The sequence below is a fragment of the Ostrinia nubilalis genome, chromosome 12 (genome assembly GCF_963855985.1).
Source record: "Ostrinia nubilalis chromosome 12, ilOstNubi1.1, whole genome shotgun sequence".
NCBI classification, from domain to species: Eukaryota; Metazoa; Arthropoda; class Insecta; order Lepidoptera; family Crambidae; genus Ostrinia; species Ostrinia nubilalis.
The window spans coordinates 1,056,614-1,319,825 of NC_087099.1; the positions used below are offsets into that span (position 1 = coordinate 1,056,614).

Here is a 263,212-nt window from a genome sequence, read left to right on the forward strand (position 1 = left end):
TATTTAGTAGACCATTTTCTTTATTTTCTTCCATCATAGGGGCCGTCCATATATTACGTCATTCTAAATTAGGGGGGGGGGGGGTCTGCGGATGACGGTAAATGATAGATAGGGGGGGGGGGGTGTTTCGATATTGACGTCATTCTTATTTATTTATTTGTAGTTTATTGTTCACGTACAATAAGATTATTTCTAAAAAGAAATTTCTTCCAGCACACCTAGTAAGTGAGACTGCAAATGAGGGAGAGATACTAAAATAACTCATTGTACGATCTTTGAACGTACAATTTATTTAGGTTGTTTATGTCAGCAATACGCGCCGACCGCGGCGCGGTGGCATCAACTTACAGCAAACTTTATTTCGATATTTCATTGATTTTACATTTAGTGTTTATTCGGTCACCAAACCAACCACGCGTAATCACTCATACCTTTTCACCATTTCGCACCATTTTAACCTAAGTAGTTTGGACTTTGTAATAGTGTTAGTTATTGCAATAAACTCTTTGTCATAGCAACCAGTGACTTTCCATCCACCATTCCTTTCTTTGAATGTGCGTACCGTACATTTAAATGGTTCTTCGAGCAAAGAAGTAACCAATCGCGAGTGCTACGTCAGTTCAAAGTTGATACAGTGAAGTGTCATACACGGATTGCCCTGGATTCTGCGAGCGGTTCCGGAATACACCAGCGCTGTGGACAGACCAGTCCAAAGCCACCTCCAGCTATCACCAGGCGGAGCTATCTTAACTGCTTTGGGCCGTACCAAGGTTCAAGGCGTCACCATTCACCACATCCTTACTAAACCAAGTAAGATCTTTCCTTTTTATACACCACACCAACAACACCATAACCATGGAGGGTTTATTAGAAACACAAAACCAACTTATGGCGGGAATGGACAAACTTCTATCGAACTTTAAGAAGGACGGACATGACCGCAAAACACCAGATCATGCCAGGAGGAAGCTAGAGACCCTAGATACCTACTGGAATGAGTTTAACTCCAACCATATTCAGTTATGTAGTTACGGAGACCAACACCACACCTACTTTACGGGCATGGAATATGAACGCACCAAGGAATTTTACAACAAAGCTAGGCAATTCATACAAACTTACATACAGGAAGGGGGTCGACCAAGTACACCTATCCTAAAACCAGCTACACCAATGAACGTACCAGTCACCATACCACAATCGCCTATGGCTTTTTCACAAAAGTCAGAAGGCAGCAACAGCAAACTAGAGGAGTTACTACGCAAACAGGCTAGTAACTTTAAAGCATTCTCTCGGACTATAGCTAACATCAACATCAACGCATTGGCCAGTAAATGGGAATTCGATGACGCTCTCAAGATGATTCAGTCTAGGTGGGAGGTTATCGATACAATGCACTGGGAGATTGATAGTGAACAGAAAGATGAAAACCATGTTTATGAATCGGAGTTCGCCAAATACGAAAAGGCCTACACGTTCATCAAAAAAGAAATTAACACCAAGATGTGGTCGGCTTCGCATACGGAGAAGTCGACACCGCAAATGGAAATACCAATTTTTAACGGTAACTACCAGCAGTGGATTTCCTTTAAGGATTTGTTTCAAGCCTCTATTCACAACAATCCATCCTTGTCTAGCGCACAAAAACTTCAGTTTTTAAAAAGTAAATTAAAAGGTGAAGCTGAAAAATTAATTCAGCATTTGAATGTGAGCACTGAAAATTACCAAATTTCGTGGGACATTCTAAATCACCGTTTCAATAATAAAAAGTTGATATTCACTTCTTACATAAACACACTCCTAAACTTGCCAGCTATACAAACTCAAAGTTCTGCTTCTATTAAAAAACTCCATGACACCACCAATGAATGTCTACACGCCATACAAAAATTGGGTGTTGACACCACCACGTGGGATCCGATTGTCGTTCATCTGCTAGCGCAAAAGCTCGATGTCGACTCTCACAATGACTATGTAGAGTCTCTACCAAACCCCAGGGAGCTACCTACATTGAGGGACTTCCTTAGTTTCTTGGAAACCAAGTTTACTGCTTTGGAAGCGTTTCGGCGCAAACAAGAAACGCCCAAGCAACAACACCATGAAAACCACAGTTTCAAAAAATCATACCAACACCAATCTACCAGTTACCAAGCAAATAAATCATTTAACAAACCATCATCTTCATACAAAACCATGCACGTGGAGACAAAAAAATGTCCTCATTGCAGTGAAAACCATTTGATATACCTATGCAAATCGTTTCGCGAATCAAGGCCTGATGTGCAACGTAAAACGATTGCGAAAAACAATTTGTGCAAAAACTGCTTATTCGATCACCAAGGCAGCGAATGCACATCAAACAAAACGTGCCGCCATTGCAACGCGAAACATAACTCCTTAGTACATGAGTTATTTGCGTCGTCAACGGAAAAATGTTCAACCACCAACGCCAAAAAGGCAACTGATCAAAACACGTGCCATGTTTCGCATGAAAATGTTGCCGAAACACTGTTAGCTACTGCGAAGGTCAACGTCCAGGCTGCTAATGGTAGCCACCATACGATGAGAGTACTCATAGACCAGGGTTCTCAAACTTCGTTGATTACCGAAAACGCCGCGCAATTACTAGGATTAACTAGGAAGCGTTGCAAGGGTGTCATCTTTGGCGTCGGTGCTAAAGAAAATAATTGTAAAGGTGTAGTAAGAATCACCATTTCTTCATTACATAACAACTTTTCAACTAGCACTGATGCTTTTATTATGAAAAGTCTTATTAATAAACTACCAAACCAAACTTTCAAAAAACCATCGTGGGAATACCTTAACACCATTGATTTGGCCGATCCAGAATTCTATATCAGCAAGCCGATTGACATCTTACTAGGCGCTGATATCTATTCATCTATAATAATGAGCGGGATTATAAAAATAGGCCCATCCCATCCAGTTGCGCAAGAGACCCAACTCGGATGGATATTATGTGGAAATGTCCAAAAGTTTCATTGTAACGTCGTCATAAACCAAATAGATGAGTTACAAAAATTTTGGGAAATTGAGGACATCACACAGCCACCATCAGAACTCTCCGAAGCAGAAACTCAATGTATTGAATTCTACCAATCTACTACAACCAGAGATGAAACTGGTAGATACCACGTCAGAATACCATTCAAACCAAACCACGACCAACAATTAGGCTCATCCAAACCAATGGCTGTAGCACAGTTTCATCAGCTGGAGCGAAAACTATCAAAAAATAATTTACTTGCAAAAGATTATAAATTATTTATTGACGAATATCGCTTATTAGGTCACATGATTCCGGTTAGCGACGGTAACATGAAACTCAATTGTTATTTACCGCACCACGGCGTACGGCGTTCTGAGTCTTCAACCACCGCACTTAGAGTTGTTTTTAACGCCTCCGCCAAAACCTCCACGGGACTTAGCTTGAATGATGTGATGCAAGTTGGTCCTAATTTACAACAGGATTTACAATCTTTAATTTTGAAATGGAGAAAATACCAATACGCATTTGTAGCGGACATTGAAAAAATGTTCCGTCAGATTGGAATACAGGAATGTGATCAAAAATACCAAAAAATAATCTGGAGAGATAACAACGAGCAACCACTTCAAGAATACCAACTTACCACAGTCACTTATGGCACAAAAGCTGCACCATTTTTGGCCATGATGACTATAAAACAACTCGCCATGGATGAACGGTCCAAATACCAAAAAACCAACGCTACCAAGGTCATAGAGGACTCGTTTTACATGGACGACCTGTTACATGGAAGTCACACCATTTCGGAGGGAAAGCTTTTAAAAGCCGATCTTATTGAACTTTTGAAATCAGGAGGTTTCAATCTCCGCAAGTGGAAATCTAACGCTGTTGAATTATTAGCAGACCAAAACCAAACTAATCAAGAGCATTTTGATTTCAAACAAATCGAACCAACCAAAACCCTAGGTCTTCGGTGGCAACCAGAAACCGATTTCTTTGTGTTTGACTGCAAGATAAAATTCCACGATATTTATCCTACCAAAAGAATCCTTCTGTCCGACATATCTAAAATATTTGACCCCTTGGGCTGGCTTTCACCACTTACCACCAAATTGAAAGTCTTATTTCAACAGATATGGCAACTACAGCTTCAATGGGATGAACCATTACCAGCAGAGATATGTGAAGAATGGACAGACATAAAAACTGACCTACAGAACGTTGACCAACTACGTTTACCAAGATGGTTAGGCACCAAAAAAGAAGACACCATTGAGCTCCACGGATTCTGCGACGCCTCCAACAAGGCATACGCGGCCGTGATATATTGTAAAATAGACAGAGGTGAATCTTCAACCGTCGTGTTAGTAGTGGGGAAGGCGAGACTAGTTCCGGCCAGTAAAACCATCACTCTGCCGAAATTAGAACTCTGCGGAGCTGTCCTACTCGCTAAACTGATGCAGAAGGTTCAAGACTCTTTTAAAGAGTATGAGATCAAACCATACGGCTGGACCGACTCCATGGTTGTCCTCGGATGGCTTAACGGAGAAGCCAGCCGTTGGAAACCATTCGTAGCAAACCGAGTGAGACAAACCACTGAAATCATTCCACCAAAAAATTGGCAGTATGTTAAGTCGGAAGAAAACCCGGCTGACTGCGCCAGTAGAGGTCTAAATGCCTCTCAAACCAGAGATCATCAATTATGGTGGCATGGACCACATTGGCTACCTACCTATGATGACAGTTTACGCAACCAAGAGCAAAATTACACCACCAACCAAGAAATTAAAAAATGTGTACAAACCAACATGACTAATTTAGTTTCTCAAACGCTTGACAACAGCATTGTAACCGATCTTATTACTAAACAAAGCTCGCTGACACGTGCAGTGCGCATTCTTGCTTGGATAATGAGAATACGTAATCCACACAAATTACCATATCTAACCACTTCTGAACTTACCAATGCAAAACATGCTATCGTTAAAACCATTCAACACCAAGAATTTACCAATGAGATCACCAAATTAAAAACCAACCACCAACTTGATAAACAAAGTAAACTTTTTAACTTAAACCCCTTTTTGGATGAAAATGGTTTACTTCGCGTCGGCGGCAGGCTGCATAATGCAAGTATTCCTGAAAACATGAAACATCCAATTATTATTCCATCTAACCACAGATTAACTGAACTTCTAATCGACCATTCTCACCAACAAACTCTTCACGGAGGAGCAAGGTTGACCCTGGCACACCTGAGACAAAACTACTGGGTTGTCAGTGGAAACCGTGTAACCAAAAAACATATTCGCCTTTGTGTGAAATGCCGGAGAAACGAACCAAGTAAACTCCAGCAGTTGATGGGCGACCTACCAGAAGCAAGAAGCAATCCATCACGACCATTTCTCCATACTGGCGTCGACTTCACCGGCAGTGTACTTGTCAAAGCTAACAAAGGCCGCGGAGTCAAAACCACGAAAGGTTACGTGGCAGTCTTTATATGTATGGCGACCAAAGCCGTACATTTAGAACTGGTTTCGGACCTCAGTGCTTCTTCATTTCTGGCTGCCCTACGACGAATGGCTGCCAGAAGAGGCACCCCCCACCACATGTATTCCGACAACGGCACCAACTTCGTCGGTGCAAGTAGAGTTCTTGATAGAGAGTTTGAAGAACTCAAACTGAACGTTTTGAACGAAGAGTTTATGTCTGAAGTCGCTGAGATGGGGATCGACTGGCATTTTAATGCGCCGGCGTGGCCCACAGCGGGAGGCTTATGGGAGGCTGCGGTGAAAAGCCTTAAGTTTCACTTGAAACGAGTGGTGGGTGAGCAAAAGCTCACTTTTGAAGAATACACCACTATTTTGACGCAAATTGAAGCTTGCTTAAATTCACGCCCTCTGTGCCCCTTGACTGAAGACCCGGAAGACTTAAACTACCTTACACCATCACATTTCCTTAGCAGCGGACCATCCCTCACCATATTTGAAACGGAAAGAGATGAAAGAACCAGGTGGCAGCTGACACAAAAAATCTTTCAGGATATTTGGAAACGTTGGCAAGCCGAATATCTAACCATGTTGTCAGCGCGGTGCAAGTGGCAAGAACCAAGAGAAAACATCAAGGTTAACGACCTAGTCATCATCCACGACAGCAACTTACCAGCTGGAAGGTGGGCTTTGGGTAGAGTACTCGAGCTTCACCCAGGCAAGGATGGATACGTACGTGTTGTGACTTTGAAAACCAAGAATGGTATCATGAAACGCCCTACCATAAAGCTTTCTGTCCTACCAGTCTCCGGACACCACGAGGAGACAACACCAGCCGAGGAAACCAAACCAAAAACGGCAAATAAACAGAAACCACTGAGTAGTCTACTAATGACTATTTTAATGTTATTTGCTATAATGTTTACACCAGCTCAAGGTTCATACAATCTATCACCTATAAACAACAACAGTATGTACTACTTCGATAAAACCTCTACCATGTATCTAATACGAGATGAGTGGAAGTTAATAGCTTACCTTGACTTGAAACCATATTGGGAAGGTGCAGAACTGTTTCAGAAATACATAAACCACCTGACTGAAATCTGTCATCATTCTAAAAGTAAAACACAATGTGACGTACTGCTTTTACAATTAGGTCATGGATATGACGAGTACAATTACTACAACGGAATGTTACTCGGTCAGCAATTCCCGGCGCACGAGACTCAACGTAAACGCCGTGGACTTATCAATGGCATTGGCAGTGTTGCACATAGTTTATTCGGGATATTGGATGAAAGTTTTGCTGAACAATATTCAAAAGATATAAATTTGATTCACAAAAACGAAAAACATCTTGAGAGCCTATGGAGAAACCAAACTTCAATTGTTGAAGCTGAATACAACCTGCTGAAAAAGGCTAGGACTTCAGTTGAGAAACAATATAAAATATTCAACCAACACTTGAACAGCCTCGAAAAGGTTGCCAGTGATTTGAGAGCCGAGTTACAAGACGTCATCACCAACAGTGACTTCGCTATGACTGCTATAATTGCCAATAATATTCTTGCTGAGTTACGACGAGTGCAAGAAACGTTATTAGACGCCATCACCAATATTTACTATGGCAATTTTAACGTCCATCTATTAAAACCAGAACAACTATTGCAAGAGTTGCATTTGATAGCCGGACGAATTCCTAAAGATTTATCTCTACCATTAGATGATATCTTCAACCAATTACCAAAACTCTACCATTTATTGAAGGTAAAGGCGAGAATAACCAAGGAATTTTTACTTTTTGAGATCAAAATTCCGCTTGTCAGTCGAGACTTATTCGATATCTATAAAATTATTGCAATTCCGAGAGAAATTGACAACCGCATGGTCACCCTATTGCCTATCGCCAGTCATGTTGCGATCAACTTACAAAAAGATATGTACGTACCTATAAGTGATAACTCACTCCAAACGTGCATTTCATATGACTTCGATGTTCATTTTTGCCCTCTACAATCACCACTCTATCAATTCAAATCAGATCAGAGTCTGTGTGTCAAAGATCTCACCAAACAAACCTGTAAAACCATAACCATTCCATGCGAACATTCTTGGTCACAGCTTCATAAGATAAACACTTACTTATATTCATGCTGCGGTCAATGTCCTGTAAGAATAATATGCGATCAGCTGATCTCCGCCGAGCGACTCAGCAAGGCCGGCGTTATCACTCTAGGGAACGGCTGCGTCATCAAGGGCGACTCCTTCACTATAACGTCGCATAAGCAATTCTTCAACAACATAAACATTCAACCAGATATTATGACACCTGAGATACCTCCTATTAACCATATAATAAATGTGGCTATTCCTAACACCACCACCATAGAAATTGGATCAAGTGGATTTGAGAAAGATCTTAAGATCATTGGAGAACAAATCAAGGAAATGAAATCTAAGGAAGGAATAGCTGACGTGATTTCCTACCACGACGTCCACCACTACGCCGCCATCTACGTGTTGGTGGCTGCAGCTGTGTTCGGCGGGCTGGGCTGGCTGGCCTGGCGGCAGCGCGTGCGCCGGCGAGCGCACCGCGCGCGCGCCCAGGGCGACGTCGACGGCTCCTACAGTGCTAGTGTTCAATGTGTCAGTGTTAAAGAGTGCAATAGTGTTAGTGGTCCTAAGGCTGAAATGCCAAGTGTCAGTGCGCGTGTCGATACGGCCCCGGTGCCAAATTTTCGTAACCATTTTCAAGCGTCTGACTAACCATTAGATTAAGACATTATTGTTCCTTCACCTTGTTAAAAAGCACCTCACCACATCTGCACTTTCATTCAACTAATTTCACCACTTTCAACGTTCATCTGTACTTTTCTCTCGCTCGGGAGCATGTACGATCTTTGAACGTACAATTTATTTAGGTTGTTTATGTCAGCAATACGCGCCGACCGCGGCGCGGTGGCATCAACTTACAGCAAACTTTATTTCGATATTTCATTGATTTTACATTTAGTGTTTATTCGGTCACCAAACCAACCACGCGTAATCACTCATACCTTTTCACCATTTCGCACCATTTTAACCTAAGTAGTTTGGACTTTGTAATAGTGTTAGTTATTGCAATAAACTCTTTGTCATAGCAACCAGTGACTTTCCATCCACCATTCCTTTCTTTGAATGTGCGTACCGTACACTCATAATAAACATACATAATGCAACATAGATGTACACAAATACAGTAATAACTACAGATAAAATACTCTAACAATAATATTACATATAATACTAGCTGCCCGCCCCGGCTTCGCCCGTGGTACTTACATGTATTATACATACAGTGTGAGTCACGTTAAAGTGGGTGAAACTAGACCTATTTTTATCGACAAAAAAGAGGTAAAATTTTTTTGAGATTTTTTTTTAATTTTTTATAGAATTTTTTTCTTCCAGTTATTTATTGTAAAAAAAAGTAAAGAATAACTTTTAAACTAAGAGGTATATCCTGATCAAATAAAAACAGTAATAATGCTAAATAATAGGCGATACTAAAAAAATACATAAAATACTCAGAAAATGCCAACAAATAATAAAATTTTATACTTTTTGAAAAAATCTGCTTTTAAATACGTGTTTTTTTGGTTATTTGATAAATTTCTCCAAAAAATGCCCCTATAATAGGTGGTTTTTGTTACTTTGTATTATTCTCTATCGTATTATCTTTGTAAAACCAAAAATCGCATGTCTCTATCGATATCATAACGTTTGCAATGATCGTTTGAACTAAGCCTCTCCGGGCGCGCCATTCAACGCTTCGTTAACAACGAAACTGAAAATGGGTCTAGATTTGTAATTTTGATAAATACGAGTTAGATTTCAAATAAAAACAAAAGATTTCGAAGTAAAATAAGCATTTTAGTTAAAATTAAAATTGTCCCTACCTGTAGCGGAGAATAATGTTGTTGCAGGCCTGCGTCTTTCCATTCTATACATAGCCAGAACGCAAGGGTGTGAAACTAATCGAGTATAGTTTGGATATGACTTTTTTTACTAAGCTCCTCCAAACTATACACGACCAGTACGCATACGCTGCGTACTGCTCGCGTATACTTTGTAGTGACTTAGGTCAATTATCTTCCTCCAAAATATACATCGCCAGTACGCATACGGACTAATCATGTATGTATTGTAATAAGTGCGTGATTACAATTTATACGCGAGTAGTTGCATGCTAGTCATTTTGACTTATTGACCTCTCTTTCTATTTTTCCGCCCGCGGCTTCGCTCGCGTGGAATTTTGTCTATTACAGAAAAACAATATCGCGCGCGTATTTGCTCACCGTTTAGACCTACCCTGGACTACGACAAACATTTTAAAACCAAAATCAGCTCAATCGGCCCAGCTGTTCTCGAGTTTTAATCAGACTAACGAACATCAATTCATTTTTATTTATATAGATAGATTAATTCATAGCTGCGTGTCTACTTTAAACATTGAATCATCTTTCGACACGTGTCATTGTTTTGATAAAGGATTTTTTGGTGTTTCTTATTCTGCCATAGAAAAGATATTTGTTTTGGGGCTGATATTTCACCAATTGTAGGTATGGAAATATGTCAAAATGATTTTGTTTATTTTATTTATTTTTATTTTATTTGTTTAACAATGTTTCAACAGCATTAAATTGTACATAAATGTTCTTGAGATAAAAGTTAATAAATAAAATAAATAATAAATAAATATCCTTAGACATTTTACACTGCGCTTCTAGTCCCAAACTAAGCAAAGCTTGTACTATGGGTAGGTACTAGAGAACGGATATAAACATAATTAAATACTTCTTTTTGTAAATACATACTTATTATACATAGAAAACACCCAGTCCAATACAAACAAATATGTTCATGCACACAAATGTTTGTACTGTGCGGGAATCGAACCCGCTACCACTTCGAACCACTACACCAAACGGCCGACAATACAAACCTAGCATTTAAAGTCTCGCATAATATTGTATTTAATGCGCGTTGAACTTTCTTCTCTCACTCTCTCTCATATTAAATTTGTTATTTAATTTGAAATCTACCTAATCAATTTAATTTCAAAAACCACTTACAATAGTGTTAAAAATCTAGATTTATTATAGATTCAGTAAAATAATAATATTTTATGTAATAATATCAAATAAATGTAATTTTAAATATAGTTCCATATTTTACTGAATTTTACTAAATCAATATCAACTAAACACACTCTAGTCAAGTGTAAGTGGTGTAGTAGAAACTAATCGAGTATAGTTTGGAGATGACTTTTTTTACTAAGCTCCTCCAAACTATACACGATCAGTACGCAAAATTCGTGTATAGTTTGGAGTCACAGATTTACAAACAGGCACTCCGAAATATACACGAGCAGTTTCCTATGGGTGCGTTCTGGCCATGTATAGAACGGAAAGACGCTGCAGGCCTTTGTTCAAACGATCATAGCAAATGTTGTGATAGGGATAGAGACATGCGATTTTTGGCTTTACAAAGGTAATACGATAGAAAATAATACAAAGTAATAAAAACTACCTGTCATAGGGGCATTTTTTGGAGAAATTTATCAAATAACCAAAAAACCACAAATTTAAAAGCAGATTTTTTTCAAAAAGTTTCATTTTTTATTATTTGTTGGCATTTTCAGGGTATTTTTTTAGTATCGTTTGTTATTTAGCATTATTACTGTTTTTATTTTATCAGGATATACCTCTTAGTTTAAAAGTTATTACGTTTTCTTTACAATAAGTAATTGGAAGAAAAAAAATTCTATAAATTTTAAAAAAAAATCAAAAAAAAAAATTTGACCTCTTTTTTGTCGATAAAAATAGGTCTAGTTTCACCTAATTTCATATGTACACTTTAACGTGACTCACACTGTATAAACCTTCTTTAAGAATCACTCTATTAAAAAAAAAGGTGATTCTTTAACCAAGTGTTTTAATTTTGTAATGACGTCAATTTTGGGAGAAGGGGGGGGGGGGGGTCATTAAGAAATGACGATAGGATGATTGTAGGGGGGGGGGGGGGGGTCTAAAATCTGAAAAAATCGATGACGTAATTTATGGACGGCCCCATACACAAGAATACGCGTGCGTGAGTCAATGTTCGCTCGTATGTGAGGCCTTGTCGAATAGTATCCTGTAGGTGGGCCATCGTGCGTGTTTTGTTTTCGATGTAAACTCGCGGAGATGAACAGGCCTGCCTGTACTTAAGATAGAATTTTATTTTTCTCCGTGGTTGAGGATTCCGGGTGAGGCTCGCTTCCACCTTCGACCTGATCATCATTTACCATCAGGTGAGATACAGGCCTAGAACTTTCTCGTTGTGGAAAAAAAAATTGCACGCGACACATACAAGATCAACACATAAATGAACAAAAGAAAAAAAGGAAACCATAGAACACAATTAAAAATAAAATGGTTTCTAATGTCCTGTGCTAAAAAGGCATTAGTCGTGATATTATTGGCGCCACGACACTGGTTTTACTTATAGCACGTCATGTTGAAAGCATTCATTGAGTGTCATTGTAAAGAACCCTGTAATCTAAAGAGAACCCATCGAACACGATGGAAATGGTTGACAGTGTTAAAGATAGGAAAAAAATAAAATCGTAGCTCCGTTCACACGTATTGTTTCTCGCTGTCACCATTGATTGATCTCGTAGTAAAAGTTTTTATTTTTCGTAATAATTTAAACATTGTTTCAAAATAGCATTCTGTGGGCTGAGTGTGAGTTTACATTAAACGCGCTCACTAGTAAAAATTTTTGTTTTTGAACGTTTCCCGCTAGGGGCGCTGTACAATCCGTCATACTTTAATGTCATTTTTTGATGGAAACTCACACTCACCTCTGTATCGGTAATCAGCTCTTTTAAACATAAACTTCTAATATATTTTTATTTGCTTTGATGAACTATTGTTGTGTTGTATGCAGGCGGGCGGCGTATGACTCCCGAGGTGGGCGAGGAGCGCGGTGATGGTGGCGGCTACCGCCCGCGTGGCGGACGCGCGCCACGACCCAACAGGTGCGTTATAAACTATAATTATCTACATCAGGGTTCGAAAATATCAATATCGGATATTTTCGAACCCTGATCTACATACTAATCTCACTTTGTCTCCTCAACACGTCTGGCTGGGGAGTCAGCTAGAGTTCTCTATTATCCTCTGGTAAAAGAGGGCTAAAGACGCGTGTGTGTTACCAGTGGTGATATACGGCTCGGAAACGTGGCCTCTCAATATAGGCCTTATAAATAAGTTCAAAAGTGCACAGCGTGATATGGAGAGAGCTATGCTCGGTGTTTCTTTACGAGAGTTTCTTGAATCAATCAGAAATGAGATCCATAAACGAACTAAAGTCGTTGACATATTCCAAGCTGCAAGCAAGCATACCAAGCTGAAGTGGCAATGGGTAGGGCACATAGTATGCATAACTGACAGCCGATGAGCAGCAGGGTTCTGACGATGGTATTACCATAAATAAGTAATAATCATTAAGTTGATTGAGTACATTTTTTATCCCAACTAATATTATAAATGCGAAAGTAACTCTGTCTGTCTGTCTGTCTGTTACGCTTTCCCGCTTAAACCTCGCAACCGATTTTGATGAAATTTGGCATAGAGATAGTTTGAGTCCCGGGAAAGAACATAGGATAGTTTTTATCCCGGTTTTTGAAACAGGGACGCGCGCGATAAAGTTTTTCTGTGACAGACAAAATTCCACGCGGGCGAAGCCGCGGGCGGAAAGCTAGTACAGTAATATTTCCATCATGTTAACTTTTGTGGCTGTTTGTTTGCAGTTTGTCTTCCTAATTCATTGAATGTTACAATCGTATATTTAGCTAGCATTTCACACTTATCAATGAGCTGCTGATGCCTGATATGCAGTGAACGATACGCGCTCAGTACACATGTACTTTTTGTAGATGTTTCTTAACACATTGAGCTGCACGTTTACGTGCTCGGGTGTGTGCCGTTCGGTTTATGTATTGTCCTTTATAGGGCTTTGTCAAATATATTGGCACCATAATTTAAAACCTTGTTTACCTAACAAAGGTCGAAAAGCTATGAATTTTTTGAACAATCTGTACCCTATTATATAGAGCAGTGGTTCCCAAAGCTGTCTGGGCTACGACTCGTCTAATACAAGTTTCCAAACTTGAGATCCACCTATAGGAAATTTAGCCCACTGCCTAACGGTTGCATTGGTAGGGTGGTGTGTCGTTCTACAGGAAGGGTCAACTCAATGTTCGCTCGCGACTCATAGTTTAGGACAGGGTTTCCCAATTTTTTGTTTTGCCAAGGAACCCTAATTGATTATACTTTTCCTAGCGGAACCCCCGTACTACTCCGCTCGCACGCTCTGCCCCTTCCTTGTGCGTAAACAAGTCGGTGCGAGCGAACAACGTCGGTCACGAAACGTGGGATAATATTTTTTACGGAACCCTTGCGGCCTTTCCACGGAACCCCAGGGTTCCGCGGATCACCTTTCGGGAACCGCTGGTTTAGGAAACCCTGCTATACAGGGTGTTTGGTAAATGGGTATATGAGCCGACACTAGCCCATGTTAACATGTAGTCCAGTAGAATTAGCTTTTAAATCGGAAATAATTCCTACAAAAGATTTTATTGTTTTAATGGCTTCATTGGTTGCCCATTAAGACTCTCCTAAGTTTTCGACTTCGACGGAGTTGTGCTTAAGTGGTGGGGGCCCCCGAAAGGGGCATTTTTTCGGTTTTCCGGTTATACCGCGTAAAGGACTTACCCTATCAAAAAGTGGTCTTCATGACGGTTGAAGGGCACTTAATCCTGCATTGAATAAGACCAAATTCATATGTTTTGGACAAACCGTTCTCGCGCTAAAGTTCGGCAAAGTAGAAAATATACGTATAATTAATGACCCTCTCCACGTCCAATGGTTTGTTACCCACAGGCTTCCAAGTCTTGAAAAGGGCCACCTCAACCAGTGTAACCCTATCAAGGCTTACGAGCTTGATGCGCCAATCCTTGTTCGTCCCAGCTGTTCCTTAACTGCGGTTGCTGCACCTCTTCCTGGCACTCACCTGAACGACTCTGTGTTACCTACTGTGGCTGCCCCTCTTCCTTGTATCCTCCTGCATGACTACGTTGCCTAGCCGTATGCCTGGTCTAAGGTTCGACGCCAAAAATCAACAACAACAAGTTCATATTAAAACGCTGAAGAGTTTTTTGTTTGTTTGTTTGAACGCGCTAATCTTAAGAATTACTAGTTTGATTGAAATCATTATTTTTGTGTTGAATAGCTCATACATTGAGGAAGGCTATAGGATATATACAATCACTCTACGACTAATAGAGGCGAAGCAGTAAAGAAAAATGTTGCAAGCACGGGAAATAGTATTTAAACTATTTTCACTCGTACGAAGTTGATTTTGTGGCGTCGAACCTTGGACCAGGCATATGGTTAAGCAATGAAATCGTACAGGAGGGTACAAGGAAGAGGGGCAGCCACATTAGGTAACACAGAGTCGTTCAGGAGAGTGCCAGGAAGAGGTGCAGCAACCGCAGTTAAGGAACGGCTGGGACGAACAAGGATAAGCGAATCAAACTCGTGAGCCTTGTTAGGGTTACGCTGGTTAAGGCGACCCTTTACAAGGCTTGGAAGCATGTGGGTAACAAGCCATTGGACGTGGAGAGGGTCATTAATTATACGTATATTTTCTACTTTGCCGAACTTTAGCGCGAGAACGGTTTGTCCAAAACATATGAATTTGGTCTTATTCAATGCAGGATTAAGTGCCCTTTAACCGTCATGAAGACCACTTTTCGATAGGGTAAGTCCTTTACGCGGTATAACCGGAAAACCGAAAAAAACGCCCCTTTCGGGGGCCCCCACCAATTAAGCACAACTCCGTCGAAGTCGAAAACTTAGGAGAGTCATAATGGACAACCAATGAAGCCATTAAAGCAAAAAAATCTTTTGTGGGAATTATTTCCGATTTAATCAATTTTTGTGTTTAATTCTACTGGCCTAATGGGCGTGTAAATGGTATGGTGAAGTCAGAAAATTGATATCTTCATTTTAATTATTTTTTTAATTTTCATACAAAATAAATTTTATAAAATCCGATTTGTGTGAAAATTAAAATAATTAAAATGAAGATATCCATTTTCTGACTTCACCATACCATTTATATGACCATGTTAACATGGGCTAGTGTCGGCTCATATACCCATTTACCTAACACCCTGTAGAGACACATTTTTGGTGTAAAAACCTTTCCTTTAATGAAATGAAGTTTAGAACTAGGTTTTTAAATGGTGCCAATATTGGTGGGAAGTGGGAATGCATACGTTTGAAAGTGCTGGTCGCGGGAGGTGCGATTTATTTGATGTCGAGTGTATATCACACGTTATACAATTTACACTTGCCTGTTCCTTGCGTTTCCGCCTCGTTTTCAGCTTGCCTGCTGTCTAAAATGTTTAAATGAATGGCGCTTAAATTTATTCTTCGGTGTCGTCAGGTCCAGCGAACGCGGTGAGCGTGGAGAGCGTGGCGAGCGCGGCGAGCGGCGCGGCGGCGGCGGCGAGGAGCGGCGCGTGCCGCTCGAGAACGGACGCCCGCACCCGCCGCGCGCGCCGCACCACGCGCCGCACCCGCCGCACCAGCCGCACCAGCCGCGAGCCAATGTGAGTACACACCCAGTGTCTACAGCTGGCCCGCACCCGCCGTCCGCACCCGCACGGGACTTTGGTACTTTTTGAGTGCAAATAGCGGGATTCTTCCGTCAAAAGCGGGACATAGTAAAAAAACGTATTTATATACGTTTTTTACTATGATTATTCAAAGGTTTTCAAATATTTACAGATCAGATCAGATTTACTCTATCGTTAAATTCGTTTTTAGAATAAAAAAAGAAAAAAAAAAAAAGAAAAATCGAAATAAAAAAAAATATTCTTTAGAATAATATGGCGTTTCAAACAATAGTCTGGTGAAGTGAGTGTCTCTCTCCGAAAAGCGGGACCAATTAAATTTGATTTAAAAATCGGGACGTCTGGCAACGCTGGTACACACCCAGTGTCTACAGCTGGCCCGCACGCGCCGCCCGCACCCGCACGCGCCGCACCAGCCGCACCCGCCGCGAGCCAACGTGAGTACATTACCTTCACCTCGCTTGCAGGCCTGGGGTGCAGCGAGGGGACGCCAATACGCTAAGAGTAGGCGCACACCGTTGATTTTTAGTTGACCGATAGTTGTGCCCGATTTTAAATTGTATGAAGAATCGGCGTAGTGTGCGCACTCCCATACATGCCCATACTGATCAACTGCCCGACTAAACTATCGGCCGACAAAAATCAACGGTGTGCGCCTACTCTAAAGAGCCGCACCCGCCGCGCACCAACGTGAGTATACCATACTATACAGGTGGAATTTTGTTATGCCACCTGGAGGGAAAGTACTCCTAATAGTGTAGATATAGTCTGGTCTGTGAGCACGTAGAATTTTGTCCAATGACCCCACGCTACCCATCCTTATCGCTCGCGCGCAATTATATTGCTGTCGCGCTCGCACACTCACTGCGGCCGTCCGTCGCACAGTCATGACAGCAATATAATTACGCGCGAGCGAAGGATGGGTAGCTTGGGGTCATTGGACGAAATTCTATCTGCTCGGCGACCGGACTTTAGATACACCTACCCTATTACCACCTAGAACCCTCGCTGACCTCGCCGCACGAAGGTGCGGCTATACATAACCACCGTCCACTCTTGCTAGCCCGCTCTATTGAAGTCTGAAGACGTGACTCGGGGAGCTCGCGTCTCACCTAGGCTCGAGTATACCGAGCTTACCAACTCCTGCTAATCCGCCTCGACGTTTCAAAAATAGGACTCGACGCCTCGAGATTTATAACTCGCGGATGAGCACGTCGTCATAAAGAACGGACGGGAGCGCTAACAACATTGTCTAATGTTTTTCATGATGCGCAGCCGCTCAACGTCAAGCATCATTGTCAGGCGACCTATTCACGAATAACAAGTGTGGTTACCATGAGTTTACGTTAGGTGTGCTCACTAGCGAGTGCGTCTAAAAATCTATGAAGATTTTAGTTCTTGAAAGTAGCCGCTAGGGGCGCTTTACAATCTGTAATACTTTTTAATGTCATTTGTTTACGTAGTCGCTAGCGATCATACCTAACGTAAACTAATGGTGAGCAGTAAGCACACTGTTCCATGAATGAATTAGCCATAAGTGAATTTTATTCATATCGCAAGATGTAAAGCAAATAAATTATCAATTATTTCTTTATGATAGTAAATATGAGCAATATTTAACAACGAATCTTCCTTCTCCACAGAGCGGGCGGCGGCGCGAGGAGCGGCGAAGGCAGACCGACGACGAGAGCTCAGTACTAGACAGCCAGGACGTGTCCAGCGCCGACAGAGGTACGCTTGTAGCCCGCCTTATGCTATACTCGCCTGTGTAGCCCACACCTTCCGACGGTCGCATGCTAAACTTCTAAGATTAGTCCCTTTTGTAAAAGCTTTATTAACGTTCCTAGAAAACTATTCAAAATCAGTAGATTGTGTCATCAAGAAGACAGTAAAATTGTGTCTAACAATTTTGATTTATTAGATAAAAAGTTCATATGTGACTCTGACTCTTACCATGTGAATAAAATTGCTTCTGTTGTAAGAGGAACTGTTGCTATCCGTGATGTGTTTCACTGATATGTATTTATTTCAAGGAGCTCTTATTGAACATAATGTATGATAGCAGGTTTTGATCTTTCTCTTAGATTAGTGATTAACTATCACCTTTGAAAGATTTAGGGCTTAGCAGATCAGATCGGAATGTGTGGGCTGCATTATTGTTTTTCTTATCATTTCTCTTTATCATTAATTTTGTGCACTCTGAATATTAAAAATTTGGCAATTGATTACCTAGCTTTAGATATTTTTTATATTATAAAATAGTTACTTAATTTATTCCTTGCGTAACTAAAAACTGACTGATATATTTGAGCTAACTTTGAGGATTCATTTTTAAAAACAACAATTGCGTGATTCAAAATCTGAAAATATTACTGAATGTGCTAGTTAAAATGTAGTGTGTAGTGCTCTTGGATTATTTTATAAGTGGTATATTATATGCATCGTACTCGTATATTGTGTTTGTTTTGTGCTCTCGTTTTCTTACATTTTAATTAGTACATTAAGCCGTAGCCGGACGAATGGGATGTTTCTATTTTTCTACTTTTTCATAAACTAGATGTGGTGATTAGTCGTTTGCTATTACATAATTTGGAACTGGCTTTTTACTTCCTGGGCGAAGATAATTATCTTAATCTTCCGATTTACTCTGAAACTAATTTCGGTGGTGGCTTTACTACGATAAGCTTAACTGTAAAGCGATTGACGTACCTAACTTAATTATTTAAAACAATAATTCGAGTCAGTGAATTGGCACAAAAAGTGTTATCAATTTTTGTAGATTCTAATTGGTAATTTGTTATTATTATTATAACTATTGTTTTATTTAGACCAAATATTTTGTCAAAATGTTTCATTGTTAATAGACACGATTTACGATTGCAATGTTGTAGATTATTAGATTAGAAAAGATTAATAATCTTTGAACAATTCAGTTTGTTATTGGCATTACTTTCTTCTGTATCTGTCTATGGTATAGATTTTTATTTATTTTGAAAGATATTATAAGAAACAAACACATGATTAGCTATAAAATCCTTTGAATTGGATCACTAAGAATATTTACGGCAGAAGATTGATTCTTATCAATATGACAATCCTGACTCGAATCGCTAACAACTACAATAATACGCTTTGGGTGTAGACAATATTATAGAAGTTCCAGTAGTAACGGGACTATTCCCGCCTCTCGTTCCCACCGCTGCAACTCCTGTGTAGCCAGGATCTACAGCCTGACCGCCATAAAAACCCGACCAATGAAGGTCAAGTTTGTCCCCGGGAAAGTTAAACAGTCATTGGACCCGCAACGAAATTAATCAGAAGAACATAGGAGGAGTTCGAAATTAAGGTTCGACTTCCCTCCATTGCAAAGCTGATGACAAGTGACATACAAAGGTTTAATAAACCTTTAAGATATGCACCACGGACAATAAATATCAATTAACGGGGCCTATCTTATGAGTAACTAGCTTTCCGCCCGCGTGGAATTGTCTGTCACAGAAAAATTTATCGCGCGCGTCCCTGTTTCAAAAACTGGGATCCTTTCCCGGGACTCTATGCCAAATTTAATAAAAATAGGTTCAGTGGTATAGGCGTGAAAGCAAGACAGGCAGACAGAGTTATTTTCGCATTTATGATATTAGTATAGATTAGTTACCTGCCAATAATATTTTTCACAAAATCGCATCGACAATAGAATATAGAAGTAAGTTCCAGCAGGCCCCTCTTTCCCACTGGGCACTTTGGGCACTTGCCCCCCTGGGCACTGCCTGCGACCCCGTCTGCTAATAAGATCTTTTTCTAGATGATAAGGGCCCCCCTTAATCCTTAAATGCCCAGGGCCCCCCTTAATTCTTAAATGCCCAGGGCCCCCCCTTAATCCTTAAATGCCCAGGGCCCCTAGTAGGTTAAAGACGGCCCCGAGTTCCAGTAGTAGCGAACGGTTAGTCCCCGGGGTAGCGGGGTAGTTACTAGCGGGGTAGCGGGTGCGGCATGCATGTGTGTTGTCGCCGCAGAGTCCGCGACGTCCGAGGAGGGCCGCGGCGCCGGGGAGGCGGCCGGGCGCCGCCGCCGCCGGAGGAAGCAAGGTGAGCCCGCGCCGGCGCGCCGGGGTTGTACAGGGGTCTAGCCTTGTTCGCGCTAGTCGAGTCATTTAGTCGCTAAATATGACAGGAAACGAGACTATATTGATGACAAGGATGCGTGGTCAGTTCAGTCTGCACATATTTGATGTACTTAAAGGACAATGTTCGTTCTCCATACATTGTTCGCCGTTAGATCAACAGTGCCGAAATAATACTTTCTAGGTTCTAAATGACACAAATCTTTATGTAAGAACAATTATTCCTGGCGGACCAATTCTATAAACTTATTGATAGCAATATTGTTATCATAACCTCTTACTTACTAGTATTGTATTATATTATTTTATGCACATCGATTTGGGAGATGTTCTGTATTGTAGTTGTCGCAGCCAAATTGTATTATAATATTGGACGGGTTTTGGAAATAGCTCGGCGTTCCACTTTTATGACTTACTTACTTACATTTTGCACGTAAATAAATAACATGAATCCTATGTTTACTTTCCACTCTTGACATTTAACACGTGACTTACCAAACTAACTATTTCCATGGTTACCGTCTTAGTCTATGCATGACTAGGGATTGAACAACTTTTAATTGAATATTATTAACAATTCTCGATAATTATTATCGATTGAAAAATATTCGGTATTTGAATCGAATGATATATTCAATTTTATCAATATCAAAATATTCAATTTTAATAATAAAATAAATATTATTTACTACCACCTATGAAATGTTCTAAAAATTGCCTGGAGCGCTCCCCCAATCCTGGGTTTTCCCTTTCCAAGCTGAGAGGATATCATTTTGGTTCTATCGATACATTATAAAGGTACTTAATATTTGAAATGTATTACCAATTATTGTTATAAGCATTTTGAGCGAATAAAACTTTCAATTCTATTAGAACTTTAGACATTTCTCTCACTTTAAGCGGCATTGGATTTTTCATCGAATTTTGAAACTGTAACAGATATATTAAAGATGATCCCATATTGTTGTCATTGTCTATATCAGTGTTATGATCACAATTCTTTTTATTTTATTCATGACCTTCGACCAGTTGGACACATTAGATAGCTTCTTGTAGTATCGTGCAATATATTTTTAACTTTTAATTAAAATCTAGTCATACTGTAGCAATTTGGACGATTTATTTTATTTACAAGATCGGTATCTTATTGTCTATGATGACCGCAGTCAACATCACTATTACATGGATTCCTAACAATGAAGTACGGCATTGCCTTGTGCCGATTTTACATAGATTTTATCGACACAAATTATGGAACTTCATAGGATATGGAGCAGGCCACGCCCTAAAATGTCCGGATGTCGTCATAGTATTATGGAATACATATAAAATACTTTTATTATTTCATTTCTTAATCCTCAAGTGTCCGTTACAATCTAATTAATATTTAAGTATTCAAAAAGTAAGAGATTAATTTTGATACTTTACTGCTGTGCCCAGGAATCTAAGGCGGTTTCTGACAATGTCCTTTGACTATTCTTACCGTTAGATACCTAATTCCTGGCAATAAGTGGTGACTGAGTTTGTTCCGGCGTTTCTTCTCAGCACTTGCCATATGTTTGTCTCGAAGCGCTGGTAGGGCCCAAAAGATAAGGAGACATAATATAAAGTGCCCGATAAGGGCTACCTTTTCTTTTTTTTATTATTTTCTATTGACGTTCATAAGTGCCACTTGTGGTCTAAACTGAATAAATATTTTTGATTTTGAAAGATTTACGCCCGTATTCACAAACATTACTAAAGTCTGGTCGCCGAGCACGTAGAATTTCGTCCAATGACCCCAAGCTACCTATCCTTATCGCTCGCGCGTAATTATATTGCTGTCGCGACTGTGCGACGGGCGGCAGCAGTGAGTGTGCGAGCTTGGGGTCATTGGACGAAATTCTACGTGCTCGGCGACCGGACTATATGAGGTCTCACAGTGCGCGTAGACCACAGCGTGACACAAGAAACAATCACAGAGCTCTATTCAACGCTATGCGTTCATTTTGCTGTTTCACTTAAGCAAGCATTGTTTGTGAATACACGGGCGTTAGTCCAGTAGGGTACTAAATCGTTTATAATCGAGCCAATCCAATTTGTTCTATTTTGACAGGCGAGTAGCTAAACGAGTCCGAAACGAGCGGTTTAGTCGAATTCATATAAAATAACCACTCATCACTTGTATGTACTCGACCAAAGTGCGGCGAACGATTTTTTGGTCAGTAAGTAGTTACTAAAGGCGAGTTACTTTACTAAATTACTCGACTAGTGCGAACAAGGCTTAACATTAGTAAACCAAAATCACAGAGCAGTTCCAACCTCAATTCGCATATCAAAGTCCGCTGCGTCTGACGAGTTTCGACTCCTGCGCAACGCCGCCGCGACGCATCGCGTGCATAATATCGTAACACGCACTGACACACAACACGCACGCTCCTGAATAACTAACAGGGATAATGACCATCATACCGCCAACATTCCACGTCCATTTTGCACATACTCTCACATTCTTCTACACACACAAAATCTTGCAAGTGTAAACCTACTTGCAAGAATTTGAAGGGATTAGATAGAAGCTATGTAAATATTTATTGTATCTGTGTTGTTTTATGTATTATTCAACACCATACAAAGTGAATAAACACGTGTTCAATTACGTAGAAATTCATTGTTATTAATAACTTCTCGCGCAATAAAATTCCTCATACAATGTAGAATTTTCAAACAAAAACATTACGTGGACATTGCTCTAGTGTGCATTCAATGTGTATGCTGCCTGTACTCTCTGTACACTTAAAATTACAATGAATACTCACACACAGTGGCATGTTTAGTTTCACAAACACGTGTTCTAAATTACACCGTTTTCTCAATAGTTCGTCACGGTTGTCGATGACATAATGGGCATGGCAGTCAAAACGACCCCACCTGCCAGAACTACAATTTATACATAAACATTTAACTTGATTGTATGTAATTTCTTAATATTCTTTAACTGATATTGTAACTGTAAACTAGTTTTTACTAGAATGTAGGTAATTTGATTTAAGACTAAAAATAAGTTTTTGCCTCTTATTATTTATGTTTGCCATAGCTTCTACTATTGTTGCATAGTGTTGATGCATGATGTTGTAGCTCTAAGATAACTTTGTAATCGTGTTTCGCATCAATTGCTTTTAGAAATAATATCGTAGCATCATAATTTATTGCATGTTCGTTTCCACATGACGTAAGATTTTCAGATTTGCTCCTAATTGTCTGTAATATTCACTCGTGTTCGCGATTGGATTTCATCGCACTGCGGCTTGAGTTAACACATCATCCGACGGCTTATAAATTAATGTATGTGGCGCGAATCAATACGTATCAATCGATCCATTCAAACGCTTTACTTGTTGTGTGTAATGAAACAAATAAGACTTATCGCGTGTAAACTTGCACAATTAAGACTTCGCGTACTCTACGTGCTCCATATTTTATTATTGTATGTCTCGGAATAATTCAAAACAAATAACTTTTCGAAAACAGCTGGTAATGAGGTGTCGGCATCTCGTTAACAATAACATCTATTTTTATACAGTTAGTATCGGATATCGTCTATAAGTTTTATAATTGTGAAGAGATTCTATATGTATGATAATCAGATCTTAGTAATCGTATTTTTATTGGAACAAGTATTTGGAGATTGTTTTAAAATATATTATTTTTTGGATCGGAGTACGCCAAATATTACTGCAGACAATGAGGGCTATCGTTTTTATACTTAACAGTTGGCACCCCTGGCGATTGACAGGACCTTACTCTACAGTGGCGCCATCTTGATGAGTGCAAATGCGATAGTCCTCCTACCACTTTAGCGCTCACAAGTTGGCGCCACTGTCTTCGCTACTAGCAAGTGACAGGACCTTACTCTACAGTGGCGCTAACTGGTGAGCGCTAAAACGATAGCCCTCATTAAGTGATATCGTAAATTTCCAGGAGGCGGATGGAAGAACGGAGTGAGCGGCTCCGGCTCAGGCCCGGGCGGGGAAGGCGCGGGCGCGGCGCCGGCGCCGGCGGCGGGGACGGCTGGCACGGCGGCGGCGGGCGCGGACAAGCGGCCGGGCAAGGGGCGCCGCGAGCCGCCCAAGGCCAAGGCCGAGCTGCTGAACGGCACGGCGTAGGGCGCGCGGCGCCCGGTTGGTCCCGGGCGGGCCCGGAGCCCCGGCAGCGCAGGGCGCCGCCCCGCGCGCCCCGTGACGGTTGATGGCATTTATTGACTCTTCTGTTTGATCACTCGTGTCTGACTCGCTCGGCCGCGCCGGCCCGGCCCCGGAGCCGCGGCGGGCCGCTCGTCCCTAGACTCACTCGTATTATGCTTTTGTAAGAGATTCGTGATTTGTATTCCTGATTATTCGTAATATGAAAAATTAAACATGTGTACGTCGCTCCCCGGACGATGCGAGCCGCGATCGGCTTTTCGGTACCTTTATGGGAGATCGGACATAGCGCAGTACATACGTGTGTCGTAGCCTGTACTCTGTGGTTATGTGATTTCCTATAAAATAAACATTTCTGTACATATTTTCAATCGTATTTTTATTTATGAACGTTCGTAGACCGAGCCGCGGGGCGCTGGCCCGGCGACGGCGACTCGTTACAGCGATACTTTACAAAAATACTTAACACTAGCGGGATGTTACGATCGACTATCGACATCGATATAGCACATTGGAAGATTCCACAGGATCCGTGAGGGGGATATTACGGGGCACATACATTTTTGTGACAGTTTTATTATAACTCTACGCTCGACTTTACGACGCTATTAACTTATTGTTACTTTATTTACAACTAATACTATGATTTCAGTCGTAATAATAGTACCGTGATATGCATTATTGCCGGGATATCACTAAGAAATGTATAGTATTTACAAAGAGATATGCTTTCGAATTTCAATGTTTACATAGCTTTTTTTCTTTTCATTAAAAATATACAATCATTTTATTTGTAATAAATGATATGTCTACTTGTACACGATTCTTCAGACGTATTCGAAAATAAACTTAGAAATTACAATAGCATAATAATTATAGTATGTATTTATAGAGCTCATGTTTATCGTCTTAGTACCAAAATGTTAAACCTGCGTATTCGTTTAGTTAACAATTTTGACTCGTCGATTATGGAAAATACTTAAAAAATATCAAATTGGAATTAGTCCCACTAGTGACGGGACGTGTCCCGCAGCGGCTGCGCGGCGCGTCCCGCGGTGGGCACACGGCCTAGTCACGAGGGTTATCGCAACCTCTTGTATGCGGACGTGATCCGAGATGCTATGTGACCTATGGCGTTCTCGATTGTCAAAATAATAACATTTCTAGGCTATAATTTTTGTATTGTATATACGTCACTTAAATCGACATTAGATTTAGGCTTTACGTTAAAGTCAATAAAAGCTTTATTTTATACACTTGGTGTTTTGATTATGTTCACCCAAATCATCAAGTCTTAAGTCCTGAACGCATCACACGAGGGGAAAGCATGGCTTATGCTTTCCTCTCGATGGTTCTATTATTATTTTGTAAGTTTAGCAATACGAAATATGACGTGCCACCATACATTTATCATTGTATTCACGCAATTCAAAAACAACCGCATACAAGAGGTTATCATAATCTTATTTAAAATCCCTTTTAAAGTACTTCTCTCCACCATATCTTTTAATCAATCGGAATGGTAATACTTAAGCGTTTTTTCTGTTTTGTTACACTCGCATGTTCAACAGCGTGACTTAACGGTAAAAGTTTTCGTTTCAACGAGACCACGGAAGAAAATTCGTGTTCTCAAGAGCATGTTGCTCCCTTTCAGTGACACTGTTACACATATGGGTCAGCGAGTGTGACAAAACCGGAAACACCAATCAATTTACACATCAAATGAACCTAAATAGCAATGTAAATTAGTACATAAAAACTAGATCACAAGTCTATGGGAATAATTTAAGACAAATCAAAGTTTTCTGGATTGCACGTTTTTGGAGAGGTATGGATTTATTTTGTAATATTTTGCTACATTTTGTAATAAAACATACATACTCAAATTATTTTTTCTTTGATTGGGCTTCCAGTTTTAACGATGGGATTATTTATAGGCCTTATTATAATGTACAGTCAACAGCAAAAGTGATATTGAAAAAGGTCCTATATTACGAAAGATATCTACTTTAACTGCAAACTGCACCTCATTCTGCCTTAATTAAATTAATAATATTATATAAAATGTTATACGAGGTTCATTTTGGGAGTAAAACGATACGCTGCGGACCCTGTTCGCGAGTTCGTTGGAATAATCCACGCTAAGCGGGATGGTCCCTCCAATACAAATGGAAAAATGAAATCTGAATATGCAGACTTCTTTCATGACCCGAGGATTATTTATATTTCATTTAACATTAACGCAATAGGTAAGACACTCCCAGATTTAGGTGATAAAATACCACAACTGTAAATAAATATCTTGAAAAGAATCTAAAAAAAAAGAACATTGTAGGTACTCATCCTTAGTAGACAAAATTCTTTGCAGTTTTGGCAAAAGTGTGCGACTTTTCGCTTAGAAACAGCAACGTACCTTATAAAATATTAGGTTTCAAAATAAGCAGAGAAAACTATTTTGACAACTAATAAGAAGTATGTAAGTCGAGTTCATAAATACTGGCAATGCGCAGTGTTTCAAGATATTGTAGCGCAATAACTGCACTACCGCTACATGAACAGTTTGTATGATTACATTTTATTGATGTTTGAGTTTGTATTGAAATAAGTATATGATCGTTAAAATGCTAACAACATTTTGAAACATTGGCAGTGTCAGTATATTTATGAACTCGACTGTACCTCTACTAAACTGACTTAGTACCTATTGCCAATTTATGTTAAATCAAATACCTACAATCCTCAAAGTATGTCATCCATCATCATCAGATCGATCTGTATTCTAAGGCTGAGTTGCACCACCTAACTTTGACCGTAAATATAACAATAGCCGGTATTTTTTGTATGGAGTTTGACAGATATTTGACGTTTGTCAAAGTTAAAGTAAGTTGGTGCAATCCAGCCTTAGACTGATTTGGTTGATGACAGTGAAATATTACATTTACTCCTCAAAGTACAGATTGTTAAATGGTTAATAAACTTTGAGGGGCTAGTCCCATAACGACGTATCCGTATTTTCGGGTTTATCTGTTTCTATCGCTCGCTATGAGTGAGGGATGGATATTTTTCGTTAAGTATAATTTGATTTATATGTATTTATCTGACGTGTTGTAATGTGTTGTGCTTGTGCCGGATCAGTACGAAATCGGTTTGACAGATGCGACACGACACGTCTGATAAATATAAATCCGCCTATATACGGTTACGTCGTTAGGGAACCCTCGCTGAATATAGCGACAGCATCCAATAAAGTTATATTCGTGACAGTTTAAACTCCGAAATAGCTTTACGGAGCGAAGTGATTAAATACCTACATACAAAATAACGCAAAGCTTCGGAAATACAGCTGTCACGTTTGTAACTTTAGGGCTGCACAGAGGGCTTAGTGTGAGTTTACATCAAACGTCTTCACTGCGTAAAAAGTGATGACGAATTGTACAGCACACCTAGCGGAAACTTTAAAGAACTAAAAAGACAATGCCGGAAATTGGCGTCTTTTTTTTTTCGGGCGGCCATCGACCAAACTTTGTTTTTTGATTACAAAATAGTGTAATAAACCAAACTTACTATGACATGTATACCTCTAAACTCAGTCTGAACTGAGTTACGAGCATTAGAAGTTTGATGATTTTCATACTAGATTTGCTTTTTGCGCGTAAGTTTTGTAAGAAATTGCAACAAAATAGTGACATTGTATGTGTGAACAAACAATACCATCCATTAAAGGCTCCAGACATCAGTATGCAGTAGAATCAGCGCAATATTTTTTTGCAATTTCTTACAAAACTTGCGCGCAAAAAGCAAATGTAGTATGAAAATCATCAAACTTCTAATGCTCGTAACTCAGTTCAGACCGAGTTTAGAGGTATACATGCCATAGTAAGTTTGGTTTATTACACTATTTTGTAATCAAAAAACAAAGTTTGGTCGATGGCCGCGCGAAAAAAAAAAGACGCCACCTTCCATACAAAATCTGGCATTGCCATTTTCATACATATTTTTAACGCAGTCGATGTCGAATGCGTAAATAAGTGACATTAAGGCTGAGTTGCACCACCTGACTTTAACCGTGACTATGACGATAACCGGTGCTTTTTGTATGGAGTCTGACAGATTTTTGACGTTTGTTAAAGTTAAAGTAAGATGGTGCAGCCCAGCCTAAATGTATAACGGTTGTACAGCGCCTCTAGCGGAATTTTCAAGAACTAATAACTGAATATCTTTTGAAAGCAATCGATATCGAATGCGTTTGACGTAAACTACGCCCCCTGGGCATAAAAACATATTTTGACCGACGTTGCTTCAACTCAAAATCGCAAACAGAGTCCAGCTCGCTCTACAAAGACATTAAACGAAGGTGCCCAGCTTAGCGGGCTTGTCCCCGGCAACAATGAGGTGGTGGCATTAGAGCAGGCGGTGCTGGTCGTGAGCGTCGGGCTCGGACTCCGAGTCGGACGGCGAGCAGCACGACGAGTCCGACCAGTGCTGGAACTCCTCCTTGTGGTGCTCCAAAGCCATCAGCGACGGGAACAGGCTGTCGCACGCGCTGCAGCTGGAAACGATAAATAACTTGAGGACGACTTCTTTATTGAATTTATTCATCTTTTTGCTAAATTTTCTTACTTTCATACACTAAGAGTAGGCGCACACCGTTGATTTTTCGTCGGCCGGTAGTTTAGTCGGGCAGTTGATCAGTATGGACATGTATGGGAGTGCGCACACTACGCCGATTCGATTTGGCCGATTCTTCATACAAATTAAAATCGGCCAACTAAAAATCAACGGTGTGCGCCTACTCTTAAGCTGGGTTGCATCTTATTTTAACTTTGACAAATGTAAAAAATCTGTCAAACTACATACAAAAAATACCAGTTATCATAGCACCACCTAACTTTGACCGTAACTATAACGATAACCGCTGTTTTTTGTATGGAGTTTGACAGATTTTTGACTTTTTTTATGCATTTAACCCTTAACCACTGACGTACGTACGTGGTACGTCGGTCAAACGGTTTTTCGTTCAAAACTTCATTTTGTGCGGGAATTTTTGCGTGTCCTTTTTGGTAGTTTCCTAGTGGCCAGAGATGCGTGTGCGACGGGAGAAAATAAATGGGTATCACGTCCCCATTTCACCAAAGTTACACTCTATTGATACATCAGGAGGTCTTCAAAGTTACGTACGTATGCCGTACGTACGTCAGTGTTAGTGTAACAAAATGACACGTCAGTGGTTAAGGGTAAAGGCAGGTATTTGATCACAATCGCTTAATTATCAAAGTTAAAGTAAGATGGTGCAACCAAGCCTAAGTTTTTTATTTACTTTCATACTTAGTAGAAGGTTTGAGCAAAGAAAAATTAAGAAATGACGAAGGGAATTGGGTAATTTTCAAAAACTTAACGAACTATTTTAACATCGCATTTTGGATGATCGTTTCATCGAGTTTGATCCGTGCAATCCCTCGACCAAAAAGTGGTGAGGCGCGTCTTCGTGGATGAAACGATCTATATGTGAATGAAGCAGACATAAAAAAGAGGACTTATTTGAAAACGCTTCTTTTCATGCATACGAAGTCACGGGTTCAGCTAGTTGTTATAAGTTCATTAAAAAGTACCTATATCTTTTGGACACTACATTGCGCCATCTATGACATCGGATACACAGACATAAAAAAACAGGCCAATACAAAATGATTTAGTCGGCCGTTTGGTGTAGTGGTTCAGAACGGACTACTATGCCGAGAGGTCCCGGGTTCGATTCCCGGCCGGGCAGAAATTGAAATGATGAATTTTAATTTCTGTGACGGGTCTGGGTGTTACTATGTATAATATGTATGTATTTAAAAAAAAAAAGTATATAAGTAGTATATCCGTTAAGCTAGCACCCATAACACAAGCATTAAGTTGCTTACTTTGGGGCTAGCTGGCGCTGTGTGAAATTGTCCAAAGATTTATTATTTATAAAATTATAATAAAATTATGTCCATACACACATTTTATGGAAGTTGATTTCACCTAGTATGTTCTTAAATAAAGTGAAACTACCAGAATTATGATGGAATTCCGGTCACGCACATTACGTGAATGTGCGCAAAGTTGTAACAACATTTGCGAATTCACAAATCAGATTAATAGTTTCAGAGATGCTTGATTAATCTTCCCTTGTGCCGGCGTTACACTGCGCGAAATTGATCAAACTACATATTATAGTGTAAACACGCACGGAAATAGGGCGAAACGAAATTAAGTGTTTACACTACATATCTGTTTCGATTATTAGTTTTTTTTAAAGAGATAACTTGGCATTGTCATTCTCACTAAAATGTCTCTGGGGTGGTGGCGTAGTGAGGCGGGTCGTTACATTCCCTCTAATATGGTCGAGTGAAGCGATGGCTGGTTCACTCGTCATGTCTGTGAACAGGCGCTGCTTTCGGGGACTGGTCAATCCAAGTTATTCAAATTTATGTATGCGAGTCATTTCTACTAGTACCTTAATATGTAAGTCTAGATATTAGCACGTCACTACCTTGTTTAATATACCACGCAATCTTGTATACCCATTCTTATGATACACCATACAAGAATGCATGGTAAATTCAGTGAACTGCTCCTGAATCGAATGTACCTACTACTACTATTTCTATTTATTTATATTAATCGGCAGACAGTGGTGACTGAGTTTGTTGCGGCGCTTCTTCTCAGCACTTGCCAAATGTTGGTCTCGAAGCGCTGGTAGGGTAAAAAGATTATGAGACATGTAGAGGCTCCTTAAGAGCATATGACGATTTGTAAGAACTATTTATTAGTCTAAACAAATAAAGAAATTTTGACTTTGACTTTGATCAATTTCGCGCAGTGTAACGGTGGCATTGCACGTTAAGGGTACATAAACCACAAACTATTTCTCAACTCACCCGAAGTGTCGCTTCTTCTGTTGGTGGTCGGCCAGCTGGCGGCGCGTGGGGAACGAACGGTCGCACACGTTGCACGTTAGCGCCTCGTCTGAAACACGTTGATAACGTCTTAGTTATTGGCATTCTTTGGTTGTATTAAAAAAATAATGTTACGGATTTACAGAGTAAAGCAAAACTGGGTCATTGATTAAAATCAGGGTAGGATAAGATGATAATGACACACATGGACTGCATGGTGTAGTATGGGACTATGGATGTGCTGCTTCGATGATATTATAATGGCACTCATGACTCATGTCATTGCATCATTAGATTTGTTGGAAGATACAAAAATATAATTACCTTTTTTCCTTGAATGTTTTTTTGATAATTATCTAGCAGTGTATACCTTAACTATAATAAATTTTAATGTATCTGATCAATTCCAATATATCTGATTTGAAATATTTAAAGTAATAAATAATTTTGTCAAATTATTTTATTAAACTTAACTTTAATTAATGTAGATATGTATATACAAAAATTGTGCTATCAGTGTATCACCTCAACTCAACACACATTTAATCATAAACCCTTTAAAATTAATTGAAGCATTTTCAATATTTACCTCATAAATTTTGTTCTCTTTTATAAAAATAATAATTACTGATTACACCATTCTCTTGTGATTAAAAATAGATTATAAACTGGCAATATTTATGTTTTTAATAATATTATTATACCTGATTTTGTTAATCAGTCTTATTCAATCTAAAATGTATCCCTCAAAAAGTAGAAAGAACCCATCCATAAGATTCTAATAGTTGCACTGTTCACTGTCATAAAATCCAAATAAATGCAAAAATCCATCCACACGTGTGTTAAATTGGCAGCGTGTTAGAAACCGATGACTTAAACATGTTTCCGAAGAATCTTGCGCCTGTAGATCCTCCAGGAATCGATGCCGTCATCATCCAGAACAGGGAGATCACTTGTGCCACCGCACATACCACAGTGAGCGGGGTGCTTCTCAGGGAGAGCGCACAGTACAGAGTGGCCACCATTGTGATGACGTATAGTGATGTAGTCAGGGCTCGCTCCTTAGAGAATAACGATTTCATATGAGCCCATGGTCCATACAGAAAACTGAAGCTGGAATAAGAAATAAATCACCAAATTAATTGCTACGAATAACACTGATAGCAGAAATAAGAGATACTGATATTTTAATACAATAAAGTTGCTTACCTAAGTAGAAAGAATAAGCTGCCCAGAGTAAAGAGCAGCACAAACTTTTTTGCTTGCAGCAGTAGCACCGGAATGTATATGAATGACAATATAAAGCAAAGTATTCCTAATCCAAGGCAAACGCCAAAGCACATAAACCGTTGTGTTCGGCTCTGGAAAAAATAAGAGCATTGTTACATAGTACCTTTACTAGGTCATCACATGACTCACTATGATAAAACAATTATAAACATCATAAAAGTGACAACGAAACTATAATGTGATAAACTTACCAGGGTAAAATAGTCATTTTGCACTCTTTGAAACCAAGTCGAGCTCTCACTGACTATGGGGCTACTATCTTCGGAACTTCTTGAAAGAAAACTGGGTGTCGAAAAACTTGGAAGAGTGAAGTACCCTCGACGACTCTCTTTTTGAAGCATGTACTCATCTAACTCTGATTTTAAGTTAGCCATGTTTAATTACCGAAACTGAACTACCTTTTGTCGTCTAAAGATAGATTTCGCTAAATAAATTGAGTAAAAACACAAAACGGGTGGCGAACAAAATTATTTTTACACTTGTCAATGTTTTGTTGACGCAAGGCAAGTGATGACAGATGTCAAAATTTAAGCCATAAACAAAAGTAATTTTTCAACATCCTACGCAGAAACGAGACAATCGCTTTTCGCCACATAGTGATGCGCATGTGTAAGACAAACCGGTTTATCGATTAGTCTGTAGTCTAGTAATTTTAGCAGAATGTTGTAACTTCAAATTAAGGAAAATTTATATTTTTCCGTAAAATTTAACTGAAATTATAAATTCTCACCGTAATCTGTATCATCACTGAAGTCATCATGTGTATGCCGACGAATGTTGTTGTTGTATCGGTCATGCGCACAAGGCGGGCAAACGCCGCGCGTGTCCCTCTCGTCCAAGTCGGTGCTGCTCGCATCCGATTCCACCTCGGCTTCTTCAATGTGAATGTCATCCGGCTGTCGGTTGTCAAGTTTTTCATTTGATGAAAGTTGATTGTAGTTTTTCCGTGGAGGTCGCGACTCTGTAAACAAAACATTTTGTTATAAGAACTCGGTAGGTAGAAGTTAACTTTAAAGAAAGTGCTTAGAAATAGGCAAGAAAGTATACAAACAAAAGTTTTACGCAATCAAATGTAAATCAGCTGGTACCTAATGAAATGCCTTGATAGTGTTATTTATGTTACTTATCTAATAAAAATAATCTTTTACTTATGGGGTTTTATTATCTAATACATGCATGGTTCGCTTGCCAAAAAGGGCGCCTAGTTTAAAAATAAAAAAGTGTATTTTCTGAATTTTAGGGTCAGAAGTTCGCTAGATACTTATTATGACACAATCGGTAGATAGCCGGTATTTTTATTATTATCCGTCTCATCTCCAGCACAATAAACAAGTTGTACCTACACTGTATAGGTCAACTTTTGATAAAAGTGCTTCAACATTGATACAGCAATCTTGTTTTGCTATTTTTAGATAATTGTTAAAGTGGATTGGTATCAAAGTATTACTTTAAGCGTTGTGACTCTCTAGGTACGTCGTTTTAATTGTTGTATTTTTTCTAGTGTGTCTGTTTAAGGTATGATCCTATGCATAATGTTAATGTTAACTAATAAATAAATTTGACTCTCTCTTCCCAGATAAAAATGGATAAATCGTCCCCAAAAATTGCCATAGTGGGGGCTGGCATCATAGGGATGACCGTAGCTAAAATATTGCAAGAGAACCTTGGCAAAGCGCAGATTTCTGTGATAGCAAATAAGTTCCACGAAGACACGGTCAGCTACGTTGCCGCGGGCATCTTTCGCCCCGGAACCAGCTTCAGGGGGCCTACTAAAGAAATTACCAAGAAATGGATAGTCGACTCATGGAACTACTGGCAGGACATCCTCAAAACAACAGAAGCGCCTGATGCCGGCATCATGTCATTCGATAGTTACATATTCTCTAGTGATAATTATCACGTCACAAGGAATCACTTGATTGAGGACCTCGTACCAATTTATAGACCTGTAGAAGAGGAGGAATTGAAACTCGTAGCTGGGGACTGGAAGTACGGCTCGTATTTTTCAACGCTGAAAATAGGATCGGAAAGGCACATACCGTGGATCGAAAAGAGGTTTACTCAAAACGGCGGGAAAATTTTGCAACGAAAAGTCGATAGTTTCGCATCACTATCGGATTACGATTTGGTTTTCAATTGCGCGGGTTTGGGCGCGAAGTATTTGTGTGAGGATTACGATTTGGTGCCGATTCGCGGGCAGGTGATAAAGGCTCGGGCGCCGTGGTTGCGGTGTGCGTTTTACGGGGACTACGATACGTATATCGTGCCGGGGTTGGACGGGGTGGCGACTCTGGGTGGGGTGCGGCAGTACGACAGTTATAATTTGGGAGTGTGTAAGTACGACACGGCGGCGATCATGGAGCGTTGTTGCGGGTTGCTGCCGGCGTTAAAGAAGGCTGAGGTGGTGGACGTGAGGGTGGGTTTGAGACCGCACCGGGTGCCGACACGGGTGGAGGCGGAAGCAGGCGGGGGCCGGCTGGTGCACTGCTACGGGCACGGCGGCTATGGGGTGATGTGCGCGCCAGGTACGGCCCTGCACGCTGTGCGCATAGGTCTCGATTTGCTGAGGGGCAAACCGGTGAGCAAGTTATAAGATATTAGTCTGCGATCAATATTACAGTGCCAAAATGTATGAATCTGACATTCTCATTTTAAAAATTGCACCCAAAGTCCTTGCAAGGGAATTTACCGCATAATCAGCCAATTTATCAGTTTGGGCATGAATAATTTTACAGTGTGAGTTTGTAGTGAGTGACCTTTTTAATGGTAACTTACAATATTAACCAATTTAGATCGCTCTGTCTCTATCATGTAGAGCTAAAATAATCCTACGTTGTATAGCATTTAGTTTCTAGACCTTTACCTGGATTACCTAATATTACTGATTCAATCAAATTGCTACGAATTAATTATTAACTCAAGCAAGTATAATTAATCTTGCATGGATATGCAATCCGATAATTACGTACACCTATCTCTGATGAGTCTTAATTATGGATATGAAATTAATATTGTAATGAATGTTATTGTGATGACCCAGTTCCGAATTTGCTTTATGTATGAAGTCGGTTAAAATATATAAAGATTACCTACTATAACGAACTTTAACGGAAAGCCATATCAACCGAAGTGGTTTCTCCGTTTGACTTTTACTTTTATACAGTGGCCTTCCAGATTCCTCAATCTTCAAAGGACAATCTTTGCCATTTCACTTTATCGAAGTTTTTAGTTAAACTGGCCGGTGCTGTGCAGGCGAGTTCACAAAGAACTCGTATATCTGCATCATTTCCCGCGGCCATAAAAGCTAAAAGCTTTTGCGGTGCAGTATTGGCTATCAGGGGCATAACGCAGATCGGAACTCCAGCTATTCGCTCCGACGTATACCTACTTAGTTGACTGGAAAATTCACTTCTAACGTTTTCTTCCAAGAAACTTGGTCTGCACTTTCAACGATGCATATTATATTTTTGCTGAAACAACCTAACAATCGATGTCGATGTATAATGTCGAAGTTAAAATGATAACACAATGTTTCTGTAATTATGTGCCGTCGTCTGTAACATTGTTACAATTATTGTTTAGTGAAAATAAACACAATGTTCTGGAATGGAGGCCGCGTACCGGAAAACGCAGCGTGGGACGTCCACCTACAAGGTGGACCGACGACATCGTAAAGGTAGCAGGGAAGCGCTGGACGCAGGCCGCTACCAATCGATCAACATGGAAAGCATTGGGGGAGGCCTATGTTCAGCAGTGGACGTCCTATGGCTGAAATGATTGATTGATTGATTGAAACACAATTTAACCTGTTATTATTTATATTATAGTAAATTAATCATGAAGAAAAATTTAACTATGTTAATAAAATTATTCTGATGAAGAAAGTTGTTTATTTTTATACCTAAAAGATGAATATTGATGACACAAGAACTTAAATAGTACCTAAACAGAAGATATTAATTCGGTGTGTTGATTTTTCTATTGCTTAGAGCAAGTGCACAGTGCACTCCAAGTTCGCAAGTGCACCTACTAACAGGAAAATTATAAAGTACCTATCAGAAACAGCACCAAAAGATATCGAGCAAAATGCATTGCGGACTCGGTGCAATTCTTGCACTAGACGTTAATGTATTTGCCGCGAACAAAATAATGTAGCGCTGTTTGTATGAATTTTTTATTCACTTGTAGTGCACTTTCTTGTTGTAGTGTCGGTTTGAGAATTGTTAGATTTGTTCAGGAAAGATTTTCTTCCAAGTGGATACCTTATAGTACACGAAGTTTTTTGTTAGTTCTAGTAACTTGTTGAGTTATTTACTATGAAGGCCTAATGGATGCTCTACTTCACGTTCCTTTACCTTTTATAATATCAATATGAGATATCTACTTGGCTAAATTTGAGATAACTTTGGTTCAGCAGTACACGTCTTGTGGTTGTGTATTGATGAGCTAGGGGGCTAGTGCACTGTATGCCTACGCTGTTCTTTATGCTAGACTTCTGAAGCACTGAAACACTTCCTTATCAAAAAAAATATTAACTGCAGTTTGGTTTAATAAGTTACCTAAACGTACTTGGTAGTCCCATAATCTGCAAAAAATATGATTCCATATCTATAACACTGTTACTCAATCTTCAGCCCACGGTTATGGATGGGACTCTCTGTATAGACCGGTTGATTCTTGGAAGAAGCGATATTTATGTACGGTCGGCAGCGCAAGACAACGTCGCTTAGTTGCTGCTCCTGACACTGACACATGTCGTCGTCACGCCCACGGCTGCGTCTTGATATACTAACCGTACTTTTTGCTCCAAGACAAAGTGATCGTGATGGTTTTACTACGATCTCCGACGAAGAAAAATCGCAAGAAACAAATGGGACACGAGTCTTCCTTTGTCGCGATACGCTGGTTTTACTTAGTTCTTTGAGTGATTTGTTTATTATAGTTACTTTTGTTTGTTGTTAAAAAGTAAGACGACCTGAATCTTATAAGGAACTAGCTGACCCGGCGAACTTTGTTCCGCCTTAATGGCAATAAATAAGCAGACTTTTTTTTATTTCGAACGGGATAAAAAGTATCCTATGTCCTTCTCCTGGCTCTAAACTACCTCCCTGACAATTTTCAGCTAAATCTGTTCAGCCGTTCTTGAGTTATAAGTGAAGTAACTAACACGACTTTCTTTTATACAGTGTGAGTCACGTTAAAGTGTACATATGAAAATAGATGAAACTAGACCTATTTTTATCGACAAAAAAGAGGTCAAAAATTTTTTGAGATTTTTTTTAATTTTTTATAGAATTTTATTTCTTCCAATTACTTATTGTAAAGAAAACGTAATAACTTTTAAACTAAGCGGTATATCCTGATAAAATAAAAACAGTAATAATGCTAAATAACAGGCAATACTAAAAAAATACATAAAATACACAAAAAAGGCCAACAAATAATAAAAAATGATACTTTTTGAAAAAAATCTGCTTTTAAATTCGTGTTTTTTTGGTTATTTGATAAATTTCTCCAAAAAATGCCCCTATAACCGGTGGTTTTTATTACTTTGTATTATTCTCTATCGTATTAGGTACCTTCGTAAAACCAAAAATTGCATGTCTCTATCCTTATCACAACGTTTGCAATGATCGTTTGAACTAAGCCTCTCCGGGCGCGCCTTTCAACGCTTCGTTAACAACGAAACTGAAAATGGCTCTAGATTTGTAATTTTGATAAAGACAAGTTAGATTTCAAATAAATACAAAAGATTTTGAAGTAAAATAAGCATTTTAGTTAAAATTAAAATTGTCTCTACCTGTAGCGGAGAATAATGTTGTGGCAGGCCTTTGTTCAAACGATCATATCAAATGTTGTGATAGGGATAGAGACATGCGATTTTTGGTTTTACAAAGATAATATATAATAACGATAGAGAATAATACAAAGTAATAAAAACTACCGGTTATAGGGGCATTTTTTGGAGAAATTTATCAAATAACCAAAAAAACACGAATTAAAAAGCAGATTTTTTTCCAAAAGTATCATTTTTTATTATTTGTTGGCCTTTTTTGTGTATTTTATGTATTTTTTAGTATCGTCTGTTTTTTTAGCATTATTACTGTTTTTATTTTATTAGGATATACCGCTTAGTTTAAAAGTTATTACGTTTTCTTTACAATAAGTAATTGGAAAAAAAAAATTCAATAAAAAATTTTAAAAAAATCTCAAAATTTTTTTGACCTCTTTTTTGTCGATAAAAATAGGTCTAGTTTCATCTATTTTCATATGTACACTTTAACGTGACTCACACTGTATATATAGATAGTAGTCTAACAAATTCTCTTTATAAATTACTTACATTTCATAAGTGAATTTGTTAAACATGGCTCATGGTTAAATTACAAAAAAAGTAATAATAACCACATTTAAACGGTCTAGCCATTAAGAAGCTAAGTAGGTAAGACTCTACCACACAATTTTGTGCGCTCCAGCGGCAGTATGAACGTAAATAAACTCTTAAATTTACGTGGGAGATAAAAATGCGGAAGCGGAGCTAAATTAAAAGATGCATAAGCAAAATTTATTCCGTCATTTTGAGGGTAGTTTCGTTTATATTTCAGTCACGCGTGCTGATAACCAGCGGCCAGACGGTAATTATGTTTTAATTATGATTTACATCAACTGTGGGTACCGGCGTGTGCCCCATTAGGTATAACCTTGTATTGATTAAACAATTAGACGCAATTTATCGTTCAAATTTTAGATTACGGACAGGGAAACGAGGAAATTAAATTATCTCATGAATTTAGAATTTTATGATATTGTCATCATATCGGAATTCCACTGCTGGGCTGATACGGCCGACAAGAGTCAATATCTTTTCTTAATTTAACAGTGATACCATGTTAGGGTTGCATGAGTGGGGGAGATGGTACCTTTCCTTGGACGAATAAACTTGGATTTAAAAGTAGGTTTCCTTTCTTAAGACAAATTAAAGCGACAAATTAGGCAAGAAGAGCTTAAACATCAAGATTTCAAGGTAGGTAGTAAAACTTTAGTCCTATTAAGTAACTGTTGTTCAAGATCACTTTATCTCAAGTAAAATTATGTCTTTACCAACACAGGCGAAGGTTTGGAATAGAAAGCCATTAATAAATCGGCGGGTAATTGGCGATGATACCCTTGGAGCCAAACAACAGGACACCCAACAATATCAAAGTACCCTAATAACCCTTCAATCTTGCCCGCCGACTCAGAATGTAGGTAGGTAGGTAGGCTCTTTACTTATCACACTTATACAGTGTGAGTCACGTTAAAGTGTACATATGAAAATAGATGAAACTAGACCCATTTTTATCGACAAAAAAGAGGTCAAAAAATTGTTGAGATTTTTTTTTAATTTTTTGTAGAATTTTTTTTCTTCCAATTACTTATTGCAAAGAAAACGTAATAACTTTTAAACTAAACTGTATATCCTGATAAAATAAAAACAGTAATAATTCCAAATAACAGTCGATACTAAAAAAATATCATTGTAAACGTTGTGATAGGGATAGAGACATATGATTTTTGGTTTTACGAAGGTAATACAATAGAAAATAATACAAAGTAATAAAAACCACCGGTTAAAGGGGCATTTTTTGGAGAAATTTATCAAATAACCAAAAAAACACGAATTTAAAAGCAATTTTTTTTCAAAAACTATAATTTTTTATTATTTGTTGGCTTTTTTTGTGTATTTTTTTAGTATTGCCTGTTATTTAGCATTATTACTGTTTTTATTTTATCAGGATATACCGCTTAGTTTAAAAGTTATTACGTTTTCTTTACAATAAGTAATTGGAAGAAAAAAAATCTATAAAAAATTTAAAAAAATCTCAAAAAATTTTTGACCTCTTCTTTGTCGATAAAAATAGGTCTAGTTTCATCTATTTTCATATGTACACTTTAACGTGACTCACACTGTATCTAAATCAACACTCTGGCTTTTTGTTTTTCTTTACCATCTCCTCCTATGTTCTTCTGATTTAATTTCGTTGCAGGTCCAACGAAAGTTTAACTTTCCCCGGGACAAACTTGACCTTTACTGGTTGGGTTTTTATTGGCGGTCTATCTGTAGATCCTGGCTACACAGGAGTTGCAGCGGAAGGAACGAGGGGTGGAAGTCCCGTACCTTCACGATCACGTATCTTGTCAAAAGACACAGCTTAGTCCTGGTGTCAGACTTAATGAGCATCATAGAGGCTCAACTGAACTGACCTCAGGAACTGACAGTTAACTAAGACCCTCTAACTCTGATTCGAGAAAGTCTCTACACAATTATACATTTACTGGACTATATACTTAGTACAGAGGCGGAAGATAAGAAAGAAACAGTGGCAGTGGCGGTATGCACGTTTATACTTTGATATTGACAAACGCTTGAAAATGGCAATAGAGAGAGAAAGAAAGATTCTACTGAATCTCGGTATCTCTCTGTCTATTGTGTGAGCAGAGGTCTCCAGTTGCCGACAAACAGCAGTAAACTGTTTGTTTATTGTTCCTCCGTGCCATTAATTTATCTAATAAGCACCCACTTTGTTAACTTTAGAATAGCCTGCCTTTGTTCTTAAGCTGTATTTTATAAGTTCCTAAGGAATAATTACGTAATTACTTACTCCAACTGATATTCATCACGCTGCGTAAAGTTTATGAAAGTGAAGAAATAATAAATTAATATGCTTTGTTTCCGCTGAAAGAGTATTTTATCTGACTCTTGAAAATTGTAGAGAGTTTCGTAAATCTTTTTTTAAATTTAAATTGGTTTGAAAATGTTTGATACTTAATTTTAATGTATGTAATTGTGTGTAAACTTTATGTCACCAAACATTTTCTATTTCAATTGTGACTACCTGGTTAATTGATCACTGCGAGACCCTGAAGTACGTTACCACCAGTAATCCAGCTAGGTTATTTTTAGAGGTACTTTATATTCAAATTTAGCTTTTCACTTCCCCAAAGAGAAATAAAGGAACGGACGAAAAGGACGAACGGTAATGGCACCGTTTTTTCTTTGGATTGTTTTCAAAGTATAGTCGATAATTGGAAATTTACGCACGCCGCACACCAAAAGTCGAGGCGAGCAATTATCGGATTTTAGCGCACTGAGGGCTTCATTGTGAGCGATCAAAGCCTTTTTCTCGACTTTGTAAGCGTTTTGTTTGCGATCGGCATTTTTGGGGTTAAAGTCTTCATTTCGATGGTATTGGAATTTGCGTGAGTTAAGTGGTTGTGCGGTCGTCTTAGATTTTGTATCTTGCTACGGTTTACTCGTGATTAAAAAACTTGAAATGTTAAAGGACGTAGAATACTGAAACAAATATGACGTTATTTCTTATGAAGGTACTTGAATTAATGACTATCAGTCTCTACTTTTCTGTTTCTCCGTTTGTTATAAGTCACCCTACTGCTAATTGGGGATATTATACTCGTAAGTACTAATTTTGCTCGGGGAATTAGGACCTATTCATAAACTACGAGTGCTTACCTGTAACGTTTTTTTTTCTCAGAGAAAATGTGATTATTCATGAACCAAATTGTCTAGATATATTAAGAAATCAAGTGAATTCCATCCGTGCGAAGCCGGAGCGTGTCGCTAGTATAGGAACATACTTCTTATGACGCATATCTTATGACGCAACCCGATAACCAAGTCCGGGGAGTTGAATTAGTATGATAATATCATTTCGTCCACAGTTTGAACAATGGCCCGGTTTAGGGATAATTCTCTGACAACATCAAGCCCTTTTGTCGAATTAATGGACTGAGATGTAGGTCAAACCAAAATCCACATTAGCATGAATCCGGCCCTAGCATAGTGTCTATATAACACATGTGGGCGGGACTAAGCTGACGACTGGGAAGGCAGTCTCAAGTGAAAAGCAATCATCGATTCTTATTTGCGCTTAGAGGTTTTAGACAGACCCATATAGGCACAGGTTGACACCTCTACATAAAAAAATCTTACAATAATGTACTGAAAAAGACATGCAACGAATCGGTAACTCCTAGCTAGCATGTATTATTATTAAACCTAATGACTGGAGCTTTTTCTACTCGACACAATTGTCCTAAAGTAGTGGTAGGGTTAAAAACAGGAACAAGAAACAATGTGATAGTGTATACTATTTTAACACGAAAACTTTATTAAAAAATAATCACTTTCATTACACATACTTTTATGTACCTATTTAGGTATTCAAAATTACAATTAGTACAATAACAAAATATTATTTTCCTACTTAAAACAATATAGTCTACCTAATCATTAAAATAAAATAACAAGGAACCATTTGGTCATTACAGAATCTTCTGTAGGTATTCAAAATTACAAAATAAAACTTCTTCACTGTTAATTACTTAAAACAATATCTAGTCACAATTGTTAAATAATATGGCCGGCCTGGCGCGCCCATTGAATATATTTTTAGCCGTTTCGTTTTGGCTAATGTGCACATTAGCCGGCTAAAGATGGAATATCACGACGCAAACTAACATGTTATCGAACTTTAGCTGCTTCTCGAAATTAAACTTAAGTTTAGCCGGCTAATCTTAAGTTTATGTTCATACCTATCTTTAGCCGTAACATATATAACTTAAAAGTTACTGACTAACTGACTGACATAGTGATCTATCAACGCACAGCCTAAACCACTGGACAGATCGGGCTGAAATTTGGCATACAGGTAGATGTTATGACGTAGGCATCCGCTAAGAAAGGATTTTACGAAACTCCACCCCTAAGGGGGTAAAACGGGATCCACGCGTACGAAGTCGCGGGCGGCCGCTAGTAATAGTATAAACAGCGACTGTCTTCTGTTGGACTCGAACTCATTTCTCCTAAGCAAGTTGTACAGCGCAAACAACACGCACCTGTAGCTAGCCCGTATCCCGGGAATCTGTTCAACTTTTCCAATTCCTTTAACTTCGTTCCCAGTTACGACTTTCCTATGGCGTATACTTTTTCAATTTCCTGAAATATGGATCTTTTTGTTTCTTCTCTAAATTGGCTTAGTGATCTGAAACTCGGCAATTTCAATAGGTAACTTAGTTATTAATTGCTTTGAATACCATCAAAGCTGAGATACATTACGTTTTATATGAAATCTTTGGTATTGATTTCAGTTCGTGTAAGTCCTATTCATTTACAGGGTCTATTAAGATAGAACATACGTGAATTATTCAATTTCGAATTTTGATACATTTTAATTGTTCGTAATTACTTTGATACAAGAAGTTATTATTAAATAAATAAAATCAGTTTTAGTGCACCAATTTAAATCGCTAAATGTTTTTGAAATCGAATTTCATACAAATGAAAATCGGTGGCTTAATATTTTCGGTGTCGAGTTTTCACTCGATTGATCGACGCGGCCACTCAGTGGAAAATCGGAAGTCAGCGAGAAAAATTGCTTTTCATTATGATGCTACTCAGCCCACAGTTTGATTTCCGTTCACATTATGTACCTAAATATGTTATATTTAGAAAGAAAAAATAATTTAGTAAATAAGTGCTTCTGCTGAAAACGCTGAAAAAATCATTGTTCTACTAAATCTAAATTGGGTTTGTTCGAAAACTAATAACTCGAGATTGGCTGGACAGATTTTGACGAAATTTGATATGAAGGTACCTACTTAGCTTAGCTGATACTCTGTATTAGCATGTAGGCTACTTTTTACCCGACTACCCAAAAAAGGAAGGTAATGTTTTAGTGTATCAAATAAACTGCGGGTAGCACCATCTCAATGAAAACAAGGGCGGTACGATGTTCGCCGGGAAAACTAATTAGTAAATATAAATAAATGGGTTATGAGCTAAGCTCGAACGTCACATCTTGATCCCACGCCCGCATTACCAGAAGTAATACATCTTGCTTAACGTTATTGCGTACGAAACTATGTAGATCTGCCGATCGAATAGAAATTGTTATTTGTGATCTCTCTATGCCTACGTGTCACGTCAATGATATTAAAGATTAGGGAACTGGGTAAACGGATATGAGAAATCAGTGTGCCTACCATGAGTTTACGTTAGGTGTGCTCGCTAGCGACTGCGTAAAAAAGTGACATTTAAATGTATGACATATTGTGCAGCGCCCCTAGCGGCTACTTTCAAGAAATAAAATCTTCATAGAATTTTTTGACGTATTCGCTAGCGAGCTCACCTAACGTAAACTCATGGTAGGCACACTAATAATAACAAATACTGTTACTACTCGTACACTCCTAGTCTCGCTCGCCACTAATCAATAAAAATAAATTACTTATCTAAGCTGGTGAAAATGTAGGTATAGTTAGCATTTTTCTACAAGATTTTTGTATGAAGTCAAAATCATAAGTCACGGCTCTTTCGATTATAGGCGACGAAATACTGAACAAATAGAAGGTGGCTCCGCCGTCACAAAATGTTGATAGGTTTTTCATAGAATTTAGGACTGATCTGCTCAACGTTAGGTTAGCTGGTTTCATTGATTATGAACTTTGCAACACAATACCTAGGTACCAATAATGTTGCGTCATCTCTCTGTATAGCGGCTAGCGCTGGCCGGAGGTCGGAGGTCGGAGGTCGGAGGTCGGAGGTCGGAGGTGTCGGGAGCAAGACCATCCCGCCGGCATCCATCTTGCCGCCGGATTTATGACCGCGGCGTGATCGGGACTACATGCCGATATTACTAGGTATTTTATTACTAGGTGAAAAAGACTAGATTCTTGAGATTCGTGAATTTGCTGTGGCTAAGTGCAGGTCTTTAGGGTTTAAAATGTGAAGGTGCGAGCTGGCAGCAAAATTATTATTCGATACGAAAACGATAAAGGAATTATGTGCTTAAAGAAACATTGTTTAAAAATAACAAACGTTTTAACACAAACGTTTTAAACCTTTGTTTGTCACCTGTCATCCGCTTTGCAATGGAGGGAAGTCGAACCTTAATTTCAAACTCCTCCTATGTTCTTCTGATTAATTTCGTTGCGGGTCTAATGACACTTTAACTTTCCCCGGGACAAACTTGACCTTCATTAGTTGGGTTTTTGTGGCGGTCAAGTTGTAGATCCTGGCTACACAGGAGTTGCAGTGGTGGGAACGAGAGGTGAGAATAGTCCCGAATGGTGGACAAACGGCCTATTAGAGGTAACAGGAAGACGCTGGATGCAGGCCGCTACCAATGTAGATGTCATTGAGGGATGCCTATTTCAGCAGATCAGCAGTGGACCGAAATGATGATGATGATGACAAGCAAACATTCGAATACAAATTGTATATGTATTTATGCCTCGAATAGGCAATTCTTGCAATGCACTCACCTAACTCGTAAAGCGCGGAGGCCCTGAATTTTTACTATGAAGTTTATGTCCGCAATGAAAAAAGCCTCCCAACGTAATGGCGAGAATATTTTCTTTCATACAAAGAGGATTGCAATGTTTATTCCAGTTTGATGTGTCCGTGCCTTGCGTTTGTAAGTAGCTTATGGTATTTTTAATGTATAATGTTTAATATACGTAGTAGAACGTGGCAAAACGAGAATTTTGTTCTTAGTAAGGAGTTAAAGTGATGGGTGAATGTCCCGGATATTTATGGCTTTCATTTAGGGGAATCCCCTAGTTTTATTGCAAGTTGTCGAAAAATAAAGTACCAAACCAACTCAGGACCCGAGGCAAGAGATCCAGCACGAAAAATATCTTGAAAGTTTTACCACAGAAGGAAGTTTTTACGAAAATAATATTAGATTTTTCTATTTAGTCAAAATAATATTGTTTTAATGTGATGACATTTTCAAACACTGTTAACATGACACCATTGCGAGTGACCCAGAAATTATTCCATACCTCGGCGACAACGCTTTGATCACTGTAGAACACTTCATTATCACCCACACAGCGCTTCACGTTTCCATTCATGTGCAGTCAACCGCTTATCAGACTACAAAATTTTGTTGTATAATCGCCTCTATTACCAACGAGGATAAAGTTTTTAGATTGATGCCGTTGCGTCGTCTGTACACCTGTCAACATTTGGAATTCCAACGAGTTGTTAGCGCCACGTGAATGAGGCTGTAGCGCCGCTCTGGTGGTTGGATGCGGAAAAAGTAAGTGCCACTTAGATATTTTTCAAGTTGCCTCATTATTCGTTGTTTGCAAACTACTCGTATGATAATTATTTTCATTCTGGAAAATATGCGACGCGTCTGAGAGTAGTGATGTGAACAAATAAACTCATGGCACTAAATTACCTACTTGATCATAATGGTTCCAGTATTTGGTTACATTTATTGTCATCGGGATTTTTATAGTAAGTAGGTATATTGGTTAGAAAAAGATCATAGACACGAACAACAACAATAACATTTGTTTGGTTACCTAACTACCTACATGCTAATTCATCATCATCATCTCAGCCATAGTAGGACGTCCACTGCTGAACATGACAATGCTTTCCATGTTGCCCGGTTGGTGGCGGCCTGCGTCCAGCGCCTTCCTACTACCTTTATGATGTCGTCGGTCCATGCTAATTGCTAGCTATTGTTTTGAATTTGTTTCATCAATTATTCGCTTGACTTTTGTTATTTAGGTTCTATTTTTAGAACAGACTAACATTTAGCTAACTTTCGTCTTGTTATTTTCTCTCTCCATTGTAATAATCACCAAATTATGTCTGAAATTGCCCACTTGTTCCTTTACTTATCAACGCCTTGAGTACAAATTAGTGACAAAAATAGACGAAATTATTTTTACACTTGACAAAAATACAATTTTATTGAAGAATGCTTTGATTTTAATTTCTTCTGAACTCCAAATCTTCAAACTTAAAGATGGACCTTGTTAAGTCGTTTGCCATTTTGTTTCAGTGCAAGAACATTTGTCATAAGGAAATTTAATTTGAAAGCAGATGTTGGTAGTTTGTTAAAGTTGTCGTTAGATAAGTATTGTTGTGAGAGAGACAATACGAATAAGTACAATAAAACTTTGAATAATCTTCTTCTTCTAAGTAGATAAGCTCTGTTTGTAAAATATTTTTTACTTAAATCTTAAATTAAAGGAGCAAAGAACAGTGGGCGGGATAATGTAATTTTTATTTTATTTGAAATGTATGTTTAGGTAATGCAAAAAAAAAAGTATCCGTGAAATTACGAAGTTCTTATTTAGCCGAGCGGATATATTTTTCAGTCTCTTTAAAGTGAGGTCACACCGACCTCATCATGCAGAGGTTTACAGTGTCATGAATAATGTGCCTCGGTCCAAAAATCCGGTGACATTATAACGTACCTACCCTTCAAGGGACACGAACAAAGGTCCGCGAGCCCAGTCGTTAACATTTGGCTTTATGGCCGTCGGAAATGAACGAGCAAACATAATGTATCGGCCTTTGTGGATGGCATCATTAAAGGGGCGATATAATATCGCACGTCGTTTAGTTGTTTTCCACCATTACTCTGACGTCATTCTAATCTTTTGGTTTGTACTGCGTTCAGGTGGCGGTAGAGATGACAGCGCATCACATGTTTAGCAAACTTCGTCGTTCATTTGTTCTCTCACTTGTGCAATTACCTACACCATAAAATCCACCACTAGGCAGAACCGTTAAAGAAGAAGTTAACATCTATTCACAAAATAGAAATGAATCAGCCTTCTAAATGTTCGCCCATAGCAACGAAAGAATCAAAAGAAGTAACTCACGTTATCGATTCCCTGAACATTAATTTATTCGTTATTCGTCATCCTTGTATATTTCATTCTGCTGTAATAAAACTCACTTTATTTTGTTCTTAACTAAGGAGAATACCAAAGCGATTACTTTCGTATCATGAACGCTGTAGTGCTATTCGTACTATACGCGTCGAAATATTTTAATAAATGGGTGGTACGCGGCACACACACCAACTTTTAGTTCGGGTGATGTGAGCAAAAAATGTAATTTGAAAAATTCATAACGCCCAAAACAAGACCTTCATTATTTGGGCTACGGCTTCAAAGTCGCCGGCTGATATTAAATTCCACACTTCTGATGAAAATCTGGACATCAGCGTTTAATTGCGTTGGAAAGTATCATATAAAATACTTAATAGTGTTTATGAAAACATAATTCCAAAAAAGAATGTTAATCGATTGGGCATCATTAATTTGGTTTTTGGGTACTTCTCATTTACACTCAAATTTGATGGTCACGCAATAATAGTTCATAAACGGTATAAGTTAGAACAATAACTTTGAAATCAGGTGATAACATATCTATTTAGCTACATACAAAATAAATTTTATCGTAATAGAAGCAAAAATAATACGAAAACATCACATGAAACGATACAAAACGGGGTCATTTTTCGCGTTCTCATCGTGTCACACCTTCGGTTGCAATGAAACATTTGGTTGCTGCATTCACAATTTTCATTCAATTTGTGTGTAGCATATACTAAAATCATCGTAATTAAATATACTTTCCACACAATAGTAAAAAAAATATCTTCTTATAATTATTTTGAATTGAGGAAGGAAAATACGTTGGTCACACGATTTCAGGTACCTAAAATTTTGAGTAATCATACAAGATTGCCGTTAAACCGAACACCATCAACCAATCACTGTGTTCTATTCGGTTAACGTCAGTCGCGCTCCTGCCATTGCGGAGGTGAGATAAGTCGATCGTCGCCCCGCGAAAAAAATACGTAACTTTTTGTGATTATCCATAGACATTCCGTCGCTTGCTTGATCAATATTTTCTACCTCTAAAATTTAAACAATTTAATTGAAACTTAGGCCATTGAAAACTTAACATGTTAGACTTATTTGTGTAGTATTCGACTTGAACCGTTAAACTCAAATTTAGGGATAATGAATAAAAAACTAAAATTTTCGTCACCTTCGTGGCATCACCTTCGTGGTGTTTTATACACGAAGGTGATTTTAGGCCACGAAAGTGATTTCTTGCTTTGGTTTATTTTAAAATATAATGACTGGTGTTTAAGTTTTTACAATATTTTAATAACGAATAAATTATACGTGTTAAGTAGAGTTCAATACATCAATAAAAAAATAAGGGCCTCGTATTTTTTTTGTCTGTATGACTGTATGTATGTCTGTATATGTGACTGTGTATCTGTTTGTGAGATTTTAATCTAAAGTTTGAGTTAAAAGTTGTAAAGCAAAAACACGAGGCCATCTGGCCTCAATAAATAAACATATTTTTTGTTGAGGGACTGATAAGTTAAGAGTTCTTTTTAATTGAGGTACTGATAATCCTTTTTTTTGCTTCTTTAGCATTTCAGAATGCCACCAGTATCACCCTTAAAACCAATTGCGTAGAATCTTGTAACTTAGTAGGTGACGTTATCGGTAAAATTTTATCTTGTATTTAACCTTTAACCGACGACGTGATTTTTTTGTCACGTCGTCTGCGACGTGCGGTCTGTGGGACCGCTATACTGTTTACTCAAAAAATAATCATTTTTTGTATAAAAGTATATTGGATTTATATTTTTTGAGAACATTATAGTATTACTAATAAACGTACTAATAATTTGTGAGGAAATAATGTATATTATTTATTTAAATATGGCTAATACTTTTTTGACCCTTAATTTCATTGAAATTACACTAAAGCTCAATAATACCTTTAAAACTTGTAAATTTTAACCAAATTAAGAAAAACTATACTTCTTCCTAAATATAGTGAACATAATGAATAAAATAAAAATAAATGATACATACATTACATGCACAAAAAAAAAATTGACGTAAGGTAAACATTAGGCATAATCTGGACATATTTTTTTACCGCATGCCAAGCATTTTCGGTATGCATAGGTAACACCTGTAAGATAATTTCGTTTGCAATTTAGGTGGACTAAAATGTACGTCTTTTTTGCAGCTGGTGCAATGATATCAGGCTGATTTGGCATGTCAGAGCCAATAATACTGTCACTGTTTGCTTTACCACCCGTTCCGCGGTATTTTTTTACAGACTACCATCTTTTACATAATATTATGTCCTAATATCAATATATCAGTAGGAAATGTCTTTCTCTAGGTTGTGATGGCCCAGTATCCATCATTTTTACACAAAATCAGTCGTCTAAAACAAAAACGCAAGTTTTAGTATGGTACAAAAATGTTACGTAGTCTGCGACGTGCGGTCCCACAGACCGCTGTCGAACTTTGAATCGAAGTATCTTATTAAAACTGCCCTCATCGATGTAACCACTACCTGTAATGGCGTATGGGTAACTAAACTCGAAGGTACTGAGACGCTCGGGACACGGGAGTAAGTAGAACATTGCAATCCAGAAATTTCAAAAACCGGAGCGGTCTGTGAGACCGCACGTCGTCGGTTAAAGGTTAAGTACCTACTTATTTATATTATGTTATTGCCATTTATCTATGAAAATAAGACAAAATATATGTTTTATAAATACTTAAGAGTCATTTACAGTAGTAAAGTTTGAAAAAAATATTGCTGTGAAGTACAGAATCACTTTCGTGGCATCAAAAAATTCAAAACGTTAAAGCTTCCAAACCTGACTCACCATTTGACTGATTTACTGAGAATACACTCTTCACATCAAGCGCTACAATTTTTGTTTACAAAAAGTTGAAATAAGTTAAAAATAAAATTTGCCACGAAGGTGACGATGAGAACCGTGGCGATGAGAAATACCCTTTTAATCTATACTTATAAAAAATCTGTAGAGAGGTCAATTCTGTAGGGGAGCGAGGGGCTTGTTGTAACAGTTTTCATTAAAACTAATATATCATGAGATCTATTGATTAAATGTCTACTAAATAAAGATGGATGGATGCTGTAACTCTTCCTGTACCAAATCAAGTAAAAATAATACCAAAAATATTGGTCATTATTTTACAATCAATTATTTTCTAGAAGAAGTGCGGTGTTACAACTTACCTCGTGCTTGGGGCAAGTTGTAACATCTACCGGGGCAAGTAGTAACGCCAAAAAAAAAACGACAATAATACCTTTAATCATTTATTCTTTGCTTGTTTTTTAATAAAATTCACATCTTTTAAAAGTAAGTATTATACAGGGTGTTAGGTAAATGGGTTTATGAGCCGACACTAGCCCATGTTAACATGGGCATATAAATGATATGGTGAAGTCAGAAATTTGATATCATCATTTAATTTTTTTTAATTTTCATACAAAATAAATTTTATAAAATCCGATTTGTATGAAAATTAAAATAACTAAAATGAAGATACACTTTTTTAATTAAAAATTAAAATAACTAAAATGAAGATACACTTTTTTAGTAAGCAACACCTAAAAATTAAGTAACAAGCAGTCTTATTTAGTTAAACACTACTTGTTTACTTGTTATTGTAACATGTTACAACAAGCCCCCGCATTTTGTTACAACTAACCCCATGGTATGATTTTTAACATTTATCAAGATAACTATTTAAACAATTTAGCAATCATAAAAACTGTTACACATTATCAGAGATAGATAAATTTGAATGGAAATAAGATATAGAACATTTGAAATTAGTCAGTAATAATAACGCAAACCGAAATTTTACGACAGTACAATTTTATATTACCTGGCAAAAATGAAGCACGTGCACACTTCCGCTCACTGCGCCGGCCGGCGGGACAGTAGCTATGGCCACATGATACGGCGCGGTTTATAGGTTAAATCGAGTCAAAGACATACGTCAATTGCGTTTAAGATCCTAGTGAAAAGAGCCTGTTACTAACTTACTACTTACCCCTGTTACAACAAGCCCCTCGCTCCCCTACATGAAATATATTTTCAAAATAACTATCAGGGAGTGATTAGTGATCGATACTGATGCCAAAAATGCAATCAGTAAAATTTTTGTCTGTCTGTCTGTCTGTCTGTCTGTCTGTATGTTCCTTATAGAAACAAAAACTACTCGACGGATTTTAACGAAACTTGGTACAATTATTCTTCATACTCCTGGGCAGGTTATAGGATACTTAGGAATTCCCACGGGAACGGGCATTAGCGGGAAAACCCTTTTGTATGAAAAATCTAAACCGCTTAAGTTAGACGCTTGAAATTTGGCAAGCAGGTACCTTAGTAAACTTAAAGCTTAGCTATAACAGGATATTGCAAAATTCCTACGGGAACGGGAATTAGCGAGAAAAAACATTTGTATGAAAAAATCTAAGCCACGTAAGATAGACGCTTGAAATTTGGCATGCAGGTACCTTAGTAAATTTAAAGCTTAGTTACAACAGGATATTGCAAAATTCTCACGGTAACGGGAGTTAGCGGGAAAAAACATTTGAATGAAAAAATCTAAACCGCGTAAATTAGACGCTTAAAATTTGGCATGCAGGTACATTAGTAAACTTAAAGCTTAGTTACAACAGGATATTGCAAAATTCCCACGGGAACTGGAATTAGCGGGAAATTCCTTTTGTATGACTGACTCACTGACATACCCACGCACAGCCTAAACGGCTAAACGTAGGCACTTGAAATTTATAAGGGACGTAGCTTAGGTACCGTAGAGGTGCACTAAGAAAGGAATTTCCGAAATTCCCACAGGAACAGGAATTACCGGGAAAATCCTTTTGGATGAAAAATCTAAACCACTTAAGTTAGACGCTTGAAATTTGGCATGCAGGTCCCTTAGTAAACTTAAAGCTTAGTTACAACAGGATATTGCGAAATTCTAACGGGAACGGGAGTTAGCAGGAAAAAACATTTGTATGAAAAAATCTAAACCGCGTAAGATAGATGAAGGGGGTAAAACGGGATCCACGCGTACGAAGTCGCGGGCGGCCGCTAGTATTACTTAAAATAACATAAATTCATCCATTTATTGGTGTTGCAGAAAAGCAATTAAAGAAGAACGGTCATCTGTGACCCAGGCCCGACAGAAACGAGACATACCTCAGTTTTTTTGTCATGTCTTAATTAGTTAAATTATATATTTTTTATATTCGAAATCTATGTATAACACCAAAATATTACCCTTTGTTTTTGTTCAGGCGTTATAGAAAAACTAATACAAAATGCCATAATTATCAGCAAAATTGGTAAATGTATGTACCTAAATGGCTATTACAGCTGCTATGGAATGTATCTAGGTGACCTGGAGATACAACCGGATTATACAGGGTGGAAACGAGAAGTTACAAAATCCAAAAATTCAATGTTACCAGCTTCCATAATCTGTAACCTGTTATTGGTACCATTTGAAAGAGCTCGTGAAGCACTTTCAGAATCAGTAACTAGTTTTTCGATATCTTGTCTTGTATAGTTTAGAAATAATCGAGTGAGATCACTTATCGTTCCATATGTATAACCATCCTGTATAATCCGGCTGTATCTCCAGGTCACCTAGATACATTCCATAGCAGCTGTAATAGACATTTAGGTACATAATATATTTACCAATTTTGGTGATAAATAGGCATTTTGTATTAGTTTTTGTATAACGTCTGAACAAAAACAAAGGGTAATATTTTGGTGTTATACATAGATTTCGAATATAAAAAATATATAATTTAACTAATTAAGACATGACAAAAAAACTGAGGTATGTCTCGTTTCTGTCGGGTCTGGGTTTTTTTTGTATGGGGCGTGACCGTTCTTCTTTGAAATAGCTAAGATCTGAAGAACATGCACTTAGCACAACACGAACCCATATCAAGTTGCAAAGGGACGCACGACTATTAATTACCCCGGCGGCATTTATCTCCGTTTTTCTTAATTACAGGTGTTTAATTTTTCCAATTAGCCTCCGACTAATACTGAGTGAGTACCAGGCGGACAGGACACGGCAAGAGATGCTTTGTTCTTAATTAATCCAACTCTGCTTGCATCACGAGTGAAAATAGATCTTAAACCTGAGACAAAGGGTAGGAAATAAACTATCACAGACCTCTAATGGAGGAGATTTCATTACCTAGCGCGCCACTAATAAAAGACCCATCTGATTGAGTTTGCTAGTCGGTAAGAAAAGGGCATAGGACACATTTTAAGCACCTGAAAGGCCTTGCAAGAGTGGACACCCAGCCAGGTAATCAGTGCAGGAATTACACTCGAGGAGACGCTTGTTTTATGATATACCTAACTTCGTCTTCGTTCGCGTGAAGTTCAAAAACCTCAAGCTTTTAAAAACTAATTAATTTATTAAATAATCAAGCCATCTGACGTGAAATTCTACCCAGATTCTTGTGAAATTTACACTGTCTAACTGTTACATTATTAGATTTTGAGTATAATTCGTTGAAATGTAACATAAATATTTTGATTGTTTTTTTTTTTATTTGACGTGAAAGTCACGCAAGTTAGTCTTCTGTCACGGGTCATGAGATCTAACGAATCAATTTCAGACGAAATAGCACTAATTTATTTATTCTGCCAATAAGATCTAGCCACTTAACGTGACCTAGCGTGGAATTGGATTGGCTGGAGACGCGATGGAGCCAGACATGAGCCTGAAAGGAGACAATATAGCAGATTAGGCTAGATCTTCGCCTTTATTTGGGCCCGAAATCTTGCTTGATCCATCAATTTGTGCGTGAAAATAGAATAACTACATACTTTCAAACAATGCTTAAGTAGGTACGTTGGTACTATCTTCTTCAGGTGCGATTGCGATCAAATACCTACTTTGTGCTGCATAAAAAAAATTAAATTAATTTTATGGTGTGTAAGCCAGTATAAGTACAAGTTAATTAAAAATATTTGGATATTTATTTGGCTCGGGTCTGGGCATCTTTAAAAATCCAGCTTTTAGGCATGAAACGATTTCCAATGAAAACCTAATTGAATATTACCCTCGTCTAACAAAGTACCTGTCAATTAATTAAAATAATTAGTTTACACCGATGGGTTTTCTTTGTAATCAAATCCAATATCGAATGAGAATCACAGTCACTCAAAACAAGTGTCTTGAAGTTTGTGACGATTGCTTGCAACTCGATATGCTTTCGACAAAATTCCGAATTTGAGAGAGAAGAGAACGCTCGAATGTTTAACGTAGCATCGACTCTTACTTAGTGGAAACGTCTTAGGACTTAGATTAAAAGAAAATATATTTTTAGAGAAGTATCAAGTAATTATTACCAAAGTTATTAGGTGTCATTTTCAGTGTTTTGAGTTACTGTAACGAATTTATACCTGAAAAAAACACTCACATACGAGTGTTTTTTTCAGGTATTTTCAGTATATTTTAAAAGAATTTGATAATACATTAACATTACCATTATTATTGTGATTTGTTTCTCTGTCCTTCTTTATTATGTAGTTATTTAGTATGTTGCCTCTTTTTAGGATACTCACCTACATGAATCTAAAGGTCTGCGGTAATCCTAAACCTGTAATTTAAATGCCTAAGTCTAAACTGGTGTGGTAGATTAGGTACGTGTACTGGTTAATTGGGATGCCTTATCCCGAGAAACAGGTTTTAATAAAAGATTGAGTTACGCTACTGTTGAACTTTCATAAAATTCCATACTAACAATCAATATTATAAAAATATTCTATTTCAGATATGGTGATAGCGAATATTTTTGTAATCCTAAAGCGTGAACAGAATACCTGCCGGTATTTCAAGGTTCAAGATGTGACAAATGGATTCCGGGGTCATTTGTCAGCGAGTAAAGATCACCCGGAACCCGGATGCATGTGGTAACCGATCGTAATATCCATCATACCTTTGGGTTATTGGAGGCCGCAATAAAGGGGATAGGTAAAAGTTTCATAGATAAACGAGAGCGATACAGAAATGAAAGTTAAACTACGAGTATTTTTACTTTCACATCGTTCGTTCGTTCGTTTCAGCCAAATGACGTCCACTGCTGGACAAAGGACTTCTCCAAGGTTTTCCATAATGAACGGTCCTGCGCTGCCCGCATCTAGGCTCTTCCAGTGACCTTTACCAGATCGTCGGTCCACCTAGTAGAAGGCCTGCCCACGCTACGTCTTCCAGCACGTAGTCGCCACTCGAGAACTTTCACATAATCTGAAATAATTCACCTTTACGTAGGGTAGTTAAAAGCATTTTTAAAAGATAGAAATCCAAGATAAGAGAAACGTTGCTAGGGAATTTCTGTGTGTATTTATGGTAACCGTGAGTATATTATAATCAAAAACAATAAGCCAACTAGCTCCTCGCCTGAAACCGCTCTCCAGTAATGAAACCTTTGTGCAAACAAGGATTTGCGTGTGTCTGCCGCGTGTACGAGTATAGTACGTGGTGCCATAACTATGACTATGTACAAACGGCGGTTTGGTACGACACAGCCTAAAGAAGTTAAACTAATCTACAATGCAATTTTTGTGCAACATTTATAGGGTTTGAAGATTGTAAAATAAGAATAATTATATTCGTCAATTGGACTGAAATGACTGAGACTAGGTAAGAAAAAGGTAAAGTTTTAATGATGCAAAAAGAAAAATGGTTTTGAGGAGCAAATTGATTTCACGCATCATAATATTTTTCTAGACTGGAATTCACTGCCTGATACTGCCTTTCCCGAACACTTTATTCTAGGCCTCTTGAAGAAATAGGCACTTACAGGGCAGGTATGTACTGCATCTCACTTAACAGCCCTTACCCATGTGACATGCAATAAATGATTTGAATTTGAAACATCAGGTGTGATTACAGTAAAATATCTGCCTTGTTTTGCATAAAAAAAAAGGAATAACCTGTAATTATTCACCGAAGTATGTTACTAAAGGGTAGTTTAACGGAGGCTTTTCTCATCAGGCTGTACGTACTTATCTACAGCCTAATTAGACACACATCGCGTACAGCCGACGGATACGTTCGATTGTTCCAAGATATTTGCGGCTTGTCTGCACTAATTGGGAGCGAGCATCACTTGTAACTGGCGTGTGCTGCCGTGTCGTGTTCTGGCAGGAACATTGACAGATACATCCCGGTAACTATGAATGTATGGCTGTATGGTATAACATTACTAATTATATGTCAACGTGAAATTGTGAACTCTGTTAGTTTACAATCTAACGCGGTATATTATAAACTGACAGAGTTCACAATTTCACGTTGACATATACAAGGAACGCAGGCTCGAACTTCGCCTCGTGAATCCACTCGTAACACAAGCATTTAGCAGGAGTTAACGGGACTATTAGTAATATGTATTTACCTCCCTAATATTCTTTATAGAAAGCGACAAAAAAACTGACTATTACCGTGCGAACTGATGAGGCGACAATACACAACGGTGTTATAGATAACTTGAAAAAATCGAACTGCCTTAGGCGGGAATTGAATTGAATTATTTATAATTTTCAAATTAGTTTGTGATGCGACTCTTAACGCTAAAAATTTAACAACAACGGTGTTAGTTTCGGACTGCCTATACGAGGGTCGGTAGTTCAATCTCTACAAAAGACTGAAATAAGACTCTTTTAAAAACGAAACAATAAAATTAAATACTGAGCAAGCTATCTGTTTAACCCATAAATTCTCAAACGGTCGCATATGACCGCGTTACATTTATTGATTTATTGTCTCGATTTGCAGGGGTTCAATATTTATGAAATAGGCGAATGTCGGATTCATCATAGTGTTAAGATGAATTCGACATTCGCCATTATGTTACCTTGATGGGATTTTCAGTGGCTTCCTCACTTTTGACCTTTTATAAGTAACTATTTTTCTTTTTGCCAATTTCAGAAATAAAGTGGGCGGGGACATACGTAGGAAGCAGAGAAATTGAAATAGTTTGGCTTAAAGTTAGAAAAACTTTTTTTAAACAATTACTGATAAGCCCACGCATTTTTTTTGGGAACTTGTAGTCGCCATATTTAGAAATCTGACAATCATTTCCACTGGTTATTTATAGTGTTGTGACTGTTAGTTGGTTAAAGGATTAGTTAATTTCTGTTTATAAAGAAAATATTTTTTATTACGAATGTGAGAAATTTATATTCTGTGCTATATAAAAAAACTAATATGATCATATATTATAAGTACTGCAATTTGAATAACAATCTCATGTTCAATGATAAAATTTACAACAATAAACGATTCACAATGTAAATGCGTTTCGAGCTCATAAGCATGACAGTCATTTTATTTATCTGTACCCCCAGTGAAAACGGAGTTAAGTCGAAAATGGTGATTTTTGGGAAATCGCATTTGAAGTTAAAAAAAATCCTGCTTCGTCGCTATTATAGATAACTTGGTGAAATATTTTTTAGGTGAAAGGTAATGTTAGATATAATTAGGCAGTGTGCCAGTTTGGGAAATATAGCATGTAGTTTTTTCGTAATTAAATAAAAACCCAGTTATATCGCCATGCACGGCAACTTTACATTCGTGTAAAGTGATGTAATGGGACATAAATCATTTTACACCACACCGAATTGAACACCCGCTAACAAGTGTAAAGTGATACATTTTACGCCATTTCTGTTGATATTTTTTTGTTTCTTTAATTTTAGAAAAAGTTGTAAAACAAACATTAGTAATTACACTATGAGGAATCATTATTTCAGGTTATTTAGGGTAAATCGTCCAAAAATTTCTACTTATATCAATATACACCAATTTTGTGATGAGAAAAAAAATGTGTAAACTGATCTAACTAACATAATAGCGATCTAAGTATCCTAATAATTATGTGTAAAGTGATATAAGTGGCGATTGTAAAGGAATAAGGCTAGAACTTTAGAGTGGATTCTAATTATTTACTCCTTAAATGTTTATTCTGATCTGAAACTACTATTTTATTAATTATTACACCATATACCATGAATGATATCGGCCTAAATCACATACATTATCTCCTATTTTAAAGTAAGTATTAGTTGAAGCAATTGGGTAATAAAGACCAGAAACAACAATGGTTTCACATCAACTAATTAGACAGGAGACAGAGAAAAGTTTGTTTTCTACAATTACCTTATTAGGAATCAAACTCTGGACCAGAGATGATGATGTCAAGCTATATTGATTGCTTTTTGGCTACAGAAGGATAATATAAAAGTAAAGTCATAAAATGCATTTGTTTTCAACAAAGAGGCTTTTAAAAAGCCCTTTAACACGTCCTAGTATCACTTGAACCCTACTTTTATTTTGGGACATAAATAGGTCAGTGCTGAGAAGAAGCAGCGCAAGATATTTAGCCACCCTTGTCAGCCTCTTCTTAAATCATAAATAACTTGAAAAAATCGAACTGCCTAAGACGGGAATCTTCTTAAATCAATAGAGACATGATTAACAAGACATGTTATACTTGCGAGCTAAGCAGATAAAGTCCAGCAACACATGCCATTTACATAATTATTTACTTTATACATAGTATCCATTCATAAGGACTTACGTAGTTAGTTTTGCAGGGCAATCGAATATTGCACTTAACCTTTTGATTAGACCATTGTGCGCTATTTGATCTTCCTATTCCAACCGCTCCAGATCCCCCCAGGTAGCAGCAGCCTATCTAGGTCTCTACAGGCCTTCTGCAGCGACCCTGGTGATTGGAGAATTTGAGCCTGTTGATCTGCTACGCTTCTGCACTCCTTGTGTACGTGCTGTGGTTTTTATTCTGCCTCCATGCATCTTCTGCACAGCAGGCTGTCTGTACAGCTATACTGTGTAGGTGTTTGTTTAACATACCTGTTATTACACTTAGGACCTTGCGGATGTTGTCCCTGTTTAGTCTTATGAGTCTTTAACTTTTTCGATATAATATCCACAACTGCATCTTTTGTTTGCCTACATCTTTCACAATCTTTCCATTCTGTGTGGTGTTATTTTTCTATTTTGGAGCGCAGCCAGGTCTTGATCTGTGCTTATGGTATCGGCATTATAATTGTTCCGGACCAAATACCGTCGTGTACGATCCCCTTCTGGCCAGTTCATCTGCTGCGTCGTTGCCCAAGGAGTTACTGTGTCCTTTGATCCACTTCAGGAGTGCAGGGTAACGCCATTTGCATCTGCAATGACTTAGGAGCGCGTCATGGCATTCCAATATAAGTATTATAATGTAGTATATTAAGTTGCTTTGTATTGCTTGCACTATCTGAGATTATTTTTATATTCAGACCTCGGATGTCTATGGTTGCAACCGCCTGTGCTGCTCTGATTGCAATCTGCTTGGAAAATTGTATTGTGTTTATCTAGTGTTGTTGATATTCTTAGTATATTTAGGTAATTCGAGAAGACACCAGCTCCCGTACCTTTTTGGGTTTTGGAGCCGTCAGTGTAATATCCTAACTTCATTGATTCCAGAGCAATCTTGCGTTTCCGCTGTAAGCTGGATATTATATCTTCAGTCGAAGAGTGAACACAGGGAATTCTGCCGATAGGTGCCTCGGTGAGAGGTATTTCTTTTATTAGGGTTTTGTGCAGGATCGTGGAATGTCCTGTCTCCTTGTTTTGCTTCTATATGCCGTTCTTACCTTTAAGTCTTAGAGCGGCTGCTTGCGCTTCCTCCTGAATGATGAGGTCTAAAGATCTGAGATTCAGAAGGTACTCAAGTGATGTCGATGGAGTGGTTCTCATACAACTAGTGGCCGCTATGCTTACTAGGCGTTGCAGGCTTTGGAGTTTTGATCTTGCTGTTGATAGTTGTGTTCTGTGCCACCACACAAGTGATCTATAATAATATGTGTAAGAGGGCCATATAACCGACGTGTAGAGCCAGTGTTATCTTTGGGTTGAGACCTCATCTACTACCAATGAGTCTCTTGCACTGATGGAATGCTATACAGGCCATTTTTATTTTGTTCTCGACATGACTCGCCCAGTTCAATTTGTTGTCTAAGGTGATGAGTTTTGATTATAAAGAGTTCTGGTAGTTCGAGCTCTTGTAAATTCTATTATGCACTTATTAAGTACTTTTATTGACAGCGTTAGGCACTATGAATTTAATTATATGTTTTACTAGTAGATGTTAACCATTATTTATTAAAACTATTAACTAAAGTTCTTTGATTTATAAACTACGCATTATGTTTTCCTTTAATCTGACAATTGGGCTAAGTTATATCATTTTACACCAAATAATTAACCAAATCATTAGTTGCGATTTTCAAACGTTTTTGATCTAAGTAACTGATAACATTTTACACATGTACGAAACTTTTGTGGTTAATGGTATTAGTCTAATTGAATCATTATACACAAAATAAATAATCATTTGTCTTTTACTTTTTGTGCTATAAATTAAGTTACATTATTTTTCACCAACCAACAATACATAGTTTTTTTTGTGTATATTAATATGAGTCATCTTATATTGTTAATCACAAATTCAATCTGAACAACTTCAATCGTGTAAAAAGTAGTAACACGAGTCGTACCTCTTGACACAATAAAAAATTGAAAGAAGCCTCCGGTACACTTTGTTAAAAGTAGACATGTATCAATATACACGAAAGAAAACTCAAAATTGGTTCACAAAGCCTTACTTGTATCATTTGGCACAAAATTATTTTCTTTTCTATACGTCGTAGAAACATACCGATTAGATACAAAAATAGCTAATTTTTCAGAGATTCACATTATGTTATAAAGTCAATTTTGATCTAAGTCGAGTTAGATCCCTTTTCACTGGGGGTACAGTTATTTCTTCATTTGTACTCATTCGGGACAAATTTGAATAAACATGCAAATTAAATTCAGTAATTTGCATGAATTGGCCGAATTCGCAAGACGCATGAAAAATGTACATTCAAATTATAATGAAGAGAAACAAATGAGAAACTTTTAATTGGTGTGTGCCTTTTTTGCGAGTTGTCTGAGGGTAGACCCCTTGATTTGGAGACTACAAGATCAGGCACTACATCTAAAAACCATTTTAAGTACAGTTAGTACATCTATATAAAATGAATTCCTATTTGTCTTGGTCATCCCATCACGCGTGAACGGCTTGACCGATTTTTCTTTTTTTGTTGTTTGTTATTGTCAAGAGAAGGTTCATAAGTAAGAAAATTAAGAAGTTGCGCGGGAAACTAAAGAAATTGTAATCTTAACGGCCATATTAGCTTTTCATAAGACTTGACGTCTGTCGGGACATCTAGTATTATACTTTTTGCTGTCAAATAGAGCGTATAATTTACTATAGCTGCTACAGTGTATGTACTTGATATTTTTTCGTCTTTTATTTATTGTGATAGATTAGGTTTTGACTATTATTGATTTTCAGTCGAATAAACGAATTTGGTTTATATCTGTCTGGCGTATGCTCTTTATAGGCTTCGTCATTCGTGGAACTTGTTCTTTTGAAGCCTATACAGAGCTTCTAAAGTTTCACAATTCTATCCCACTGTGAGTTTATTTTAGGTTTCTTTATTATTGTTAGTTGTTTTGAAGGATTTCAAGTGACCCGTAGCACAGGTTATTCTTTTGAACCCTATTTCAGGCTTCAGTCCCTCGCGCTCTAGGTTGGAAATCCTTGGCTTAATTTCTATTGTATTGTGTATCTAAATTGTGAAGGGTAATAATTATTTTTTAATTTTTTTCGAATATGTTTTAGGGCGAATTAATTCCATTTTTTCAGTACATGGCAGCTTTAAAAAATATTCCAAGTGAATAGTGATGGATAGGTAAATATTCACACACTAAGGTTTTAGGTACCCACTTAACTGTATCGTCTATGATTCGATTACCCGGGCTAACCATTCCCAGAACCCATTAAACTCTCTCGGGCCCCAAAGCTAAAAGCTCTCGATACAAAAACACAAAGCCATGAAGAATAGACATAATTTAATTGAGTGGGACAGCTGCCAACATCGGTATTTTTAGTTGAGAGTGACCTAAATTTAGGAAAACAGAATCCTATTCGATCTTGTAAGTTGGTTAAAGTAAAGCTTTTATTAGTCGTCTAAATTTAGAATGGAATAGAAATACCTACCTGTTGGTACATATTTGCTTAAATTATTATTGGTCATTTCACCGTTTATTACATAATATTTATCGAGGTGTTCATTTAGAAGTACGTTGTAGGTACCTACTCGAAGAGAATACTAGTACTTGAAGTAATATAAAAGGAATCGTTTGTAACATTCAAATACTACTGCCCTCAATTACCAAAGTTTCGACAATACTCAAAGAAAAATAGAATTTAGATAGCCAAACATTGTTATTACAAATTGATATTGTGCTGTGTACTATCCTTAAATAAATAAATAAAAATAAGTAGACCATACACCGTTATCATATGTAGGAGATTGGGATAGGAACGGGATGGGATACCTTCGATTGAGCAGACTCCACAGGACGGTCCAAGCTTGGTTCTTCTTTCACTTTCACAAACACTTGAATTTTATTGAGATGAGTTTAGCGCGCGATTTGGGTTTATTTGAATTGGTTTATTTTGGATACTTATTTATTATTAACGCCCAGATAGGTAGGCGAAGCGGCGCGTTGCGATGCGAGAGCGAGACTGAAGGTGGGAGGGAGAGGATAGGAAAAAGGACTGTCAGAATGAGTGATAGAATAGTGTGACATGAGTTTGAAATGTATGAGGTTTTAATGCTGGCGCGTACAACTCCCCCGGCCTAGAGGTCTTCCTCTAGATTGAGTAGCGTTTGTAAAAAAAAGTTAAAAACGTAAAAAAACATGCGTTAGAGAGAACTAAACGAGTTAAATTTGAGTTAAATAAGCGTTAAAGTTGAGTTAAATTATAAATAAAGAATAAAATTAAGTTAAGAGCATTATTTGAGTTACTGTAAAGGAAGAGGACAAACTCTAACTACAGGCCGAACATAAATACCGGTTGCAGTGCGAATTTTTAAGGTGCGAATGATTTTGTCCTTTCCGGGATATACTTCCACAACCACACCCAATGGCCAACAAAGAGGATGCGCATTGTCATCTTTTATAACAACAACAGAGCCCACATCTATCGGTTTGGTCACCGTATTCCACTTTTCACGGCGTTGTAGAGAAGTTAAATACTCCTGACTCCAGCGACGCCAAAAGCTTTGCACTAATTTATTGACTAACTGATAACGCGTTAACCGATTGTCAGAAATATCAGAGACATCCTCTACTGGTAAGAATTTCAGTGGAGTTATATTGAGAAAGTGATTGGGAGTGAGAGCGGATATATCAGATGGGTCAGAGCTAAGAACACACAATGGTCTACTATTCAATAAGCCTTCTATTTGTACAAGTACAGTGTTGAACTCTTCGTATGTTAACACTTGAAGACCAATAACTTTATAAAGATGCGTTTTTACATAACGAACATTTATCTCTGTGATGCCGTTAAAGTGCGGACCATATGGTGGACTATGAAGAAACTTAATGCGTTGTTCAGCCAAATGTGAACTTAAATAATTTTTGTGAGAGTCAGATTCCAAAAGAGCGTAAATTTCGTCAAGCTTGCGTTTAGCGCCAATGAAGTTAGTACCTCCGTCGCTATATATCATGGAAACGGGGCCTCTTCTACAAATGAATCGACGAAAAGCGGCGAGAAATAGATCAGAGCTTAAGTCTGAAACTAACTCTATGTGTAGAGCCTTAGTTGTAAGACAGCAAAATAAACAAATATAAGCCTTCTGGCTTTTAACACCTCTGCGGCGAATGTGAGTAATAAAGAAGGGACCTGCATAATCGACCGATGTATAAACAAAGGCTTTAGCTTCTGAAACGCGAAATGATGGCAAGTCGCCCATAAGAGGGTTTGTAGATTTAGGGTTTAAACGAAAACAGATATTGCATTGATGCACTCTTTGACGTACTAAGTTACGTGCGGAAAGTATCCAAAATTTCTGTCTAAGCAGACTGAGTAGAAGTGAAGGACCAGTATGTAAATTACATACATGAAAGTAATCAACTAAAAGTTGAGTGAAGCGATGTTTAGGCGATAGAATGATTGGATGCTTTTGTCCATAGTTGAGTTGAGAGTGAGTGAGTCGACCTCCGACACGAAGTATATTATCAGAGTCAATGAAAGGGTTAAGTTTGAGAAGCGATTTGTTAAAGGGTTTATTATTTTTAATTGCGTGCATATCTTGAGTAAAAAATAGTGCCTGTATATGGCGTACTAAATAGAGTTCAGCGAGTTCTAAATCAGAGGATGTAACCACTCCGTTTGAACGTAGTATTTTAGCGAAGCGTAACACGTACACAGTAGCGCGTAATAATTTTGGGTACGTGGAAATGCGATCAATTAATCGATCGAAAGGGTGAGAGTTCGATTGAGAGTTTGTCTCTGAAACAAGAGCGATAGTTTTCTCTTCCAGTCGAACACTGTTAGATGAAACTTGAAATGGCTCGATAGGCCATTGCGAGATTGGCTGAGCTGTCCATTGAGGAGAGTGAAACCAATTTAATTGATTTAATAATGCTTTAGGAGTTACAGGTCGCGATATTACATCTGCAGGATTTTCATTTCCATTAACATGATGCCAAATTTTTGCGTTGAGTTTCGAATTAATTTCAGTAATTCTATTCGCAACAAATGTGTGAAATTTGTACGCGGGAGAATGTATCCACGTGAGAGTGACAGTCGAGTCTGAAAATGCGTAAATTGAGTTAACAGGATAACGATTCTCTATACTATCGCGAACCGATAATAAAAGATTTGTCAAGAGCTGCGCTGCGCACAGTTCAAGCCGCGCAAGAGATATTTTCTTTAAAGGCGCGACGCGCGATTTGGATGCGATAAGAAAGACTTCACCGGGTGAATCTGCATCAGAGCTCACGCGCACATAAACTACAGCTCCGTAGCATACTTCGCTGGCGTCCGCGAAGCCCATGATAGTGACGTGACAACCCGCGGTGATCCCTATATGACGAGATATTTTTAATTGCGATAAATAGTTAATCTCACTATCAAACCGATTCCATTTATTTTTTATTGAGTCTGGAACTGGCTGGTCCCATTCAAGTTCGCGCTGCCAGCATTCTTGAATTAAGAGTTTGAGAAACGCTGTCACAGGGCCTAGCAAACCCAAAGGGTCGAATAATCTAGCGGTTGCGGAAAGAATCGTGCGTTTTGTGCATTGGTCAGAGTTAGTAGAGTTAATTTTGTAAAGAAAAACGTCATCATTAGGTTGCCACTGCATGCCTATGATTTTTGTCGTAATTTCTGAGTCAGTGTCAAAATCGACGAGCTGTGGATTTTTATGCGAATCGGGAATCTTATTTATAAGCTCAGGGTTGTTCGAGATCCACTTAACCATTTTAAACCCCCCGGCCATGAACATCTTAACCATTTGATGGTAAGATTGTTCAGCTTTTTCTAACCCGTCCATCGGTGAGACATAATCGTCCATATACATACAGGATTGAGCTTCAGACGCGGCGATAGGATAATTCGCGCGCTCGTCCTCAGCGAGTTGGCGAACGACACGCATAGCGAGGTAAGGCGAGCTAGAAACGCCAAAAGAAACCCTATTGTATTGATAAGTATCAATCGGTGATTCAGGATCAAATCGAAATAATATGCGTTGAAACGGGTCGTGATTTTGATCAAGCTTTACACAGAAATACATCTTTTCAATATCAGCAGATAAAGCGACTGAGAAAATGCGTAAGTTAATTAAAAGATCAAAAATATTACTTTGTAAGTTTGGGCCAGTGTAAAGAACATCATTTAACGACTTTCTAGAGGTTGTTTTACAACTTGCATCTAAAACGACTCGAGTTTTTGAAGTGAGTTTATCTGGTCGGTATACTGCATGATGAGGTATATAATAATTTGGAGTATTTTCCTCTGAATTCGATGCGTTTTCGACTTTTGACAGAAAACCGCGATCGATACAGTCTTGAATATTTTCATTATAGTTAGTGCGTAAGCCTGGAGTTGAGTCTAACTTTTTCTCTAAGTTATAGAAGCGACGCCTAGCAGTAAAGTAAGAATCGCCGAGTTCTGATGGGTCGAGTTTAAATGGCAAAGAAACGGTATACGTCCCAGAGTCGTCGCGAGAATGAGTTGATTGGAAAATGTTTTCACATATTTCGTCGTCAGGGCTGATGTGTCTCTTAGTAGGTACACTTTCAAGCTCCCAAAAGCGTTGCGTGAGTGATTCTAATGAGTGCGAGTCTACATTGCAAAAGAATGCTTTATTATCATTGCGTGAATGAGCTGAGTAGCACTGAGCGCGTCCCATAGCGAGATATCCGAGCGTGGTTTCGATAGCGATGACAGAGGATTGCGGTGAAGTTATTTTATTACTACCTAAAAGAAGCGGGAATATCTCATTGCCTAACAAACAATCGATTTCAGCAGGGATATCGAAGCTGTCATCAGCCATAGGAAGACCTTGTAAATGCGATAACTGGGTTATGTCAACCTTTACATTAGGTAAATAATCGGTTATTGTATCAATGACGCGTGCGTTAATAGTGTATTTACACCTGGGATCAAAGCGTGAGGCAATTGTGAAAGATACATATCCTAGCGACACACTTTCAGACTGACCGATGCCCTTAATAGTGGTAGGTAGCGGATTGACTTTTAAGTTCAGTCGCGCACAACATTTATTTGTGATAAAGTTGCTCATCGAACCTGTGTCTAGAAACACGCGTAATTTTTGACACGTCTTATTATTGTCATAAGTATACACTGACGCGGTGGGTAATAAGACCGTGGTACTAGATTCATCAGCGATCGACGGCGTGACTGCAGAGAGAGATACATTGTTGGTTGGCATCGATTGCAACGGCGGCGTGACCGGACCGGGCGCGGACATGGACGCGTCGGTCGGCGAAAGCGTCGCGCTGCAAGTCAGCTGTTGTGACGTCATAGGTCTATTCACGTTAAAATTATCTATATGAATAAGAGTGTGATGTTTACGTTGGCAAACTGAGCAACGATTTTGAGATCTGCAATCTTTGATGTTATGAAAGCCTAAACAATTGAGACAAAAGTTACATTTAGTAACTAAAGAGTGGCGAGTTGGCGCATTTTTCGAGAGAAAATAACTGCATTTGAACAGGGCATGTTCAGGTTCCGTCTTACAAAGTTGACAATTCTTGCGTACAGCGGATGGAGTGTATGAGCCTTGCGAATTCGGTTGAGATTGGAAGTAATGTTGATTGGGTTTTACTCCAGAAGCTGTATTAGAAACAAACGACTGTGTCGGTTTCGAGTTTTTAGACTGCGATGCGAAATTCGTTTTATTATTAACGTACAGCTTATTCTGCGTAAAAGATGAGCGTAAAGAATGGATCTTATTCTGTTCTTTTATAAAAGTCTTGAGATCATTAAACGTAGGCATTTTTACGTGCTTAATGGATTGTTCAAATAAATTTAGAGTGTCTTTGTCTAATTTACTGAGAGCAATATGAGTCAAAATGAAATCGGAAAGGTCATCAATCTGTAAACGTCGTAAGGCAGCTTCAGCTGAGCAATACTGTTCCAAAAATTCATCTAAAGATTGCGATTTGAAATTTATTAACTTTTCCAAATACATAGAGGCTTGTACTCTTATGTCTTGGTATTTTTCTAATAGATTGTTCCAAATTATGTAATAGTTCTCACCAGTAGGTGGAATACCCGAGCAAATTGTAAGTGCTTTTCCGGAAAGTTTTCCTATAAGGTATTGAGCCTTTTCACCTGGAGACAAACCAGTGTTCTCATGAATAAGCGTTTTAAAATTTTGGTAGAAAACGGGCCACTTGGAAGGGGCTCCGTCGAAAGAGACTAGTTCTAAAGGCGGTAATTTTTTTATGAAATCCTGTTTGCGACGCTCTGTGTTGGCTTTGAGTTGTGCGATGGAGCTTTGCACCGAAAGGATGTTACAGTACAAATCGTCAAACGAGTTGAGTGCGGCAAATGTAGGTTTGAGTTCCTCATCATTTTTCATATAACACAAATTAAGTTCGTCAATAGTATCAAGAAAATCCGATCTTGTTTTTTCAATCGAATGCATGCGAGACATGAAAATTTGTTCAATCTGAGGGTCGGAGACCTTTAGGCTGAGGTCGTATAGTTCCTGAACCCTCTGAAAAAGCGCTTCTTTTTTAGCTTCAAGCAAATTAATTTTGCGTTTTACTCCCTCCATTGTATTGTAGGTGAGCAAACACACGCACGAGAGCTAGCGTTAAAAATGAGTTGAGTTGTGCGTATTTATTTATAATCCAGTAGGAAAATAAAATGCGTAGCGTATGTAAGCGAATTTGAAATTGAATTGAAATAAAATTTTAAAAGATTGAATTTAAAAAATACACGTGTTTACAAACAACGAGTTGACGTTTGAGCGAATAGTAATTTCTAGAATGTGTCAAATATCAAACGAATCGAACTTTCCAGAAAGAATGTGTCAAACGAGCGAATTTTCTAGAATTTTCTAGAGAGTTGTCAAAATGACGGATGCGTGAAAATGTGTAGTTGTGATTTTCTGTAAGTGTAAAGGATAGGAAATGAACCATGCGGCTCGGTAGGACCAGAAAGGAGTTGTAGGAGATTGGGATAGGAACGGGATGGGATACCTTCGATTGAGCAGACTCCACAGGACGGTCCAAGCTTGGTTCTTCTTTCACTTTCACAAACACTTGAATTTTATTGAGATGAGTTTAGCGCGCGATTTGGGTTTATTTGAATTGGTTTATTTTGGATACTTATTTATTATTAACGCCCAGATAGGTAGGCGAAGCGGCGCGTTGCGATGCGAGAGCGAGACTGAAGGTGGGAGGGAGAGGATAGGAAAAAGGACTGTCAGAATGAGTGATAGAATAGTGTGACATGAGTTTGAAATGTATGAGGTTTTAATGCTGGCGCGTACATCATAATTTCATAAACTATAACGTTACTAGAGCACATCTTGACGTAATGATATCAAACATTCTCGTGCGTGTATAAATAAACTGGGGACGCTAAGCCCTTTACTTCGCCGTAACAGCGTGTGAGGTAATGTGATTAAAACATAATCAAGTTTGCGAAGGCGCCTTAGGTTGTGATAGTAAATAATGTTCATTATCTTATACTGTATATAATGTTACTTGCATTTACTTTCAACGGGTCCCCAAGATTAATAAGCCTTTTAGAAGAGATTAAATTATTCAAGATAGTAACATTGTGCTCTGTACTCTATTTAAGTTCTCTCATAATAATGTTATTACAACTACATTAACTGACTACTTCAGCAAGAAACTTTCATCCATGCTTTGATGCTACGCCGTAGTTCACTACAGGGCTACGACTACGATCGCATTAGAATACGCTACGATTGCTACGATAACAGTGCTACGAAATTCTGTAGCAAATCTTCTGTAGTAAAAGCTACATATTTTTTTTACACAGACAAAACATAAATATTGCTTTAATTTAATTAAAACACACAAGATACGATAGTGTGACGTATTGACAATTATTTATAGTCGCCTGCCCTGGTTGTTTGCGTTACCAAACTACAGTGTAATAGTGTGGTTTTCAATTCATGTAGAAGTAATTATTATAATAAATACGGCGAGTTCATCAATTTATTTATGGATTGTTTAGTTAGAGGCTAGGTGTGATTAGTTGGAACAGTTGTATAATAGTATTTGCCTTGTCAGGGTTAAATCGGTTTTCTATAGAGAAGATATTAGCTGTAAACGAGATAAGATATTAGATAAGAGCTGTCACGTTAGTCGCCGCCGCGGCGTGACACGCCTGCTCATTATACGGGAATCTCAGCACCAGAGGTCTACCCAGAAAAACGAAGTCTTATAGTATTGTTCGATAATTGAAATGTTCGAAGAGTAAACAATATTTACAATATCAGTAATAGTAACACAATTTGCAATCCTAAATAATAAAAAGTATCATCGACCTTTAGGTATAATTGAACGCTCATCCAACTCATTCAAACAATCTATACTACTACTTTGCCTGGCCCATTCCCATTTTATTTGGGGTCGGCCCTCCGCGTCATGTGTCTCCAGACGCAAACAATCTATTTTTAGATATAATAAGAGTAGATATTTTTTAATTCAAGTGCGTAAGTAATATTGTTAATACTACTCGTATAATCTAGTCTAGATAAATTACTGTCTCAAAATGAGTAAAACAAGTGGATCAGAAAATACAAACAACGTCTGCCAGTGTATCCCCTTAGAGCTCTCTCTAAACAAACGATGCAAATTACACGAAAATCGCGAGAAAATTCTTCACCTCTATCAATTTGGACGAAATTGATTTACAAAATTGGAGGACCTTTAGAAGGTTTTCGCGAAGCACCGTTTGGTACATGACTTTGCATTTTTATAAGAGGCCATTTGTCTGCAATCACTTAGCGGGCTGGTCGCTTTGGCTGGATTCATTTTGTAAGAGCTTATTTGGGTAAACATTTTTTAGTTAGAATTTTCATTATTTCGTTACATTTATTTTTTTCAAGATTTCTACCAAATGATTACATTAAAAATGATGCTTTTCCAGATATTGCAACGTTTTGTAATTAGTTATGCTTTTCCAGATATTGCAACGTTTTGTAACTAGTTAGTCATGTACAATTTTTAATAATATTAGTCGAGATTTTCTATAGTAAAAATCTTATAATTTCGTATACCTTATCTTACTGATACTTTTCTGACGTAACAGTAACTTAACTCTCTAGTTCTCTCTTATCTTAGAACGCAATCCTGACTTGTATCAGCAAATATAATCACCCGTTTACAAACAAATAGATTACATAAGATTGCGCGATTCCCAACGAGCGAAACACCAACATGATTAATTCAGTGACTAAGTAAGCGTTATAAATCACCATAATTGAATACAGACGAAGTCTCGTTACGCCGCGAGCACGACATCTTTGGGCACACCTCAACTTTAAGTAAGTTATACTAAAGATACGAGTTCACGAGACTGTTAAATCATACATTTATTTAGCAACATTCGTAAGTGAATAGAGAAAACTATTAAAAAAAAGAGCAATTCCTTTTTTTGTGCATGTAAAGGTCATTGGCCACTTACAAGCTTTAACCGCCTCTGTGGTCTAGTGGTAAGACCACCTGCTTCAGACGCAGAGGTCCCGGGTTCGATTCCCAGATTCCCAGGGGCAGATTTTTCTGTTCGGTTTGGTTGGTGGTAGGGCTTGTTCTAACAGTCCGCCTGGCTAGCTACCACCATCTTACCTAAGTCTATTGCCATAACAACAATGTTAACAGCATTGTTGTGTTCCAGTAGTTAGAGGTAAGATAGCCAGTACCATGGTTGAGGATTCCGGGTGAAGCTCGCCGTTTTTCTGTAATGAAATCGATTTTTGTTTTTAAGCTAACCAATAACTTCGTAATTAGACGTTATTCGTAACAAATTCATTGGTTGCGAAGCTGGCCACTTAAACTTTTCTCATTTTCCACAAGTAACACGATTGGCTTTTGTTTAAATCAAATACACTCCGCCCGTTTCAGTTCGTTAGGTCACCTACATATCCAACTCAAACGTCGAGCTAGCCGACCACTGGGAAAGTTTTTTTCAATTAGTAACCAATCGATTGACTTTGTCCTCGAATTCTGCTAATTGTAGGTAATTTGTTTTAGGACACTGTTTACTTAAAAGAAATGTATGGAATTAAACAACAGTAACCTATTAATTGAAACATTAGGGCTGGGTTGCACCATCCTTCTTTAACTTTGACAAACGTCAAAAATCTGTCAAACTCCATACAAAGAACACCGGTTATCGTCACAGTTACCGACAAAGATAGGTGGTGCAATTTAGCCTAGGACATTAACAATAACAATACTAGGCTGTTAAACTGTTACGGTATGTTATTTTCTCATATAAATTGACAAGAGAAGTAACAATAACTTTAAGTAAATAATTTTCTTTTCTTTTGGTATTTTATTTTTAGTTTTGTGTCTATAACACTATGCCTCTACAGAATAACAAAGGCCTTTCTACAAAACTTTCAATTAATCAGTTCTTCCCAAGCATAGAACATAGAGTAGCAATCCTACTTTCCACCACAATGCACGTGCACGTGTAACTACAATCAAACTGGTGGCAACAGTTAATGAGAGGCTAACTCCACCAAGCCTGGTCCTGGGAGACCTGATACCTCGACTTGGCTAATTGACTCCAACTGGAGCTTTGCGAGGAGTTCTCCTGGGAAGAACCGGGTTAATCAAAACTCTAAAGCAATTTGGAAGATGGCGTTGTTGACGGCTGAAGGCGTTAATTTAAATAAATGGGTACAGTTTTGTCGTCTATATTAAAGAATGTGTTGCCTGTTCGGATGCAGTTAGTGAAAAATGGTAGAAACGAAGAAATAAAGTACTAAATAACGTGTATAGAGCATGAAAGAACGGCCGCGAAAATAAAGAGAGAGCGTTTTTAGCTATCTACCTATTTACGAGTATGACAAGAGAAATTCTGAGCGGGTGCCTATTGGCACAGTGGCCCACTAATTGTTTTTTTTTTCTTTTTGTGTTGTATTTTTTTTATACAAAATACATTTTTTATTTATTTATTTTATTTTATTTATTTTTAAATGTCCTTACTGTATCAATAAAGTCTTATTCTATTCTACTTCTACCCCTCTGCAACTGCAATTCCTGAATAGCAAGGTTGACAACTAGACCACTAAAAAACTTCTTCTAATCCTTTGGGAGGGCTTCTGCAGTGGAGACTAAATGACTTGATGTTAACGATTTTCATAAAAAATCAGGTTAAGTGACTGTCAAGGGTCCAGTGGCCTAATTCACGTATTTTGACAGTCAAGATCTCGCTGACGTTCAGAAGTCGTCCCACTGAAAAACAGTTCTAAATCCGTATTCACAAGGGTCATTTTGTTAGAACGATTACTCGATAGGATCGCAACTGAGCGATTTGTTGTCATTGATGTTTTGTTACGTCGTCCCATTGAAAACGAGTTCTAAATCCGTATTCACAAGAGTCATTTTTATAGAACGATTACTCGATAGGATCGCAACTCAGTGTTTTGTTGTCGTTGAAGTTTTGTTGTGTGGACAAGGCTACTGTTGTCGAATTGGCTGTTTTGGTTGAGCTGTGGCACTCGTTTTGCCAACGTGTGCGATTTACCGCAAATGATATCGCATGCTTAGAAGCTCTTATGTCGGCTTCAAATAAAACTGGGCCAACAACTCGCTCTAATAAATAGCAAGGTGATTCAAGGAAGTTTAAAAATTGCGCAAAGTAAAAATTCATAACTACTTTGTATAATGAGGACATCACAAAGCAGGAAGACTGGGTGCAGGTCTCTACCAACCGGTCAACATGGAAATCATTGGGGGAGGCATATTTTCAGCAGTGGATCCTATGGCTGAAATGATGATGATGGTGATAATGACGAGAATTTGTCGTTTTTTATATGTATTATAGAATCGTCAAATTATGCTGAAAACGCCCTTAACTCAACAGTAAAAGGCCAGAATAAAAAAATCCTTTGCACGTGTTGCATTCTCCCACAACACTACAAATATTGGAATCGACAGAACTGAATTCATAATACAATCACTCTCAGCATGTATGTTTGTATCGCAATAATTAATGAGCGCTACGTCCGTGATCTCGATGGAATAATTAATATTTCGATTACACATTTCCGCAGAACTGTCAATGATATTGGCACTGTTTACTGTTCAATATGTATGCGGGAATAAAGCCTATAGTTTCATCCTGGATTTTATGTAGGTATGCGAGTTTCAAAACTTGTTTAAATACTTACTTGTATCTCGATTTTTTGATAATTATTATGGACCAGCATACCTGAAAAGGGCAAATCAAATATTAGTATTGATTTCAAAATAAACAATGGCACACAAATGTGTTTCGCAAAATAATAAAGTAGCAGGGCCTTGAATTTGCTTAACTCTATGGGTAACATTAGTTGTTAAAAAAACATAATAAATTGATTAAAAAATCTGTGACTAGTTTGCGCATAAATTATAATCACCATCGCCTCATTTTAATTACCATCGTAGTAACTTTAACACAAGTAAATAGTTTATGACTGAAATAGCTGTAAAAATATTTTGACATCATCGAAGCGTTAAAATTAACTATGAACGAATATGCCCGTTAAAGGCAAAGTTCCGAGATTAATCCAATTATTCCTCAGAGTTTAAAAGCCGGTAAATAAAAATCATTTCACACCTTTGAAAATAAAAAGTAAATTGGTGTGATTTCCAATAATGGTTATTTTTATATTTTTACTGGGACGTAGTCATGGTAACCGAGTTTTGCTTAAATATGGCATCCTTTTCAGTCGTTTCTTGGATGGATTTTTATATCTCAAGGTCCCAATGACAATATAACGTGACAAAAATAAAATAAATAAAAGGTCCTTTATTTGAGTTTGATATATTGTATTACAACAATCGTAAACGACATGGCTCCATTTGTCATTGCTACTTAATCTGAGAGGTTGGTAACGAGTTTTTGTTTTGTTTCTTTTTTACGGAAAACCTAAATCCTAAAGCCTTAATAAACCCTGGCTTGCCTTGTATAATAGGATCTGAGAACTAATAAGAGCAGGGACTATCCCCAGCGTAATTAATTTCTCCGGAGCAAAAACTCAAAAAACCCTCCCTTTACTGGACTAATTCCCGATGTAAATTTTACGCCAAACGACTTCATTACCCGCTGCCCCTAGAATATTCTATTAACAAAATCGGTTTTAGAGATCCGCGAGATTAGGACAAAACCTTTGTTACCAGTGTTGCCAGGTAGGATATTATCCATTCAGAATTAATACAATGTTTAACAAATGGAAATCAAAGTTGTCAAGAACACTCCCGGCCATTAAAATTTGATGAATGCCAGAGATAAACTGTCTACTCTTTTTACGGGGAGCTTACGACGTCACATTTATGAATTGTCGTAGGTGCTGATGTCATTTGGTACCGGTATCACAAAGTGAACTATCCATAAGTGAGTACACTAGTATCACGTATCGGTGATGAGCGTAGATATAAGTAACTTTAAAATTTTGAACGGAAGTGAAGGACTTTCTACGCTCAGCACAACTTCTCCAATGCTGCCTTTGACTAGATGGCGGAGTATATCGTGATGTCACATGACGTAGGCAATTATGGAGAGAGCTTACGGATTGACTGTGTCGTCACTCGCTGAGAAAGTCGCACATAACTAACCTGCTGTCATCTCTTTACGGCAGTTATTCGTAAAAGTTTTCTCTGTGTAAAGAGACACGCCTACCTATGGAAATAAGATGAAATACTTAAATACCGAACCCAGCAGAATATTTGTGATCAAGCCCTCACTGTCGGTTTTTCTGTCGCGTCTCAACGAGTCTGTCGTGGCGTTCCGTCTGAATTAGAAGGGGTGTTTAATTCAATTGCTCGCCACGATTGTGTCAGCAGTGCCGTTTCGGATTTATAGAAAACGTCCTTTCGCTTCTTTTAAACCTTAATTAATTACATTTTTGTGTTTCCCGCTTTTCATTTTGCTTAATAGACAAATTAATTACTTTTTTAACTTCGTTTCCACTTCCAAGATTGTAATTGCTGACCCTTAAGGCTCGGGTTTGAGTTTTTACAAGTTCTTTGTTTATTAATGGCAAGTAATTCCAATTGAAACATAACCAGTGGATAAATGATGTTTATTAAAACAAAGATCGTAAACGGGGCTTAATATTATTTATTTTGAGTTACTTTTGATAGTTAATATTTGATATACCTAAAACCACGTAAAAGCTTTAATATCGAATATTATTGAATACAAATTAATTTTGAATGTAAATCCAATTGCGATGTAATAAATGATGCAATTAAAGAGCTATGTTAATACATTTCTGTTGATTAACATAAAGTCCAGTGCCAACAACGCGGAGGGTTCAATTATAATTCGAATTATGCATAATATGATTAAACTGTAGCAAATGGCATTGCTGTAATATTGTGCTTAATTACATTTTAGTTAATATTCATTCACAAAGGATTGTTTGCAATTAAACGTGACTGGCTCTCTCCACTGGGTTGTTGCAGTGTGTTTTATTTATTGTTATGAAAGCGAGCCCGCGTCGCAGTTATGAAAACTTCATTTTTCATAACGTATCTGGCCAGTGAGCACTGAGCACAGTTCAAGCCTTAATTACTCACCAACATTGTGTCGGCAAACGACACTCAGGAAATATGTCGGCTTGGTTTATTATGATTGAACTGGGGTGGTTTAAAAGACTCAATTAAACTGCGCAGCTTTTTAAATAAAATAAAGAACTTTATTCTTCAAATAATTTCTGTGATAGGAACAAATGCTTTGAATTGTTGTTGAATATTTTGGTTATGATTTATTAAATTTAAGTGGTATGGTGCCATTTTGTGCCATGCTACGGAATACCTACACAGAGTACCTAAATCAATAACTTTCAGCGACATTTCAAAACAATTTGAGGAGACGTCCTCTTTAATTATACAACTACAAAATTTACAATAATTTTTCATGAAGAACATCACCAAATGCCAGCGTCTTCAAAAGTTCTACATTCCAAGAATGCGGGCTTAGTATTTGACCCCGGCTCAGTGACTTTCACCGTTATGACTTGACTACTTCAGAAAAGCGTTATTGCCAAACAAATTCACAATAAGAAAGCGTTTTAGTCGCTTCCCACGCCAACGTAAAGGAAGATCTAAGAAAGGAAAATGCCGAGTCAGCTGTTTTAAGCGGCGATGCTATACTTAGAAGGCATTAGCTGGAGAAAACCATTTACAGGGCAACGCCCAGGTAACGATAGTGAACGAGACAGAAAATTGAAATACGTACTTGGCATTTAAGAAATATTTAATACTTCAAAAACAAACTCAGTACAAACATTTGTGTGCATGAGCCATGAACATATTTAATTATTTAAATAAATAAATAATAAATATCTTTCGACAATTTCACACAGCGCTATCTAGCCCCAAAGTAAGCAATTAATATGCTTGTGTTATGGGTGCTAGTTTAACGGATATACTACATAATATACTTTTTAAATACATTCATATTATACATAGTAACACCCAGACCCGTCACAGAAATTAAAATTCATCATTTCAATTTCTGCCCGGCCGGGAATCGAACCCGGGACCTCTCGGCATAGTAGTCCGTTTTAGAACCACTACACCAAATGGCCGACTAATTATTTGTATTGTATGTAAGTATTTACAAAAAAAAAGTATTTAAGTATGTGTTTATAACGTTGTCTAGTACCCATAGTACATGCTTTGCTTAGTTTGGGACTAGAGGCGCAGTGTAATATGTGTAAGGATTATTTATTTAAAAAAATAGTGATCTATGTCTTCATCGGCACAATTTAGGTAGCAAAATGTGTAAAAATGTAATCGTTTGCCGTTTGTTCTCGCTAGAGTGTGAATTTTAGCAAATATCTTGTTCTACTCGTAGTTTTAATTGAATCTACCATCGACGCGAGAGCGAAACGAGGAAAACTTTCCATTTACTCTTTAATTTGCAATCGTGTTGACACGTTTCGATTACTTTTAAATTGTACGATTCGAAGGAAACGCTAGCGAGAGAAATTGCTCGATTACAATCACAAGTCAGCGTCACAATTTTCAGCAATGTGTGCTTTGTGTGTTTAATTAAATTAGGAAGAGAGACCTTACGAATTGTTTTAGCACTCGAGCTGTAATCAAATGTGTGATTATTGTGTTTCCGAGTTATATTTCACATTTGTTGAGAGATAAAGCGAAATGTAAACTGTTTCATCTTTTAAAAACAACTTTATGTTTTAAACATACAAGCATAAAAAAAGACGTTAAGTTAAACTTTTACCCTCTTACTAATATAACTTACACGCTCGTTGAACAGTGTTTTAAAGTGACGTTTAGTATGGAAATGACATTTTAAAACAGTGTTCAACAACTGTGTAACTTTTTATTAGTAAGGGGGTTAGATTTTAACTAAAGTACCTATTTCAACCAGTGGATATTTCAGTTAAAATTGATTTATTATTTCTCTACATGCAGAAAACTGTGCGCAAAAAAGTTCAATAAACCTTTAAAATTCTATTCATGGCAACTTAAAAAAACAAAGCTTAAAGCTTTGACACTTTAAGCCGTCTGTAAACACCGTGCACGGGCTGAGCCGTTTTAATCCCGGCCTACGCAGCGTTATCTTAAGGGCTGGTTTTGTTTGTGAAGCTGAGCATGTATAGAGTAGTACCGAATTCATCTAGATAGTGGTTAATGTCCTCATTCAGTACTTGCAGTAACTACGCTCTTCAATTTCGATGGGTTTGGGTGATAGATGATATCTTCAGACACTTCAATGCTTCTGAGATTGTATTTCTGTTGTCATTTCAATATTGTCGTGATATCATGCAAACGTTCTCGAGTAAAAAAAGAACATCAATGTTAGTGTATGAAAAGAGAAAAAGTTTATTGGAGGTTAGGTGCAAGGCTAAGGAATTTATTTATTTATTTATATAAGGCACAGCTACATATTTTCTAGGTTTCAAGAAATACTTAACTAACTCAGATAGCAACCATCAATACAAAATGTTCAATGAATAAACAATTAAAGAGAACACCAATATTGTTAATTTAATATCTATAGTTCCAAAGACCTACCTAGATATTAATATAAAATATTTCGGTGGTTTCAGGTAGGTAGATCAATGATTTTTTTTCTTATTGGTAACTGTAATTAAACTTTTAAATAAATTAATGTTACTGAACCTCTTTATGTTGCGGTGTGGTCTTATCTCGAAAGAAGCGACAGTCTGTTTTTGTCTACAATGCAAAAATATGTAAAGAGTGCTGGCGAGGATTACCGCGCGATTGACGAGGGTACCTGCAGATAAGGTATCTTCGCTAGAGTGTGTATACTTCAGCAGTTTCGAGGATAAAATCTTTGAAGATGAAGGTTAAAGTTCAAATATTGAGACTAGGCCTCCAGCCAGACACTACAGTGCTGCCGTGCTAGCAATATCAGCAGTAACTCCAATATTTTGCTTTTAAAAAAACTCCTGTTAGCTCATCTGAAATACAGCTCATTATAGTTATGCTAAAAAATGGAGTTGCTGCTGATATATATCGCTAGCACGGCAGAGTGTGAGTCTTGATAAAGTACACATATGAAAATAGGTGAAACTAGACCTATTTTTATCGACGGAAAAAGATTCAAAAATTTAAAAAAAAAAGTTAATGATTATTTTTTTTCTTTTAATTATGTACCTACTTATTGTAATCTGAGGTGGAATTGTGTAAAGCAATCGTAATCATTTGACAGTTCATAATGTACGATTATTCTGTCAAACGCTTTGTTTAACTGACTTTATCGTACGTTATGAACTATCAAAGGATTACGATTGCTTTACACAATTCCACCTTTGGTCTGGAACTAATGTCAATACAGAACATGACTCTTTTCACAAAACAATGTAAGCGAGTAGGTGACTTAAGATTCTTTCTTATTCTTCCCATTAATTCCCAGTCTAGCAAAACATTTGGTCCCCCTATTGCTTGTGTAGCGATATTTATTGCGGGCTAAGGGAAGGACACGTGGCCCCCAGCTACGGACCTGTTACGCAAAAATATTGCCAGTTTAGAAACCATTCTGCTGTTAATAGCCACTTTTTGGGTAAAGTTGCCATTAAATAGTTTTGTTTCCGCTTTTCACGTAATTTCCTGAGTGCTGGCGATTGGGTACTTTCATTTATTTATACATTGTATATTTAATCGAGTTGGTCCAGTTTTGGCGGTCCCTGAATTTTTGATACAGGCTGGTTTCTAAGTAAGACGTTAGATTAGCTCCCAGTGAGCTTCAAATAACAGATTTATCTATATCAGGGGTGGCCAACCGGTCGATCGCGACTATTAGTCCAATCGATCGTGGCAAGGCAAAAAATACTACATGATTGTGTACCAAACTATGCTATTTCATTTAAGATTTCAAGAAGTATGTAAGTGGTCTATCACCCAGGGTTTCGTTAGTAAACAGTAGATCTTATGCCTAATCAAGTTAGCCACCCCTGATCTATATTGTCTATAGTTTACCAAGACTAAAGAAATATTTTGTCTAGTACTAGAACATTACCATAATTTTGTGTTATCCACATAAGAATTTTTTCTCGGTAAGACATATCGACATGATTATCACATGATTGTAAGATAAGAACTTTGTTTTCCCAAAAATATTAGGTACAGACATTTTCTTACTTCAGAAACTATACAGACAGAAATTTTATTATAAATGTTTATACGGCCAATTTTATTATCAAGTGTTAGTTTTCCTACTACGAGTAATATTATAAATGCGAAAGTTTGGATGTCTGGATGTTTGTTAGGTACTCTTTTACGAAAAAACTACTGAACGGATTTTGATGAAACTTTACAGTATTATTGTTTATAACCCAGAATAACATATAGGCTATATTTTATGACGATCTGTGACAAACACAATTTCACGCGGGTGAAGCCGCGGGCAAAAGCTAGTAATACACAAAGCAGTGGATATTAACTAGTACATTTAGAAACTTATGCTCTGAAGTAAATAAACTCATTAGTTACATATTCTAAGAAATACATTGTAGTCATTGCGGCGTAACTTTCCAGAGGCATGTGAAAATTAGCAAAATGTAATTACCTACTAAATACAGTTTAGATTTAATTTGCTACTCACACGACTGCCGCGTTTCCTCGTGCGACTAATTTGAACATGCTCGGCAGAAAATTGCTCAGTTATATTAGGGACATCAAGCTAACATTAGAATAAGAAGTTGTAGGTCAGAAGGAGCAATAAAACTGGTCATGTTTTTGCAAAAGTGGACTGCATGGTCGTGATGATTACTCTACAAGTGGAAGCGAGCTTCAACACAGAGGAACTGGTTATTTTTTAAACTGCGGGAACATAACAATGCTTTGTATTCAGCATGGTAGCTAGCCAGGAGGGTTGATCAAGCCCTGCTATCGATGTAGAACTGCAACAGCATCAACACAAACCTTAGTGGTTTCCTGAATGCTGTCAAAACAAATTTTGTCTGTAATTCTTTTTATTTGGTAAATAAATAAAAAAAAAGAAAACTATCTTCAACCAAACCGAGCAGAAAATTGTGACCCTATCGGGAATTGAACCCGGGACCTTTAGATCTGGGACAGGTGGTGTTTCCACTAGTTCACAGAGGCTGTTTAATCCTAGACGGTGTTGATATCTACAGGTTGTTAGGTAAATGGGTATATGAGCCGACACTAGCCCATGTTAACATGGTCATATAAATGGTATGGTGAAGTCAGAAATTTGTTATCATTTTTTTTTAATTTTCATACAAAATAAATTTTATAAAATCCGATTTGTATGAAAATTAAAATAATTAAAATGAAGATATAAAGGACAATGTTCGTTCTCCATACATTGTTCGCCTAAGAACCAACAATTTTGACATATTACTACCCGAAAGCGAAATAATACGATTCTGTGTGTAAGAACAATGATTCCTGATGGACACTTGCCATAAAATTAATGATTAAGAATATTAAATCACAGCGATTTTATAATATGTCGTTTATGACAACATGGCGTCTAATGTATTGTGTGAATGTATGAACACCGATTCGCGAAAAATGTTTTGTATTGTCGTCACGCCGAGTCGCAGCCAAATAGTATAAAATAATAGAACAAGTTTTAGAAATACAACTCGGCATTCCACTTTTATAATATGCCCACATATTGCACGTAAATAAACAACATGAATCGTAGGTTGTTTCCACCCTTGTCATCTGACACATGAAATAAACTCCTATTGTATTATAGATATCGAAGCCGAATCGTATATAATAATAGAATGGGTTTTGGAGATCACTCGGGGTTCCACTTTTATAAAATACCTACATATTGCATAAAAATAACACGAATCATGAGTTTTCTTTTCACCATTTACATCTGACACGAGATAACAAACTCCTATCTCCATGACTACCGTCGTAGTCTATGCCAAAGACTACAATATTTTAAGCAAGAAGTTTCAAACCTTAGCGGCTACGGTAACCCCTGGGCCACATACATCGTGATAACATTCGGTCGACACTGGAACGAAGTCTTGCGATTATGCAAAAAAGCGTCGTATTCTAGTGCGGCTATATCACGTTCAACCGGGATTTTAATTCGACTAAAGTCCTGACTAAAGACTGGAAGAAAATACGCCGCATTGTATGAGCACTTCGTGTTCGTTAAAGCGGCTTCAGATCTAGAGCCCACATAGTTTTCTTTCCAATAATATCCGCAAGTAGCGCTGCATGATCTTTACAACAAAAACGGCAATAGTTATTAAGGTGCCAAAATTATATGATTACTTTGGCACGGTATTATACACGTTCGAAGATTTGTCATTTTCATTCATTTCATCATCATCATCATCATTTCAGCCACAGGACGTCCACTACTGAACATAGGCCTCCCCCAATGACTTCCACATCGCACGGTTGGTAGCGGCCTGCATCCAGCGCCTTCCCGCTACCTTTATCAGGTCGTCGGTCCACCTTGTGGTGGGTTGACATTGCAGAATATGACTTTTGATAGGTTCATCATAGAATTCGGCGGGGATATCCTCACGGAGGAAGTTCGTAAAAGGGCGGAACAAGATCTTATAATAATGCAAGGCCGAAGCTGTAACGCGCGTGCTCCTACGTGTAATCCGGCGAGTATGCAATAAATAGTAATGTCTGGTAAATAGTGGTAATACGTATCGTTCGTTCGTTCGTTTCAGCCAAAAAGACGTCCACTGCAGGACAAAGGCCTCCCCCAAGGATTTCCACGAAGACCGATCCTGCACCGCTCGCATACAGGCACCTCCCGCGACCTTCACCAGATCGTCGGTCCACCTAGTGGGAGGCCTGCCCACGCTACGTCTTTCGGCTCGTGGTCGCCACTCAAGAACTTTCCTGCCCCAGCGGCCATCAGCTCTACGAGCTATGTGCCCCGTCCCGTCTATGTCTATATGCGCTACGATTACAGGGTATCATTTTGCATAGTCGCAAGACTTCACTTCGCTGCTGTCAAATCAATGTCGCATAATGTTATCGCAATGTGTGTGGCCCTTGGCCAAATCACAGAAGCCTATGCGAAGAAAGAGCACTTGAATGACAATGAAAATCAGGGTTACCATTTTATAAGATCTCCTCACTATTGAGGGTAACAAAGTAACATTAATAATCTAGCCATTAATTACATTTATTACCTATACGAGAAAGTAAAGCAACATGCGGTTTTATTTTAATTTGTAAAATATTTGTAACAGTTTGTTCCAAGTTTAGTTTTACAATAGTATTGCTGTTTCAGCTGTCACTGTGAAGCTTTGGGAAAATAAATAAATACAAAAAATATTAACATAAATATTTATTTAAGTTTTTATGTTCATTATCATAATATGCCAATTTAAGTTACACTGTGTGTCTTTGACACTAAACAAACTCTTCAGCTTAATCATACCTACCTACAGGGCGTTTTTATAGTTACTCTTGCTGATGAAACAAGAAGGGTTGATTCTACTACTGAAATACAACTACTTTTCTTACAGGACCAATATCAAATTCTCAAAAAAATTCACATCCTCGTGATGGTGATAATTTCTATGGAGAGGTTTTTTTTATATTCGGTCTCTTGGGATAAGTTATTCCATTTGAGCAGTAGAATTAATCCTTTTTATTTGATCACATATAAAAATAACACAAGTGTGTGTGTTTAGGAAAACTTCTTCTTTGGTATGGTATCACTACGGAGTTATAATGTCGGCAACTCTGTATCACTGACTTGTAACTTTCAAACAGTATGAATAATAAGGGCACCACATTGTTTTTCTTTCTGAAAAAAGGCTTTCACTTTTAGTACTAACCCTTTAGCACTATTTCATTGAAATAAAAATACAATAAACGCACAGAAGACTGAAATTGAGTCAACTGACGTGACATTTATAATTTGTTGACATTATGACAGTTTGACAAGACTAGGGATTGAAAAAGTTTTAATTGAAAAAGTAAAATGACAATTTATTAAAACGATTCACAAGGATATAATCGATTAAAAATATTTATAAAATGTTCTGATACTTGCCTGTAGCGATTATCCAATCCTGGTTTCTACTGAAAAACTACTTCGTGGCAAGATTTTAATAAAATAATAAAATCTTTATCTTCTCTTTCACAATCTATAAAAGTTCATTTGGTCTATTATTAATGTGCTACGAATGAGGGTTTTCGCGATTGAAAAATCCGCGAGATGGCAATACGTAGACGCGAGGTCCAAATGCTGCATGATTGGTGGATATCTGTCAATGTCATGTCAAAAATAACCAAACATGCAGCATTTGGACCTCACGTCTACGTATTGCCATCTGGCGGATTTTTCAATCGCGAAAACCCTCATTGGCATAGATTATGAGAGACTGGCAACTATACTAGGTTGATATATGTTCCTCACACTTCAACTGGCATTGGATTCAACATCGGATTCTGACACTTTTACAGTTATGATACCATGAATATCAGTTTATGGTCCTAATTATTTTTATTTTATTTACGACCTTCGACCAGTTGGACACTTTAGATAGCTTCTTGTAATAGTGTCAATATCTTTTTAGCTTTTAACGCAAATCTAGTCTTCAAAGCAGTTTAACGATTTATTTTATTTTCAAAATCGATATTTTATTGTCTATGATGGCCGCAGGAACATCACTATACATGGACTCCCAGCAATAAAGTACGGTAATGCCTCGTACAGATTTTATCGGCAAAAATTATGGAACTTGATAGGTTTTAGACCATGCCACGCACCAAAACGTCCGGAAGTTGTAATAGTATTATAGAATAAACGTTAAAAGACTTATTTATTTAATTTTTCGATGCTTAAGTGTCCATTAGAACGAAAGGGTGCTTAATGTATTAAAAAAAATAGAAAATAATTATGATGGGTTAATGTTTTTGGGCGGTTTTTTAGGCGGTTTCTGACAATGTCCTTTTCTGACTTCACCATACCATTTATATGACCATGTTAACATGGGCTAATGTCGGCTCATATACCCATTTACCTAACACCCTGTATAGCTATTTCCGATACAAGGCCGGAATTTGGGGCGTAGGTCGTAAATCGTGAATGTCCCCACACAATGGCGCGCGTTTACAGCGCGGGCTACGGCTCATTAACTTTCGCGGGATGCCCTGATGAATATAAATCTATTGGCACGTACACAATCGCTTTATGTGACCAGCGTGTATCAGCAGCGAGAATGTAATCAAAGAATCGGCGAGGAATGTACGATTTTTCTTCACTATCTGCAAATGTCTTTAGCTACGTAGTTGTCTTGAAACATGGAAATTAATGACATTTTAGGACAATCCGTTTCTGAAGATGTTTTTGATTTTCCAGTTATTTTATGGTTGAGGATTTCGGGTGAAGTTCACTTTCACCTTTGTCCTGATCATCACTCTCCATTATGTGAAATTCAGGCTAAGAACTTTTCCGTTTTGGAAACAGAAATGTTGGTAAAAGAATAAAAACAAAACTCAAAATATAGATGTTTGTTAAACCTCGCTAACTTTTAGACAAACATTAACTAAGGCTGAGTTGCAACCATCTTACTTTAACAAACGTCAAGTCTTTCAAACTCCATCAGCGGTTATTGTTATAGTTACGGTTAAAGTAAGTTGCAACTCAATCTAAGCATTGCAAATGGCCGTTGGATTTATTATCATAAGCAGTTAAAAATGTAACAAAGTTTTAACACAAACTAAAGTGGAGTGAGGGATGCATATACAGGATCATTACTACGCCTGCGGAACCCTAATGAATAATAAACCCCTCACACACTGTTGTGTAGCCGGCCCATAACCGTTGTAGGACGTGATAATTAATGGCCGAGCGAATTGTTTATCCTAGTTATGATGTGTATTAAACAAGCAATGAAAATAATAAAATATCTATGTACAAGTATTATACTCAAATCATAGAGGTTAGATAAGTTTTTTTTTGCAGACCAATGCTACCTGCATCCCCGAGTGAGATTCTCTTTCGCCTTGAAAGGATAAAAGATTGTCTTTGGAAAATTACTGAAATATTGGGTATCTAAGTTTAATAATGGGAGTTCTTTGGAGAATTTGGTACAAATATACCTACTTAGTTTGAGACTCACAAAATTAGGAAAGTTTTAATCCCGGTTTTTGGAAGAGGAACACGTGCCCGTAAAGCCTAGTTGTAAATAATCTCCAATTCAATCATATAAAATGGAAGAATCATATATTCGTCTTGGTAGTACATTCTAGGTATTGCATTAAAGAGCGAATGTCATCCTAAGCTCGCAATAAACTGAACTGCAGGTATCTGCAATACGACAAGAACGATCTCGTAAAGTTAAAATTGATCTTCGATTCCCGATTACTCTGGTACACTAAACCTGGTAGCTAGTGGATTGCCATCGCGAAGTTGCGTACTTCGTTGAACTTCGAACTCGACCGTACTCCAAGCACCCTTTAGAGCCATTGTCTTCAGGCGACTCCGTTTGTTCGGGATCGTTCAGAGTCGAAGTGTTTTTGTTAGGTTCGAAGTTAGTCAGTTCGCTGACTTTTCCATTGGACGGAACACAAAGGGCTGTACGCTTAGGCTCAAAGATGAAGTTTGAAGGATGAAATTATTATATTCGGGCATTCTTTTATTGTTTAGCCTATAGCAGCCGCGGTGATTGATGTGATAAGTCATGAACTGAGTTTGGCAAATTCTTTTAATTGGAATTTCATTGAAATTCATTTCAAGGTTCTGTAGTTCATATTTTGGATGCTTGCCTGCCAGCAATAAAGAGAGATGAAGATACTAGTATCTTACTAGTAAGATGTTACATTATGATTTAAAAAACTTACATTTTTGTACACATTTTACTGAGTAACCTATCCGAATATCGAAATTCCACTAGAATTGTATCACGTCTCGTCGTTTATTTATTTAAAAGTTTTGTAATCATTATTTGTTCGTTAATAGTACCTAACCCAGAGGTATGTACCCTCTGAAACCTGTGTTCTGGTGACTCAGACCCTCTGAACCTGTGTTGTGGGACTTTTTCACAAAACCAATTTGACATTTTGTTGTTTGTACCAAACAAACGTTTTTAGTTTCCATTTCGCGAACGTTGGTCGCCGACAGTTTCCATTAGCGTCGTGTCGTGACGTGTAAACGGCGTGCCGGAAGCGTAAACCGCTTTACTTCATCGCGTCTCCGGCTCGGATCCGTTACGTATCGGGGAACTTTGATTTGAACGGATTTGCGAAGCCCCCGGGCGCCACTTCACTGATTTTGTATTTACAGTACAGCCAGAATTCTGTTTTACGTAGTAAACTAACACAATGTATTTGCTATAACAGGAATTTGAGAGATTCTGCAGTAGAATTAAGGTAGCAACTCGATTGGATTAGCAAGTCGAAATAGTTATTAGTAAGACTGAAAATCCAGATAGTGAAAAACGGGGTATCATACTTACTCGTAGCTGCATATCATGTATTAATTCTTCCAGAAATAAAAATTATCATAACGGTATACTTTGACAAGGGGCTCATGTTAATTATAGGCGCCACACGCTCTTTCCTAGCCTGTCTATTATTACGGGACTATTCCCACCTATCGTTCCCACCGCTGCAACTCCTGTGTTGCCAGGATCTACAGCTTGACCGCCAATAAAAACCCAACCAGTGAAGGTCAAGTTTGTCCCGTTTATTACAAAAAAAGACAGCTTAACCCAATAATGCGCCAACTGACAAAATTAAAATTTCATAAATAAAATGTTTAGGCCGATCTCGCAGCTCATCTGTCATAGCATTGTGGAGAGGATCGAGGTAATCCGCGCCGTCGGCGGTAACGATGCGATCGCGAATTTATTAACGAAATAACTCATACCGAAACAACAACGTAATTCAATGTAAGCCACAGGTCAGGATGTAGCGAATAATAAATTTTAGGTGACATCACTTAGGCGCACATGTTTTGAATTGATTTATGTTTTGGGCTTGCAATGTCGTAACCAAACTGCGATCCACGTCAGAGTTATTAAATTGGTTCTGTAATGTATGGTGATATTTTTGTACTTTATAGCGTAACACATTTGGAAAGGACACATTGTACAAATCTTATCATTGGCTAAGCTATGATTAAAGTTCGAAAAATCAGATAACTCTATACCTACATGAAACCCAATATTACCACTAGTTGAATGACATCATGGCATATTAAAACGCTACCTAAACAGTTATTAGGTACTATTTACTAGAGATGAAACGGATATCCGGTAACTATCCGGTAGGCCGGATATCCGGCCTAAATTTACTATCCGGCCGGATACCGGATAGTAACTCACTATCCGGCCGGATACCGGATATTAAAAAACTACGAAAATTTCCTATTAATAAAATGAAATACATTAATCTTTGAGGTAAACATCAATAAAATGGCTTATAATAATGACGGCTTTTATTTAAAGTCCAAAAAGTTACAAAAAGCCATATTAAGGCCTTTAAAAAAAAATATTTTTCTGGGCTATTCACTCTAATGACGAATACATAAATAGTAAATATCTGTTAAGTCGAAATATTGCCAAATAAAATAGGCGATCTTTTTTTCACTGATGGTCTGATGTCATGATGCAGTTCAGTCAGAACAGATTACGCAGCAAGTAAACTAATTTAAGAGCGTTTACGCTGTTTGGCGCAAAAACAGCATTTTTTCAACCCGTTACAATCATTAACCAGTTACATTTCAAATATGTTATAGGCATAAATAATTAGGCAATTTCGTCGTCTACCTAAATAGTTAGTTGAGAAAATATTTCGATTAGTATAGTATTTAAGAATTCTATCAAGATAAGTCCACACAGGTTTTCAAATTTCCACTTTAGCATCAGTTTACAAGCTGAAATTTTTATAAAAATACTGTGAAAACGATATAACAAACATTTATATCCTATAGCATAGATCCTTAGGCAAATAGTTAGTTGAGAAAATTCTTAGATTTAAGCATTTTACAATAAGACATCACAAATTCAAAGAACGTGAAATACCCAAAAATCAAAGTGATTTTTACACCATTATTCTTCTTTAATTCAACATAAAAATAGCTTAATATAATAAAATAACATCTTCTTTAAAATATTTACTTTGAAACGATATATAATTCATTGTTATTGTTTTGCTATAAACATTTGAAAACTATTAAAAAACGCCGCGCGCGAATCATTTCCAATGATGCCCCTTGAAACGCCGCGCTTCGCGTAAACGCTCTTAAGGACATCATCCATTTTGGTCCAAAATCAAAAGTGCCGGCCAAAAAATAAAAGTGTTGTATTCTGATAGAACACGTCTGACTTAGCATTTGTTACTATGGCACCAAAGCTGTAGCACCACTGTGCATCGTAGTATTCGAGTTCTAAAAGTCTGTCTTTTTAACATTTACGATTAAACTATTTACTAAAACAAATAAAGTCTTGAGTGAATCTTGCCAAAACATGGCATTTTTAAATGGCTTGGCATGGCTTTGGTGCCATAGTGACAAATGCTAAGACAGACGTGTTCTGTCAGAATACAGCACTTTTTTTTGTTGGCCGGCACTTTAGATTTTGAACCAAAAATGTATGAATCGTGGATGATGTCCTTTTCGCTATTCAATCACACACTCACGATGGCATCCGAAATCGCCCGAATTGATATGCCCCCTAGACAAGTGGCAAAATCTGACATTCTATTCGGACTGATTCGATTTTCGAAAAATGTGACTAGTCTAGTCTACTAATAGATCCCCTGATCGCGTTCGAAGCACCTAAACTCGATAGAGATAATGGGCCAACTATCCGGCCGCCGGATATCCGGCTATCCGGCCTAGCATCTGGCCGGATATCCGGTATCCGGTATCCGGCCAAACAACTATCCGTTTCATCTCTACTATTTACTAGTTGACATAGTTGCATCAATTAAGCTTATTTAGCTTAACACGAGGTGCTAACGCGACTATTAGTAATTTGTGCAATCAAATTGCTAATAATCTTTAAAAAAAATCCTCGGTGATGTCATAAAATGAGAGGTTTTTGAGGGAAATCTTGGTTCGAGAGTAAAACATTAATCACTACAAAAGCGTCGCAATTTATGTTATTGGATTATAGTCAACGTAACCCAAAATAAAACAAACGTAGCAAATCAATTTATCGTGTACAAGTATGACTTTTGTAGGAATTTCACACCAAAAAACTTTGATCCTAACCAACACCGCCGCTTATCAATTCGCATAATTTATTGGCGAGTGCTGAGAAGGATCAAGCCACTTTAACATAGCAGAAGTTGTAATTTATGCATCAGACTAACATTTTAATAGAAGCCTTCTTGACCCACTATCTCGCCTAATGGCCTTTCCAGGATATTGCTCGCCGGGGGCCACTCAGACAGCAATAATTGGGGGCCAAGCAAAAATAGATGTTACACGAAACAAGCCAGAGATCTTAATGAGCAAGATCACGGTATGTACCTTCATCAAGAAATAGTTGTTACAGTTGGTAACAATGAAAATAATTAGGTAAATCTTCTAACCTGCTTACCAAATTTTATAAGCTGTCAAAACGTTGTTAGGATAGACTTTGTATAAAAATACACACGTTTGTCTTCACTTGAGAGGGTTCTGTTATTTCAAGTCAACTGAACGACTGATTTATAGTCAAAAACCTACCTATGGATATCAGAATTTTTTTTATGAGTTAGTTCAAGAAATTACTTCTGGATTGTTTGATTGATGCTCGTTTTCACCATCAATCCCTAATTTTTAAGTGACCCCTATGACAACAAAATTCCTGTTATTTGTTACCATAGGGGTCACTTAAAAAGTAGGAATTGATGGTGAAAACGGGCATGAGTCCCTTGTTATTAAGGATCTTCGTTGATTATATTGTTGAAGTTATGAACAGTTGGGCGAAAATAATATTTTTAGCTAGGTAAGTAAATTTTCCTCCGAAGTCCAATTTCCAACAAGTCAGGTACGATGAAAAAGAAGCGAAAATAAAGCTTAATCTGAACTGTACGCAGACTTCAGTTAAATTAAGTTTTATTTTCATTTCTGTTTCATCGGAATGAAAGGTTGGGAACAAAATACACACGCAATTACCAGAAAAATAAAAATTGGAATAAATGTCAACGCTATTACCAACAGAAAAAAATAAAATGGCAAAATAACGAAACGCAATTCCACACGTCACAAATTAGCTCGCACACGCCTCACGCGAGCGGGTGACGAAATTGAGAGAATCCAACGAGATTATACAGCGAGGAGCAATCGGGGCGGAAATATCGGCCGGAGTGGATTGATTTTATTACGCCAACCAATATCGACACCTAAAACACCTTATATCGAGGCCGTGCATGCGTCCTCCGTCATAAATAAGCGTTTTGGCGGGAAAGTTTGACAGTTATACGTTTTGTTATTACCACCACAGAATAAAAAGGTGTGGTGTAATAATGAAGTCGACAAAGTGGTGTTGTATTTTTTCTGTTTTAGATTTTGATGAAAATTAATAGCTTATTTGATTAAGCATTGTGGAGTGAGTGCCTTCCATATAACTTTTTTAATTAGATGCAAGGTAATATATGTAATTATGCGACTTATCGTTTTTCTATTATTTCTAGCTTAAATCAATGTGAGTATTGAAATTTGTTACCATAATAGGCATCACTTCGTTGCATTTCATCAACATTAATTTATTTTTTGATTGGTCCACGCCTGTGATATTGAATCGTCGTGTGCTCGCTTTTAAGCTTATGATGATATTTCGATAATAGCCTATTTGGCCCTTATTAGATTAATTCGCGTCTGTTGAAAACCTACCATAATAAGATTAAGTTACGTTTGCAAATGTTATGAAAATAAAAATCAATTTGGAAATGTAGCCACTATTGATATCATCATCATTAATGATATTAGGGACAACAATTTAAGTACCTAGTACTTATTTTTACTACAATATTTGCCACCAATCTATTTATAGACTACAAAGTTACTTCATACTCGAAGTTAATAAGTTAATTGTTTAATTAATAACATTCATTGTACAATAATATGATTTTCCGTCAGATTCGTTATACATTTAGGTCTAATTTTGTGATGCCAATGCTAATTTGCGCTACATGTAGGTGATTAGCTAACTGTATAACAACAAATAAAGAATTCCCAAAGTGCGTGTCTCAATGTCATTAAAAGTACGCCGTGCTACGGAGCGCCGTCACTACAAGTTACAAGTTAGGTCCGGTTTCCAATAAGACGAGAGATGTGCGGCGAAGTTGGCAGGCTATCCACCAAAGCGGAGCGGAGAAGAGCGGAGCAGTGCGGAGACGAGAGGAGATGTGTGAGCTGTGCGTAGCTGTCAGTCTATTGCTATCTATGAAACACCGCACCGGTCCGCATATCTCCGCACTGCATTCTCTGCACTTCTCCGCTCTTCTTTGCACCGCACTGTCTGTCAAATTCTGTAGAAAAACAAGTGCGCCCGACTCTTCTCCGCTCGATCCATTTCCACCAAGTCGGAGCGAGTGGAGATGTGCAAATAATGGAATCTTCTTCTTCTTAGTCGGGCACTCTTGTTAGAGTGGTCGTGGTTGCGCTGACGAGGTACATGGTGCAATGGTGGGGTGATGTCATCTCCGAGGGTAGCTCTCCTGGCGATGTGCTTCCATTTCCGACGGTTAGAGGCGTCGCGAGTACACCGGACCATGGTGGACTCAGTGGCCTTTGTGATGGCGTCTATCCAGCGGGTTGGCGATCGACCGCGTGTTCTCTTGCCTTCCATCTGGACTACCAGTCTCTCTAAATAATGGAATCTGGTTATTCAAAACACTTCTCCGCTCCGCTCCGCTCAACCTTGGTGGAAACCGGGCTTTACTCGAGCTGCGGCGAGTGAAGTTGCGACTTGCGGTGACTAATAGCCGACGAAAGTTCCCAACTTATGCATTATGCAGCGGGCAAACTTCGGCAGCGATATATCGCGACATAATGTACCTATTATCGTCTTTGTTTCCAAGTATAATTAATCAAATGGCATCGCAATATTCGCACATATATTTGCTTTTATTAGGAAACCACTGAATTTGGTATGCAGATAGTTATTACCTAAGAAGCGTAAGTAGGTATCCTAAGAAGAAAGGCTTCCGAAATTCACCCTCTAAAGGGGTGAAACGGCCGCCCAAAGCTTAAGAGTGAATGCGTGGGCCTAAATTAGTAGAAAATAAAATATACTAAGTCGCTCGAGAGTAGTTACTTAGCACAGAGTTTTGTTTATTTAATTAGTAGGTACATCAAAATAGTAATTTCTATGACCCATTAAAAGCTTTAGTTCAACCAATAATTATTTCATAATAGGTACTTATTTATCATTAGATGTCTCAGAAATGTCTACACTTTTTGATAAAAGTTTTGCCTCGATTGGCTTTTTTCTGTAATCTCATTCGCTGCATTCATCTACGAGTATGATCCCGCGGGATCATATTACTTTTTCTAGCCTTGACGAGCAAGTTGGAACGCCCCTGAAACAGATCCTGGCTTGCAATTTGCATTTCCCAGCCTAGATTAGCGAGACTGGCCGAGCTCGCCCGGGGCGTAACGCTCAACGCTGATTGACCTGTGGTCGTGATGCAACTGCTCTGTGTACTTTGTAGGCTTACGAAGCTCGGTTATTAACAGTACATATAGATGACGAGTACTTTCCTACTGTAGGCACGTGAGAAAGGTGTTACCAACATTTGAATTAATTTGTAGATAAATAACTACTATATTTTGTCCAACCAAATAAGTAGGTTCAAATTAATCATCAGAGTTTGATGGCATTTAGATACTAGTTACTTGTTCTGGGAATAACGTTTGTAGAAATCCAATTTTCTTTTCAATAGCCCTAAATTATCATGGAATTCTGAAGCCTATTACAATCCTCTCTAAAGGTTCGGACAAACCAACGCGTGCAGCGATGGCGATAGCGATGGCGACCACTGCGCGTGCAAAAGTTGTTTCACACTGCCGCGACCGCGATGGCGATCACTGCGCGTGCAGGTTGTCACTGTCACCACAATTGTCTTGTCACGCATATTGTCAATCACGCTTATTCGGCAAAATGGAAACTGAATTAAATGATTTGTTTGGAGCTTTTGATGCAATTGAGACAGTGGAAACACTTTTTCACTCAAGTTTATTCAGGCGGCCATATTATATTATTGAATGAGACAGGATTACATGCGGTATAGGTAGTAGGTATTGGTTACTCATAACCAAGCTATATTTCTGGCTTCGTTTGTAGTCCCTAGAGCCCTAACAATACCTTTTAATTAGATTTTAAAGAAAGGTTTGATAGGAAGGAGGACTGCACTAAGGCTTTCTTGGCCTCAGTGGGGGAAATGAAACACAACGCGGACATTGTTGATATCTGGTTTATTACTGTTATGCTATTGCTATATACAAGATTTACATAATGTACACAATTCAATGTGTCCAGTCCAATGTGCCGTCGGTGTAGAGTGCCTACAGTGCACGTTCGTTCAGGGTTCATGGGCCAGTCGGCTAGCATGTTGTAGGCTGTTGTAGATCGCGGTCGATGCTGACGTGCTCGTTCAGTATCCTAGGATTTTATCTCAGATTTTATCCAATTCATCTTTTTCCTTGAGGGAAAAAAATTGCCCCCATTACCTTTTACCATTGTCGTTCTTATCGTTAAATCGCACAAAACTACACAGAACTGCCCCCCTAGACAAAACGCACTTTTTGATCGAATCGAAAATCGAATCCGTCAAATCTCCATACAAAAAAGGGGCTTTTCGACCACTTTGCGACTGGTTTGCGATTATAATTTGCACTTTGTCTAGACCCACTGAACACAACATCTATCAAAATCAATTTTCGTTTTCATTTTTGGTGCAACAGTCGTCTTGACATTTACTTTTTTTAAGGCAAAGGAAATTACTTTATGCACCCAAACCACAGAGTACATAATAGTCCAAATATCTTTTTTGTCTATTAATAATAACCCAAAAATACAAAAAGACATCAGTTTTGATCAACTAGGTGTTCCTAGTGGCACTAAATTAATGACTGAGACGTTTGATGACTTTAATTAGGTTTTTATTTATGGCATACTTAGAATTGCTCTAGGGCCTTTCAGAAAGCTGCAGACATGTACATTCTCAATTATTTTGTTCTGCAGATAATATCCCAATTTCATTTATGAAGTTGAAGAAGCAGGTTCGTGAGAAAACTAGAATAATTTGTTTATTACATAAAAATAAATTCTGATATTGATACTTTATTCTAAAACCTTTTTTATTATTCAAGTAGGTCAGACTAGTGGTATGTTATGAATAATTCATTTTTAATTGTGTAAAAACTTTTTAACAGATCCTACTTACTATTTATTACATCGATTTTAAAAAACAGAAACGTCACAGTGTCATATGTCGCGATTATCGCTGATCGCTGCGTGCAGACGCTGCATAGATCGCCGCGACCAATGACAGGACGCGTTGATGTGAACTCATCGCTACAAATTCATACACGCTGTCTGGTCGCCATCGCCATCGTCATCGTGCACGCCGGCTGCACGCGTTGGTCTGGTCTAACCTTAAGCCGCTTACCTATTGGACATGTTTGCAGGTGTAGCACACAAGTGGATATATTTTGAACTATCAATAATCATTATTAAGTATTCTCTAGTATTTTAGAACTTAGGTATCACATGAAATGACGTAAAATAAAATAGAAATAGTACTGAAATGTAGACAAGACAAAAAAAAATTTAAACTCAATAACATTTCCTAAACCTGTAAATAACCACTGTGAGATTTTTTGCTGCTACTGATTTTTTGTTTGAAATTGCTCTTTGCAGCCACGACGCAATAATGCCTGAACTTGTACGCTTATGAACTTGTATCCATAATATAATGAAGCCCTCTGACTGATTTAATAACGAACCCCGGCTCAATACAGTGTTTCATAACATGCAAAGTGAAAAGTAACCAGCCTGCATAGGCCTCGTTATGCGCGACGCGTGTTCTCACAATAGCGCCGTATAAACTCCTCGGGTATCCATATTTTATAAGCCCTTGTTATTCAAACTCGCTTCATAAAGATGTTACTCATCTTTTTGTACCTGAAAAAAGATTTAATATGCCTACATATTAAAGCAACTCCCTGAAAATAATAATGAGTCTCTTGAGAGTAGATATTAACTAGTTTCTTGTAGGCCGCGTGAATTCTCTGAATTAGAATAACCTTTAATAGGCGTCCAGTGAGCAAAAACACGTTTTTAGTACAATAAACTACGAGTATTCTACATCAACCTATAAAAAATAAAGCCAATTTCCTTTTCAGGTATTTCGTGCGACAAAACCTTGAGTCTTTTCCAAGGTTTCCAATGAATTTCTAATCTTAAAAGAGTTAGTAAAAGTAAAATTGGGTTTAACGGTTCAGTCGTGGCAACTTAACAGACTGACAAACTAACTTTACCTATAATAATATAGACGATGTTTAATTAGTATCTCCGTTAAGTAATTAATCAAGCTGATAAGAGTCCCAGTTAGCTAGTTTTGATATCTCGTTACAGATCTGGCATAGTTAAACACCTAGAAATGTACGAAATAACGATAAATAAATCGTACAAATTTTACATCGGACAATTTAACCTTGCGCCTTGATCGTCTTTAAGAGCGTCTCAGAATTTGTTAAGTAGCTTTGGAAAAATAAATGAAGATAGATTCAAGAAATTATTTATCAAATAAATTCGTTTCATTTGATTAAATAAAGTAGTACGAGTAAGACTTAATTTGAATATTTCGCTCCGTTGGTAGTATACTTTTATGTTTATTTTGTATTTTTATTTCTGATTATATTCCATTACTTTGGACAGAAATGATACTCTGAGTTGAACTTAGGACACAATAACTTTCTCTCAGTCTACACAAGAGTTATCAATATGTATCTATAATTTTTGTCACAAAAATACGGGGATAGCGGTCGCGCACTATTTTTACCTGATTGCGCCAGGATGGTTATTTTATAAAGATTATAAAGTCCCAGAATGATTGCCGTTGATCCTGCTCTCATACCCTTACGTAAAAAACTCTGGGTATTACTCTGGCAGAGTGGATAAGTTGCCAAGTGTAAAAGTTTATATAACATTTTTATTCGAAAGTGGCAATGGATAGAGGTCTTCATAAATTAAGCCAGTGACAGCTCCGCGGCGGTTACAAGTTATACCGAATCTGTGTTAGGTTATGAGTTTTTTACGATATCTCGAAACTTTGTTTTAGTGTAGACTTGACCTACTTCAAAAGACCATACTTATGATCTTTATCTTACCTGAACTGGTATAGAGTTTCAAAGAAAAAGGTCTAGCGTTATTTTTTTAACTTTTTAGATTAAATAGGTGCCCTTTTCTTCAAATTTTGTTCGGAGTCCTTACCTACGGTTGTTACGTAGGTAGGTAGGTTTTTTTTTTTTTATTTAAATGAGAATATCCATGCAATACAAACATAGTGTGACGGTTGGATCGAATTTTTCCAATAAAAGAAAAAGATTTAATAGGATGAAACGTACCGCATCGCACATACACGTGTGAAATTTGTTTTTGTTGTTGAAAAAATAAATGAAGGTATAGTGAGAGGTTGTTTACCTATTACGTTGTTTAATTTATAACTAAATTCATGTACTACATTTGTTACATCAATGCTATTATTACATTCTCATCGTCTAGCTAGAGTCTAGACTAGACTTACTAACAGACCTACCTAACTACCCTTTGAAGAATTCATTTAACAATTGTACCAAAAACATAAACCCTCTTCGTTAACGAATCGCAGATTCGTAACAAGTTATTTGATATTCTTCAATTTACTTACCTTCAGTTTCAATGCTTCGTTGACATAATGTCTCAATTTGAGTCCTTTATTTACTTTCATTCTCTGCTTGGTATTTATCTTCGAATCGTTGGCGACATGCCTAACTTCGAAACACTTCACCGTCATAACGTCGCTGAAGTCACAATGAGTCTGGAATTAACATTTACCTGTTTTAATAATCAGTGTTTGATTCCAAATTTTCAATTTAACTTGCAAGGTTTTATGAACAAAAGTATATTTACCAACCAGAATAGCTACGTCGAAAGTATTAACGAATTTGATCCAACGGATTTGAACAGCTTTACATACAATTTTAGTATTTTCAATTGATTAAAGGTACTATAGTAGTTTTGATAAAGCATTTAAGAGTTGTTTTGAAAGCTTGGTAGGTACATCGTGGCCATCAAATTCTTAAAAGCGAGGGGTTCTTTAAATTTACGTAAAGAAAGATATTACCTAATGACAATACACTGTAAAAATTCTCGAATTTGTAAGGCGACAGTACTTTAGGCGAAACAGAGCGGGGCTTATCAGCACATCTTGGGAACAATGGGGACCCTCCGAGCAATTAATGATAGCACAGCGATTGTTTCTGGCTATCTCTTTAATTTGAGGCCTTGTCTTGTCTGCGGGAGGCACCCACTTGCTTGGGGAATATATCAAAAGCCCTTTGTGTGAGGAATCTTAAACTTAGTGAAATAATTAACTTTTAATTGGAGTATGTTTTACTAAGTAATACAAGGAATTATGAATTTAAGCATAGTCGTAAATGAGACAATACCCAACTCTCGCTGCACCTCTAGCCAATAGATTTAATTTGTCGCCCATGAAAACCGAGTCATTGAAGATTCAAGTCCCGAAACGGATGAAATATTTTTAAATAAATCGTAAAATGATACAAAAATAAATTAGGTATGTTGGATTTGTTATGTTATTACGTAAGCAGCAGTAGTTAATAGAACATTTGAAACAAAAGAATCAGATGTTAATCTCAAAGAATACTTCAGGCGAATAATTTATCATTTTTATTAGAAGTGACGTCAAAGAAAAAGCGTAAAGGAGAAAAAGAACAATAATCAGCCGACACAAAACTCATTACCGACTAATGTCCAACTTTCCGCTGCTGACCTGCTGGTGTTGCCTTCTGAATACAACATTGAGGTAATATTTTGACAAAAGAAGTACTGAAAAAGGTATATGGTTTAGGACCATTCAATGTCAGCCTCCTCGAATTCCATGGTTTTTAAATTTTAAAATAAATAGGAAATAGGTATTGCTCCATAGATTACGATCCGGACATTATCCGTCTAATAAATTTGCATACCTCATGAAGAAGGTAACCTCACCTAATTGTGATGTGTGTGGCTCCTTGGAGAATGTCCACCATATTCTCTTAGAATGTGTCAAATTTCAAAGGGAAAGGGAATCATTTATGCAAAAATATAGTCTGAATAATTATGACATAGGTGTATTCATAACAATTTTAGTTGAACCAACATCTGAAACCGCTAAACATTTGGCAGATATATTTTTCTATAATTGATTCCCCTGTCCCGCTGGCGTGACATCCATTAAATTGTAAATTTAGTTTAAGGTTCGATGGGGCTGTCGTGTCCTAATAGACAAAAGCCTCCAAATAAATAAAGATTAAAAAAAAAAACATTGAGGTATTCGAGAAAATACTGCCTTTTTAAAGCAGGTAACACATTCTTCTGGTACAGACCAGGACACAGAATTAATCACCGACGCCCCTTATGTGTAACTAGCTTTTGCCCGCGATTTTGTCCGCGTGAATTTCAGCCTGATACGGGAAGATTTTATACAGCCCGTTTCTCCTTCAAAAGTCATCTAAAACTATATTCTCATGCTGTCCCTGGGTCCCAAGCGGTCAGTTTAGTAGTTGAAATTATAAAAGGTACTGAGTTACTTTTGCATTCATAATACATATTTGTAGGGAAGTAGAGTGCTTTTCCAATAAAAATGAGTCCGATGTTCTGTGACCTTACTCTATGAATGCTACAGATGTCTATGGTGGGTGATGATATAATCTCGCGGATGAAGGCCGGCTCACGCGGAGCTTAGCGCAAGCCGAGGGGTTATTATTATTTATTGATTATCTTGACCAAGAGCTTCCCTACATCCTTATGTAACTCTTGCTTACAAGACAGCATATCTACAAAGAATATAATATTTCTTAGAACGTAGGTATCTGCGCTATAACACTATAATAGGACCAGTATAACTAGCTCACAGGTTTTAGTAATGTAACATTGTACTAAACTTTGAACTGTTGTGTTCGATGATTTAATAATGAAGTGTAAAGAAACATAATAAAAGCAATTTATTACTTTAGGTTCCTCAATATTATTGTGATTTTTTCCAAAACACTGATTCGCAAAACGCGTATTTTTAATATCCCGTATCAATTTAATGATAATAAATTGTGCTGTTATTATTTTCTGTAGCGAGATAATAATAAATTATGCCTTCGGGGATTACCGCGGGCCCGGGACTTCGAGGGAAATCAAGTATTAAGTCCAAATAATAATAAAAAACTTAGCTGGCATGAAAGATTAGGTTTATAGCAGTTATATTACTGGGAATAGGAAAAGATGAACTTACAGCAGTGTTTTTGTGAAAATACAACGTCTAGTCTATATTTAGTTTAAGTTATAAGAATAAGAGAATAAGAAATTTATTCATAATGTTCATTACATGTCAAATTTTCAATATATTTTCTTATTAATAATAAACAATATATTCTTACATTTTCATTGAATACGAGTAAGCAGTATTGTAAAGCACAAAATAACAATATGTATAAAATATGTACGTACCTACCTACATTGTAATTAAATAGTAATTTTAGATTGTTGAATATCTCGTCTGAAGCGAATAGCGTTTATTTAATCTTTTATTCAGCCAAAAAACGACATTAATGTTTATCGATATTTTGCTAAAGGCATGTTGTCACCAATAAATATTTCATATCAATTTTATCACACAGGTTTATGATTCCATTGAATGACGGAACGGCAGAACGAATATATCTTACGCTGTAATATTTCTGGCAACATTGCTCACAAAGGGTGGCCCAGGGGAGATTTATTTTACTCGTAAAATCCCGATAAATCCGGTTGGAACCAGATCCAACCAGATTCGGCATTCGTCAGTCATTTTTACGTGCGAGCGAGTGTGTATTTATCTTGCGATTCATCGTTTAGCCATATTTTGTAGCCCGCACAAATATGCGGTTTTGTTTAAAATATTTCCAAATTAAACAAGTGAATTTTGCGAAAGGCTCAATTTTTACGCATGAATTATTTAATGGGCTCTGAAAACGGGGGCATGGGAATGATTAAATAAATAATAAATAAATAAATAAATGAATGATGTTACAATTACTTCTATCACTTGGTAATATGCCAGTTATGTAATAAAATGTACTTTCCTGTCATAAAAGAATGGAATTCCTGGCCGAAAACGAAGTAAGAAAACGATTTGGTGTTACGTAGTATATTTTCGTAGCAATAATACTACGAAACATTTACCGTGCTACGACGCTACGAGTGCGCTCGAATCGTTCTACGGCTCGTAGCGATAATAATTTTTGTCGTGCTACGAAATTGAAGTGAACGAAAGAAGCCGAGTAAAAGCTTTTACGTGTAAAATGAAGAAGTCATATCAATACACGTTAAAAAGATCCGATTCTTCTAATTTATTACGATTGAGTACGTTTCTGTTTGTTTCTTTCAAATGTTTTACTCATATCAAGATTTATATTCGTTTTACTATCAACTTTGCAATATTAAACATTATGAAAGTTTTATCACGGGTTTTATTTCTTTTTATTACAACAACTTGGTGTATTAATTTTGAATTTCAATCGAAATGATTTCCATTAATTCCCATTATAAGAAATGGCTTGAAAGTCACTCGTTCACAAAAACACCGTAATTGGTTTTTCCCATTGTGCGAGTGGGATCCTTCGGCTTTGACGGACAAAGCCGGGGGGCGGAGAAAACGTTGTTAACACAATGCCAGGTTATCGGAAACAATCCCTGTAACAGGATAGCTTGCGGTGACCATGACTTTCAATTTCCATGGATCTTTATTTCTCTTTCTAATGTCAATTGAACATAAAAATTTGAGCTTTTGATAATACCTAATTATGTTGAATTTCATTTGTTTGAAGTTAGATATTTTTCGACCGGCTTTTGACTTACTAATCTTTTTTCGATACACAAGAGAATTACTTAACTAGATTTTATTATTAACTTTACGAGACGGGATTGAAATGTCTGTAAAGTTTAAGTATTTTTTGACAAAGCAAATTTAAAACTGCTACTTAGTGACTTCGTGCATGGTTCTTTATTTGTATTAAGTTTGGTAGATTGCGTGTAGCGCTTTCTTGCTACCTTTATTTATTTATTTATTTATTATCAGAAAATGTATGTTTACAGACAGGTCCAAAACACATACATATAATATAATATAATTTATGAGGTCGTCTGTCCATCTTGTGGGTGGATGTCCTACGCTGCGCTTGCCGGTACCTGGCCTCAACTCCAGAAATTTGCCACCTCATCGGCTATCGGTTCTGCGTGTTGTGTGCCCTGCCTTGCCCATGTGAATTGAATTTGTGCATTTTCCTTAATTAACATTATTTGTTTTAAATTGTCCCCAAAAGTGAGTCTTCCTTGTCACCCCGGTATATAGTTCCGCCATTGGCCGTCAGTTTTGGATGCTATGTGCCCTGCCCATGTGATGTAAAGTGCATGTTCCTTGATTAACTTGTTTTAAATTGTCCCCAAAATTTTCTCTTCCTTGTCACCCCGTTGTATAGTTCCGTCATTGGCCGCCAGTTTTGCACGCTATGTGCCCTGCCATGATGTAAAGCGCATGTTCCTTGATTAATATCTTTTAAATTGTCCTCCAAAGTGAGTTTTCCTTGTCACCCGGGTGTAAGCTGCCGGAGTATCAATTCTCCAAGCTCCTTATTGTTTCTCCCGAGGTCGGCGCGGGAGCATCCGATAATGGACTCCGTGGAGCCTCGATACGCCCCAATAAGAGTATTTGGCGGTAATTAACGAGGCCCACTCCTCTTTAAATGACTTGTTTGGTTTGGAATAGGTTTGGGGAAAATTTGTTGTTTGTTGGAAGTTTTAACTGTGTTTTTCTATAATGAAATTTTCTTGACCATTGGTGAGATAGATTTTAAGTGACTTTGATCATCTGACCGTCTTTACCTACTTTATCATTGTGATGGTGGTGAGTGGATAGATGTTAGTTATTTTTTCCATTTCAGGCACTTTTATATCTATTGGAAAAATAGGTAAAATAACATAAGTAAAATACCAAGAACAATTTATTGCTAAGTTGAACAATTTCAACGTTTACTAATCCTACATCTACTTATTACAAGTTCACAAAGATGTGAGTCGCTGTCGACATAAAGCTGCGGACACAACATCGTAAATGTGTCGCAACCGCAGCATAATATAGTCGCAACTTAACTTTCCAACTACTCGTAGTTGGCTTGGAAGTCAGTTGTTGGTATTTATGGCGAATAAGTTTAGCAGAACACAGACATAAAGCACAAAACTTTTAAAGTTGTACAACTTTTTTGAGCAGTGCCGTATATTAGGACCACCCGTGGTGCCCAACGCACAAACTTCGCTGGAAGTGTCAAGGTCATGGAAACAAAACATAAATTTTATACAACATTCCTTTTTATTGCTGATTTCTGTCTTCCTAAATTTATACAACCCTTCAAGGTACTATTGAATCAGGCATTTTCAGGTCATATTCGCTTTTTATAGGTTAACAAGACTATGTAAGTATAAATTGGCGAGAGCAAGGCACTTTATACATCTTTACATAATGATTTATGCGACTGATGTCTCTAGCTGAAATGGAAGCCCCGCAGAACTGCAGAAAGAAAGATATTTCTAGATATTTCTAAAACAACACTCCTAATAATTGTGTTTGTAGTTCTCAAGCAATTCCTTTGTTTTACAAAACATACTTACGAGTATAATCCAGTTTTCGCCAAAATTATGATTATTGCCCAAACAATCTGCGAACTTTCTATGTTGAGTTGTTTGTTCCAATAGAATGTTTTTATTTAATTTGCTTCCAAACCAATCTGTAGCTGCGTGGTTTGACTACTAGCGATTTCATAAAATAGCGATCTAAATATCCGAAATTTTTTATGTGAGAATATAAACCTTGTATCGTCCTCATAATAATGTCAGAATGCACATAGAGTTAAGTTAAAATTAATTATCCTTTTATGTTTTTTTTGGGTTTGGTTGATTTTAAGATCTTGAGTAAAATAAAGCTAAGATAGGTATTTTTAGTTCGTTCGTTCGTTTCAGCCAAAAGACGTCCACTGCTGGACAAAGGCCTCCCCAAGGATTTCCACAAAGACCGGTCCTGCGCCACTCGCATCCAGGCACCTCCCGCGACCTTCATCAGATCGTCGGTCCACCTAGTGGGAGGCCTGCCCACGCTACGTCTTCCGGCTCGTGGTCGCCACTCAAGAACTTTCCTGACCCAGCGGCCGTCAGCTCTACGAGCTATGTGCCCTGCCCACTGCCACTTGATTTTAGCGATTCTGCGGGCTATGTCAGTCACATACGGTATTAACAAGATAATAAAAATGATCGTGGTCTCTTCCTATCAAGTTTGTTGTACTTCGAGTATATTTCCAAAGAAAAAGAAACCATACATAGAATTTTTCCGCTGTCTGTAAGAACTCAGTTTCCAGGAGTGATCCGATCCGTAGATTAGTTTTCTATTTCCCGTGGAAAGCAATAAGAGAAAACCTCATGAATTACTGATCACAGCTCCGGGAATTGAAGCAAATAGATTTTTGAGAAATTTCGAACTCTTATTTTTTGCAACCACTTCTCTGGAGCTTGAAAACAAAAATTAGTATTCTTTGAGAATATTTACATCTAAATAGCTTTTTTATGGCGTAGGAATCCTGAAGCCCGTTGGAGCGTGTCCATTTTTTATTATTTTCGTATCAATAAGAGTATTATAAGAATATTGCTCGGCACTGCTTTCTCGATACTAATTTTACTGTACCTGTCTCTTGCCTGGTGTAAAATATTCGCCAAAGGGCTGATTTTTCAACCGACGCGACGGATGTCTTGTCTCAAGAACAAATAAATATTATCCTTGGACATTTTACACTGCACCTCTAGTCCCAAACTAATGCCCGCATCCGTATTGCAAACTGAGCCCTTAATATCGTTTTTCAATATTTTCTTGACCCTAGGTTTGTTCTAAGAATTTTGGCAATTCCAAAACATAAGTCTTAAGTAAAAACAAACACCAATATTTGTGCCTTTTTTATAGTTCCTTACAATTGCGAAGGCGGAACACTTATTTTTATTCGGAAGGGAAGTTTCTTGAGCAATATAATTTTACGGGAAAGTTTTGTGAGATCCCGTTTGTTATGGCACGTAAACACAAGATGTTTTGTTGCTGGGCCATCAAATTGATTGCACTCCCTTTACCCTACTGCAGAAAGTGGGACTATGTTTTCGAATGTAGGACTATATTTTGTGCTAAATAAAAATAAATCAAATAAATTATTATAAATTCAATTACTGTAGGCGTCTAGACTCAGTCTAGATTATCTAGCCAGTTTTCTACTACGTATTAAATTACATTGCTTCATTTCTCACAATTGGCATTTGTATTAAGAGAGTCTTGGATACACGTTTGAAATTTAAGCCGGCTTTTGAAGTACATTAGAGCTTGTAAAAGCTTGTTTAAGAAGCTTAAATTGAATAATGTATTAGATGACATTTAAAAGGGCTTTTATTAAATTCAGGCAGGTGTAGCGTTTTCTTTGAATTACTAAATGCGCCGATGTCTACACCACTTAGCGATCTACACGAAGAATATTCTTTCAACATAATAAACATCGTGATGCTAATGGATAAAGTAAATTTAAGAATCATTCAATGGAATATGTATCATGAAGCTTTTACACGAAATTGTATTCTTTGGAACATTTGAATTTGATAATGTACATCAATGGAATAAAGTATGTAGCTCCATAGCGCTGACATTTTATAAGCTGCGAAAAATTTGCATTTGAAATGTTAATGTATTAATACTATGCAAAATTTTTGATAAAATGATTTAGGGGCATTGCGCAGTATTCTCTGTGCCGTATAAAATCAAGAATGGAATTTTGATCTTTTTCAGCTTCGTAAGCTTACAAATTGATGCCTTATTTTTAGATCGATCTGAATTTGTCTTAAGTTTTAAATTAAAAGACTTCGGCAACTAATTAGCAACGTTGAGTAGGCATTTCGGACTTGGTTTTATTAGGTTTTCAGAAGTTTCAAAGGCAGAAGTGAACAAAGTATATCATAGTGCTTTGGAGACCCAACGTGGAGAATACAATTTCTACCTAGATTTTTCTGTCCAGTCGTTTAAAATTTCACGTCGCTAGCTCGGCTGGGTGGACGCCGGCCGCCGTGCGATTATCCGCATTTTCTAGACCATAAATTTTGAAAGATCTAGTTACACGTGGATCTTTCCTACGTTAACCCAGATACAGAGTGGTTTTGCATTTTTACGTTCGTACTTTGGGGAATCGTATTTACATAACGAATCAAGTTTGTGATCAGAGTGGTGCATCGTCTGAAACTGCTGCACTTAGATATTTGCATTTCGTAGCGGACGTAACAAGATGTGTTGCATTCCCGATGCAGGGTCGTGAGATTCCTTGTGACTTAGAGCGGCTAGATGTAGATTGTCTGGTTTTCTGGTTACGGATTGAAGAGCGGTAAACGTTGAAAGCGGGAATGTTGACCAAATTAGATTGAACTTCTAATAGTCCATATGTGGCCAAATATCTAATAGTTGATGCTGTGTGGTGTGAAAAATATACGATATCATAATTACAGCATTGACATAAATCCTACGTTTGATGTGTGTTTATCCATATTCCTGATATTGTAGGGTAAAATATCTTGAAATATGTAATAGCCTGGTCTCTCTCAGAATACAATGAAAAGGTCACAGTTGATTGATTGTGACTCAAGCCGCTCTTATCGAGTTCGGACACAAGTTTGCACCGAAATAATAATACTAAGGGGATACTATTTTCGATTCCTTTACGAATATTATTTACAACGTATTTGTTATTTCGATATCTATTTATTTTCTGGAACTAAAGGCCGTGGGTTCAATTTTTATACGAGGCAATTGGATTTTCCAAGTTTTAAAAAAATGTTGAATGTTTGTTTTGTAGTATGGAAATATGGTCACGATTTTTATTTATTTTTACCAAACAATATTCAATATAGGTTACATTTTATTAAGTATATTGGCAATTTAAAACCTAGTATTATGAATACGTGATAATATTGCGTAGAGCAGAATTCCACGCACACATCATTTGGTAGATTTAACCATTTGAATACCTTCGCAAACTGGCGGTGTAATTCGTAATCCGATTTTGAAATTACTTGTACATAGACGTATTCTTATATCTCATTCACACATATCAGTAGGTATATTGTTATAGCATATCAGATGTATTGTTAATGTACCAAACCAATTCCCAGACAGTGGTGTCAGTGGCAGAGATTCGTGGAAAACGTTCCCAAACTCTATTTCACGTGTAAATTCTTCGTTTATGTTATACCGATACGTAGAAATACCGTCGAGTCGCGTAACACTTGCACACGTCCCATTTGTAGGGCTCGGAGCTCTGAAGGACGAAAGCCGATCGGGTCGTTAGGGATCGCTGCGACAGCGTTTGCTATCCGATATTTTGTGTGATGAAGACACACGTTACTATAGGATTGACATGGCTTTTTGAGGGTAGCAGTGTGGCAGAATAGTCACCATATTCTTCTGGGTGGCGTATTTAATAGGCAGAAGGGATATTAAATTTTCTCTTCAAGGGAACCAAAACATGTGAACAATAAGTAAATAGGCCTCTACAAATCATTAGGCTAGTAGTAAACCAAGAAAAGCCACTGGGCGTGTTAACCTTCATATCTGGTTGTGCAACTTGTGCAGATTTGAGAGATTGACTAAATGATTCATTAGTTACTTTAGCTTGTTGCCGAAAATATTTTTTTCATACGCTGGATTCAATCTAGCATTATTTAATTGACGTCACTAATCTCGTAATTTAAATAGTTTATTCGTTACCTATTCTACTTCAAAACTCCAATTCATTCAAGGCGTGTCACATATCTAACAAATTCTGACAGCCAACGCCTCGGCGTTGCTTTTTCAGAAAATTCTGTGGTAAGTACCGCCACAGGAGATTCCAACCTAAAAAGAGTAACACGCTTGGGCGTATTTCCCGAAGTTAGCACCGAGGATTTTCACAGGCTTTTCCCATGGGACTAGCTCTATAAATCTACTACAGATTTTTCCTGGTATCCACGTATATTTAAATTTCAAACTTTTTCCAGACTCAAATTGCCAATCGACCTCCTTTTAAGCTGTATCTTAATAAGAGGATGCTTAAATAAAATTGCAGGTTAGTACTTCAAGTTAAGTTACCTACTAGATTGAAATTGCAGCAAAACCCTTATTTTTGCTATTTCTACTACCAGAGCTTTAAAATGAATATTTGGACAGTGTTATAAAGTATCGTCTTCAAAAACACCACGTTACATAATGAACATCTTGAGCAATAGATCTCTGTAGATTAAATATCGCCACACAACCAAAGCAACTTATACGTATTATAGTAATCTGTGACTAAAGTTCTAATACCTTTATTAAATCTGTAATCTAGTTTATTAGCCAAACAAATCAAGGCGTTATCACCGTATGTCCACAATGAGGTAATCGCTTTGTGATCCGCATCAAAGAATGGCGCAGGTCACAAGGCGTATTGTTCCCGCGAAATAAATACCTCCGTGGGCGGGCGGCGAACTTTCCGCGAGTGGGCGCGTGCGAGGATAAGCTTTTAGAAGTCTACGTAAAATAAAGTCGGTATTGACGTGGTAAAACGGAAGATAGTCTTCTTCTGATCACGAGTAAAGTACCTACTTTATTGAAGCATGGTAGTTAAGTGTTATTGATTTAAATGTATTATTGTTTTTGACTCCATGCACTACCAATAGAATATGTAGACTACGATTTTTATAAGTATTTTTTGTGCATTTTCATGGTATATATTTTTTTATTTTAATTTTATTTATGACAAAATTTTAACATTAGGCGAACTTAATGCCATAAGCCATAAGGCATTCTCATCCAGTTTACCTTCGGGTTATGCAGAAAAAGTAGTCCATCCATTGCTCTATCACTTGATTATACGATTTTAGTAATGTTGCAGTTAATTGCTAAGAATGTTGCCGAGAGCATTTATTAGTTAGTAATAAATTCACAAAACATTATTTTTATGTAATGGTTATGAAGGGAAACGTTACGGTGACACGGTGTTAACATGTTCAGACAGAGTTTTTTTCCATTAATAATACTAGTGACTAATATTTTCCTGTCACTTGTCACGGAAGTCACATGCTCATAGCTCTTGCGTGACAATAGAAACGTAGGTAGGTAATCGGTTTCCTGCTGGACGTCACAAAGACCTGTGATTTACTGGAGTCATTACGTTAACATCTTACTGTTCTTAAGGTTATGGGTGGATTTATTGATATACGTAAAAAATATTTACATTGCTATAATAGAGTCTAAAGTAATCGTTCGTTTCAGCCAAATGACGTCCACTGCTGGACGGTCCGCCCGCGACTCTCACCAGATCGTCGGTCCACCTAGTGGGGGGCCTGCTCACACTACGTCTTCCGGCATTCGAGAACGTTTCTGCCCCAGCGGTCATCAGCTCTGCGAGCTATGTGCCCCGCCCACTGCCACTTGATTTTAGCAAATCTGCGAGCTAAGTCGGTCACTTTGGTTCTCCTGCAGATCACCTCAATTCTGATTCGATCACGCAGGGAAACTCCGAGTATAGCACGCTCCATCGCCCTTTGGGTGATCTTGAGCCTTCTTATGAGGCCCATAGTAAGCGACCACGTCTCAGATTCATAAGTTATCACTGGCATCACACACTGGTCAAAGACATTACTATATTACAGTTTAATATGCAAAATAAACTATAAACACTTTTACTCATAGTTATGTCGATAAGTTAGCATGGTCAAATTAATTTCGCCTTTTAGGGTATCGATGGATTAATTAGCCAAGTTTGTGCTGCTATAGTTACGGGATAATGAGGGTCAGTTATCAACCGACTTAAAAAAAGGAGGAGGTTCTCAATTCGACCCGTATGTTTTTTTTCTATGTTTGTTACGCGATAACTCCGCCAATTATGAACCGATTTGAACAAATCTTTTTTCGGCGTATAGGTAATACCTCAAGGGTGGTCCCATTTAAATTTAATAATAGAAAAAACAACCCCCAAGGGTGGAAAATTGGGGATGAACTTTTTTATACGCAATATCTCCGCCGATTATAAATCAATTTGAACGATTATTTTTTTGTTGAATAGGTATTATCAAAAGGGTGGTTTCATGCGAATTTGAAGAAAATATTTCACCCCCAAGGGTGGAAAATTGGGGATGAACTTTTTTATACGCAATATTTTTAATTTTTAGTTTTTTTTTGTGTTCACGCATTTGAAGTCGGTTTTATTTTTTTAAAAAGTTATCTGTATTCATAAAATCAAAGGGCTGCGAAGCCAAAAGTTTTCGGTCATGTGTTTCTCTTTCTCTATATGAGAGCGACCCAAATACGAGTAGAGATTGTTTAAGCGATTAATCCGAATCTGAAGGATTAGCTGGTCCAGTTATCAACAAGTCTTATAGTTTTATGAAGAACGTTTTTAGATACACACGCGTTTTTTTATCAAAAACTGGAATGAAAACTATCCTATGTCCTTTCCTAGGGCTCAAACTATGTCTATACCAAATTTCATCAAAATCATTTCAGTGGTTTGGGCGTGAAAGCGTAACAGACAGACTGACAGAGTTAATTATGCATTTGTAATATTATTAAGTATAGGGATTAACTAGGCTTTACGCATTTAAGGATTCAACCAGTTTAATAGTCACTTTGTGTGCTAGTACAAAAACGGGCTCCCGCAAGGGTGTCGTCCAGACCCGTAATATGTCAACGTCACGTGGGCTAGGGCTGTCAAATCGTGAAATCAGCTTTAAATGGCCACTTTGAAATAGGTGGACGGTAGTTGTCTAATTTCGAAATGAGATCGGGTACAGAGTTTTAGCTAGATATACATAAAAACAAGGTCAAAATGGGCTAGTAAATTAAGGCAGTACCTATAAGAAAATGTTCTTGAAAATTCTATTCAGTTTGAAAATTAAAATTGTAATGTTTACCTATTACAATATTTTATAACTGTTTTTAAAACATTTTTACAATTATTGTAACCTTAATGTTCCACCTTATAGCTTATTTTTACCTTAAAATGAGAAAACGAAGGTTCATTTTGCATTAGCAAGTCAATACGGTTATGTTTAACGATAAGGAAGTCCCAAAGAGAAATTTAATAGCTTAATTAGAAGCCTTTTAATATTACCTACTTTTTTGCATTTAAATTGAGAGTTTATTTCAATAAAGTAGGTAAGTATTTACTTAAAAGATTTTTGCGTGACTCACGCTTTAATTTAACGCACTCACCCAAAATTTGCATCAAATATTTTGAATGGAGTTGGAGTGAAAACCTTTAGAATAACTCGCTAACGGTTACAGGTTTCTAAAAATAGACTTAACTTTGGTTACGAAAAACTACTAGGATATTGTTAATTGTAAAATAACACCTTTGTAGCAATTCACAAAGGCGAGTGAGCTTTACGAGTACATGTGTGGTGGCTCGCTGCTGTTCGTTTTTCAAAAGTTTTGACAGAAATTACACTAACGTTATGTGCATGTGCACGTACACACACAATGAGGGCTATCGTTTTAGCGCTCACCAATTAGCGCCACTGTAGAGTAAGGTCCTGTCACTTGCTAGTAGCGAAGACAGTGGCGCCGACTGGTGAGCGCTAAAGTGGTAGGAGGACTATCGCATTTGCACTCATCAAGATGGCGCCACTGTAGAGTAAGGTCCTGTCAATCGCCAGGGGTGCCAACTGTTAAGTATAAAAACGATAGCCCTCATTAAAGCTCACTCACCCTCGTGAGTTGCAAGAACTAATACAACTACTTGAGATACCTGAATGTTATAGCTGGAGTTACTGTCGTATGTGCCTACAATCCCCACACACTATTAATACTAATTAGAGGAAATGTTCTCAAAGCATTCAATGCAGCTCTGGCGTGTAAGAGAACCGCTAATGGGATGTGTCCTGTGACGTAATGAGACTCTAAATTAGTCTATAGAGTCCATAATACAGTCCCATTACGGCCGATGGGGCAGCAAGGTTCTGGAGTGGATACCGCGTACCTGAAAACGCAGCGTGGGACATCCACCCACAAGGTGGACCGACGACATCATAAAGGTAGCAGGAAAGCGCTGGACGCAGGCCGCTACCAACCGGGTAACATGGAAAGCATTAGGCATTGGCACTTTGGGCTGACACTGTGTAGGTTTGTTGTCGACACGAAAAGAAGAAGAAGTGGCACTTATGAAAACAAAATGCCTGTTATGTGTTACCTATGGGTCACTTAAAAATTAGGGATTAATGGTGAAAAAACGGACACAAGTCCTTTATTACAAAACGACGCGACCCAAATATGAATGTATACAGACGATGGCATGTCAGGATTAGCACTGTGGTATTTTTTACCGTTGTAATTGGTGCTATTTTACAACAAATTATGTAGAGTTTGATGTGCTATTAATACACTTAGGTCTAAGCATTGAAATTAAAACAACCATGAACTTGAATGTCAAGTAGTACTTGTAGACTTTAATTATCTAGAGAAGTTTTGGGGGATACACAAATTCATTACATGCATAATAATATATTTCCAATATGCCTATTCGCATAACGTAAGCAATAACGTGTATTATTAAATGGTTTTGTTACTTATTAGTCAGCAGTGCCTGATTAACGCCCGTATTCACAAACGATGCTTACTTAAGTGAAGCAGCAAATCGAACGCACAGCGTTGAATTGAGCTCTGTGATTGGTTCGTGTGTCACCTTGTGCGTCCACGCGCACTGTGAGACCTCATAGTAATGTTTGTGAATACGGGCGTGAGACTACTTGGTGCCCTAAAAAAACTACACCCGTGCTAATCCAGCACTGGTAGTTGGTAAATTGGTAATGTATGTATTTATAAAACATGGTTTACGTTGTAACTCCAAATAAAAACGTACCTCAGATTATTCATTATTTACGAACGAAACTTTTATAGTAGTATATAATAAAATAATATAATAAAAATAGAATTACGACATTAAAATGTTGTAATGAAAATTGAAAATTTTGATATCTTGTGAGAAAAAATTATTCAAGGTTAATTTAGGAACATTGTGTATAGTTATTTGTTCAATGTTACTCAGTCGTATCAATTTAAAAAAAATTGGAAAGTTATGATTAATTTGCGTAAATATTTTTGAAGGTTCTAATATCTTACTAAATAATAAATTTTTATTCTGCTGTTAAAATAAATAGACGTTATAATGGCTATCAGATCTAGTTTTGACTTTTTATTAAGCTCACATTAATATCATCTGCGCTACATTCAGTGACAAAAATAATTATGTTTATGGGTAACCACATCCAAATGAAATAAAAATATTGACCATTTAAAAAAATAATAATCAAAGAAGTTACTAAAAGTTATTACTTATATCATTTTTATATTTTTTAACAATTAATTAGATTATGCGATGTAGTGAATAATTTATTTATTTAAATTTTATTGAATTATTCTTATGATTGTTGTTAAAATGTTTCAGTTACGTGAAAATGATCAAAGAAATAAAATTTTTTTTTTTTTTTTTTTAACTTGTCTTTAAATATTTATTTGTAATATTACATTAACTTAAAATGACTAAAAACTAAAATTTAAAAATTACTAATGATAAAAACTATTTACAAAATAAAAAATACTTCACCCCCAGCGCCGCAGTCAGGAATCGTGCCCAAAAGGCTGGCAGCATTGCCACGTTGAATGGCCAGGCTAATTCTCTGACCAAAATAGCTGCCAGCCTTTTGATCACCGGTCACCTCGGTGAGCCTCTTTGCCAGTTCCTTATAAAAGGAACGAGCGCTTGGACCCCATGGTCCCATAGTCTCAACCCCAAACGGCACAAATATATAACTCTCATTGAGAGCTGCATATTTGCGCCGCTTGGAGCACTCAGCCGAGGCCGCCGCCGCGCCTGCGGCAAGGGAGGTACCTCCTGTATGAGACGGAGCAAGCGTATCCGCGCATGTTGCGTCCCACACAAGAGGACGTCCCTGCTTCCAGGGAATGAGCGTCATGCCGTCAGGTCTCTTGCCGTCGTCACGGAGTATGCCGTTAGGCTCTAAAACTGCTGGCACATTGACGGCGACAAGAGCTCTGCGGATGACGTCATTGATGCAGGCGTGTCGGGAGACTCGACCAGCGCTCATTTGGCATGAGAGGCCATGGTGTCCTAACTCACCGACGCGAGTACCGCAACGACAGCGATGGGGATGGTTTGTCTTGACGCCAAGTCTAAGGGAAATGGCAAGGGACAGTGTACTCCTGTCAAGCAGAGTCCCGATATTGGCCGAAGGAAGAGCATGTAGCCAATAACCGGACTCTGCCTGAAAGACCGCTAGTAGGCGAGCACGCTCTGCAGCATTTTCGGAGGAAGCCAATAGATCACTCTGAAAACGCAAGCAGAGCGGCTCGTCCCACTGCCTCTGAGACGATAGAGAGGTAGGTGGATCGGCTCCCGGGCATGCCCTAGTCCAAGCGTTTCTGGCCTCTGCGAGGTGAGCCAACTCCACTACCCCTAAAGAAGGGGCTAGTAATTTATTAAAGAGTTCGGCTGTACCATACGCAGAAGACAGAAAAGCTGGAAGGGCAATATGCGATATCTGACGTGTGCCTAGTCCTCCGAAACGCACAGGGAGAGAGGCCTGTTTCCAGGCGTTATCGCTAAATGCACAATTTAGAATTTTGGAGAGTGTCTCCCTGAGCGAACTATCAATGGTTGACAGTAGTCCTGGAAAAAGCCAAAAATGGGTACTACGTAAAAAATATATAAATTTTGGGGCGTATGCGCAAAAACGGATTAAATACAAAGCCATGTGAGGGTTTATCTTTAGCATATTTTCGGAGGACTGCTGAAATTTGGAAATTTGTTCATTAATAAAAATCGGAATAGCCTCGTCAAAAATAGGGGAACCTAGAAGACGGAGTGACGTATTATTGAGAATTTTGATATTGGGAGCTAAAGCCGAAAATTTTGTAATAATGTCTTGTAACTGAACATGTGAAAATTTTGATTCTGGGATAAATAGCTCGCATTTTGAATAATTGAGATCAAGTCCGATACTTTTGAATTTATCAATGATGGTGTGGAAGTCTAAGAGAACGGATGAAATATCGCCAGCGATAGTTCCGTCATCTAGGTACCACACATTAAATTTTGAATTTAGTGAATCAATAATGGGTTGTATTGCCAAACTAAAAATAGCGGGCCCGAGAGGATCGCCTTGCTGACAGCCGACAGATGAATATAATAGGTTGTTTTTGAAAATTAATTTTGTGGGTTTGCTATAGCATTGCCAAAGATAATTGTAAATATGAGGAACTTTTTGATGAATGGCTGAAAGCAAGGCACCTCTATCTACCGAGTTGAAGGCGTTCTTGACATCCACCTTCAGCACCACCTCCGCGGCGTCAAGTGACAGGAAGGTACGGAGAGCGTGAACGGCTGCTTCGCATCCACCTTTGACGCCGAAACCAAGCTGTACTGGTTGGAACTCTGCAGAAACGGTAGGTAAAATGTGAGAACAGCAAATTTTGGATGCTATACGGCGAAGGGTGGAGCCAACAGCTATAGGGCGAATGCCGCCATCTTTTTTCCGTAAAGCTATTAAGTTGGCTCCATAAAGAATTTCGATAATATCAGCTGGGACTTCGCCGGATAGCATTAGGTTTACCAAAAGAGTCATATTGTGTAATAATACTCTGCCAGCGTCACCGACTGAGACAGAGAGAAGGTCTTTCAGGTGTTGAGGTGAAAGACCGTCTAGGCCGCTGGCAGACCCGCTTTTGAATGAAAAGATAGCAGACGATACGTCATCATCTTTGCAGATTATGTGGGCAGCGGTAGGATCAGGAGGCGGAGGCAGGAGGAGATTCGGTGCTGGAGGTGGGTGCTTATCCTCGAGAGCACTGAGTGTTTCCTGGCAGTCGACGGCGACAACATCGTTGCTAAATAAAAGATTGGCGGCTCCACGGAGATCACCATCGCTAACTTTTGATTCAATTAATTTTATGGATTTATTGGAATTTTGGGGCCGAGAGGGAGGAATAACAATGGAATGAACGGAGGGATTTAGACGGCAGTTTTCTTTTATTTTTTGTGTTAATGACATGCTATTATTTTGATTGATATGTAGGATTCTATAGGAAAACGTTAGGAGTTCTGCCCAGCTCTCAGTCGTGTTTACTCTAATCACATGCTCGATGCAATGTGATAGAGCAACAGCGACTGAATGCCGTGCAGAACGAGGGATTCTTTTCAAGAGTGGAAGTGAATTTTTTAGGTTGCCGAGAGTTTGCCAAAGAGGTTGGTTAGCCGGGTGTGGAGCTGGAGAAACTGCTGGTGAGGAAACATGAGGGGATTTATGACATCTGCCAATGTGTATATTCAAGCCCCGGTTACCTTTAAAAAACCGGGGCTGTGGGCAATGAGGGCATTGTACCAGTTGTACGTCGTCGCTGCCAGGAATTGAAGAACTTGCCGACATTCACGTCAAGACAAATAGAGTAATTACCTATGACGCTAAACTAATAAAAAGGATTCCAAAAACTCATAAAAAATAAAATAAAATATAAAAACACAGCACATTTAAACATCCCATATGTCATCATTGTTATCAACACGTCACGTCGTCGGCTTGGTTGCTAAGCAGCGCAGCTAAAAAGCGAAGAACCGCGCATGCGTGGACAGCGCGCGCCGAGGAAACGGTGACGGGTTGCCGTAGCGCATGCGTTGGATTACATCCGGTTATTGGCTGGCTTACGGCAACCCACGTTGTCAAAAAGGGCGTCCTTGGATACTGTCAATACTGGATGATGACTGAAGATTATCAAAACACAGCTCAAAACAGCCACGGGGGAGTCTGTCCTTATGCACAAGACAGGCCTGCCACTTACTGAAGGGAAATATATAGTCCAGGGGCTCGGACGCACAAGAATAACACAAAATATTATTTTAATCCGAGCATTCGGAGCGGTCGGTTGACAGTTGACAGTCTCGTTCCAAATTTTAATTAATTATTAGATTCGCAGAATAAATTGGTATGATTCGATAATGAATATGGAGAATGTAGTACATTTTAAGAAATGTCTCGTAATTACTAAACTCGTAAATTATTAGTTAAAGTTATTAATATAACTTACCTTTATCGACTGCATGAAGTATCATTAAGTAACTACCTATGAATTTTTAAAAGTTTTAATTACCAGCAATGTAAAGTTGAACTTTTCTTTATATTCAAAATCGGACACTTTTTATAATAACAGAATAATTTTTAACATAAATTATTATCAACTTAAATGTAATAAAATTGTGTTACCAAGCCATGTATGTAGGTATGTAAAAGATTTCACATAATTATGAAAATAAATTGCATAATTTCCATTATTTTCCATAAAATTATAAACGATATTTTAAAATGTCAATAGAAAATCTCCACGTATTATGTATGTCAATATTAGTTTAATTAAAAATGATTCGTCTACGTTATTATGAATAAGTACATACGTTAAAAAAATGTTATTACACTTTTATATGACCTTAATTACAAAGATAAATGATTTTCAATAATTATGTATAGTGGCCACTTATACGAAGTTAAGAATATTAATTAAAATAATAAAAGGTTAAACGTATTGGTCACGTGTACGTGTTCCAAACTTCCATCTTGTTATCTTCACAACCCGGCGCCAATCCATCATCACGCACCTTCTGCATCTCCCGGCAGCTAAATATCCTCACACGTCAGCCAATGTCCTCCAGCACCATCATCACCCAGCAGCTACGCCCAGCACAGTTTCAAAATTTCTTCATTATAGGTTTAAAACGCCGCTGCATTTCTTCCATCTAACGCCATCCAAAATTTGGTCTCCATAATAATTCACCACATTGTCCACTTTATGTTTAATTTGAAGACGAAAGTCTTTTATAATTCGGTCCGTTCACAAATTCACATAATTAATTTATTGTTTGATTGATTGCGCAGCGCTGCCCGTGGGCAGCACTGGCAGGGTCGCCATGTAATGTGTGACGATCGGGAGACACAATAAAACAGTTAGATGTGCGCACTGTAGGTTTATTCGTAAGAATGAAGATTATCCTAAGCTTATATACTAGTGGTTTATGCCTAATATGGGGAAAGGATGCGTACACACTACAGTATAGTAACAAGCAAACTCCTGCCTGTTGCTATTTTTCAGAACTTGAGCTTGAGCTACATCTGTTGTTTTTATCGATAACCCCTTTTAGAAATACATAAATTCTTAAATCTGTTTTTTAGGAGCTTCAGTACCTCTAGTAGGAAAAACTTTCGAGTTCGTTTCGTTGCGTATTCAAAGTGTCATCGAAAAATTTTGTATGAAAAATTAAACAGCGCCCCCTATATTATAGCCGCCCTAGGGGGCGCTGTTTAATTTTTCATACAAAATTTTTCGATGACACTTTGAATACGCAACGAAACGAACTCGAAAGTTTTTCCTACTAGAGGTACAGGAGCCGATATTAGCAAATATTTGTTCTTTGATGTTAGAATAAGTTGGGATTAAAATAAACGGAACACTCATCTCAGATATTACTAAACCGTCTTATTTTGTGGTACTACTTATTGTGTGGTAACTTGCAAAAAAACCTTTAGGTACAATTTTAAGAACGTGTCGTCGACTTTAAATCACGCACAAAAAATATACAGAAAATAATACAAAAGATATAATCGAAAAGTTTCAACTTCTCACAATACACGTTTCATCGAAAAAGAAGAACATCACCAACAAACAACAGTAGCTCTAAATTACCGACTCCAGAGCAATGTTCTGCCGACTCCGCCGCAACGGACGACCGGACTTACTTACGGCTTTTTAAGCCAAATTAATTCGTATTGTGAGCGAACTTATAAATAAATTGCGATGGCAAACTTAGTTTTTGAGGCAACAAAATGGACGCCGAAATGGCGCGGCAATGAAAAGTGGTCGTTCCGAGGGGAATACTTAAAACGTGTTCGACTTTGGGAAACCACAACGTTGGTTTAATAAACAATTGTTCTACGCTATGTAAGTTTATTCAAAATCTATAAATGCATATAAATGCGAAATACCACTCAATGATTAATCACAAAATCTCCGAAACTATAAGGCCCAGAACAGACAGTGAAACGCAACTGCAACGAAACTGCAACTTTCTGATGATTCTGATGAATAAAACTGAAACTGAACAGTTTCAAACTGGTCGCGTCATATGTGGTCTCTCAACGGACGCTATGGCAGAAACTTAGATGCAACTCAAAAGTAACTAGCAGTTGCAGTTTCGTTGCAGTTGCGTTTCACCGTCTGTTCTGGGCCTAACACCTACAAACTAAGAACGGATTTTAAACGAAACTCAACCCCTAAGGGGGTAAAACGGGGCCCACGCGTAAAAAGTCGGGAACGGCCTGTAGATCAACTAAAAGCCAAGCGCCAGTTGTCATGGAGGCGTCATAATAGAGGACGAGACTAGCGAATGGTGAACCTTCGGCTTCGCAAACAAATGCAAGCGATGTCATATAACTCTCGAACGAAAATTGATGATCGCAAACCATTTATTCCTTTCAATATCACTCCCACAGTGTGGAATCAATATTACCGGCACTGTTTGCAGTTTTTATACTGTGACAAATATCAACAATCCGATTCTTCATTGAACCATTTAGTGGGGATTATACTACCGAGGAACTAACATCATTGTAATACCAATTCACATACGGGTTTAGTCCGAACCAAACGACCTGCCTACGCACCTACCGGTGTGTGACTAGAGTAGGTACCTATGTCTATCAGTAAGTAGCATATGGCAGTGTTTCCACTAAAGCGGATATGACAGGAGATTAGAGGAGATCAGATTTCTGAAGCTGAGCGGAGAAGATATGAAAATAGGTTATTCAAAACAGCCCACTCCGCGTTGGTAGAAACCGGTCATAAGGATACGACTTCGCAGTAAAAAGTGCCAACTAAACTCTGAACCTAAAGGCTATTAGGTATGCATTAATACTGGCAACACAATAAAGTAAGGCAAACCGCAGGCTGCAAGCAATCAGCCCGGGGTTGTTTTTCACGCCCCCCGCACAATTCGAGCACGGGAATTGCTGGGAGCCGCGGGATTGGATGGTGCATGGCCGCCGTTATTTACTGGCTTGGCGTCAGCTGAAATGGTACTCTACATTCAGAACTGAGTCAGTTTGAGAAAAATAAACTGTGATAAACTTTCAGCTGCAATATCCCAGCGATAGGTATCCCTTATTGTATTTTTTTTATGTGACAGGAGGCAAACGAACAGACGGATCACCTGATTGTACGTGACCCGCAGTCCCAGGGGCTTTGACTCTTTAAGTGAGAGTCAAAGAAAAATTACACTCATAAGGGTCCGAGTTAAGAAAGAACTAAGCGATATTACAACTAATCTTAGAGTGAAGATAGAAGCTTTCATAGAGTCAGGTCGTCGGCTCATGTGGAATTCATTATATGTACAACACAAAATTTCATTTTCAGAATAGGTAAACATTATGTATTGTGTACATAGAGCGATAATCATGCTGAAACTTTTTGCCATTTTTCTTATGAGCTGAAAATCGACCAATCCGTTAGATTTTTAAACTTTATTTTGTTAACCTTTTTAATATACTTTCATGAGGCACCGTATATTTCTTAGATTTTTTTAAACGTTTTATGAGATATTTCAGAACCAGTTTGCATAGGAACGTGTAAACGAATTCACAATCCAACGCTCTTAGTGGCCATAACGTGTGATGTGATACAATAACAAAAACGCGTAACTTCCAAAAGCAATCAGCACCAACATCGTTACTCACGTGTGCACTCCCCCTAAACACGTAAACTGTGTACAATACACACGAGCGGGGAATTGGAGCGTGCATAACCGCCTTTATTATTTATGCCTTTGGTGACAAATTGCCAGGACATATTATTAAAACCTGTCTGCTATAACAATATTTGACGGTTCCGTAATATTATCATGGTTAGAACATGAATCGTACTTTAACAAAATGATGGGGTTTGTAACCATGAGCTTTTCTTTTCCGGGTGATCTCAGGTGACGATATAACGTTCCACCATTACTTCTTATGGTGAGCCCACGTAGGTAAGGTTTTGTTGTAGTAGTTAAACCAATGTAATTATTATAATGGGAATAATTGAAATAAAATAACGTATTTCTGTGAAAGCCGAAGATCGAGTGTCTTTTATTTTATTTCAATTATTCCCATTATAATAGGTTATGGGCCCAGTAAACCCAAAAAGTTATGAATAAGTGCATTAATCTGGAATAGGCGCGTATTTATTTACAAGAAGCAAGAACTGAAACATCAAAAATGTCTTCAAACGCATTCCTAACCAGTGTGCCTAAGCTATTGGGTCGCCAGAATTACCATGAATGGGCGTTTGCAGCGGAAAATTTGCTGGTCTTGGAGGGCATGTCTGACTGCATCAAGCAAGAAAGTTCAGAAGCCAGGGCAACAGAGGACAGAAAAGCAATGGCCAAGCTGATCCTAACAATAGATCCGTCATTATACGTCCACATTAAAGAAGCTAAAAGCACCAAAGATCTGTGGCAGAGAGTAAGAAACATGTTTGATGATTCTGGATTCTCAAGACGAATAACATTACTCAGGAATTTGATATCAATTCGCCTTGACAGCTGCGAATCAATGACGAGTTATGTTACACAAATCATCGAAACGGCCCAGAAGTTGTCGGGAACAGGTTTCTCCGTAAATGACGAGTGGATCGGGAGTTTATTGTTAGCTGGTTTGCCTGAAAAGTATTTCCCCATGATTATGGCAATCGAGCATTCGGGAATCGCCATTACCAGTGACGTAGTGAAAACGAAGCTCATAGATTTGGCAGGAAATGACTGCGAGGCGGGAAGCGCATTCTTGAGTAGAGGGCAGCACAGTCGTCATAGTTTGAAAGTTGGTAGCACTGGCAAGTTCGACAACTCCAACCAACTTCATGGCGGTGCGTATGGCGGAAATGGAAAGTCTATGCCCGACTCATCAAATGTCAAATCGGACAAGTCAAGTGTCAAGTGTTATCGTTGTAAGCAGTTTGGACATTACAAATCTCAATGTAAACAACAGAGTAATCAGCCTCAGATAAAGAAGACAAACGCATTTTCGGCAGTTTTCTTGAGTGGAAATTACAGCAAACAGGACTTTTATTTGGATAGCGGTGCGAGTACACATATGACTCCAAATATAAACATGATACAGAATGCATCTTTTACTACAAGCATTAAGGAGATTATAGCGGCAAATCAGAATGCTATGCCAGTTTTATGCTCTGGGGATGTCGATATCATGACCGTTACTCCGGATTCCCTTTATGAAGTGACGCTGAAAGATGTGTTGTGTGTACCTAACCTTACCACAAACCTAATTTCCATCAGTCAACTTATCAAGAATGGGAATAAAGTCGATTTTAAGGAGAATTGTTGCTATGTTTACAACAGACAGAACACTTTAGTGGCTGTAGCAAATCTGATAGATGGTGTCTACAAGATGGTCATAGAAAAGAAACAGTGTTTGTTTACATCAAGCTCTTCAGCAGCAAGCAGTGAAATGTGGCACAGGAGACTTGGACATCTGAATATGAACGATCTGAACAAGATGAAAGATGGAGCAGTGACAGGAATATCGTACACTGATAACTCCGTGATCAACAAAAACTCGTGTACCGTGTGCTGTGAAGGAAAGCAGTCGCGCTCACCATTTGGCCATGTGGGAACGAGGAGCAGCGAGCCATTGGAAGTTATCCACGCTGATGTCTGTGGCCCCATGGAGGTTACTTCAATTGGTGGAGCAAGGTATTTTCTTATATTTGTTGATGATTTTACTCGAATGGTGTTTGTCTATTTCCTCAAAGAAAAAAGAGAAGTGTTCAAGTACTTCAGGGAATATAAGGAAATGGTAGAGAACCAACAATGTAGAAAAATCAAAGTATTCAGAACTGATAATGGGTTAGAGTTTTGTAGCAATGAGTTTGAGAATTTCCTAAAAAAGAGTGGCATTATACATCAAAAGACCAATCCATACACTCCCGAACAAAATGGTTTGAGTGAACGAACTAATAGGACAATTGTAGAGAGAGCCCGTTGTTTATTATTTGATGCAGGATTAGATAAGAAGTTCTGGGCAGAGGCAACAAACACCGCTGTCTATCTTAAGAATAGATCTGTAGCATCGGGACTAAATAATAAAACTCCTTATGAGCTCTGGACAAACAAGAAACCAGATTTAGCCCATATTAGAATCTTTGGTAGTCATGTTATGGTTCACATACCAAAAGAGAAACGACTAAAGTGGGATAGTAAGTCAAGAAAGCACATATTAGTCGGCTTCTCAGATAGTGTAAAGGGATACAGAGTTTATGACCCCATCAAAAGATGTATAACAACCAGTAGAGATGTTATTGTACATGAGAATGCAAAAGGAAACTGTACATCAGATTCTAATGTATCAGTTTCAGTTGGGGATATTGTCCAATCAGAGGTTCCAAGCAGTAGCAATAACATGGATGAAGAAAAGTTGGATGTCATTATGAGCCCTGTAGATTTCACTGAAAATGAGTCGCATGATGACACAGTAGGACCTTCAGAGTCTAATGCTTTGACGACTGATTTGGATTCAACTTTGCATCAATCTCAAACATCTGAAGAGGTGAAGGAAACAATGTTACCAGAACCAGCAATTACAGTAATACCCAAACGAGTGAGAAGGCCACCAGAACGGTATGGGTATACCAACTAATGCAATGCCAGCTGATGTTCTGACTTAAGCGTTATGTCCCGTGAAACTTGTTTTTGAAATTATAGTTTATTTGCTGTAGTTGGGGTGTTAGAAAGTAGTTTGAACACCAAATAAACTATAGATAATATTAAAAGTATAGAATGTATTGTCTATGTAATATTTTATGGATTATAAAATAAAAGACACTCGATCTTCGGCTTTCACAGAAATACGTTATTTTATTTCAATTATTCCCATTATAATAGTAATCAATGGCACCCGAGTTGCCCGACTAGCGAGTGCGTCATAAAGTTGATTAAATTGGATTGATCGGCAAAGCGTGACTGAAGACTCGAAGTCTGTCACGAAAAGCTTTCTGAAAAATATATTTATCTATGTATAAAGGGTGCACTTAGTTCGGTAATGTATCTTAATTTTGGATGAAAGATTACAATGAGATATTACTATGATATTATTATGCCATTTTTATGATTCTAAAAAATCGAAACTTTGATATTGCCGTACGTGACCTTTCTGTCTAAACTTATCCAGTTCTCTCTTATCTTATAACCATACCGCCGTCCGTTTCAACTATCCGATCCCAACTTAACTACCGTCTCATTGTTCACAAACTGGATCGAAAATAACAGATGGAAGAACGGACTTCGTAAGCTCAGCAATAATCCCTTAGGTGCCATTCGGGCGCGGGACCCTAAAACATATGTAGATCGGGGGACCAATAAAAACGTAACGCACAGTACCTTTTTATTAAGCAATCGGTGACACGTTCTGAATATTTAGAATTCAATGTCGCTTTTGCGTTGGTACGGAGCGTGATGCGCCCCTCGAGACCTAAGTAACCTCCAGGATCCTAAACAATTTGGAGCAATCGCTAGCGCCCACGCTGGAGTGTGCCAAATTTGATACTATCTTTAGCAAATCGATGGAATCTGTGAACACGCATAATATATTTATTATTCAGATAGAAGGTGGAGTCTGCCGGCGGCTCTATTTGAGCGTTTCCAATTCAGTAGATATCTGAAAGTTCAGATTGCTAAGCTTTGGAGGATTTTTCAAGGACCTAGTACTATCGCACATGAATACAAATGGGCGTTAAACACTTTATATTTCATAGGTATGCAGAAGGTTAGAATACAGTGAATTCGTATAAAATCGTAACAATATCAGTTATTTAAATACAAAGAAAAATTGGAATCACTATGCAGTAACATTGCTTGAAAAGTACTTATAGCTGTGCTAGATACTGAATGTTCCGTGATTGAGAGTGATCCTCCTCCTTTTAAATAAACGTAGAGCATTAATATTCTATGTAGTAGGCTTTGATTTCGTAGTGACCATGCGAGCTACTAACGGGTCATGCTATCGCAGCCACAGCCCGCAACGTCTGCCGTCGATATGCTAGCTAGTCACATTACTGAGTGCATGCGGCTTGCCGCAAGGGCTGCCAGTAGCAAATACCGCAAGCCAGATTTAATTTTAATGTAAAATTGGATTTTAATATTCGATCTTTTCAGCATATTGAAATACTGTAATCAGACTCTATGTTTAACAGATCTTTAAACACGGTATTGGTTAACTGTTGAATGTAATTTATGTCCTAAATGTAGAGACTCGTGGCACTAAGTACTCACAGTGATGGCTGTGTCTTATAACCAGCTTACGCTGGATTGAACCATCTTATTTTAACTTTGACAAACGTCAAAAATCTGTCAAATTACATACAAAAATACCGGTTATTGTTAAAGTTACGGTGGGTACCATTCTAGGTGCAACTCAGCCGATTGTCATATAAAAAACGGTCGTCACGATGAGTTAGACAATTCGTTCCCTGTTTCACTTATGTTGGATTTTCCGATAGTGTCGTTAACTTGAAATCGTTGAGGCTTTATTCGACAAAAAGGAGCGCTAAGAAAAAGTTATGGCAGTTAAATAAAAAGAGTCTTCTGTTGAAACGTTTCTATTCCGAGTTTTTGTCATCGTAACAGTTTAGTCTTACGACCGTACAAATCGACTGGAGAAGAATAATTCTAGTGGTTATCTTAAACCTTGGACAATTTGTATAGTGGAAAATTGTTATTCATAAACTTCCGTCCAAATTAATCGTGAAACTTCCTAATGAGCGACCTAAAAAAGGATTAAATTCCTAAAGTTGAAAATTATACGCTCGAAAGTTACGTACATTGCGTTATAAAAGTAATTAACTAAATGTGTTAACTCGTTCAAGGCTATGAAATTTGATAAGTAAAGTAAATTTAGGTGCCTTATTAACCGACTTCAAAAGGAAGGTTCTCAATTTAGTTGGTTTTTGTTTATTGTTTATTGATACTGTATTTTTCAACACTGCGTTTATTCATTTGGGATGATAATAATATTATATCGTTATATTGTTTTACTCAAGATTATCTATTTATGCCGAAAATAGAGAACTAAACCAATTAACTTGCTAGACTGGAATTTGGTAGAGTGTGGCTTGATTTAATCAGACTATATTTGAGATTGACATTATGACATTATCTAAGGTCTATTTATAGTATCTACCGAATTATGATTGAATGTAATAATGTCTTAGATTAATTACTATTTCGTGAAAACCCCAATATATGGTATCTTCTTTTAATCTGTTATTGATCACCAATTACTGATCATACCATATTATTTATACCATCAATCCTACTATCTTACTTCCTACGAATATTATAAATGCGAAAGTTTGGATGTCTGGATATTTGTTACTCTTTCACGCAAAAACTACTAAACGGATTTTGATGAAACTTTACAGTATTATTGTTTATAACCCAGAATAACATATAGGCTACAATTTATGACGATCTGTGACAAAATAAATTTCACGCGGGTGAAGCCGCGGGCAAAAGCTAGTTAATTATAAGTCGCAGATAAAATAACATGAACGAGAACGTATTTCCAAGAAGGCAGCCCTAAGAGATTTGGCCCAGAACGTTTCAGGTTTCAGTAAATGCATCAAAGCGCCTTACCCACCACACGGGTGGAGCACCTACAATATCCGGTCGAAAGCCACTCGCTTCTCAGATACCACTCGCCATTTACATGTTAAAGCCTGTCAATGATTTTAATGACTGAGGTAATATTAGTGGATAAATAGTGGGCGGCACGCGTTATTTACATTTTCGAGTAGGTAGAACTCAGATTGTCTATTCATCGGTCTATTCCATATTGAGGTGGGCTTGTCGCTTGTCGCTTTTATCGCTGGAAGTCCACTTTGATCACCTGGGTGATCAAAGCCAGGTGATCAAAGTAGAATAGACCTATTCATCATAGGGTCCAGCAGTGGAAATCATTTGGCTGATACGAACGAGCACTATTAATGATAGACGACTTTACTTGACTTGATACTGTGAAGTTACATTCCTCACAAAGACTAATTACCGTATCACCCCACCCAAAGTAAACCGCATTAAAAACACACTGGGAAAGTTTGTAAAAACGTAATATTTACTTAACGCTGACAGCCATGAGCACGGGGTAATTACCATAATCTGTATGGCCAGGCCTGGCTCACTCCGCGCGGTACATCCGATAATTACCTACAACGAAGCGCCCCGCCGGCGGGTATTATATCAGTCGAGTGTCACGTGCGCGCCCTTCAGGACGCTGGCGTGCGTTGTAGTACGTACCTAATTCTATAAAAATGGACATAAAGAGAAAGAAATATTGTGCGGCGTTCGGGTGTTTAAATTCGAAAAGAAATCTACCGGATTTATCTTTTTTTTCGCTTCCCAGAGATGCTGAAAGGTATGTTATCCATGTAGGTAATCAATAATTCTTAGGATAGTATAGGAACCTTAGATTAATAAAGCCAATAATTAATCTAAGATAGGAACCTAACCTACCATGACTACTGCTCATGCGTTCGTTCGTTTCAGCCAAATGACGTCCACTGCTGGACAAAGGCCTCTCCCAAGGCTTTCCATAATGAATGCGTATGAGTCATGAATGCTACATACGTACCTCATTACATATAAGAAGATTAATTATTTTTTCACTAAACAGCAACCCTAACAGCGTAAGAAGAGTTCAGAGGCACGCGATAGAAAGAGACAAAACTTGTAGGTGAATAAAATTGTAGGTACGTAGTGCTGTGCGAGCTGAATTCCACTTTATCGCGTCGTAGCAAGACTCGCATTTATTTAAATCGTCTTGCGGAGTAATCCTTCTGTACCTGTACTATTACTTATTCTGTGGTATGGCCAGGCCTGGCTCACTCCGCGCGGTACATCCGATAATTACCTACAGCGAAGCGCCCCGCCGGCGGGTATTATATCAGTCGAGTGTCACGCGCGCGCCCGTCAGGACGCTGGCGTGAGTTGTAGTACCTAATTCTATGATCGAAGTATTATTTAAAAATGGACATAAAGAGAAAGAAATATTGTGCGGCGTTCGGGTGTTTAAATTCGAAAAGAAATCTACCGGATTTATCTTTTTTTTCGCTTCCCAAAGATGCTGAAAGGTATGTTGGCCATGTAGGTAATCAATAATAAAATTCTTAGGATAGTATAGGATTCTTCTTTTTTCTGTAATAGTATGTTTAATTTATCTGTCTTATGTTAAAATAGGTATGAATGAAGACATTGTAATAAAACAAGTTTTTTTAATCCTAATTAGGTATATTTGAAATGTTATTTTTACAAAGGTAAAATAACAGTAATACTTACTTACCTACATACGTACCTCATTACAAATAAGTAGATTAATTATTTTTTCACTAGACAGCAACCCTAACAGCGTAAGAAGAGTTCAGAGGCACGCGATAGAAAGAGACAAAACTTGTAGGTGAATAAAATTGTAGTTACGTAGTGCTGTGCGAGCTGAATTCCACTGTATCGCGTCGTAGCAAGACTTGCATTTATTTAAATCGTCTTGCGGAGTAATCCTTCTGTACCTGTACTATTACTTATTCTGTGGTATGGCGGCCGGTAATTACCGCCGGTCCGGCGTAATACACATCCGGCGTGATACACTTTTAATGACACTACTACAGTATTCATTTTACATGTGTGTGAAGGTGGATACATAGGAAAATGTATTTTCTTAAACGACGGCATCTTGCCTTAACTTCAGGGTAGGTATATTACGAGTATAAAAATAGAGATGACCTTATAAAGCTAGCAGGAAGCCTCTGGATATAGGCCGCTACCAACCGGACAATATGAAAATAATTGGGGGAGGCATATTATGTTCAACAGTGGGCATCCTGTGTCTGTAATGATGATGATGAATGGAGACAATTATTGACAGTGTCTTAGCCTGTCTGTATAGTCACTAAGCTAGGTAGGTAGGACTATTATGCCAAAGGTCGCGGGTTCAATACACAATGTAGGTATATTAACCAGTTTAAATTTTAGTTTAGTAAGCAATATTAATATGTTTTAAATGCATGCAATCTGTAACTTGCTTGTTTTCCAAGAACGTCACTTTTGTTAACTGCACTTAGAAAACTAAGATAAGTTTAGTCTCACTGGCAAATATTTAAATAGATTAGTATCTAGTGCATGTTTACATTGTAATAATTGTAATTGTAATGTGGCATACCGCATAATCCTTTGGGCTATTAGTTTTGCAACAAAAAAGCCCGTGTGCTGTCGTCTGTACAATATCAAAATAATTTTTCGGCTCGATTTCACCGCGCCAGTTGCAATGGTTTGAATGTGCGATGTGCGCTGACCTTAATGCAGGAACAATACAGCGAAATGTTACCGAAACAAAGCTTGGCATTTCACCGGCACCTTCAGCCTGAACTGGACTTTATCGCCAATACAAATACTTACGAGATAAAGTCAGTTTATTATGGCAAAGCGGTTTCTACATCACTACGGTAAAAATGATTCAGTAGGATCATGCAGCTATATCATTAATTTGTAAATATTTGGTAAAGGTATTATAAAATATTGAATCATTACTGATTTTCTGAACGACAGAAAAATGTAAGTTATAACACCTAAATACTCGTATGTCAATTAAGTTTTGGATTATGTAAAGCGCAATAGTCAAATATTATTACAACATAACGGTCTATTTTTTTTTTTTTTATTTGTGGCAACCAAACCTCTCTGGGAGGTTTATTTCTGCCAATGTCGAGTGAAAAATATTGACATAGTTATCAATAGAACGTGGGTGTTTCAGTTCTATTGAATTTTCATGGATTCCGTGGAGTTAAGTATGCCCGTAAGCAGGTTTCGAGACGCCACCGGGTCCAAAGCGGGTTGTTCATACGACAACCCACTCGACACTCGATGCGCGCTCAAATTCGAAGTATTTCAATGTTTTTTATAATTTATCACTTCACTGCACTTTAGAACACAAAATAACACCAAATTTGTACACTAAAGTCCATTAAATAATAAATTGAAACCATTAAAACAGATCGACCATGCTTCCCGTTCAACTACCCTCCACGGAATCCATAACGGTCTAATCTTTTAACAAATGTACAAAAATGTTGTCATTTCTTTAGTTTGTTTAAGGCTGAGTTGCACCATCTTACTTTAACTTTAACAAACGTCAAAAATTTGTCAAACTCTATACAAAAAACACCGATTATCGTTATTACGGTTAAAGTTAGGTGGTGTAACTCAGCCTAAGTAATCCATTGCCGCCTGTCAAAGAGTTCGTAAGCCTACCGCACTTTACCACTGTAACACTACGCACGGCCAAAACGGCTCGCATTCGGAAGCCGTTTCCAAAATTTATTGAAATACCCTCGGAAAAATGTATCGAACTACCCTGGGGAGCGGGCGTTATCGCCGGGGAAACAAATGAATCTCACCTCTGCAGCTCTGTGGGGGGTTCACACAGATGGTGCAACAATAAACTCTAACTGTCAAGTGTTTGGCAACTGTATTTAGTTAGAGGCTTCGTTCATATACATTCTTTGTTCATATCCTATTAAAGATTCACACTAGTGTATTCTTTTATTAGAAAAAATAAACCTTTGTTCCAGTTTTATAAATAGGTACGTAAGCTAAATTGAGATTTTTAGCTTGAGCATGCTCAGCTCATGCTCTACATAAGCATAAACTTCATATGAAAAGTTCATAGATGCTATTGTAGCAAAGAAAAAAGCTCAAGCTAAAATTCTCGATTTAGAAACTGAGCCAATATTTTTAGCTGAGCGTTCATAGAATGTATTTTTGTTCTTTTATAACAATAAAATGATGTAGTAGATTTCGTTGAAAATAAAATGGTGAAATAGGTGTAGTACGTGTGACGAAAACCTATTGTCATTCATACCGAAACCCACGCTACAACGTGATACATTTTTATTTACTTTTATATATTTTTATTTACTTGACTAATTCACAGTCGAAATTCATTCTACGTTTCATTTGATATTGCGCTATATAGTCCTAATTTATTTATGCGTAAACTGGTAACCGCAACTTTTTCCACGTGAATTGAATGAAATATTTGTGTTCATACAGATACATGTTTGCATCGTGCGGTACAGCTTATGACCGCAGTGTGTGGAAGAACATTGTATGCGGTCGCGATCCTCATCAGTGAGGGACCGAGGAAGAAGAAGAAAAAGTTCATAGAGAAAAAAGATATGTCCATTGGGAACTTACTTTTTTATACTCGTAAGCAATGCCGCTGATTAATATTGCACCACACGTTCACACATCAAATTAAAGAATGTCGAAATATCATTGCTAGTTTGCTCAGCTCCCCACTGTATAGATGTCAAAAAAGTCTGCAATAAAGTAATATTTATTATATAAGCTATTTTCTTTTTGTGAAGTGTTTTCCAAACCTCATTTGTCAATCAAGTCTAAAGATAACGATGGCGGTGCTGCGGGGAATACCCGAGGAAAACTTCGACGTTTCGTTCGAACTTCAAACAATCAATCAGAGAGAGACCGCGAGTATTGTAAATCAGCTTTACAAATACTGAAAAACAGTTGAGCATTGTTGGTTTTGTATCTGAGACGATTAAAGTACGTCTGCAAAATTCTCTGAACTTTTTAAGTCAGAGACAAAGTGACTTGAATGAAAAAACGTGTTCTCATTAGTCTTAGACTGGGTTGGGTCATTTTACTTTAACTTTTACGACAAACGTCAAAACATCTGTCAAACTCCATACAAGAAACACCGGTTATCGTTATAGTTACAGTCAAAGTTAGGTGGTGCAACTCAGCCTCAGTGGCTTTTCGTAGGTATGCTCGCGTTAGTTCGAAAACCGAAGTTAAACCCCAAATCTGATAATATCGATCAACCTACCTTCAAAAACTTTGATCAATGATGGACATAAGTACTTACAGGTTCCTACAATACTTCTTAACCAGAATTTCCTATTAATGTTTGTCAACACAACAGTAAATAAACACTGCTTAAGTAGCCATGCACGGCACGCTCCTACCGCCGATTCAAGCACCTTTTTAATGTTTATTTTTATTACAGAATCGTTTGCCTCTTGTGTCTACCGTTTTATTGGAGCTACACAACGAAAGATTTTGGCCCGATTTGCAATATTGCTAAAGTCTCTTGGCGTAGAGTCTATGTATACAAACTTGTACCAATTTATTACAGCAGAAATTGCTGCCTATTGATTCGATTGAAACTAGAATCTCTATCCATTAGTTAAGGCTACAAATCACGCCACTCAACATTGCCAATCAGTATTATAATGTACTAGCGGCCACCCGCGACGTCGTACGCGTGGATCCCGTTTTCCCGGGAATTTTGCAAAATCCCGTCTTAGTGAGCACCTACGTTCTAAAAGGAACCCCCATGCAAAATTTAAGACTCCTAGCACTTGTAGTTTCTGAGATTTCGTGATTAGTGAGTGAGTGAGTCAGTGACCTTTTGCTTTTATAGATAAAAATAAGTACTTATAGATTAGGATCATGAAACAATGCCCGAAATACATGACCTAAAATGTAGATTTACATACACGTTTGGAATCGGATCGTGACCAGTGTGTGAATCCACAATACCCGCGTTCCACATTGAAGGGTATCCATAAATTCCCGTGAGCCCGCGTCTGGTAACTGGGTCATGACGATGACAGATGTATGGCAAAAGGGCATGGGAGCGGATCTCACATTTTAATCAACTGGTATTACTGGTATGTAGGTGGTACGTAAATGACCTCCATATGAGGTCAAACTCAAGCTCTTTGCAAGTAGGTGAGAAAATTTCATGTTTTATTTATGAATGAAATAACATAAAAGAACCAATCTATTTTAAGACTCTCTAAAATGTTAAGCTATTCATTTTTAATTTGACCTTTTAAATATTATATTTTTATTAAAAAAAGCATTCTTTCTTAATGAAAAATCCGTGCCCCAAACGGGCTTTCATTTTCGAAGTGTGTTTAAAGAATTCTAAAAATATAAGTTATAAAGTGCTAGCAATAGAACATGACTCTTCTGCTCACATAAAAAAAAAAAAAAAAAAAAATGACTTTAATTTTATAATAGCTTTCAAATTAAAGTTATTTATTTATGCAAAAAGGCTCCCAAAAAGCATTTTTACTTTTTTATTCCATTCTACCTATTTTGAAGCTTTTACTAAATTGCATATAGGCATTGATCACTGAATCTTTACGTGAAAATCCACACAAAAAGTATGGGTTGGGCACCCTTCCAAATGTAACGGATAAAAAAAGCAAAGATACCCACGAAAGCAACACTTGAACTTATGTTTTTTTACCACTTGAGTCTATTTACTATATTGTAGAAGAATAATAAGCTGAATTTCACATTACACGTGTTTTGAGTTCATCTTTCCGCTACAAGTAATAAGGTCCACTTTCGTAGCGGTTCTGAAATTGGATGAAAATTTCATTCAAGTTGGTGCCCTGCGGGGTTACTCCGGAAAACGTTATCCAAAGTTTCGAATGTTGCCATCCCACTCACGCAAAGTGAGATGTCAGTATGAGGGACGGTGACAGTTAGACCCGAAACTACGTAAACAGCGTTTCGTATTAGCCCTGCTGAGCCTGCATTGGCGGTAGGCCAACCGCGCGGGCAAATGTTGCAAAATTTCCTCTCGAATAGGGGAAACTAGTCTATTTTAGTACCACAGAACCCTCCAGTGCACTTTGACTGAATCATTGAGAAAACCCCGTAATCACGTTAAGCTTAAGCCTGTGTCACAGTTATAGGCTTTAGAGCCCGCAACATGATGATGAGTAATAAAGAAAATAATTATACACCATAAATGCTACGAGTATCACACCTGCTTCACCATAGAATAGTTTATGATGAATTAATTTACTATTAAATTATACAGATTGTATTATTAGGTTAATAAGTACACTACAAACTCCCAGACAGACAGATCCAATTATATTTTCCTTTGGAGTTTTTGGTCAAAAGACAAGAATTTAGTACTACGAAATTATCTGCTAACTTCTCATTAATAAAATTATTTGATATTGATTCAATTAGTATTAATAGGGGCGAGATGGTTTGTCTTAAAGAAACGGCGCCTGTGATTTCGTTTGAGATGAGTTTAAACTTCATCAAAGTAGATAATCTTTTGGAAAAAAAATAATGAGCTATATTATAATGGAGTTTCATAAAAATAGTTTCAATAGTTTTTACGAGAAAAAATAATAAACATACCTACATAGGTACCCTGACAATAGGTTCTACTAATAACTATTTACATAAGCTGCTACAGCTTGATCTACCATTGTCCTTATTCCGTACTTTGAACAATATGTAAAAGGAAGTCAACTAAGGGTTTGTATAATAAATTTGGGATTTGCTGGCTACGCCTAAATCCGGGTCCCACAAACGGTCCCTGCCTTAGTCCGAGCAATTGAATCGGCGCCGGATGGGCGCTCAGCAACGAGCGCCTTCCGTTGAGAGAGACCCTTGGGAGCCTTTTTGTTGTTGCCTTGTTTCAAGTTCTGGTTAGCCTTTCATCTGGAGCATGTTGGCTGGGATGAAACAAGCTTAAATATTGCGTGAGAACGAGTGCGTGGGCTGTAAAACGCCGTGTTAAAGTTTGTAACTCGACTTAGGCGTGTGATGTGACTTAATTTAATCCAACCACAGACATGCATAGAATAAAATATGCCACAGTAAGGCCCAGGACACACGGTGAAACGCAATTGCAACGAAACTGCAACTTCTAGTTACTTTTGAGTTGCATCTAAGTTTCTGCCATAGATTCCGTTCAGAGACCACACATGACGAGATAATCTTCGAACATCTATTGGCACAAGCAAGGTGTGTTCAGTTTGAAACTAAATAAAACTTAAACTTACTTAAAATTAACTTGAATATATTATTAGTAGTCGTGTATTGGAATAATAGGGAGACCGAAGTTTTCTATACGCAAATGAAATTAATCTTAGAATTACTTAACAATAAATACAACAAACGTAAAATTATCTTAGGAGGGGACTTTAACGTTAATACTTTGATAGACAATAGACAATCTAGGACATTAATCGATTTATTTTTACTATATAATTTCAGACAACAAATAAATGAACCGACACGGGTAACACACTCTTCTTCGACATGTTTAGATTTAATTTTTACGAATTTTAGTGACAATAGTGATTCTTATGTAAATGACTTAGGTTTTTCCGACCATAAGGGAACCATAATAAAGCTTAGTGAATTAATAAAAAAACAAGGAATAAATTGGAAAATGGAAAAAAGATTTTTTAATATTAGAAACATGGACAATTTTAAAAATGAACTTAAAAATATAGATTGGAATGAAATAATAAACCCTCAGAAAAACATCGATGAAAATTATGAATCATTTAATAGTGTATTACAAAAACTTCTTGATAAATGTATTCCCAAAAAACAAGTGACCCTAAAAACTAATAAAAAAAAAGGATGGTTAACAAAGGGTATAAAAATATCATGTAATAATAAGAGACTATTAAGAATTTTAAAAACACAAACAAAAAATCAAATCATTATTAATTATTATAACAAGTATCAAAAGGTTCTAAAAAAAACAGTAATTGCATCAAAAAAGCTTCACTACATCAAAGAAATAAAACAATCAAAAAACATTACTAAATCAATGTGGAAAATTATAAAGGAACGCACGAACAAGTTAGTTAAGAAACCAAAAACAAACACAACATTACTTATCCACGGTATTCGTACATCCGAACCGAAACTAGTTGCAAACGAATTCAACCAATTTTTTGCATCGGTGGGAGGGAGTGCGCAGGCACACGATGCGTGCACAAGCCCGATACCTAGCGGCCGGCCCGTACTTAACCCTACCGACGCCTCGCTATTCTTATGGCCGGCGACATTACGTGAGATCTATATTACAATAAAAACTTTAAAGAACAAACATAGCTTTGGGATCGACGAACTACCACCGACACTTATAAAACACTGTGCCGAAGAGTTCTCACTTCCGTTTTTCATGCTAATTAATCAATCTTTTTTGGAAGGCGAATTTCCGAATCTCTTAAAGACATCACTTATTAAGCCAATTTATAAAAAAGGCGAAAAGTCAGACCCAAATAACTATAGGCCGATATCATTGTTACCAACCTCTTCAAAAATATTTGAAAAAGTCATGTGCCAACGACTGTATTCTTACTGTGAAAAATTTAAAATCTTTGACGAAAGCCAAAATGGCTTTAGGAAAAATCACTCTACGACCTTGGCTGCTTATACCTACATACAAGAAATACTTAATACATTAAATACAAAAAAGTACGCAATCGGCATTCTTCTTGATATGACAAAAGCGTACGATAAAGTCCTTTACGAGATTCTTTTGAAAAAGTTGTACGGTATCGGTGTGAGAGGGTTAACTCTTAAATGGTTCAACTCATATTTAACGAATCGCCAACAATATGTAGAAATCGAACATTTTGATAATCAAACAAAAACAATAAACACCATAAGGTCTATTCCATTGCAAATGAATCAATCTATACCCCAGGGCAGCGTGATCGGATGTTTACTGTTTTTAATTTATATAAACGATCTACCTAAAAACATTGACGAAAAGTGCGTATTATTTGCTGACGACATATCTCTTTTGACTTCTTGCACAACCGCATTAGACCTTGACGCAAAACTTTATGACATGTTAAATAATGTAGAAAATTGGATGAAAGATCATAACTTGCAAATTAATTTTAAAAAAACCAAACTCATGCAATTTAGACCTTATCAAAAAAAGGAATTGCCAATTAACTTTATTTACAAAGATTTGAAAATTGAAATGGTAAACACTTTCAACTTTTTAGGTTTGAATATTGACTCGCACATAAATTGGAAAGAACATGTAAAAAAACTGCATTCAAAATTATCATCTTTTATCTACGGACTAAAAGAGCTAAAAAAAACAACTGATATAAAGACGGCCTTATCAGCTTACTACGCCTATGCATACGGGTGGCTTCGCTACGGAATTATACTGTGGGGAAATAGTACCGAAGTAAACGACCTCTTTATCCTACAAAAAAAATGCATCCGAGTCATTGCAAACATCAAAGACCGTGTGAGTTGTGAACCTTACTTCAAGGAGTATAAAATACTAACATTAGCGTCGATATACATCTTAGAGCAGTGTAAGTTCGTACGGAAGTATCCAAAGTTTACGACAAAAGTAATAGATCAACCACATCGCCGATACGTTCCACGTGATAAACATAAACTGACTATCCCGGAATCTAAACTACATCTACATAGTCAGAGCCCAAACGTCATGTCGATTAAAATTTACAATCACTTGTCACAAAATATAAAGGCAGAAATCAATGATAAAAAATTTGAACTCCTCCTAAAAAATTTGCTATTACAAAAATGCTATTATAAATTGGAAGATTATTTTAAAGATAAACTCTGATATAGTGGTATCTACCCAATACAATTTATACAAATTTTATTAATTTTTATTATTGACATTATACTACAATTCCATAACATTATGCAATTATTTTTAATTTATATTTTTATTATCTTTGTTTTAGACATGAATATTATTATTAAGTGTATGACTGTGTACTCAATATTGTATAATTTTAGCAAACTTCCACGTAAATTCTGTTATATATTGAACATACCTATTATTAAATAAAATATTGACATTGTAAATTGACATCGTGAACTTGACATCTTTAAAATTATGACATCAAATACCTACTTCCAGTTAAAATTAAGATTTTTCAATATTTCTGAAATTACTAACACTAATGCATGCCGAATTAATAAATAAATGTTTGTAAAACACAATGTTGCTGTGCCCAAACCGGGTCTATGTTTGAGACTATACAATAATAATATATTGTTTAAGACCTTATGTACAACATAGAATGCAATAAAGATTTTGAATTTGAATTTGAATTTGAATTTGAAAATTTATTCATGTATCCACATACCTATTTCATTCAAGAGCAACTTTTTTCTTTGCTCATTCATTTCCCAATTTTTTTTAAATGAGACTATTACGTAACTTATCAGTAATGTGTGTTATTACTAACTTACTACTTTAAGAAATAAATTACTATTATTATGACCCAACAATAGTGATATAACTTTCTTTAAGTAGTAAACCATGCTTATGACCGTCCGCCTACAAAAGAATCTTGTCCACGCAATCGATTCTAGACTACGTCCGGACGATCCTTACGAAGCCTTTCTGTTGTAGCCACTTTCAAGGCTTTATTAATAAAGGTTTGATCGCAATTAAACTAAGAGGTTGTGGATTTAAGGTTAAAATTAAATGAAGAAAGCAGTTTAATTTCCACTTGTACTTCAATAAAATAGTCCTTGTATAACGAAACATGGACGATTAAGGGTAGTACCTACGGACGGACTGTATTAGACCAGTGTTTAAGTTCACTACAAATTAATATTTGTAAAAATTGGAAGAACTCTTTTCAGAGTACAGTCATATTTTTAGAATTCATGGAAATTCCCCAGCCGAGTACTGAAGCAATATCTCGTCATTTGAATTGCAATAGAGCAAGAAAATATAAGTCTACTTATTGGTCATGTAATAAATCACTCATTATACTCTGCTAGTCCATCGATACATTATCCTTCATTATCAGGGATCTACACTGGCAATAGATTCTCTCTTATCCCAACTTTCTTTTCAGATTCTCTCGTGAGATTAACCGCCATCTTAAAAAGATCTATTTTACTCTATCATGTTTTGTTTCACAACTTTACGGCTCTATTTCGATAAAAGAAGAATTAAGTGTACTAGTAGCCATAAATATGAGACATGATAACTAGTTTTATCATGTACTTAAAACTAAATGCCGCATTTTTTATGATAGTTTTGTCACGACAGATTTGCTACTTACAAAAATCCGTTTGTTAGTCGTATACCTCGAAATCAAAAAATCCTTGTAGCTTTTCACCTATTCCCATTTCACCGTGATAGCGTTTTTTGTTGTAGCGTGTTATATCGGTAGTATATTTTGTTACTAGCATATATTTTTAACAGATTTTTGCAACAGTAGCAAATTTTGATGTAGCATGTATTATCAATAGCCTATTTATTTAGTCGCATATAGGTATTTTGAATAGATTTTTATATTAATATTTTATATTAATAATAAAATATCACGATATAATAACGCATTACAAACAAATATCTATCAAGGTGAAAAGCGACTACAGTGAAGACAGGCAGGGAAGTAAATCTATTTATGTATTTTATATTGTTTTTTTGATTGCAATCGTGATACACGATTTGATCTCTTTTTAATGAGGACTAAAAAGAAAGGTCTATCAAATCATCATGCCCTTCAATGCAACATGATCTCAAATGCTACATACCTTATGAAGAAATGAAGTGTCTATAAGTTTGGCATGAGCTATACGAAAAAGGTGGACCGACGACATCGTAAAGGTAGCAGGGAAGCGCTGGACGCAGGCCGCTACCAATCGATCAACATGGAAAGCATTGGGGGAGGCCTATGTTCAGCATTGGACGTCCTATGGCTGAAATGATGATACGAAAATGTCCCAACGTTCCTCCACTAGCGTACCTAGGTAATCCTAGCAATCACCCGGAATAGGTTAGTTCGCAGAAGCCCCTGTGTCAGACCGTGCGCTGGTCACTTAACTTCCTTTGGAGTACGGCACGTTGTATCAAATCTATTTGGAATACCTTCTTGGAATAAAAAATACATTCAATTTTGTTACTTCGTTAGTGTGTGTAGTGGAAGTTTATAAATGAAAAGAGTGGACTGTATGAAATTAATTATCTATTCGGTATAAATGTACAATATTATCGAGACCGTTTAGTGCAAAGTCGTTGAAGAGAGTGCGTCAGGATCGTCTTCTTCAATGTTCGCTCGCGAACCGAACATTGCTCGTTCGTTCGCCGAACGCTCGCCGCTCCCTCCGGTCACGCCGCCCGCGGGCAATGTTCATGAGCAGACAATTTAATTGACGATAGTTTGCTCCTAGATTCTTCGAATCAATCATTTTTATGATGAGAAAACGGAAAAAATATTCAATTTACAAATCTAGGTAGACCTAGGCAGACTTTGAAAGGCGACCAGTAATTTTGGGAACATTACAAAATGATTACTAAAAGTTGTATTGTTATATGTAGCAATAAATTGTAGTTTATTTGAGATTGGAAAGAAATTGCAACGTAATCCCTAATGATCTTGAAAGAAGGCTCGGACAAATAAGCCGCTCATTCACCTGAGCATGTTCAAGTAGACACAAGAATTACTACATAAGAGCTGAAACGCAAGCAAACTAAATTTAATTACTACATTTTTAGTGCAAGAACTTAAATACCATGTTTTTATTACGAAGAAGAAGAACAAAGCCATACAGAATATTTTTATTCTGACGAAAGTGCTTTTAATTTTATGGACTTTTAAAATATCTACTAGATCAGTAAAGTCTGAGTACCTAGGTATTAAACTGCATTGTTCTTATGTGCGGGCGATTGCAGGCTCTCTCCATTATCCCAACTTCCACGTGCCGACCTTACATAATGTCTATACACTCATCTATATGATCTTGCTTCAACACAGCTGTTGGATAGCAGCCAGTTCTCATTATATGAAAAGCATTTCGGTCAGAGATTTTTAGAAGTCTGACAGTTACTAAAAGAATTATTACAGTCGAGAGATTACTTCGTTGATTTACTACCGCTACCAGACTGGGCATTTATTATAACTTTGCGATAAAAAGTTAAGAAACTGAGGTGTTTGTTGATTGGAAAATATTGTACCTTGAAAAGACTACCTACGTGAGTTCTTCAAGAATTGTAGCTTATAAATCTTTATTGTTGTAAAATTTAAGTGCCTTTTTAGTACGACATTATAGACACGAATACATCATAAAAGTGAGACGTGTAAAGCAACTTTTTGAAACGAATCTTAGAATAAAAGATTACAATATCTTTCGAAACTTTACGAACATCTAAAGTAACGTTCCTAGTTTCAGGAAATCGAAAAGGTATTGTATTCAAAGCAATCTCTCTAGAGCTAAATCCTTTGCCTTGAATTCGAATACCACGTTCGATTCTGTTACATTAAATCTGGAAACGTCTCGTGACAAAGCGAAGAGTATAGTAAACAAAGTGAATCAATTCACAATCATCCTTAAAGCTCATTGTAGCAGCAAGTAATAGTAGGAAGGCGCTGGACGCAGGCCACTACTAACCGATCAACATGGAAGTCATTGGGGGAGGCTGTCCTATGGCTGAAATGATGATGATGATGAAAGTTCATTGTGGAAATTGACCCAAAAAAGGTGGACCGAATTTCTATCAAGTGCCAGCGGTTTCACTCACGTGAAATTCAGTTTGTCATAGAAAAAGCCTACTTATTTGACACATACCGATTAACTCAATTACATTATAAATTATGTCGTATATAATATTATTGTAATGCATAAACAATAATACTGTAAAGTTTAATAAAAATCCGTCATGTAGTTTGTGCGTGAGAGAGTAACAAACATCCATCCTCACAAACTTTCACATTTTACGCCCGTATTCACAAAGTGAAGCAGCAAATCGAACGCACAGCGTTGAATAGGACTCTGTGATTGATTCGTATGTCACCCTGTCCGTCCACGCGCACTGTGAGACCTCATAGTAATGTTTGTGAATACGGGCGTCACTTTCATATTTGATCGGTTGATCGGTGAGTATCAAGTGGCCTGTCTGTTTTCCATAGTCCACCCAGAGTATCGGTATCCCTTCAATACGTTGTTTTGTTCCTCACTGATTAATATTCCCCGGAGCGGAGGTCTATCTGAATCGGACGTATGCCTTTATTTTTACTGCCTCTTCCCACTTTATGTGGGAATTTTGTATCAAGTTTATATCGTTGGATGCGTAACGATTTATGAAGCGATACCAAAAGTAGATTGTGATAATTATGTGTTTGCGTTTATTTTCATATTTTCAAATTGTTTGAGAACATCTTTATATCTGCAAATTATTAGGTAAAAAGTTAATTAAGGTAGAGTGGTAGGCTGATTCATAAAAATAAATAAATACTTTGGGGCATTTTTGCACTGCGCCATCTGAAATTTAACTGTGAACAGTTTTATAGTCGTTATTAATTTCGATCACCAAACTAACTCCCGTATTCACAAACATTACTGTGAGGTCTCACAGTGCGCATGGACGCACAGGGTCACACACGAACCAATCACAGATCTCTATTCAACGCTGAGCGTTCGATTTTCTGCTTTACTTAAGCTAGTATCGTTTGTGAATACGGGTGTAAGTATTCTAATGAAAATGAACATTCTCATAAAAACAGTTTTCATAAAACTTGATTGTAGCTTTCCATAGCTTCCTTTGCATCAAACAAAATATTATGTCTGCACGATGTAAAAATTTAACTGTTGATTTTGTCGGGTCGAATGTAAATATAATATTCTATCGTAGTTCTGTCGGGGAAAATATTATTTCTCTGTGTACATTTGTTTTTGTAGCTGGAGAAGAATATGTTTGCTTTTTGTTATTCCCTAGCGTGCGAAGTGTGCAGAATGAGTAAAAGTAATGAAATATAATGAAAAAAAAAAAAAAATACTAAGTTTATGTTAAAACTTTCAAACGTATCCTAAACTGTAGATATATTTCAATTAGGTTATTTTAGCTTTTCAATTAAAAATAACAACTTTCTGAGAATGATATCTCTAAATTAATATTAAAACATTCTTTTTGTACTGTTATTTCGCAGCAAAATTTAATAAGCCACATGCACAGCTGTGTACGATAACTAAACTTTATAAACACAGAACGTGCTAACAAAAGGAGTTGGATTAAAACGTTTCGGCGAGCGAAAACAAATGCACACCGACAATAGTGTATGTTAAGCAGTAAAGCTACTGGGTGCAAAGTTAACAAGCTTAGGTTTTGTTTATTACAAGAACATTTTAAGGCTTTACTTTAGAAGCCCAGAATAAACCCTATTAATTCGGCAGATATGCACCATCCTAAACTGCATCCCACTTAACACCAGGTGTGATTGTGGTCAACTACCTGCCTTGTTATGCATAAAAAAAACCAATGTATATTAAATATTCCATATTACTGTTACAGTTACTTGGGTTACATGCATTTTTATGCAACCTTATAATACTAGCACAGATAATATAATACTAGTATACTAGTATTGTCTGTGCTTATAATAAAGAACAGATTTCTTCTTTAGACAATATTGTTTAAACGTTTTTTTACCAAAACTTTTTGACTGAGCGCTATAAAAGAATGGTATTCTATTCATATTAATCTAAATAATAAATGTTCTTTAAAAATCAATTTAAATAAGGTATTGCTGTAATTACCACTGCACTGTGGCACAGGTAAAACAAACTTGGTAACAGGTAGACTCGTTGTAATTATTCGAACATAGAGTTCACTATCAACTTGCAACATGTGGTGCGAGGGAGTAACTTTGGATGTCAATATTAGTGTAGTGAACTGCATCGCAAACCCATTCGTATCGATTTCACGTTACCGGCACGTGCTAGGCCGCTTCGCAAGCCTATGTAAGTTACCATCCTGTGGCAAATCGTTTAGGTTCGAACTCTATTATAGGGACTGAAAGTTGTAGTTTCAAGTTTCACAAGTTAAATGCTCAGAGCATTTGCCGTTTTTTAAGTGTCACTGTGGAAAAACTCAAAGCCAGCGGTATTGGCATGCATCTTTGTTGGGTATTCGAGAAACAATGTTGCTTGCTAACGATTTGCCGCTTATCAAAGAATTTTACTACTACTACTGCTAGATGAAAAAAGTGGAAGATCGTGTTTTGCAGCGTTCTTTGAGGCTTACCTACCTACTTCCATTAGTGGACTACCATTGGCTTAAATGATAAAGACACACGCTACATTTTTCATTCAAGTCAAACAAAAACTTTCGACCCGCTCACAACAAAAGTGACGTAAGACGAAGGTTCTGGAATACATAAAACACGACCTTTGACATCTCCACGGATTCCTCCACATTGTTTTAAATCTTCGTCAAAACAGAAGTTCGCGCATTTTCCGGCTTTTACCCCGTAATGCCTTCAATGGCACGCCCGGTTCAAACTCACAGAACAGAAAAGTTTGAGAGTTATAAGAAATCTTACGAAGATCATTTCACCGCTTTGAAAGCGAAGCTCATAAATAATATTCCCTTGATAAAGCGTCGGGAGAGTTCGTATTAATACCATCTGAACTGGTTTGTTTGTTTGAAATTCATCCACATGCGAGGGATGAGGAAGAGGAAACTTTTTCGAAGTATTTTACGATTATATGACAGTCGCGTACAAAGGCGCAAAGGCGTACAGGGCTGGACTGGTCGCGAGTTTACAAGAAATAAGTATTCCAGCTTGTTTGTATTCAGTTGACAATTACATTACAAACTTTGCTTTGTTAGATGAAGGTAATCTACACTGGTCATCACAAAAATCGACCCTCCCGCGACAAGCACTTTCAAACGTATGCATCCCCACTTCCCACCAATATTGGCACCATTTAAAAGCCTAGTTCTTAACTTCATTTCATTAAAGGAAAGGTTTTTACCCCAAAAATGTGTCTGTAGAAGAATCCAGAGTCACTTCTTCAAAAAATAGGTACGCTTGAGCCAAATTTTATGGCTATAAAACTGTAAAGTTGGGATTAATCGCTATCCATCTGTTAATGATAGATCGCCCGGTGCTTTGTCCTGCTGGAAGCTCTTCTGGAAGGACTGGTCTTTTGTTCTAAACGTCCTGCCAGAAGATTATCGCAAGTCCTGCCCGCAGTACGCAATTTGTACGTGTTTGCTTGCTGGTCCTTCCAGCAGTACGGTGACCTTCAAATTTGAACTCATCCTCACCAGAAGTAGTAAACACTTGGTTAGTGTTTATTAAATAAAAAGTCATATCGTAGAATCATTTTGTTTAACCAGTATTTTACTTTTCTTAATATATTATAAACTTGTTTATCTTCTTTCAACTTAACTAATAGGAACTATAATAAGGAACTTTAAATTAATTACTTTGGTACGTCACTTTGTATTAAAAATTACACCTATCACTTACAAATACACTACAAATTAAAAACAAAAACAAGAAATAAATTATAAATGTTTGATTAGGCTGGAATACTTCACATTCATTATAATATTATCGCCAAAATGTTGCCGACTCCACGCCCGGCGCGTCAAAATGTGTCGCGCGAGCGCGAACGCGCTGCCCCCGTGTATACTCGTGCGCCATCGGGCTCCGACTAACGGTTAGTCGCGTTTTTCGATCTTGGGCACTATTGGGTGAAAGAGAGAGAAACACTCTATTTTTTCGTGTAAATTTGAAATTTGTACAATGTATACTTACGAAACTGTGATCTTTTAATTTTGCGTCCTACCGGAAGTACTTTAAGTCCTGCTGGCAGGACTCCGGGCGATCTATCATTAAAGAGGACACGTGAGATCATTATTTGGTTTTATAACCATAAAAATTGGTCTAATTGATCCCAGAGGTGAGCCCAAAGTGAGGTCTTTTTTCAAGTCACATTTATTGTATATAAGTATAGATGTTAATCGTTTATTAACAAATTAAATGTGTTTTTCTTTAAGCATATTTATTGGGCTTTCAAATAACACCAATATTGTTTGGGCACCATGATTGTGTCAGTAGAAACGAGTTTTCCTGTAAAACGTAGGTGGGCCGATTTTTGTGATGACCAGTATATTACAAGAATATTTTTATTTATTTACTAGCAGCCGCCCGCGACTTCGTACGCGTGGATCGATTTTTACCCCCTTCATCTATCTTACGCGGTTTAGATTTTTTCATAATAATGTTTTTTCCTGCTAACTCCCGTTCCCGTGGGAATTTTGCAATATCCTGTTGTAACTAAGCTTTAACTTTACTAAGATACCTGCATGCCAAATTTCAAGCGTCTAACTTAAGCAGTTTAGATTTTTTTCATACAAATGTTTTTTTCCCGCTAACTCCCGATCCCGTGGGAATTTTGCAATATCCTGTTGTAACTAAGCTTTAAGTTTACTAAGATACCTGCATGCCAAATTTCAAGCGTCTAACTTAAGCGGTTTAGATTTTTTCATACAAATGTTTTTTCGCGCTAACTCCCGTTTCCGTGGGAATTTTGCATTATCCTGTTGTAACTAAGCTTTAAATTTACTAAGATACCTGCATGCCAAATTTCAAGCGTCTAACTTATGCGGTTTAGATTTTTCATACAAAAGGATTTTCCCGCTAATTCCCGTTCCTTTGGGTATTTTGCAATATCCTGTTGTAACTAAGCTTTAAGTTTACTAAGGTACCTGCATGCCAAATTTAAAGTACTTAAGCGGTTTAGATTTTTCATACAAAAGGATTTTCCCGCTCATTCCCGTTCCCGTAGGAATTCCTAAGTATCCTATAACCTGCCCAGGAGTACGAAGAATAATTGTACCAAATTTCGTTAAAATCCGTGGAGTAGTTTTTGTTTCTATAAGGAACATACAGACGTACAGACAGACAGACAGACGTACAGACAGACAGACACAAAAATTTTACTGATTGCATTTTTGGCATCAGTATCGATCACTAATCACCACCTGATTGTCATTTTGAAAATATATTTCATGTACAGAATTGACCTCTCTACAGATTTATTATAAGTATAGATTCAATAGTTTAAAGACATCCCACTAAAAGGAAGGAAATAAGTCCTTGACCTGTTTGCAGGTGGCCAAATTCAACGACAGTATTTAGCTTCAGGTGGGAAGTACAGTATTCCCACACGAAACACTGGACATAGTACCTCTAGTGCACTCTCCATTAGACTGGCTTGAGCACGGGAAATAGTCTCGTTTAATATTTGAAGCAGTATGTGCTGCCGCTTTGTGCAGATTAACTCCCTTGGGTATGAGAATATTCCTGGCAAATTAAGAAAAAATATTTTGGCAGTGGACTTCAGACATTGACTACCGAAATAATTTGTGATACCTATACACAAAAGAATTATACCATGTGCAATGAGTGTGTGTCATGTCAACACATACGATTACCAATACAATAAATTATACATACGAGTAGAGACAGTGCTCATCGACAGGTTCGTAAATGTGTAGTTACTTATAATCAATAATTATTTAGGTATATTACCAACGCATCATACAAAATAGTACCTGTTACAACTAAATGCCACAGCACTTCGCTCGCTGTGTTCTTCATACTGTAGAGCCTCAGTAAATAAATAGCTGGCCGCTCAGAAAGTTACTCGTAAACTAATCCCTTAAACAACAGCAACAGCCCCAAAGAATGAAATGTGATTGTATAGAGCCCCCACTTCCCAATAGAATGGAAGTTTTGTGTTTTCACCGGCTGATTAATGATGATGGCCACTTCTATTTGTTTAAGGCACGAAGACAAATTTCGTCATCAATCCTGTTGTTTTTCACTCTGTCCTCGCCCGTTCCAAAATGACTGAAATTAAAATACCCCGACTTTAAAGCTTATTTTCTCCACTAAAGCCTATATATAGCTTGTTTAATTTCTCCTGAGACTAAGGTCAACCTTCACTGATTGGATCTTTGATCGTCAAGCCGAAGACCCGGGCTAAATATAAATATTACACGTGATCTTAGAATACTGTACAGTAAGGCCCAGAACACACGGTGAAACGCAACTGCTACGAAACTGCAACTTCTAGTTACTTTTGAGTTGTATCTAAATTTCTGCCATAGATTCGATTGAGAGACCACACATGACGCGACCATTTCAAACCGGTTTCAAACTGGTTAAAAAAAAGTAACTTGAAGTTGCAGTTTCGTTGCAATGGCGTTTCACCATGTGTTCTGGGCCTAAGATCATCAAATACTTAGTTATTGACCCCCAAAGTGGCCAAAAAGTTGATAACACAACCTTATTCCTATTGTAACAAAGACGTGTTGCGACCTTTTTAGCTACTTTGGGCGACACAAACAATTAGACACTGACTGTACTAACTTCAGCTGAAGTTCTCATTAGGAGCCATCATTTCAGCGTTCTTTCAAGCACGAAAGGTTACGTCAATTCCGTGATAGTTATCAAAAAACTCCCTGTGCCTGTAGCACGAAAATCTTTCGACTTCGAATCGTTTGCGTATTCGAATCGCGCCATCAAAAGATTTATTATGAAAACTTAAACAGAGCCCCTGTGAAAGTGACGTAAAGTGAACTCAGTATGAGAAATAGTAGCACGAAACTCATTTTGACAGTCAAAATTGTCACGTTATCGTTGAATTAGAAGGCTGAGTATCGAATTTTATCGAATACGCAAACGATTCGAAGGCGAAAATTGTTCATGCTAGAGGTACTGGTCATATGATGGAATGGCTTCCATCGGCAGCGGTCGCCATCAGTCACAGACCGGGACTGCCCAAAGCGCCTAATTCCACGAAATTGCGCACAACTACCCCAAATTGGACCTGGCCAGAGAGACTTGTGGTTGATTGTGTTTATTCACGTGTGTATTTACTTTACAGTCTCATACGTTCGTAATTACACTTTAATCACATCAAAGGCTGACTACGCCTCGGGCCTTCTCAGTTATGCTCAAACGCAATGTACCTTCAACTTACTTAGCTACAAATTATGTTTTAATAGAATCGTGTATATTATTTGTTCTCCATTACAGAATTTCAATATTACTTAGCTGTTAAATTCGAAGTTATGGAACAGCAATAGGCATTTCAAGACATCAGTCATTTATCATGTTTTTTTATTTTTTTATATTAGTGCTACTGAAATGCACTTGCAACTGGTGCTAACGGTTTACTCCAATTGCAATGCGGTGTTTTAGATGGAGATTTTGTGGGTGTTCATTTATTAAAATCTTTCAGGCTGTTTACTATATAGGTTATGTATATTTTAAAGCTATTGGTAGTTTCTTCTTTTTTGGTTATATCTATTAGATTGTAAGGATTTACGTTAAGCAAGCGAGAAGTGGTTTCATGGATGTGGCGTTGTGTGACGAATCTAGGGCATTGTGTAAGAAGATGTTCCCATGTTTGTGGCGTTTGGTCGTCACAGGGACAGTGGTCATCTGCGACGATGTGGAAACGTTTTAAGTAGCTTTTGTGATATCCGTGGTTGGTTAACACTTGGGTAATTGCGAAGTCCGGTCGGATGATCTTTGTGAACTCCCGTAGGGTGTTAAACGAAGGCAGGAGAGATCTTGTATGGACGCAGGTATTAGGGTCCATATATAATTTCTCGGCCGATGCTTCGCATATGTGTCTATTATGGTGTTTAACCAGGCTAATAGGGGCGGCTCGGTAGTCTGGTGATTTATGCATCTTGGCAGCAATCATGTTTGACAATAACGTTGAAAACCGTTGTTACCAAAATGGAAAGTATTACGCAAAAGCTCAAAACTTTACACTAACCAACCTGTTGGTTGGTGGTACTTACATAATTTTTCAATACTTGCTCCGCGAAAGAATTGATCTCAGATCGAGAATTCCACAATTTTTAAAAAATCAGAGCATTATTTTTGGAGATTATGAAATTCTGAGAATGAAAATACCATTAATAATGACAATAAGATGAAAGGCAGAATACTTATTATTACAGGACGCCTTCTCCGCCCCTGATTTTAGCTGAGAATAATGAAATGTCTCTTTATTGACCCGAAATCAAATCAGATACAGAGAAAACAAATTTAAAAGGAATGGAGCCAACACTACATAAAGTAGAACGGGAACGACGAAACTCATTCGGAATGATAAACAGAGCTGAAAATTAAGTCAAGTGTGATCTTAGGCGTCGAGACACGTGCGAAAATAGTATATAGTATACTATACAATTTCATTGGAATTTAAACCTTATTACGGTGGAATAAATAATTAAAGTACACCATGTTGGTTCCGAGACTTTACGTTACACATACGAGAAATTCTAAAGAGAATTTGATGTGAAAGACTTAGCAAAAGGATTTAGCAATTTGGTCTCTGAATTCTTGAAATCTAGTTGGTAACAAAATTGAGGTCACACGGTTAGAGTCATATTTTACGCGCCTACCCTCCAAAGTAGGTTCATTAAAATAAGTCGTAGACAAACTGGGCCGGGTCGACTAGGAATCAAATCCTGGACTAGAGATTATTTAACCACCAGACATATAACTGGGGCATTCAAAACTATGATTTAAGGTGCACCATTTAGTTTGTATGTAAGAAAGACGCGAATACATGGATTTAAAGCCCATGATATTTTATGTAGTTGTAAATAGATGCCATGCTGTATGACAGCAGTAAATATGTTTCTAGTCCTGACCAGACGATTTTAAGAAAATGTAGGTAAGTAATTTATTAAATTAATTTCTTTTATGCCTGACCATACGGTCCATAATACCGTGTGTACACGAAAGATGGAGCCTGCAACAACATCTTGAAGGGATCAGCTCGACAAAGAAGCGAGAGTCGAGATAAATGGGCGACAAATATTTGAAAAGCTTTTATCGGAAAAAGTGATAAGAAAAAATATCAAGAGCTTCTCCGATTAAAGTTCCAAAACAACTTCGAGTGCACGAGAACTTGATCAAAGTTTCCTTTCGCTTCAAATTGTAAACAAACATTTTATCCTCATACCGTTATTACCAATTGGAATTATGAGCCTCACGGTACATTTTTCTGTTGTCCTTCATAATTATTTATACGAATTTCTAATAGTTTTTCGACTAATTTAAAATGTTTCTCCTCTCTTTTAATTTACCGTGCCCTACAAGGCACATAATGTTTTAGTTGTAATTCTATTAGCTAGTTGATTTATGATGGATAGGTACATAAATGATTGAGTAATAGCACAGAATAAAATAAGTACTAGTAATAGGTATTGAAGTACCTAGACTAAGTGTATCTACTACGCTGAATATTTATTAATACGACACTTCAATTGCTTAGAAGCCTGTGTGACCTTCTACCATTACCTCAGGTCACACCATCTGCCGCTAAATTCCATAAACAAGCAAACTATTTAGGAATTAAATATCCCAAGCTGCTTCAGCGACAGCCGGAGCAGGTGGCCCCAGTAGGCGTGAAATTGCCAGACGCAGGTGCTCCGTGACGTCACGGGATTGTCGCACGTACATCGAGCGAGTGAAGTGGGGTAGTGCGGGACAATGGGACAAATAGGGCTTAACGAGATACCTAAGTTTAGTTTATTTTGTAGCGCTTAAGTTACGTAAGGGTCGACTGAAAGATATGAAATAATCATGTAATTTTTAATTTCACTGATGTTATTTATGTAACATTGTTATATTACTTATAGTTTTATTTACTTTATAATCTAACTGAACTCACAAAATGCCAAAAACATGGAACAAGGCAGTGTCAGAGTCAGTTTATTTTCCTAAAAGCCGGAAAAAATACGCTTATGATGGATAGGGCTTGCTGAGGCAAGATGAAATACACAAGATGCCATCTGTTCCCCTCAGTAGGAACGAGCCAGCTTTCACATTATTTTTATTTTCTGTGCCCCAAATGGGACGTCCCGCGCTGCCCCTCAATGGCGGCACTACATCTGCCTCAGGCGCTCACTTAAAAAAGTCCTTTAAAGAATTGAGCAATACATTTTTCGGGTAAAACGTCAACATTAAGATGGCGTACATTTTTTATCACCGTCTCTCGTTACAGCAGCTCGTAAAGTATTTAGCGTGTTTTATATTCTTTAGTCCTGGTGTTCCAGTACTTTGGCGGGGATTGCGTCATGTAACAGAAGTCAAAGGAGTTTTTCAACAAAGCCTCCCAAAAAGCAAAGGGTATTGTAGTCATTACATTTTACCTGAATCTCTATCGTGGTCCATTCCTGACTACTGCAATACTTGTATAAACTTCAAGTTTCAAGTAAAATATCAAGTAAAAAAAAATTATTAATTAAAATAACATTATTATTATTAATTATGGTGATCTACGTGCATTGTGGTAATTAATACGACAACTCGTATCATTTTATTTTAGCATTTTCCTTGGGAAAAAATCAAAGGTTAATTTAACAAAAATATGATGATAAGGCACGAAACAACTTCAATTTATGTACTAGTGATAGGCATTTCTTAGGACTATTTGATTATTATTTTTATCAACTCTCATAAATAAGGCAGACGACACTTTGAACAAAATTTATCTACTGCCAATAATTTACAAACAGGTCAGGCTATAAAAAGTATATTATTCAAATTTGTTCTGATTTAAATTGTACTACGTTTTAAAATAAAAAGGCTTTTAAATTGATGCGTGATTTAAATTGTAGTACGAGTAGGTTTATAAAAAAAGATCATTTGAAACTCTACATTTCACCTGTGTATCTCTTTCATTTCCAATTTAATCAGGTCCTACCTAAGTACGTTTGATCCCAATCAAAAATTACACGATGAAAGAATTCTCAACGATTCCAGAACGTGATTGTGGGTAACTCGCAGCGTGAAATCTACAACAAGATCCAATTTCCAGTGAATCTGCGAAACAAAATATGAGCTCAAGATCAGTGCTCAAAGGACATTGTCAGAAACCGCCTTAGATTCCTGGGCACAGCAGTAAAGTATCAAAATTAATCTCTTACTTTTTGAATACTTAAATATTAATTAGATTGTAACGGACACTTGAGGATTAAAAAATGAAATAATAAAAGTATTTTATATGTATTCCATAATACTATGACGACATCCGGACATTTTAGGGCGTGGCCTGCTCCATATCCTATGAAGTTCCATAATTTGTGTCGATAAAATCTATGTAAAATCGGCACAAGGCAATGCCGTACTTCATTGTTAGGAATCCATGTAATAGTGATGTTGACTGCGGTCATCATAGACAATAAGATACCGATCTTGTAAATAAAATAAATCGTCCAAATTGCTACAGTATGACTAGATTTTAATTAAAAGTTAAAAATATATTGCACGATACTACAAGAAGCTATCTAATGTGTCCAACTGGTCGAAGGTCATGAATAAAATAAAAAGAATTGTGATCATAACACTGATATAGACAATGACAACAATATGGGATCATCTTTAATATATCTGTTACAGTTTCAAAATTCGATGAAAAATCCAATGCCGCTTAAAGTGAGAGAAATGTCTAAAGTTCTAATAGAATTGAAAGTTTTATTCGCTCAAAATGCTTATAACAATAATTGGTAATACATTTCAAATATTAAGTACCTTTATAATGTATCGATAGAACTAAAATGATATCCTCTCAGCTTGGAAAGGGAAAACCCAGGATTGGGGGAGCGCTCCAGGCAATTTTTAGAACATTTCATAGGTGGTAGTAAATAATATTTATTTTATTATTAAAATTGAATATTTTGATATTGATAAAATTGAATATATCTTTCGATTCAAATACCGAATATTTTTCAATCGATAATAATTATCGAGAATTGTTAATAATATTCAATTAAAAGTTGTTCAATCCCTATTCATGCATAGACTAAGACGGTAACCATGGAGATAGTTAGTTTGGTAAGTCACGTGTTAAATGTCAAGAGTGGAAAGTAAACATAGGATTCATGTTATTTATTTACGTGCAAAATGTAAGTAAGTAAATGATAAAAGTGGAACGCCGAGCTATTTCCAAAACCCGTCCAATATTATAATACAATTTGGCTGCGACAACTACATTACAGAACATCTCCCAAATCGATGTGCATAAAATAATATAATACAATACTAGTAAGTAAGAGGTTATGATAACAATATTGCTATCAATAAGTTTATAGAATTGGTCCGCCAGGAATAATTGTTCTTACATAAAGATTTGTGTCATTTAGAACCTAGAAAGTATTATTTCGGCACTGTTGATCTAACGGCGAACAATGTATGGAGAACGAACATTGTCCTTTCCACGATCTCCGATACAGCGCGGTGCGATAGGGCACGCGGCGGATCACTCGCCGCGGAAATTGCTTTGCCCGCGTTTGTGTTTTGTTTCCAACGCCGTTATATTTTGTATTTCGAACACTTTGCTGTGGCAGACGCGCGTGAGTCTAAATAAATCGTGATTCTTTTGAAAAATAGGAACGTAATTTTGAAACGTTGATTTCTTTCCGTGGCAAAATGATAGCTACATAACTCATTAAAATTTTCAGACGAAATACCCTACAGCATAAAATCATAAAAGTACATACCAAAACATCTTCATAATTATGAGGTTTCAGAGGAAGAGCTTACCTGAAACAATAAAAAGTATAGTATAGTATAGTACATATTGTAAAGGCATTGCGGCATTGCAAACTAAAAGCTATGTAATTGAATTACTGAACCTCAACCCAACTGAGAACAATTACTTATTACATACGTTAGATAGTACGTGTTTTCTTGTATATGTGAGAGTGGAACTTCACCAAAAAGTCGTATTCTAATCAATAGACCACGGAGACACTCTTGATTAGTCTAGCTAGTGGGTATAGACAATTGGCACTTTTTGATCGAATCGAAAATCGAATACATTGAAACTCTATACAAAAAAAAAGGCTTTTCGACCATCTTTCGACATAAAAACTGTCACATTTGGCATTTTGTCTAGGAAGGCAGTAATAACGCACATGTACTTACAACACAACCATACAAGAAAGGTTAACCATCTCGCGTTACAGTATTTGGTTTCAAGCCTGTAACTTCCTTACAAAATTATGAACCAAATTACTAGCCCGTCGCAAATCACCGGCCATTAGCAACCCGAGCGACCGCCCCTGGTCTAGTTGCCGTGTTTTAGCAACTTTGCCGCGATTACAGAGTTGTTTTGTTAAACTCAACTTAGAAAACTATTGGGCAACGAACGCAAGCCTGGCTTAAAATTTGGTAACCACTGATTTAATCAGAGTGCTTAATATACTTTTGAATATTTGAATTGGCAACTAACCTTTTCATAATTTTAATAGCATATTTTTACTATTTTTTTTTACTACAACAGATTATAAATAGTTCGACATTCCATCAGCTATCACTAAGAGTGCCTGCTGCTGTCTTTCCTGAGCTCTATAATCTGGGCCTTTTCAAGGCGAAAGTAAATTGGCCCTTAAGGGCAGGTATGTATCCTTAGACTGCATATCGTCCATTTGCGACGACACTGTGATATATCAAAAACAGTGGTTTTACAGAAATCGACTTTTTAACTTTTGAATGACCATAACTCTTAATAGAAGGTTAGGATTACCTAATTGTGTATGAAACGTTTAAAGATTAACTATTAATGAATTTAAATATTTATAGTAAGACATAACTTTGCGTCTAAATTGATGAAATTATAGCGATTGAAAAAAAAAGAGACAACTTATCACGTTGTTCTGGTAAAAAATAATATTTTTAAGATGGTAAGTTCAGTTGTCACGTTGAAGATGATGTAAAAAAAATATATTTATATAAGTCATTATTTAGATAAAACGTTGATCTTGAAAATTTTTATTTTATTTTAATAACATTACAATCAGTAAAAATGAGGTAATTATTGGAACAGGCGAATATTTCGCTTTGCCATGTTAAATTACACTTATAAAAATATTATCTAAGTAGACAGACAGTTGTATACATACAATATTTAAGCTCACATTAAGTTTTCTTATTCTAAAAACTAATGCTTAATCAAAATAAACGAAAAACTCTCAAAAGTAAAACCTCGTAAACTACTACAAAAAAAAAACACAGTAAGAGAAACTGTACTAAGTATGTATGTATGCAGAAGAAAAAATTGTAGGTACCTACTATGTTAGTAAATAGATGTTTTTTAACTGACTAGTCATGACAATTTAATCCTAAAATTATCAACGCAAAAATCGCCGTTTCCGGCGCATAAAATGGCAAAGAAGCGACATTTTGGTACCTTTTAGGGTGTTTTAATTTTTTATACTTATTTAAAATTAAATTTATAAAAGATATTTAAAAAATGTATTAATAGTGAAAAATAGCAACCACTATTAATAAATAATGTAGCCATTTTATTGGCGTAGTTTTTCTGAAATAGTTATACCTATTGCAATGTTATTATACAAAACAATGTTGCGCCCGCCAAAGTATATTTGGGCAAGAAGCGATTAAATTCCATCAATTGCTGATTATCTGTAATTATATTAAAACATTAAAATACATTTTTTGCAGAAAGCAAAACATAGCCAATACAGCTAAGTAACATTGAATAATTACATAAATAAATAAATATCTGGGGTCATCTAACGCATTGCTATTCTAGCATACTTCTACTAATAGATAATTTTGTTAGCTATCGTCTTAGATTAAGCTAATCTAAGGCTATCGTATGATAATATAAAATATTTTACTTGTTGTGTCTGTAAAAACAGACAGTCGTATAAGTATGTTTTATTTCACTGTATTTCTAGTATTTGAACTATTCTTCAAAACTAATGTATGTTTATCAGTCTACATCTACTCGTATTAGTTCCGACGTTATTGTAGCTCAAAGAGACCCTTTCACAGCGCTCGCATAGCGCTGTTAGTCATGTTGTCGGATTAGGTTGTGAAATTCCTTCAGGCAGTGCATCGCCACAAATGTTAACCTTTGCTTTTTTGCATTGCTAGTCCCCATCTGTAATGATATCTGGAGTTTAGTATTACTGTTTAGCGTATACAACGTGACAAGTAGATATACCATTCAATTTCAATAACATGTATTCTGCAATAACAGAACATCAACAAATGACCTACAACATATTTTCAATATAGGAAAAATTTTCATCATCTACAACGTTACTAGTTAAGATGTCCCGATGATACTTCGATTTTCTTACAAGAATAACGTGACATATAAATAATTTCTCTTTTACTTTGCTTTTTGTTTTACAAGAACACTGTGATAAGTATGACGTGCCACATTGTCGAATAAAATAAAAATATTTTAAAAACTTACCTTTGTCATCAATACCGCGGTATCCTCGAGATGTCACGTTTTTCTTAAAAACGAAGAGCACCTCACATCTCAAAGCGCAGGTGGCAACTGAACTGTCACAGTGTCGAAGCCAACTAGATCGCCGAACGAGCCAGCGCTATAACGTAATATTTTGTCTCTTTCTCTCATAGTATTGTTGTTTTTGGAGTAACAAATACCCTGTTTTTGGAGATAAAAGAACGCAAGATCGCGGTTCAGAATTTCGTTAAAACAAAAAATCGTATATGTCGAGATGTCACAGTGTCGTCGCAAATGGGCGATATCACTTAACACCAAGTGAGATTGCAGTCAAATGCCTGCCTTGTACTGCATAAAAGTAATAAGAGTTAAATAAGAGGATCTGTGTAAAACTCCAAAAGCACGAGTGATTCTCACAAAAATATATACAGTACCTACACTAAAAACGAAAGAGTAAAAGAAAGACATTTCTATCTTGACCAAAGTGGCTGTACCCAAGTTATAGCTTTAATTTGGCTACTTGGAAGCTTGTAAAACGACCGGACCGGCGTAAATAATTACCTAGACTAGGAAACTTGGTCTAAACACATCGCTACTGCAGCTCAGTTTGCTCAGTATTCGAGCTCGCTCTTAGTTACGCAGTAGTTCAGTCTGTATAATAGTTTAAGTACTAACATTATAATGTCACTTAGTCTACAACAGTTCTATTAGATGGTACGGCTCGTACATTACGGATTTTTATAGTCTGGCTTATGTTTCAGAAAATCTATACTAATTTTAGTTGCCTAACTACTTTTTAATAGTAGTCAAATAATATAAAATATTTGCTCCATCAAAACCTCTAAAGGTGTTTGTTAACATTTATCTTCAAGTAAACTTAATACCACTAACATTTCTAAAAATAAGATTGGTTTGAAACAATGATAAGCTTGGCGCTGAACAATTAACAAAATCAAAGCGAAATTGAGAAGGTTTCTTAATTAATTGAACTTTATTGCTTTGGAGCGAATGGCACCGAAATATGAGCGATGGCGGTGGCGATCGCCCTTGTTCGGAACTTCGCAAACTTAATTAATTGGGCGGGCACTTAGCAAACTGTGTCGCCGCTGAGACCACGGCTTACGATAAACTGTGTGACCAACCATTACTTACGTTGTAAGTCTGTTTACACATTATCAGGTTTGTTCGATTCAAAAATGACGTAGTTAACATGAAACATACTTACCAAACCAAGTTAAGAAGTCAGAATCCGACCATCTCTACTATAATTCTAAGGCTTAAGGGTTGCACCATCTTATTTTAACTTTGACAAATGTCAAAAATCTGTCAAACCCTATACAAAAAACACCGATTATCGTTATAGTTACGGTCAAAGTTAGGTGGTGCAACTTAGCCTAAGCCTTAAATAGAATTTAGAAAATAAGACGAGTATTACATTCGACGATTTTAAAAATAATTTTACAAGTTCTATTATAACAACACGTGCGTCGTGCACGTATTAATTTGAGCCAGCAGTAGGTACATCTTTTTTTCAAGCTTCTGTCAAATAGTTTGTGAAACAACTTTGTAGCTTGTAACAGATTAAACGGCAGAAACGTGGATAATCTTACTAAAATATCACATTACCCTTAAAAAAAGAAAACAACAATAGTTTTTCTAACTTCTAAGAATTCTTACGTCGGGTTAACTTTGCACGTGACAATCGTTTTGTTAATAGTAAACAAAATATAATTGTTGTTAGCTACAATCAATTATATTATTACGAATGTAAAAACAATATTCGCAAACCATTACAATTTATTTCTGCCAAACGAAAACAATCTGTCGAAAATAATATTTCAAAACATTTTAATGGTTTCTTGGCAATTAATAACAAAAGTTCTTTGAGTAACGGCCAAATGAGCAAATATTAGGAACACATAAATTGGTAAACTTTCTGCCGGGGAACGTTATTCGAGGGTTTCGTCGATTGTTATTTGATTACCTACCTCGAAACATTCTATGGATGAATTCCTCTCAACTTCCTTCAGCAACTTGAATGAACCATAAAATCTTTAAAAGGGTTGTAATTGTCAATTAACTTAAAATTGAACTGTTTAGGGTAAATTTATCTCATATAGCCTGACCAGGAACATAAAAACCCTCGCCATGTTGCGGAAAACTAATGGTACTAATTTCTTTTAATGGCAACAGTAACTGAAAACTTCATTGACATGTCACCTTGCATGTCAGTCTATTGCTGTCAAAGTGTAAACAAACTTTATTTTAAATGTGCGCAATTGATTTTGTGAATTAAATTGCTAAAATCTTTTTATAGTCGTGAAAGAAAAGTGGTTCACAATGTGTTTAAGTAATTGTCGAAGAGAAATACTAAGGGTTCGGACAATATTTTCATTGAATAATTTTTCCGACAAGGGTGTCAAATTGACTGACATGTTTATCGTATAGTACAGTCCACTATGAAAATTATCTGTGGTTTGTTTCAACTACCTATTTTAAAGTTTTTTGTTTTTTTTTTTATGTCACTTTCTAAGTGTTGAATTTTATGGAATTGGGAAAGAAGTACCGAGTTTGAAGCGTTCATGAGCAGACATTGCAGTTGAATATTCAAGTTCTGAATTTGATTATTGATGAATAATAAAATAAATCCTACTAGCTCGATTGATGTTTTCATTTAATTTATTTAAACCAGGTTAGGGGCCATCCATAAAGTACGTCACACGAATTTCATGATTTTTTGACCCCCCCCTCCGTCCTTGTCACAGGTGGTCACATTTCTGAGACCCCCCCCTCCCTAGTGTGACGTAACATGTTTTGCAATTTCACATCGAAAAATTATTAAATTAACAGCAGTTCCGAAATTAGTTTTATTTCCATTTAAATTAAGTACATTTTTTTTATGAAATCAACATTATATAAAATATTTAAAACAATTGAAATGTGATGTCACGAAACTTAGGACCCCTCCCACCCCTTGTCACACCATGTCACATTTTGTCAACCCCCTCCCCCCCTCTTTACGTGTGACGTACTTTATGGATGACCCCTTACCTATAATAATATTTTTTCGTTAATTCATGAAAATATCAAATTAGCCCGTAATCCTGAATCCTGATACATAAAGTTAGCCTATTAATTTAACACAGGTACGACTGTACTCAGTGTTGCACTATCAAATGCAATTGACGCGCCTCTATGCCAGGGTTTTTATGTTCCTGGTCAGGCTATAATATGATTTAATGTATTCAAATTTCATACAGCGTTACCAACAATAAGATAAAAAATACTTAGAGAGCAGTTATTAAATTAAGTAAAATGAACAATATTAAAACGTTTTACTTATCACTGTAATAAATCGGAAGAGCGACGTGTAGTATAAAACCTAAAACAGGTTATTCTAACATTATTATTAAGTAAATTACCTACCGTCAGGTAAAAATAATAACATTCATTTATTTTTCTTGTTTAATAACCTCCACGATTGTCGTGTTCATTGCGTGAAATGAAACAAACAAATTGTGTTATTCCGGGCCGTTATGATTCCGTTTCACGCACTAATATCTGTCACCGCGTAATAAAACGTCAGCCTAGATGGATGTAAGCGGTAGCGGCAGGATAGGGACAACCTAAGGGGACAACAGGACATATGAAAGCTCATATGTTGAGAAAAAATTACCCATTCGATAAATAACCTACGACTGTTTATTACAATTTAGAGACAACGCACACTGGGCGACAATCGCGGCGAGTAGACGCGGCGACTTGTCGATTTCATGTACGTGACAACAAGCCAATATATAAAATTGTCGACGGTTAAAAATACGAACATAAAGTTTGTAATATTCTAAGGCTTAAAGCCTGTGTTTAAATTCACTCCTGAAATAAAACAAAAAGTACTAGGTAGGTACAGTCAGCGTCAAAATTTTTGTGATACCAAAAGTAGCCAATAAGTTCGCAACACGTCTTTGTTACTGTTGAAATAAGGTTGTAATATCAAGTTATTGGTCACTTTGTATGTCACGGACTATTAGACGCTGACTGTACACAGCGTTTACGATACTAACCTACTAGGATCTATCCGGCAGGTATAATAATATTATTTCAGCACGACCTTTCCTATGCCTGTAATAGTAACAAGAACAAGGGTCATAATTTAAATGGTAGATCAGCGTAAATTACTTTAGTTCATGTTTTCCTGCGTCGCGTCGTCGGAACGTCGTGTAACAACATACATCTACATTGGGTATAGCGATGGCTTAACCTAGCATTCACATGGGACGACTAACTATTATGGACATGATATTATCGCTGTGGCCAAATAATTTGAGCCACGATTTTGTGGTGGTTTTGCTACACATAGGTTTCACACGTTGCGGTTTACCGAAATGTTTTTCAGATACGATTTTCAGCACAAATTAGACTGAGATTCGAAGCAGTAAGATAATTTCGTGTTACAGAGGCCATCCATATCGGCTGAGATATCGCGTCAGATACCCACTAAATATAGTTTATAAAACTCACTCAGAGCGTTATAAAAACAAGATAAAAAGTACCCAACTAACCTTGATCAAATCTGCAAACAGCATTAACGACGCGCAATACGAAAACACAGACACGGTTCACACTATACTGCACTGATATTCAAATATAACTATAAACAAACGCAACACTTGTTTGCACTAATTCACATAAAATATGTATGTAAGAAGAAGCTATCGCCGCTCGAAATTGCGACAAAATGTCTGCACATTATCCCGATACAAAGTACAGAGACGTGTTATCTGTCCTAAATCCCGAGGCGAACTGAACGATGCACGACGTTGAATGCGTGAGATGACAAACTACCCTAATTCAGACTGCTCGTTTATAGATTTCACGACTACCTACTATTTTAGTAAAAAAAAATATTTGCGGACTTTATAGGCTCGCATATTATCATTTACAGATTTCACGACTACCTGTTATTTCAATAACAATTTGAATTATCTCGGCCATGAAAATAGGATTTTAATAACCATTTAACCTTGCCGTTGGTTTTTGTTACGATGGCCTTGACGTCCTGCAAAGCTATGAATTTTAATAAGCTGAGCAAGCGACTTTTATTTCTTGTTTAAGTAAATAGATTTTAGGGAGCGTGAATGCCTAAGGAGAGAGGAAAATATATGAACGCGCGCCGATAAGCACTGAACGGCGCCGACAAGCTTCAACACGCGCTGGTCAGCGCTGGACGCTGCCATATAAAATGCCATTCAACTTGCTTCCTTTGTGAACTAACGGACCAGCGCTGACAGGCGCTGGCAAACGCTCATAAGTTTCCAGCTTTCTGTATACGGCCATAGGCCGAGATTGGAGCGGGGCTTGAAGCAGGTCCTAGTTTCAGCAGTGGAAGTCCTATGGCTGAAATGATGATGTCTATGTCTCTGTTAAAGTTTCCAGGTGACAGCGAACCCCTTAATTAAGTAATTAAATCCCCCCTCCCATGTGAAAAAAATAATATTGACTGTTGAAGAAAATAAGGTTTTTATAAGGCCACCAACACCATGTGTGCCGCAGGTGCCTACCAGTCATCAAGCTACCATTACGTAAATCTTGTCGCGAAACCCTACCCCACTTTGAGAAACCCTGGGATAGTCCAATAATTCTGCCTGTGATTTCAATCGCAGAATCTTTTTGACTCCGAATCCGAAGTCTTTTTTTCTACAGTACTTAAAGCGCAATAATAGTTCGAAGTACCTGCGCTTTTGGACGTAAATTGTAAAGGCGTTGTTACTTCGTGGGTCGTAAAGAGGTGAGTGGTATCAGGCGGCGCCAGGCCCAGGTAATTACTGCTAGGTCTAGATTTATAGCTGCTTCGCTGTTGACGAAAAACCTTACTAGACATAGTTACACTTACATGAGAAATAGGTACATTAGTCGATTTCTAGCCGTCTAGACATTTACCTATATCAGTTTCAATTTCTTACTTCGCAACGTTACAAGTTAGTAAAAAAACTAAAAAGAATTTGTTTGATCGTCTTTATCAAGTCAAGATCGATAGGTAGAAGAAACATGATTATGATACAGAAGCTGTCCAAAATAATTGATTGATTGATCGACATAATTTTAAGACTCATAAAAATTGGACTGCTCAAGAAGCGTAGGTATTATTGAAACATATCAATAACGCCAATTCGCAAGGGAAATCACAATTGCATAGGATATTCTATACTTACCCACAATACGTTCAATTTTTTTAAAGAATTTTAGTAATTTGTTCTTATTGTAGAAATTACTCTTATAGTACCGTTAGCCCCTTGTACTAAGCTAAATTGTATATTATTTTGTGTAACGAGAGGGCTCACCACAATAGTCGAGCGGCGGCGAGGTTCGAACCCGCGTTCCTCGGATGTCGAGTGGGCCTTTAATTCCACCTACCTACCATGTGTTAGATATTACAGAGGCTTGGTGTCACGCGTAACTAATTAGTCACTTAGCGATTCTCCCAGTGAATGTAGTACAGTGTTCAGCAAGATGTCACGTTGACATAGTGGCGTCGTAATGCTAAAGTGCCTTAGGCTGGGTTGCACCATCTTTCTTTAAATTTGACAAACATCAAAAATCTGTCAAACTTCATACAAAAAACAACGGTTAGTGTTATTGTTATTGTTATGGGCAAAGTTTGTTGGTGCAACTCAGCCTTATTTTTCGTAATTAGCTGTCGGTATCGCACTTAAAGTTCTTGATTCGGCCGTTAGTTCAATCTACGATAGTAGGTAGGTACTCAACACACCAAACGTAGTACCTACCTATGATGATTATATTTTATGCAAAGCCTAATGTGAATCCCTAGTACACAATTATTAGTAATCTGTTGTTTGTGTGCCCTAACTCGTCTTACGCCTACGTTTGGGACTTAAGACAATATCAAAATTCGTAATTACACTCAAAAGTTTGCAACTTGAAGGTACTAAGTATTAGTACCTAGGCTCATAGACGTAGATCATATAGTCATAGATAGTAGATCATAGACGATCTGAGATTAGTACAGACAGACGACGGACACAAAACATTTTTGCACCTTATAGAGTTGTAATAACAGCAATTTTACAACTAAGTACAGTGTCTGATGTGTGGTAGGTTGTACAAAGCCAGAATACATAGGCATATCAACAATACATATGGCGGCATACTCGGCCGTTAACCTCTGCGATCCCTCAAATCTAGCGCAAACATCTTCCATTTGTTTGCCTCATGATTTACTTGAGCCCTCACGAGTCTGAGCTAACAAATTGATACGCTTCAGCTTTGAGACTTCGCACAATAGAACACAAGGTGGGTAAGAGCAAATGAATAATTTTACAGTCATGTATGAGAAGGAACTCGAGACATTAGTAGGTACATGGTGGCAAAAAATTTTTTAACAGAATAGGCTAGATGACAAAATTTCAATTATTTGTCCGTCAGACAGATAATTAGAAAATATTAGACTCATATTTTTTATTTTCTTTCATAATTAAATAATAACAGTGCTACATCGAGTTGAAATGGCGCGATACGTCACACTTGAGTAGAATTTTTACTCAAAAGTGACGTCACGCGACACTTCTACTCAATATAATACTGTAATTATTGGATTATGGAAAAAATTAAAATATGAGTCTAATATTTTCTAATTATCTGTCTGGCGGACTAAATAGAATTTCGATTTAATTACACAGTCATCATCCCTATTGAGAGAAGTAAATTCAAAAAGAATTTGTGCAATAAAAATTAATAATAGGTCGGTTAATCCCACGTATTTAAGCTAATGCTTGCGTCACGAGTGAGCAGACTTATCAACTCGGAAAGGGATCAACACCGTATCGCCTTTCGCGAGCTGTCATCGCTTTTCGCGCGCTGTCAACCGTGAGGCGACGTTACGGGTGTGCGTTGCAGTATGGAGTTTCATACAAAGAATACTGACCGCCTCGAGTTGATACGGTTACGATCCCTTTCCGGGTTGATAACGCGTACGTATTAACAAACGATGCTGCTTCATTGAAGCTGCAAATCGATCGCACAGCTTTGAATAGAGCTCTGTGATTGGTTCGTGTGTCACCCTGTGCGTCCACGCGCCCTGTGAGACCTAATAGTAATGTTTGTGAATACGGGCGTAAGTGTGCTACGTCCTTTTATCCAGTGGCGCAACTGGTTTCAAACCCGCGTTAATGGGACCTAACCCGAGACACCGACACCATTGGGCTACTCTCACTATTAAAGCTATTTTGAAAAGCTCAAGCGTGTTTTCAAGCTAGACAATTGAGAAAAAAACTCGGTTGAAAAACAACTTCAAGTTACGTGAATTTCAAATAAAAGAAGCAAACTGTGTTACTCGAAAATTCGCTATGAATACAGAAAGGTTCGCAAAGAAATCTGGCGATTAATCAACTTCGAGTCCAAACCGACGGGAAAATTTAAACCACCGCTTAATATTGCTGTTAAATTGCGGACCTCGGAACTTCCACCATAAAGGCCAATAATAAAGATCATTCATTATTAACGTATCACCGTGCGCCCTTGGCTCACTCCGAAACTCGATAAAATATGACTGAAAAATAAGCTTTATAATGTCCTTTTGTGAAGAAACAAATCAAGCTAAAGTTTAATGTGTTTTGTTATTTGTTTCGACGTTTATTTCTTTGTTTCTTTTGTTAGCAAAAGTGTAATTTTTTAACATTCACAAAATAAGTCTGTAAAAGTTTATAATTTAATATCCAAAACGCTGAGTTAGTTTCAGTATTAGATATGTACGACAATAGTATCTAAAGCCCGGTTTTTTTTTTTGAAGGGACGCGCGCTGGTAGCTTGAGGAGCTTTTCCAGCTTCACCGGGCAGAGTGGCGAGTACAGAAGGTACTCTAGCCGTTTGGCGATCGTCGGTGCGCGTGCCGACGAGGCCGAGTGTGGGCTTCGCGAAGCGAAGCCCAGGCTCGTCCGCGTCGGTCGCAGACCGACGTTCGCGATCGGGCCGTATCGAGCGCATAAGGCGCCCGATCAGTGGCGAACCCAACTAGAGGGTTGCCCACCGCGGTGTTGGACCAAGTCCAGCCTACGGCGGGCTCACTCTAGTGGGCCCGATCGAGGGGACTACGGACGCGGCCTGAGGGCGCCACGGTAGGCTCGGACCTCGGCTCAGGCCGTGTCCGGGGGACGGATAGGGGAGAACCGGCCCGGTACATGTCTGTACCGTCCGAAATGGAAAGCAGGGCCTCGTACTCGCCGGCGAGTACGGTGTAACGAGCTACTGTGTTGTGGAGTAGTTGGCGTGCTTAAGGCAGTGATGTCTGTGTTCAGAAATTCGGTAATAGGATCGTCCGGGTCGTCTAGGACATGCCTAGGTCGTCGGTATTGGGCAGCGACATCTTTCTGGGGTGTATACGTGGCGGCGCTAACGATAAGAGGGTTCTTGTGGTTGATCGCTTTATCAAAGTAGCGGCGAGAGGCTTCTTTCATAAAGTGATCAATCGATGGGATCTCGAAATCTCTATGGAGATTCGTATTACGCACGAACCACGGGGCATCCGCGGCTCGGCGTAAGAATTTGTTTTGGAGGGTCTGGAATTTCTTAAGGTCTGTGCAGGAAGTGTGAGCAAACACCGGACTGGCGTAAGTCAACACTGGACGGATGCAGGTTTTGTAAATTGTCAACTTATTTCTAAGTGACAATTTACTTTTCCTTCCAACTAGGTGGTAGAGTCGGTGGATGTAGTGGTTCGCACGGCTTAAGACGCGTCTGAGGTGCGGAGCGAACGATAATCTCTGGTCGAGGGTGACACCTAAGTACTTGGCCTCACTTTTCCAAGGAATAGTTTGGTCAAATAAGGTGAGATGGGTGGGGACATTAGGACGAGTGCGAACCGGAGGACGTTTCGCAGACAAAGCCCTAGAAAAGTACACTGCTGCACTTTTTTCGGGATTTACCTCGATACGCCACTTCCTGAACCATTCGCCTAATTGTGTGACTGCGCGTTGGAGCGCCAGGATGACGTAATTCCGATTACGTCCGGACTTGTAGAGTGCGGTGTCGTCCGCAAAGAGGGCTAAATCCGTGTTCGGATATTTGGGGATGTCATTGACGTACAATGAAAAGAGGATGGGCGAGAGCACGGAGCCCTGGGGGACTCCGGCTCTTATGGGGCGGGGGGAGGAGAGGGAGCCATCTACTCGGTAACGAAAGGTGCGATTCGATAAAAAGTCACGTAAGATGTGCACGAGACTGTCCGGCACACCGAGTTCGTAAAGCTTGTAAATCAAGCCGTTGTGCCAGACTTTATCGAATGCCTTCGCTACGTCGAAGAATAACACTCCTGTCCCTACGGGTGGCTTAGCAGTGAGGCCGCTAAGTATATGCTCCGTTAAGCGGTGCACCTGTTGTACGCAGGAATGTGAGGCGCGGAAGCCAAACTGTTCGTTTATTAAGAGATTATTAGAAAAAACATAATCTCTTAATCGAGAAACAATTATACGTTCGTATAACTTACCCATGGTCTTTAAGAGACTGATGGGTCTGTAGCTTGTGGGGTCAGCCAGTTTCTTACCGGGCTTTGGGATGCCAATGACTTCTGCCTCTTTCCACGCGTCGGGAAAGATGCAGTGAGACATGGCCGCGTTGAAAATAGCAACCAAGAGGTATACTAGGGGGGCGGGCAGGGCGCGTAAGACTCTATTAGAGATACGGTCCGGGCCGGGGGCTTTGTTGGGACGGAAACCTTTGATTATCGTTCGCACCTCGTCGACGTTGGTCGGGTCTAGGGTTGTGGTCGGAGGGAGGGCGGCTCTACGTTCGACTTCGCTGTCCACCATGCGGAGGTGGGCAGAGTCTACTGGGAGGGTACTGGGCGAGCACTGTGCTTCTAGACTGTCGGCTAGACATTCGGCTTTGGCGTCGTCGTCAAACGCAAGCGACTATGCAACGGGCGCCCGCAGTGAGCGTGCGAGCGCAACAGCAACATAATTACGCGCGAGCGATAAGGATGGGTAGCTTGGGGTCATTGGACAAAATTCTACGTGCTCGGCGACCAGACTATACATGAAGACTTTGCAGCAAGAAGTTTATACTCGATAGGAAACCTATCATTTCATCATCACTTATTTTCACATTGCAGTTAAATTAAGATGGTGCAACTCAGCAACACCACGTAGGGTGTTTCAGAATAGTTCAGATCCGTGTCTCTCATATACCGTTATCCAGGAGGACGATATCACGGTCTTTAGGTTGTTAAAAATTATTAAATAAAAAAAAATTACATTAGTACTGGGCAGGCCCGCCACTAGGTGGACCGACGATCTGGTGAAGGTTGCGGGAGGTGCCTGGATGCAGGCGGCGTGGTACCTGTCTTTGTGGAAATCCTTGGGGGAGGCTTCTGTCCAGCAGTGGACATCATTTTGCTGAAACGAAGGAACGAACAAAAATTAATAATGTACCTACAAAGAAAAACACTTTCTTATAAGTAAAATAGCCACCGGGCACCAGCCAACTTTAATTATGTTTATTTAATAGCCTGTTCTGAAGTACAAATCCTCCAACTTTATACGGGGAAACTTCGAAACTCAGTAAGAAACTGAATAACAAATATTGAAATGTACAATCTCAATCTCAAGTCGTAGTAAAACTACAGAAACAAAAATTACTTTTCCTCAACTTAAAAGGCTTAAAGAAATACCTAGTAGGTTTTCAGTGGGCAGCAACGACATATAATTTAGCTTTTGTCCATTTCTATTGTATTGTACGGATTTGTAATTATATCTAGTTAGGCTTACTTTGTTTTACTTAGTTTTTTCTTGCTATCCCAGAAAACGGCAAATCTAAATACTGAGTAAGTAGTAATGTAATAATTATTGTTGACGCCATTGCTATCATGTACCTTAATTTCGAGTTTCCGATTTCGGCACTGTTGCAAGCGCCATGGTAACGGAGTAGGTAACTGAGGAAACTGGCGGGTGAGATGTTATGGCGCTTGCAACAGTGCCGAAATATCGGAAACTCGAAATTAAAGTACCTACATGGTAGCAATCCCGTCAACAATAATATAATTATTAAGTAATAATGGGTGATATTTTACAATAAAAATTTATGTAAGTAGGTACTCTGATGTACTAGCAACAGTATTTATCTGCGGTAAATCACTGAGTCTATTTAAAATGTAGTTCTTAAGTCTTTAAAGACGTGATTTGTGCGAGAAAAATACAGTTCTTTGTGCAACGACGTTTAAGTTTCTTAGAAATGGAGAGGGATTTTCATTTAAACTTGCAATTAAAAAGTTGGACTAGTCGTCTAGCTGAAAATCCGATTTTGAAGACATCTTTTGTATAAGAAGTATTTCACTGACAAAACAATTTGAAATAATTTGAATCGAACTGCCTAAGGCGGAATCCGTTTGCTCGTTTGCCTCCTATCACATAAAAAAAAAAAAAAAAAAAAAAATCGAACCCACGTCCTTTCGCTTGCCGAGCGACTGCGCCCTTCCATCTGAGTATCTGATTTGAGAAGCGACTCTAATCGCTATGAACATTTTAATTTTGAAACAGAATTTCGCTGTCAATATTAAAAATAGTAGAGTGCTAAAAAAATTCTGTGTGTCGCGCCATATTCAATTCATATTCTCTGAAGAGCTATTCTATTTTATATTACTGACGACTACATGTTTTTGACTCATTACTCTTTGTACCTATACCTAAAATCAATACAATAATGATTGATTGATTACACATCTGTGATTACACTTGGATTGGTACAGCCTTAGTTTGACCAACCTGAGCTTTCGATCGAAAATATAGCACACTCCTCCCAAACCTTGACACGAGTCATCATATACCTTCTCAAATACAATTTTCTAAGAACTACTCATAGATAAGTTTCTTTTTCGGCTAGTTATTCGGAGCAATTTATTATGAACACAATGGACCTGTGTACGTGCCCTACAATTTTCCTCATTCTTGTTGACTATTATCCCCTTCCAATAATCCAAATAACACATGTCTCCAGGCAAGATATCGTAGAGCTCCACGTGTTCTTTTGTTGGGTGTTTTATATCTTGGGGATTCGAGAATGCACAATGGGACACTCGTGTAACCTCCGGACTCTTTCAAATGTACACAAAAGTGTTCATGTACATTGTGTTTATAAATACATACTCGTACTTCGTGATAATAATGAATGTATTTATTTATAAACGGTCCATATTATAATACTCGTAGAGTAGAACGTATCTATGATGGGGGTAGACAAAGTTAAATTCATGACACATTAAATTTCGAGCAACAATAACTCATGAAAGCATTCTTCTTCTTCTCAGTCGTACACTCTTGTCAGAGTGGTCGTGGTCATCATTGTGAATCACGATTCAGAGTAATACGGCGCCATTCCTCGCGGACTGCAGCTGTCCGGGCACTTTCGTTAGCCAAACACTTAGTTGATGAAAGCATTACTACAGAATAATAATGTACCTACATACAGAATTTGGAATTAAGTCGACCTCAAAATACCTTAATTATTGTTTGACATTGATTCCCAAAAGCAGGTAAGTAATATAAGGTTATCTTAATGTGTCTCAACCCAATTGCCTTTCAAAGATGTGTCTAGACAGTTGAAATTCGATTACATTTAGGATATTGGCTTGAAGTAACTTTGTGAACTTGAATGAAGATCAGTAAAGAATTTGTATTTTAAGTAGGTACAGTCTAGTAAGTTTTCCTTTAGTAGATTATTAAGCCATGCCAAAATTGTATATTACTTAAGTTTATAATTGCCGTTGTTACAAATAAAACAAGAGTTTCAACAAACAAACAAAAGCAACAAGCCCGCCCGAACGGACGAAGCCGCGTCTTTCCGTTCTATACATGGCCAGAACGCACCCATAGGAAACTGCTCGTGTATATTTTGGAGTGTCTCTTTGTAAATCGGTCACTACAAACTATACACGAATTTTGCGTACTGATCGTGTATAGTTTGATTCGTGGATGGATTTCGTCTTCGCTCCAAACTATACTACACCACTTACAGTTGACTAGAGTGTGTTTAGTTGATTTGATTTAATAAAATATGGAATTATATTTAAAATTATTACATTTATTAGATATTATGCTCTTGCTTTGTCCTCGAGATTAGAAATAAGAACTACCTATGTAGATCACGTACGGTGATGCCATTTTTAAATTCATTAATTATTACATAAAATATTATTATTTTACTGAATCTACATAGTTATTATTATAATAAATCTAGATTTATAACACTAATGTAAGTGGTTTCTGAAATTAAATTGATTAGGTAGATTTCAATTTTTTTATTAGTGAGAGTGAATGAAGAAAGTTAAACGTGCCTTATTAACTAAAATTATCGACCGTTTGGTGTAGTGGTTCGAAACGGATAACTGTTCCGGAGGTAGCGGGTTCGATTCCCGCACAGTACAAACATTAATTTGTGTGCATGAACATATTTGTTTGTATTGGACTGGGTGTCTTCTATGTATAATAAGTATGTATTTACAAAAAAAGTATTTATGTATGTTTATATCCGTTATCTAGTGCCCATAGTACAAGCTTTGCTTAGTTTGGGACTAGAAGCGCAGTGTAAAATGTCCAGGGATATTTATTTTTATTTATAAGCTTTTATCTCAAGAACAAAAATCATTTTGACATACATAATTCTTAATTTAAGAGTTATTCAGCCCCAAAACAAATATCTTTTCTATGGCAGAATATGAAACACCAAAAAACTCTTTATCAAAACAATGGCACGTGTCGAAATTGATTCAATGTTTAAAGTAGACACGCAGTTATGAATTAATATTAATAGAAAGAGAGGTAAATAAGTCAAAATGACGAGCATGCAACTAAGTACTCGCGTATACATTGTAAATGTAAAGTAGGTTAGGTTTTCTTTATCCATTCTCTTTGTTTTAAATACTAACACTAGCTTATAAGTACATCTGTAACTACTAACCCACTATGGAAAATATTTTTTCTGAAATAAAAATTTATTATTATTATTATTGTAATCGCGAACATATTACAATACATACATGATTAGTCCGTATGCGTACTGACGATGTATATTTTGGAGTAAGATAATTGACCTCAGTCACTACAAACTATACGCGAGCAGTACGCAGCGTATGCGTACTAGTCGTGTATAGTTTGGAGGAGCTTAGTAAAAAAAGTCACATCCAAACTATACTCGATTAGTTTCACACCCTTGCGTTCTGGCTATGTATAGAATGGAAAGACGCGACGAAGCCGCGAGCCGCCAGTCTGCTTGTGACCACGGCTGCAGCATAGCAGCCGAAACGTCAAGCCGTGAGTACATAATGTAACTCATTAAATTAATAAACGTCGCGTTAAGACTCGTGTCTTACTATTTTAGTTTAAACAAAAGCAAGTATCGCGAGCACTCAGCAAAATGCATTGAGAGAAAAGCCCGGATAAACGGTTCAATTGCATCGGCTCTTTTAATATATCCGATAATCACTCGATCTTGCAGGTGCCCCGCGTAAGCTCCCAACAAGAACAGCCAGGTGTTTTTTCATAAAGTTGGTGGAAAGACACCAACCATAGTAAAATCTTCAGGGCGAGAGTGAATAGGCACTTACAGGGCAGATATGTACCATCCTAGACTGCATCCCACTTAACATCAGGTGCGATTGTGGTCGAATACCGGCCTTGTTAGGCATAAAAAAAAATTAAAAAGTTACATTGATCTTGTGTAAGTTTTGTACATAGGTAAATAATATGCGTGTCCAACGGAATCTTAGACTGGACACCAACTTACTTTAACTTTAACAAACGGCAAAATCTGTCAAACTCCATACAAAAAACATCAGCCATCGTTATAGTTACGGTTAAAGTTAGGTGGTGCAACTCACTCAGCCTTCGAGAGATATTCATCTCTAGTGCTCCATTGTTGATGGCAGAATAGTAAATTAGTAGTAGTTCTACAAAATGGCATCAAATGTACTTTCTTTGAGTCACAGTGGTCAAAATAGTTGAGTCGAGGAAACATGATCTTCTTCTTCTTTTCGTGTCGACAACAAACCTACACAGTGTCAGCCCAAAACTCCGCCACAAGAGTGGCGTTGTCAGCAGCACTCATCAAATCCTGCTGAGTGCAGTTGCTTGGGCACTCAGGGCACAACATCAGGTGCTTCATCGACTGGGGAACAAAACCAACATGATGAGTATGATAGTAAATAGTCTAGGTGTATAAAATTGACCAACAATACTGTCTGATCTTATTGAGATAGGCAACGAGCGAAGGATTACCTACTACGGAAGAGCGCGCGAGCGATTCCTCTCTCGTGGGCAGCGAGGGATATGATAGCCTCAGAGAGAATAATAATAGAAATTGCACTAAGATCGGATCACATGATACACTTTATTTGGCTACAAAATAAAAAATAATCGCTACAGGTGTTGCTAGTCCATATATGCCCAGAACTATTTAGGTCTCAGATTTTTATGTAATTTTGCATAATTACAGTTTTTATAGACATCGCAAGAAAACATGTAGGCATTGGGTCGTTTTCCTGCCTCTGGGCGTATATGGGCTAAGCTCAAATCTTAAGAAAAACGACCTATTCGGTGTTTTTTTACAATATTTTGTTCTTCAAAGTCATCTGCTTGTTTGCCTTTTGTCCCATAAAAAGTGTTTTTTATAATTTTTCAGAACTCTGTTACGTGGCTACCTTTTGAAAAATACCGCTGAACCAATTACCTATATTTCTGATTTAATAGTCAATTTATAACCGCTTTCGAAAAATAATGTTCTGTTCCCATTCATATATTTTCCTTTATAGACTCATAAAAGACATTTAGATAGCGAAGATGAATTTCCCACAAGTGCATTATTATTTTTTGAATAAATTCACATTTTGCCGTACCATGAATAGAGTTCACACCTCGGGTGAAATTTAAACAAGCATTGAGTGTACTTTTCCGCCGCTGTTTCTATTGAATATTCGCTCTTTAAAATAATACAGCAACATTATTGTCCCCTTTTATTACTTCTGTTCTCTTGAAAGCTTATGCTTTCGCCTGAACAAAGCCCCTTCAATGGTCGCTGCTATTAGCAAAGGAAAAAAGTTCAGGAAGCTTTTCTATTCAAACTATTATTAAATACCAATTTATCTTGAAATGTTTCAGTGATTTAAAAACTCTTTCAATATCTATATTGCTGTTGACAATTGTTAACTAATTTAATCGATTGCAAGCGATTGACAACGCAGAGTGCCGCAAACACATTATGTATATTTTCTTTGTACTTTGAAATAAAACATAGGTAGTTCATCATTACAACCATTGATAGTTTAGTGTCAAAATATTTTTTTGCAAAACTGCCAGTCCTATTGACGCAGACAATAATGCTTGTAGGTCACAGACAAAGTAAATTCGGTGTTCCTACGAAATTATGCAACATTATTTGGGCATTCAAGACTGAAACCTAGACAATTCGATGTCCTAGACCTTATTGGAAATCTGCATAGGATCGATGTTTAAATGGATCGCTATTAGCTAAAACACGGAGTGGAGGACGGGGATCCTTCGCATTCGTAATCAGCTTCCGGTCTCATGCTGAGTTCGGGCAAGAGGGTTGGATCTAACCAACCGTTCTTTCAGATTTTCCTGACTTACAATTCCGTCGAATAATGTTGATTTCAATTAGATAAGATAACTTTTGCCTGAAGCTTAGCTCGTGTGGATTACGATAACAATTAGGTTAAATAATTATACTTAGCTAGCCTATTTTGATGTTTCGGTAAAGCAATAATATTATTAAATAAAAAAAAATATTGAACGCGAATAAATCGCTGCGTCCACGTAAAATTATATTATGATATATATATTTTTATGGAAAATAAATATCAGCCTTTTCAATGTGCTTCAATCTTACTGAAGCTGAAAGTGCGAGGTTAATATTAACACTTACTAAATTATCTTCACTAATTTTAAAAGTATATCACTGTTTTACTATTACTTTACTTATTAAATAAAGACATTTAAAACAATTTGTGATGTCATTAATTAACACATCACTCACAATTATCTCCCACTCGCAAACAATTCTAGCTCCAGACAAATAAATATCTCTTTTAGAATGTTTCAGAACTTTAAATTAATAAGTTGGGGCCGACTATCAAACACTTTATTATAATTATATTAAAAATAATAGGATTGGCCGCAGGCGTTATAATGAGATTCACGTTTTAAATTAAAAATCTCACGCCTACTTGCTTAATATTTTGCGAAAACTTATTAAATCTACTTTTTTAAAGCAATTTTGTCAAATTATGTACCTATTATATTTATGTTTAATGTTTATAATGTGATTTAACCGTATAAAAATGTACTAATGTTCTAAACATTACCCTGTAATGTGATTATGATGACTGCTCATCATCTATATTATGCACCTGATAGATAATGATAGAAGATTGAGTTTCCTATAAACCTTGATTTAGCTATACAACTAAAAACAGAAAGAATAATACATTAATGTGTGTAATAAGGCAATTACAACCTAATATCCTTGCTTATATTGAATGAATGCAAGACTGGATCGCGAGAAATCTATAAACGTAATTACCAGGAAGTTCCAAAGAACTCGGAACAAACTGACGGTTTCTCAGAAGCTTGTACAGTCCGCAAATTAAGCGGCTTATTTAATTCATTACCACTTTTATTTGGACAGTTAACACCGGGATTACTTTTGGTAAGTTAACGACAGGAAAGTTACTTAACAAAGAAAGAAAAAAGTAATAAAGAGGAAAAAAAGGTTTTGTAAAACAACCTTTTAGCACCAACTCTCTAATACAACAATGTCAGTAAGCGTTTCTTTTTTTTAACAGAGCGCGAGTGCTTTTTTAAAAGAGTGAATAATCTTTTACAAGCTACCTCAAAATTGCTTTCCTCGACATGCATGTTGTATAAGAATTATTAAGAATCTGCCTAAGGTTGACAAATATTTAAACCTGTTGCTATTGGTCAAAGAACTCCCCAATACTGAACCAGTTCGTTCGTTTCAGCCGAAAGACGTCCACTGCTGGACAAAGGCCTTCCCCAAGGATTTCCACAAAGACCGGTCCTGCGCCGCTCGCATCCAGGCGCCTCCCGCGACCTTAACCAGATCGTCGGTCCACCTAGTGGGAGGCCAGCCTACGATACGTCTTCCGGCTCGTGGTCGCCACTCAAGAACTTTCCTGCCACAGCGGCCGTCAGCTCTACGAGCTATGTGCCCTGCCCACTGCCACTGACTGAACTGAACCAGATCCTCTAGTAATATTTTGCCAAAATACCGGCTCGTAATAAAATTATTAACCGTTTATTACGGCCTCATTTGCCGGCCGACCGTATAGCTACATTTTTGCCGCGTCGCCACCTGCCGTGTCCCGCGGGTCGATAGGCAATTTGGGAGAGAAATAATTTGCCGGATTCCCGTCGCGGATAGGGTTGCCAGGTCTAAAAACACAAAAGCCGGACTCGGTGCTTAATTTGGCACACCTTGTTTTGCCATTTCCCATGTCACGGGGGGGGGGGGGGGGGGAGAGCAATATCCACCTAAAAAGCCACATAAAAAGCCTAACAATAGCCGGACAAGACAATTTTTGGCCGGACAAGTCCCTAAAAAGCCAAACATGTCCTGACACCTGGCAACCCTAGTCGCGGATCGCTGACACCTAAAGCTTGAGCATAGCTCTCTGATAACTTCATTGCGACTCGTATATAACTGAAGAATAGCAAAAATGCAAGAAAGTGAAGACTGTAATATATCTACTATCCTAGCTCTAAGAATTAATAGATTAATAAGATTTAATAAGATTTATTTATTTCTCACACAAAAATACAGGATACAATATACAATACTTAAAGAAAACTCATAAATGATTGTGTGAGACCGGAGCCTGAGCTAGGTAAATGAATACCTGTGTTACAGGTCACCGGGCCCCCACCACCACGGATTTGAGCAAGTATAGCTAACAAAGGCGAGAACATTTTAAAATACTAATAGATTAAACAATTTCTACAAGAGAAATGATAAATTTACTTAATTTACACAATTAAGAACTAAAACACAATTAAAATTTTTACATATTACCAAATAATAATGATTCATTTAAAATAGTATTTTTTTAAGGATATAGAGGAGCTTCCTCAGGCCGCTATAACAAAATGGTGAAGGAACGCTTATCATGTCTTCTGTCCCATAGACCAGCGGTTCCCGAAAGGTGGTCCGCGGAACCCTGGGGTTCCGTGGAAAGGCCGCAAGGGTTCCGTAAAAAATATTATCCCACGTTTCGTGACCGACGTTGTTCGCGCGCACCGACTTGTTTACGCACAAGGGAGGGGCAGGGCGTGCGGGCGGAGTAGTACGGGGGTTCCGCTAGGAAAAGTATAATCAATTAGGGTTCCTTGGCAAAAAAAAACTGGGAAACCCTGCCATAGACTAAAGTTTCACCTTATAGCCACACATGTACAGTAAACTTCATGATCAATACATTTAAAATTATAAGTTTTCTTTTTATAGTAACTCTTTGTGTATTCTCTCGTATATTCAAAGTTTACGCCAACAACTGTTCACTTCGCAGTAGCCCACGCGTGGAAGAAACAAATCGCGCCATAAAATAATGCATCAAGTTTTACTACGTAAACAAGAATCATCGTATTTTTGTGATTTTAAGCTAATCATAAAGTCGGAAAAATTTTCCAAGCCTATGTCTCTTGCCTTATTGTATCGCTCATCATCATCATAACACACGTGGGGCACAATCATTATCATCATTATCATATCAGCCATAGGACGTCCACTGCTGAACTTAGGCCTCCCCTAATGATTTCCATAATGATCGGTTGGTAGCGGCCTGCATTCAGCGCCTGCATCGTACATCCTGAGGTATGTTCTCCAAAGATAATTCTTGTTGCAGGCAATACAAAAGCTTAACGAGTACAGCGAACAGATCACATAAGGGGTGACGTCTCAGCCACAATACACAAACGTTTCGTGTAATCACGTGTGTTTATGATGTCGTATGAGAACAGACCAGTCTAGACAGGCACTAAAATATGCGATTGGTCTGATCGAAGCAATATCACTAATTACAATACATATGAGGGCAGTCGTTTAATGAAAAAGTCGATGGTACTTGAGCTTTAGTGGATGAGACGAAGTACTTTAGTAACCAGCACATCAGATTATAATTTTATGCTGTAAAGTCACGCTTATTTACAACAATATTAGAAACCACAGTACAGCTTGATGTGTCGTTGCAAATGTTAAGAAAGGAGATACCTTTTATGTTATGTATATATGTTACGGCTAAAGATAGGTGTGAACATAAACTTAAGATTAGCCGGCTAAACTTAAGTTTATCTTCGACGAGGTGTTAATGTTAGTTTCTTCTATCTTTAGCCGGCTAAACTTAAGTGTAACCGCAGGCCCTTGGCTAAAAATGTAAAAGGAAATGGAAAAGGAAACAATGTAATAATGATTACTATTTTGACACGAACACTTTATTAACACGTTCCGACGCTGTACCTACTCCAGTCCAATATGACACTAACAATCTTCACATAAATGTTTCATACACCTATACCCGTACTGTTGTTCACAATATTTTGCAACAACAAGTCTGCTCTCTATGAAACTCTAATGTAAAATCGACGGTTGTTGCCGTAGTGTTTTTTAGATTGATTTTCGTGAAAACGGCGAGACCCGTACTGCCATAATATGAATGAATTCCACCTTTACTGTATGTGCCGTTACCGCGGCGGAACGTGTTAAAAAATAATCACTTTCATTACACATACTTTTATGTACCTATGTAGGTGTTCAAAATTACAATTATTACAATAACAAAATATTAGTCACTTATAACAATATCTACCTAATCATTAAAATAAAATAATAAGGAGCCATTTGGTCATTACAATTGATTCTTCTGTAGGTATTTAAAATTACAAAATAAAACAAAATAAAACTGCGCGCGCGTTGTCTCCCCACCGCCCCCTCAAGCCCTCCGCCGGCCTGGCGCGCCCATCGAATACATTTTTAGCCGTTTCGTTTTGGCTAATGTGCACATTAGCCGGCTAAAGATGGAATATCACGACGCAAACTAACATGGTATCGAACTTTAGCTGCTTCTCGAAGATAAACTTAAGTTTAGCCGGCTAAACTTAAGTTTATGTTCACAACTATCTTTAGCCGTAACATATACACTTTTTATCGACCAGAGCTACATACTAATTTGCAGAATTTTGATTGCATTCAGACTCAATTCCATCTAAAAATTTGCTGCTATACCTAAAACATAATACTCGTACAAAATTCTTGAGAACCGCATGGAGAGAAAACCATAAAAATAATCTTTTCATTGTTTTAGTATCGCTGTGGTATTTCTCATGTTTATTCTAGACACGCTTCTAATTCAATCGTAAAATAGTTTGCTTTGAGTAACTTCAAATCAATTCATGCGATGAAACTTTTATAGTTAAACTTCAAAATCAAAAGTATTTATTCAGTTTAGACCACAAGTGGCACTTATGAAGCTGAAGTTGTTATAAGATACGAGTACATATCTATTTTCTTTTTGATTAAATGGTAAATTAAAATTCTTCTTGAAATCCTACGAAACTACACGATTTCATAGAATTTATTTCAACTTTACAAAGATGTGCATTTTTTGGTGTTTGCATAATTTTACTCTTTGGTCTGGGTGGACGTGTAGTATAAAATTTAATTCTTTAAATTACTGTGTAATTTATTATTAACAGTCACTTTAATTAAATAAGTGATTTCAAACATGCTCAACCAAATGATGTGAATAGCTACATTATTATGTGATTACACACAATAATGTAGCTATTCACTACTATTCTATTCGCTACTTGGAAGCGAGACGGAATTTCTCGCGAAAGCTTCACGGTAATCGGTTAGAACATATTCTGAGAACATTCGTGATTCGTATTCGAGAGAAGGAACTGTAGCAGCAGCTATGATAACCTATTTAAGTGACTTGTCTTATACATATAGGTAAGTATGTTATCAAATGTAATAATCAGTGAGCTTACCATAAAACATTAAATGTGCTCGCTAGCGACTGCGTAAAAAACGGTTACTTTCAAGAATTAAAATCTTCATAGATTTTTTTTACGCACTCGCTAGCGAGCACACCTAACGTAAACTCATGGTAAGCATACAGGTAATAGATATATGAACACAGAGAGCTTTTCGCCTCATAATTTAAGCCAAAAGCCTTAGGCTCGGTTTCTAACACCGGAAACCGGGCATTAGACAGTCTCCGAGAAGAACTGTACCCTCGGTTTATGTGCATCGCTTAGAGAGGATCATAGGATTGGAAATAGTGCTGGCAACGAGAGACAGGAAAAGCGTAGTGCACGTTGATGACCAATGAATGAACTGGGTAGACATAATGCAACGCAACGCCTACGCACCTGGTCGAATACTCTTTTGTTTTGTACCCAAATCTGCATAAATCTGTTTGACGTTTACACAGTCCACTTTATACATATTTAAATAAAAAAATATCAGTGTTATGTTTTCGTGTTAATATTTTTACCCTAATATTAGCTTTCCGCGCGGCTTCGTCCGCGTGAAAAAAGGGCTGTTTTTAGGGTTTTCCCAGAAATTATTCGAATTTTTCTTGCCGTAAAAACCATCCTTGGACATTTAAAAAAAAGAATTGGTAAAATTGGTCGATGCGTTGTTGAGCTATGCACTTATCAACACATTTTGCGATTCATTTTTATTTTATAGAATAATGTCAAGTAAATACGAGTATCTTTGTTGTTGTGCGATGTCGGGTTAAGTATAGGGGAGTCGGATGGCCTGCTGCTACAGAGATACCTAAAGAGCTTACTAGGGTGTCAGTTGTTGACTCCACGGGAAATAAGTACAACTCTTTAGTACTCACCTAAATAATAGTACTCGTATTGCAATACATTTCTCGCAAAAACATGACGAAATATTCGTTTGTTTCTTATTATTTTATTTAATAGGACAACCAACAAGACAAACAACATTTCCATGTATGCGCATGGAAATGAATTACTATGACTACAAGTGATTAGAACTAAGTTCAATGTCGTCTTAATTAAAGACTGCTAGGCTGGCATGCAATGTGGACAGTTGCAAATTTAAAAAGCTTAAAATGGAGTAGGTACTAAGATTTAGAAACATTTATAGTTGCTCTTTATAACAATAAAATCTCAGTTTCACATTTAATTTTACTTATAAACTTTTCCTTACCGCCCGAAATCGATTTTTGCCACCATCCACGAGCAAAAGCTAGTCGGAATTATAAATGAATTCATCATGTGTACTCAGGTAAGTAGGTCTAGGTAATTTTCTAACAAATTCCAAAGTTTCTCAACGTTGTGAACAGAACTTGGAATTTGACGCCAAGTTACACATCCACCTTATGCCTACCCAATTTCGTTAAAATAAACTTGCGAAGGTACGGATACTCCTGATTGACCTTATTCGAACTTGAGTAGATATTTTTTCTATAAAAATCTTTGGAATTCTTAATCGCTACGTCTGCTGAGGTATCATGTTGCTAGGCAATGTTTATCGGATAATTTTACGTGCTTTACTCTTCTAAGCCTCTAAATCGCAGGCAACGGCTAGTACCTACTACTACTATTATAACAATAACCGGTGTTTTTTGTATGGACTTTGTAAGATTTTTGACGTTTGTTAATGTTAAAGTAAGATGTTGCAACTCAGTCTTAGCCTAGGAGCAGACCACCGATTTTTAGTTGGTCGATAGTTGGGCCCGATTTTAATTTGTATGAAGAATCGGCCAAATTAAATCGGTGTAATATGCGCACTTCTATACATGCACATAATGATCAACTGCCCGACAAACTATCGGCCGACGAAAAATCGATGGTCTGCGCCTAAGCTAAGTGTGGTTAAAAGCTAATGGCAAAACACAAACATTACGATACTACTTCAGCGATAGCACTAGCGTCTTTATATTTAAAATTATTATCAAAAGCGGCAGCCTTATCTTCAAGTTCTTTACTTATTTAAAATAGGCCCTTTTCACGGTACTTAAGTACGCTTCCTAAATATAGCTCCTCCGGCACTAAAACTCGCATCAGTCACCTGTTCTGTCCCTTGTCTCAACAGTTTTTATGTGTTTAGTGTTACGCAGGTGTGACTGGGGTTGCTGTCAACCTCCAACTCACGCCTGAAGGAACTGCCTGAAACGGGTCCCAACAGCAGCGTATTTATGTTTAATCCTTCAAGGCCCGCGAATCTAGACACAATAGATAATCAATAGATAAAAAAAAAGTATATAAGTAGTATATCCGTTAGCTAGCACCCATAACACAAGCATTAAGTTGCTTACTTTGGGGCTAGCTGGCGCTGTGTGAAATTGTCCAAAGATTAAAAAAAAAATGTTATGACATTAATTAATGCCGTCTGGGACTCAAGCGGTTAAGGCTGGGTTGCACCATCTTACTTTAACAAAAGTCAAAAATCTGTCAAACTCAAAGTTACAGTCAAAGTTAGGTGGTGCAACTCAGCCTAAGTAACAAAGAACAACGGGTCTATGAAATAAAGGCTATGTCGCCATTTAGCTAACGAGCTATTTATGAGAGAGACTTATAACTAAAAAGCCACGAGAGCCGAACGGTGAAGGGGTCAGACTGGTTGACTCGACATCCGAGTCGCGGGTTTGAATCCCGCCACGATTCGACTATTGTGGTGAGCCCACTCGTAACACAAGTATAATTAGCATACCATCCAATATAACGATAACCGATAATAACGATAATCGATGCTTTTTGTATGGAGTTTGACAGATTTTTGACATTATTAAAGTTAAAGTATGATGGTGCAACTCAGCCATAGATTTTTATCATTGCAAACTGATGCTCGTATGAACACGCTGTTACTACATAGTATGTGTTAGTAACTGTGATTTGACTGTAACACAATAGGTGCCGTGATACGCCGAGTCAGCCTCATTATGCAAACCAAATAGTGCTGACTAAACTAAGTTAATTACAAAGTTGCCGCAAATTAACGCCGCCGCCGCCTGCATTGAATGTCACGGATTGTTAGCAAGTTTAAAGCGTTAAAAGTTTGTGTAGTAGCCTTGTAACACAACTTACGTTGATTCAAAAGGTGAACATGTGAGATCAGAAAAAATACTCAAGTGTCAGTTGGACCCGACTGAAAACCGCAATTACTTTTTATTTCAACCGCCTATGAACCTTAGTGTTGTTGTTGTTTGTAACGGGATAAATTAACAGACTTATTCAGCCACCGCATACCGCAGTTTCACAAGGACAGTTTTTCGTAGTCTTTTCACAAAAATGCACTGTGGACTAGTACGAGATATTACTCGTTAACCGCAACTGTTGAGAAATATCTCAACAGTTGCGGTTGCTACCCCTGCGTTCGCGAACTGCGGTCAGGTTGCGATATGAACCGTGTCTGACGGAACTACGGAATATTCTGAGTAAAAGATGTACCTACCTATTCTGAGGTAAAAGTGCGATTAAGCACTACTATTTTTAGCACAAACTATTAAAGCATATCGCTAAATATTAGCTAATTTACAAAGGACTCAATAATATTATCGAGAATGAGATGCCTAACGTATGTGTATCAATATTTGACGATGTTTACTAACTAATAAGCTTTACTTAGTAACATCGATTGATGGTAAACGTCGTTATACATCAGTAACTGTCTAAGTAAACTTCCAAGGAAAACAGGACTAGTTTACACAAGCCAGGTAAACATGGCCGTAAATAACCTCACAGATATGTTAATAAGTTTGCCTTAATTTAACTCTGATCCACTCACAAACGTAAAATCACAGTTTATTAAACTATATTGTTGCAAAATCAACCCTGTTACCAGTACTTAAGACGCCACAGCGCGTAGCTTGATGTGATGGCGTCTATGCAAAATGCCACCTGTTCCATTAAGCAGACTGTGGCAGGTGATAATGACATTCATGTTCAATTGTCGCTGGCATTTCAATTAAGTGGTGTCGATCCTCGAATTCACTGCGGGCGCCGAATATGCACATAATCACGCCATAAGCAAAGGAAAAGCAGTAGGTTTATTCATCAAACTGAAGATGCGAAAGTAAATATAAAAACTGAGTTTGTTGCGGCGCTTCATCTCAGCACTTGCCAAATGTACGGTAAAAAGATTATGAGACATATAAAGGCTCCTAATGCGCAAAATATTTGACGTTTTTTAAGTACCTACTATTTATTAGTCTATACAAATAAAGAAATTTTGACTTTGACTTTTGACTTTGACTTTTAATTGCTACTGTATCCACCTCCATTACAATGCTATCCCGCGGCCGAATTTCCATAATCGAAATGACTTCACGCGCGCGACCACAGCGGGACGAGTGCCCTTGACACCCGAGGTGCGTCCTGAGCATAATCTAGTCGACGTTAAGGTGTATGTAGATGATGACGTCATGATCATAGTCCAGTCATTTAAGCTTAAATTAGGTAAGAATCTCGGAATTCGAGATACCCAGCTGTAAGTCTGTAAATACTTGTATATTGACACCCTAAAAGTTGTCTCAAAACCTACATATGGTAGGGTGTAAGCAACTATTAAATTTTAAGATCAAAGGTTACAAAAATCGGTTTTTTGCGCTTTTTTTGGAAATATCTCATTTCCTATGGGTTTTTTGCTATTTGTATTTATTATTAATATTGTAGAATACTAAATTCTCTACAAATTTTGTTTAAAAAATTTTTTTATACGGTAAACCGTTTTCGAGATAGAGGGCGGAGAGCGCGCGGTCACTGCATCACTTCAGGTCAACTTAAGCGGTTTAGGTTTTTCATACAAAAGGATTTTCCCGCTAATTCCCGTGGGAATTTCGGTAATTACTTGTTGTAAATAAGCTTTAAGTTTACTAAGGTACCTACATGCCAAATTTCAAGCGTCTAACTTCCGTTAAGCGTTTAGATTTTTCATACAAAAGGATTTTCCCGCTAATTCCTGTTTCCGTGGGAATTCCTAAGTAAACTATAACCTGCCCAGGTGTATGAAGAATAATTGTACCAAGTTTCGTTAAAATCCGTCGAGTAGTTTTTGTTTCTATAAGGAACATACAGACGGACAGACAGACAGACAAAAATTTTACTGATTGCATTTTTGGCATCAGTATCGATCACTAATCACCCCCTGATAGTTATTTTGAAAATATATTTCATGTATAGAATAGGAAATGAGATATTTCTAAAAAAAGCGCAAAAAACCGATTTTTGTGACCGTTGACCTTGAAATTTAATAGTTGCTTACACTCTACCATATGTAGGTTTTGAGACAACTTTTAGGGTGTCCAATATACACGTATTTACAGACTTACAGCTGGGTATCTCGAATTCCGAGGTGAACTTACTATAATGACTGGACTATCAAGGATTTATAGACTTAGCAACCCTTTAAAACTTCCTTCTATCTATTGTTGAAAACTGCATCCAAGCGCACGCACACAGTTTTAAACTCACTATGTAAAGATGTAAGGTTCGGTCAAACCAACGCGATCACACGCGATCAGCCGGCATGCAGCGATGGCGATCAATGCATTTAAGTCTGATCGCCATCGCTGCACGCCGGTTGATGGCATAGAGAGAAGACCGCCTGTATGAAGGTATTTCTTTTAGGGTGCGGCCAAACCAACGCGATCACACGCGATCAGCCGGCGTGCAGCGATGGCGATCAATGCATTAAGTCTGGTCGCCATCGCTGCACGCCGGCTGATCGCGTTGGTTTGGCCGAACCTTTATGCGTCTCTTTTTTGTGGTTTTTCATAACCTATTTTATTTATCCATGTAGGTTTTTGCCTGCCTGAAGGTTTTATTGGAATTAATGAATTATTCTTCGAACTTGTGACTTTCCCAATAGCGTGTATTTTTAACTTCGTTGGAAATATGCATAATGCAAAACATACCCGCCTGAATTCCCAGAACGCCGCCAACTGCCTTATGTTACGCATAATTTATTTTTTTCTTTATTAATTAAACATCAAAAGACCTATTTCTCAGACGTCGAGAATGTTGCAAAACATTTAAATTCTCCTCAGCCTCTTGCAAAGAAATGTTTTTCAAAGGCAAAGTATGTTTTACTTCAAAACAAAATCCTTATTCAGTATCAATTTTTAACACGCCTGTGAAACTCTGTAAAGTAGGGTAAACGTGTTTATTTTGTAACCCAAAATGCTAAGCAGTAAAGTAATTTCAGCCGACCAACCTTCATACGATATTTTTTACAAGAGAAAAACGTCTACCTTCTGATAAAAGAACGTAACCTTTGATTTGAAAAATCCTAGTCATCATTATCTACCACTGAAAAATTTGTTAAATGAACCTGAACTCAGCAACCCGTCAGGCCAAACCCTCCATTTACCGTTGTTATATTAGAGAGGGTCGTTACTCCTGCATTGGAGACCAATGATTGAACTGAATGCAAGCACTTAAACCACGAAATTCGTAATACCTACTTGTGAATATTAGGCATTTTGCAGTTATTCTTAAGTGCTCATTCAAGTAAGAATAAAAAAAACGTAACAATGAAACGAAACGCCAACAAATAAACCTTCTTGCCCTTAATTTTATCCGACCTTCGCTTTACAACCTGCTTCTATTTCTTATCAAATATTTCGCATCGCATAAAATAGCGAAGGCTTTCTAAAGTACACAACTTGATCACCATTACTGGAAACAAGCCCGAATCCTTAGCACGTGTGCCACTGTTAAAAAAACCGGCCAAGTGCGTGTCAGACTCACGCACAAAGGGTTCCGTACCATTGATTTATGATTTTTTTTTAATTTAAGTTATTTGTATGAAAGATTACGCGGTAATAAGCGGTTTACGATTTACGAGGTATTAAAAAAAACTACTTACTAGATCTCGTTCAAAACAATTTTCGTTGGTAGTTTTTATAATAATGTAGGTACATCATATGTTTCTTCTTAGATTTTTCATTTTCTTATTTTAGAAGTTAGAGGGGGGGGGGACCAACTTTTTTCAAACCAAAAATATTTTAGAAACCTCGATATCATTTTTGAAGACCTATCCATAGATACCCCACACGTATGTGATTGATGAAAAAAAAATTTTTGAGTTTCAGTTCTAAGTATGGGGAGCCCCCAATATTTATTTTTATTTTTTTATTTTTGCATCAAAATCTTAATGCGGTTCACAGAATACATCTACCTACCAAGTTTCAATAGTATAGCTCTTATAGTTTCGGAAAAAAATGGCTGTAACATACGGACGGACAGACGGACAGACATGACGAATCTATAAGGGTTCCGTTTTTGCCATTTGGCTACGGAACCCTAAAAAGGTCAGACAAGGTGAGCTGCGCCCCCGGAGGGAACCTTTAGCATTGAAATAAAAAGGTAACGTTGCGCGAAATCGGACCGAGTGGGCATCCCTGCGGTACCCTTTCTAATTTACTTGCAAATGTATGGTAACTATGATTGAATGGTAAAAGTTATACTCGGTGCCTGGCTATTTCAATTTTTTTTTTAAGGATAGATATTTTTAATAGTAGCTTTAATTTAAACTTACATGCATTGGCCACATCTCTAATTGTATCCTAGATATTATTATGTGTTATAATAAATTATGTACCTAATTTTCTTATGCATAACAAGGCAGGTATTTGACCACAATAGCACCTGACGTTAAGTGGGATGCAGTCTAGGATGGTACATATCTGCCCTGCAAGTGCCTATTCACTCTCGCCTATTAACTATACGCGAAGTGATAAAAGATATCTGCTTCCTTTTCAATATAAGTTTTGTAACAAATATTGAAATAAAAAAAAAACGATTTCCTTTAGTCTAAAAATCATTTTCACTTCACCTACGCTATTAACCCTTCATAAAGTTGACTGCTCATTTTATATTCAAACCTACGAGCTCTTTGAAGTCCCCTTCGTTCCTACTGTGACGTGTATCAACTGACGTCTGACATGTGCCATGAAAATTAACCTAGTCATTGTTTTTAAACGTTATTGTATTATTTCCCTTCAACCGTGGGGGCTATTATTTTATATTTTCCGATTAAATAACTTTTTATTTCGATTTAATAAGGTCTGCCATTATTAGTAACTAGCTTTCCGCCCGCGGCTTCGCCCGAGTGGAATTTTGTCTGTCACAGAAAAACTTTATCGCACGTCCCTGTTTCAAAAACCGGGATAAAAACTATCCTATGTCCTTTCTCGGGACTCAAACTATCTCTATGCCAAATTTCATCAAAATCGCTTCAGTGGTTTAGGCGTGAAAGCAAGACAGACAGACAGAGTTACTTTCGCATTTATAATTATTAGTATGGATTTGAATGAAAAAAATATTCTAGAGTCGATGAGGTCACGTACTCTGACTCTCCAAAAACTTCCACTTTTATTAAGAATTAAAATTTCCAACCACTTTATTATGGAGGTGCAAAAACTTGCTGTATAAAGAATGACTAATTAGAATAAGCACTTCATAATAAATTGTGCACTTGAGGAAATCGTGTCGCCTTCATTTAATTAATTTTTCTGCGTCCATTTTAATTTCCTCGTAAAACAAAAGGACATCACACAAAAGGGCCGATTTATGTTCTTCAGTTGTTGACTTCACAAATACTTTATTTAATTTCTATTGTGCTCGTGTGCTTGATAACAATGAAATGGTGTTTGCTTTGAACAGTTCTATAAACACTCTTTGTTATCGTTAAGAAACTCCTGTAGTTCATCAGTTTTGCAATTTATTTTTGAGAACTCTCTGAATAGACGAACGTTCACACAATATGTACATATAATATAAAAACAATATAATACAGTCACGTAAAGAGCTAAATAACTACGACCAAATAAGGTCCAGAAGTCCATACCATAGTTGAAGTACATAATATGTTCCCGTCTTAAAAGACCTGCAAGCGACATAGCCGAACGGGGAAGGTATCGGACTGGCCGACTCGAAATCTGAGGAACGCTGGTTCGTACCCCGCCGAAGCTGTACTATTGTGATGAATCCACTCGTTAAGCTAACGCTAAGCATATTTAGCTAAGTTTGAGTTAACCCCTCAGGCAATTACTATATTCCTTAAAAAAACTAACGCCCGTATTCACACACATTACTATGAGGTAATACACGAACCAATCACAGAGCTCTATTCAACGCTGTGCGTTCGATTTGCTGCTTCACTTAAGCAGGCATCGTTTGTGAATACGGTAAAAGTGTGACCCTTAACAGAATGTTGAACCTCGTCAATACGCTTTGACGTTAAGACTGCATGGTGTACAAAAACACCGCTCGTTAGCTTAGCCGCATTACCATTACCATTCCCGCCTGCATTACCAGCCGACGTGTAATCAAAGAATACCGCATTCATTACTGCAACGCGAACCCGTTTTTATTTTGCAAAAATGGGCTGAAATATGACCTCAAGGGAATTAATGAGCGTACGAACATTTCATTTTGAGGGAAATACGGTAAATGAACTCCGGCTAAAGAAAATAACCGCGCTTTTGTGGCAGCAGGAAAAACAGCGGTTAAATTCAGTACAAAAATCTTGTTACTTGCGCTGCTTTTTTATTATTGAAAAGAATTTGTGGCAATGAACTTCGTAACAATAAAAAAGGGTTGAATGTATTAATAATACAGGTTAAAGTTTCTACGAAACGAATTCTATCAATATAATTGATTAACAAAGTTGGGCATGTTGAATTTAGAACATTTAAAACTAAAATTATAAACTGAAAGGACAACTTTTGTTAATCGAAAGACCAACTTATTCATTTACTACTTTTAATTAAATGTAAGTATACATTTAATTAAAAGTAGTAACTATTAAATCGTTTAAATAGATTTATAGGTGCACAAAATACTGAAAGTAAAAACACCTTGGTTAAATCAAGTACGTATCCATAATTCCATAAACCAAATAAAAAAGCACTTTCAACCAAAAAGGAAAAAAAAGGCAACACTGAACAGTCGCCACATCGAATTGACGACACCTGCAAATTCAAATTGGAAAAGAATTGCGCCAACAAAAGAGATTAGAGAAAATTAAACTGCGTTGTGTTGGCAGCACTGTTCTAATCTACCGAACTTTTTATGGCCAAAACAATGAGCCCCGTAATTGATACAATCTCCTTGGGTACGGTTTATGAGATAACTAAGTGTAACAATATACGAAATAAAAAGGGAGACTTGTGGATACAGTGAGATTATTTTTGGCGAAGGGCCTTGTTAGGGGGTAAAATTTGATGCTTGTTTTATAAATAAGACATATTGTGACCTCATTAGGAACCCAATATGTTTCAAGCATTCTCAAAATTTTGTACCTATGTTTTCTCATTTTCGTACTTTTTTATGACAGGAAAAAGTTGTTAATTTTAACACCGTAAAATCTTAATAATTATTTTCGATGTTATGCTTGTACAACATTATGGATTTTACAAAATGAATGAGTTTACTGTGTTTGTAAAATTGATTTAATTCCACCCAGAATCATCCTCTAAAATGACCAGCCTCGCTCAGAAATAATTTTGGTGTTTGTCCTAATTTCTTGGAAATAAATATTGTTTAATGTGCCCTAAACATTTAGTATACACAAAATGAACATTAAGCCCACTCGCGTAAATGTCTCCTGACCAGTATGGGCCATAACATTCTGAATCCACGTAATGTCGACTCGCATCAACGCGCCCCGCCACAGCGCTGTCATGTAAGCCAGATAATAAATGTTAAGTACCGAAAATTTATTTATTTATTTATTTATTTATTTATTTGGAATAACAACAGCCGACACATATAATAGACTTAAATCAAATATTTTTCTTAAACTAATTAGGCCAAAAAGGTTATCCACAGAATTAACTAATTTTGCTTAAACTATCAAGTTAAAAACAGTAAAGATACAGATACAGACACCTGACCATAATTCTATGCTGCCCTATGATAATATGTTTGGCATGATCCAGTCTACACACACGTTGATAAATACTGGTATGTAATAATATATTCGTCGCAAAATAAATCAATTTAATTAAAACAAACAACAACCACAATTTTGTAAATAGTTTTTATCAGCAGTAATTTTTAAATTTTAGTTTTTAAGTAATTTTAAGTTTATGTAAATATATTGTAAAATTATTGTTTATTGAATAAAAAAATAGTCTTGATTAAAACAAACTACGACATAAAATAATATTTGTATAAGTAGTATAAATAAATAAAGTAGGTAAATAATAACAGCAATAATGCGTTACCTCACATAAATATCCTTCTGACATTGTCTAGGAATACTTTTTTGCTACCCATGAAAAGATCTATTTCGCTGAACTCCCTATTATAAGAATTAGCGAGTCTAGCTAGCACAGCATTGCTGCCGTAGTTAGTGGCATGTGACGGGACGGCAAACAAGGTCGTGTGGCGCGTGCGGCGCGCCGGAGCCCGCAGCGCCAACTGCGCCACGAGCTCCGGGCAGTCCAGGCGCCCGCGCACTACGTCATGCAGGAGCCCCATGTCCAGCATTTTGCGGCGCTGTTCTAGCGTCAGCATTCGGTATTCGCGGCAGTTGTCGGTGTATGATGTACGTGTTCTTTTTTTAAATTTAAAGTTTAGATGGTTAATAAATCTCTTTTGTATGCTCTCAATTCTATTTTTATGAACGGCGTAAAATGGATACCAAATGGAACAAGCGTATTCTAAGATACTCCGTACGTATGCGAAATAAACAATTTTGAGGCTAATTAGATCAGTGAAAGGTTTACAGGTGCGCATCACAAAGCCCAAGTTACGAAACGAACGGCCAACTATGTTATCTACGTGATCCGAGAACGACATTTTAGAGTCTAGCCAGACTCCCAAATCACGAATTAGCTCGACCCTCTCTATTGCAATACTGTTAAAATTATAATTGAATTTGATTGATTGTTTCTTGCGTGTAAAGCTAATACATTGGCATTTTAGTATACTGATTGTTATGTTGTTTTTTGAATAGAAATATTCCTATGATGCCACAAAAGCTCGTTTTATGAAATTGCTTGACCATAGTGAACAGTTCTTATTAGTATCATATGGTCGTCCATACTTATAAAACTTGCAAAATAACAATGTTTTATAACATGTTAAATGTTACATTACATTCTCTAGATTCACCTTAATATAAAATTTTAAGCTGATTCAGCTGGTCGCCTCAGCTGATTCAGATTAGATTCAAAGTAAATTACGGTTAATTATTTTGTAGTCAATTATTTAAAATCACTAGTAGGTAATTACATGATGGTATCGGATCGATGCCTGGAAAGATCCATTCATCATCATCATCATCTCAGCCATAGGTCGTCCACTGCTGAAGATAGGCATCCCCCAATGCTTTCCATGTTGCCCGGTTGGTTGCGGTCTGCGTCCAGCGCTTTCCTGCTACCTTTATGATGTCGTCGGTCCACCTTGTGAGTGGACGTTCCACGCTGCGTTTTTGAGCAGATTTGCAATTTTGAGAGTGAAAATATTTTCCAATACTCTAACAATCCCTAAAAATAAAAAGATAAAATCGTAGAACAACAAATTAATTGCTGAAAATCTTATTTTTCTATTCTTATGAAATAGAAATAGTTGTGACTTTCGACACACCGAGTAAGATGGCTGACCTCCCCGCGCTGCCATTTGTATCGTAACGTTGGCAACATTTGTCGCAAACGCTTTGTGAGGCAATGAGGTTTGTGTGATATTTGTTTTTGAGGAATGATCGCGTGAAATGGAACGTTCCTGCAGAACCCGCACGGGCCATGAGCTGTGCACAATGGAGGCAGATATAATGAATGGAAGGCACAATCATAATGTGTACCGTAAAACTGTACCGTGGTGAGGAAGGACGGTAGATTATAATTAATGAGCTAACGCTTACGTGCTCTTTGACGTCAGGTTGTTTTTGAAAAGATAAATTCAAAGTAAAATTTACTGACAATGTAATTAATCACTGTCGAGAAAACTTTTTTCTTCTATCGTTCATGTTCTGACTACCTGGGACTGGAACATCGGACAAACGGAATACCCGGGTGTTGTTCGATGGCTTAAGGTCTTCAAATTATATAATCATTTTCCTTATTAACAGTCATGATGACAATTGAGTAACTAATAATATGGGAGCATGTGCCTGTGTGCTTACCATACGTTTACTTTAGGTGTGCTCGCTAGCGACTGCGTAAAAAAATGTCATTAAATGCATGACAAATTGTACAGCGCCTCTACTGGCTACTTTCAATAACTAATATCTTCATATAATTTTTTGACGCACTTGTTAACAAGTACACTTAACGTAAACTCATAGTAAGCACACTGGTTCCAATTAATGCTATGTAGCGTTACGTGTACTATGAAACTATACATAAGGCAGTATACAAAGCAGTGTACGTAACTGTTATTGTTAGGTAACTACTAACACAGGGTGGAAACGATAAGTGATCTCACTCGATTATTTCTAAACTATACAAGATATCGAAAAACTGGTTACTGATCCTGAAAGTGCTTCACAAGCTCTTTCAAACGGTACCAATAATAGGTTACAGAATGAACTGGAACTATCCCAAAATTCAATGTTAAACAAAATTTTTATAATTATACATACATACACTTGCATTTTCGGCTTTTAACTTGGGATTGTAATTTATCCAATGCATGATTTACTTAAAATAGGAATGATGTTTGTTTTAATTATTGAAATTTTTATTATTTTAAACAAATTTTACTCTCAACTAATTTATTCTATATTTTATAATTATACATACACTCGCATGTTTGGCTTTTCACTTAGGATTGTAACTTATCCAATGTATGATTTTATTGTTTTTAATATTTTATTGTTTGTCTGCTAGCACATCACCTTATGTACCTAAGATACTATGCAAACAACCTGGGGGTGGAGCACTGGTGACCTGAATTACGGGTTTCTCTGAAACCTATATCAGGCACCAGTCTCTCACACACAAGATGCCTCAAATATGTAATACTCATTGTAAGAATGTAATCTTTGTATGTGAGAGAAATAAATATGATTTTTTTATTAATTTTCGGATAGTTACAGATTATTCTGAAACCTATTATTAGTATCGTTTGAAAGAGCTCCTGAAGCACTTTCAGGATCACTAACCAGTTTTTCGATATCTTGTATAGTTTAGAAATAATCGGGTGAGATCACTTATCGTTTCCACCCTGTATACATAGGTACTCGACTAAACAGCAGTCACAAAGCGATGAAACAATCGCTCGTAGCGCTGCAATATCCTACGAGAGCCCTCGACTACGAGCTACGGGGCTACGAGACTACGAGACTCCGTAGCCTGTAGCGACGGCTATTGACACTTGAAAACTACTCGTTTGACATTATTTTTGCTGTTACGCTTTTTTGCAGTTTTATAAGCAGCCTTTTAGTGGATTAAACTGAAGGTAACTAATTTTTTTAATAGTTGTTTAATGTATTTTATTTTATTTTAAACTACTTAATTAGTTTTAAACAAAATAAAGTGGCTAAGTAGAATAATTTTCAGCTAGGCTTTTTATGTATGTAAATTCCGTAACCATGTCTTTTTTGTTGGAACTTCACACTTCCCCTAGTTACTCGTATACTTATTCCAGTTCAACTAATTGAGGAAACGAGTTTCATTGGGTGATATCGATACTCATTCGATTCCGTGACACCGATACCAACGGAATCCGATCGTCCCCGGCGACGTCGCTAACTATCCGATACCTACGTGCCGCGCCGCTTTCCGAAGGCCTCCTATGGGGAAATACGGGTTTGTATTGCACGCAGTCGCTATTTGCGTCACTAATACTATGTAAAGTAAACATTTATTTACTGCACACAAAGTCACATACATTGTTCAACAAAATGACATATCTACTTAAATATTTAACATGCACATTCAAAATAAAATAATAATTAAAAGATAAAATAATGCAAGCAGAGTTGCGGCAGCAAAAGGTCTCCGTCTCAGCATGTGTCACAAGCTAATGCCTGGACGCTGATTTTCAATTGGATGTTGATATTACACGTTGAAACGTTCTTCAATTATTTAACGAAGATACAGTAATAATTCCACTACTAAGGATGAGTTGCACCACCTAACTTTGACCGTAACTATAACGATAACCGGTGTATTTTGTATGGAGTTTGACAGATTTTTGACGCTTGTTAAAGCTAAAGAAAGATGGTGCAACCCAGCCTAAGTCTGTGGTATAATAGTACCACAAAGGTATTGTAAATTGTTAGCCACAAAAATACTTCAAAATTATGTTCTTCGATGTAGGTGGTATGTCTGAGACCTGAGGGCATATTACAATAATAACGACCAAGGTAAATTGACAATTGTTAGCAACAAAACGTCTCCGATAAATGTGTTTCGATCTATATGTCTAGACCTATGCCAATGTAATAGAATTTAGTTTCAGCATCAATACGATCGCTCGCTCGAAATGCCAAATCATTTTGCTTTCATATTGGTGTCTGCTAGTATTGAATTATTAAAGAATAGGTTAGTGCCATGATGTTTGTTAAACATCAAATAACGTCTTACGTCTGTCTTTGTTTCAGGCAAATACAATCGATGTCTTAACTAGACGAAGAATTAAATAATTTATTTAATTGTCACATGAGCTGGAAAACATTCCGTTCTAGCTTTCTCAAAATTTTACGCGGGGCCGCTCAAAAAATCCAACCATGTGTTTCCAAATCTATAATTTGGCTTGATATAGCCATGGGTTCGCGGCCAAATTGCCTATTGAGAGGGCATGTCCTTCTACCCACGCACGTATTTAGATAACTAATACGCATTTGCCATAATACGATCCCATAGTGCTATGATGAAGCGAATGGATTGCAAGTCCAGGGTCTTTGTGCGCTGAAAATGATGCTCTCTGAGACAAATGAATGTAGATACATTATAGTTTCTGTTAAATTCTCGATTAAGAGTACTAATTCTGAATGAGAAGCCTTCCATATGCCTGTAAATGGCTAGGTAAGCATATTTAAAGTGTACTTTATTTGTATTCTTTGCCGTTAGCATACCGAACAAAATAAAATAAAATAAATAAATTGTGTAAGAAAAATAAGGCTAAGTTTTATTTCCTTTCCTTTTTACCTTTAGCAAACACCTTATTACCTGGAACTAGTTAAAGTCTGTATCTCAGAAATTCTATAAGCCTTAAGCTCAGAAGGTGCTAATGAACAGCAGTAACTGGAGGGTAGATTGCAATATCCGGTCATTCTGCGCAAGGAAGCCTCCGTCGCTCATTTCCGGTGGCGATAATAGCGTTGTTTACTATCCAACAACTTGCCTCGGTCTAGCTTCAGACAGTTCATAATACATGTAAGCGCTAAGTAACTGCTTCAAAGTAAAATATTAATGTGATTCTTGCTACATAAAAAAGCTCTCTCATAAAACTCGTTTATTTTTGCAAATTGGCTTTTAAAAAGCACTTTTACAGTCGTGCCTAAGAATACTGGATCTTGTCCTCGTTTATATAAAAATAGAAATGATCACTAGAAGTTATCTCAATAGCACACAACAACTGCTGCCATCTTTTGTACACCAATTTTGAGTCTAGGTACGTTCCAGAGTACTTGGTCACACGGTGCCGCGGTGCATGGTGACAAATGACAATCGTCATGCAATGCTCATATCGCATAGAGCCACTCCTAGGCAGCTTGTGTGCAAGGCAAGGCTGTTTTTGAATTATAGCGCTACATTATTACAACCAGCACACATTATTATTGCAAAGTCGCCCGTATTACAATTGCTCAAGATCCTGTTTACCTCGTGTGCCGTCGTCCGTCCATCCAAATGGGCAGCAATAATAGCAGACCAACGCACTCAGTACACAACACCTGGCGCTGTTTGGACAGCCTCACTGTTAATTACATCCACTCTGTGTAACGAACATCGAACTGCCAACCGATGGAGTGGATATAGCGTAGTTTGTATTCTGAGGTAGACGTCACAGTGTTTATTTAGTTAGAGCTTAATAACAAATATAGAATACATATTTTCAGAGTGACGCAAGTATTTAAAGCAAATAGGTTTCACAACTTTTGTCTACCTAGTACTATTGATCGTCGAAGACTAAACTATCTACCTACTAGCTAGTACAATATAACCAAGAAGAAATCAAAATTATGAATATACTAGGTAGGTACTTCCTACTCTTTACATAAATAATCTGTACGAAGTTTATCTGAAATGAATAATAAAACGAAAACAAACGCGGCAAAACAAAAGCCGTCGATAAAAAATTCTGTGCCTATTAAAATGATCATTTATTTGATTATGAAGTAAATTTGAACATCAAAGCATCAAACAAATGCAGCTGGTATTGTAGTCTAATATTTAAAACCAGTCTACAAGGCCGTCATATTTTTACACATCCTCTTTTGTTGCTTTCTGCTCAACCTCACGCGTTTTAATATCCTCCTCTTCCGAGCCCTCCGTCGATCGCACGCGCTTATATTTATTTCCCGGCTTTGATCCGTCACCTTCATGATCCAGTAGGTACTTATCAACTGGATGCGATCTCGACTCAATCTAAAACGCGACAAAAGGTTCACCCTTGAAACGAAATCGAGAACGTTCCGATGAACAAAGATAACAGCTGCGTGGACCTTTGAAATAGCACTGCGACTAAGTAACAAAAGTTACAGTTTTCAAGTTAAAAAGCTCCCAGACTGTTTGGTCGCCTGTTTCCATTCTTAGAACAATTTTATGTTCTGCGACACCTGGCATTAATATCGATAGAATAGGACGTTATTTTCAACCGACTTCAAAAAAGGAGGAGGTTCTCAATTCGACCCGTATGTTTTTTTTCTATGTTTGTTACGCGATAACTCCGCCAATTATGAACCGATTTGAACAAATCTTTTTTCTGCGTATAGGTAATACCTCAAGGGTGGTCCCATTTAAATTTAATAATAGAAAAAACAACCCCCAAGGGTGGAAAATTGGGGATAAACTTTTTTATACGCAATATCTCCGCCGATTATAAATCAATTTGAACGATTATTTTTTTGTTGAATAGGTATTATCAAAAGGGTGGTTTCATGCGAATTTGAAGAAAATATTTCACCCCCAAGGGTGGAAAATTGGGGATGAACTTTTTTATACGCAATATTTTCAATTATTAGTTTTTTTTGTGTTCACGCATTTGAAGTCGGTTTTATTTTTTTTAAAAGTTAATTATTAAGAAATATGCTCTAAAAAAAGTGTAACCAATATTTTATACAATCGAAATTTTCGTATAATATTTCGACAATGCAAACATAAGCCCCGGTTTTCACCAAGGCGGAGCAGAGCGGAGTGAAGCAGAGAAGTGTTTCGACATCATATAACCAACCAAATCAAATTTAATTATTTCTACTTCTTAACTTCTTGGGGTAAACCGAGCTTAATACATTTATATTTTAAAATCTCAAATCGGTATAAGTTCTAACATATAAAAAAAGAAAATTTCTAGAAAATCAGGGAAATGCATTACATTCTCTAAGTACAGTACTCGTAAACTAAAGTACCAAGAAATTCGCGCATAAGACGTGGCTTTCACTGACCTTGAAATAAATGCAAGTCACCTCGACGCGACGAGGGTTTCGACAACGGACGATCACGTTTCGATTTCGTCAATAAAGTGAACGTACTTTGTTACTCGAAATTCCTAGAAGGGTGACAATTCCTTCAATACATATATTGTTTTATATCAGGTGCACATCTATTAAACAGGTACCTTAATCCTTCTTTTAATTACAGTACTTTTCACATTCTAAAGCCATACCGAAAGCCTCAACTTTTTCAATACGAAAGTAGAAAAAAGATATTTTGCAACATAAAATTGTTTCTTTCTCCGAAGACCATAACTTTCGATGAATCAATACTTAATAATATTATTATGTCAAAGGGTCCCAAAAAGTAGAGACAGTAATGTTTCCTGTATGACGAAATGTTGACACGTCATAAAAAAAGTTCATGCCATTTTTATGCGACAGAGGGCACAATGCGCATCACGCCGCATCATTTAGCCGTAGCCTTACCGTGCCTTATGTCGACACGACAGAAAACATATTACAGGAATGGTGTGAACGGTACCCCTATTACAGGCGACACCTGTCCAGGCACGATTTCGTTTCTATCGGGGTTGTGAAGGACGCGACGTGTTATTTCGGTACAAAGGCCGTAACGACGAAGGGCCGAATGCCGATAGAGCGACGAACTTAATACTGCCACCTCGGGGCGGTAGGGCGACCATGAGTTGTATAGTTATAGTGATAGAACCCGTTCTTAATGCTGATAAAAATTACTATTATAGCTAATATCAATTTAGGTCTAAAACCTAAATTGATGAACCTGAACTTGGACTTGAACCATAACTAAGTAGGCCACTTTAGCAACTATAATGAATTTTATTAGAGAGGAAATTAAATGGGGGATGAAAGTGTAATGAATATTACTTTTTGGTCGGTAACACGAGAGTCAAAACTTTTTTCTATGATAGAAGGAATCCAAGTGCAGATGACGCTATAGGCAGAAGCTATTAAGCTATAATAAAATAGTTGAAAATATTGGATGATTTTTATGTTTTAGGTATCCTCGTAAAGCAGCGAGTGTGGCCACTCCAACGGCTTCACATTCCAGGCAGCGTTTCCATTTTTTCCGCATTCAAAAATCTATTATTCCTCCGAGTATTTACGAACCTAGTAACCTTTTGCGAGCGCTGGAAGGTTTATAAATCCTTGCCTTTGGGGATTTGCCTCACTTTTGAATCGAGCGGTGAAAAATTTGCTGATTTGGAATTTTCGATGGTATTGGACTCTAGAGGGTTGAGAAGGCTTCATATTTTTAATGAAATTACCATTTGTGCGTTACGGACCATGAAAATGTTCCCAAGAAAATTTAGTAAAAATCGTCTTTCACTATGAGCCTTTTGACAACGGCAGAGATTAGTGAGACTTGTATGCGCTTTCCATCGTAGCTATAGATAAAAGTACTGGCTCAGCTCCAACTATATTGTAGCAAATCTTTATGTAATGTTGACCTTAATACCGCCTTTACATCGTGCAAAATAAAATCCATCTTTGCAATGCAACTCTTTCAAATAATGTAGGTACAACGTACATATTATTTACATCATAACAAAGTCACGTCGGTTGCCAACTTTGTACACAATGGCACGAGGTACGAGACCTCGTGGTTCCGTCCACAGTTGGAAGTGTACCTCTATGAAAGCAAAGTTGTGAGTCCATAATGATGCTTGTTCTACTCCAAGCTATTGTAATTCAACCAAATATGGTCTATTATTATCAATACTTGACTTATAAGATTTTAAACTTTCGCGTTCCATTTCGCAGCCGAAACGTCAAGCCGTGAGTACATAATGTAACTCATTAATAAACGTCGCGTTAAGACCCGTGTCTTACTACTTTAACACTTGACTTGATTCTGAACTTGGCATGCATTTTGGAAGGTTTATTATGGAATCATCAAACTAATTGAGTTCTTACTAATTAGCAACCAGTGCAGTCCAATTAATAGGTATAGTAGGCATACCTTTTCGAGTTGATATGACATGTACCTAGATATTGTAACGGCGGCCTGACCATTCTGACCAAGTCAGAAAAACAAAAAGCAGAAATATTTGAAGATGCCAAAAACTCCAGTACTAAATATGAAAACTATTAAAACAAGCTCAAAGTATTCTAAATAACTTGAAAAGTAACTTTCTAAAGGTCCAAAACAGAAAGCAAAAGGTGAATGAAATATCATTCCCGAAACACTTAGAGCAAGCGCCGTCAATAAGGTAACAAATCTTATTTTCAAACAACTTCAACAGTTTAATATTAAATTCCGATAGTGAAACAACTCCACAAAACCTTCGCCAGGTACAGCCTCCAACATTTAAGACCTTTGCTATTGTCTTTGACTTTTGTCTTGAGAAATACTTTGAAGCAATTATTCAAGCTCCACAGAATTTAACAAAATAAGTTGTTTATTTCCATCAATCAAATGCCAACCAAAATAAAGATACTTTTCATTTGACAGTACTTTAGCGCGATAAATTAAAATCTACCTCATGATTTTTTATTTAATTACTACATCTTATAAATAAATTGTTAATTCTTTGAAGAATATTGTTAAACATCTCATCAAAGGTAAAGAGGTTCCAGAAAGTACTAAAATAATCATAAAAGCTGTATAAACAAATAAAAACTAATTTAGTCGAGTCGAGACCTCTTCGTTTAACATAAAGCAAATTTCCGCGAACAGATAACGTTTCAGGAATAACTTTTAATGAGTACGCGGAATTATCTGGAATTACTTTTACGTACTATCACGATAGCTCATGTTTAAAGATGTGGAAGATAGCAAATTATGTCCGTAGTGCCTAAAATAATTCGCATGAATGGAGACAATATTAGTAAATAGGTGTTGCAAATACGCACTTATTGTACAAGTCTATTTATTGTATTTTATTACCTTTGTAAATCACAGTTTTTAGCTTTATGTGCTGCATGCTGTTGTCTGTCGCCCCAGTGAACAAGAAAACTAGCTCAAGCCCGTCACAGACTTAGCTATAGGTAATATATAATTAATATTTTTATAGATAGGCGTAGGAGAACCAGAGTGACTGACATAGCCCGCAGAATCGCTAAAATCAAGTGGCAGTGGGCGGGGCACATAGCTCGAAGAGCTGATGGCCGCTGGGGCAGGAAAGTTCTTGAGTGGCGACCACGAGCTGGAAGACGTAGCGTGGGCAGGCCTCCCACTAGGTGGGCCGACGATCTGGTGAAGGTCGCGGGAAGTACCTGGATGCAAGCGGCGCAGGACCGGTCTTTGTGGAAATACTTGGGGGAGGCCTTTGTCCAGCAGTGGACGTCTTTCGGCTGAAACGACGACGACGACGACGACGAGATAGGCATATTACTATACATTTTCTATACTAATTTTCGAGTGACCACACACTCTGCTATAATTGTATATTATAGCTAAGTCTGTGACGGGCTTAAGCTTAGTTGCAAAGACCAACGCTCTATACTCGTAGGATCCAATACAAAATAGCAAATAAAAGTTTTCTCAGGCCCGGATTGCGAAACAACGCTCAGAACTTGAGCACAAATGGCTAAATCCTTCTATGAATGATTGATTCCAACAAAGAAAAGGCCTGAATTTTGGCTAGAGATTAAATTTAGTTTTAAGATTTGTTTTGTAATTTGTATCCACATAAACCAAGTGTTGATCAGCGCAAGACTCTATCATTATGTTATTTCAACGTTAATTTTACTATACAATTTTACAGACACGCTTAAAAGCTGCTTTCACTAGTGCCAATAAGGACTAGTTTCACTCCAAGTAGCAGAAATGAGAGACATTTTGTACCGATTAAAAATAAACATCGGCCACGCGCGGAGTGTCAGAGTAGTGCACTCAGCACCGCATTACGGCGGAGTGCAGAGTCAGCTGTTTGCGAGGGGTCATCAAGAGATGGGAACACTTTTTATTAGCCTCTCATGTATCAGCCATAAATACAAGTTATTTAATCTAGTTACACTAATAATAAAGAGAGAAAAGACGATTATTTGTGTGTATTGAATAGGCTCCGAAATTACGAGACCGAATTGAAAAATTCTTCCACCATACGAAGTTTGCCGAATCGGCTAGTGGTCGATATAAGAGGAATAAGGATCAATTAAATTAGCAAAAAGTTAAAGCATCCGTTAAGCTGTCTCTCCCCTTGGTAAGTATGTTTTACAAGCAAGTAGACAGTTATCAGATCGACAGCGATTAATTTTGTAACAGAAGAGCACACTACGGCTGTATTTATTGAATTTTTATCTTTCTTTTTTAACCCACTATCGTTTTAAAGACACAAATTATAACTTTTTTTATGTGACACGAGACAAACGAGCAGACGGATCACCTGATGCTAAGTGATTACCGTCGCCCATAGACACCCGCAGACCCAGGGGCGTTACAGGTGCGTTGCCGGCCTTTAAGGTGAAGATACGCTCTCCTCTTGAAAGCTTGCAGGTCGTATCCGTCCGGAAACACCGCAGACGACTGCATAACTTGAATTTTACCTACTGCATCCACCCAATTTTTCTCTGCAGCCGTTTGTTACTTTGTCCGTTCCATAATAAAGAATACACTCGTATATTACACAGCAAACGAAACAGAATGCAATTACACTAATAAATGCAACCGCGAGCCATGTAGAGTTCAGTCGCCGCTGGCAAGTCGCCCGGCAGGTATTACCCAGCTTCGCGATCCGATGGTATGCGCCAATATGGAGGCACTCAAACTTTCAGGAATACATTAACAACCTGTTTACTTTTTCAAGTTGTTATTAGACGTTACATAAGATAAAAGATAGTTACATTGTTTTGGAGGGTAGGGAAAATTTAAAAGAAACGCAATTATTTTTTGCAGTGGGAATAACTTCTCAGCATTTAGATTTAGAGTCTTTGAAATTATTTCTAGATTGGTACTGCGTTATGTTACACAAATTACAAAAGAGAGAGCCAAAAGAACACCTATAACAGCAACTGTTAAGATATGAAATTCAAAAATAAGTATAAATTCAATATATGAAATTCATAAATAATTGAGCTTTAAGAGCTAATATTGAGCTAAACACAATGAGGTGCCTGCTATGGTCAGAAAAAATTATAGATAGGTCCATAATTTATGACTTTGACTGAACTTTATCACTTCAAACTAATGTGGGATACAAACAGTCCGAAAGATTGGGAAACAACGTCCACCGCTTCGGGTATTAACGAACGACGTCACGTCTGCATCCCCACGAATATCGTAGTTGGAAAATGTAAACCACAAAAGTTTGTAAGATTAAAGAATATCTCAGGACGGTTTATGAACAGTGCAATTAACGTAAGTGCACACATATTGTATTTGAACATAAGTATTTATGCTAAGCAAACAGTCTGTAAGTTACTTCAAACGAATATTATAAATGCGAAAGTAGCTCTGTCTATCTGTCATATTTTTCTCGCCTTAACAGCGGAACCAAATTTTGTATTGAGATAGATGTGACCTAAGACGTGGGCATTCTTTTGTTGTCAATATTAAAACGGGTGAAAAAGATTATTATGTATTTGATGGAGAAACTATTATTTTTAATTTAGGTAAAAGTGTTTTAATTGGAAAACTCAAGTGCGATGACTTTATATTACAAACCACAATGAGAGGAGAAGTCACAGGCAGTATGTAGCTGGTTCGAAAAATGCTTACTGAAAGACTAATATTTTGCAAATAAATTCATACTTTGGAAGTTAAAATAAATTGTAAGTACGCGTATAGTTTATCTTTTTTTTTTAAAGATTATTAGTAATTTATTATTTCACTACTAAGCTAAATATGCTTGTGTCACGAGTGAGCTCACCACAATAGTCGAGCGGCGGCGGGGACCGAACCCGCGTTCCCCGGATCACGTGTCGGCCAGTCCGACCCCTTCACCGTTCGGCTAGCGTAGCTTTTTATTATGATGACATACGAAATAAATACATAATATAGTCAGTTCATTATTATATCCGGCCCACGCCATTCTCTGCGCACAAGACAGACGCGTTCATCCCACGCAGATTCGGAATGCGCGACAATTGCCCCATTTTTCCTAATTGGTGTCAACTTGTATCCGGGAGATTTGCCCCGGTCTTCCATCACACACAGAACACAAGGCAATAATAAACCTGCAAGCGTTGTGATTTATCTGTGTCATTTTTCTGTTACCTTTCCTCTTACATTTTGTAACTACTCGTACAAAAAAGACAAAATGTTCATAAAATAGGGACGTCACCGCCATATTTGTTAATATGCAGCAATTCAGGTCAGTCATGACCACTGTATGACTAATTGATGGATATCAAAATAAAATCGCGTTACTAACTGCGTAGATGCCCTTGTGTGCTTACAAAAATAAACACTTAAGTAATAATCGTTGATTACTCGGCTGAAGTGTTAAGCTGCCATTCCAATGATGGCTCCCATATTCCCTACACATTAAAACGGCCTCGTTTTCTAACATTAATTTTGAGTGCGGGCCACTGACGTGCTATTAACAGCATAAGGCGCTGACTACACGACCCTGTTTGGGGATAATAGCGCCTAAATGAAATAAATAAATAATGCCTAATACCTACAAGTCTTCATATTACAGACCTAGCTTTTACCTAAAAATATTCACGCTAACGAAACAAAGTAGGTACAACCATACAAACTAATTAATACAATGAATGCGAAAGCTACAATAGACCTATTTGTTCACCTTTTCACGCCAAACCATTATTACACTCATTTAATAAACGTTGAAAGGTATAGAGGTAAATTTAACCTTGGAAAAGATTATAATCTTTGTTTGTTAAAGGTTTTACTTTGTACTAGATGTTACTTTGAAAATTCATTTGAACAGGGTGAGATAGGGAATGAAAGTTACTTTCAGGCAATCAAACTTTCATAAGTTGACGATTATGCCAATTGTGTAAATAATTTTCAAACGCACGCGGTCTATGACAAACCAAAACCGTAGTGGGGAAGCTACAGACAAAGAGTACCTATTATCAATTTATCAGCTACACGAACCGTGTGGCAGCCACCTAATGTTTACGGATCGGGGTAATGTAGCGTGTTTTTTTTTTGGGAGAAAAACGGACGAAGGTCGGCGCTGGCTGAAAAAGAACATTATAAAATTATCGGGTTACGTGGATGCGATAACGGTATTAATGTGAATCGTTATGGATAGGTAGGTAGATAGGTAGGTAATAATGCGTAGTCCGACGTTATTGTGACCTGCCAGTAATATGATGACCAAGAAATATTTCATCTGTTATGAAGCTTAGGTTATTACGTGCGGGGATTTCACACCACAAGAAAGGTTGCCTAAGTTATTGCAACTACATGCCTTGAGTTTCTATACACATTTTTCATATTTAACCACGACTTAGCAACATTTCTCACAATGATTGGGTAAAATCAATCATTTTGTGATAGTGACATCATGTCACCTCGTGAACGATGATGATACGAGTATCATGACTGAATGATTCATTTGGGAAAGAATTTCTAGTCAATTTAAAAGGAGGTAATAAAATATTAAGTTTCTTTTAACAACTGAGGAGTTTGAGTGTACAGACACAAGTAAATCATACATGTTTGGTGCAGTGTGCGATCGAAAATTGTGAAATTCCAAGCATTTGCAGGCGGGAGTGCGGTGACATTCTTCGACAATTCTCACCTGAATAACCGCATACATTTCTGCCCAGCATCCAAATTATTTCCAACGTTCAATTCTATCCCACTACTTGTTATTTATGCTTGGATATTCAATTCCAGATAGTCAAGCGACATTCTGTGATGCAATAGGAAACATAATTGAATAGTAGAGGAGCCCAACGCCCGCTATTTATTAGTTCAAGTAATTGTTAAAATACACAAACACACATTGGAAATTGTCTTCAACAAACACAGATGGCCTGACTTTCCGGACTTCGGTATAACTATCAGCAAATTGGGAATTCCCATTTCCTAGTATTTAGTTTCCGAAGCAACAGGCTTTTCCCAAAAGTACTTTGGCGTTTATATGGGTAATTGTGTTCTAAATAAAAATAGCTAAAGCCACTAGGGGAATAGAATCGTCTTTCAACGCGTCGCGAAGCCTAACTTCTAATGGGTATATCAATACAAGATACATACAATAGGAAACCCCACACCTCTGTGAAAGGAACTGAGTAAGGTTTCTCTGAGGACTTTATAAAGAAAACGAATAAAGTGGGTCGATTAAATCCTCAATAATGTTACCAACAAATACTATAAAATATTATACCTAATAGTAAATTGATTTTGCTCGCGGTTTAGCCCACGTTAACTTCGATCCGTAACAAGACTATCGCGCACGTGTTTTCTTTTTAAACACTATCAATTTTCTTCTCTAGGTCTCCAACTAACATCTTGTCTAAAGCGTCAATTTCCAATTTCGTAGTTGAAGCGTGGAAATTAACAGACAGTGTTACTTTTACCTTTACGATACAAAAACGGGTTCTCCTTTTTTCGAAGCCGCATAAAATATTTCAAAAAGCTAACTTTGAAAATATGTTTGAGAACCGCTGCGCTTTGTAATCGAAAGATGAGACGACTGAGTGGTCACGTAGCTCACGTACGAGACAGCCGCGGGACTTGCCGATGGCTGTCTTTCCCAGAACATAATTAATCCCAATTAATGTATCGATCAATTCTACGAACTTATGAAATTGTCTTCAACTCTACACAATTTGACCCGAAGTTATTTATACTCTGGTACCTAGCTTAATAATTTACTAATATTGTTGTTGTTTCAATGTTATACCAATAAGCCGCCAGCTTAAAGTACTTCTAGATATTATTAAATATTAAATAATTATTTATTTCAATCACATTGGGATCATATTAGTTTAGGTTAGCGACCTGAAAAAACCTGATACTTCATACACACAGCGGTTTAAAGGCTCATCTTCATTTTTAGAATTTTTCATAAACATAATTATTTTGAAAATATATTCATTTAGACCATGCGAAAGGTGCCGCAACAGATCGGAGTGGAAATTCTTATTGTTGGAGGTCAAGATCCACTTTGAGTCACAAAAATAAAACAATTTTGTATTTTTTCTTGTGCGACTTATACGAGTATACTCAACGTAAGAACATACAGCAAAACTCCCACACCTTGCATCTCGTACACATTCGGGAGTTCCCCATTATCAGCACGTGCTTTATCGGAGGCATAAATCCGTTCACTACAGCGCATTAAGCTGATTTACACCCGGCGGTAGCTTGAATAGCAGATCTCTCGGCGATTACTTTGACTAATGTATTCCGAATGGTGATAAGAGGCTGTACTGTGCAGGCGACAGATTTTTGTTCATTGTTCATAGGGAAATATGATCATTTTGAGCTCGTACTCGTACATAGCTTCTTCTCAGCACTTGCCAAATGTTTGTCTCGAAGCGCTGGCAGGGCAAAAAAAGGATGAGACATGTATAGGCTCCTTAAGAGCATTTGACTATTTGTAAGTACTAATTTAGTTAGTCTAAACAAATAAAGATAATTTTGATTTTGATTTTTAGCATCAAAAACTTATAACTTTTCAGCGTAGATAAAATAAACCACACTCTAAACTAGAACTACAATTTGATTCAGAGACAATTTTGGAAAGCAATTAGTCCAAATAACAGCCTTGTTGATTTGTAGAAAATAGTTCGAATTCACGTTGAGTAAGAAATTAGGTAGGTACGGTGTTCTTTTTATACACCTACGTCATAATGATCGGCTGACGTTGCAGTTTTATGTATTTCGTCAGCACTGCAGCGGCCCACAGCAATTTTATGTGTCCCAAACTATTCCAGAAAAATTGACTACTTACTTCTCAAATAACATAATATGCGCTCTAGAATTTCTTTTAAGGGTTCCGTAGCCAAATGTCAAAAAACGGAACCCTATTCTTACTATTTTAATAAATCGTTATCTTATTGTTACTCGAGTATTTAACTATCTATTTACTAGGTATATGTTTTATAATGAAAATTAATTATAAAGCCAACTCGGTCATACCAGGACTTTGAACCGAGGTTTCTGCTAACCGCCGCTGGCGATTTTCCAACTAAGGGGTAGGGACTTACCCCGTTACTGCGAAATTGGCTTCCAAGTGTGATTACTCGCACACATTACACTTTTTCAGGAGATACATCTATCTCTGTCAGTTCTTTAATTTAATGGGTCATGAACCCAAATGTTTAGTAAAATATTACATTACCTAACTAACTAGTGATAAGGGTGATAATAGTACTTAACCAGCTCTGTAACTTATTTACGCGAACCCTAATTAAACTACGAAATTTAGGTCCATTTAAATCGAGCCTGGTTTATGAAATTATACTGGGACATGTAAAAGCTAAATACAGACCTAAATTCAGCATTACTTCAACGTATTCCACGCAGGTACGATGGGAATGATCCCGCCAATTCAAATGAGTATCGCTCGAAAAACGATTAACATTAGTTAATTGCTACGTGAGGACGCGTAAACACTGGCAGCGAGGATTTTGTCAACGTGTAATTGAAATATGGACGGTAGACTCACGCACATACGTAGACTCAAGCTCTTTAAGCCTATAAATTCTTCTACAATTTCGACAATATCCGAACGATAAAGGTGCAAGGACTCGAGATCCGAGGAACGCTGATCCGAAACCCGCCGCCACTGGACTATGTAGTGAAACTACTCGTAACACAAGCATATTTAGCTTAGTACGAGAGGTTGACGGGACTTGATCTTGAAATATGTAGGTATTCTATAGTTCACAAGCCCTTAAGTAAGAAAACCGCGCTCCTTAGGCTTCAACAGGCCTATTTACATAAGCTTACGTTTCATAGTCAGAAGATTTAAACCCAGTCTGCAAAATTAGGCACACAACATATTTTACGGTGTAGCTCACCTTAAGCCACATAATAAGCTAGATTATTAAGCCCCGAGTAAGACTAAAGCAAGTTTCCTTCAGTGTGATGTTGAGGCCCTTAAGTATTGTTAATTATGAAAAATCTAAAACGTTAAAATAACGGTATCGTTGTGGCCAATGAGATGTTGTCATAGTGACATTGACAATACGTCAATGTCACACGAGAATCAAACGTCAGAATAGCGGGACGCGCGGAGACGACTCCGCGCGCTTTTATGCTAAGTGATGAACTGTATCTAAAAAAAATAAAACCGACTCCAAAAAACCTACACTAAAAAGTATAAAAATAATTACTAATTACCTACTTATTTATTAGGACGAATTATTAATATTTATGTAGTAGGTATACCATGATTGATACTTCTGGAGTTGGTTTTACTTTTTTTTATAAAATTTTACTTATTTCTTGCTTTTTAGTTAACTAATTGTTACCTTGATGTTACCACTGAAGGTAGGCAGTACATTGAGACCATATTCTTAATGTAGGTATATTATAAAAAAGTTCATCCCCAATTTTCCACACTTGGGGGTGAAATATTTTCTTCAAATTGGCATGAAACCACCCTTTTGATAATACCTATTCAACAAAAAAGTAATCGTTCTAATTGGTTTATAATCGGCGGAGATATTGCGTATAAAAAAGTTCATCCCCAATTTTCCACCCTTGGGGGTTGTTTTTTTTATTATTAAATTTAAATGGGACCACCCTTGAGGTATTACCTATACGCTGAAAAAAGATTTGTTCAAATCGGTTCATAAATGGCGGAGTTATCGCGTAACAAACATAGAAAAAAAAAAAAAACATACGGGTCGAATTGAGAACCTCCTCCTTTTTTGAAGTCGGTTGATAAGGCAATATACTGTGAAAGTTAAGTATCCAGTGTTTTATTTATGAGAATAGATCTACCGGCCTCTAATAGTATGTATTTAATATTTAAACTACCAAGGTTAAAAAAGCCTTTATTGTAGACCATTACACATTATCCCTACGCTTTAAGGCCGGGTAGCAGAGAAAATGGCGAAAATGAGGTTTTCATTTTTCATTTTTGAGGTACTAAACAGTAAAATTAAAGGCTAAGATTTTTATTGAGCATAGTTGAGGATATTTTCTAGGGCTATTAACGGATGGAAACACGATTTGATGAAGTTGACTCGATAGAATAAATTCCCAAAGTTACCTCTATTCGTTTTCTATTTATGGTTTTATTTTTAAAATAAGCGATTTAAGATCCTAAATCTTTTACTAAACTAAAGTTCAGAAATAACTTGAGGGCTTTTAACGGATGAAATTTTTATATTGCGTCTTATTTAGTTACTATGTTAAATAATTAACATTTTAAAAAAATAAAACCGACTTCAAATGCGTGAACACAAAAAAAACTAAAAATTGCGTATAAAAAAGTTCATCCCCAATTTTCCACCCTTGGGGGTGAAATATTTTCTTCAAATTCGCATGAAACCACCCTTTTGATAATACCTATTCAACAAAAAAATAATCGTTCAAATTGATTTATAATCGGCGGAGATATTGCGTATAAAAAAGTTCATCCCCAATTTTCCACCCTTGGGGGTTGTTTTTTCTATTATTAAATTTAAATGGGACCACCCTTGAGGTATTACCTATACGCCGAAAAAAGATTTGTTCAAATCGGTTCATAATTGGCGGAGTTATCGCGTAACAAACATAGAAAAAAAAAAAAAAAAAAACATACGGGTCGAATTGAGAACCTCCTCCTTTTTTTTGAAGTCGGTTGAAAATGTGGAAAAAATCGTCCATGACGGCTTGGACAATCTCAATCAGTCGCGCGGTGGCGCTTACGGAGGACGGACGCGTGTCAGTTTTTTGGCCGTGACAGTTCGCGATTTGTCAATATTTTTGACAATGATGACTTTGATGAGTCACAGTATAATAATATCAGTGTTACTGGAGAAAGTTTAAATTTTTGATAATTAAGAATTATCAATTTTGTCTACCTATTGAAATTTAAATCGTTCGCATCCTTTTAAACGAAGACTCTACTCATGATACATAGTACATTCCTCAAATATGAGACAAAACCAATGAGTTAAAATTACATTTTAATAGTACCTACATACAATCGTCTTACACTCTTTAGAAGAGCACACTGACACAAATAAATAATAAAAAATACTGTCTAAGGTCTGTAGCTAAAGGTCTAAGCTGTAAGATAGAAGAATCTTCTAGCCAAAAAGATGGCAGATGCAGCAGATGTCAACGGATTTAAAACTGGAGTTCATATGACTCCTTGTAGACTTGAGTCTCTAGAGCGTCCCTTCCTCCACCATGCGTAAGAATGTTTCAAAAGATACTGTCTAAGGTCTGTAGCTAAAGGTCTAAGCTGTAAGATAGAAGAATCTTCTAGCCAAAAAGATGGCAGATGCAGCAGATGTCAACGGATTTAAAACTGGAGTTCATGTGACTCCTTGTAGACTTGAGTGTCTAGAGCGTCCCTTCCTCCACCATGCGTAAGGATTTTCACAAAAATACTGTCTAAGGTCTGTAGCTAAAGGTCTACGCTGCAAGATGGAAGAATCTTCTAACCAAAAAGATGGCAGATGCAGCAGATGTCAACGGATTTAAAACTGGAGTTGATGTGACTCCTTGTAGACTTGAGTGTCTAGAGCGTCCCTTCCTCCACCATGCGTAAGAATTTTCACAAAAATACTGTCTAAGGTCTGTAGCTAAAGGTCTACATCATTTATATTTACTGTGGTTATAAAGGTGTACCGAGGGTACATGCTACACCTTTTTATTCGATTGTAAGAGTACTGGTTTACTCACAAATCCGTTTTATCTGATTTTCTGAAATCTTTTAATTACACTGGTGTTTATCATTCAAATCAATGATTAATGTTTGAACTAATTTGGACATTTAAAGGTCTATCATTGGTATTTTTTTCAAACTTCTGCGTTGAGCCATTTACGAGATCTGGAACATCACAAAACATTACCCCAGCAAAATTCTAAATAACTTGAGAACCGGAACACGAACGAATTTTGCTATTCGTGGACAAATTACTACGCAACAAGAGCTATCTATACCATGTATTTGGTTCCGGGATAGAACGACTTTAAAAAAAATTGCCAGGGTAATGTTTGAAACGTTACCCCAGCAAAATCTGTTTTTTCCTAATAACTTTAAAACGATAATTTGAACGAATTTTGCTATTAGTGGACAAATTTCTGCTCACGATGGACTAATTATCTGCTATACTCTCGACTCTCTAAAGCACAACATTTATAAAAATTTTGCTGCGGTAATGCACTCCAGGTAACCGTGTGTGATGCTCATTGCTCATAGTGATTTTCGATACAGAGCCCCGTACATACGTTATACATAAATTATGGAAAGAAAACACCCACACCAATACAAACAAATATGTATGCAATTTTAGTATGATATTTTTATTTATTAATAAACAAAAAGACTGAACAAAATTGATGCGTGTACTGATTAATGTAATTAACTACATGCAAAGCTTTGTGAATCGCAACAAGTATAATTTATTATCCAAGCTCTAAATAATCGCTACTACGAGTAACTGATCATAAAATGTTTTTCCAATCGCTCAAGCTCCCGAGGATCTACCGATAGGTCGGGTGACGTAATCTTGAAATTCTTTTAGCCGGCGCGGAACTTCCGGAAGGTCGGGTGACGCCACGCCTCTTTGAACCATGTTTACTTTGGCAGTTATATTCTATATTTATTCGATTCTAAAATATATTCCCAAAAATTTTGAAAGTTGTTTTAATTTGTATCACTTGGATATGATTTGTATTAGAAAGTGCTGTGAGTGTGACGCTTGAACGGAAGGAAGTCAACCTAACCTAACCAACTGCGTATTTCTAAACTGCGTATTTCTATACTGTGTAGCCGCGAGAGCTCTTTGGCGCGCTGTCTTCGGCGAAGTATTGCGCGCGCAGATTTTGACAGCGCGAAATACCTACTTTAGCAGAAATACCAAGCCTTAAGGAATCGAAACATCAAAGAATGGGGTTACTGTAGTTACCGTAATTCTCATTGAAAGGTTGTACGGGGCAAATTATCCGCCCCCGCGAACACGGCGCAATTTATTTGGCAATTTGTAAATTAAGATCACATGGGACTGTACACAGGTGTATCAGTTCAATTAGGATGATTTAAAATAATACTCGTAGCTTTCTTATGTGACAGCTAGGGACTGGAATTCGTTGCCTGCTGCTGTCTTTTCCGAAGATTATAATCTAGGCGTTTTTAAGTCGAGAGTGAATAGGCACTTACAGGGCAGATATTATTATGTACCATTGTACCATCCTAGACTGCATCCCACTTAACATCAGGTGCGATTGTGGTCAAATATCTGCCTTGTTATGCATAAAAAACAATCTCTGTATACAGGGTGTTAGGTAAATGGGTATATGAGCCGACACTAGCCCATGTTAACATGGTCATATAAAAGGTATGGTGAAGTCAGAAAATTGATATCTTCATTTTGACTATTTTAATTTTCATACAAATCGGATTTTGTAAAATTTATTTTGTATGAAAATTAAAAAAAATTAAATGATGATATCAAATTTCTGACTTCACCATACCATTTATATGCCTATGTTAACATGGGCTAGTGTCGGCTCATATACCCATTTACCTAACACCCTGTATAAAAATAAAAAAGTCTAGAATTGAGAAGGCCATCTATTATGATACGTACTACCACAGATGGTACCAATACCGTATATCCAAAGTACTAAGTTCGCTTTCTTTTCAAAAATAAAAGAATGTTTTCTTTGAAATTACAAAGTTCCACTTTGTAAGCGTTTTTTTATTATTTTTTAAATGTTCACTGGACTGTTGCTAATGATCTTTGGTATTACACCTTTCAAGGAATAAGTCGAGTTGCCTGTCACCCTGTATATCACCACTTTTGGTAACAGAAAAAGTGTGTTTTGAGTTATGATGGGATCTAGTCGTAGTATGCACCTATAACAAATCATATTCGTTAAACGTCAATCAAGAAGAAAAATAGTACTTATTGTGATAACAAAGTCGAAATCAATGTTAAAATATGTAAATGTCTCATAACTGATTTACCTACAATTACATGAAATATTCTCAAGCAAATTCTGCAAATAGTATAAACAAATAGAACAAGCCAGGTTGATTTGTAAACGGAACTAGCTTAACTCCGAGCTAACAAACTAGCTCAAATAGACATTGTACGCGTAACAAACAACCAAAGCAACCAGCTCGCTCACATTTGCTTATTACCCTCATTTTCATATACCTAGTCTGTAGATTTCACATTACATTATTTTAAAACTAAAATCTAAATCTAAAAGTAATTGCTATTTGTCCAGCAGTGAACGTCATTTGGCTGAAACGACCGAACGAACAAACGATAAAAAAACTACTGTTGTAGTAGCGTAAAAATCTAGAGTTATTTTTCGTTATTTGGATTCCAATTTATATATTCATTACAGCTCATTTAAAATAAAATTTTGCGAATTGTCTGAAAGATATAATTTTATTATGAGTCTTTCCAATTTATTTGGAATGCAATAAAGAGTCTATCGACCTAAATATCTACAGAGTAGTTAACTGTCATTTAGGTAGGTACAGCTGATGTTTATTTTACTTAGTTCACAGGCGTGATTTTGCTTAGGTTTTTTTTGCTATCAAGTTCAGGGACAAATTGTATACACCCATTGACATTAACAGCAAAAATCCTCGCCTCCTCCGCAAACTCAGAGGACAGAGGACCGGCGAAATTTGAATAATGAAAATGTTTACCTCCATTAAGACGAAATAAAGAAATACAAAATCCTCCAGCGAGCCGTCCGGGCGAAATCTTTTAGCGGCGAACGTTTCACTGGATTCCTTATAAAAGCATCCTCTTAAAAATACACGTTCCGTCGAATATTTTGTCTAGTTTTCAAAAATAAATGTTGAATAAATTACGAGATAAAACTTTCCCATCAAAATGTATGCCTGAAAACTTTGCGGGTTCTGTTGAGGTATTACTTAACAATGTAGCCGAACTGGCCGGTTTACACGGTAAAAAGCTATGAAGACTTGCCTTTTTTAATGAAACTTTTTTATAAAGTTCTAAAGTTCTAAAGTATCGTGTGCTAAGAAAGGATTCAGTTCATTGCTTCATTTCTTTGCAGATTATTTTAAACCAATAAGCTATCAATGCAAATCATTAGGTACACTACTTACTAAAGTTATTGACAGTGTATAACTAAGCACCTGTAACTAAAACACAATCAAATATCTAAACAACGAAATGAAATATTAATTCAAATCTTCATAACTGACAAAGGCAAATAATAAACTAATTTACACAACTTTGTCATCTTTGATCTCCATAATAGAGCAAAGTTCACGAGGTTTCCCGTTGTAAACTAACTGACAGCTCAATTTTACCCGACATTCGTACCGCAGGGTAAATATTTAACGAGTTGAACGGACGCATCGCATAATCCTGTTCGACGAAACATATATTATTCAACATCATCCCTAAATCGGGAGGGGTATTCATAAAGCCATTACAAACTGATCGCCTTTGTTCTAATGCCCACTGCATCTGGAAAACGGAGATGAGAAAAATTGCGCGCGGTTTGAAATAGAGTAAAACGCGGTAAAACATTCAGAGATATAACTGAATAATACTCAGTAGGCGCACGCCTAAACGAATAAAGGTCATAGCAGACTTATCAACTCGGAAAGGGATCAACACCGTATCGCCTTTCGCGTGCTGTCAACCGCGAGGTGAGGCGTTTACGTTAGAGCTCTTACACACGAGCAGCACATTGACGACAGCAAAAGTGACCGCAGTCGCCGTCACTTGTCGGCAGCTAAACGGTGCCGATAAGTGTGCGTTGCACTATGGAGCTTCATACAAAGAATACCGACCGCCTCGAGTTGATACGGTCACGATCCCTTTCCTGGTTGTCAAGTGTGCTACGTCCTTAATGCGTTATGAATTCTCCACGCATGTTAAAGAATCCAATCATTTCTCGATATTGTATATTATGTAAACGCGAATTTAAAATAGTATTTTGTTCACGTACCGCCTTAAGCACTTAACGATCGGAGAACTATGAAGAATACCTCGAACTATGTAGGTAGTTTAGTTGTAGGTTATTTGGAAGTAAGTGGGGCGGATAACACTTAGTACCTATCAAAATAGTTTGTACGGTAGGGACTAAAACCTTTTACGTTTATCCTATTAATATTCCGAGTAAACTTGCTTATATCTCATTTCCATTTGCCATTAGATGAAATTGAGGTCAAAAACAAACTTAATTTACATAATGATTTATTATAGGTAGAGCGTTTATATGACCTGTTTTCACGTTGTCTAGCCCTTTAGCAAGCCTCATCATCATCATCATCATTTCAGCCATAGGACGTCCACTGCTGAACATAAGCCTCCCCCAATGATTTCCATGTTGACCGGTTGGTAGCGTCCAGAGCCTTCCTGCTACTTTTATGATGCATTTAGCAAGCCTACTCTCTCTTATTAGATTCAAGTCGAGTCTGAAATAAGAAAGTGGTGGACGAATACAATCAAGATTTCAATAGCTTTTAGCGTTGCACTTACATACTTTTTCTTATTAAATAAATGGATACCAGAGTGCCCTTGGGAAAATCAACCGGGTTTCTGCTTCAGTTATTTAGTTAACTTAGTTAATCTTAAAATAGTGCTGTTGCAATGTTATGACAATAATAATGTTGCCTCTATGACAACTAAACATGAAATATTTACAGTATTTTTTAAACCAAAATATTGCATTCGGTGACAATCCTTAGGTATAACAATAAACTAATTGACTGATAATGTCGATATAGCTAAAAAGAATGCATAGTTGAAAAGTCTTGCAAGTTGTCAAGGAAGAACACTTGAAACATGTTTACTTTGGAGAAGAGTACTAGCGAAAACCAAGTTTCCAGCAACAATTTTAAAAGCACACAGACAAAATTAAATACGGAAAATGTGTGAGATAAAATCGCGCACATTTTGCAATCGAATAAGACATACGAATGCCTCTAGCCCCGGCACAATAGGACTTGGATTAAACTTTACCAGTTTTCCAATAATTGTACAACTCTATAACTACATTCCACTATTTAATAAAGAAAAAGAGAAATTGTAGATGTGTTCAGTGTTCACGGTACAAAATAACTTTATCAAAGACAGAAACTTTGGTATTAGATAAATAACTAAAAGTTGATTCAGAAAGTGTTTAAGTTGAACCTTCCTTTCGTAACGTAAAATTTACAACTTTTAGATAACAATAGCCCAACTTATAACATTAAATATCTAAGATGAGTACATAATATTACTGCTTAAGTACATATTAATGTCCTAATACCAAACCTGCATATATGAAAATATGAAATGATAATTTTTTTTTTGAAATCGACTAGTGTCGTAGGTTTCCTTCCAAAATGTCTTCCAAAGTATGTAGATTTGTATTATCCACCCTGATCCTAAGCCTAATTCATAAAACAGGATGACATGTTTACAGAAGCACCTGTGAAGTCCCATGCATCGGTTAACTAGTTTCCCCAAAGAAAGTAGGCCTTAATTAGACCTAAGCATAATTGGAATGAGTAATTACAAGGTGCCTCGAATGAATATTTTAATTGCTTTCGTCCACTGGTTCTCAACTTCAGGACTTTACTACTTATTTCTTTTACTGATATAAAATATTTAAAATAAAAAGACGAATGCCAAAAGCAGAACATTTTTTAGTTTGACAAGTTTTTCTTTCTTATTAAAACATTTTTATAAAGATAGAGATAAAGAAAAAGATATTTGTTTTAGATATCCATAAAGAACGACTAGAGTACACAGATATAGGGCAAAAGGTCAGACTTTCAATGTAAATTAAATTTTAATTTGATTGAATCTAAGTTCATCATCATCATTTCAGCCATAAGACGACTGCTGAACATAGGCCTCCCCCGATAATTTCGATAATGATTCCATATTGGTAGCGGCCTGCATACAGCGCCTTTCTGCTACTTTTATGAGTTCGTCGATCCACCTTGCGAGTGAATCTAACTTAGGTCTATTTATTAATTGTCTCTCCAAGAAAAGATTGGGAAACTCTGTACCACACGGTGTAAAAGTGGAGTTTCGCTACAAAGGTGAGAGGACGAAATAAAACGAGCTAGATGGGTGCTTAATTCGAATCGCCTCGGGTGGCATACTCGAGTATAAACGTGTGGGTTCCGTTGCAAATGATGCTTTAAAATGACACTTTTTCATGATCTTTCGTGTGGGTTGAACAAATTGAGGCCACAAAACTGGTGTCAAGCATCATGAGCCGCTTTAGGTGTCTGATGGCTCTATCGAACCTACAGTGCAGTGTTCTCGCTTTATGAAGCACAGAATCATATTTCTTTACAAAGAAACAGGTTAATTCGGACCCTAATATTTTTAATCTGATTTAAACTCATAAAAAACTCAATTATTTATGCAAGTAGGCTTTTAAAGAACGTTTACACGTCCAAGTATTAAACCCTACCACTGCTTCAGGACAATAAATGGGCCAGTGCTGAGAAGAAGCAAGAAACTCAGTCACTACAGACAGATGAAGATTAGTCTGAAATCCATCATACAAAGTAAATAATTAATTACGAGTTTATACGTGAGACTAAAACAATAACTAACTTTTCACACAATTAATGAAAACTTTATTACATCTAGGATTTTCTTCAGAATAAATAAAAGTTCTAGTCTTGGATTTCACCTTGATCAGAAGTTCACGGCACAAATTAAAATTTAATGAGACATGAAGCCATGAAATATTAAAACTAAACCCAGACTGACACTAATCCAGCCACTTCTGAACTTCTCCAAGTATTGATTTATAAGTTTACTAGAAACTTTGACTGTACTAAGAAAACAATTTCTCTTCTTTTTTTAAATATGGTATACTTAGGCTGGGTTGCACTGTCTTACTTTAACTTTGAAAAACGTCAAAAATCTGTCAAACTCCATACAAAAAGCACCGGTTATCGTCATAGTTACTGTCAAAGTTTGGTGGTGCAACTCAGCCTTAATAATTTTGCCAATTTATAGTATGTTAGTCTAATTTCATATACGACTAGGTACGTGTATTAATTTTACAGTGAAATTCAACATCTCTAACCGGCAGAAGCTATTGAATGTCATGTCCAGCCAGGATTGACTGACATCTGTCATTCTCATGTTGACAGCTTTGAACAGCGGCGTAGCAGCGCGAACGTTGGCTGCGAATCTTACCTAAAGTTTACGTAAAATATTAAATATCAGCATCAAAACTTTTTTTTTTAAACCCCTTGGTTACAACAGTGCAATGTAACTTTTAAACGTTAAAACCTGATGTTACTAAAACAGTTTTGACTTCACATAAAGGCAGCCGTCAATTCAGTCCACCCGCATAAAAATTGCTTGGCAAAATGTTACCTGGTTTCTCGCGATACAGGTGCATACCTAGTGCGAGAACCGCTACCAACACTTCTTCACAATCCACCATAGCATGTAATTAGCTTAAGGCTTGGTATTTCTGCTAAAGTAGGTATTTCGCGCTGTCAAAATCTGCGCGCGCAATACTTCGCCGAAGACAGCGCGCCAAAGAGCTCTCGCGGCTACACAGTATAGAAATACCAGTTGGTTAGGTTAGGTTGACTTCCTTCCGTTCAAGCGTCACACTCACAGCACTTTCTAATACAAATCATATCCAAGTGATACAAATTAAAACAACTTTCAGAATTTTTGGGAATATATTTTAGAATCGAATAAATATAAAATATAACTGCCAAAGTAAACACGGTTCAAAGAGGCGTGGCGTCACCCGACCTTCCGGAATTTTCAAGATTACGTCACCCGACCTATCGTTAGGTCCTCGGGAGCTTGAGCGATTGGAAAAACATTTTATGATCAGTTACTCTTAGTAGCGATTATTTAGAGCTTGGATAATAAATTATAGTTGTTGCAATTCACGAAACTTTGCATGTGGTTAATTACATTAATCAGTACACGCATCAATTTTGTTCAGTCTTTTTGTTTATTAATAAATAAAAATATCATACTAAAATTGCATACATATTTTTTTGTATTGGTCTGGGTGTTTTCTTTCCATAATTTATGTATAACGTATGTACGGGGCTCTGTATTGAAAATCACTATGAGCATCACACGCGGTTACCTGCCGCAGGCACCCGCTCTGAGCACTCATGGGAGTTTATGCAGAGGTCGCTAGAGTTTGACTTTGAGCTTTGTTTATAGTCATTACGAAGCAGATTTTGATGGGAAACTGCACTGTCTTGAATTCGAAAGGGTAATTTGACGGTGTTAGGGGAATTCTAGGAATAAATGCAGAGCGTCCTCATTGAAATTGAGACATTTCAATTTGAGATTTCACTTGACATTGATTGCAATCTGACATGGAGTTTTCAAACACTTGTAAAAATAAAAAGTAATTAAATCAAAAGCAGTAAGACTCCCAAAATAACTTTCTACCCCTTTTACACGTTTGTCATAAATTATAATATTAAGGAATTGTTAAGCAAAATTTCAAGTAGATTGAACCAAATAATCACTGTCCCATACAAACTTTGCCCCTTATTTCACCCCCTTCATTTCTTGACCCCATTTCGGAAAATCGGATGCCTACGTCATACAAAGAACACACCTTCCAACTTTCAGGTCTCTACGATATCCGTCAGTCATTTAGGACTAAGCATTTTTATTAGTTGTCCAATACTCTATCGTTCCAGGTATGTCATTGACAGGAGGGCGCTACTATCTTAATGGGTTATTTATTAGTCCCAACTTTATACCACTTGACATTTCAGAATCGTTTGACTTTAGATACCTAAGCGATTTGATATTCAGAGTCCCTTAATGAAATCAAGTTCTATAATAACTTGAGGTGTTGTACCCGATCAAGCTTTTCATTGCAGGACAGTTAAATAGTTTTATTATTAGTTTCTTCTTTAAGTCTTGATTTGTCAGAGTAGGTAAAGGCTCCATGAGAGCAAAATTTAGCTTTATAATAGTTTTTAATTTTTTTCTTCAAATATTTGACGCCTTGTAATCTCTCGTTAATATAGGTCCACACAAATAAAGAATGTTTGACTTCGACTTTAATAACTATGCTCTTACATTTAGAATAATATAAGAATAAGAATTTTTCGGTTTTTATATAAGGTGTTATTTTTTTAACTGATCATATTTTACCAACACATCCTATTACCCCCTATTGGGTTAGTAGTAGTTTCGCACGATTTTCCTTCGCACGAATATGCGAAACGTCCCCTTTCAATAATAATTTTTTTTAGTAGGCGTTTCGCCCGGATGTATTAGAAGTATTAAAATCGCGTGCGAATCGACTCTTTTTAGGGTTCCGTACCTCAAAAGGAAAAAACGGAACCCTTATAGAATCACTTTGTTGTCCGTCCGTCCGTCTGTCAAGACCCTTTTTCTCAGGAACGCGTGGAGGTATGAAGCTGAAATTTATATCAATTACTCAGGTCTACTGTCCCTTGAATCTGTGAAAAAATCAAACTTCTAAGCCAACGCAATCAAAAGATACAGCCGTTTATGCCGCAAATTTTCGACACTTGCAAGGGAATCAAAACCTACAGGGTGCTTCCCGTGAACTCAGAATCTTGAAATTTGGTACGAAGCAACGTCTTATAGCATAGATAAAGGAAAAATTACGAAAACCATAAATTTTTAGTTACATCACATAATATATATTTTTTTAATAATTTTAAACTTACTACCCATTTCCTCATAAACGCGTAGAGGTATTAAATTGAAATTCATACCAAATACTCAGGTCTATAATACCTTTAAGCTGTAACAAAATCAAACTTCTATGTCAACGCAATCAAAAGAAACAGCAATTTAAGCTGCATATTTTGAAACTCGCAAGTACTCGCAAGGGAATCAAAACCTAAAGGGTACTTCCAGTCGACCTAGAATCTCGAAATTTGGCATGAAGCAACGTTTTATAGCACACATAAAGGAAAAATTCCGAAAACCTTAAATTTTTAGTTACATTACAAAATATATATTTTTTAATAAATATAAACTTATTACTTTTTTCCTCATGAACGCGTAGAGCTATCAAGTTGAAATTCATATCAAATACTTAGATCTAATTGCCTTTAACCCGTGAAAAAAAAAAAAAATTCTAAGTCAACGCAAAAACGCAAAACGCAAAAGTACAACCATTGATACCGCATAAATTTTGAAACTCGCAACTACACGCAAGGGAATTAAAACCTAAAGACCACTTCCCGTTGACATAGAATCTCGAAATTTGGTAAGAAGCAATAGCTTACAGCACAGGTAACAGAAAAATTCCGAAAAGCTTAAAATTTTAAGTAGTTATACCACCAAAAAAATTGTGATTGAAAATACCATAGTTATGACTCGATTGTCGTAATGAACGAACTTTGTAAACCTTGCAGGTTTGTACGGAACCCTCGGTGCGCGAGTCCGACTCGCACTTGGCCGGTTTTTTTGAACTAGTAGTATGCGATTACTAGTTCTCAAAGGGGTCGATTCGCACCCGTTCGATTGTGAAAACCAAACTAATATATTTACTGTAAGTAAATGCTAAATAGTAAATATTAGTTTGGATTGTGAATATCCTATCCTACTATAATATTATAAAGGCGAAAGTTCGGATGTCTGGATGTCATGATGTCTGGATGTTTGTTACTCTTTTACGCAAAAATTACTGTACGGATTTTGTTGAAACTTTATAGTATTATTGTTTATAACCCAGATTAACATATAGGCTAACTTATGACGATATGTGACAAATAAATTTCAATAAATAAATAAGACGTGTCTAAAAAGCGAACTCTACCTATCGTCATTGGTTAAAATCTACAGCGCTGGACAAACTACTGTATGACGTTCGTAAATATTCATTCGGGGGAAGCCGTGAAACGCCATCTATCAACATGATATCTAACGGGGGTAAAACGAGGTCCACGCGAACGAAGTCGCGGGCGGCCGCTAGTTTATAATAGGTAGCTTTCCCTCCGCAACCTTATTGGTATTCCATGTATGTGTCTTTTAACTGATTTCTGTTAAACATTTCATGTAAAATTTGTCCAGTTATAACTCCATTTACATCTGCATCTGTAAACAAGGGTTCATGTTCTCCAGCCCAGATGCCGAGTAAACAGAATCGTCTTTCAGTGACGTGCAGCTGCCCCTATATTTGACCCTCTGACCTAATTTTTTATTATTTATTTGTATCAGTGTGCTCTTCTAATAAGTGTAAGACGATTGTATGTAGGTACTATTAATATGTAATTTTAACTCATTGGTTTTGTCTCATATTTAAGGAATTTACTATGTATCATGAGTAGAGTCTTCGTTTAAAAGGATGCGAACGATTTAAATTTCAATAGGTAGACAAAATTGATAATTCTTAATTATCAAATATTTTAGCTTTCTCCAGTAACACTGATATTATTATACTGTGACTCATCAAAGTCATCATTGTCAAAAATATTGACAAATCGCGAACTGTCACGTCCAAAAAACTGACACGCGTCCGTCCTCCGTAAGCGCCACCGCGCGACTGATTGAGATTGTCCAAGCCGTCATGGACGATTTTTTCCACATTTTTTAACATAGTAACTAAATAAGACGCAATATAAAAATTCCATCCGTTAAAAGCCCTCAAGTTATTTCTGAACTTTAGTTTAGTAAAAGATTTAGAATCTCAAATCGCTTATTTTAAAAATAAAACCATAATTAGAAAACGAATAGTGGTAACTTTGGGAATTTATTCTATCGAGTCAACTTCATCAAATCGTGTTTCCATCCGTTAATAGCCCTAGAAAATATCCTCAACTATGCCCAATAAAAATCTTAGCCTTTAATTTTACTGTTTAGTACCTCAAAAATGAAAAATGAAAACCTCATTTTCGCCATTTTCTCTGCTACCCGGCCTTAAGACTGTCACTCCGTTTTTTGTAAATCTGTCTTGCTTAAATAAAGATTTTATTATTATTATTTTATTATTACATTTGTACTTTAGTAAACCACATAGAAAAGCTCGCGGTTAATTGTATAAATTTTACGGTTTTCAGAACACACGCGATGGATCCCAAAAAGTAATTTAGATTTGATTACCTTTTCCCCTCTAAGTGTTTTATGTGTTTTTAAACAAAGAGACCCGTTAGTCTCTTTATGAGAATAATATTGTGCATGAAAATTAATTAAAAATTCACTTTGTTTATGTTTTCTTTTCGCTTAAATATGAAACACTAGCTGACCCGGCGAACTTCGTACCGCCTTAGCGTAGAGATTTTCTTTATATTTTTTTCCGTAAAAACCTTGTACAGAGTATTAGAAAACTACAAAAAAAAATCAGCCAAATCGGTCAAGCCGTTTTCATGTTATGTCGTGACAACGGAAAACGGGTTTCATTTTTATATATATAGATGAAGGAAATTCCACGTAAGTAGAATTAAAAAGATTTATAAAACATTTTTAATTAACGTCTGGGAAAATCTTTTATAATCAAATTTTAATTTTAATATCGAATTAAGATTTACATATATTTTTTAATAATGCAACATCTTTAAATCCTAGGCCCAGACCACAAAAGATAGAGATCAGATTTGTCATTTGTCTTAGAAGAGTCAACATTTTGCCTAGGCGCAGACCACCGACTTTTAGTTGGCCGATAGTTGGGCCCGATTTCAATTTGTATGAAGAATCGGCCGATAGCAAATCGGTGTAATGTGCGCACTTTTATACATCTCCATACTGATTAACAGCCCGACCCAACTATCGGCCAACTAAAAGTCGGTGGTCTGCGCAAAATGTTGACTCTTCTAAGACAAATGTCAAATCTGATCTCTATCTTTTGTGATAAAAAGATGATATTTATTAAATTTCAGAAAAAGTCACTGAACTTTCATTTACTGCCTACACAAAAATCCATTTGCCTACTGGGTATTAATACCTATAACAGATCCGATATTAAAGATTCCCTTGACAGATATCGAGGTCGCTCCAAATAGCTTTTCTATTTAATCCCAGGTGCTCCTTCTGCTACAAACATCACCAACATCAAGACGAAAATTAATGGTGTTGAGACGATCCTTCACATGGATATAGTTATGATGGTAATTAAAAGTTATAATTGCCAGCGGCGAACTTATTGCCTCACACAGCTAATATAACGGGAGGAGCGGATATTTACCTCCGAGTTCGGAACTCCTACATCTCGAGGGAAACCTTGCGAGAATCCAGGGCTTCCTGCTGGCAGTTTTTGTCCGAAGTAGTATAAAATATATGAGGCATTGTTTATACAATCCCGTAAATTCTTGAAGATTTCTTCAAGATGAATGAGGTTCTGTTAGAACTGTTTTTGAAATGCCTTACAAACCAACAACACGTGTTAAATCTAAAACTAAAAATACGGTAACTAATAAGGCCCCGATTGGCAGTTCTTAGGAGCTTTATAGACGTTTAACTGCCTGAAACTCTATTTCATAGTTTTGTATATAAGCTTTATTTGGTTTATTTTAAAGCAGATAAATAATAAATAACAAAAATTGCAGAGCTGACTCTAGAACGCTAGGCATGATTGAGGTCAAAAGTCCCTCAGGCCAATTAGGCCTCCGTATCCTTGTAAGGGCCTGTCAGACACTCGCGGCAGGCCGTAAAGGTCCCCTGAGGCGACTATTTACCGTTGTTATGGTCACGAATGCTCGCTATCAACGGAAAAGATATCAGAGGAAACTACTAAAATATACTTTGACACAGTTTTCTAAATTAGCCAAGTATAAAGAAACATATTTTATATTAGCCCACGTGGCAAAGAAATCGCTAAAACAGTCTAGTAAGACTAAGGCTGAATTCATCATCTTACTTTCTCAGTAACTATAACCATAACCGGTTATTTGTGTTTGGAGTTTCACAGACTTTTGACGTTTGTTAAAGTAAGATTTCAGTTACTAATATGTTAACATTATGGTAGATACCTACTTACACTTGAATCTTGTCACGATATAAGCTTCAAATACGAGTAGGTATGTCAATACATTTTAACCTACGTTAAAATATGAACACAGCTTATTCTTTTCCCTTTTTAAGTATAGTCGTACTTATGACAACTCAATTCACGTGCCATACAGATAACTAGGTATGTTGATTAAAATTAATTTATGATACCTATACCGTCATTATTATTTCGGACATCCATATTTATAAGGCAATTAGGCTTAGGCGCGAAATATAATTTTATTGATAGTTAAGTAAAGAAATTTTAATATTTATAGGCCTCCAATTAAATCAGTTTCATCTTTTGTCACGTACTTAGAAACAATTAATTAAGCGTTCGAGAGACGTGGAGCAATGTTGAATATTTTATTTTTCGGGTGTTTTCGTTTATTTATTGATGACTTTAGATAGACAGTCTAAGGATGGAATTGAACCCACGACTGATGTGGACGGGAATCTTATTAACCATTCCTCAAACCTTGGCTTTTAATTTGCCAGATTTCTATATAAAATTATCAAACTGAGTTTGATAAGTTCCAAATACACAATGCTTTAATTTCGCCTATTTCTATGATAATGTTAGGCAATGTTAAACGCAATGCCCTATTGACAATACATACAAAGTCGTATGTAATTTGTAAATACTCGTATTTTTTTAATGGTACAAAAATGATATCTAGAAACTTATTAACTTTAAGCCATCTACGAGTAATTTATCAAAATTAATAACTAGATTGATTACATTACTAATAACATTAGAATTATTGAATTTCATATCAAATGTCATTTCAAAATGGTACTTTGACGGTTCCCTGGAAGTTTAAATGATTGGGAGAGCAATAATCCGAATCCATTGTCGTTGGAATGTCACCTTTGGAATACCTATTAAAATAAAGCATAATGTAAAATTTATACACATCATGGATGTTTGTACAATATTTATTTAACAAACTCTAGTTTGGAGCACGGCAATTAATGGGAAAGTAGAAACAAATATTCGTAATCATAAAAGCCTAAAAGTGAACAACAACGACTTTATTAATTTATGATACCTATTTTTACCAAAGAAACGGCTATATTTAGCTTCTGAGGTTTCATACAACAACGCAAGTAATCAAAAGTGTGTTATGTACACGTAACTTTGTTGAAGAACTTATTAAATTACACATCCATACGCACAGACGAAAATAGAAACAAAATTAATGTAAAATGTGTTTTCTATGTATAATATGTATTTATTTACAAACTAAAAGTATTTATGTATGTTTATCTGTCGTCTAGTACCCATAGTACAATAACATAAAATAACGAACGAACGTCGCGAGTGGTACTTACCATAAGTATTACCTATATCCCTTAAAATTATAACATTAGGCTCCAACCTGCCACCGCAAGGTAGCCCAAAATATATTTACGGTTCATTATTTACTAGCAAATGCTAAGCAAATACTTCTAACCATTCTGTCATCTCATATCTTGTAGTAATGGAACTTTAAAACTTTTATTTGCTTTATGATAAAATTCGTTGCGGGTTCCCAAATAGAGATATCTCCCGGGACTACCCAATTTTCTTTGTTGGATATGCCTTTCGACCAAGCAGACATGCATAGAGATCCTAACTAATATAGGAGTTTCGGCGGATACCATTTCCAATTAGAATAATTAGGACTTTGATAAGCAAAATCTCTTTAAAAAAAACAGTTCTTTCGTTCGTTCGTTTCAGCCGAAAGGCGTCAACTGCTGGACAAAGGCCTTCTCCAAGCATTTCTACAAAGACCGGTCCTGCGCCGAAAAAATCAACCATACAGATTATAACATGAGAACCTTTTACTTGGGTCATCGTCTCATTTCTATTCTAACACTGTACAATGAGTTGTAAAAGTCACAACTTTGAAAATCCAGTGCCTAATATTTCATGCTCTGAAGAAAAAATAGAATCTTTCCATGAAATAAATAATTAGACATTATGTAAAAGAAATCTATTCTTTTCATCATAAATACTTACGAAAAAACTAGAAAAACCTATAGCCTATACCTACTTACAAATAAGAACCTTGTTCCCGAAAAAAGGCCCGAGGGCAAATATCAACAATCATATCATTCTATCTACCTGCTCTCAATTTCTCGTAACATCGTACTTAATTCTGTTTATCCTGAAACAGAATCTATTAAGTTCCGAGATATTAATCGTTAAGAGCTCTTCGCGAATGTTTGAGGCTTATCAAAGGCGCCGGATTCGGACTCAATATTAATAAGGCTGGATATTTGCATGGCATTCTATTGAAATTTCTTATTAGGGATGAAGATTTTTTACGATTTTAATACTATCGAATAGCAAAATAGATCGAATGACGGCCGGCCAGAAATTGAAATGATGAATTTTAATTTGTGTGACTGGTCTGGGTGTTAATATGTATAATATGTATGTATTTAAAAAAGTATATAAGTAGTATATCCGTTAAGCTAGCACCCATAACACCAGCATTAAGTTGCTTACTTTGAGGCTAACTGGCGGTGTGTGAAATTGTCCAAAGGTTAAAAAAAAATACTCAGAATGAATACCATTCGTATAGTTTTTGATTTCCTACGAATAAGTACCCTTACCTAGCTAATGCGCCTTACTATTTGTAGGTAATTCGAAAACGATTGATGTAAACATCGAACATGACACACAAATCGATTACAAATTTAAACTTCAACTTGTATTCGAAGTTATTACAATCCAAGTTTCTTGCATCGGCATTTAAATCAACTCGGTAGGGCATATCGATTGTAAATCAATTTTTTTTCCAAAAAATCGAGTCCCTCAGCACATCCCTGTCTACGTTCCGATCCTTGTGATCATCGAGGAAATTGGAAGGAATAAATTCAGTAAAGTAGGATATGAACCGATCCCAGCCCACTCCGGCACCGTCGGCGGGAGATTAGAATGTTTAATTAAGGTTTGGAAATGTCTTTTATGTCCAGGAATGAAGTTTGATCGCGAACAATGCGGCTGCAGGATTCCATTCTTTGAGAGTTCCAGATAAGACCCGAATTTTATTTGAAAGAGATAGATTTGAAGATAGATTTTGTACAGATCAATATCAAGCTAAAAACTGTGTCATTTTACGTAGTTTATAACAGGAACTTTGTTACGAAAATGTTAGAATCATTCAGACGTGCCGTCGACTTTCAATGGAGGGAAGTCGAACCTTAAATTCGAACTCCTCCTATGTTCTTCTGATTAATTTCGTTGCGGGTCCAATGGCTGCAGTTAAACTTTCCCCCGGGACAAACTTGACCTTCATTTTTTGGGTTTTTGTGGCGGTCAAGCTGTAGATCCTGGCTACACAGGAGTTGCAGTGGTGGGAACGAGAGGTGGGAATAGTCCCTTGCCGTCGACTACACAGTCGTACCAAAGCCACTTATTTATAGCCAATCCAAATTCGATTTGGCACTTAAACCAATGCTACTTGTGGGTGTTAATTAAGTAACTTACTACCTACTACTGCCAATCATCAAAAAACATTATAAAATGCTTAAAACTCTGACTACGTTTAACAACGAATACCTAGTACCTACCTACCCAATATATTTTTAACCTTGAAGATAGCTTTTTATTGGCTTTAGTTACGAATGGAAACAATAACTCAAAGTGAAACTAGACAAAATGTTACATCAATATTGGAAGTTGGAACGTCCTTGACGAATGTCAACATATCGGTCCCTGGGCTATTTATTTGACTAATGATTGATAGTCGACGCGTGACGGCGGTGAATGTACATATTGCCTTTTGTAAATAACATTTCACCCTTTCCTCAGTTGTTCAAGATCTAGGAGAATATTTGCTGAGCATCGAGTTCTTATTTCTACGTGCGTTCGTCGTCGTAGCTACGTTATTTATTTCGTAGTATTGTTTCTATGTTCGTAGTTCGTCGTAGTAGCATGTGCTACGTATTTTTTTTCGTAGCATTGTTTCTACAACGTTCGTAATCCGTAGTAAGCTTCGTGTAATGTTTTTGGTAGCATTTACGTCGTAGCTGCTACAGCACGCCCGAGCGCATTTTAAACTTTAGGACGGTTGGTACATGCATCATAAATAAATAAATAAAATATTTATTGCCTTCATGTTTTAAAAATACTTTAAATAAATAAATACACTAGAGGGCAAACACTTAAAATGTCATTGCCACTACTCCACGGGAAACAGTAAATCCCATTTGGGATGTCAAAAAACTTTTGCTAATGTCGTTTCGAGTCCCACGAGTGGCGAGTTTTCCTCGCGGCTATTCGATTAGTTAAGTTTGATTAGGAAACTATAGTTGAATAAACACAGGGAGGACGTTATTTATTTACTATGTGGCGAAAATGCAATGTATTTAACTCGAATAGTCGTTCTAATATTTAGAAATTGTATGACCAATAATGAATAAAAATAACGATTATTTAACTAAAATGTGTTTTTATCAGTTATTCTTACGCTACCAACCGGGCAGCATGGAAAGCATTGGGGGAGGCCTATGTTCAGCAGTGGACTTCCTATGGCTGAGATGATGATGATGATTACGCTACTTGGTACATAGGTAGAACACATACGGAGATACCGTACCACAAAAGAATTAGTTTTCGTCAATGCATATTTATCTACTAATTAAAAAACAAACACAAATGAAATTACAATAATACGCATATTTTTCATATGAACACGCGACGCAATATTTTAATACATCAGAATAATTTATAAAACTCCAAATTAAAAACCAAAAATAATTCTCTAACCAATTTCACTTACCTGTCTTCGCATTGTTGTTGTTGGTGGTGCCCGAAGCCTGGCTGAAGAGAGAGGCGCCGGTGAGGCGGGCTCGACGCAGGATCCACCACATCTTCAACAAATCACCTTCCTTCTCCTCTTATAAACAGCAAAAACCTCTGACACCCAAACCCGAAGGTGACAGACAAGCAAAAAACTCAGTTATGCACTTGTCAAAGTTGAATACAAACTCTTTGCACGTAAACAAACACGCGGCGTTCAAAATTCAAAAAAGTTTAGAACATTCCTTTTTCAAACCCGTGTCACTTCAAATCGGCCACAGATTACAGAAAGAACAACACTTCGAGTGAGTAGAAACTTTTCAGATAAGAAAAGTAATTTCCGAAGTAGAAATCGCGCGAAAGTGGGACTGTAGGGGTGGAAACGTCCCCTCTAGACCGGCTCCTGAGCGATACTAGCCGGCGGCTCGTACAAACACCACATGCGCAGAGGGCAATGTGAACAGGTGTATTTGGGTGAGTGCGGGTTAATTGTTAACCCGTGCGATCAACTAAGAGCGGCAGACCACACAATTTTATCTAAACGCTAACTTTGGGCGCAGTTGGAAATGTATTTTTGAACTTTACCGACTAAACGGAGCTTCCCTGAATTCTGTGAACGAATTTATCGCGAATTCATATAACAATATTAGGCATTTATTATTTATGTATTCGGTTCTGACCCGTCTGGCCAGCGTGGGATTGTGCACGTGTGGGAAATACTCAATTTGCCTCTGGTAAGTTAGAGGGTCGTACTCCGATGGCGGCTAAATAACTTAATGATGATGATGAATCGGTGTTCGTACCAGTGAAGTAATTCCCTTACATACATCATAAGATATTATCTAGAAAGAATATTTTCACTTATAGATACTGCAAAATTTTGTGTAAGTACTTAGAATTCAGAATTAGTAAAACTCTTGCGGGATCAAGCCCTAAGGGCAAAAAGAATTTAGATGCTGATATGTTTTCACGATTCGATAAAGTTCTTATGAAAGGTTTATGTAAGCAATAACAAGACACTGTAACCTACGCGCGCGGATGAAAAGTGTTAATACAGTAATCCCATAAAAACACACAGAAATAGGCCTCTCTCCCACCCCAGGAGGAAAACAGCTTACTGTTTATAAAAGGAACAAGCAAAGTAAATATAAGGCCGGGTGACAAATGTTTACAATGCCTGTTTGCTGATGGGGATTACGGGTAATCCGCACGCCCGTGCTCTTCCGTGGAAAGCTATTTTGATAAGCGATGTATCCACTCTGGTTTGGAACTAGCCCGGAGTTAAATAATTGATCATTTAGGCTGAGTTGCACCACCTAACTTTGACCGTAACTGTAACTATAATGACGTTTGTTACAGTTAAAGTAAGATGTTGTAATCGAGCCTTAGTGTTGAGTTCAGTGTTAGAAACTCATCTCAACTAAAAACAATTTCAATGTAATTTTTTTTTTAATCTTCGAAGTAGGTACATAATATCATATTACATTTTATGGAGTTAAACTTAGTTACAACGATAAATTCAAACAGCTTCTGACCTACAGACACTTTAATCCTGTCCCAATAAAATTTGAATACCAAAAAGAACATAAATGAAATCACTGGTAACTCCAGCTAAAGGTTAAGTCTATTTTAATATTTTCAAATAGCACTGCCATTCAAGTTTATTAAAAAGTAAATAATTTTTTCGTTTAAAAGGTAATGTAAGTTTCTGCTGTCTCGGCATTTCACAAAGGGTTAAACCATTAGAACACGCTGGAAAATAAAGTCTGTTTTGCTTTAGTTGGCATGACTCCCTAGAATATTTTCTCAGTAATATATTCTATCAATTTCATTGAAACTAAATTACGCTTTACGACGATGTGAACAAAATGATTTTAGTTCGATTGAAAACTCATGTTATGAGTTTGGAGTATCGAACGGAAATGTAACTGCGCGCTTAAAAGGAGTTTTTATGTTCCACATTTTGTATTAAACTCTACTAAAACAAGTGCCTATTACCTCAAGGTTTGTCTCTTATATCTTTCTTACCTGTAACAAAACCAAAAGAGAAAAAGATTAACATACGTAATAGGACTACAAATATATAGTTTTCCAGATAAAATTTCGTAGTAATTTCCCGTGCCCCTATTGTTTTTCCGTTAATCTTCTACATTACGCTACTCACCTAATGAATTCTATTAAACAACAGTTTCGTTACCGAATTGGCTTTGAAGAACAAAAGCTTTATACTGCGTCTTATTTTCCCAACGTTTCCGCAAGTTTAAAGGTAAGCCGTGGGCTGTGTGTGCGAATTCCGCGAACCACAACATTCGCTCACAATTAATTAATCGACGAATATTTAACGAGGTAACGTACAATGCTCAGCGGGACTGTTATACGACTTAGGGTGCGTTCCCACCGTAGCTGCTACGAGCATTGTAGAGTATTAGTTGTTGTGTGACTGTGGTAAAAAAAACTTATCTTAAACTCGTAGCACAATCATTTCTCAATCCACGCAATTAGCCAAGTTTAGGCATTCTATTTTTATTTAATTTTATTTTACTTTATTATGAAAACATACAGTGCGAGAAGTAATATGCGAGTCTGTAATTTACAAAAGGCATTTATTTAATCCTTTTTCTCGTCACATTTATATCCATCGCATTTATCAAGTGTTTTCATAATCGGGCATCAAATAACGTCACTTCTACATAAATACCTACATGAAACGCGGGGCTTATTTTTACAAACTTGATGTAAAAAATCATATCTTATTTATCGTTCATCTAAAGTGCAAATGCATCTCTACAAGGCTTTTATACCTCTTCTGATGGTTCGCTAACAAACGGCTCTACCTGTCGTGTTCGTCACGGGCTTACGAGAACGTAGCCGATAGCTGAGGATTAAACCAGCTTTAAACGTAACCGGCTAGCTAGCTCTAGCTCTGCTTTTGTAGATAACACAGATCACAGAAACTAAAGGCAGATGTGACAAGGGGGCGGGGCCGGTGTCGCAGCAATATGCCCAAAAACAGAACACATTACTCGTGAAGCAACGATGACTGCAGCGACGTCATAATGTAAACAGTTTACATTGCTTGCTTAGTACTAAAGATTATTCGAACGTTGAGTACTGATACCGCAGTGGATAATGAGCACATATTTTGATTTCTTTGTGTGTGAATTCTAATGCGACACTGAGTTTCGAACTCCGCGCATTAGTTGGCATCTCTCTATATCTCTATGGTAGATAACGGCAGCTCGTGAATAGACAATTCCAGTCTGCCGGCAAACACTCGGTGTAGTCTCTCTAAACGGTGGACTTTGTGGACACGATGGCTTTAACAAAACTTGATAGAAGCGCAGATTATGACTTTAATCTTACTGTATGCAGTGTGCTTACCATGAGTTTACGTTAGGTGTGCTCGCTAGCGACTACGTAAAATATTGACATTAAATGTATGACATATTGTACAGCGCCCCCTAGCGGCTACTTTCAAGAAACAAAATCTTCATAGATTTTTTTGACGTACTCGCTAGCGAGCACTCCGAACGTAAACTCATGGTAAGCACACAGTAACTGAAAACTTTCACTCAATACTTATATCATTTAGTCGGCCGTTTGGTGTAGTGGTTCAGAATGGACTACTATGCCGAGAGGTCCCGGGTTCGATTCCCGGCCGGGCAGAAATTGAAATGATGAATTTTAATTCTGTGACGGGTCTGGGTGTAAATATGTATAATATGTATGTATTTAATAAAAAAAAAAGTATATAAGTAGTATATCCGTTAAGCTAGCACCCATAACACAAGCATTGAGTTGCTTACTTTGGGGCTAGCTGGCGCTGTGTGAAATTGTCCAAAGATTTATTTATTTATTATTTATTATCACGGTTGATATTATAATTATAATTAATGTTTTCATTTTACCAATAGTCTCTCCGATTTTTAATAGTAGGTAATTATTAAGTAGAATAATTTAATCTCTATCGTCATTTTTTATGTTAGAAAAAACAAATCACCAAATAACAAGCATATACGAGCATTCTTTCTTGATGTAATATCTAAAAATATATCAATTTTGTATCACGTGGCATAGATTCTGTGACTGAAAGATCTATTCTGTCGCCTGTTCTTTGCATAACATCACGTGGTAGACAATAATCTATTTTACAAGTGACACGGCCAAAACTACGTTATTTGATGGCCGATTATGAAAACACTCGATAAATACGATTTATGTTTTTGATGAAAAAGATTTAATAAATACATATTGATATGATGATTAAATCGTTAAAACCTAAAACTGGTGTACAAATAATAAAAGTACCTACCTACCATTATCCATATTTTTTCAAATCTATACTTATTATAAATCTGTAGAGAGGTCAATTCTGTACATGAAATATATTTTCAAAATAACTATCAGGGGGTGATTAGTGATCGATACTGATGCCAAAAATACAATCAGTACAATTTTTGTCTGTCTGTCTGTCTGTCTGTATGTTCCTTTAGAAACATAAACTACTCGACGGATTTTAACGAAACTTGGTAGAATTATTTTTCATACTCCTGGGCAGGTTATAGTATACTTAAGAATTCCCACGGGTACGGGGAAAATCCTTTTGTATGAAAAATCTAAACCGCTTAAGTTAGACGCTTGAAATTTACCTTGCATGCAGGTACCTTAGTAAACTTAAAGCTTAGTTACAACAGGATATTGCAAAATTCCCACGGGAACGGGAGTTAGCGGGAAAAAACATTTGTATGAAAAAATCTAAACCGCGTAAGATAGATGAAGGGTAAAACGGGATCCACGCGTACGAAGTCGCGGGCGGCCGCTAGTACTAAATATTTTTTCTCTTCATTGAAATGTAGGCACTCGTAAATTTTAATTACTCGTATTCTGTCTTAATCATAGAACAAGTTCTGAATTTAATTACTGTTTTTCTCTAATGGGCCCCACTCGCAGCTGTTGTTGGGGCAACTTTAAAGTTCACGAAGTTTTTACGTTAATATTCAGCCGAAATAAACTTATTAAATTCGAGGATTCAGGAGTTAAGCCACGCTGTCTGGCTGGTATTATGTTTAACTTACTAATTAATATTTCAAGTCTACATATTTTCATAAAATAATAGTTTTTTTGTGAAATTATAACATCGAAATGTCTATTAATTTATTTTAGTAAATAAATAATAAATATAATTTGTGTACCAAACTGATCAATAAGGAACCATGACAGAAATAGCTTAAAATCTTTTAATAGATTTGATATTCATAATGATTCTGCCAGTACCCTCCTCAACTGAAACGACATATCAAGATCGTAACAGTAATATCATTTATTTTTACGCAAGCAACAGAATATATTTACCAGATTGCTGTAAGCCGAGCGACTGATAACCGAGACGCAGGTCAGAAAAATTACGTCCAACAAATAACATCCTAAAGCCGTTGGATGACATATAATTCAGACCGAGTCAGTACACAGAGAAATTAATATGTTAGCTTAGTCTGATAAAATATTATTATGGCGTTATGATTTAATTACAGCATTCGGAAGCTATTTGATTTTCTATTAGATCGTTTGCATAACACACACACACATATATTAAATTACAAAAATATTTTATATGAAGCCAATTATACAGGCCAAGAGCATCCTCGTTGAGAATAAAAAAAGCCACTTTCACCACATTTGCAAGGAACTGTTTCACAACTTGTGCATTACCTACTTTTATTACATTCAATTGAACCCAGTGGAAATCATTGGAGGAGGCCTATGTTCATCAGTGGACGTTCTGTGGCTGAAATTATGATGACGATAAACCCATTCGAAATGAAAATTCAGTTTAATAAAAATACATAATATTTCGTGCAGTTCCATAGTCGGACCCCGGCTAACAAACTTGCTCGGAAACTGATCGTGACGGGAAGCGTGGCGCGCCCCGGCGGCGTCTCGCGTACATTTCGGGAGATTACTCGCAGCGGGGGCTGTACGTACCGTGGGTAGTAGACACATCACTCTACCGCATAATCGAATTACCTCAATGGATTTTGAGCAATATTTCTTCAGTATATTGATGATGTACATGCTACAGAAAATAGCAAGAATAGGAAAACTGGTACTTAAACTTATGTTCAGATAGCAATAGAAAGCTAGTTAAAACTATCAAATGTGTTTGAAGTGGATATTTTACTGAAGACACCAATTATATGGCCATAAAAAATAACTGATTACCTTTAAATTAACGGTGTTTCCACTTGCCGCTCCTGCAGTCGACTTGATGATGTTCACTTGCTTCCATTGTTAACTTTACACGCTTCTCTGTGGACAAAGAATTAAACAACTCACTAAGCTTCATATGTACTGGCTGTAGAGCTAAAAGTTTTAAGTGTAAAACATTTTCCCCAGTTTCTAGTGACTTTATAAGTTTATTTTATTTTCTCGGCGGTTAATACACTGGGTACGCGACGCGCTAATCACAGACATTTAGTTAAAAGTAATGTAGAGCTAAGTGCAGTCCATGCTCAAGGACTTTAGCAATAATACTTACGTTAATGGTCGTAAGATAAATGGTAACTTAAATAGAAAGACACGGGTCTTAACGCCACATTTATTAATGAGTTACATTATGTACTCACAGCTTGACGTTTCAGCTGCTATGCTTCAGCCGTCGTCACAAGCAGACTCCATGCACACAAGCAGATAAAATGGTAACTTAGCAAACACGTTGTAAAATTATTCGGGCAGATTTTAAAATATTACTGAAGTTTATCGACGAATTTCCCCTATAAAATATTTTTGGGTTAACGTTTCATTTTGTTTAATGTGATGTCGACTGTACCAACTTTCACCATAAACCTTCAGTAGTAGGTAGTATCATTAAAAATATAGCCTGATTTGCGGTTAAAAGTATAAAACTTAGTTATTGCACCGTACTAGCTTTATTTCTAGAGAATATCACCACATAATACCAAAAATGACACAGTAATATGGAGCTCTAATATTATTTTGCAAATGAAAAAAGAAAATGAAGCCCAGCAATAATAAAACAAGGTCAACAAAACATCTTATTATGTTTAACCTTTAAATTGAAAACAGTTTTCTCTGTGACCTTCGCCTCTTGTCACGTGTATCTGAAAAACGCTTCAAGGACGAATTATTACAAACTAAACACTGACATCCTATACAGGGTGAAAAAATTGTTGGCATCCTTTTAAAATAAGACTCTACTCATGATAATTATATTAGTACACTACTTAGCGGCCGCCCGATGCGTGGATCCCGTTTTACCCCCTTTGGGGTAGAGTTTCGTAAAATCCTTTCTTAGCGGATGCCTACGTCATAACATCTACCTGCATACCAAATTTCAGCCCGATCCGTCCAGTTGATAGATCACTATGTCAGTCAGTCAGTCACCTTTGAGTTATATGCAATGTATGTATAAGTACCTATATGTATATTTAGAATGAGACAAGTCCAATGAGTTTAAATGGCAATAATTTTATTAAAACCTTGTACAGACAAAAGCACATCAAGCTTAACACTGTGGCATTTTATTTCGTTGAAATAGATGTTTATTTTGCAACAAAATGTTTATTTTGTTTGCTCAAAAAAGCTCATAAGATTTTTGTCTCGTGTTTGGGGAATGTACCATGAATAGTCTTATTTTTCAAAAGGATGCCAAAGATTTCAACCTGTATAATTGTTATAGGAGTGATTTTGCAAAATTAATAGAGTCATGTACTTAAGCAAATTAAACTTCATTGAGACAGTCGCCATTTCCAAGTAACTACCACATTAAGTAGATTGAAGCTCATTCAACAATGGGATGGTCTGATCAATCAGTTACGAAAAATACGTTTAATTTGTAAAAAGGTTGGCGAAGAGAACTTTTCTTTTCAAAATCTATTTCATATACTCGTAGTTTCAATACAAATGCCATTACAATATAAATAAATTGTAATTTCTTCATTCAATCAATCAATTGGTTGAAATGTTTGTTTTTAATCTATCGCACAGGTTTTTGCAATATGCATAAAGAGCACAGATTAAACAATATGTACAAGGGAAAAGTACATAAAGTACCTACTTATAAGTCACCAGATAGTATTGTATTGTGCGGAGATCCAACGTTGACCTTCTCTGTCGTAATAAGCTCGATACACGTGCCATCAGAAAGAGGTAAAAACCTTTAATAGTTATGTTAATTAAAGTACGGACTTAAACGTAGAGTCCTGAGCTATCTAATTAAATCTTGTTATCACTCGCAACACAACTTGTTTAGAGCGCGTCTAATTTTGTCCCGTTCACTGAAATATGTCATCCTGGCGTTTCCAATTTCCAGCACTGGCATAAGCTCCAAGGCATAATTGGAGTTTCGGAAATGGGAAATCCAAATGTGTACACAATAGAGCTAGGCAAAGCAGACTCATTCTTCACTAGATGCTTCGTGCTAGATGGGAGTCTTAAGCACCTTCTATCAACGGGACCGCGTGGTAAGTAACTTGCTTCTGAATGTATTGTAACTTCCTACTTTTTTATATTTTTAAACCGGCAGACAGTGGTGACTGAGTTTGTAGCCGCACTTCTTCTCAGCACTTGCCAAATGTTTGTCTCGAAGCGCTGGTAGGGCAAAAAAAGAATGAGACATGGTATAGGCCTCCTTAAGAGCATTTGACGATTTGCAAGTACTAATTTAATTATGTAATTTAAACAAATAAAGATAATTTTGATTTTGACTAGATTCTCACCAACACTAGTGTTACTGCTCGACTGGGGTACAAGACGTCCAAGAGTGTTGTGGAATAATAAATGTAACTGTCCTGGAATCTATACAAGATCTGATCATTTTATGTTTTACACTTGCTGCTAAAAAATCGCAAGGCTTAATTGAAGCAAAGATGTTCAAATATATAAAATTACTTAGACTGAGTTGCATCACCATATTTTAACCATAACAATGACAATAACCGGTTCTTTTTGTATGGAGTTTGACAGATTTTTGACTTTTGTCAAAGTTAAAGTAAGATAGTGAAAATCAGCCTTAGTTTTTAAGGTAATTCAAATATTTCCACTTGACTTTTTATCTTTATTTAAAACCGGACCTACTTTCATACCTATTCACTGTGTATAGTCTGTTTTTGATTTAACGTTACAGCATCAGTTCGATACTGACAACAACGCGTTTAAATAATAACCTGAATTTTATTTAGTTCAAGCACGTGTAACGTACATGACAACTCTTTACAGTATTTTTTTCATCTCTGAAAGATACGAACCGTCGGATACCACTGAGTTTAAAAAACAATTAACAAAGCCTTAATCTCTAATTTACCGATATACGATAAGCCATAATTACTTACCGTGTACGACCAGGATCCATCAATACCCAAAAAGACATTTCATCGCCCAAATACAAACATGAAATAGAACGTAAGTCCTTCCCGTCGACAAGTACGGAACAATACATCAATCCTGTCAGGCTCCTGTCACTCCTAATGAAAGGCTATTTCGGCTTCAGCACAAGCTTCAACGTTTCCCATAACTCAGCCTAAAGTTACTTTCTCCGAGGATCTCTCCAAAAACTATTTGAAATCAGATTAAAGAGAGGGTCTTAAATTAAGAGCCTTTCGTAGTAAAACTTTAATATCATTAAAAGGATTCCCTAAATTACAAGGGCCTAAATATAGCGTACTGCTTTAAATGTCTGTTTATAAATCTTAGGTAAGATAAGTAGGTACCTTCACATTAATATTTGAGAAACAACAAAGTATTTTTAGACTTAATTTTCCGTCATAGACATTGTACACAGACGATTATGGCATACTTATACGAAACTAAGTAGTTAGTCTAGCCCAGGGATTCTCAAATTGGGGTACGTGAACCCCTAGGGGTTCGCCAGATTTACGTAATGATGGCAGAATTAAGGTTGAAATATTGTCCAAAATGACTCACAAAATTGACTCCATTTGCAACAAGAAACAGGCACACCCATCACATATTAAAAAGATATTTCTTTGGCACTTTATTTGATACCTTTAATTGAAATTAAAATCTTATTTTTCTTCAATAGTCAATTTCATTATTTCCTTTATTTTTTTCGTAAGTCCTCCCTTACATAGCTAGCTAAGGGGTTCGCTATCCCCTGGAAACTTTAACAGGGGGTCGTGGAGCCGAAAGTTTGAGAAACCCTGGTCTAGGCTAATAATAAACTTATTATAAGTATTTTTTAATATCAAGTAATTATGGATTCTGCGTAATTGTTTACTGACTGCTTATACCTATATAATCTTTAGTGAGATAGTTAGAATACTTCGAGATAAACACTTTGATGTTTTTTGCTACAAACGTGTTAAGAAACCTGAAAGTTTTTTTTCTTGTTGGCAATAACTAAAAATAAGGAGGGAAATCTTAAAGATAATGGAGAAAGATAATATTTGTGACAAACGCTTCAGATTTTAAGACCTTTAAAGATACGATTTAAATCGAGGAACAATATTTCTTAGGCGTGATGACAAACAATTTATGTTATGGCCCCGGGGAGACCATAGAAGCAATCTCGTTAAGTTCCCGAAATCTAACTAATATTATAAAGCTGAAGAGTTTGTTTCTTTGAACGCGCTAATGTCAGGAACTACTGGTCCGATTTGGAAAATCATTTTTGAGTTGCATAGCCCCATAGCCCATTTATCGAGGAAGGCTTTAGGTTATAACATCATTCTACAGCCAATAGCGGCGGAGCAGTAAAGAAATATCTTGCAAAAACGAGAAAATTATTCAAAATATTTTCACGCGTACGAAGTCACGGCACAGCTAGTGTTTTATAATTAAGCTGAGTTCTAAGAAAATATGGGCTCGTTTAAAATGCTCGTTTACGACTATTATTGTAACATAAATTAGGTACTCTATAAAATAAGTTAGATGTACGTACAGACAAGGACACATTAAAGATAATTCTGTGAATGATGGTTTTAGGTGTGACTTTACAACAAAAAAATTGTGACTGTATTTCTCAATAAATTCCCAGTGTGTTGCTATGGCATATGTATAAACTTTTGTCTCTTACCAATAAGATATTAAAACACGCCACAGCTCTCAAAGAATTTGCTAAAACAGTATAGGGGAAACTGATTTTCATATCCAAAATGTTAAAAAATACAACTCATATTTGCCTATTATTATTGTTACTGTAATCAGATATTCCTTCATACATACCAAGTCAAAAGGCTGGTAACAGTTCGATTTCAAACGTTTCTCGTTGCCAAAGGGCGACCTTGAGGCACTCGAAACTGAACCTTGTTTCAGGTGGGTAGGTATCTCTAATTACCCCGATTCCCTCAAAGTGTTAATTGAATAAGTGCCCTGGGGTAATTTAAAACGGGCTAAACACAAGGTTAGCTAACGTTGCCTCGTACATCCACGAAAAAACAATGTCGGTAAGAGGAAAAGGTACGTCCGTAAATTTGGAGGGTAGCGCCCCCGAGAGGGTATTTCGCTGGCCTATAGTGGGTACACTAATAAGCCGACGAGAATGATATTATGATAGTTTGTTAGAGATTATATGCCGCTATTAACAGAAACTAGGCCTGGGGAGACAAGATTTGTTTTCAAATATAAAACTGCAAATCTCTAGATAGAAGAACTAGCTTAAAATGCTTTTGGAGTTGAAAACCGCAATAAGCTACCTATTGAAAGTTTATCAGCGATACTTTTGATTTAAAAATAAAAAAAAATCAATTTTTTTTCTTGTAATCTAAAAATCATAGAATCGATAAATCGTCTATGCTATCGAGCCCAAATGAACGCACCTAAGCGTATCGCTTACAAAAGCTGGTACTGAATAAAATCACAAAACATTCGCCTGAAAAACGGATTCATTGCTAAATTACACGATTCAACATTGAAAAACATTCTGATCATCAATTTTAAAATAAAGGGCTTATTACTGGAGGGCTTGTCTCGCTGACTTGGCCACACTGAAGCTGTCTGGCGGATGTCGAGTGGCTTATTATGATCTGAAGCCTTCGTGAGATGCTGTTGATGTATCTGTCTCTCTCACTCACCACAATATGCTGGCATGAGCAAGAGAAAGAACAAACAGAGACGAATATACTGACATCGTATCACAAAGTAGGCCTCCTGAGTCGACAGAAAACTAAATCAATCCATGTTTATCTGATTTGCACAATAGATGTTTTATAATGCCAAAAAATCAGGGTTGTTAATATGAATTTTTCACTGACAGCCATTTTTGTTTCAGCCTTACAACGCAAAATTGTGACGCATTCAGATCCTTTAGAGAGCAACATTTTATTTTGTCTTCATTTTAATTTGGATAAAGAGAAAATGTTTAGTAGATGTTATTATATTTAAACTTTTTGCTTGACTAGATTAACATAAGGGTGAATGACCACGAACATCTGCTTCATTCAAATGCCAAACAAAAATAAGAATTCTAAAAACGTAATTTCCATTTTCTCTAGCTTAACCATAATGGTTTGATGGATTAAGGAATACGGTGTCAGCTACAAATCTACGATATTAAAATATATTTTAGAATATTTATCTAATGTACCTTTGCTTACTTGAAATTATTGACTTCACAAATAAAATAGTGAGACCACAGACCACATAACACACCAATTATGAAGAACTGAAGAATTAATTCTACGTTAATTATTTCTGACAAAAGAAAACCTAGTTGGAACATTTCCACAGCAGCTCAAACCAAGAGAAATAAACTAAGCTCAAAGCAATTAAAAGAAATCAGCAAAGAAAATAAATGTAACATTATTTTCCCTTTTAAAAATTATAAAGGTGAAGTATTAAATTAATTTATCAACAAAGCTAGAGAGTTTGTAATTTGAAATGAATTAGTTATTTGCTTTGAATTTAATATTGCTTCTCTCTATAGGGAGTGCTAGGATATCGCTTAATTAGTTCTTAAACAGTCAATCAAAAATCAAAAGTATTTATTCAGTTTAGACCACAAGTGGTGCCACTTGTGGTCTAAACTGAATAAATACGTTATGAACGTCAAAATATTATTATAGAAAATAATAAAAAAAAGAAAAGGTAGCCCTTATGGGGCACTTTACATGTCTCCTTATCTTTTGGGCGCTACCAGCGCTTCGAGACAAACATATGGCAAGTGCTGAGAAGAAACGCCGGAACAAACGTTTGTTCCGGCGTTTCTTACTACTTAAAGTGCTTACTTTATACTTTAATACTTGCTTTATTACTGATAATATTTTATAAAAGTAGTTACTAAAGTATTTTATATGTTTTTGGTGGTAATAAAATAATTCTGGCGTTAAGAGTCGGCGTAAAAAGGTGGAAATTCCTACCTTATAATTTGATTATTACAAGTAATTTTAAGTATCAGTTTTTGCTGGTGTTGGTGAGGTACTGACTACAAAATTGCATCCGATTTTAATTCATATCATACCACGATTTCCTTTCAAATTAACACATCAATCTAGTGTTAAACTACCCCTTTAAAAGATAAGTTAAATATGGCCATAAAAAGGACAGCCGTTAAGAAATTAAAACGATAAAAAGACCGCCAAACGAACTGTCAACGGTGCCCTCAAGGCAGGAATTAGGATCACAAAACGCGGTCAAGCGTGAGACGCACCACAGGGCTGGTTCAGTCACTCACTTATGGAACTTCAAAGCTTCTCTCAACTCGGCAATATAAAGGGATGCCGTTAGAAAGAAAAATGGCGGAGCGAGAGGTTTGCTTTGGGAAATAATGAGGTTTACGCGTATTTGGGGCGTGTGAAAGTAGATTTTGATATTTACATTTTAAAATTCAGCAGGTTCAGAGAGTTCAACATAGTATGAGACAAACCAGTAAAGTAATGGTGTTCCATGATGAAAAAAACTGCTTTTGGTTACAGAATGAGTGCTTACCAATACCGTGTAACTTCATTAGCCGAACAGTAATATGGGCCTTTTGTCTAAATTTTCCAAATAGAGCCTGCCACATACCTAAAGGACAATCATTTAATCGTTTTAGATAATTCATCATAAGGCGTGCTGAGAGATATAATTATCCTACTGGCGAGACCAGCCTAAGGCAGTGGCAAAACTACAACCGACGTAACAGAAAATAAATAAATTATATAGTTACTGATTTTTGGCACTAACTAGGTACATATTTTCCACTCAAGAATTTCAAAGATTTCAATTGTATGCAAAAGTATGTTACATTTATGTAGAAATGCACCAGCTAAATCCAAAACAAAATCAAATAAAAACTCAATTTCAGGCTGTACCCGGCGAGATATAATGCCACATTCACCGAGGATAGCAGATATTTCTGGAGCAATCTTAAAAGGGACGCGCTACGTTTTGGGATAGGGTTACCACTGACCTTTCTCCTTTAGTTACTTCCCTCAAAGATAACATGCCCATAAAATATATTATTTGAAGCGACCTATTTCTTTGTCGCTAGCGATTGTCCACGACTTTTTCCTCAGTGAAAAAAAAAATCAAAAATAAAATACATTTATTCAATTTTGACCACTGGTGGCACTTATGAACATCAAATACAGTAAAAAAGGTAGCCCTTAAGGGGCACTTTAAATGTCTCCTTATCTTTTGGGCCCTACCAGCGCTTCGAGACAAACATATGGCAAGTGCTGAGAATAAACGCCGGAACAAACTTGACTTTGCCAAACTTGTTCAAGGCTGACAAGCGGGTATGAATAACTGATTAAAAGCTTATAGGATTTTAAGTATCGATTGGGATATGACCATATAACTTATATTTTAAACGAGGAATTGAAAAGTGTTTTAGGAAAAAGTATTCTGGACCATGTGCGTAGGTATAGTCTAAACGAGTATAGAATAGTTAAATTCTGAGTATTATCTTATAAGCAAGACTCGTACTACTTTGACGTGTGACGTTTCTCATCCCTTATGACCTTATTCAAATAAGTAGTAACTTTTTGCAGTGTAGAGCCTCTATTTTTGTGAGCTGCCACCCCTAAGTCAGCAAATTCGTGAGAATACTTACTCGTACCTATAACATAGGACATAATCAGGGCCTCGTCCAAAGGGATTGAATGCTGCTTACATATCTCCAGCGTAATTGGATGAAATATTGGCTCCGGGGAAATGTTATTGGATACATCATTGCTTTTTAACTATGTTCTTAAGTCGAAATGGGCTTTAATACAAATTAGTACAAAACAAAGTCATCTAACATTTACTAAGTTTTAAGGCGTTCATTTTTAAAGGCCACGGATGGCTTGTTTCTTTTAAATACAAGCACAAAAACGTCTTTTTTCTCTAGTCAATTTAAGTTTGCAATGTCCTTGAAAAACAGACACCTACTCTATCTCAATAACCCAATTCAATTATTTTCTCCCGCATTCTACGTCCGGGTACAATGTTCTTTATTCTATACGGGGCTTCTATCTCTATACAAATTCAAAAGTTCAAAACGTAAACATATGACCAATAAACAAGAGCAAGTAAACCCGCATCCAACTTCCGGACGGCCAAGGCCGGGAACAAAAAGATCCCGGAAAATCGCAGGTCGGATCGCCGCCGGAACGGCAAGTTCTTTTTAACGCGAAGTGCAAACGCCACATAGATGCAACTTAATATTGTTGAACTAGCTTTTGCCCGCGGCTTCACCCGCGTGAAATTTAGTTTGTCACAGATCGTCATAGGTTATAGCCTATATGTTATTCTAGGTTATAAGCAATAATACTGTAAAGTTTCATCAAAATCCGTTCATCAGTTTTTGCGTGAAAGAGTAACAAACATCCAGACATCCACACAAACTTTCGCAATTATAATATTAGTAGGAGAATTGAATAATGAACTTGAAAAAGTATTAAAATTTTGAATTTCTGCCTAGCTAAACTATTGTACTGTATGCCTAGATAGATATAAAGAAGCAAAATGATTGGAGAATGTGCCATCGCCAAACACTTCTATAACTGATACACTATGTGTTAGGTACACAGTCTGTGAAATCTCAATGTAATCTGTTTTGAGTCTTGAATAAATAAAGATGTTATTTTGTCCATCTAGCACAGTGGTTCTTAACCTTTAAGTCACGAGGGACCATTTTACCAAATTTCTGTCCTGTCAGGGACCACTTTTTTTTTTCAAAATCCTATGAAAGGGGAGGTCGATTTCTCGCCCACTGTGCGCCGTTTGCGTTGTGTTGACTCGACTCATCACGTCACGTCACTTGTTTATTACGATGTCTTCGTGAACTACTTGGAATGCCTCCAGGGACCACCAGTGGTCCGCGGACCACCGGTTAAGAACCACTGATCTAGACATTAATATGTACGACAATAATATTAATCGTTAAGCTTTCCCTTGAAGTCGTATATCTGTGGCATATTTACCTAACAATAAACTTACATTATAGGTCTGGAGAAGATGTTTTTGCTAATAACCCGTGGGAGGGCCAGGTGTTTGCATTAAGAAAGTCCCTGAAAAAATCCACTTTTGTACTGTAGGACCAAGTCGGGGAATAATTGAAACGCCGCTCTTCCTCCTTTAGGCCAGCTCAGGCCTGATAATGTTGAGTGTTTAGATATATTTTTTCTTGGTAGCTATTGTTGCTGAGTAAGTACGGCTTTACTTCTTGTAAGATATTTCAGCAAAGTAATACAGTAGATTGGAAAAATAATGATGGTTTCGTGTAGTTTTCATACCTAAACTGTGGTAGGGTGAAATTCTGTAGAGAGAGACGACTATAAGTCAATAGTTTCGAGTTTCATGCATGCATTTTTATGCTACATGAATTACTAATTTCTTTACTAACAAATAACACCTAGGAATCTTTAGCTAAGTATTTCAAAATGCTAACTTATCAACTCTCTTTTATTCTATTGTGCAGTCTGAAATTCAGACTTTGAATATTGAGGTGACATTAGCGTCAGACATGGCGCTATCAAACATCGTGACGTCATAAAGGGCTTTCCGAAACATTGAATCATATTTCAATATCTTTAATTAATACTACGTGACAGCATCAAGCTTATCGTGATCCCCAACCCTCGCAAATCAAATAACACTGAGCCCGAGACAACAGAGCACGTCGACATGATCTCTGTTTTGCATAGTAACTGTAGCAAGTAGATGTATTTAGACGATTAGAAGGACCGAACTCTATAATTAGAAACACATTTATATGATCACGGTTTAATGTAGGATTAAGAGCAAATTGAAAGCGTTTACTTTAGAGATGAAACACTTTTACTCGTAAATACAGCATTTTAAAATCTATACTAATACTCGTATTATACATAAATGCGATAGTTACTCTGTCTGTCTGTGTCGCTTTCACGCCTAAACCACTGAACCGTTTAGATGAAATTTAGAATAGAGATAGTTTGAGTCCCAGGAAAGGACATAGGATAGTTTTTATCCCGGTTTTTGAAACAAGGACGCGATAAAGTTTTTCCGTACGCGGGTGGATAGCTACTATTAGAAAATAGAATCTACGCTTAGATACAATAAGCCTAGTGTTATAAACCAATGAGAATGTAATACCCTCATCCACATGTACCTAATAGCTAGTATATAATATCGTAAGGACGACGGCACAAAGTTGTAAAGTTTACCTTACATTTCGCGGAAAAATGTCTGTGCTAGAAATTGTACTAAAAATAACATACAATATTGCCTGAATAATCCTGGACCTCTTTTGACCTTTGAGTTTGACATATTACCGTGTCCACTGAAAGTTGGGCCCGATTCTAATTTGTATGAAGAATCAATCGGTGTAATGTGCGCACTTCCATACACGCCCACTGATTAGCTGTCCGACTAAGCTATCGGCCGACCAAAAATCGGTGGTCTGCGCCTAGGCTTAGATATAATGCTTCATAATACGTTTTTGTAATACATTTTTGCATCCATATTTTTATGAAATGGATTACACAAGGCAAGAAAGCCTCGGAACTCGGCTCAAGATCGAATCCCTCCGCAGTCCCGCGAGCCCCGTAATGCAGCCGTCATTTCCCAAATTGAATTGCTAAATGTACTGACATTTCCGTAATGAAACCCAATATTATGAAACTCTTAATTTAAATTAATTGTGAAAGCTTGCTGCGTATTTTGTTGATTGATGAAATACAAACAGAATATTTAATAACAGTGATTGGCAAAAATTTTAATGTGAGTGCTAGGATATGTCGTAGGTAGTATTTCTTCCTAGAAAATTTGGAGATTTCCAATATTCTTCATTTATTTCTAGATTTTCTATGACACAGTACATGAACTTATTATCGTCAACTGAATCTTTAGTTAGCTTATGCCCGTTTTCACCATCAATCCCTAATTTTTAAGTGACCCCTTTGAAAACAAAATTTCTCTTATGTGCTACCTACCATAGGGGTAACTTAAATTTAGGGATTGATGGTGAAATCAGGCTTAAAATCACTTAGGTATCCATAAGTTTACTTAAGCCGTAAGGGTCTGATAATATGGAATTCCACTGATTCCACATACCCTTATAGTCCTAAAATCTGAATACGTGCCTAATGTAAATTTAGAAATAAGTGCTACCCTACAAAGTTACAATAAATATCTGCGGTATTTGTCGAAGGCTCCGTTGCGAAAGCATTTAGGGCGTATTTTGCGGGCCAGTGTAAGGGAGAGGTTCTGGTTAATGAGCCGCGCGCGAAGTGAGATAAGGGCGCCGGGGCGTTTGTGACGGATGACACAGCTGACGACAGAACAGCCACACCAAGAATAACCGTTCACCTCAACTCAAAGTACCTAACTAAAATAGCATTTTCCGCAGTAAAAAAGCCACACCAACACCTACAATCCGTCCTATACAAAGTGATCATTGAAGACTACTGAAACGCTTTCTGCATTGTAGGTCTGGGGTTATATACAATTCATATTATAGCCTGACCAGGAACATAAAAACCCTGGCATAGAGGCGCCTCAATTGCATTTGATAGTGCAACACTGAGTACAGTCGTACCTGTGTTAAATTAATAGGCTAACTTTATGTATCAGGATTCAGGATTACGGGCTAATTTGATATTTTCATAAATTAACGAAAAAATATTATTATAGGTAACCTGATTTAAATAAATTAAATGAAACCATCAATCGAGCTAGTAGAATTATTTTATTATTCATCAATAATAAATTCAGAACTTGAATATTCAACTGCAATGTCTGCTCATGAACGCTTCAAACTCGGTACTTCTTTCCCAATCCCATAAAATTCAACACTTAGAAAGTGACAAAATTTTTAAAATAGGTAGTTGATACAAACCACCGCTAATTTTCATAGTGGACTGTACTATACGATAAACATGTCAGTCAATTTGACAACCTTTGTCGGAAACATTATTCAATGAAAATATTGTTCGAACCCTTAGTATTTCTCTTCGACAAATACTTTAACACATTGTGAACCACTTTTCTTTCACGACTATAAAAATATTTTAGCAATTTAATTCATAAAACCAATTGCGCACATTTAAAATAAAGTTTGTTTACACTTTGACAGCAATAGACTGACATGCAAGGTGACATGTCAATGAAGTTTTCAGTTACTGTTGCCATTAAAAGAAATTAGTACCATTAGTTTTCCGCAACATGGCGAGGGTTTTTATGTTCCTGGTCAGGCTATAATAGACAGTTTGACACCATACCCCAATAATTCGAAACCACAACTTTTTTTAAAATACCCTTCATTCTGGTCTTAAAAGTAAAACCTTAATTAATTTTAAATTACCTGTAAGTTACGATTTTTGTTCGCATTGTACTTAATTGAAAAAAGTTGTTTAATTGAGTAGACAAAATAGTGACACTTGCTTGTAGTGCCATACAAAATCTATGGGAGAGTTTCGTTTTGACAGTTTTAAAAAGTACGTAAATTGATTGGTCGTGTCAACATATGTCTATTATTTCACTCACATTGTAACATCAGTAGTATCAGTACGTTACTGACAGTACCTATCTACCTTCCCTTTCGCATGGGGATATGGGGGGGGGATAGGTAGAGGAGAGATTGGAATAATCCTGTCATACTGTCTGCCAAATGAAGGATTATATCCTGACATTTATAATTTTTCATGCATCAAACAATCATAAGTACAATATAAGTGCTACTTTAAAAAGGTACTAAGTTTCCTGGTTGCTATTTTTGAGCTATGTATAAATATACGACGCACCTTAAAGCTCTTACGCGAAAACTTGGCTTGGAGTCACGTTCCCAAATGTATTTTACATTAAGTTTGTGTGCTCGACCCAAAGATACCTCGTATTGGAAATCAAACCACTTTCTTGTTAAATACAAGATGATTTGTTTTGTGAATTTGTTTTTCTACACTACAGAACTTCAAAACTAAGATTAATGCCCTGGTGGCTGACAAGTGGCATGGTAGAGCATCGAATAATGGATAATGAGCGTGATTTGTACTGACAACCATGAATTTAGCTCGGGTTACCCCGTCTTACCAGCTACCTCATGTCACATGCTCTATTTTAGTTGTTTCCCACATGAATAATTGTAGAAACATCAAAATCATCCTGAAAAATTAAGACTTCTTGAAATCTGAATTTGATTTCACTACAGACTATACAGGATGGAATTTTGTAATGCCACCTGAAGGGAAAGTACTCTTAATACTGTAGATAGAGAATTTTTGTATTATTATACATATATATTTATCTAGTTTGTATTATTATTATAAAGAGCTGTGGTTTTCTGAATAAAGAAAAATAAAATAAAATAAAATAAATAAAATTTTACTCAAAGAAAACATTCCTTTATTTTTTAAAAGAAATAGAACTGCATTCAAATATTTTCAAAAATTTGCTTGCCATACCCAGGAATCGAGCCAACTAACATCTGTTTTTATTGCATCGATCGTTAGGGTGAAGTATAGGGATGAAATCTCTCTAACAAACTTGATAAATCAAATGAAAGGAAAGCCATAAAATCTTACATTATTTAAATTATTTACAGAAAATTTTATGGTATGGTAGTGAATTTTCGAAAAAAAAATCGGAAATCTTAGAATGCAGTTCTATTTCTTTTAAAAAATAAAGGAATGTTTTCTTTGAGTAACTTTTTCTATCTACAGTATTAAGAGTAGGTACTTTCCCTCCAGGTGGCATTACAAAATTCCACCCTGTATACAGGTGAGAGAGACCCCTAAATCGCAGAAGGTTAAATATAATTGCCAATCAATTAGTCCTGACTCGAAGTTTGCTAACAATTAACTCGCTAATAAGAATTAAGTAATAATCAGCGATTGCCTCGAACAAATGAAGGAGGCTTTATCTACGTCAACTCTAGCAAAGAGTCAGTGAGCCCAATTATATGGCCCAAGTGGAATGAAAGAATAGGGTATGCTGATTTAGTAACTTTAAGAACCATCCTAAGATTGTAAACGTAGTATTTTGATTTCTGCGTAGAGTAGCCCCAAATTATTCCTGATTTCTTCAATCATTGTGGCATTTCCTTCAGCTGGAACAATTAGCCCAAGAACTCTCTTTTTTTATGCATGAAAAGTATTTGACCGCAATGCACCTGTGCTTCTAGCATGAACAACTTTCGTCTTCGAATCGTTTTCGTATTCGACAAAATTCGATACTCAACCTTCGAATTAAACGATAACGTGACAATGTTAACCGTCAAAATAAGTTTCGTGCAATCATTTCTCATACTAAGTTCACTTTACGACACGTTCACAAGGGCGCTGTTGATGTTTTCATACTTAATCTTATGATGGCGATTCGAATACGCAAACAATTCGAACTCGAAAGTTTTTCGTGCTAGCCGTACTGGTGTTTAGTGAGATGCAGTCTAGGATAGTACCTATCTGCTATGCCCTGTAAGTGCTTATTCACTCTCGCCTTAAAAGGGCCTGGATTATAGTGTTCAGGAAACTCTCTTTTTGTAAAAGTACCTACGACGCTTTTGTATTCTATAAGGGATTGGCACCTATTGTATCTCCCTACATTGTGATTTGAAAGGCACCTTAGATTTGCGATGCCACGTGACCTTACCCAATTTATTGGTCCTAGTTGATAAAAACTGTGGTGCGACTAATAGTTGACATTAGTCGCACCACAGTTCTCTGAAACTATTGCGGCTATTATCGTACACGCTTTTTCATGTACAAATTTTCTTGTTTCCAATAAATAAATTTTGAATTTTTTGAATTTTGAATTTTCAATTTGGATGGAATTACCATCCAATTAGATCGATAAGGCTCTGAGATAGTTTACTTTAGAGAGTTATTCAATCTCGATTCGGAGGTTATAGATTTGATTCTCAGGTAGTTCAGGCGTTTTCTTCATGCTAACCTTTCGGAAAAACAGATATAGGTATACTAGATTTCGTAGAACATAGAAAAAACAAAGTTTTCATAACAAAATAGCTCTATAAATTATTGTATATTGTTATTGACAAGTAGATAATAACCAATTAGCTGGCTGACAGATGTCAAACGTCCTTTGGTTTGTATTTTCTTGGTCGTAGAGGTCGGGTTTTCTAACGACCATGTCAAGGAATAACAAGTAGTTAATAAAGCAAGATACAACCTTGCCCAAGGGCCCTTACGACAAATGGCTAATAAAATAGACAAAAGCGATATTTCTTCCCGTAACATTTATTTTACCGCGACCGGAATACGATCAGAATGAGAATAACATTGTTCCTTATCTTCATATATGTTTCTATTCTTGTATAAGTAGGAATACTTACTATTCGTGTGCTATCATTTCTGAGCTAAACAATAATTAAGAGCTTGTTGAGTGTTTATGTTATTATCATTCTTATATTCATTTTTATTTTTTTTTATTTTTTATTTTTGTTTTTTTGATATCTTGTTTAATGTAAGTATTTACTGTATATAAGGGCTACCTTTTCTTTTTATTGTTTGCTATATTTGACGTTTATAAGTGCCACTTGTGGTCTAAACTGAATAAATATTTTTGATTTTGATTTTGTATTTATTTGAAAAAGAGGCTGATAAAGGTGACTGAAACTCAGTCATTCAATTTCAGCCATTTCTCGGCACCAGTTCATATTATGTTGTCCCTTTTAAGGAATTTCTGCCTATTAATAGTTTTGTATAAGTACAAAGAGGTATATCATGGAAGATTCTCAGTAAAATAATTCCTAAAGTACCTAGTTTAAATCGCGTAATGAGGCAGAAAGATTATGAACGTAAGACGACACGCGCCCTTTCCAGACACGGGTTTGGGCACAATCGGGCTACCACGTGTAACGAATAACTCAGGAAAATACACATTTCATTCCGAAATCTATTTCCTATTGTCAAATATTGACCTAACAAGCCTTCAAGTTAGCAAAGAAAATAATAAAAAAGAAACGCCCGATCCTGATTTGTACATACGCGTAATTTTCATTGTTTCCAGTTGTTATGTAAGTCGCTTTATGATTCTTTCAGTTGGTGAGTATATTGTTTGTAATTTATGTACCTTGTACCTACCTATGTACATATATTTGAACGCTTAGCTACAAGTTTAAAAACATATATTATCATTGACAAAACAATCGTCAACATTCAAATGATGCAACTTGGACCATCTGGCGCAATCGGGTAAAAAGTAGGTACCTATTACCTGCGCATATAAGCTCAACACTAAAGTTTGTGAAGTACATGTTGTACTAATATATCAGTTAAATTACCAGTACCACACGCTCCTTTCATATCTTTGAATGAAAAGTCCCGTAAACGCGACAGTGTGGTTACCTCGCCTAAGTCACACGTTCGACGCAAAGTACGAGCCTATTCGCAGTTAAACAGCCGGTGAACTTGCGAACTTACTGGATCGTTGAGACATTAATATCGCGTTACCCTAACTCACTAGACGATTGTTAGCAAGGTTAGCAATATGGAAAAATTATATAGATATAGCAAATTACTTTTATGACTACTTCAGAAGAACATTAAGTTTGTTACTTTAAATTAAGTTTCGTTTGTTTTAACAGAATGTCTGACTCGGTGCGGTTGTGCCACAGCTTATACTCGTAATGGATTTGAATTACAAAATGTGAAAAGTTTTAAATAGCGAACTGATAACATTGATAGCTATCAAGAAATGAAAAGGCCAAAGATTAGATTCTCGTGGACAGTGTAAACAAGGACTCCCACATAACAATTTGGATCAGTATAAATCAAACCCACGAACTTTGAACCCACAAATCAAATCAAAAGCCTGTCCCTCAACCTACACCACTACGCCTACTTTCAAATGTATCAAGATGTTGACCTTTCATAGGAACTGTAAATATTATACAACTAGCGGCCGCCCGCGACTTCGTACGCGTGGATCCCGTTTTACCCCCTTCATCTATCTTACGCGGTTTAGATTTTTTCATACAAATGTTTTTTCCCGCTAACTCCCGTTCCCGTGGGAATTTTGCAATATCCTGTTGTAACTAAGCTTTAAGTTTATTAAGGTACCTACATGCCAAATTTCAAGCGTCTAACTTAAGTGGTTTAGATTTTTCATACAAAAGGATTTTCCCGCTAATTCCTGTTTCCGTGGGAATTCCTAAGTATACTATAACCTGCCCAGGAGTATGAAGAATAATTGTACCAAGTTTCGTTAAAATCCGTCAAGTAGTTTTTGTTTCTATAAGGAACATACAGACGGACAGACAGACAGACTGACAAAAATTTTACTGATTGCATTTTTGGCATCAGTATCGATCACTAATCACCCCCTGATAGTTATTTTGAAAATATATTTCATGTACAGAATTGACCTCTCTACAGATTTATTATTATAAGTATAGATAAGCGGTCAAGTATTTATTCCCTTACCTGCAGTCTGACTGGGCTGAGGCTACAATGGATTTATTATTAACCTAATCCTACTATAGCACTACATCACGTTAAGCCAAGCAAACTTCCAGGTTAAGAAGTTAAGCGCATAACTTCCAACTTGCTGCCGGTTACGCGGTTAGTGTTTCAGCTAGAATGTGTACTGAAATAGATAAGGTACATGATGAAGGTTATCATGCATGTGTATGGTTTTAAAATTAAAAACGGTTTACTTACAAAGACATTATGTAGGAAACTAGAAATACCTAAAACATCGATAGACATTAGGAAAATATAAATGATAAAAATATTTGTAACGGAACTGAAAGAATTAATTAGCACGTAGTAAATAAAACAGTTTTCAACACTGGGCCGTAGATAAACGGTTATTCATTTATTTAAAACTTTAATGCCAAATTTTGAACATAATGCGAACTTATAGTACAGATTAATTAATATTATTGTAGTGGTAAATACAAACTTGTCTAATTTCTATTTCTTATCTTTGCAATCTTCACATTACACATTCCTGCACACAAAGTTTCAGTGCACCTAGATGAATAATGCACACTATATTCGCAGGGCTAATCCTCATAACCGGATCAAAACGTCTCACGGTGCTGAGATGTTATACGAAGCAGAACTTCACTCAACTTTGTGGTCGGTTCCCATTCTTTGTTTACTTAATAAAGTTCCGGAGTAGATTGAAATTTAAATACATACAACAGCTCTATAGCTCGTAACAAGCTCTAGCGTCATGCCGGTACATATTACACGCTAATCCCCCAGTTAATGAAACCCAATACACCGTATTACTTTCACTTCATCTTCACAAAGACAGTTCAGCGGCTAAGTGGGAAGTTGCAAGAAGCGCTAATTGCCAGAGTTGCCTTTGCGAGTGACCGCAACTCTGGCAACTTCGGCAACGCCTGTAAATGTCCTGCTGAGTTTCAGACAACTGTCGCCGCGTAGACTTGAGAACTCAAATTAGATAAGCACTCCAGTATTTTGCGATACACACTTGTTTACAGGTTTAAAACCGTTGTAACTTTGAAACGATGTATGTGGAATGTGTAAAATATTTTACAGTTTCAGGTAACTTACCTGCTTATTAATTGTTAAACAGCAACATAATTATCATTCAATGTAACAACCAAGGTTTATACACGCACATTTATATGACAACAGGTCAGGTAGGTAACTATGGGAGAATGTTAGTTAAACCTTTAGCCCAAATTTCATAAAACTAACAGTTTTGAGAATGATAAATGTACTGTGTACTAAGTTAATTCACATTATAAGTGAATAATTAATCATCTTAGCAGCCAAATAGCAACAACACATGCCTGAGTGCAAAGTTTTAAGACATCCCTGAGATTCTGTAACGAGCACTCGTTGTGTCCTACACGAGTAGAGCTACCATCTATTGGGAAAAGTTCGGACAAAGTAGCTACATAAATAAATAATTTGACAAACACACGAACGTGGTGGATTTGCCTTGCTGACTCATCATCATTAGGACGTCCACTGCTGAACATATAGGCATCCCCCAATGATCTTCATAATGACCGATTGCTAGCGGTCTGGATCCAGCACCATACTACTAACTTTATGAGGTCGTCGGTCCACCGTATGGGTTAATCACAAAATTAAGTATCTCCTACTAAACTAAGCAAAATCTTAGAACATAGTATAGGGGTGATTTAGATATACCTTAATAAGAAAGAATCTAATAGCTTAATGGACGTTAACTACCTGGCCACCCTGTAATTCACAAGATATTTCACGCCTAGTCTGTAATGTCTTAAATATCGTACTGCCTGAACAAGCTACTTGCAATATAAAGAAGAAACTGAAAAAGATAATGTCCGAACATAATCTGAATAGATGGTGTTCACACTCACGAGTGTCTTCCTCAGTCGAGAGTTGCGGTTTGGGCGAGCCTGGAAGTTACTACACTAACCAGTATAGCGAACTTTGAGTGCTTGTCAAGAAACCAGCTGCAAGAACATAGTAAGAAAGATAAATAATAAAAAATACCTAATACGCCATACAACGTTCAAATTGTGATAAAAAAAACATTGTTTTCGGAAAAAATCAGGTAACCTAAGTAATAAAATTTTTATGATCTGCTTTTCTCCTAGTTTTTCTTCTTGTACTTAATACTTCTTACAGTGATCGTACCCTACGTGTAACATCTCAATCCCATTATAATCCATAGTTTTTATTTTATCCCTTGCCTCGGCCTTGAAGCCCAGCAGCGCATGTGTAAATCATCCGGAGGGATAACGATTTTGTTATTTATTTTGTTTTAGTATGGGCTAAAATTAAAGGAAGTTTCTCGATGGTTCATCCTGCTACTACCATATTACCTATTTGTGTTTTTAACATGAAGGTACACCTAACCGAAGGTATACCTAATTAATTTTTTTGGGTCGATAAAGTGAATGTACCGACATAAAATTATGCGAGTAACATTATATTTTAAAGTGTACCTACTTGTACATCTTATTTCTTTCAAGAATTTGAATCTAGCCAAAATTCTTATCGAGAATTAATTCAAAAACTTTTCTCCCAGTCATGTCCTATAAATAAACATAGTTTCATACATGACTTGTCACCAAATCTTGAAACGAGAAACACACTGAAGTGGAAAGGTACGGGCAAAGATAGCTCGAAACGTCACTATTTGATCTGAAGACTGTGGTTAACGGCTAAAGCATAAAAATTAAAACTTCCAACTAGTGAGAAAACTCTTTGACTTATAGGAAAGCAATGAAATTGACGAAAAACTGTGCCAAATTAACTTATGACGTAGGTTTCGTTTAATCTTCCTTTTTTTGTTGTGGCTTTTGTCATAATTTAGTACTAGATGTCATACCTAGTTTATTACTATGAGATATTTTGTTCTCACTAAACAACGGTACCTAATCTTTACCGTTACGTGTGAGCAAAAAGGAAAGAACTGTTGGCAGCTTAGACCTTTAATTCAGGGCTAAATCCACTTAGGTCCTTCAGAAAAAGGACCTCCTGAACTGTAACTTAACTTTTTTCCTCTTCTAGACTTGTTACATTCACAAATAATCCCAATATCTCTTCATGTCCATTCATTTGTTCAAAGGGACATTTTATTTCGGTTCTGTAAAAGGGGTCTGTACATTCAAATACGCATTTTTCCACACATCTTAAAAATGCGATGAACTATAACTATCCTAGACATCTTATCATTTGAAGACGTTTTTATTTTACAAGCAATGATATTATATAAAAACAAAAGCAGATATTATGTTATAGGCGCTCGCGCTGTGAATACTCAAATACGTCCCAATTGGGACGTCTTGTGTTTAGTCTTCGTGTGGCCTGCGTCGTGCGCAATCGCGTGCGTACCACACCGTAAGTTCCTGTGTTCTTACCAAAATAAATAAAAAATGCCATCGTGTGTGTTTCGAAAGTGTACCAATTATGACTCTAAAGTAAACAAAATACAAGGGATCTCTTACCACATGTGATTATGCAAAATTATTTAGTATTTATATTTTCAATTATTTATGCAAACAATCAAGACGCCATGCGCCATGTTCAAGTTAAGAAAGAGAAAGCGATCTTGTTTTGACGTTAGAGCGATAAGGATGCGTGCGCTGCGGACATAGATTAGTTAGTGCAGAATCGTTAAAACTATAGCTATCTCTTTCATTTGCGTGCTATTTCGTATCTTTTGTTTCACTTATCAGTTACATTTGTCAATGTGTGCAATTTGGAATAGCTCGGCACGGATTAAAATCGTAATTTCTATGAACGTAACATATCTATAGTTCTGTAATATCATTGTTTACAAGGCCAAGGATTACAGCGTGCCCAAATAAATATTTTGACAAGAAAGGACAGATTGTCCTGACGCTTCAGAACAAGGAGAGCCGACCTCAGATAATGGGATAAAGGGTTAAGAAATAGAAGACGTTTTTACAAATTAACTACATCATTAGGTACAAGCCTGATTCTCAGGGACATTTCCTAATCACGAAAGATTTCCTCTTTCAAACTAACTTTTGCCTTACCGGATCGGCTTATCTGCACCAAGCAGGAGCCTTTATTCCCGAGCTGTTCCCAAAGGTGACAGAATCGAATAATGATTAGCGAGCGTGTGAACTCGATTACGTCGCGTCTCGAACACGTTCGGGCTCGTCGGGTAATACAATTACAAAGTGTGCTTTAGTGTGTATGCCTGCGTAAGATTAAGATGACGTATTCCACTTTGAGCACCCGCCGAAATAGCACCTGGCCTTTTCCACTTACGAGCACCTATAAAAATAAATGTTTATGATAAATGAGGGTGATTTTCGAGGAATTAAATTTATTTATACCTACCCAAAATATCGATATGTGCTCTAAGTGGAATAGGCAAGGTGCTATTCGTGCAGGTGCTATTTGTCCGGGTGCTCAAAGTGGAATACGTCCCGTAAGACTATGTCAGGTGTGTTTATCGCTATTTACTGCGTTTAAGCTTTATGAGCACAACGATAAGTGAAGCTTTGTGCTTTTAAAGCGAGAAGCTTGGCGGATTTCCTTTAGTTCCTTTACTCTGGGGACCACGGTAAGTAGGACGCACTTAGTGCTAAGAGTTACTAAGCCTACGAACTAAAACTTCTTAGCATTACCACTTTGTTGTCACTTTGATTTACCAAACAATTTTCATCGCACTAGAAGTTTCATCAAAATTCAACTAACTAGCTTGCCTTAAGTAGTTAGAGTAGAAAATATTCTATTGTTTTGTGTGGTAAGTTTTTCAAATTTACAATTAAATTTACATTGACTAAAAAATAATTTAACTCAAAATCAAAAGGGAACATTAAATTAAGATTGACGTTAATGCAGCTCGCGTCTCGCCTCCTTCAAAGTTCAATTATACCGTTCCCCAAGGATTCAACATGACTCAACTCAAAGGATCAGGAAACGTCACTCATTGAGAAACAATTTAACTTTGCCATTCGGAACTTTCTTAAATAGGTGCTTTGTATTTTCCACAAGTACCCGCGAGCGCGACCCGTATTATTA

The 263,212-nt window shown here is 37.0% G+C and overlaps 3 protein-coding genes across 4 annotated transcripts; 1 reads left to right on the forward strand and 2 right to left on the reverse strand.

Moving 5' to 3' along the window:
• Positions 1 to 28,930: 28,930 nt before the first annotated feature.
• Positions 28,931 to 233,746, reverse strand: LOC135076634 (uncharacterized). The gene is made up of 4 exons (XM_063971057.1): positions 233,344 to 233,746; positions 33,476 to 33,706; positions 31,438 to 31,525; positions 28,931 to 29,078 (listed from the first exon to the last, which is right to left on the reverse strand). The coding sequence occupies exons 1-4, from the start codon at positions 233,432 to 233,434 to the stop codon at positions 28,931 to 28,933; spliced, it is 558 nt and encodes a 185-aa protein (XP_063827127.1). The 5' UTR covers positions 233,435 to 233,746.
• On the reverse strand, positions 31,898 to 33,247 carry LOC135076776 (uncharacterized). Its single transcript, XM_063971205.1, has 3 exons — positions 32,937 to 33,247; positions 32,665 to 32,816; positions 31,898 to 32,568 (listed from the first exon to the last, which is right to left on the reverse strand). The coding sequence occupies exons 1-3, from the start codon at positions 33,117 to 33,119 to the stop codon at positions 32,298 to 32,300; spliced, it is 606 nt and encodes a 201-aa protein (XP_063827275.1). The 5' UTR covers positions 33,120 to 33,247; the 3' UTR covers positions 31,898 to 32,297.
• Positions 33,648 to 35,483, forward strand: LOC135076773 (D-aspartate oxidase). Of its 2 annotated transcripts, none has more exons than XM_063971202.1 (2): positions 33,648 to 33,738; positions 34,322 to 35,477. In XM_063971202.1, exon 2 carries the CDS (start codon positions 34,328 to 34,330, stop codon positions 35,336 to 35,338), a length of 1,011 nt encoding a protein of 336 aa, XP_063827272.1. In that variant the 5' UTR covers positions 33,648 to 33,738; positions 34,322 to 34,327; the 3' UTR covers positions 35,339 to 35,477. The 2 variants fall into 2 exon arrangements, with proteins under 2 accessions (XP_063827272.1, XP_063827271.1); XM_063971201.1 differs by lacking the exon at positions 33,648 to 33,738 and adding an exon at positions 34,085 to 34,214 and having other exon boundaries at positions 34,322 to 35,483.
• Positions 233,747 to 263,212: the final 29,466 nt, after the last annotated feature.

Excerpts from the sequence above, each read along its gene's own strand:
- LOC135076776 (XM_063971205.1), bottom strand. The coding sequence starts at position 33,119 with ATGGCTAACTTAAAATCAGAGTTAGATGAGTACATGCTTCAAAAAGAG. Across the intron at positions 32,817-32,936 it reads AAAATGACTATTTTACCCTG|AGCCGAACACAACGGTTTAT; the intron begins GTAAGTTTATCA and ends TATTTTTTCCAG. Across the intron at positions 32,569-32,664 it reads AGCTTATTCTTTCTACTTAG|CTTCAGTTTTCTGTATGGAC; the intron begins GTAAGCAACTTT and ends TTCTTATTCCAG.
- LOC135076773 (XM_063971202.1), top strand. The coding sequence starts at position 34,328 with ATGGATAAATCGTCCCCAAAAATTGCCATAGTGGGGGCTGGCATCATA.
- LOC135076634 (XM_063971057.1), bottom strand. The coding sequence starts at position 233,434 with ATGTGGTGGATCCTGCGTCGAGCCCGCCTCACCGGCGCCTCTCTCTTC. Across the intron at positions 33,707-233,343 it reads CAACAACAATGCGAAGACAG|AGTCGCGACCTCCACGGAAA; the intron begins GTAAGTGAAATT and ends TTTTGTTTACAG. Across the intron at positions 31,526-33,475 it reads CAGTGATGATACAGATTACG|ACGAGGCGCTAACGTGCAAC; the intron begins GTGAGAATTTAT and ends AACGTGTTTCAG.